This window comes from Plecotus auritus (genome assembly GCF_963455305.1).
Source record: "Plecotus auritus genome assembly, chromosome: 7".
Taxonomy (NCBI): Eukaryota; Metazoa; Chordata; class Mammalia; order Chiroptera; family Vespertilionidae; genus Plecotus; species Plecotus auritus.
Window position 1 is genome coordinate 174,783,599 of NC_137774.1, and position 248,889 is coordinate 175,032,487.

Genomic DNA, 248,889 nt, shown 5'->3' on the forward strand with positions numbered 1-248,889 from the left:
GCTCCTGGCCTGGGGCCTGGCCATGGCTCCTGGGTTTCTTTTCCTTGGCTTCCAGGTGAGGCGGGGAAGGACGGAGGGGTGGGAAGAGGGGGCATTTCCCATGGGGGGGAGGGGGGGCGGGAACAGGCCAGGCGGGGCGGGGCGGGGCGGGGCGGGGCCCCTGTGCCACCTCCAGTCCTGGACGGGTGGGCAGGGCGAGCCTGGACTGCAGCAGCTTTCCAGGCCCCACGGGGCTGTGGTCCGTGTCGCTCAGCAGGAGGAGAGTCTCCGCTGTACCATGCCCCCTGGGCTCTGGAGCGTTTAGAAAGAGCCCTGGCAGGACAGAGCCCCCAGGACCGTCCCCTTCGCTGTGCAGGGACAGGGCCTAGTGACAGGCCTTCCACACCCTCCTTCCGCAACCTCCCAACTCTCTCTCTCTCTCTCTCTCTCTCTCTCTCTCTCTCTCTGTATATATATATCGTCCTTAAAATCTTAGGGTGGGGGTAGGAATGTGTCTCATGCTCAGCCCCGGGTAATACCAAGGAACCGGGACATGTCTTTTCTACGCCGAGAAGCCATTTGTCGGTGTGGCGGTTTTGTGTCTTTAAAGGCACAGGCATCTTGGTCTGTTTTGTGGTTCAGGCCCAGGTTCTTTCTTCTTCTTCTTTCCTGTTGACCCTCCCGTCTCCCTGCCTGCCGTTGGCACTGAGAGCAGGTGGAGTGTATATTACCTGGGAGTCTGTCCGGTAGCTGTTGACCTTCTAAGGAAAAGGTCCCAGTGTTGCTAGACAGCCCGGGTTTTAAGCCCCGTTGTCCACAGCAAGTTATCGCTATGGACACTTCTTGCGCCTGCTGCAGAAAGAAAGTCGCCAGAGACCCTCAGACTGCAAACCAGGGACCATCAGGCTGGCCCTGCCTGCCTGCGCTCCGCCGAAGAGGTTCCGGGCGAGTCGGACACTCAGAACCCTCTGGACTGGCTGCCTGCGCACTTGAAGCTGGGGTTCTAGTCTGCCCGTCACTAACCATTGGGTTCCTTTGCTCCCCTAGGGAGGCCTCTTAGCACTGCCCGACTGCTTGCATCACAGGCCTGGTTTGGAGAAGCATCATCGCCACCTGATCAGATTAGGTCCATCAGGTCAACCGATTGGACTACATGGGTCAGCTCAGCCAATTGGGTTAAGTTGATTAGATTAAGGAATTTTGAGAATGAGGAGAGAAGCGAGAGACGAGAGGAAATGGAGAGAATGAGGATCGACTAGCCAATGAGCTCGGCTCTTCAGAGGACCTCCATCGGAAATCCCGGCAGCATTCCCTGTGGTTCCCTGGGAAGGTCTAGGCACTGCCAGCGGCTCCCAGATGGGGGCGCCCTGGGATTGCTTCCTCTTCGCCTCTTCCTCGGAGATTCCTGGGGTGGAGGGCTTCACAGCTTCTCCAGGGTGAGGGTTAGGTTAGGGTTATGGATAGGGTTAGGGTTCGGGTTGGGGTTAGGGTTAGGGTTATGGATAGGGTCAGGGTCAGAGTCAGGGTCAGGGTTATGGATAGGGTCAGGGTTAGGGATAGGGATAGGGTTAGGGTTAGGGTTGGGGTTAGGGTTAGGGTTATGGGTAGGGTTAGGGTTAGGTTAGGGTTACGTTAGGGTTAGGGATAGGGTTAGGGTCAGGGTCATGGTCAGGGTTAGGGATAGGGTTAGGGTTATGGATAGGGTTATGGATAGGGTCAGAGTCAGGGTCAGGGATAGGGTTAGGGTTAGAGATAGGATAGGGTTAGGGTTTGGGTTGGGGTTAGGAGTAGGGTTATGGATAGGGTTAGGGTTAGGTTAGGGTCAGGGTCAGGGTTAGGGTTAGGGTTAGGGTTCGGGTTGGGGTTAGGGTTATGGATAGGGTCAGGGTCAGAGTCAGGGTCAGGGTTATGGATAGGGTCAGGGTTAGGGATAGGGATAGGGTTAGGGTTGGGGTTAGGGTTAGGGTTATGGGTAGGGTTAGGGTTAGGTTAGGGTTACGTTAGGGTTAGGGATAGGGTTAGGGTCAGGGTCATGGTCAGGGTTAGGGATAGGGTTAGGGTTATGGATAGGGTTATGGATAGGGTCAGAGTCAGGGTCAGGGATAGGGTTAGGGTTAGAGATAGGATAGGGTTAGGGTTTGGGTTGGGGTTAGGAGTAGGGTTATGGATAGGGTTAGGGTTAGGTTAGGGTCAGGGTCAGGGTTAGGGTTAGGGTTAGGGTTCGGGTTGGGGTTAGGGTTAGGTTAGGGTCAGGGTCAGAGTCAGGGTCAGGGTTAGGGTTAGGGATAGGGTTGGGGTTAGGGTTATGGATAGGGTTAGGGTTAGGGGTAGGTTAGGGTTAGGTTAGGGTCAGGGACAGAGTCAGGGTCAGAGTCAGGGTCAGGGTCAGGGTTAGGGTTAGGGTTAGGGTTATGGATAGGGTTAGGGGTAGGTTAGGGTTAGGTTAGGGTCAGGGTCAGAGTCAGGGTCAGGATCAGGGTTAGGGTTAGGGATAGGCATAGGATAGGGTTAGGGTTGACTGTCAACTACGGGAATGCTAAGGAGCCACAGTACCACCGTGGCTTTGGAGGGACTCCATATCAACGTTGACATTTTTCAGAAGTTCACAGCCCTGGACTAACCTTGAAGGATTCTCCAAACAAACAGGATTGTCCATGGTCTGTTTGGGCTACATTTGGGGCTCCCTGAGGAAGTGGACAGAGTCCATGCGTAAAGCAAGCCTGGTAGGAGTGTGTTGGGAAGGGTAGTGAGCGCCAAGGCTAGTGTTGGCATGTGAAACTGCACTCCTCATTATGAGCGTGTCGTGGAGGAGGGCCTGGGTCTACATGGGGCTCTGTCACTCAGAAATTATAGAAATATGGGCGGATTACGTCATCTCTCTCTCTGCATCTCAGTGTCCTTATCTTAAAGTGGGGAAAACAACACCAAATTTATAAGCTGTCTTCTGGATTAAGCGGAATGCTGGGAGAGTGTCTGGCCCAAAGAATGTAAAACATCCAGAGGGAACCCTAAGATAAAGTCTGGACTTTGGGTGGTGTGGCCATGTGGGTCCGTTCTTAGTAAAAAAAGCAAAGAAAATAGCACTCAGGGAGTGGTGCTGATAATGGGAGAGGGTATGCATGTGTGAGAGTAAGTGGTTCATGGGAAACCTCTGTACCCACCTCTCAATTTTATTGCAAACTTAAAACTGCTCTAAAAAATTAAGTTTATTTTAAAAGCACAGGTGAAAGAGTGAAAGAAAAGAAAAAAGAAAGAAGGCAGAAAAGAGATGTACAATAATTCAAAGAAAAAATACTTTTCCTAATAAATTTAATAGAGCAGAAGTTCAGACACACTTGAAAAATAATTTCAAGATATTCTTATTAAACATTCCCCAAAGAATAATTTGTGCTTGGCAAAAAAAAAAAAAAAAAAAAAAAAGATTGAACGTTACTTACTTGGCAATGTCGTTGACTTAGATGTTATTTCTACATACAGTTTCCAGACATTCAAATCTCACCCTGTGAAATTCCCTTTAAAAATAACTGTCCGTAAAATTACAGAAGTGGTCCAGGTGTTACCAAGTAGCAGCTGGTTTCAGAGATTAATCAGACTGTCCAACGTGAGAAGTTCATGTGCGATCTTTCGGGGAAGAAGGGGAATCTGATGAAATAAAGCACCGTAAGAGGCGTACATGGGATCCCAGGGACCTGAGCAGTCAGCCCCGCCCCAACACGTGTTCCATCCTCATGCCGACCACGTGTACTTAGGACCCCTGCTGCCACCTCTGTAAAAGCCATTTCGTTCGCTCAGTTACAATCCATTGTATGTCCTCCACCAGGAAGCCCTGAAGAGAGGCGTTTGTCTTTCAGTCCTCATTTGATTTCTTTCTTTAAAAAAAAATAAAAAAAAAAAAAAAAAATATATATATATATATATATATATATATATATATTTTATTGATTTCAGAGAGGAAGGGAGAGGGAGATAGAAACATCAATGATGAGAGAGAATCATTGATGGCTGCCTCCTGCACGCCTCCCACTGGGGATTGAGGCGGCAACCTGGGCATGTGCCCTTGACTGGAGTCGCACCCGGGACCCTTCGTCCGCAGGCCAATGCGCTATCCACTGAGCAACACCGGCCAGGGCCGCATTTGACTTCAGAGCTCATGTCTGACCAGTTATCAAGTTCTAAAAATGTTTAGGCAGTCATTTCTTACTTCCTGTCTTCAGCCTCAAGCTGGAAGGGAAAGGAAATTCTAAATGTAATGACCACAGTTCAGTCATTTGCTTATGGATGGAAGAAGGTGCCTCTGAATTTAAAAATAGCCCTTGCCTGGCGTCTGGGGATCAACATCTATTCCCGTCTCAGCTACGAACTCGCCCTGTGACATCAGATAAGACACTTCCCCTCTGCTCTGGGGGATGGTGGGGGAGTGGGCGGCATTCTAAAATACCTTTCCGTCTAAACCCTGTGATTCACTTCTCAGATGAGTGCCTTTCTTTCCATCCCCACTGCAGCCCGTCCACGCAGCGGTCCTCAAACTTTTTAAACAGGGGCCAGTTCCCTGTCCCTCAGACCGTGGGAGGGCCGGACTATAGTTTAAAAAAAAAACTATGAACAAATTCCTATGCGCACTGCGGGCCCGGGATGAGTCGGCTGCTAAGCAGGACAGGCAGCGGCCCCCGGCGGGCCGGACAAATGTCCTCGGCGGGCCGCATGTGGCCCGCGGGCCGTCGTTTGAGGACGTCTGAATAGAGGCTCGGTCACCTTGTGGGTTTGCATTCTGCCCAGCCCCCGCAGCTCTCGGCCCTGCACTCCACCTCGGACCTTCCTCACGGACTGAGCTCCCCCAACACCATCCTCCTAGTTCCTGTCTACCTAGAGGGCTGGCGGTGTGACCCCCATAAGGATCTCTGATCTGGAATCAACCTCTGGCTCCCGTGGCCCCGGCGCGCTCATAACACAGAACCCGCACCCGGCTTCCTCCCGGCCCCCTGTTGCCCTGCCATGTACGTCAGCCTCCAACCGAACCCCCTCCTGGTTCCTGCTTCCACTCATATTTCACACCCTCCAGAGTCCATTCGGGTGACCCCCAAGCAAGCACGGTCCCTGCGGCTGAGTCTCACGCACGGGAGGAGACCTGAGTGTCCATCGCGGGCCGCGGGCTCAGGGAGACAGAGGCCGCCTTGCGGGGCAGGGTCCCCCGCCCTGCGCTCCCTCGGTCCTGCTGAACCGTTTTCAAAGAGCAATGAGGGGTGCCCCGGCCCAGGCTGTGGGGGTCCTGCCCATAACTCACTGGCACCGGGCATGCCCCCGGCGGCTTGCTGCTGGCACCTGGGGTTCTCTGGGGAGGAGCAGCCCAGAAGGAGCCCTCAACAAGCGCAGGGAGGGTTTGAGGATACACACCCCGCTTTCCGTGCCCCTCAAGTAGCACAAATCTGAGGAGAGCTCCCCACAGCCCCCCGGAGGGCTCCAGGGCCCCATGGGGAACCTGCCCAAATGTTCCCCGTATTCCCTTCGCTTTCTGCCCATCTCATTTCCCTGTCAGAGCGTTGGGAGGTCAGCTTCCATGTGAACTGCTCACACCCAGACACGTGTACTGGGGTCTGCTTCCGAGGAAGACACAGGTTTTCTGTATATTCGGTTGGTTTTTCACCTTTTCCCTTTAGCCTTGGTTTGATTCACATACTTGAATCTTTTGAGAAAATTACAATTTCGTTTATCCTGGCAAGTTTGCTGATAAGTATTTGTGCATTATGTTCTCTTACAAATGAGAAAGTTTCTAATGTAGGTTCTTTGTTTCCATTCCTCATACGGTACTATTTTTTACTTCACCCTCCAGGTTTTATTTACCGCGCTTATAGGAATATCTAATTTGTTGTTCTTTTCAGTGGATTATCTTTTAGTTCTGTTGATCATTATTTCTGATTTTGGGTTATAATTGTTTTAGTTACTTTTGTGATTTTTCTATTTTATGAATTTCTACTTTTACCTTTAGTAGTTCTTCCTCTACGGTCTCTCAGTTTGCTACATTTATAACTTTTTGAGATAGTTGCCAAATTCATGTATTCTCAATTTGCCTTTTCTTTTAATTAATGGATATGAAATTATACATTTACATCCAAATATTGATTTAGGACCACCAGTTGGGACATGATGTGCCTTTTTAGTTTATTAGTGTTAAACATTATTAAATCTTCATTGTTATTTAGCAATGTGATATTTTATTTCCAAAATTACTGTGTTTTTGTTTCTTTTTTATTGAATTTATTGGGGTGACACTGGTTAACAAAATTGTACTCGAATCTGCCATCTTGACCTTGAAGTCTATCTAATTGATTCTTAAATAGAAAATGTGATTAATTGGCATTTCCATTCAATTTCTTGAACTGCAAATGCAATTGTTTCATTTGGGATCAATTTTCCTGAGCAGTTGAGGGAATAGTGTCATCGCTCGCATGTGAAAGTCGCCCAAAGGATTTCTATAAAAGTTGCTGATGGTGACTTTGTTGTTTTCACCGGGAATGAATAGCTGTTCCCCCCCGCCCCAGCGATACTACTGATGTAGTTCTGTGGGAGGCCTTGTCAGATGCTTAGCTCTGTTAGAAATGGCACCTGGGTGGATGCCCATGGCTACGTTAGGAAGGGAATGGTATTCGTGTGCCTTTACAAAAGCATCTTTTATAGCCAAGCAGGAAGAAAAATCACTTACTCTCATAATTTGCTTTATGTATTGCTATTATCATTGTTAATTGTAGTATCCAAATAAAGTGTTTATTTCTGAGGTCTGTTTAGTTTAAGTTTTCTCAATTAGTAAAATTTATTACCCTGTCTCAGTAAAATTTATTTCTTTCTATTAAAATTTTATAAACTTGATTGGATAAAGGGAATGGATGGATGACCAAAATACCTAATGGTGGAGATGCTGGTTAAGGTAATGGCTTGTTTTCTTTTTCATTCTATTGAGATGTTAAAATTCAAGCTGTTTTTTCTTTCTAAAATGAAAAAAGACTTAAGGAGTTCTAAATCTCCTTCAGCTAGACATAGCACCTTATATCGCTAACAATTTTGAATGTGTTTTGACAGATTTTCTTTCTTTGCCATCTAGATTATAATATAGAGTTTCATTTTATAGCACTTAAATATTATAGTCATTTTCAGGAAGAGAAAAAGTTACCATAATCTAGCCCCCTTTATACTGTCATGCATGAATCATCTAGAAAATTTTAGGAATCCATCCAACTGCATTTCTCATTAAAAAAAAAAAAACTCCCATATCTGCATACTATGCCAAGAATTCTATGTGTGTAGTTTAGAAAATTGAGATAACTAAGTAAAGCAAAACAAAAGAAATTAAATAAAGCAGGTTTTGCAGTACCATCGAATAAAGCAAACTTTATTCAAATGCATTTCCTTACATAACATTTCCCAGCATTTTACATAATATACTATGAATAATATATAAAGTAAATCTTCATATATAAGCCAAAAAATCTATATTCTATTGTCAAATGGTCTCTATTCTATTGTCTATAGAATCTGTTCTATAGAATTCTATTCTACAGAATCTATTCTATTGTCTGGCTGCAAATGATAAGAAATATGTTTCCTTTCCTCATCAAGACTAGAATTTTTGCCCTAAACCGGTTTGGCTCAGTGGATGGAGCGTTGGCCTGCGGACTGAAGGATCCCAGGTTCGATTCCAGTCAGGGGCATGTGCCTTGGTTGCGGGCACATCCCCAGTGGGAGGTGTGCAGGAGGCGGCTGATTGATGTTTCTCTCTCATCAATGTTTCTAACTCTCTGTCCTTCTCCCTTCCACTCTGTAAAAAGTCAATAAAATATATTAAAAAAAAAAAAGACTAGAATTATTATCCCAAATATAACTGGAGTTGATTTTTAAAGAGGTAAAACAAATAGTTTATTTATGGTTACATTGTATAGTTATTTAAACAGCCTAGCTTGTGTTTATTGTATTTTCAAATCAGATTTACACACATTTAAAAACGGGTTGTGTGATTCAGCGACTAGATCATTTGGGACAGAAAAGTTTGTTCTTGAGCATATGTTTCTTCTGACACTTGACCTTGAAGTCAATCTAAATTTTCTATAGCAAAACAATGTTATTAATTGATATTACCACTGAGTTACCTGATGAAAGTATTATTGGTCTACCTGTGTTTCCTAATTGTTTTTTATTTTTAATATTTTGTCATGGCTTGATTATCTTAATTTATTCTCTTGAGAATATTGTTACTTTTTAGGTTTTCAAATTTAAATGGCAGGTACTTAGTCATTAAGTTCTTTTTAAATTTTCTAATATAGCTTTAGTTTATGTCCCTGTTTTTATTTTCAGTGAAAATGGTTATCATTTGCAACGTGCAATAAAAAGAATTACTTTGGTTATATATTAGAATATATTTAGTCTCTTCCAATGGTGTCATTGACTCTTTTTGATCTTAAAATGTTCACAGTCTTTGTCATTTTCTTTTTTTAAAATATATTTTATTGATTTTTTACAGAGAGGAAGGGAGAGGGATAGAGAGTTAGAAACATCGATAAGAGAGAAACATCGATCAGCTGCCTCCTGCACACCCCCTACTGGGGATGTGCCCGCAACCAAGGTACATGCCCTTGACCGGAATCAAACCTGGGACCTTTCAGTCCATAGGCCGACGCTCTATCCACTGAGCCAAACCAATCAGGGCTGTCATTTTCTATTATAAAGTGTATTTATTGAAATTACCTTCCTACTTATTGAATGCCTTCGGAGGTCCAGATGAAAAGATGTGATGGTAGAGCAGTTTCACTTGTGGTACATCCAAAGTGTGGATTTGCTCCCAGGTGAGTATAACTTCTGAATGCATTACTGTTTTTTGCCAGTAATAATTTTTTATAACAATGCATTCGTAATTGTTTGAAAATATCATGGTGTTATTCCAAATGGTTTTCTCTTGACATCTGTGAGGACAATGACACACGAGGCACCCTCATAACAGGGCTTCATTGTCCTCTGGGTCATAAGACTCAAAGTGAGACTGTGGTCAGGGCTGAAGAGGGAAAAACAAGCACGTAGATTTACAGTCCTGGAAGTCTGACCACATCCACGTTGTTTTGCTCAATGGAAAAATTATGCAACGAAAATGCCTGGCGGATGAAGGCTGGAGGGAAGCAAAGAGGAAGAAGGGGAGCACAGAAAGGGAGTTGGTGATTCCACGTAAAGTCTTTAAATGGTACTACAGGGTTTCTCTCAGTCGCTCGGGCTCTCTCTTAGAACACATGTCATCATAACGTCAACAAAATGATAGCTCTGCGATTGACAAAGGAGAGAATCACACTTCACCGCTTACAGGCTGTTTTCAACCGTAAGCACAAGGATGGTGGGCCCAGCCGGCATGGCTCAGTGGTTGAGTGTCGTCGACCTATGAACCAGGAGGTCAAGGTTCGATGACTAGTCTGGGCACCTACCCGCGATGCGGGCTCCATCTCCCATGGGGGCTGTTGTGCAGGAGGCAGCTGATCAATGATTCTCTCTTATCATTGATGTTTCTCTCTCTCCCTCTCCCTTCCTCTCTCTGAAATCTATAAAAATAGCCTATCTAGTAAAGAGGGAATATGCTAATTGACCGTCACGCCCTCACAAAGATGATGGCACCCACAGCCAATAAGAAGGGAATATGCTAATTGACTGCCATGCCCTCAAAGATGGCGGCACCCACAGCCACAAGATGGAGGCGCCCAGTCCCCTCAGCCCCGCCGGGGCAGCAGGTGCGCAGCACGGCCGCTCCACGCGCCTGCCCCCCGAGTCCCCCAATCCCCTCAGACCCCCAGCTGCCCAGGGCCGGCCCGAGGTGCAGGCAAGCCTCGGATGGTGGATGCCCAACTGCCCAGGGCCGCCCGAGGCTCAGGTAACCAGGGCCGGCTGAGGCTTGCGCTGCCGGCAGTGGCAGTAGCAGAGGTGTGATGGGGCGTCACCTTCCCCTGATCGCCGGGTCACCTCCCGCCCCTGAGGGCTCCCGGACTGTGCACCGGGCCTCTAGTATTTTATTTTATTTTATTTTTAAATATATTTTATTGATTTTTTTAACAGAGAGGAAGGGAGAGGGATAGAGAGTTAGAAACATCGATGAGAGAGAAACATCGATCAGCTGCCTCCTGCTCAACCCCACTGGGGTTGTGCCTACAACCAAGGTACATGCTCTTGACCAGAATCGAACCTGGGACCCTTCAGTCCGCATAATATTTTAAATAAATAAATAAATAAATAAATAAATAAATAAATAAATAAATAAAATAAAAAGAACAAAGCCTGTGGCAAATGTGGAAGCCATTATGCACTCAGCACAGCTTTGCCTCTGACTTTGACTTCGCTCTATCTTTTGTTGACAGAGAAGCTGCTGGCTAGCATTGTAAGCACATACATACCCTATGTGCTTGCATGCAAATGGGGGTGCCTTTGATCTTGAAACAAAGCGTGATCCTGACATTGTGACAGACTCCTCATTTCATGCTTTTATAACTACTCTCCAGTAAGCATTTGAAACACTTTGCAATCTCAACATACTATTAAATACTCAACATATTTTAAAGCAGCTTGACATTCCCAATGACTTAGACTTGAGCTGTAGGCTTTACAGATTACGTGGACATTGAAGTCACCTGTGCTGTCGTCCAAAACAGTGTCTAGAGTGGTTGTTTAAAAATATAAATCTTCTTTACTTCCCAGCCTACATCCTCTAATGGTTTCCCAAGGCTAACGTCCCGAGCAAAACCTTAATAAGGCCCCATACACCAGCCTGCGACCATCTTCTAGTTCTTTCAAAGTTCCACAAGCCCAGGTCCTCGGCACCTTTGTGTTGCCTGCTTTTTGCTGAAATGTGTCCGCCACCCTTCCAGCCAAGACCTCCAGCCTAGATTACCGCTCATCAAGGTCCCGGTATTGGGTGTTGTACCATTTGTCACAGCTTGGCATTGAGTGAGGATGAATTAATAGCCCCTGTTATAGATTGCACTTATCAATTTTACTCCCCATGTTATCCTCACAACCTCGCATTGTACGTGGGATCGAGTAGGTGCTCAAGAAATATATATATATATTTTTAAATATATATTTTTATTGCCTTTTTTTTTTTTTTTTTTTACAGAGAGGAAGGGAGAGGGATAGAAAGCTAGAAACATCGATGAGAGAGAAACATCGATCAGCTGCCTCCTGTACACCTCCTACTGGGGATGTGCCCGCAACCCAGGTACACGCCCTTGACCGGAATCGAACCTGGGACCCTTCAGTCCGCAAGCCGACGCTCTATCCACTGAGCCACACCGGTTAGGGCAGAAATATTTTTGACTGAACGGAATGAATACACGGCACAGCAGTTATAGCTTTCTTCATACCGACGAAAAATATATTACAATCACAAGCAAACAGAACTCCCATCGTGTGTAATTTACACGGGTGAATCTGAGCCCCGTCATGTCCACAAGGAGCATAAAGTTAAATCTTCTGAAAACGGTGGGAGCATGTGCTCTGTTCTCTCCACCGTCCCTGGAATTTTTAAGTTAAATTAGAAAAAAAAAAAAGCTACTGGGCGGCACCTACCTTAATTCCTCCAAATTAACTAACACGCTCCCTCTGTCCACTGCTGCGTGTACAGGAACTTGGCCGTTACAAACAGACTCAGGTTTAAAATCCTCATCTGTTTCTGGGAACTGCGTATTAAGTCACACGTAACAAATGAAAATAAGGGCTCCACCCACGTTGAAAGTTTAATTTGAACACTCAGTTCTTTATGAAAGTCTGCCGTATAAAAATAATAAATCTACATACGCTGCATACATCTTATTATTAACCACTGTCTTTTCCTTTGACTTTCAGAGTAAATGTGGGCGTGGAAAACCTCTGTGTTATCAAGGCCCTAGCTGCTAGGGCCTAGCCCAGTGGTCGGCAAACTCATCAGTCAACAGAGCCAAATATCAACAGGACAACGATTGAAATTTCTTTGGAGAGCCACATTTTTTAAACTTAAACTTCTTCTAACACCACTTCTTCAAAATAGACTCGCCCAGGCCGTGGCATTTTGTGGAAGAGCCACACTCAAGGGGCCAAAGAGCCGCATGTGGCTCGCGAGCCGCAGTTTGCCGACCACTGCCGGCCGCACCTGGGGCGTTGGCAGCTGAGGAGGTTGTTAAAGGCATCCGGGCCTCAGTGCCTCTTCACTTGCCAAGACGTTCATCGTGGGAGACGCTGTGGGGACTGCGATGAGCCTGCGTGTGTCATTCGAAGGAACAGAATAACTGGCCCCATCTGTTTACTAAGCGGAAAGGTTCTAGACACGTCCATGGCCACATTTAGAAACAAGCTCTGGTTTGGGGGAGGAAACTTGACCTTTCTCTTTCTCTCCGTGGCAGGGGCCATCTGCAGTCTGATTATATTACCCTCGAACCACCTTCACCTTTAACAGCTGCTGCCGTGCCGGACCAGCTGCCCCCTGCCCCGCGAAAGGGAGAGCTGAGAGCCTCACGCTGGGGCTCCCGCAGGAGCTCGCACCAGTGCCTTTAGCTCTGCCCTTGAATCCCAAATGCAACCAGACTCGTGTGCATCCCCATCTCACGCAGCCCAGAGCCCCTGTACCGTCCGGCTCCAGGTCCAGAAAGGACGGACTCAGCGCCTGCTCTAGTTCTGGGGATACTAACAACCCTCAGCAGGTGCGCTGGGGCTGAGTACTTCCCAGGCCCAAACCCGCTCAGACGCTACTGTTGTCTTTCTTACTGTTTCATTTTCTGGCGAGCAGGCTGAAAATGCAGGTTGGTATATTTAATTTATATTTGTGTACAAAGTAGTTGGGTTTTATGACAATATAGTACTAGGAACCTTAACCTCACCTGCATTTTCTAAAGTTCTCTTAAAAATGTGTTGCTTGGGGGGATTTGTAACCTAGAAATAGTTTATAACAGACATGAATTTACTGCAAGTTGCAGAATGCTGGCTCAGTCTTTCTGAAGCTTTATTGTAATATTAGATATTAAGAAAACTCGAGAAGTAATAATATATTAAGACATTTCTTCACAAATATTGGCTGGTGCTACACTTGAAAATAAACGATATAGTAATAAAATACATGATCTGAAGAGTTTGCTAAGCATTAAAAATATTACTTATGTGAAGAATAATGCACAGAAATGTAAATTTTATGCTACTTGCTTTAGTTAGTAATACAGTAGAGTAGGAAAACATTTAACACATATTAATATTTATAAGTCTAGAAATGAAAAAGTTTACTTAGTAGGCCAAGTTTCCACAAAAGCTTTTATTACTCTTATTGAGAAAAAACGATGATAAACGTTCACAACTGTAATCACGTAAGCTCGATCGACTTGACTACCTTGGTTCTGCTGGCGGAATGACTTTATTATTGTGGCTATGTTGTTTGCACATTATTGGTGAAGTGTGGAATCAGCTAAAAACCACAGACAACCGTGACTTTTTTCCAGGATTGTAGAGCTGGGTTTATGAGTCTCATCAATCTCGATGCCAACAATCCACAACATGCCAGTTCCTTAGTGAGTTTTCCAGTTCAGGGCTCCTGTTTATACCCTAAACATCTGTCATGTTGCTGCATGGTCTTTCTTTTTAAAGAGAATATATTTTTTTAAATTTAATAAATCTTTATTGTTCAGATTATTACAATTGTTTCTCCTTTTCCCCCCATAGCTCCCCTCCACCCGGTTCCCACCCCACCCTCTGCCCTTACCTCCCCCCCACTGTCCTCATCCATAGGTGTATGATTTTTGTCCAGTCTCTTCCCGTGCCCCCCACACCCCTTTCCCCCTGAGAATTATCAGTCCACTCCCTTTCTATGCCCCTGATTCTATTATATTCACCAGTTTATTCTGTTCCTCAGATTTTTAATTCACTTGATTTTTAGATTCACTTGTTGATAGATATGTATTTGTTGTTCATAATTTTTATCTTTACTTTTTTCTTCTTCTTCCTCTTCTTAAAGAATACCTTTCAGCATTTCAAATAATACTGGTTTGGTGGTGATGAAATCCTTTAGCTTTTTCTTATCTGTGAAGCTCTTTATCTGACCTTCAATTCTGAATGATAGTTTTGCTGGGTAGAGTAATTTTGGTTGTAGGTTCTTGCTATTCGTCACTTTGAATATTTCTTGCCACTCCCGTCTGGCCTGCATAGTTTCTGTTGAGAAATCAGCTGACAGTCATATGGGTGCTCTCTTGTAGGTAATTAACTGTTTTTCTCTTGCTGCTTTTAATATTCTCTCTTTGTCTTTTGCCCTTGGCATTTTAATTATGATGTGTCTTGGTGTGGTCCTCTTTGGATTCCTTTTGTTTGGTGTTCTGTGCGCTTCCTGGACTTGTAAGTCTATTTCTTTCACCAAGTAGGGGAAGTTTTCAGTCATTATTTCTTCAAATAGGTTTTCAGTATCTTGCTCTCTCTCTTCCCCTTCTGGCACCCCCATAAATCGGATGTTGGTACGCTTGAAGTTGTCCCAGAGGCTTCTTACACTATCTTCAAATTTTTGGATTCTTATTTCTTTTTGCTTTCCCGGTTGAGTGTTTTTTGCTTCTTTGTATTTCAAATCTTTGACTTGATTCTTGCGATCCTCTAGTCTGCTGTTGGGTCTCTGTATAATATTTTTTATTTCAGTCAGTGTATGTTTAATTTCTAGTTGGTCCTTTTTTATATCCTCGAGGGTCTTGTTGAACTTATCGGCCTTTTCTAGAAAATTCTTGAAAAACCTTATAATCGTGGTTTTGAACTCTATATCCAGTCGTTTGTTTTCCTCCATTTCTTTCATTTGTGATCTGTTTCTTTGTCTCTGCATTTTGGTTGCTTCCCTGAGTTGGTAGGGTAGTGTTGTGTGCTAGGTTTCCTATATGGGCCAGTGGATCGGCCTCTCAGTTATCTGAGGTGGACACACTTGGTGCACCCCTTTGTGGGCTGAGTGCATAGTCTTGGTGTAGTTAAGCCTTGATTGCTGTTGGTACACTGGGAGGAATTGACCACCAGGCCAATTGGCTGTGGGGACCCGCTGTGTCTATAATGGAAGAACTGCTGTGTTGGAGACACGCTTAGGGGGTAGGACTTGCTTCAGTGGGGCTTTGGTGCTCACTGAGTCTGCCTCTTGAATGTGTCACTTATAGATGTGAGTAGTTGAAATCTGGTGTCATCTCACACTGACCACTAGATACACTGGCTTCTGGATCTCCAATGGGGTGCAGGTCAGCTACTGTCTGAGGCCACCCAGCAGGAGTTACAGCAAGAACTACAGTTTTGTCCTCTTTGCTTGGGGTTTGGAGGTTTTGGAGCTGTCTGACCAGAGCTGCAGTTTGTTTGGTTAAGCTGCGATAGGGCAGGCCATTTATATGCAAAAGCCACTGCTCAGAGCTTGGGTGGGTTTGTAGATTGTGCGGGGCGGGGTATCAGAGTCACTAAGCTAGGGCGTGGCTAACAGTGATGGCTGCCAGTCAGCCGTCTCTGCGTCTCCGCCTTTCCAAGTCCCCGCGTCCCGCACCCCAGCGCAGTAAACAATGATTGCTGGGCGCACCTCTGCAAGAAAGTCACCCTCACTTTCAGACCTGATGGCAGACAGTCCAGCTTCTCCCCATAGGAGTTTGGGTCCCCAGCATCTCCCCAGAAACTGGAGTTCAGAGTAATTGGGAGCTTGTCTCCCTTTGGGTTGAAAGAAGCAGCGCTCCCAGTCGCCCGCCGCCAGCCCGATTCGCGCGTCTCCGTACCTCAGCTTTTCAGTGCTTGTGCACGTCTCAATGCTCTTTTCTCTTTTCTTCTAGTTGTAGAACTTCCACTCAGCCAGCTTTCCCGTGGTTCTTGGTGATAGACGTTTTGTCTTTTAGTTGTAGTTTTGAAATTGTTGTGCGAGGCAGCAGTTTAGGTGTTTACCTATGCCGCCATCTTGGTTTCTCTCCAAAGAGAATATATTTTTTTAAAAATATATTTTATTGATTTTTTACAGAGAGGAAGGGAGAGGGATAGAGAGTTAGAAATGTAGATGAGAGAGAAACATCGATCAGCTGCCTCCTGCACACCCCCTACTGGGGATGTGCCCGCAACCAAGGTACATGCCCTTTACCGGAATTGAGCCCGGGACCCTTTCGTCTGCAGGCCAACACTCTATCCACTGAGCCAAGCCAGTTAGGGCAAGAATCTTTTTTTATTTTATTAATTTTTTAGAGAGAAAGAGGAGGGGGGCGGGGAGAAAGAAACCTCCACTTGTTGTTCCACTTATTGATGCATTCATTGGTTGATTCTTGTATGTGCCCTGACCAGGGATGGGACCTGCAGCCTTAGCATGTCGGGACACGCTCTAACCAACCGAGCTCCCGGCCAGGGCTCCTTGGTCTTAATAATCAGAAATGTTAACTGCCTGAGCACCGGTGCTATTCGCCGCGGAGGCACCTGAATTGGACTTCACCATGGCCCAGCTGCTAGTTGTCGTCTGTTTCAGTCCTTTGTTTTGCTGTACCAGGAAACACCAAAATGAATATTTTCCAGCAAATAACTCCTTAAATTAAAAAAAAATCCTTACCCAAGATTGTATTTCCATTGATTTTTAGAGAAAGTGGAAGAGAAAGGGAAAGACAGAGAGAAATATCGATGTGAGAGAGACACGTTGATTGATTGCCTCCTGCTCGCACTCTGACCTGGGCCCAGGCCGGGGGAGAGACTGCAATCGAGATACCTGCTCTTGACCTGAATTGAACCCGGACCTTCGGTCCACATGCTGACACTCTATGCACTGAGCCAGACCAGCTAGGGCCAGCAAAGAACTCTTTAGAAGATTTATTTAAGTTTGTAAGTAAATTTTTCCTTTTGAAATCAATTTTATTTATTTATTTAAATATATATATATATATATATATATATATATATATATATATATATATTTTGTTGATTTTTTTACAGAGAGGAAGGGAGAGAGATAGAGAGTTAGAAACATTGATCAGCTGCCTCCTGCACACTCCCCACTGGGGATGTGCCCACAACCAAGGTACATGCCCTTGACTGGAATCAAACCTGGGACCCTTGAGTCTGCAGGCCGCTGCTCTATCCACTGAGCCAAACCGGTTAGGGCTTGAAATCAATTTTATTGAGATATAATTGACATATAATAAAAGGCACGCATTTTATTTTTTATTTTTGAATATATTAAAACTTTTTATTTCTCTCTCTCAAAATTACTACCAAACATTCTCTAGTCTAAGAGGTACATTTTAATATTCCCTTTAAAATATTCTAAAATTGGAATGACTTAAATTTCTTTTATTTATTTTTTTTATTATGTATTTTTTATTGATTAAGGTATTACAAATGTGTCCTTATCCCCCCATAGTCCCCTCATCCCCCCAGTCCTGCCCTCACCCCCACCCCCTGTTGTCTGTGTCCATTGCTTATGAAAAGGCACACATTTTAATTACACAGACCAATGAGTCTTGACAAACGTACACTTCCACACAGTCACCAATACAAATACAGGACATTTTCATCACCTGAGCAAGTTCCCTGGCGCGCATTGCTGTCCATCCCACCTTGCTCCCACCCCCTCTGCCTGGCCCAAGGCCACTCGTCCACTTCTCATCACCATATATTACTTGGTTTGTTCTAGAATGAGATATAAATCAATCCTACAGTATGTATGCTTGTGTCCAGCTTTTTTGGCCCAGCGTAACATTTTTTACATTTATCCACATTGTCCGTATCTGTAGTTTGCTCTTCATCACTTCACTAGGCAGTATTTCTTTTTCTTTTTTTAAATATATTTTATTGATTTTTTACAGAGAAGAAGGAAGAGGGAGAGAGAGTTAAAAACATCGATGAGAGAGAAACATCAATCAGCTGCCTCCTGCACACCTCCCACTGGGGATGTGCCCGCAACCAGGGTACGTGCCCTTGACCGGAATCGAACCTGGAACCCTTCAGTCCGCAGGCCGATGCTCTATCCTCTGAGCCAAACCGGTTAGGGAAGTATTTCTTTTTTTAAAAAAATATTTTTTACTGATATCAGAGAGGAAGTAGAGGGAGGGAAACATCAATGATGAGAAATCATTGATCGGCTGCCTCCTGCACGCCCCCTACTGGCGATCAAGCCTGCAACCCAGGCACGTGTCCTTGACCGGAATCGAACGCGGGGACCCTTCAGTCTGCAGGCCGACGCTCTATCCATGGAGCCAAACGGGCCAGGGCTGGGCAATGTTTCATTGTATGAGTTTGTTTAGCCGTTCGTGTGTTGAAGGGCATTTGGGTTATTTCCAGCTGTGGGAGATTAGGAGCAAAACTGTTATCAGCATTCTTACCAAGTCTCTTAGTGGACAGAGGTCTTCATTTTACTCAGGAGCGGAATTAGACGCGGGGCCATAGGGTAGATGCGTGACTCAGTTTATTGGGAATGGCTCACCATTTTCCAAAGTGACTGTATCATTTCGGTTACCACCAGCAAGGCGTGAGCGTCCCAGGAGCTCCACCTCCTTGTCCACACGATCACGCCGTCCAGTCTGCAGGACCGTGGGCCAGGGGACCACGCAGCTTCATGCCTGGGAGATGGCAGGATGTCTGAGCTCAGAGCACAGTGAGAGGAGACTTCTGAACCGTGAGATCGCAGGTAAGCAATCTCTGTCCACCTCCAGGCCTGACCCAAGGCTCGGTTACCCAGGAAAACACGTGGAGGGAGAAAAGCATGTTCTTCCATGAGGCTTCCTCAGACTCGCAGCCCGCACCTCCGCTCACGGGTCCAACAAAGGCTGGCAGGGCGCTCTTACTTAGAGCGAGAGTGTCCTGGTTCTGAGGTTCGCTCCTCCCTGACCTTGTCCCCAGGCTCGGCAACTGCACCCAGTAACAGTGTTCCTCTCTCTGGAAGTCTGTCTCTCGGGGTGGGTGCGTTCTTTTACATGGACGTGTACCTGTGAAACAGGGTTGTCCCCACATGATGGTTTTAAACGAAAGTGTGAATGTCTGGTGTTCTGGGTAACTTATGAGTCAGGGGGAGTGAAGATCGATCGTGGTCTTTTACATCCTAACCGTAAGCAGGACTCTTCCCCAAAAATGGCTCAGCGACGACCTATGAATCAGGAGGTCACGGTTCGATTGCCGGTCGGGGCACATGCCCAGGTTGCAGGCTCCATCCCCAGCAGGGGGTGTGCGGGAGGCAGCCAATCCATGATTCTCTCTCATCATTGATGTTTCTATCTTGCCCTCTCCCTTCGATACAAATATATATTTTTTAAAAAATTGTTCAATAACAACATTATTAAATCAAGAATAATGAATCCTTTATGATAATTGCCAAGCAGAATGATAATATGATAATGGCATCATTTGTCAAAAGAAATGCTATGGTGCTTTCTTCACATAGCTCATTACTCTACTGATTTAAAACAGGGCTCACTGGATTTTATTGTTTGCATTGTGTTAAAATATTTGTGTGTTATACTCTCCCCTCATCCACTGCTCATGGGGTACAGCCTTCTTTTTGGAGTGATTAAAATTCTCTAAAATTCATTGTGGCGATGGTTGCACAGTCTGAACATAATAGAAGTCATTGAATTGCACCCTTTAAATAGGTGAGTTATGTGGTGTGTGAGTGTTATCACAATAAAGCCGTTATTCTTAAAATGAAGTAGGGGAAGGACATATGAATGTCAACAAAGCTTCTATGATAGGTCTCCAGCAATCAAGTTCTCACCCAACTGGAAACCAAAAACAGTTTTACGGGGCAACTTCCAAGCACACAGAGAAAAAGGAAGTGAGTGATCGGATCCACCCGAGCCTGAGCACAGGAAATGTAACCAGAGCGCCTGGATTTTTGTTTGTTATCAGGCCCTGAGCTAAACATTCTATCTATTTATGTACTTTTAATTTATTTTCTTAAGAACATTTTTATTGATTTCAGAGAGAAAGGGAGAGGGAGAGAGAAATAGAAACATCCATGATGAGAGAGAATCATGGATCAGCTGCCTCCTGAGGGCCCCCTACTGGGGATCGAACCCACAACCCAGGCCTGTGCCCTTGGCGGGAATCGAACCTGGGACCCTTCAGTCCGCAGGCCCACGCTCTATCCACTGAGCCAAACCGGCTAGGGCTGAGCTACACGTTTTAAATGAATTATCTCACTCAGTCTTTTCTATCAGCTCTGGAACGTTGCTATTATTTATCACATTCCTTGTCGGTAAGGAAACTGATATTTAGATCAAAGCAAGAGCCAGAGCTCAAATCCCAGGCTTCTCTGATGTCGTTTTTAAAAAACCTATTGCTTCGCGACCTGAGAGCCTACCATCCAAGGAGAGTCCACTGCGGATGCCCGTGGCCGAACGTCTGCACACGCAGAGCACACACTTAGTCACACAACGTCTTCGGGACAAGAGGTGGCACGGACATGTCAAACCCGCCTGCTCTGGTGACAGCCGGGACCCAGAGGCCTCAGAGCCTCCTGTGGAAGCTGTAAACCTGAGTTAGTCACAATCACAACGCTGTAGGCGCCGTCATACTTTACAGCCAGCAAAGCGGTCGTGTAATGGTCAGGACAGCCGACGGCCTGCCTTGTGAGAATGATCAAATACTGGTTTTGCAAGAGATACTTGAAATTTTATTTTAGGAGGAGGACCCCAGGCCCAGAGCAGCTAAGGCAATTCCCCAGGGAAAGCAGCTGTTTAGAAAGTCGGGGAACTGTCACAAGTGGATTGAGGGTGCGGGCATCCTTCTCTCACATGATGTGGATTATTCCTGATGAATAAAGACGAGCTCTCTCCTCTCAAGCGCCTGGTCACTGCCGGCCGCACCCGGGGACCGCTCGTGCTGCTGCGGCTCAGCCTCTGCTCTCATTGCGAGCTCTGGGGATGCGCTTGGCAGCGTCCCAGCCTTGTCCCGCCGGTCCCGGTTCCTCAGGACGTCACAAGGAACAGCAAGGCGCATTTTTATTTGGGTGTCCAGAGCACTTCGGGATCACCGAGCTTCGCACAGCGCTTCATCGGGGAGATGCAAATTATTCCAATGACAACAAGTTGACCTTAGGAGAAGAGCACCTGCTTTTTAAGGGCCCCCCGCCCCCCTAAACAACACTGAAATGGATAAAGTTCCATTTTGCTGCATCTAATAGGAGGGAAGGATGAACAAGAAGCCAGGGATTGTGCTGCTGCGGGAAGGCGCTGGGTGGGCAGGGGACCTCAGGGAAGGGGCGCGGTGGAGTTTCACAGTGTGAACATGTGTCTGAGTGCACGCAATAAGGACATTAGAAGGGAGTGGTCGCCGGTGAACCCGGTAGAAGGCTTTCAGTACCGGCATTCCACAAAGGGACTACTCCTTTCAGAGATGCACTGAGCTCTCCGTCTCTCACAGAGCTGGTTTTCTAGGTGACTGAGGCTGGCAGCGCCCCGAGACACCGTGTGTTTGCTTCGTTACTCACCCTGTAGCATCCCTGCCACGTAGCCGGCTGCCCCTGCCAGGCCGCCCACCCTCCGCAGCAGAGAGCCTCGTCCCTGCCCTGCGGATGCTGGAGACGCTGAGTGGGATCACTGCTAAGGACACCTCATTTGTGCCCCTTTAAACCAAGACAGTCCATGTACCTTCATACTGATTTAAAAAATATCCTATATAGTAAAAGCCTAATATGCAAATCGACCAAATGGCAGAACGACCAGCGGAACAACCGGTCACTATGACACACACTGACCACCAGGGGGCAGATGCTCAATGCAGGAGCTGCCCCCAGCCCGCAGGCCCTGGAATGGCAGCGGTGGAGGGGTGGGGCTGGCAAGCTGGCAGTGCCAGGCCAGCCAAGGTGAGTGCCAGTGGGGGCCCCCCAATCACCCCACCAGTCACCCCACAGAGGGAGGCGACTGGCGGCGGCAGTGGAGAGTTGGGCCGGCGAGCGGGCAGTGCCAGGCCAGCCAAGACGCCCTGCTGGTCGCCCTGCAGATGGGCCCTGATTGCTGGCCAGGCCTAGAGACCCTACCTGTGCATGAATTTCGTGTACTGAGCCTCTAGTGTGTGTGTGTGTGTGTGTGTGTGTGTGTGTGTGTGTATTTAATGTCAGAGAGGAAGGGAGAGGGAGAGAGAGAGAGAGAAACATCAATGATGAAAGAGAATCATCAATTGGCTTCCTCCTGCACGCCCCTACTAGGGATCAAACTGGCAACCCAGGCATGTGCTCTGACCGGGAATCAAACCACGATCTCCTGGTTCATAGGTTGATGCTCAACCACTGAGCCATGCTGGCCAGGCCCTTCATACTGATTTGACGACTTTTTAAAAGTTAATTTTATTTACATAGGCATTTGCTACCTTTCTTTGGACTAATGGAAAAATTGTTTTCTAAGTACTCAGTAAGATTTAATTGTCACAATTAGACTTATAGACTTTTTAGTATTATTTTATTTTTTCCGTCACCATTTGTCCCCCCTGTACCTTCTGCCACCTCCAACCCCCACACCCTGCAGTCACCACACTGTGTCCATGTCAATGAGATCTTCCTCTTTTTTTTTTCTCAATTCCCTGACCCCTTTCCACCCAGCCCCCCGCAGCTGTCAGCTGTTCTCCACCCATGAGTCTGTCTCTCTTTTGCTTGTTCATTAGATTCCACGTGTGAGTGAGATCATGTGATACTTGTCTTTCTCTGACTTGCTCATTACACTTAGCATAATGCTCTCCAGGTCCCTCCATGCTGCCTCCAAGGGTAAAGTTTCCTTCTTATCTACCAAGTAGTATTCCATGGTGTAAATATACCTTTTATCCACTCATCCACTGAGGGGCACTTGGGTTGTTTCCAGATCCTGGCTATTCTATATAACGCTGCAACGAACGTAGGGGTGCACACACTCTTTCGAATTGGTGTTTCGTGTTTCTTCAGATAAATCCCCAGAAATGGAATCACTGGGTCATAGGCAGCTCCGTTTTAAGATGTTCGGGGTAACTCCAGGCTGCTTTCCTTTGACGAGCCCCCCTCGTGGGAGCAAAGTACGAGGACTATATTTTAGACTTTGTGTCTCACCCTCCTAAGCAGAAGTCGGCCAGCCTCTCTGGCACCGAGGGTCCGGACTCCCCAGACACCTGGTGCTCCATGCTTTCAGTTTTCAGTCTTCCACGAGCAGAGAAATCAAACAAGTCACCGTGTTAAACATCGTCCGCTCAGTCAGCAGACTCTGAACTCCGGCCCTGTAAAGTACTGGCCACTTACGGACTCGGGGGCACTTCCTCAGCAATTGGAAGAGAACTTGGGGTTCACAGATTTTCTGAAAGCTAGAGCCCCCCGTAAGTGATATGACTCACAGTTAACTCTCTCCTCCGGGTGATGCAGCAGCTAACAGAAGGGAAAGCTGACCCGGGCTGCTCAGCCTGCCATAATGAAACCTCACAGACAGGGCGTCTTGCAACAGAAGTCACTTCCTCCCCGCCTGGAGGCTGGAAGTCCCAGATCCAGGCCCGGCAGGGTGGTTTGGGGTGAGACCTCTCCTCCTGGCTTACAGGTAGTCACATGACCAAGAGACTGAGCCAGTTCTCTGTGTCTCTTCTTATAAGGACACCAACCCTTTCAGAGTAGGGCCCTGCTCTTATGACCTTACTAGAGACCTGGTGCATGAAATTCATGCACGGGGGCAAGGGGTGTCCCTCAGCCCGGCCTGCACCCTCTCCAATTCAGGACCCCTCAGGGGATGTCTGACTGCCAGCAGTCGGATATCCCTCTCGCAATCCAGGACTGCTGGCTCCCAACTGCTCACCTGCCTGCCTGATCGCCCCTAACCACTCTGCCTGCTTACTTGATGCCCCTGACTGCTCCCCTGCCTGCCTGACTACCCCTAACCACCTCTGCCTGCCTGCCCGATTGCCTTTAACCTCTCTGCCTGCTTGCCTGATCACCCCTAACTGCCTCTGCCTGCCTGCCTGATCGCTCCTAACCACCTCTGCCTACCAGCCTGATCGCCCCTAACTGCTCCCCTGCCGGCCTGGTCACCCCTAACTGCTCTCCCCTGCCAGCCTGGTCACCCCTAACTGCTCTCCCCTGCTGGCCTGGTCACCCCTAACTGCTCCCCTGCCGGCCTGGTCACCCCTAACTGCTCTCCCCTGCCAGCCTGGTCACCCCTAACTGCTCTCCCCTGCTGGCCTAATTGCCCCTAACCACCTCTGCCTTGGCCCCTGCCACCGTGGCTTTGTCCAGAAGGATGTCTGGATGGATGTCCGGTCTAATTAACATATTACACTTTTATTAGTATAGATAACCAACAATAATTCCTTAGAGGCCTCGCCTGCAAAGACAGCCACCCTGGGGGTTAGGGCTTCAATATATGGATGGGGGGTGGGGGGGGCAGGGATGTGTATGGAAATGTTTCTGAGATATTTATTTGCATGACATTTAGTTGACCATCTATTTGTGGTCAAACTGATTCTTGGCATCTATTCTTTGGATATCTGTAAAGACCACATCACAGTACTGAGGCTGCAGCTGAATGTGAGGACCCAGGACTTGGGTTTCAGTGTGTATTGATTTTTTTTTCAATCTCTAATTTCTTTATTGATTAAGGTATTACATTCAGTGTGTATTGTTAAATGCTGGGCACCAGCAAGCGCAGACAGCACCGCTACCATGAGCCAGCATGCCTGTTTCAAGGCTGTGATAGGCTTGGGTTGTGACATTGACATTTCCGCCTGATGCGGTGGAGGGCAGAGCAAAACTCTCTGATGAAATGGGTCCTTCAGTCCAGCCTCCCAGCAATGGGAACGGGGCGTGGAGGTCAGGCAGCTTCCCCGCGGTTCCTGTAAAAGGCCGGATGGCAGTTTTCCTTGGCCGGCCCGACGCAGCGGCTGTGAGACTAACAGGCCAGTGACCTTCCACCTGGAAACGCCTCGGCTGCGGCTCACGGGTCTCTGAGCTGCTGGGGCAGGCCACGGGTCAGTGAGTTAAGCCAGTGTGGTGGTGGTTGGGGTTTTTAATGGGATGATATGAAAAAATGAAAACACTAGGGTGTTTCTTCATAGGAAAATAAGCCTCCGCTACCAACGCTGCTCACTTACACGCTGCAGGGCGACCCCCCAGCTCCCCGCTTCCTTCCAGCGCAGGCCCCGAGGGGACCGTGCTAACTAAGCCCATGGGAAGGTGGGTTGCCTTTTGTGGGTTTCAGACCTGGGGGCCGGGGCGGAGCCTGGAGTGTTGCGGTTCTTGGGGTGATGCCCAGGTTGCTGTCCAGACCACACATGGAGGAACAAGGCTCCAAGCGCCCCAGACTCAGTCCCTGTGGAGACTTACAAACCCAAAGCGGGAGGACCCCATTGCCGGCTCCTCTCCACGCGTGCTCTGAGGATGCACAAGGTGAGGGGCAGAGCCGCCGGCACGAGCCAGTTCCACGTGCTCAAACCTGCTCAGGAGTGGACGGGAGGCATGGCCTGGGGGCCTTCCATCCCAGCCTCGGGGTGCCCGGGCAGAGAGTGTCCGGCTCCTATGGCAGCCGCAGGCCCGCAGGAGCTGGAAATCTGAAACTCCAGCGATGCGAGACTTGACTTCAAAAGTGGCAACACGTTCATCAGCGGCCTCCAGTCAGAGTGATGACCAAGTAGAAGCGATCATTTCTTCTGCAAAAGGAAAGCTTTGGAAACTGGCACGGATGAGCCTGCAGGTACACGGACTGGCCTTGATGAGTCACTCCCGTGGGGCCAGGCAAACCTTTTAAATCGCTCTTCAGACCTTCTCCCCACTGTTTCCCCGAGAGATTTCCTCGCCCCAGAACTCCTCCTCCAGGCAGGCCTCCAGTTCTTCCCCTCCCCACGTCTCAGCAGCCTGGCCACCTTCATGTACCGTTCCCCAAGGAAGAGATGAGTGGTTGTGGCAGATCCCCTGCCCTCTGCTCCTCTCACACCCCTCTCCTTTTCAAAAACAACAACAAAAAACAGAGGTGATATAGCCTTTTTTTAAAAAAAAATATTTTTTTATTGATTTCAGAGAGGAAGGGAGAAGAAGAGAGAGAGAAACATCAATGATGAGAGAGAATCATTGAGGGGCTGTCTGCCTCCTGCACACCCCACACTGGGGATGGAGCCCAAACCCGGGCATGTGCCCTTGACTGGAATTGAACCCGGGACCCTTCAGTCCACAGGCTGACACTCTATCCACTGAGCCAAACCAGCTTGGCCCACCCCTCTCCTTTTATTCTTAACCGTCTAGACCCGTGGTCGGCAAACTGCGGCTCGCAAGCCACATGCGGCTCTTTGGCCCCTTGAGTGTGGCTCTTCCACAAAATACCACGGCCTGGGCGAGTCTATTTTGAAGAAGTGGTGTTAGAAGAAGTTTAAGTTTAAAAAAATGTGGCTCTCCAAAGAAATTTCAATCGTTGTACTCTTGGTATTTGGATCTGTTGACTAATGAGTTTGCCGACCACTGGTCTAGACTGAAATTTAAAAAGTTTTCAATTAGCTGCTCTTCACCTCTCTGCTCTACCGAATTCTTCTAAGTCACCGGAGCTGCCTGAGCTGCCTGGGCGCCTGCAGGAGGTGCCGAGAAGAAAGAGATGCGCGACCTTCGGTAGCCAAGAGCCTTGCTCCTGCGGTGAATGGCCTGAGCTGGGAGCGGCTCCAGTCTGCGGAGCCCCAAGTGCCGTGCCTGCTGTTCCTGCCGGAGCCTGCTGCCAAGCGGTGCAGGCTATCCAAGGAGGTGCAAGTGAGTGAACAGTGATCCTGCTTTTCAGGAGTCCAGCCCAGTGCCAGGGGTGGGCAAACTTTTTGACCCAAGGGCCACAATGGGTTCTTAAACTGGACCGGAGGGCCGGAACAAAAGCATGGATGGAGTGTGTGTGTGAACTAATATAAATTCAAAGTAAAGGAGCGGAGGGGAGAGCAAGAGAACCCTCCGCTCTTTTGGCTCCGCGGGCCGGATAGAACAGCCGAACGGGCCGGATCCGGCCCGCGGGCCGTAGTTTGCCCACGGCTGGCTTAGACACTTACATCACTTAGGAAGGGGCACCCCAATGAATCTAGTGCCCGCCTGTGACCATACACAGTTATCCCGATACTCTGGGCTCTACTCCCTGTGCTGTACTTCACATCCGGTGGCCACTCTGTAGCTGCCACCTTCTGCTTCCTAACCCTTCATCTTTTTCCCCTGGCCCCCCGCCCCCTACCCCCTGGCCACTGTCAGAATGTTCCTTCTCTATAACTATGAGTCTCTTTCTGTTTTGTTTGTTCATTTATTTTGCTTTTTAGATTTCATATGTAAGTCACATAATATGGTGTTTGTGTTTCTCTGTCTGACTCACTCAGCACAATCCCTCTAGGTCCTTCCCTGTTGTTGCAGATGGCAAGCTTCCTTTCTTCCTCTTTTATTTTTTTATGGCTGAGTAATATATGGTTATACATAGGCACTACTTCTTTTTTTTAAAAAAAATATATATTTTTGCCCTGACCTGTTTGGCTCAGTGGATAGAGCGTTGACCTGAGGCCTCAAGGGTCCCGGGTTCGATTCCGGTCAAGGGCATGTACCTGGGTTGCGGGTACATCCCCAGTGGGAGGTGTGCAGGAGGCAGCCGATCGATGTTTCTCTCTCATCGATGTTTCGAACTCTCTCTCCCTCTCCCTTCCTCTCTGTAAAAAGTTAATAAAACATATTTAAAAAATATTTTTATTGATTTCAGAGAGGAAGGGAAAGGGAGAGAGAGATAGAAACATCAAGGATGAGAATCATCGATTGGCTGCCTCCTGCACGCCCCCTACTGGGGATGGAGCCCACAACCCAGGCATGTGCCCTTGACCGGACTCAACCCTGGGACCCTTCAGTCCACAGGCCGACGCTCTATCCACTGAGCCACACCAGCGAGGGCGGTCCTACTTCTTTATCCATTCACCTCTGATGGACACTTAGGTTGCTGCCATATCGTGGCTGTTGTAAAGAATGCTGCAAGGAACCTATGGATGTCCGTGTCTTTTCAATGTAGCGTTTTGGTGTCTGCAGGTAAATACCCAGCGTGGGGCTGCTGGGTCCTGGCTGCCTCTCGCCATACGTAGCCTTAGTCTAATGTCTATTTTGGTCTGCTTTGTCTGGTAGAAAAGGTCCTCTTCTGCCTGCTGCTCCCCTGGCCTGGGCCATGGCCCCTCCCTCCGTCGGACCACAGTTCGTAGCGTTTGCCTCTTTGTAGTTTCCCCGGACGGAGGAGCTGAGCCCGGCCCGTCGCAGTTCGTGTGCGTTCATCACCCATCCCGGCTCTGAGGCCCTCTGCAGAACTGGCATTGCTCAGCGGCGTGTTCTCTTAGTCCGCGTGACTTGGAGGCTGTGAACGCGTGTGGGTCCGCACTGTGCCCTGACCTTCCTCCGGAGCGTCTCGAGAGCCGGCCCGTTACCTTTTCTGGAACCGCGCTCTGAGCCCTCGCTGCGCCTGGGACTCTCTGCGGGGCCTCAGGACGTGTCGCTTGGGCCCAATTAAAGCGAGTCTCTGGGGTAGGACCCAGGTGTGAGTTTATTTTTAAATGTCAGGAGCAAGAATGGATACTTTATTTCAAAAAGGTCCCTTCTCTTGTCCCTGAAACAAAGCAAAGTCAACCAAACGACTCAAACAAAAAACAGTAACAACCCTACAGCACAGGGTCAGCCAGAGGGCACCCTAGGAAGGTTCCGAGGCCTGGAAGCTGGGGGTCCCCAGAGACACACGTGGAAATCACAAAATTAAAGGACCGACACTCAGCCAACCGTGTTCACTGAGCTACTAGACCCTGCGCTTGTCCCCACTGAGCCCCCCCGAGCCCGTGAGCAGTCCCTCTTGCTCACATCCGTGTTTCAGCTGATGGAAGCTCAGGGCTGTTTCCCTGATCGGCACAGAGAGTTGGGGGAGAGGAGCGGAGCCCCCTGTCTTTGTGTAGTTTCTTCTTACTCCCCCACGGCCCCTCAGCTTCCCAGGATGAGGGTGCTCCTTCAGATTTACTAATGGGGGGCGGTGTCTAGAAGTTCTAGCTCAACCCCTGTCACAGGGGCTCCATGGGGCATAGAAGGAGCACCTTGGGGTGGCGGGGTTCACAACGTGAGACTGGGCATCGGAAGGTGGCTCCTCGTTTTGAGCACATCACTCACCAGCCTGTGCCTCAGCTTCCTCACAGGCCAAAAAGGTGTAGGAGCCAGTGACCTACACACCTCAAAGGGTCTTTTTTTAAATTTTTTAAAAAATATATATATTTTATTGATTTTTTACAGAGAGGAAGGGAGAGGGATAGAGAGTTAGAAACATCGATGAGAGAGAAACATTAATCAGCTGCCTCCTGCACACCCCCTACTGGGGATGTGCCCGCAACCAAGGTACATGCCCTTGACCGGAATCGAACCTGGGACCCTTCAGTCCGCAGGCTGATGCTCTATCCACTGAGCCAAACTGGTTAGGGCTATTTATTTATTTTTATTTATTTATTTATTTTATTAAATCTTTATTGTTCAGATTATTACAGTTGTTCCTCTTGTCCACCCGGTTCCCACCCCACCCTCTGCCCTTACCCGCCCCCTACTGTCCTCATCCATAGGTGTACGACCTTTGTCCAGTCTCTTCCCGCACTCCCCACACCCCCTTCCCCCCAAGAATTGTCAGTCCACTCCCTTTCTATGCCCCTGATTCTATTATATTCACCAGATTATTCTGTTCATCAGATTTTTTATTCACTTGATTTTTAGATTCACTTGTTGATAGATATGTATTTGTTGTTCATAATTTTTATCTTTACCTTTTTCTTCTTCTTCCTCTTCTTAAAGAATACCCTTCAGCATTTCATATAATACTGGTGGGGCAGTGATGAACTCCTTTAGCTTTTTCTTATCTGTGAAGCTCTTTATCTGACCTTCAATTCTGAATGATAATTTTGCTGGGTAGAGTAATCTTGGTTGTAGGTTCTTGCTATTCATCACTTTGAATATTTCTTGCCATTCCCATCTGGCCTACATAGTTTCTATTGAGAAATCAGCTGACCGTCATATGGGTGCTTTCTTGTAGGTAACTAACTGTTTTTCTCTTGCTGCTTTTAATATTCTCTCTTTGTCTTTTGCTCTTGGCATTTTAATAATGATGTGTCTTGGTGTGGTCCTCTTTGGATTCCTTTTGTTTGGGGTTCTCTGTGCTTCCTGGACTTGTAAGTCTGCTTCTTTCACCAGGTGGGGGAAGTTTTCTGTCATTATTTCTTCAAACAGGTTTTTAGTATCTTGCTCTCTCTCTTCTTCTGGCATCCCCATAATTCGGATGTTGGTACGCTTGAAGTTGTCCCAGAGGCTCCTTACACTATCTTCATATTTTTGGATTATTTTTTCTTTCTTCTTTTCCAGTTGGGTGTTTATTGCTTCTTTGTATTTCAAATCTTTGACTTGATTCTTGCGATCCTCTAGTCTGCTGTTGGATCTCTGTATATTATTCTTTATTTCAGTCAGTGTATGCTTAATTTTTATTTGGTCCTTTTTCATATCCTCGAGGGTCTCACTAAATTTATTGGCCTTTTCTAGGAAATTCTTGAAAAACCTTATAACCATGGTTTTGAACTCTATATCCAGTAGTTTGCTTTCCTCTATTTCTTTCATTTGTGACCTGTTTTTTTGTCTCTGCATTTTGGCTTCTTCCCTGAGTTGATAGAGTAGCTTTGTGTGGTAGGTGTCCTATAGGGCCCAGTGGCTCAGCCTCCCCAGTTATCTGAGGTGGACACTCTTGGTACACCCCTTTGTGGGCTATGTGCACAGCCTTGTTGTAGTTAAGTCTTGATTGTTGTTGGTATCACTGGGAGGAATTGACCTCCAGGCCAATTGGCTGTGAGGATCATCTCTGTCTGCAATGGGAGAACTTCTGTGCTGGAGACACCCTTATGAGGTAAGACTTGCTTCAGTGGGGCTTTGGTGCTCACTGAGTCTGCCCCCTGAGTGTGTCCCTTATGGATCTGAGGAGTTGTAATCTGGATGGTCCCACTCTGATCCCTGGGTACACTGGCTCTTGGATCTCCAAGGAGGTGCTAATTTAGCCTCTGCCTGAGGCCACCCAGCAGGAGCTACAGAGAGATCTGCAGATTCCTCTTATTTGTTTGGGTTTTGGAGGTGCCCAGATGAGGCCCAGCTGTGAAGCAGTGCAAGCTTCTGTGGGTCCTTGGGCCTTCTTTTGGATGTTCTGGGTCTCTCTGACCCAGCTGCAGTTTGTTAGGTAAGTTTAGAATTCAAAGGACCAGGCCATTCATATGCAAAAGCCTCTGTGCACATCTTGGGTGGGGTGGAGTCTCAGGGCAGAGCAAACAGCAATGGCTTCCTGTCAGCCCTGCCCTAAGAGGCCCCTGGGTCTCAGTGTCCCGTGGTAATTGCTGCAAGCACCTCTGAGAGAAAGCCGCCCTCGAGTTTCGCCCGCTGCCAGACAGTCCAGTTTCTCCCCGTATGAGTCTGGGTCCCCAGAGTCTCGTCCGGAACTGGAGTTCAGAGCAGTCGGGAGCTTGTGTCTCCCTCCTGATTGAGAAAGCCAGCCGCGTACTCAGTTGTCAGCCCTCTCCACACGCACGCGCCTCTGTACCTCTGCCTTCCGCAGCTCCTGTGAGTCTCAGTGTGCTTTTCTCTTTCCTTCTAGTTGTAGAATTTCCACTCAGCCAGCCTTCCTGTGGTTCTGGATGATGTCCGTTTTGTCTTTTAGTTGTAGTTTTAAAGTGGTTGTGCAAGGCAGCAAGTTCAGATGTTTCCCTATGCCGCCATCTGGGTTTCTCTGTGTGCTTTATTTTAAAAAAAAGTATTTGTATTAATTTCAGAGAGGAAGGGAGAGGGAGAGATAGAAACATCAATGATAAGAGAGAGCCATTGATTGGCTGCCTCCTGCAACCTGGGCATATGCCCTTGACCGGAATCAAACCCAGGACCCTTCAGTCTGCAGGCTGACGCTCCAACCACTGAGCACCCAGCTCGGGCTCTGCTGTGCTTTATTTATGATGTCCTCTTGCTGAAATAGGCTCGCTCTCCCTTTAGCAGCCCCTGCATTGTTTAGGACAGAAGCAGCGGACTTTTAAGTTGAATCCTCAACACTCCAGAAGGAACGCATGTTACTCCCGAAGCCAAAATGAAGATGCGGTCTTTATCCTCATCCCGCTCTGGGGAGACGTTCGGCTCCTCACTCCGTGCAGCCCGGGACACGCCGCGGAAAACCTGTTTCCAAAGGCTGTTCCCTTTAGAAAAAGAGCTCGAAGTTCCCCCGAGATGTCACCGTAAATTCTCATTTAGCTGCTTCTACACAGAGTGTCTTCTCAGGATCACTTTTCAGAGAATCTTGTCCAGCGAGAGCATTAATATTAACATTTCACGTCAGAAATGACTTCCTGGTGAAGAGGTTAGCCTCATAACAAACTAGGAAGGTGCAGAACGTTTTATGAATCCTGAAGGCCTTGGTCACAAACAAGAAAATGAAAGGAAGCAGGGGAAACGGGTCCAAAGCCGTCGGAAGGCCTGTGTCCCACTCCATTCCTGCCGTGGCCACGCCTCTGTTCTGTTTATTTCTCAACCCTGGTGACATTTTTCGATGTTTTGTCATTTTATTTCCATGATTAACGCTGGATGAGGTCTTATAAACGAGTTGCACGTTATTCTGCAAGCAGTTAGCACTGAATCTATACTTAAAATTACCAGCAAATGTGAATCACATGAGGTGCTCGTGTTCCCGAGTCAAATGCAGTTCAATATCAGCAATCTCATCTACCTGGCTTTATACAGACTAACTCTTGTCAGCTACCTTTTCAAATATCAAGCTGAACTTAATTTGTGAATATCTAACAAATGTTTTCCCAGGCATATAAGAAAAGTTTAGCTAAAATTTTCCTCTCTAATAGTGTAGACGTTTGCACTTTATGGCAATTAAATAATTTTTTAAAATATATTTTATTGATTTTTTACAGAGAGGAAGGGAGAGGGATAGAGAGTTAGAAACGTGGATGAGAGAGAATCATTGATCAGCTGCCTCCTGCACACCTCCCACTGGGGATGTGCCCGCAACCAAGGTACCTGCCCTTGACCGGAATCGAACCTGGGACCCTTGAGCCCGCAGGCCGACGCTCTATCCACTGAACCAAACCGGTTAGGGCCAATTAAATAATTTTAACACCATTTTCAAATTGTGCTTTTCCAAACTTAAAAAGGCGCATTCCCTGAGTTCTCACCACACTGGTGCTCAGGCAATTCTGAGCATTTCAGCCAGTCCCTTCTGCCCTTTTCCTTACCCTCTGCCAGTAGAAAATCAACCTTTCAAAACATTTGTTTCACAATAAGAAATGTGGGTTTCCTTTCAGTCACTGCTAGGAATCACAGCTGTTAATTGTGTCTAACAAATACACAATAGGTGATTGCACATCTTTCATCGCTGATTTAACTCAACTTTCCTGATTTTTATTCTGATCACCAAACCAATAGACCCTCCACAAATATTAAATAACAAAGCATTATAAAGGCTACACAATATCCCCCTTCTTATCTATGGGGTAGACATTCCAGGACCCCCCGGGATGCCTGAAGCCACAGATTACTGAACCCTGTATATACTATGTTTTTCCTATACATACATAACCATGATCATTTTTTAAAAAATATATTTTTATTGGTTTCAGAGAGGAAGGGAAAGAGAGAGATAGAAACATCAATGATGAGAGAGAATCATAGATTGGCTGCTTCCTGCATGCCCCCTAATGGGGATCGAGCCCACAACCCCAGCCCTTGACCAGAATCGAACCTGGGACCCTTCAGTCTGCAGGCCGATGCTCTATCTACGGAACCAAACCAGCCAGAGCCCATGATCATTTTTATTTACAGATTAGGCACAGTAAGAAATTAACAGCAATGCTAATAATAAAATAGAACAATTATAACAATGTACTGAAATAGAAGTGATGTGAATGTGATCTCTCAAATACCTTATTGTCCTGGCCTCACCTTTCTTCTTGCACTGATGTGAGATGCTTCGAGGCCTATGTGATGAGAGGAAGCGGGGTGAATGGCGCAGGCGTGGTGACATGGCGTTGGGCTATTGGCTACAAGCACTAGGACACTTGCCAGTCCGTCGGATCACCCGCGGCTACTCAGTGACGAGCAGGCAGGCAGCACAGACAGCGTGGCGACCCTGGACAGAGGGGTGATTTCAGCACACTGCCCAGAACCCCGGGCAACTGAAAACCTGCGAATTGTTTATTTCTGGAATTTCCCATTTCATGTTTTTGGCCCGCAGGTAACCGAAGCTCTGGGAGGTAAACCTCGGCTAAGGGGGATCGCTGTAAACCCCAGTTGTTAGTGTTTTCCTTTGCTGCTTTTCCATCTCCTTTCTGTCCCCGAGTTCGCGTTTTGGGGTCACTTGTCTACCAGACCTACCGGAACACACAGTTATGCTTTCAAAGCGGCGAGATCCCACAGCGCCCGTACTTCTCAGAGGGTCATTCCAGCTTTTCCCTTCCCAGGTAATGAGATTCTTTGTCAGTGTAATGGGCCCCCTCGTTGTCACCCCAATTTGAGCTTAGGCACATTTGGAGGTGGTGTTGCTTGTTCTCTCTGCCCTTCTCTGGAGCACGCGCCTTGCCCCTTCCCTGGGAGCGGGGAGCTGGCTTTATGTCACAGTCATACAAGCCTCCCCTGCGACACGGCACTGTCCCGGTTCCACCGCCAGCAGCCCGCACGGGTGCTCAGGACAGATCGACCCTCTTCCTTACGCTCAGGACAGAGCCGACCCTCTTCCTTGCTAGCGGCACCTCCACTGATGCTTCTCTACGTGTACTGATTCTTCGATCCATCTCCTCCCCATGGGAGCGGGGGGGGGGGGGGGGGGGGGTGAGAACATGAAGTGGGAATGTAGCGTTGTCAGGAGAGAGGGGGAGCTGGAGGCTGGGAGAGGGGAGAGCGGGACCAAGCTGGGGAATTCACTGCCTCCTCTGGGCCTGCCCCATGAGGTGCACCCCCTTTTCACAGGTGCTTAAGACTAAGGAAAGGGAAGGGGCAGAGGTTGTGTTTGGAAAACGGCGCCTGAAGTATCAGTGCTGGTCTGGTGAGGGACTGCGAAGAGGTGATGAAGGCGGGGGTGGGGGGTGGCGGGGTGTGCTATTTTGTGCCCTTTCCCTTCTCCAGGGTCCCCCTCGTCCTCTCGGACCTGTGGCCCAGCTGCCACTCCGGAACAAGCTGGCTGCACTGCCTGTCTCATCGGCTGTTAGAATTTGCGTCCAACGTTTTCATTGTCTCTCTTCTTTACATTGAAACTCAAAACCGAAACTCCAAGAGTCTTACACTGCATTTCCCTAGCCATGAATCCATGTCTTCGTAGCACAGTTTGGAGTCACAGCCACATAAATTCACCATGCGTTTCTGTTAGGTTGTTCAATAAAGTCGGTTATCAACGGATACAGCTATTTTCAGGAGCGGTAACAGAAAGGGGGATGGAAAGGGTCAAGTCTGGGGCACAAGTCCTGAAAACCAGCTTGGATTGAAGAGGAAGAGAGCCGCCCTCCTGGGCAGCAGACGGGAGGACAGACACAGAGAAAGCCTCCTGCAGAGTTCACAGGAGGCTGTGTTCTCTCAAGGTCATGAGCAGCTGTAAAAGGTCATCATGACCCCCTCTTTGCTGGTGTGACCGCTGCTCTGTTCACAATGGCACCTCCAGACCTCTGTTGCTATCCCCACCCACCTATTACTGGGGACGGCAGTTGCAAACCTGCCCTCCTCTCAATCCTGCTGCAGAACAGCCCCAGCCCACAGCAGGTGCCCTCAGAGCTTCCCAGCACCCTTCAGCAGGAACCCCGACCTCACCAAAGACGGCCCGGCCGCCCCGCCCTGGAGAGGCCCATCCTGGCTCCTGGGGAGCGAGCCCCTTGCTTGCAAGTCCATCAATAGGTTGCCAGACCGCAGGCTGGAGTCTGGTTGACTTTGACGGGATGAGCGTTACCAGGTAGAAGTTGGCGAGTTTGAATGGTTTTCTTAGACACGTGGAGTGTTTAGGTAAGATTTCCCCATGCTAGCAGTTTGTCTGGTTGTTTTGTGCGATCTATAAATGATAAGAAAACAAGTCTTTAAAATATCCAAGTCCTTCGACACATAATGAAATAAGGATTTGAGCCTTCATAACTTCATCCAAAGCTGACAATTTTCAATAATACAAATTTCTTTTTTTTTTTTTAAATATATATTTTATTGATTTTTTACAGAGAGGAAAGGAGAGGGATAGAGAGTTAGAAACATCGATGAGAGAGAAACATCGATCAGCTGCCTCCTGCACACCCCCCACTGGGGATGTGCCCGCAACCAAGGTACATGCCCTTGACCGGAATCGAACCCGGGACCTTTCAGTCCGCAGGCCGACGCTCTATCCACTGAGCCAAACCGGTTTTGGCCAATAATACAAATTTCTTTCCGTCATGTTGCTTTCCATAACTTTTTAAAAGACACGATTGTCTGGCTAAGAATAAACACATGTCCATTTGGGTTCATTTTTGGACAAGTTGAATGAACTCTGGGGTTCCTCTCCTATCTAGCTCGGTCTCCTGGGCTAGTCCGCGATGGGATCGTGTGTTTGTCTTCCCTGCAAGCAGGCCCCATGCTGTGTGTGTGCAGGTTACTTTATTCTGATGGCTGCTCCAGGCATCATCTAACAGTGGTCGGCAAACTCATTAGTCAACAGAGCCAAATATCAACAGTACAACGATTGAAATTTCTTTTGAGAGCCACATTTTTTAAACTTAAACTTCTTCTAACGCCACTTCTTCAAAATAGACTCGCCCAGGCCGTGGTATTTTGTGGAAGAGCCATACTCAAGGCGCCAAAGAGCCGCATGTGGCTCACGAGCCGCAGTTTGCCGACCACGGGTCTAACCTGACATATCTGGACTGCGACGTAGTTTATTTCTAGACACTTCTACTTCAGCTTTATGCATTGCAGCTTCAAAATACACCTTATATCTGACAGGAAGAGTGTCCCCCAATCCCCCCCCCCACATTATCCTCTTCTTTTTTTCAAAATGGTCTAAGTTGTTTAGACTGTTTACCTTACCAAGGACATTTTGTTAAAACTTGGTTCAATTCCAAAATAAAATTACACTAAGATTGGTCCTCATTGCAACTTTATAAAAAAAGGACATTAAACTTCTAACTTAATTCTGAAATAATTGAATTTACTCTCTCAGAACTTAGTATGCTTTCCCCCCCAAATATTATTTTGTTTCTCTGTACAGTTTCTTTTAAAAAGACATGTACCTAATGTTCTCATTGTTTTAAATACAGCTTGAATTATTTTTCTTTAATAAAAACAATACTCATAATAGAAAAATTTGGAAAGTGCTAAATATATATATATATACCATCATACTCCTAATAGGTCATAGTATTAATAATTTCCTATTTTTTAATTCACATTTATTTATTTATTTATTTATTTATTTATTTATTTTTAAATCTTTATTGTTGTGATTATTACAGATGTCCCTCTTTTTTCCCACCATGGCCCCCCTCCACCCGGTTCCTGCCCTGCCCCAGGCCTTCACCACCCTATTGTCTGTGTCCATAGGTACTGCACACATGCATGTAAGATCTTTGTTTCATCTCTTCCCACGCCCTCTACCTCCCTTCCCTCTGAGAATCGTCAGTCCGTTCCATTTCCATGCCTCTGATTCTATTTTATTCACCAGTTTATTCTATTCACTAGATTTCTTATCAGTTTATTTTTATTTTTAGATCCAATTGTTGATAGGTATGTATATGTTGCCATTTTGTTGTTGTTCATATTTTTGATCTTTTTTTTTCTTCTTCTTTCACTTCTTAAAGAATACCTTTCAGCATTTCATATAATACTGGTTTGGTAGTGATGAACTCCTTTAGCTTTTTCTTGTCTGCAAAGCTTTTTATCTGACCTTCAATTTTAAATGATAGCTTTGCTGGGTAGAATAATCTTGGTTGTAGGTTCTTGCTATTCATCACTTTGAATATTTCTTGCCACTCCCATCTGGCCTGCATAGTTTCTATTGAGAAATCAGCTGACAATCGTATGGGTGCTCCCTTGTAGGTAACTAACCGATTTTCTCTTGCTGCTTTTAATATTCTCTCTTTGTCTTTTGCTCTTGGCATTTTATTTATGATGTGTCTTGGTGTGGTCCTCTTTGGATTCCTTTTGTTTGGGGTTCTCTGTGCTTCCTGGACTTGTAAGTCTATTTCTTTCACCAGGTGGGGGAAGTTTTCTGTCATTATTTCTTCAAATAGGTTTTTAGTATCTTGCTCTCTCTCTTCTTCTGGCACCCTCATAATGTGAATGTTGGTATGCTTAAAGTTGTTCCAGAGGCTCCTTACACTAGCTTCATATTTTTAGATTCTTATTTGTTTTTGCTCTTTTAGTTGGGTGTTTTTTGCTTCCTCGTATTTCAAATCATTGATTTGATACTTGGAATCCTCTACTCTACTGTTGAATTCCTATGTATTAGTCTTTATTTCAGTCAGTGTATGCTCAAAAATGGTCCTTTTCCATTTTTTTTTTTTTTTTGGCATTCTCACTAAGAGCATTGAAAATCTCACCAAGTCCCTTGGAGGTTTCTAGAAGATTCTTGAGTAACCTATAACCATGGCTTAGAACTCTATATCCAGTAGTTTGCTTTCTTCCATTTCTTTCATTTGTGACATGTTTCTTTGTCTCCGCATTTGGCTGTTTCCCTGTGTTTGTTTCTATGTATTGGGTGGAGCTGCTATGTCTCCTTGAGTTGGTAGAGTCGCCTTGTGCAGTAGGTGTCCTTTAGGACCCAGTGGCTCAGCCTCCCCAGTCACTTGATCTGGGAATTCTAGGTGCACCCCTTTGTGGGCTGTGTGCAGTCTCGTTGTAACTGAGACTTGATTGCTGTTTGTGTGACTGGGAGGAATTGACCTCCAGGCCAATTGACTGTGAGGACCAGCTGCAAGTACAATGGGAGAGCTGCTGTGCAGGAGACACCCCTATGGAACAGGACTTGCTTCAGTGGGGCTTTGGTGCTCACTGAGTCTGCCCCTTGAATGTGTCTCTTATGGATGTGAAGAGTTGTAATCTGTTATGGCCTGACACTGACCACTGGGTACACTGGCTCTTGGGTCTCCAGGGAGGTGTAAAGGCAGCCACTGCCTGGGGCCACCCAGCAGGAGCTACAGAGAGATCTGCAGATTCCTCCTCTTTGTATCGGGTTTGGAAGTGCTCAGATGAGGCCCAGCTGTGAAGCAAGGCAGGCTGGTGCTTGGTCTTGGGCCTTTTATTGATAGGTTTGGGCTCCCTGACCCAGCTGCAGCTTGTTTGAGAGGTTTTAGCTTGAGCAAGGACAGGCCATTCATATGCAAAAGCTGCTGCATGCAGCTTGGATGTGGTTAAAAATGGGATGAGGCAGAGTCTCAGGGGATCACCAGGGCAGAGCAAACAGAAATGGCTGCCAGTCAGCCCTGTGACCAGGGAGGTCCCAGCACAGGAACAATGATCCCTGTGAGAACCTCCATCTGGGAGAAAGACACTCCCAAGTTCCTGCCCTGATGCTAGACAATCCAGTTCCTCCCCATATGTGTCTGTGTTCCCCAGAGCCTTGCCCTGGTGCTGGAGCTCAGAGGAAGCAGGACCTTGTAAGTTCAGCTCATGGTTCTGGCCTTTTAAGAGGAGTAGCTGGGTCTCCAGCAGCCTCTGTGTCACTGAGCCCCAATCCACACTGGTTTTTACAGCCGGAGTTTTTATTGCCGTAGGGACTTCTTTTGTAAGCTCTGGCACCCTGGGCTGGAGGTCTGTGGGGGGCTGGGACCCCTTGCTCCTCCGGGCGGCCTCTGCAGAGATGATCTCCCTCCCGATTAAAAAAGGGACCCACGTGGGTGCCGGACCAGCCCGTTCTGAGCCTCCACGTCTCCTACCAGTCTCAGTGTGCTTTCTTCTTTACTTCCCTAGTTGTAGGACTTCCATTCAGCCAGCTTTCCCGCGGGTCTGGATGATGGTTGTTCTGTATTTTAGTTGTAATTTTGATGTGGTTGTGGGAGGCGGCGAGTACAGGCATTTACCTACGCTGCCATCTTCTATTTTCACATTTTTATTGTTAATTTTGACAACTTGACTCAATTATTCATTTCATTACTATTTTCAAATTTCCTTACATTTTCTAGGTGATCATCTTATTATTTAAAAATATTAACAATTATATTCCTGCTTCTTAAAAAGTTTTACCTTATATTCTATGTTGTGATGGGTAGAATAATGTTCCCCAAAGATGAACAAGTCCTACCGTCTGAAAATGATCAATATGTTATGTTACGTGACAAAAGGAAACTTAGGCTGCACATGGAATTCAGGTTGCCAATCAGCTGATTTTAAAACAAGAAGACCATCCCGACTGCCCCAAGCTAATCTCGAGCCCTTAAACGCCGAGAAGCTCTCTGAGCCTCAGTCTGAGAAAGGTGTGTGATCACAGAAGGTCAGAGAGGTGAGATATTAGCAGGACGGGACTAGGCATCGCTAGCCTTGAAAATGGAGGGCGAGGAGCCGGGAGCCGAGGAGTGTGAGTGACCTCCAGGGGCAGGAGGGCCTCCAGGAGGGAAGCCTCCTGCCAATGCCTCGGCTTCAGTCCAGGTGGATCCCCATCAGACCTCTGACCTGCAGAACTGCAGCATACAGCTGTGTTCTGTGCTGTTCAGTTTGTGGTCATTTGTTACTGCAGGGATGGAAAGCTCACACACACGTGGCCCTCGCCCGTTTGGCTCAGTGGACAGAGCATCAGCCTGCGAACTGAAGGGTCCCGGTGTCGATTCTGGTCAAGGGCATGGACTTCAGTGGCAGGCTCCTCCCTGGCCGGGGCCCTGGTCCGGCTCTTGTAGGAGGCAACCAATCAACGTGCTCCTCTCACATCGACATGTCTCTCTGTCTCTCCCTCTCTCTTCCACTCTCTCTAAAAATCAATGGAAAAATATTCTTGGGTGAGGATTAAAAAGAACAGAAAACTAATACACATGTGTTCCTACCTTTACTTAGCAATGTTGAATAATGTTGTCACATTTCGGATGGAGAAAGTATTTAGGTTGACAAACCCAGGGAGGCTCTGCCATTTCTCAGCCACAAATGATAGGGATTCTTCTTTGCTTCATTAAATTTAATTAAATGTCTAGTTTTATTGATCTGATTGCTCATGATACATTTTAATGGCTTCCTACTGCATTTTTCTAGCTGCTTCATTTATTTTTATTTAATTTCTGGAAGTACCATTTTTAAGGTTCTTATCTGACGTATTGGTCCCTGCTGGTACGTTTGCTCTCCTGTCTATGCTTGCTGTGACGAGCCTCAGGTCTGATGTACACCCCCTTATTTTCATCCTTTAACTCCTCTCACATTTAAGCTGCATGTCGAAGGACAGAGTCTGTCAGCAGTAAACATAGCCGATGACTTCGCCCCGTGCTCCTCAATTTCTCTGCAGTCATGGGGGAAGGTGAATGTCTTCCCAGGAGCCCTTCTTCTCTTTGTTGTAACAGCGCACGGCTCTTAGACTACGTCACGGCGGCCCGGCCCTTCCGAACCAGCCGGTGGTAAACGAAGATGCTTTCTCTCCTGGGAATCTGAATCTCGGACGGAATGCTATGGTGCTATTGAAGTTGAGTTTTTGGCTGGCAGTATCTTCCTTTTAAAGATCTTTATTTACCCGACTTAACCAGAGCCAGTTTCTAATGTTTCCAAGCGCACAGCCTTGGACTGATACACAGGAGATAGTGGTCAAGGTGATATATAATACCCTCACCTGTCTCTGTGGGTTACCACAAAAGTGTTCCCTTGTATACTATTTCAGTTCATGATTTTTTTTTGTTTTTGTTTTTAGTGTAAGGAGACTGGATATAACAAGAAAGAAAAACATGCCCCATAATTATGAAGAGGCATTAGACTAAGAACAAATTCTAGAAGGATCTCCCCAGTGACTCCGGTGTTGCCCGGTGTCCCTCCCAGTGAATTCCTGTTTCCTCCTGGAGTAAGAGGGTAGACAATGGAGATGAGGTCAATGAAGTGGGGAGACTTCTGATCCTAGTTTGGCAGGAAGGATGTCGGCAAACCTCCTTCCCGAGTCAATCCTCTGTGACTCCCAAGTCAGGTCAAAGGTCCTAGCGGCCATTCGTCCCTGTGGGCTCACTCTCCTGCCAAATGGTGACTTCCCAACGAGAGTGACTTCCACGTGACCTGGCTTAATTGTGTAGGTGGCAACAAGGGCAAGCCGTCCAACGCAGGTCAGTGAGTGACAACGAGGACAGTCCTTGGGGGAAAGCCGGAACGGTAGTGGCATCAGATAGGCGGAATGATAGGCATTAGGAATAGGTAAGACTTGGCAGTGGATCTGCTCATTTGAGCTCTTTTGGACAGACCCTTTCTCTGAGCCTTTAGCGCACCTGCTACGGTGACCCGCTTCCGGAGTAAACTTTCACAAAGATGAGCTGACCTCTACTTCTACTGAAATGAGTCTGCAGGACAAAAGTTTGGGAGCCAAGACACCAATGTGTAGACAACCCTACAGAACCCACCGGGAGAAGGAGAAGATTTTCTGAGAAGTTCCTGGGGCGTCTCTGACAGCTAAAGAGAAGTCTGAATGCCTGGCCACGGGATGTCTGAAACCAGGGTGGCTCACAGCAACCGAGCAACCGGAGGTCATGTCCTTGCTCCTGCAGCTCCGCCAGGAATCTGCTTAATTCACAAAGCCAGGGAGTGAAAGATGTGAGGGATGGGTGCGAAAGCTTTTCGACCACCATCAATAGCAATAGGTCGGGTGGCTAGAAGAAATGCCACCCCTGGTGTAACACTTCCTAGTTCCCGTGCAGGGCGTCTTTCCTCCCTTAATCCCTTCCCCCCATGTGACATTTCTGAGAGAACCAGGGAAATTATATTAAGGAATAATTATTAATTTTTTATGTGTGATGATGGCATCATGGTTGTATTTTTTTGAAAGTCTATCTGTGAGAGATGCACACGGAAGTATTTCCTGGTAAAATATAATGATGAGTGGAGTTGGATTGAAAATATCCCAACACCACTTGTCAAAAACTGTGTGTGGTGGGATGGGTGGGGCAACAGATGACAAGATTGACAGAATGTTGACAATTGCTGAACACTGGGTGCTGGTCCAAGGGGATTGATTAGGCTCTCTCTCTACCTTTGTGAATGTTTGAAAATTTCCATAGTAAATGTGGTGAGTTTATAGGTGATTTATCTTATCTTATCTTATCTTATTTATTTATTTATTTAGTTGTTAATCCTCACCCAAGGACATTTTTCCATTGATCTTTTAGAGAGAGTGGAAGAGAGAGGGAAAGACAGAGAAAAATATTGATGTGAGAGAAACACATTGATTGGTTGCCTCCTGCACATGCCTACAACCAAGGTACGTGCCCTTGACCAGAATCAAACCCAGGAGCCTTTGGTCCGCAGGCTGACACTCTATGCACTGAGCCAAACCGGGTAGGGGTATCTTTGCTTTTCAATATTTTATAAACTTTTACTATGAGAAATAAGCACTCGTGTTTCAATATTTTAAAGGTATGTCCTGTGTTTCAAACACATTCCCATTTCTAATGGCATTCGTTCAACCTTACGTGCCTCTGCCAGCGTCCCAGGTTTTGATAAATGAGTTTTGACATTGTCAGGAAAGGTGCCACCTTCCGTCACCAGGCAGTTTTGAAGTTCGGTTGAGATCACATTTCTGAAAATAGCCATCGCAGTATTATCCGAAGGGACTGCTGTTGGTTACTGACTTGCTTCTGGATTTTCTTTTCTTTCTCTCTTTTTTTGTTGTTATAATCCAGATGTTAGCACATATACACAAGTAAATGAACTTTGACCTTATACCCTACCATATTGATCACTGGTATTGGGCTTCAGACGTCATTTATCTTTGTTTTAGTTCTATTCCCTTTTCCCTGAGATGCAACTAAAAATCTCCTTTGAATAACTGCTGTAGGCAGAGAAATTATCCCCAAATAACTCTTTCTCTACGAGTATGCCCATTAGAAAATCTATGCTCCTCATTCTAATAGATAAATGTAAAGTATCTCAGTGCATGGCAAATACTGAGGTGGTGGTGATGATGATGATGATGATGATGATAATAATTTCCTTTTCCCTCCACTCCCTTCAATTTCTCTCTTCCCGCTCCTTCCGTTTGTCTCGGGTCCTTCTGTGACCGCCCTGCTTCTAATCTGCTGGTGTTCCAGGCCGGAGGCCCATCCGTGGGCCTGCTGACCTCTTCCTGCGGGCCTGTTCCTCTGTCGATGCGTGCATGCCCCCTTCCCTCTTCCTGCCTTCCCACCGGGAGCTCGAGGAGCCGCCGATCCTAAGGAAGGGCTAGCTCTCGGGTGTTCCTTTGTCCCTGCGTGTTATTTCACGTGCAGCCACTGTCTGTCTTCCTTCACTCCACCTCTCTCCCAGAAGGCCGTGGTTGGTTTCTGTTTTCTGTCTCATTCCTGCAGCCTCTGCTCACGGCACCGCCCGTCTCCTGTGGCGCTCTGTTAAGTCACCTGGGCAGGGTAGTCAGCTAATTCGGTAATTCCCACTTTATGTATTGGGTCGGACCTGGCCCGATCGTGTCCCTCTCCCTTCTGTTATGGCCAGTTACCGAAACCCCATGGATCCCACATGATCCCCGGAGACTGAAAATCCAATTCCTTCCTGTTAGCGACAGAAAGCAGAAGCCCGGGTCTCCCACGTCTGGCCCAGGGCTGGGGTCCCCTCGTGGCGCCTCACTCATCCACGGGCACAGTCATATTTGATCTTGGGACAAGGCTGCGCCTCCTGTGGCCTTTCACTTCTGCCTTCTCATGTGCATGGAGCGTGGAGCCGCTGCGGCCACTGCCTGCTGGTCGGAGCCGCTGCAGCCTCGGGGAGCCGGGCCCTGGCTGCTCCCCCTGTTCGGGGCTGCGGGTAACCGCACAGGACCCTTCCCGTGTTCTCCAGTCCCTCCTGCGCTCGGGAACAGGCTTGCCACCGGCTCCACGGTCACAGCATGTGCCCTCAGTCCTGGACGGAAGCAGTAACATGTGCAAGTCACACGTCCTCCTCAATGCCATCTGAATGAACATCGCTGGGGTTTGAGGGGACCCAGGTGGATAAAGGAAATGTCCATGCTTCCCAAACAAAGCCGCAGACCCAGCCTGAGAAGAACCAGGACAGCAACCGAGGCAGGAGGCTGTCCTCGAAAACGGAAGCAAAGGAACCCAGGTCCTCTGTGCGGACGCCCGCGTCCCCTCGGCAGCACTTCGACGTTCTCCAGGCCTTCCCCGCTCATGTCCTCCTCCTCCTCCTCCTCCTCCTCCTCCTCCTCCCCCTCCTCCTCCTCCTCCTCCTCCTCCTCCTCCCCCTCCTCCTCCTCCTCCTCCTTCTCCTCCTCCTCCTCCTCCTCCTCCTCTTCCTCCTTCTCCTCCTCCTCCTTCTCCTCCTCCTCCTCTTCCTCCTCCTCCTCCCCCTCCTCCTCCTCCTCCTCCTCCTCCTCCTCGGGGCCCATTCGGGCCTGCACATCCTTTCCCCGCAGATTAGTTAGGTCTTTTCTTCCAAACATGCAGCAATTTTTTTTTTTTTGGTTTATTTGTTGTTGTTTGTGTGTTTTTCTTTCCATCGTCTCCTCGCGCCTGCCCAGTCAGCACCCGCCGCTCTCCTTCCCCCCAAGCTCCCCTCCCCCGTGTGGTCTGCACCCCCGGCACACCCCTGCCTCGCTGCTGCGCAGGGCGTTGGTCAGAAAGAAACGAAGTTCTGGGGGTTCCGCGGCAGGCGCACGCGTCACCCTCTTTCTGCAGCCCAGCTCCTCTAGGATGCTGTGCCCCCCCCCCCGCCCCCACAAGTAACTGACCAGGTGCTGTGGACGGGGTTGCCTTCATCTCGCCCAGCAGGGGTCCGGGAGAGCCCCAAGGACAGCAGGGGACCTCACAAGAGAAGTGGTTGGGACCTTAAGCCAGTTGTTCAAAGCACACCAGGGGCTGGTGACAAGCGCTGAACTAGACAGACCTGAGCCTGTGGCTGAGGGGCAGGGCTCCTGGCTCATACCACGCGCCCGACAGCAGGCCAGCAGGGGGACAGCACTTTCCCTGGCGCACTGTGGCTGTTGGGGCGCACTGTGGGTGATGGGGCACACTGTGGGTGACGGGGCGCACTGTGGCTGTGGGGGCGCACTGTGGGTGATGGGGCGCACTGTGGGTGATGGGGCGCACTGTGGGTGACGGGGCGCACTGTGGGCGACGGGGCGCACTGTGGGTGATGGGGCGCACTGTGGCCGTGGGGTGCATTGTGGGCGATGGGGCGCACTGTGGCCGTCGGGGCGCAGTTCCCGTGTCCTGGCCCGCCTGGGTTTTGTTTGCTCACTGTGCTGGGCGGGGCAGGGGCACCGTTTCAAGAGGCTGCATGAATCAGGCATGCCCCCGGCTCCCGCGCCCCCTCCTGTCTGGGGGCCTCGCAAGGCCTAGGCTGGCCCTCATCTTGACGGTGGGCTTTCGGCCATTGCCCAAAGGAAGCATCGATCTCACTCTGAGCCGCTCACCCTCCCCAGCGGCCTGGCCTGTTTACGTGAAACAACAGCCAAACCCACGGACTACAAATGCTTTTCCGAAGACGTTTAAACGCTGCTGACGGAACGACGGCTCATTTGCGGGAAGCAGAGGCTGACCCTGGAAGCGAAGGCCATGGGCTCTCTCTGCTGTGAGCCCAGCTCCTCCCGGGGCACCCGTCGGAAACCTTCTCAGAGCCCACGAGGCTCCGGCGGGAAACCTCACTGACCCGGCGCTGGACTCTGGACCCAGCAGCCACGGTCTCCGCCTCTGCGGGTGCCCTTTGCGACGCGGTCCTTAGCCTTCAGGCTGCCATGACATTGTGCTTCACCGGCCCCGCTAAGGACACGACATGTAATTCCTCTGGTACACACCACCCCTGGCTTTTTCTTTATTTCATGAAAGCTCAGCTCCTTTCACACGGAATGCTATCGCCGTCTACAAATGCCGTTTGCCTGAGCGGCAGCAGCAGGTGATGGCCCGCAGGCGTGAGCAGGAGGGCGGCTCGCTGGAGGGCCGGGCGGGCTGCAGCGGGCACTGTCCCGGAGCTCGTGGGGAGGAGCGATCTGGTCTGGTCTGCCTTCGCCTGGGAAACATGTGCTTCTTGTCCTACCTGCCTGCCCTCTGTCGTTCGCTGTGGCCGGGTTCACTGTTCCACTAGGTTGTCCCAGGGTGTTGACTGTAGAACAAGCAGATGGCTGCCCCGGCCCGGATTTGCTCTGTTGCCCTCTCTAGCTTCTCTTGCCATCAGTCCATCTTGTTGGTGCTCTCTGGAGGTCATCAGAGGTCAATATAATACCATCTTGTTGGTGCTCTCTGGAGGTCATCAGAGGTCAATATAATACCATCTTGTTGGTGCTCTCTGGAGGTCATCAGAGGTCAATATAATACCACCTTGTTGGTGCTCTCTGGAGGTCATCAGAGGTCAATATAATACCATCTTGTTGGTGCTCTCTGGAGGTCATCAGAGGTCAATATAATACCATCTTGTTGGTGCTCTCTGGAGGTCATCAGAGGTCAATATAATACCAGTAAAGTGTTGTTTTCCTTTAATTTTGATTGATGGATTTGAGAGAGAAGAAGGGAAAGAGAAAGAGAAAGAACCATCGATTTGTTGTTCCACTTATTCATGCATTCATTGGCTGATTCTCATATATGCCCTGACCAGGGATCGAACCCCCAACCTTGGGTAGCTAATGGCATATCAGGGCGACACTCTAACCGGCTTGTATGTACCCGTAAGGTGTTAACTGAAGGATGGCCTCAAGTTCAGTGGCCTTCGGCATGTTTATAACCGAGAAGCCACTCCCATCCCCTCCCGTTGAATGTACCAGAGTCACCTGGTCTGTCCCACCCCCCAACAGCGCTCCTGTTTTGATACATCAGCCTTTGATTCCCGTAAGCCCACCTCCCCCACGCCGGCGAGACAAACAATCTGGATTATTTACCGGGCCTTGGTGAACGCCATCTCATTGCCCGTCTTTCTGTTTCTGCCCGGAATGTCCACGTGTGTCCACTTCATGTCCCACCTCATCCCTCCATCGTCCCTGTGCCCTGCAGACTCCCATCAGACTGTCTCATGGAGCTGATCTCAGCGGCCTGTCCATCAACAAGCTTCCCCTGCCCTCGCGCGGAAGTGACACTTTTCCCGGCTACATTGCCATTTGTCAGACATCAGTGCCTGCCCGGCTCCTCCAGCTGTTAGGGAGCCGGGGAGATGGAACTGAAAGAAATCTGCTCTTTTGAGGCAGGTCCTGGGGGAATGGGCCTGGCTGGCGGTGATGCACAAAACAGGGGTGGGCAAACTTTTTGACTCGAGGGCCACAATGGGTTCTTAAACTGGACCGGAGGGCCGGGACAAAAGCATGGATGGAGTGTTTGTGTGAACTAATATAAATTCAAAGTAAAGGAGTGGAGGGGAGAGCAAGAGAACCCTCCGCTCTTTCGGCTCTGCGGGCCGGATAGAACAGCTGAACGGGCCGGATCCGGCCCGCGGGCCGTAGTTTTCCCATGGCTGGTCTAGAATGTCTTCAGAATGGGAAAACGGTAAGAAGCAAACAGCAGTGTGAGGCCAGGCAGGCTGTCAGTGCAGGGCCTACCATTAGGTGCCTTAACACGCGGATGAATCAACGTGGGGGTTGTGCTGGCAATAGGAGGGAAGACAGGCTGCATGCAAAGCTATGGATCGAGGGGAAGTGGCCGAGGACAGCAAGGCTAGCACATGGCCTGGTACCGAGTCCCCAAATCAATGACTGGGGGCGCAAGGTAAACAAGAACGTCGATTGGGTCAGGAGTGGAAGCAAGCGTGAAATGACAGTAAATCCTGGAACCATGAGCTGGCAAGAGAAACCCTTCTTGCCAGAGGGAATGCTGAAGGACAGTTACCGGTTCAGGGTGAGTTCTTGGTCGCAAGGCTGGAGGGAAACTGTTCTTTTCCACTGACTGTGAGCAGTGAAGCACACCACCCCAGATCCAGACGCAGGTTCTACTGCCGGAAACCAATCATTGTCTCACTAATAGAAAGAGGCTGGTCCACCTTGAAGCTCTGAAAGGTCAGAGCCAACCACTCCCTATCTAATGGAGACAATGGTAACTGAGGCAACTTCCCCATCTTGTAATCATGTAAATCCTTACTGATATGATAATCTGCTTATTACCTGCTTAAGGGCTATGGGTGTTCCCCAAAGCTGCTTAAGGGTAATGGGTGTATCCCACAGCCTCAATAAAAGGGATAGCAAGGCCAGAGCCTGGCGGTAGTCTTCCCACTAAAGGTGGACTCCCGCCTGGCCCCCCATTTTCCCAAATTAACTCTTTTCTAGTCTCTCTCTTCATTTTAGTGTGCGGCCTCCTCCAGAAACCGGACCCTGAGTGGGCCCTGAACCACGCGGGTCGTGTTAAGGGATCCCACATTCTACCACCGGCTGGCGCGTGTGGGCATGAAGGGGGCTGAGACTCAAAAGCAGAGAGGAAAGCAGAAGGGGCATTTCCCGGCGGAGAAGGGGGAGGACGTCAGACTTCAGAAGAAGTGGCTTCAATTAGAAACCAGGACGAGTTGTTTTTGAAGACTGTCAACTCTACAGTCGCCTGTTTCTGATGGGAAAGGCTGTGGTATCAGTCACCATAGTCACAAAGTCCAGGACATACCTTCAGGCAGTCGCTTCGCAAATGTCCCAAATAAAGTCATTTCACTCAGGAGTTAGCGACTTGCAGGGAAGACTCGAGGCTGTGTGTGGAGGACAGCGGCCCCGGGAGGTCCATCTCTGCGTATGCAGAGCCCAGTGGGAGGTGCGGTGTGTCTGCTTCCCTCAATGGTGGGATGTGGCGTCGGTGGGGGATGGCGGCCATGCCAGGTGTCACTTCTGCTCTTGCACTTCTCCTTGTGGTCATGTTTCCGCCCCCGCCATACACATCTGTCTGCCAATGTTTGCTTAACAATTTTCTCAAATAGTCGTCTTGCTTTTGTGTGACGCTTTGACTCATTTTATTTGCATAGATGGAACAAGAAATGTTTAATGTAGAATTAGCTCCTGATACGGTTTTTTAATGGAACAATGGGATGCTAAGACTCAGTAGTGTACATCTGTCTCTAGGTTTATAAACCTTAATGGTTTTGATTTATTCTTATGTGTTCCCTAGTAGAGAGCGGAGTCAGGCATCCAATTCACCCCTACCTGATTTCAGCTGCAGCACCTATACCTCAAAGGGTGTCCTTTTTCCAAAAGATACCCACGTTTCTCAGGGGCCCTGCCCTGCCCTGCCAAGAAGTAACATTTCCCCCACCTCCAGGGCCAAGATTACAAGTTCCCGATGAGGCCCTGAAGGATGCTGTAGGCTTCATTTCTGCAGTCAAACAGAGGACCTGTTTTCATGACTGGATTCGTGTTGTCTAATTAAATGAAATTTGTAGCATGGGAATGTTAAGATTTGGATTTTTTCAATCCTATTCAGATAGGAAAGAGGACGATTCTTGCTGAGCCAAAACAAATAACTACATTGTCATGAAAAGTAAAGGTCTTTATTAAAAGTAATTTTGTATAACGTTTAACCATTATAACTAATTTTGTGAGTCTCTTAATAGACAGCCAAATATTACATGTCATAATTTTTTTTAAATTTAATAAATCTTTATTGTTCAGATAATTACAATTGTCCCTCTTTTTTCCCCCCATCGCTCCCCTCCACCCGGTTCCCACCCCACCCTCTGCCCTTACCTCCCCCGCACTGTCCTCATCCATAGGTGTACGATTTTTGTCCAGTCTCTTCCCGCACCCCCCACACCCCTTTCCCCCCGAGAATTGTCAGTCCACTCCCTTTCTATGCCCCTGATTCTATTATATTCACCAGTTTATTCTGTTCATCAGATTTTTTATTCACTTGATTTTTAGATTCACTTGTTGATAGACATGTATTTGTTGTTCATAATTTTTATCTTTACCTTTTTCTTCTTCTTCCTCTTCTTAAAGAATACCTTTCAGCATTTCATATAATAGTGGTTTGGTGGTGATGAACTCCTTTAGCTTTTTCTTATCTGTGAAGCTCTTTATCTGACCTTCCATTCTGAATGATAGCTTTGCTGGGTAGAGTAATCTTGGTTGTAGGTTCTTGCTATTCATCACTTTGAATATTTCTTGCCACTCCCGTCTGGCCTGCACAGTTTCTGTTGAGAAATCAGCTGACAATCGTATGGGTGCTCCCTTGTAGGTAACTAAGTGTTTTTTTTCTTGCTGCTTTTAATATTCTCTCTTTGTCTTTTGCTCTTGGCATTTTAATAATGATGTGTCTTGGTGTGGTCCTCTTTGGATTCCTTTTGTTTGGAGTTCTGTGCGCTTCCTGGACTTGTAAGTCTATTTCTTTCACCAGGTGGGGGAAGTTTTTGGTCATTATTTCTTCAAATAGGTTTTCAGTATCTTGCTCTCTCTCTTCTTCTAGTACCCCCATAATTCTGATGTTGGTACGCTTGAGGTTGTCCCAGAGGCTCCTTACACTATCTTCAAATTTTTGGATTCTTATTTCTTTTTGCTTTTCTGGTTGAGTGATTTTTGCTTCTTTGTATTTCAAATCTTTGACTTGATTCTTGCGGTCCTCTAGTCTGCTGTTAGGTCTCTGTGTAATATTTTTTATTTCAGTCAGTGTATGTTTAATTTCTAGTTGGTCCTTTTTTATATCCTCGAGAGTCTCACTAAATTTATCGGCCTTTTCTAGGAAATTCTTAAAAAACCTTATAACCGTGGTTTTGAATTCAATATCCAGTAGTTTGCTCTCTTCCATTTCTTTCATTTGTGATCTGTTTCTTTGTCTCTGCATTTTCGCTGCTTCCCTGAGTTGATAGAGTGGCTTTGTGTGCTAGGTGTCCTATAGGGCCCAGTGGCTCAGCCTCCTCAGTTAACCTGAGGTGGACACTTTTGGTGCACCACTTTGTGGACTGTGTGCACAGCCTTGTTGTAGTTAAGTATTGATTGTTGTTGGTATCACTGGGAGGAATTGACCACCAGGCCAATTGGCTGTGAGGATCATCTCTGTCTGCAATGGGAGAACTTCTGTGCTGGAGACACCCTTATGGGAGAAGACTTGCAAAAGCCTCTGTGCTCAGCTTGGATGGGGCGGAGTCTCAGGGCAGAGCAGACAGCCTTGGCTTCCCATCAGCCCTGCCCTATGAGGCCCCTGGTCTCAGTGTCCCTCAGTAATCGCTGCAAGCACCTCTGAGAGAAAGCTGTCCTCGAGTTTCGCCCGCTGCCAGAAAGTCCAGTTTCTCCCTGAATGAGTCTGGTTTCCCAGAAACTCGCCTGGAACTGGAGTTCAGTGCAGTCGGGAGCTCCTGTCTCCCTCCTGCTTTAGAAAGCCAGCCGCATACTCAGCCACCCTTCCTCTCCGTGCGCTCGCACGTCTCCGTACCTCAGCCTTTTGCAGCACCTCTGAGTCTCAGTGTGCTTTCCTCTTTCCTTCTAGTTGTAGAATTTCCACTCAGCCAGCTTTCCTGTGGTTCTGGATGGTGTCCATTTTGTCCTTTAGTTGTAGTTTTGATATTGTTTTGCGAGGCAGCAGTTTAGGTGTTTATCTATGCCGCCATCTTGGTTTCTCTCAAATGTCATAATTTTTTACAAAATCATTATTTGTGTGATTTTCTTGCCAGCTTAATAGTTTTGATTCTGTACTAAGAATTTTTCTAAGTATCCTTTTTCCTCAACACCGAGGACTCAGGTTCAGAGTGCTCCATTTAGTTGTTACACATTTATTCTCTTAAATTGAGGGTTTAAGACAGATTCAGAAGAAAGGAAAGGGGTTTCTCTCATGTTCACTAAAGGTAAAATTAAATTAATCCCAATTAAATGACTTTATTAAGTCTCTTTTGTCCGATGCAAGGACTTCTTGTTTTGCTGGTTGAGCTGTGTGGTCTACCTTCATGAAATCACCTGCTTCTATATCACAAGAGTCTTGGAAATTCTGACGCATGGGCTTGGTAGAGTTAGAATATTGTCTGTGGGGACAAGGCCAGCTCATTCGCAGGGGCCTACATCCGTGTGTCAATTTCCTGTGGTATGAAGAGTATCAAGTGTCTGATGCATCTCTTTCTGCAGCTCTCTTGATATTTCTTTCAGATGACTCAACCTCTGATCGGTACTTTGTAGAAAGGATGTTAGGTATATTTAAAGGGAAAGGAGCTGTTGCAGATAACAAGAGTGGAATGTCGGGTTTATTTTTTGTCATAGCAAACAACATCACAAAGGAGGTATAATGCACATTCATTCACTAAAGCTTTTTTAGTGAATAAAAGAAAGCTCAGCCCAGCTGGTGTTGCTCAGTGGTTGAGCATCGACCTATGATTCAAGAGGTCATGATTTGATTCCGGTCAGGGCCCATGTCTGGGTTGCAGGCTTGATCCCCAGTAGGGGGCGTGCAGGAGGCAGCTGATCAATGACTCTTTCTCATCAATGATGTTTCCATCTCTCTCTTCCTTTCTCTTCCTCTCTGAAATCAATAAAAACATATTTTTTAAAAAAGATCATATGAAAGACAGTAAGAGCATTCTGAGGCACCTCTAGGGCCTTTAATTTACCCATAAAGTGTGTATTTTTATTGCCATCAATGGATGAGGCTATTTTAAAAAAAATCAATGACTGATAGTTATCATACCAGTCTTCAGGCATGAATATAAACATGTCTCAGTCCAACGTGAAGAGCGCACATGTTGTGGCATAGCCATGCACAATTATTGCATTTAATGCATCTAAGACACTTTTCACTGTTAGTTTTTCTTCTCTTTACAGATAGAAAATGTAGCGAGTAAAGTTTAATTCCCTTAGCTATTCTACAATGATTACACACCTAGAAATTTGTCTTTTAAAGTTTAATTTTATATTCTGGCACAACCATAACCATTTTATTTTAGAAAAAGTTACTTCCTTTGTGCCCTGATATGCAAACACACATTAGTTATCTGACATGCACTTTCCCCATGTTCACACCGACTTTGATGGGCACACGCCCTGATGGTGCTGAGGGGACGCATGCGTTCTGTTCATTCTCTGACAGCCACTGTCATGTATGAAAAACGGGACACGGATGTGCTAAAGGTTTTGCTTGAATAGCCAGAGATTATTTATTAATTATTTCAACGCAATATGAACCCACGATCCTAAAGTTAACTAGTAGATTAAATTCAGTTTAGGCTGCTGTGTTATAGAGAAACGAAGATTTACGTTAAAATTCTGTCAGATAGCCCTAACCGGTTTGGCTCAGTGGATAGAGCGTCGGCCTGCGGACTGGAGGGTCCCAGGTTCGATTCCGGTCAAGGGCATGTGCATTGGTTGCGGGCACATCCCCAGTGGGGGGTGTGCAGGAGGAAGCTGATCGATGTTTCTCTCTCATGGATGTTTGTAACTCTCTGTCCCTCTCCCTTCCTCTCTGTAAACAATCAATAAAATATATATATAAAAAAATTCTGTAGGATATGAAATTTAAAAAGTTTTCCCCAAACAGAGTAAGGGTGATTTTACATAGACAGTGTAATGCTTTGCAGCCCCATCACAAATTCCAGGAACTAAACTTGTAAAGATATATTAGTTATTGTAATCTAATTTAGTTGAACCATAAAAGCAGTGTTGAACATTTAGAGAGCGCCGATTAATTGGGGTGTTTTATAAATTGCAAAAATATGCTAACATTAATTCTAACTTCGAGACAAAATCAGGAGGAAAACACATAACTGATTTAAACCAAATCTATCAAGCCATATGCATTCGGCCAAGAATTTTCCACACTTAGAAATATCAGTGAACTCCATTTTAATTAAGATTAATTAAGTTTGAAGGAAAATCCTTCAAATTGTGCTGTAAAGTACCAAGGCCATTAGCACTACGTGCTTCCTCATACTCACCTGTCTCCTTCTCCGTCTTGTCACACGTAGAACTAAGTCCATTAATTCACCTTAAAAGTAAAACCCTATATTTTTTTCTCTGAGCTACAGACCTGTATTTATAGATAGATAAACCAAGGAAGCCAGGCGCTTCCTGAAATTTAAGAGATTGTTTAACCTAATCCATACATTTTCTCCTGAGATGGTAAAATATGTAAGAATTTAATCAGAAGATACTGACATCGCACAACAGGGGGTCATTATCAGGTTCTGGGCCAGCCATGCCTCTCTCCCTGTTTTCTGATGGGCTTTTATGTGCTGGTTATTTATAGTCCTCAGCCAGTCAGCTGGCCGGCCAAGCTAAGGGCATAATTGCTGAAGTTCAGTAATAGCTCATTGTTGGCATACAGAACATTCCTCACATCTTATTTTTAATCCTTTTTATATCTCTGTGCGTTGTTTTGGTTTTCTTCTGAGAGAATGGAGAAACGTACGCATTTGAAACCCGTTCGAGTTTTCAGAAGGGCCTGCAACTCCCGACAAGTCCAAAGCGACAGTCCCTAGTGCGAGGTGTAGTGAGGCCCCCAGGTGCTCGGTGCAGGCAAACCACGTGAAACCCTCCCAGGTCAGCACCCCCCTGCATAGGCAGACTGTCTGTCATCGCGGCCGCAGTGACTCAGCTTCCTGTGCATAGAATCACCCGGAAGGCTTATCAAAACCCAGGGGTCTGGCCCTCCCTTGACAGCCGGTGGATTCGAGAGGAAAGGGCCGAGGGTTTGCATTTCTATCAAGTTCCCAGGTCATGCTGAGAGCCGCCGTCTAGGATGTTCACAAAGTGACCAATTGTTGTCCTCAATTCACCTGCCAATTTTCTGAGAGAGAGAAAAAATGAAGAGTGGTAGCACTTAAAAACAGACCACTGTAAAGGTGAATTGACCTGGATGGATAAGACTAGGGAAAATGTTCTATTGCATTTCACACCCACCTGAAACTTCAGAATTTCATTGGTATGTGAGAAGGAAGCACAGAACACGAAATGTCACTGACCCAGATCTCAGAGGGCGGCTCTCCATTCCATGGAGCAGAAACACTTGGAGCTTATGTGGTTGTGAAAAAAAAAAAATCAGCACAGAAGATGCCAGAAGGCACCAAAATCTTCAATACAAATAGACACATAAAGAAGTATAAGAGACTATCTGCTCGATCCCCCCGCACTTTCACCCACGAGAGAAGGGCTCCCTGACATTACCTAACCAAATCAGGGCTGTGGCCGCCAACAAACCTCCAACCGGTGGACACGGAGGCTCAGAATCAGCACATCTGGGTCTGCAGGCTTACCCAGGTGGGTGACCTAGCGCCCAGGCCATGTGCTCCTGACCACCCCAGCATGGTTGGTGTTTTATTTGGTTTTCTCTGTCTGTACTATTCAAAAGTTCTTAAAACCTGGGCTTTCTTTTATTTCTCCTAAGAAAATATAAATTAGTTCAGTCAAATTTTCATTCCTGCTTCCTTGGCATTTTATGGAGAATTCCAGAGTAAAGGAATTCATGCTCTTTCCACCCTGTTTTGTTCCCCAGTGGAGAAAGAAAAAAGAGGTTCATGAGTTCTTCATTGCCTCAGCTCAGGCTGTGCGACGCGGCCACCATGCTTTATTAATAACTTTTAAGGAATGTACATTTAAATTTTTACCCTTTATAAAATCTGCAATAAACTTTATAAACATAACTTGACTTTGCTACTTCAACTCAAATTGATTTTCTTACTTATACAATCTAAGCATTTCCAAGATTAATAAACAAAAGTGAAAACTGTCACCTTACACAACCGCATAATTTTTGCATATAGATGTAAATAACACGTAGGATGTCCCCAAAATATATACACACATTTTAAATAATTATAAAGGCATTGTTTGTTAAAATATATCTCATTTTCAAAATTGAGCTATCAGCTGTTAAAGTGTGTCTACATTTTTGGGGGACACCCTGTATACATGTGTGTAAATATACATACATATATATGTACATATAACTAAATTCTACACGTTATCTAACCGTTCTCCTATTGATGGAAGTTCATCATGGTCCCATATATTTTGCTACTAAAAACAGCAGTAATAAGCATTCTAACGTTCTGGAATATGTATTCCTTCACACTAGTGCTTTCATTTCCATCGGCTCTCGTCCCAAAAGTGGAACTGCAGGTCAAAAGGTTTTTTGTCTTAAAAAAAACAACAACCCCCAAAACTATTGACATTACAAAAAGGTTCTAGGTCACATTTCCACCAACAGTGTGTCATGTTGATGTCCCTGAATCCTCACTGGACTGGCGATGACTTCCCTTATTATTCCTGGTTGTTGGTGTTTTTTTCTATCTTTTCATCTCCTTTGTGTATTACTACATTGGATTTTTGGGGGTCTTTTTTGCATTAGAGGTTAGCAAAGATTAGGATGGTTGGCTATAGAGAAGATGGAGATAAAGAAACTCACATACCATGCAGTACAATATTTTGAAGGACAATTAGATCTACTATTTTGAAATTTAAATTGTTGTGTATCTTTTTTTTTTTAAAATATATTTTATTGATTTGTTACAGAGAGGAAGGAAGAGGGATAGAGAGTTAGAAACATCGATGGGAGAGAAACATCGACCAGCTGCCTCTTGCACGCCCCCTACTGGGGATGTGCCCGCAACCAAGGTACATGCCCTTGACCGGAATCGAACCTGGGACCCTTCAGTCCACAGGCTGACGCTCTATCCTCTGAGCCAAACCGGTTAGGGCTGTTGTGTATCTTTGATCTAGAAATTCTCTCTGGTAATTTTCCTACATTAATAAATCTATATATATAAAAGCCAAGGGACCAAAATGACCAGAACGACTGGTCACTATGAAGTGCACTGTAGCCAGCTAACTGGCCCGATTAGGGGTGGGGCCAGCCAGCCAACCTCCCTCGCCCCTCCCCCCCCGGCTGGCCAGGCTCTGATCAGCCCCGACTGGGGCAGGCCAACCAGACCCCACCCATGCACGAATTCGTGCACTGGGCCTCTAGTATCTTTATAAAATTATTTTTATAATGTTTTTAATACATTGTAATTGAAAAATTACGTGCAACCTAAATGCCCATACAGTAAAAACTTTATGCAAAATTGCGTTATGTATATTGAAAAGAATGGATTCATTCATATTGTCAAGTGAAGACATTTATTGCATATACGTACAATTAGAAAAGCACAGATTATTAAAAACTAACATGCTTGGTATGTCCTTTTTTGGTGAAAATGGGTATTATCCATAGGAAACATGTGAACAGTCATTGCCTCTGGGATGTAGGACTGCAGGTAATTTCCCCCCTTTTTCTTTCAGACGTTGTTGTACTTTTTTCAATGATAAGCACATATTAATTCCAATCGACACTGTATCATGTGTCATCGCATCTGATCCCACAGCGCCTTCTTATTCGCGGTGCTGGTGAAAGCGGTGCGTGTGTGGGGGCTGCCCTGTGGGGAGGGGAGCGGAGAGGGCCCTGCTCCCACATCAGGGCGGGGAATCTGCATTTGGTGCATAAGACGCGTCCGTCCGCTTCAAGGGGAATTTTCCGGCCTCCTTGGCCCGTGTTCTCCACTTTTTATCACATTTTTCATTAGCACCAGGACCCTGGCTATGTGTGCCTGGAAGAATGAGGAAGAGAAAGATCAAGGAAAGTGCAAAGTAATGAAACGAGGTTCCGTTAATACTCTGCTTGTCCGAAGCCTTCATGAAAGATTTGTCTGTTAAAGAAGTTGAACCCATTAGCTTAAACAGGGATTAACTCGCGAGCTGCAACAGAGTGTGGGCAATTAAGAGTTTATTGGGAATTAATTGAAAATAATGCAGTGTTGTGAGAGGGGAGGGAGATGGTTTAAAGCCGTGGTTGGCAAACTGCGGCTCGTGAGCCACATGCGGCTCTTTGGCCCCTTGAGTGTGGCTCTTCCACAAAATACCACGGCCTGGGCAAGTCTATTTTGAAGAAGTGGCATTAGAAGAAGTTTAAGTTTAAAAAATGTGGCTCTCAAAAGAAATTCCAATCGTACTGTTGATATTTGGCTCTGTTGACTAACGAGTTTGCCGACCACTGGTTTAAAGGAAAGTATGCCAGATGCTTTGGAATGGCAGAGGATAAACAAATGCAAACTACCATTTGATAATGGAAGGTTATTGTAAACTAGAGGCCCGGTGCATGGGGAGGGTCCCTAGGCCTGGTCGGGGCCTTCCTTCGTTCCGTGGAGCCCCCTGGTGGTTGGCACACGTCATAGCGAGCGGTCAAACTCCCAGGCGGTTGAACTCCCTAGGGGACAATTTGCATATTGGCCTTTTATTATATAGGAAAGAAAATGCCTCAAAGTGTAAGAATAGAAGGTTGGGGAAAATGAATTTACAGAGACAGGTAGCAAAGATATACAAAGACTGGAAAGAGGACTAGGGAGTGAGTGGGTGGGTGAGCGGGTGATCTGGACTCACGGCGGACACCTCCTCATCCACGCAGACATCTCAGTCCTCACAGCGTTACCGCCTCACCTGCAGGAAGGCCATGAACCTACTGTTAAGTTCACGTTCACGTTCTGTTTGTGGGGGTTTGCTGCGTTTTGTTTGGTTTTGGTTTGGATGCTGCTGTTCTCACTTTATTTATTTATTTATTTATTTATTTTTAAATATATTTTATTGATATTTTACAGAGAGGAAGGGAGAGGGATAGAGAGCTAGAAACATCGATGAGAGAGAAAGATCGATCAGCTGTCTCCTGCACAACTCCCACTGGGGATGTGCCCGCAACCAAGGTACATGCCCTTGACCGGAATCGAACCCGGGACCCTTCAGTCCACAGGCCGACGCTCTATCCACTGAGCCAAACCGGTTTCGGCTGTTCTCACTTTATAATAGTATTTGCCGATCTTGTGTAAGGAAGGGGTCACTGCCCCAGGAAGGCAGTGGGCAGTAGGTGTCTTTTGTGTTTTTTTTTAAAAATATATTTTATTGATTTTTTACAGAGAGGAAGGGAGAGGGATAGAGAGTTAGAAACATCGATGAGAGAGAAACATCGATCAGCTGCCTCCTGCACACCTCCCACTGGGGATGTGCCCGCAACCAAGGTACATGCCCTTGACCGGAATCGAACCCGGGACACCCCAGTCCGCAGGCCGACGCTCTATCCACTGAGCCAAACCGGTTAGGGCAGGTGTCTTTTGTTTTGCCAGCAAAATATGTTAAGATATTTCAACTGCGAATTCTGGAGGTCAGACTCACATCCCGTCCTGCCCCCCTTCTGCATCCCGTCTTGCTCGGGAGCCCGGAGAGAAAAGAAGTGCAGGCACGTCGGGAGGTGGCACGCACCCGAGGGACACCGGTGCTGGCCGCCGCTCTCTGTGCCGGGAACCGTGTCCGCCCCTTCCGCAGACATGCCTCCTTCCTGCTGTCACAGCACCCCGAGAAGCAGCGTGATGGTTCGCTCCAACACAGATGTTGTAGGAACGGAAACTTAGAGAAGCGAAGCGACGGGCCCGCACTGGCACAGCCACAGCTGCAGGAGCTGGGGTGTCTGTGGGACTCTCCGGCTCCGCAGCCACGCGGTGTCCTCGGAGGGTTCTGCTGTTCCATCTACCGGGGTTCTTGGCTTCTAGACACCGGACATGGATTATAGTCGGTATCAGTGTTTGCATGCTGAAGGAATGATGTTGATACCTCATCTGATGAATGATCAGAGAATTTCGAATTGAAGTAGTAGAAACGGTGTTTTTTTTTAATTCCTCAGGTTATATTTTAAAATTCAGTGCTGAGTGAAACGTTAAATAATGCAATTATGTTTACTCTTCATGAGGTGTGAGTCCTGAACATGTCCGTATGGTGTTGGTAGGAATACACACTGGGGCCATGTTTGGGGAGCATATTTGGTTGCAGCAACAAAAACTGTTAAATTCGCGTACTCTGCAGCAATTTCATGATAGGAACTTATCACACCAGTAATCTTGCAAAAGCATATAAACCAAGATATGTTATTAATGTTATCGGTAGCAGATTGTTTCAATAAAGAATGACATAGTCATACGATGCAGTGTTAAAAGTGGTATCTTGAAGATAAAACATTAAACAAAAACACAAAGTCTAGGCAATCATCTCACAATATATATGTCTGTCAGGTCATGACATCGCACACCCTGAAGTTACATGATGTTATTTGCTAATTATGTCTCAATAAAGCTGGGCGGGGGGGGGGGGGGTGGCGGAGAAAACACAGCTCATAGGTTCTGAACATCCTTTCGTTAACTCTAAAAGATAAAGTTATGTTTTCTGTAACTTGTTTAAGAGCTATAGTCTCTACAGGGGGTTCTATATTAAATCATTAGAGGCCTGGTGCATGACATTCGTGCACTGGGTGGGGGTGTGTCCCTCAGCCCGGCCTGCGCCCTCTCGTGGGGATAGGGGGTCCTTAGGGCTGCCGTGGAGGCTGGAGAGGCTCTCGCCACCACTGCTGCACTCGCCAGCCATGAGCCCAGCTTCTGGCTGAGCGGCGCTCCCCCTGTGGGAGCACACTGACCGTCCGGGGACAGCTCCTGTGTCGAGTGTCTGCCCCCTGGTGGTCAGTGCACATCATAGCGACCAGTTTGTTCCACTGTTCGGTCGATTTGCATATTAGGGTTTTATTGTATAGGATTGTTAGAAATATAACCAAGAAACTGTCAACAGTGATTGCCTTCAGGGGAAGTTCTAGATGTCTGGTGGTGGAAGACGGGAGGAGGAGAATTTTATATTTTATTTTTACTTTTATTTAATTCCTGGATTTTCTATTTTTGTCAGGATAAATAATCAGGTATATGGAATTATGACGCATTCCTGTTTTCTCCCATGTATTTCTGTGTATAAATAAAGAAAGATAAAGCTTGTCTTGTTAAAGTTTTGTAATTCTGAGTCCGGGGTTTTCAGGAAAGTCCTCTGCTATCTTCCTTTCACAAAGACTGTTTATGTTGTAAGATAATGATTATCTCAAGACAAATGTCTTGTCAGGTAGACACAAAAAATGGCATCCATCTTGAGGTCAATCTAATTTCAGGTTACGAACCAAACTGTGTAATGTGATTTTTGAGACCTTTCTCTGATCTATCAATCTACCCATTTAAACAGCCAAAATCACTTCCAAAACAAATCCTTCTGCAGACAGCAACATGAAGCAATTACATGAATAAGTTTTTCCACTCGGCCTATTTTTCTGCCCCTGGTTATTCATCAGCCTCACTGGCTACATTTTCCATTTTACATCCACTTTCAGGCACTATTCCAGGTGGCCAAACATATCACATTACGTACATAAAATAAAACAAACCCCGTGCTATTGAGCAAATGGCTGTGCCTCCTATGTAACTCCTCCAGCTCCTCTCCAGTCACTCAGAGAACACAGTGTGGTTTCCACACAGGGACCCTCAGTGTGTTCATTCTGCTTGGCCAGCTGAAATTTATTGATGTAAAATTGTACTCCCGCTAAGCCTCACGTGACAACTGAGTTAATTTCAGCCGACACCCTGTTACCTACCAGCTCCCTGAGACCTTTGGCTCGATTGTTGTTGTCTTTGCCTTGTCTGTTCTGAATCCAAAGTCTGCAGAGTGTTCCCTCTGAAACATGTTTCCACAAACGATTCTTTTGCCTGCCGGTTCTTAACCCTGGCTGCACTCAACAACCACTGTTCTTTTTTTTTAAAAAAAAAACCACTGCTTATATGAGTGCTTATATTTTCTTTCTTTCTTTTTTTTTTTTAAAATATGTTTTATTGATATTTCACAGAGAGGAAGGGAGAGATAGAGAGCTACAAACATCGATGAGAGAGAAACATCGATCAGCTGCCTCCTGCACACCTCCCACTGAGGTACATGCCCTTGACCGGAATCGAACCCGGAACCTTTAACATAGAGTAATGTTTGGTCCTGGACTATGTCATTCTTTATTGAAACAATCTGCTACCGATAACATTAATAACATATCTTGGTTTATATGCTTTTGTAAGATTATTGGTGTGATAAGTTCCTATCGTGAAATTGCTGCAGAGTACGCGAATTTAACAGTTTTTGTTGCTGCAACCAAATATGCTCCCCAAACATGCCCACAACCAAGGTACATGCCCTTGACCGGAATCGAACCCGGGACCTTTCAGTCTGCAGGCCGACGCTCTATCCACTGAGCCAAACCGGTTTTGGCCAACCACTGTTCTTTATACTTATATTCTGGACACAGTCAAATAGAGATTGGGTGTAATTGGGATGAAGTGGGGCCAGGGCATTTTTTTTTTTTTTTTTTTTTAAGTTTCAAGTGTGATTCCATTGTGGCCATAGATCCTGGCCTTTGGGCAGGACCAAACATTACTCTATGTTAATGATAGTTCTTTTAAATTTAACCCAAGTCCTGATCATCGATGGATTTCTATAGACTGGTCTGTCGTGAGTGATAACATGGCTGTAACAGCTGTCTGCACAACGTCTGTGTTCTTTTTAGAATTTGCGATATTGTAAGGTTAATGGTGCTTAGGTCTGAGAGCTTTAAAAGAAATCCTGATGCTTGTCCTGCTCCCAAAGGCAACGGTGTGACATGGCAGTGGGGTATTCTGTTTTATTTTATTTTTAACATGTTTTTAATTACAGTTGGCATACAATATGATATTAGTTTCAGGCATACGACATAGTGATTAGGTATTTAGAGACGCTATGAAGTGGTCACCCCAGTAAGTCTAGTACCCATCTGACAGCACACATAGTTATTACAATGTCATTGACGATATTCCCTCGGCCAGTGGTCGGCAAACTCCTTAGTCAACAGAGCCAAATATCAGCAGGTCAACGATTGGAATTTCTTTTGAGAGCCAAATTTTTTAAACTTAAACTTCTTCTAACGCCACTTCTTCAAAATAGACTCGCCCAGGCCGGGGTATTTTGTGGAAGAGCCACACTGAAGGCTCCAAAGAGCCGCATGTGGCTCGCGAGCCGCAGTTTGCCGACCACGGCCCTAGGCTGTTCTTTACATGAGCATTGGAATAGTTTAAAATGTTGCCGAAACCGGTTTGGCTCAGTGGATAGAGCGTCAGCCTGCGGACTGAAAGGTCCCAGGTTTGATTCCGGTCAAGGGCATGTACCTTGGTTGCGGGCACGTCCCCAGTAGGGGGTGTGCAGGAGGCAGCTGATCAATGTTTCTCTCTCATCGATGTTTCTGACTCTCTATCCCTCTCCCTTCCTCTCTGTAAAAAATCAATAAAATATATTAAAAAAAAATAAAAAATAAAATGTTCCCAAGTGACACTGGTGAGTGGCCAAGGTTGAGAACCACCCTATAGGGCCAAGATATTTAAGAAAGTCCAGGTCCTGCCCTGTCACATACCATGTCCTCTGTCCCACCAGGTCACAGGGCCACCCGAGCACAGGAGAGTGACAGGCGAAAGGAAGTGAGCACAGCCACGGGAAGTGCACTTGTTCTTCTGCGTGTGTTTCTTAATGTTGGTTTGAAAAGATCCGTGTTAGAGTTCCTTTCTAGAACTCTTTCTCTAGAAGAGATGTTTTCACTCTGCAGCACAGGGTCAGCCCTGGGGGAAATGAGATTAGGAAATGTTGTCTGTGGCCTCCTCCCAACCTCTTTGATCAACCTCCCTGTACGCTCTGCCCTGGAAACTGTCTATGTCACAGTCTCGGAAGCTCACTCTCCGCTCCTTAGCTAGACATTAGCTTTCCGAAACGTAAGGCATTTTCTCACAGGGTGTGGATGGTCTCTGTATTCGTTCGGGCAGGTATAGAAACTCAGTCCTCTTTCTAGGGATACTTCACCTCCTCACCTTCTCTGTTCATCAGAGTAGTCAGGTCTCCAGACCGAGACTGAAATTCACAGTTAAAAACAGAGTCACTACATGACTTTTCTACGGTCTTGGTGTGTCCAGGGCTGTCTTAATTTTAGCAACAAAAGTTCCACACCCAGACAACTCCTTACCCTGGGCAAACTGGGAGACTGGTCACCCTCTTTCTACCTGAGTCTCACTCCATCATGATTGGCTCATAACCGTGGCTGATACGGACTGAATATTTGTATCCGCCCCCCCCCCCAAATTTATATGTTTAAATCAAGACCCCCGAGGTGATGGTATAGCAAGGTGGGGCATTGGCCCTAACTGGTTTGGCTCAGTGGATAGAGTGTCGGCCTGTGGACCAAAGGGTCCCAGGTTCGATTGCAGTCAAGGGCACATGGCTGGGTTGCGGGCTCGGTCCAACATGCACTAGGCAGCCAATCAATGATTCTCCCTCATCATTGATGTTTCTCTCCCTTCCTCTCCCTTCCTCTCTGAAATAAAATATATATATCTCCTATCTAATAAAAGAGTAATATGCCAATTCACCATCACTCCAACACACAAGATGGCTGCCCCCATGTGGACACAAGATGGCTGCCACAAGATGGCCAGAAGGGGAGGGCAGTTGGGAGGGACCAGGCCTGCAAGGGAGGGCAGTTGGGGGTGATCAAGCCTGCAGGGGGGGGGGCAGTTAGGGGTGACCAGGCCGGCAGAGGAGGGAAGTTGGTGGTGACTGGGCCTGCAGGGGAGGGAAGTTGGGGGGGACCAGGCCTGCAGGGGAGGGCAGTTAGGGGTGACCAGGCCTGCAGGGGAGGGCAGTTAGGGGTGACCAGGCCTGCAGGGGAAGGCAGTTAGGGGCAATCGGGCTGTCAGTGGAGCAGTTAGGCATCAATCAGGCTGGCAGGGGAGCAGTTAGGCATCAATCAGGCTGGCAGGGGATTGACTAGGGGGTGATCAGGCTGGCAGGCAGAAGTGGTTAGGGGCAATAAGGAAGGCAGGCAGGTGAGCAGTTGGGAGCCAGAAGTCCTGGATTGTGAGAGGGATGTCCAACTGTAGGATCGGGCCTAAACAGGCAGTTGGACATCCCTCGAGGGGTCCCATATTGGAGATGGTGCAGACTGGGCTGAGGGACCACTCCCCCGCCCCCCCCCGCCATGCACGAATTTTGTGCACCGGGCCTCTAGTATGTGTGTGTGTGTGTGTGTGTGTGTGTGTGTGTGTGTGTGTGTGTGTGTGTGTATGTATATGTATGTATGTGTATATATATATATGGTGGGGCATTGGGAGGTGATTAAGTCATGAGGGCGGGTCCCTCAGAAATGGGATCAGGGCCCTTAGGAAAGAGACCCCAGAGAGTATCCAGTAAAAAGACAGCAATGATGAAACCAGGAAGTGAGCTCTCACCGGACACCCAATCTACAGGCACCTTGATCTTGGACTTCCCAGCCTCCAGAACTGTGGGAAGTACCTAGTAAACTTCTGTTCCTTATGAGCCACCCAGCCTGTGGCAATTTGTTAACAGCAGCCTGAACAGAGTAAGACAGTGGAGAAGGGCGCAGTTTCTAGTTGTCAGTGTATCAGTCATTGCTGTTTTCCCAGTTTTAAAATAATATCTGCTGATGAAGAGACTTTGATTTGCATCTCTCTGGTGACTAGTAACACCGAGCATTTTCTCATGCCTTTTGGGCACCTGCATGTCTTCTTTGGAGAAGTGTCTGTTCAGGTCCTCTTCCCCCTTTTTTAATTGGATTGCTTGTCTTCCTTTCATTAAGTTGTATGAGACTTTATATATTTTGGAAACGAATCCCTTATCAGAAGTATCATTGGCAGATATGTCCTCCCATACAGTGGGTTCCCTTTTCAATTTGGTGATGGTTTCTTTTGCTGTGCAGAAGCTTTTTCTTTCGATGTAGTCCCATTTGTTTGCTTTTTCCTTTTTTTCTCTTGCGATGTATCAGTGAACATTCTGCTACGTGAGATGTCTGAGATTTTGTTGCCTATGTCTTCTTCTAGGGTTTTTATGGTTTCCCGATTTACATTTAGGTCTTTTGTCCATTTTGAGTTTATTCTTGTGTATGGTGTAAGCTGCTGGTCTAGTTTCATTTGTTTGCATGTACCTGGCCAGTTTTCCCAACACCATTTATTGAAGAGACTGCCCTTACTGCATTGTATGCTCTTGCCTCCTTTGTCAAATATTAGTTGAGCATAATGGCTTGGGTTGGTTTCTGGACTCTCTGTTCTGTTCCATTGATCTATATGCCTCTTCTTTTGCCAGAACCAGGCTGTTTTGATTACAATGGCTTTGTAGTATAACTTGATATCCGTTACTGTGATTCCTCCCACTTTGTTCTCTCTCAAGATTGCTGCGGCATGTCAACTGTAATTGAAAAATTATTTTTAGCCTGGCCAGGGTGGCCCAGTGGTTGAGCATCAACTTATGAACCAGGAGGTCACAGTTCGATTCCCAGTCAGGGCACATGCCCGGGTTTTGGGCTCCATCCCATGTGGAAGATGCAGGGGGCAGCTGATCAATGATTCTCTCTCATCATTGATGTTTCTCTCTCTCTCTCTCTCTCTCTCTCTCTCTCTCTCTCTCTCTCTCTCTCTCCATTCCTCTCTGAAATCAATAAAAATGTTATAAATTAAAAAAATAGACATTTAAAAAGAAACATTAAAAATAATATAGAAAATAATAAAGAATAAAACAAAAATCATTGACAGAAATAGTATTACAATCAACATACTCTCAATATTTTTTCTCTGGTTTATATTGATACATATTAATGTCAAAAGAAAAAATCAGAGATTCACTCCAGTGAACCAGCCGTCCTTTGTAGAAAATATTGGACCAACATAGAGCTCAATTCCATCTCAGCTTTCGTCTTACAGACTCTATGCAGATGAACCCGCTTCTGTTAAGACATCGTTTCTTCAGATAGAATAAGTGTGGTTACTGATATACAAGCTTTTTGCATTAAACTTCAATCCAGTTATGCTTCCCTAAGTTGGGAGCAGTTGGATTTTAAATGATCAGAGAACAATTCTTGGGTAATTTCTAAAGCACTTTTACAATTTGCTTCATTCTTTGTATATTCAATTCTTGTAATGTAACTATAAATTGATGAATAATAGTGAATAATATTCACATTCTATCTCCCCCAACGTTCATGTGTATTTCCATATTTATGTATTTGAGTACTGTATGTAAAAGTATATGAAACAATTATGGGATTGTACTGTACATACAAATTTGTACACTGCTATTTTGAAAAGTACTTAAATACTGAATATATATGAAATAATATTTATAAAAATATCTGCGATATGCACATTAGTAATCTACACTAATAAAAGAGAAACATGCAAATTGACCATCACTCCGTTACACCCACCAGCCAACCAGGAGGGAATATGCAAATTAGAAGGCCAAAGATGGCGGCCACCCAGCTGCTCCAGGTGTGGAGTGGCCGGGCGGGGCAGGACACCTGCTATGAGAGGGAGGGCAGGGGGCAAAGGGATCTACAAGAGCGGCACTCAGGCCACAGCCAAGATGAAGATAGCAGGCTCTGGCCGGAGTCTGCAGCGAAGATGAAGGCGGCAGACTCTGGCCTGAGTCTGCAGCAAAGATGGCAGACTCCAGTCGGAGTCTGCAGCAAAGACAAAGAAGGCAGACTCCGGCTGGAGCGAAGGCCTGGGTCCCGGGTGCCGGAGGAAAACCGGTGCTGGAAGCCAAGGGAAGGAAGGCCTATTGCACGAATCTCTTTGTGCAACGTGCCTCTAGTAGTACAATAATGTTTTCAACTCCAAGTTTTAAAACTAGGGTGTTTAAATGCCGGTGGGGCCCACCTACTCCGACCAGGCCCTTTCTTCCCTGCTCTACTCATTTATTGGCTCCTAAACTACTTTGTTCTCAGATCCCTTCCTGTCTATGCTCTTGTCCTATTGGCTGTTTCAGGAAGGTACATTCCCAGGCATCTCTAGCCTTCAATCTCCCACAAGGCTCGCCGTGGAAGGCACTGGGAAGCTAGGATACATCGCCCTTTCTCCTCTGGTGTCTCCAGCCATCCTGTTTCTTTCTGAAGGCCCAGCTCCTGAGAGGGGGCCCCTCCTTCCATGAGCCAGCTCCACTAGACAATGTTGACCTTGGTTCTAGCACCTGCCTGCTCTCTGGCCTCTTGACTCTCATAACAACACCTCCTACCACCAACCTTCTGGCCCCAGGGACATCACCTGTTTCTGCTCTTATGCAGCTGACTCGCCATTCCTGGTTTGGTTTCCAGCACCTGTGTCATCAATCACCTCTATTAAACCTCCTCCACTTGAAAGACCAAGAGTGTCTGATTTATAAATGGACACTAAAAGCTCTTCTATTTCTAGTTTGCTAAAAAGATTTACTGAGCTTAATTATTTAATTTTATTGAATGCTTTTCCTCCTTGAAGTTGTTAGTGTGATGAATTACATTTATGGATTTTTTTTTCTATTGTTAAAAATTCTTGCATTCAGGGACTAAACCTAGTTTACATACTATATCTTTTTATTTCATTAACTAGAGGCCCGGTGCACGAAATTCATGCACAGGGGATTGGGTGGTGGGGGTGTGTGTCCCTCAGCCCAGCCTGCACCCTCTCCAATCTGGGACATCCTTCTCACAATCCAGGACTGCTGGCTCCCAACACCTCTCCTGCCTGCCTGCCTGATTGCCCCTAACCGCTTCTGTCTGCCAGCCTGATCACTCCCTAACCACTCTCCTGCCAGCCTGATTGACGCCTAACTGCTCCCCTGCCAGCCCAATTGTCCCTAATGGCCCTCCCCTGCCAGCCTCATCACCCCTAACGGCCCTCCCCTGCAGTCCTGGTCACCCCTAACTGTCCTCCCCTGCAGGCCTGGTTGCCCCCAACTTCCCTCCTCTGCTGGCCTGGTCACCCCTAACTGCTCTACCCTGCTGGCCTGGTCACCCCCAACTGCCCTCCCCTGTAGGCCTGGTCCCCCCAAACTGCCCTCCCCTGCAGGTCTGGGTCCCCCCAAACTGTCCTCCCCTGCAGGCCTGGTCACCCCAAACTGTCCTCCCCTGCAGGCCTGGTCACCCCCAACTGCCCTGCCCTGTTGGTCTGATCTCCCACAACTGCCTTCCCCTGCTAGCCATCTTGTGGTGGCCATCTTGTGTCCACATGGGGGTGGCCATCTTGTGTGTTGGAGTGATGGTCAATTTGCATATTACCTCTTTATTATATAGGATTGCTAGACTTCATTTGCTAATTTCTAATTTAGAATTTTTGCCTTAGATTAGTGAGGGAGATTAGTTATAATTTTCCTTTATTATACATTTCTTTTTTATGGTAGATGTAAGTTTAACTTCTTAAATATTATTTTTCAATTACAGTTTAAATTCAATATTATCTTGTATTGGTTTCAGGTGTACAGCATAGTGGTTGGACACACATGTACTTTGCAAAGTGGTCCTCCTGATGGTTTCAGTACCCACCTGACACCATACCTAGTTATTACAACATTATTGACCGTCTTCCCTATGCTGTACTTTACAGCGCCATGACTATTTTGTATATACCAATCTGTACTTCTCAATCCCTTCACCTTTTACCCCAGCCCCACAAACCCCCTCCCATCTGGCAAACATCACTTTCTTCTTTGCATTTATGACTCGGTTTCTGTTTTGCTTGTTCATTTAGTTTGTTCTTTAGATTTCACATGTACGTGAAAGCATGTGGTATTTGTCTGTTTCTGTCTGACACTTTTCACTAAGCATAATAGCCTCTAGGTCCATTTATGCTGCGGCAAATGTTAAGATTTCATTCTTGCTTGTGGCCAAGTAATATTCCATTGACTGTATGTGCTATTGGCACCAGAAAAGATGTTACCAGATGGCCCCCAGAGTTGGAGGAAGAGGGCTGTCCCCTCCTCACAGTCTCATAAGAAAGTTTTCAAACAAGTGACAGACAGCAAGTAGCATTGTGGCAAAGAAAGCAAATGTATTAAGGAAGCAAGACAAGCAAATTTATTAAAAATACATTTGGCAGATAGCACAAGTGGGCCACCCTGCTCTTCTGAGCACCCCTCCCTGTGGAGTTCAAGGGGTTTTATACCCTTTTCACTATAGCTTTCAAAGCTTCCTTGCCGGATGTCTTGGGCACAGACTAGATTTCAAGGTCCCCCGCCCCTGTTACTTTGTTGTGGCTTTTCCCAGAATTTATGAGAACATCTGGTGAATTTATGTTGGCAAGTCCTAACAAGACTGCTGATTTATTTGTTCAGTGGGTGAGATTAAACAAAAAAAAAACACACACGCTTTTTCCTCCCCACTTCCCTTCTTCCTGCCTTAGCATCCCCCAAGTGACATTTATCCTTGGGTGTAGCTCGGGTCTTTGTTTTTTACTTTCCCAGGCCAGGGTGATTTAAGTTATGTATTCTCTGGTTAGAGAGGAGAGGTATTAAGTATTTGCTCTCAAGTGTCCTTGATTGGGGAAGATAAGGTCTTGATGCAAACTGGCTGCAAGCTGTTTGGCCTTATTTAATTTCCTTGTTTCGGTTTCTCTATTCCACTTGCCCAGGAATTTCCCTAGCTTCTTGCTATCCTGCCACATATGCACCACAGCTATTTTTATCCACTTGCTAATTGATGGGCACTTGAGCAGCTTCAGATCTTGGCTATTGTAAATAATGCTATAATGAATATGGAGTTACATATGTCTTTTCAAAGTAGTGTATTGAGTCTCTTCAGATATGTACCCAGAAGTGGAATTGCTGGGTCATAAGGCGGTTCCATTTTTAACTTTTGGGGGACCCTCCATACTGTTTTCCATGGTGCTGCACAATCTCCATTCCCACCAGCAGCACACGAGTGGCCTTTTCTCCACATCCTCGCCAACACTTTGTTTATTGCTGATAGCCATTCTGACAGGTGTGAGGTGGTATCTCATTGTGGTTTTAATTTGCATTTCTCTGATGATCAGTGATACTGAACATCTTTTCATATGTCTTTAGGCCTTCTGTATATCCTCTTTGAAGAAGTATTTATTCAGGTCCTCAGCCCATTGTTTAATTGGATTGTTTGTTTCATAGATGTTGAGCTATCTTCATTATATATTAATTATGAACAGTTGATCATACATAATGTCATCATTAGGATATATTTTTTATAAATCTAAATTTCATCAAAATTTCTTTAAATAGCTTTATTTATTTATTTATTTATTTATTTATTTATTTATTATTGGTTTTAAAAATTGCAGATAAACCTCTCTCTTCCATTTCCTGCTGTTTCTGGTCTGTTGCTCTCTCTCTCTCTCTCTCTCTCTTTTTTTTCCCCAGAAGATAAATGAGAATTTTAGTACTGGATTCTTCGATATATTACTTCTTACTCCCAGCTTCCCACAACGTTTTAAAGATCTGAATTGACCTTTTCTGCCATTCTTATTTCACATTACCTGGGAAATCTCATCAAGGGCTTAACAGTCCATACCCTGCTACATATTCTTTATTTCCATTTGATCTTCCTTATTCTCATTCAATTCCATTTTTTTTTAGTAATGTAGCTTCTTCAAGCTTTTTATTCTCTAATGCATTTCTCCAAATAGCCGCTGTAACCCTTATCTGCCTGCATTCAGCAAAACAAATAAATAAATACATACATACATAAATAAAACAAAACGCTCTAAGCTTCTTGGAAGCAAATTATTATACCATCTGAGAATGAGGAAAGTGATGTACTGATAAATACGTGAGGACCTTAAGGTCACGTCTCTCTCAAGGGCAGCTTAGCTGTGGATTCCTGGAACCCTCCTGAGTTTTACTCTGCACAGGCTAAACATCTCACTTTTTAAAGAATTCAGCTTTCCTCATTTCTCTAATACCGGTTCACATTGTCCATGCCCGCACTCGTTTGCTTTGTAATTCTCTAGACCTCGCTGCTCACAGAGGGTCTTGGGAGCAGGAACGTCTGCTTCACTGGGGCTTGTGAAGAAGGCAGGATTCAGGCCTTTCCTGCAGCCATCCGGACCCCCACCCCCCACCCACCCCACCCCTAACCCGCAGACAGTTCAGTTTGCAAGCACTGCTCTGGGAGAATGACAGACTCTTCTACCACCTCGTGTAAGTTGCAGGTGACATAGTTAGTTCATCAAGTCAAATGATCACATTTCTTCATTAGAAGGAGCGGACGCCGGCTATATTTTCAGGGGCAAGCAGGTTATCACACCCCAATTAAAAGTAGAGATGGCAGCGTCCAAGAGCAAGAGTTTTCACGTCAGACGTGCCTGTGGTACAATTGCATCTGCGGGATGAGGCTGCTGAGACAGTTGGAGGCAGGGTTGGTTGTTTTTTTTTCCCCCCGCTTGGCTTTGAGGGAAAGGGAAGAAACAGGCTCACAGAACTCCAGGAACTAGAAACCAGTGAGCAGAAACATGCTGTCCCGCTTCCTCCATGTCTCCATACTGCTTTCCTGAAAACATCGCACGCAGCCAGTCTGCATTCAAAAAGCCAACTGTCCTCATGCCAAAGGTGAAGACCTTCCGCAGTCCCCTATCAGTTTTGTAGTTTGCTATTTACAATGCCTTTCTTCTTCCTCCTGAGAACTGGATTACCAATATCTAAGAATTTCCACTTGACTATCAGTCAGTAGCCCCTCTTCTGACCGACATTATTATTATTATTTTTTCCTATTAACTTTAGAAAATGATCTTCTGGAAGATACGTGTAAACTTTGTGATCCTGAGATTTTATATTTTCAAATGGAAGATACTAACCTCCTGCACCACGAAAAGTGCCTACGATGGTTTCGATTATATTGAAATGTTCTTGGACAGAGCGTGCTTCGTGAATGAAGCCAGTTGTTATACAAACTGTGTGTTTTTCCATCCCAGATTAAATAAAGTGGAAAAAGATGACTATTCCATCCTGTTTCAGTATTGCACAGATTCGGAACATACATGTTCTATTATACTTACAAGTTCCAGAGCTTCCCTTCCTCCTTAGGAATAAAATAAATGGTAAGTAAATAAGTGTGTGTGTGTGTGCAATAACACAAGGATAGATCCAGAAACCCAAATTGCCTGAATAGCTAGCGGAGTGCTTTAAGCAAGAAGCATTTTTATTTCAACCATTTTGTGTTGAACGTCAGAGACAAAGAAGCAGAGGAGGCAGGGCATGGGGAATGCTGAGGGGCCAGCCTGTCACGACGCAGTAGCGGGGTGCTTGCTGTGTCTTAGAGGTGAAGGTGACTGCTTCTGGGACCGCGGGGTATTGGGGAGATGTAGGGAGCACCCGGAGAGAACCCAGCGGTAGAAGTTAGTCTGTCCTCTGCCTGGACACTCTCTGAACTGAGAAGATTCCCTTCGCTTTTGAGCCACTTCCCCTTGGGTTTGGATGGTCCCTGTCCTCCTGGGCTTGGCACGCTCTCCCGTTCTGTCGGTCCACATCGCTGAATAAAAATCTACACGTGGGTTTGATATTTGTTAATCCCACCCGTTCCTCCTTCTTCAACTCTTAATTTTACTTATTATTTCTTGTTTTTTTTTTTTTTTTTTTTTTTCTATTTTGCAGTAAACATACATAACACATATGCCAGTAAGTAGAGGAAAAGGTGAAAAAATGCCAAAGAACTGTATTTAACTTTGTTCTTCTCACAAACCAAACAACATAACACAGAAAATTTTTTTTAGGAATGTGTGCATGTTTAGTGACCCTCAGTGCAATGACAACGGTTATTCCAAAGTTTGCAGGAATTAATATTAAGATGGTTCATTTCATGCGTCAACTTGACTGAGCCAGCGTGCCCAAAGACCTGGTCAAACACTGCTCCGGCTGTTTCTGTGAGGGTGATATTTACATCCGTAGACTAAGGGAAGCAGATTGCTCTCCCTCATGTGCGTGGGCCACACCTCATCAGTTGAAGGCCCGAGTGGAACAAAAAGCTGAAGCTCCCCCATTTTCAGACGGTTATAAACAATATTGTATCCACCAAAAATATAACTGAGGCAGAATCTCTTGCTGTTTATCCAACAGCTATTTCCCATTCTTCCTTCATAACATATCTCTTATCATGTAAGACTTTGGCCTCCACTGCTGAATCATGACGAAGTCCGAGTCAGTAATGTCGCACCATTCCCCTCTGCACATGATTCTTTCTGAGGCAGGTGTGATCTCTTCTGACCTCTGAGATAAGAAGAAATATGTGGGGGACTCTGGGAAAGATTTCTCCCCTCGTAAAAAAGGAGAAGACCCTTGTACCCTGTTCTTTAGCTTCCTACTTGGGAAACTTTCAAAAAGTTTGAGTTGTATGGAGAGGAAGCAGCTATTTATAACTGGGGAGTGATGAGCCGGATGGTGAAATTCAATACCCTAAAGAAGACAGAGTTAAAGGGTGGAGAGAAACTAGATTTTTAAGATGCCACTGAGATACCAAATCAACCCTGGAACTAACTACCTTACGACTTCTTGTTAAGTAAAAGTCAGATATCGCTACGTTCGTAAGGTTTTGTATTGCTCCTAAGTCAGCACAACCAAGTGATGTAATCCGAGATAAATAACTACCGATTGCAATGTATACATTTGCCTTTCTTTTTCAGTAGTTCATTCTTGTTACGTTAGCTTCATTCTGAGTAGCCTATCTTTTCTTCCTTTATCATTGCACTATGTGAATTTCCGTTAATGAGTTTTCCTGTTGACATTCCCATGACTTAATGTCCTATGGTTGCCTTTGTTTACATCATGTACTGTTCTAACATACTTTGTTATAAATATAAGTAAAGTATTTTCTTTACACTGATGGTCTAGGGCAGTGGTCGGCAAACTGCGGCTCGCGGGCCGGATCTGGCTGTTCTATCCGGTTCTCTTGCTCTCCCCTCCGCTCCTTTACTTTGAATTTATATTAGTTCACACAAACACTCCATCCATGCTTTTGTTCCGGCCCTCCGGTCCAGTTTAAGAACCCATTGTGGCCCTCGAGTCAAAACGTTTGCCCACCCCTGGGCTAGGTGGACCTCCTGTGCCTGGCAAGGCCACAGAGAAAGATCCAGACGGCAAGCTGAGCCTTTATTTTACAGCCAGAGGTAAACAAGGTAGTGGTCACCATAGTTACAATGTTCCTGTGAGTTTCACTTGTTTTGGCAGCTCTTGCTGCACCTCCCACAGCCCGTTAGCTACCCAGGAAGGATCTAGGGAGCGTCAGAAGGTCAAACTTAATTATGCTTAGAGGGCTCTGCCCTCTCAGCTGGGACTTGTTTGCGGCTTTGCCAACAGGTCAGTCCCAGGCTTAACCCTCTAGCCGCTCCCTACAACCTGAGCAGGAGTGAGGGGGTGGGGAGCAAAAAGGGAATGTGTGGGAACTCTGCACTCTCTGCACAGTTTTTCTGTAAACCTAAAGCTGCTCTAGAAAATAAAGTATTACTTTTCTAAGTAAAATAAGTTTAGGATGACCACAGACAGCGTATGCTCGTAGATGAGGAAGGACGTTCCCGCCAGGAGTGCGGGTCTGAGCGCCTTCACTGTGGAACGGTGACGAGCCGCGTGTTCGCTGAGGGCACCTGGGCCCGAACAAGGGCCTTCGCTTCCACCCGCATCTTCTTCCTCGCATCGTCTCGTATGTCCTTGTATATCTTAACCGCGTTTCCCTCCCCTCCCCTCCCCTCCCCTCCCCTCCCCTCCCCTCCCCTCCCCTCCCCTCCCCTCCCCTCCCCTCCCCTCCCCTCCCCTCCCCCTCCCCTCTCTTCCCCCTCCCCTCCCCTCCCCTCTCCTCCCCCTCCCCTCTCCTCCCCCTCCCCTCCCCTCCCCTCCCCTCCTCCCTCTTTTTCATGTGGGATGTATTGGGGGAATTAACTTAATTTTGAAGCCCTACATGGCAAAATATCAAGATAGTACGGTGATGGACTCAGGGAGGAGCGGGCACCCCTGGAGTTCTGGCCGCGGTGAGGGTGCGGGACCCAGGAGGCAGTTGGAAGGCTCCTGTGGAAGAGTGCGGTGAGTGTTCACCTGGAGAAGCAGCTGCATTCTGTTGGCGGGGAGTGCGGGGCTTTTGCGTTCTCCTGGAGAAGTGAAAGTGGGCGCCGATCCTGAGCCAGCCAGGGCAAGGACATGTGTGATCATGTGAAGTTTGTTCCGTGTTTGAGGAAGTCCCCCGCCCGTCAGTGTCACGGGAGCAAGGCACCCCTCTTGCTGGAGAAGCTGGAAGGCCGATGGCTGGCTTTCACAGCCTCCTCTGCAGCTAGGGTCCGAGCGTGTGATTTCCGTTCTGCCCATCTGCCCGCCCGGCGGGCTTTGGACGTAGACATTCGCAGAGAAGAAAAGAGCGTCTCTGTTTCTGGTGGAGGCAGGGCAGCAGCTGCTGAGTGTCTGTGGGTCTGCAGTGCAGGCGGCGGTGGTGGCTGCAGCAGGTGGAGCTGGGGCTGCAGCAGGGGTGGGGGTAGGGGTGGGGTGGGGGTGGGGGAGCTTGGTGAGCGGGTTGTTTCCTCTGCAGACGCCACCGCTTCCTTTGGGGCGTGTTCCTGGCACTTAGCTTTGAGTCTGGTGCGCCCGCCAACCTTGTCAACAATTCCTCAAGCACCCCGGTATTTCTGTGATACATTTCTTTACTGTAAAAGTCAGACGTGTGAGGTTTCTGTGGCTTATATTAAAAAAAATCCAGACATTCGAATGGAACTGGCTTAGCAAACATTTGTCTTTTTAAGTTAAGATATAATCAATGTCACATCAGGTAGAATGAACCAAATCCAACAAGTGGAACTGAGATAAAGATAACGCGTATCTTAAGCCTGGTTGTTCTTAAAAATATACCTAGACAGACCTTATGTTTTTGCTTCCATAGAAAATACTTTTAGATTAAAAAAAAAAGTAATAAACTAACATTCTAGAGACTGGGGTGTTTGGGTCCCAATGTCCTGACTAAAAATGCTGATCCTAATCTCGTGGGAAAAGTGGAACATAAAGCTATACCAAAAATCTGGAACTGTATTTTTCAATTCTAGGAAGTGGCTTTTTTACAGGTTTTCAATAGATATTACATGAAAAAAGGAACATATAGTTTATAAATATGAAAACGGTGGGTATAATCATAATTTTTACTTCTTGAAGTGTTTACTATTTTCTGTGCTTTGCAAATCTCTGAAAGTATAAGACATTAACCTCAGTATTTTCCAAATGAATTTAAACCTGGACTGTTTCACTTACCAAGAAGTTAGCGCACAAGTATTCCCCTAAACACTTGGGCAAATACCAGCACAGATCGATTATGCTATAACATTTTAGCACTAATATATTCCCATCATGTTGGCTGCAAGCAACACAAAAGAAACTCAAACTGGCCCCTGTATCGAGGGGAATTTAGATGCCAGTGAAGAGCCCGGGATGACTTCATGCAGAGGCTAGCGACGACACCATGCAGATGCTCTGTCCTCCCCGAATGCCCGCTGCACCCCAGGACGTCTCCGTTTTAGTCCGTGGCAGTTTCCCGCTCCGTCACTGACTGAAAAGCTGTGCTTTCTTCTGATTTGGTCAGCGGATTGGATCAGCTCCTTCTCGTGCCAATGACCGTAACCAAGACCCGGCACCAGGTCCTCCCACTCAAACCTGCTGTGGAGGTCGCTGCCCCGCTCGGAGCGTGTGTGGGGGGGAGCCGCTCTGTGCACTTCCAGTGTCCCCACGTGCATTTCCACCCCGGTTTCCTCTGCCGTTGGGTTTCCTCTAGAACAGAAATTAGGGGAGCACAGCCGGGACGCCCCAAGTTTCATTGACCTGACAAAATGAGGTTGCCTTTGAATCTCACATGGGCCTGGATGTCCCAGTCCGAATTTATTTTGAGCCATTTGCAGACCCATATGTTTAGGAAATTTCATTTGTTTGTGTATATATGCATGTACTGTATATTTTATATAACACCAGTATATATATTATATATAAATGTTTAACATATGCACATACCCATACAAACATACACATATGCACTCACGGATACACACATATATGGGTGCACACACATATGCACACATATACATGCATACAGATATATACATATACATAAATACAAACACACACATGTATACAAACATAGATGCACACACATGCATGCCTACATAAATACATGCACGTGTACACAAACACATGTATACATGCATACATACACAAGTATACACAAATACACACGCACACATACACACCACCACGTATTGTTTGGAGGCCTTCATGCTGAACGATTTCCCTTAGAGACTGCAGAAACAATGGATGCAGGAGTGAAAAGAAAGCCTTCTTACTTTACTTACATCTGTAGTATGTGCGTCTAACCATTTTACATGATGGAGCTATTATATTTTCATAATTTAAACTCTCCTTTAAAATGAGGGGATGGTTTACTTCAATCCCTTTGGCTCTCAGCTAGGAGATGTCCCAGGATATTCCAGATGTGTCTGATTCTCATCTCCCATGCAGAGATGTCAGAGGCCCCCATTCCGGGCAGCGACGGGAGACGCGGGCGCTGCAGAGACGCCCTCCCGTGGGCACCAGCGTCCACGGACTTCCCCTGCTCAGGACCGTCTCATGCAGGGGTCCTCAAACTTTTTACACAGGGGGCCAGTTCCCTGTCCCTCAGACCGCTGGAGGGCCGGACTATAGTTTAAAAAAAAACTATGAACAAATTCCTATGCGCACTGCGGGCCCGGGACGCGTCGGCTGCTAAGCAGGACAGGCAGCGGCCCCCGGCGGGCCGGATCCATGTCCTCGGCGGGCCGCATGTGGCCCGCGGGCCGTAGTTTGAGGACGCCTGGTCTCATGTTACCGTCAGTTAGCTCCCGAGCTGATGTTCTTAGACCTGCAAGGGTCTTGTGTGAACCTGTCAATAATTAAGATGCATTCGCTCCCTGGAGGGCCAGCGCGACCCCCCACCCCCAGCCAAGCCGGGATCCCAGGGACCTCACCCTGCAGTTCCCCAAGAAGCCTGGCCTGGGGGTGAAGTCCCGTCACTCAGCGGCGAGGAGTGGAGTGCTCAGAGCAGTGTGTCCCGTGCTGAGTGGCGTCCCATTTACAGAATGAAGAGGAATTGCTGGGCTTGAGGAAGGAACGGCCACACCAGCTGTGGGAGGGTCTTGGCGTGAGAGCCTCCATGCGGGGGTTCGGCGGGGTTTGTATTTTTAATGCATCTCCTCTTCACCTTCGCGGAGTTTCTCTCTAGGACAAAACAAACCGGAGATTCTTTTTTGATTAGGAGCCAAAAAGCAGAAGCCAAAGAGCTGAGCCGGACTTTGAAGAAGGCGGCCTGTCAGGGCCAACCCTCCTAAGAGGAAAAGGGCTGACCAGGCGGGAAGAACCAGACGGAGTGCCAAAGCCCTCCGAAATGCACCAGGACAGAAAGGTAATTGTTTTTAAGAGGACGCGTTTAACCGGCCAGAAAGGAGGGTAAGCAGTCTGAGGCCTGAAACGGCTAATCCCGGCAGGAAAAGAACCGAATAAAATACCAAAGGATTCCTGAAAGCCTGGACGAGGCAGCTGTAAATGTTCTCAGAGAGAACCGATGCTGATGGTACAGGTTGGCTCATCGCTGCGGTAGATGAGGGTCCTGTAGTCCAATCTCAACACGGCAATTGCTAACCCTTTAGAAGGGTATTGCGTTAATGTTTAATTTATATGCCAAGTACTTCAAATGTGTGCCAGCGTTTACTTAATTATTAATTTTATTATGAAAACAGTGAATTCCATGGCATTCAATTTGAATGAGTCATTGGGTTTGAAATGAAAAATAAGTATCTTCTTTTCTTCTGCCTATAGTTTTATTACCCAGAGGAAGGCGCTGTTAACAATTTCATGTTCGCCTTCTTATGTGTTACACTAGAGGCCCGATGCACGAAATTCGTGCAAAAGTAGGCCTTCCTTCTCCCAGCTGCCTGGCTTCTTCCGGAAGGACATCCGGTCTAAGTAGCATATCACGCTTATATTATTATAGATTCCCTTCTTAAAAAAGCAGTGTAGGTGGAGGGGATAGGTGGAGGGCGAAAAGGGCATAGAGGGGATAAATGCTGATGGGGAAATTTTAAATTGAAAAGAAACATAGCCGTGGACCATGCTAGTATATGTACTATTTTTTTTTTCATGAGCCGTGATTTTATCACTTACGAATGTGTCTTAAAACTCTTTCAGAACAGCAATATCTCTAGCCCATGCCTTTAGTTCCCGCCCAGCGCATCGCACAAATGTGCCATTGTTTATCCGCCCAGTCCCCTGTTCCTTGTTTCCAGTTCGCCCTCGCAAACAGCATGCAACACGGCAGTGAACATCCCTACACTGATTTTCACAAACATATCTCCGGGTTGTCCCTGTCAAAGAGAACAGACACTGCTGGTTTTCAGAGGCCACTAAAGTGTACTCCAAAAGACGTAATTTCTGTGCACGTTCCTTAAGAGTGCCGAGCAAAGCCCTGTTCTCAATCTGCCAACAAGACTAGGCTTTATAAATGTAAGGTTTGCCATTATATTAGTTGAAAGATGGTAGTCCAGTGCCTTGAGCTGTCAATGAGATTGAGCATCTTTTCACCTATTCATTGTTAATTCGTTTCTCTTTCTCTTTTTCTATGTAATGTTGTCCATATCATCTACCCTTTTTATATGGGGTTCTTCACTGTTTTCTTGACAATTTGTAAGTTTAAGAATTACCTCTCTGTCTGCTGCATATGAATCTAATCATTTTTTCTCAATTTGTTTATCCGTTGACAATGATTGTAGAACTTCTTGCTATTTAGAAAGATTTAAAAAAAATTGTACATTAACAAAAACAAAGTTTGCTCTTTGCCTTTCATACTTGTAGGCTTGGAATTTTCCAGACCCCTTTGTAGACCACCAATGGGACATTTTCTTCAGAGATAAATTGCTGTCTTTCCACTTGATTTTTGAGCAAAGACTAACATCGGCAAAGCACTGGGGAAATGTAATCAATGCCTAATCCCTTTTAACTCTCAGACCAATCCGGTGAGATAAGGACTACTTATCATTTCTATTTTAAGGGTGAGGACACGGGGGTTTAAGGAGCTGAAGCCATTTTCCCAGAGTCCCGAACGAAGCCAGCGCTGAGGCCAGGACTGAATCTCGGTGACTCGAGCCTGGGCCTGAGAACATTGCCTCTGCAAATAGCTCTTTCCTGTGAGATTTATATCGCAGCGTCGGCAACCTTTACAGCACACAGATTTTCACGTCTGCCTCCAAGAAGCCTGCTGCAGGCCCGGGAGTGCGTTACTCTCTGCGTTCCCCAAGAGCATAGCACAGGCCCGGCAATGAGCACGTGATGGAAAACGTTTCCTGAAGGATTGATGTTTCTGGGATAGTTACAAACATCCATCTAATGGCGCATGGTCACCGAGATTATAAAGGGGTCAAAAGAAGTAGGGCTTCTGGGCCTTCCTCTGGGAACCTAGGGTTTGCTTGGGAAGGTAAACCAGAGACTTACTTAGGAAAGACTGAGGAACACTGATAGAAGAATTGTCCACTTAACCCCCAAGAGGCCGTATTCCTGTTGAAGCAAATCATGTTTGTTCATACACAACGGACGGACTGAATGCGTGAGTGGGTTTAACTTTGCTTTGCCAGTTAATGTTTTCAACGTTTATACCCGTGTCTTACCCATTTTTTAAAATGTCTCACACTGGCTTTCTAAAAAGACACGATTAAAGATATTACCAGATGAATACAGACAGCTCTAACTCTCAGAGGTCCCTGCAAATTTGATTGTCGGGATGTGGTACATGGACTCTGTACAAGCTTCCTGGGAATTAGTTCCAAGCTCTGCGAAGCTCAGGCCACGTGGCCTCACTGAGCGCATGGATCAGGCGTCCTCAAACTACGGCCCGCGGGCCACATGCGGCCCGCGGGCCACATGCGGCCCGCCGAGGACATGGATCCGGCCCGCCGGGTGCCGCTGCCTGTCCTGCTTAGCAGCCGACGCGTCCCGGGCCCGCAGTGCGCATAGGAATTTGTTCATAGTTTTTTTTTTTTAAACTATAGTCCGGCCCTCCAGCGGTCTGAGGGACAGTGAACTGGCCCCCTGTTTAAAAAGTTTGAGGACCCCTGGCATGGATCTTTGCACTTGATGTTGGAAGGGCCTTTGCTGCAAAGAAATGGCTGCGGCGTCACCACCCCAAGGGCGGGACCCTCTCCTTTGTGCTGATCTTGCTCCTCCTGCTTCAGCATCTACGTATGTGCACGATACAGGGGCTTCTCGAGATTTCAGTCATTGCATTCCAGAAACCATCTCTTTCCAAGTCCATGATACCCACACCAGCATACAGAGCTGGGCTAAGGCACCTTGGTTAGCTGTTATTTGATTAGCACATTTCTTTTAAAAAAATATATATTTTTTATTGATTTCAGAGAGGAAGGGGGGTGGGGGGGGAGAGAGAGAGAGAGAAACATCAATGATGAGCGAGAATCACTGATGGGCTGCCTCCTGCATGCCCCACACTGGGGATGGAGGCTACAACCCGGGCATGTGCCCTGACCAGGAATTGAACCGTGACCTCCTGGTTCTTAGGAATGGCTGGGCTAGCACATCCTGTCTAATAAAGAGGGAATATGCTAATTGACTGTCACACCCCCACAAAAGATGGCAGAGCCCACAGCCAATAAGGAGGGAATATGCTAATTGACTGCCACGCCCTCAAAGATGGTGGCGCCCACAGCCACAAGATGGCAGCATCCAGTCCCTCAGCCCTGCCGGAGTCCCCCAGTCCTTTCAGTCCAGCCAGTGGGGGAGGGGGGTGGTTAGTGGCAGGCACACGGTGTGGCTGGACCTGCCCTCAGCCCCCCAGCTGTCCAAGGCTGGCTTGAGGTGCAGGCAAGCCTTGGATGTCAGCTGCCCAGCCGCCCAGAGCTGCCTGAGGCTCAGGTAACCAGGGCTGGCCCAGGCTTGTGCTGCCGGCAGTGGCAGCAGCAGAGGGGTGATGGGGGTGTTGCCTTCCCCTGATCGCCGGGTCGCCTCCTGCCCCTAAGGGCTCCTGTACTGTGAGAGGGGGCAGGCCGGGCTGAGAGACCCCCCTCCAGTGTATGAATTTTCATGCACCGGGCCTCTAGTTTCTTTATAAAATATTTTATGCTTCAATGGAGAACTCTGGATAAGTTCAGCTCAGGAAACATTTTCCTTGGCAGTTTCTTGACACTTAGAGGCTTTTCTGTTCATGTCTCCTTCATCAAACAGACACGCCCAAATAAAAGTATTCACAAATAGGGTTATTTTGATCCTGCTTTCAGATGGTATATGAGGTAGCCCATGACAGGCAAATAATATTCAGGAAAAATAACGATTATTTCTCAAAAATTGGTGCCGAGGAAGCGATGTGTGAAGTGGAAAGAGGTATGTGAGATACGCATGAGCCTATACCAGGGGTGGGCAAACTTTTTGACTCGAGGGCCACCATGGGTTCTTAAACTGGACCGGAAGGCCGGAACAAAAGCATGGATGAAGTGTTTGTGTGAACAAATATAAATTCAAAGTAAAGGAGCGGAGGGGAGAGCAAGAGAACCCTCCGCTCTTTTGGCTCCGCGGGCCGGATAGAACTGCTGAACGGGCCGGATCCGGCCTGTGGGCCGTAGTTTGCCCACGGCTGGTATATACTAATATCCGACACTAAAATCCACGCTGAGAATCCCAACTGGATGATGGGGAAGACATCGGAAGATACTCCTCCTCAAAGTGCTTGACTCCACTGCGATACGTCACTAAGTAACAGTAGAAGTTGCCTGATGTAAAAAGACAGAACACGCCTGGCCGTTTTGCTCAGTGGTTGAGTGTCAGCCTATGAACCAGGAGGTCACAGTTTGATTCCGGTCAGGGCACGTGCCGGGTAGAGGCCTCCGATCCCCAGTGGGGGGTGCGCAGGAGGCAGTGGATGGATGATTCTCTCTCATCAGTGATGTTTCTGTCTCTTCCTCCCTCTCCCTTCCTCTCTGAAATCAATAATAATAATAACAAAAAGACAGAACAAGTCAAAGCACCTGGGCGTGGAGATGGAGGCTGAGCTGTGTGACGCTGAGAGCCATAGGGAGGGGCGGCTTGGGCTGGGAGTCGGGGGGAATTCAGATGCTGCAGGGAAGCCTTGTGGGGTCTCCTCTGGACATTGCATGTTGGGTCAGACAGGGCAGAAGGGCTCTCAGCAAGACACCGGAAACAGAGAGGCTTCTTCTTCTTCGGGGGGAGGGGGAGGCCCGAGAGGCCACGTGAGAGCGTTTCCCACCAGTGAGCTGTGAGAGGAAGGGCCTGGGCAGGAAAGCACTGAGTCCGGAGGAGAGGCGGGTGCGGGGGGGCCAGGTGCTCTGTGGGCTGTGCCAGAGTGGGCTGCCTTCCTGGTCCCACCATAGCCCATTCCAGCCGCTGCCTGGCCCCTCCAGCTGAGGAAGCAGCAGCAGGGGCGGGAAAGGTAGGCCTTTCTGCAAGAAGGAAGCGGAATGCTGTCTTTTAAAAACTAGTACAGACACATACCCCTGTGCCTCCCTATCACTCATTCACTTTCCTTTTTCTGTCTCCTTCCCACCCAACCCTTTCAGGAGCTGTTTAGACCACTGGGGGCCTGTTGTCTCTGCTCAGGGTTGTGAACGTGCTCAGGGATGTGAAAATACAAAGCGGAGAACTGTTTTTCTGGCTTTGGTTGGTTTCTAAGGTCCTGAGCCTCAGGGAGATGGCGAGGATGCTCTCCAGCCATAACAAGGCAGTTTGCGGCGGAGCGGAACCCCGACCCCCACTTATTAAAATCAAAATCAAAACCAAATCCCAAATACTTGCGTTCAAATGGAAAAGGGAGAAGGGAAGATAAGGAAAATGGAAAGAAGTGTAAGACAGAGAGAGAGAGAGAGAGAGACAGATCCTGCTAAAGAGTCTCAGGAATGAGGGGTGCTGTTGGGGCCCAGAATGCTGACCCCAAAGGAGCTGATGCAGCCGTCACTTGTGTAAGCAGACTCTTGCCTAACCACTAACCACTAACCACAGGGCGATGCTCGCCGAACTTCCCCCCTGTGACCCGTGCACACTCCGCCTCCGTGCTTTGTGCCTGAGATCATGTGACCCCGTCCGTGCCCAGAGGGGAGGTAATGCCATCCCTGAAGTGGCAGCAGTGAAAGGGCTGGGGGGGATGGGTGGCGGGGAGTTGACAGGGAAGAGAAAGTCCTGGGAAGACAGAGCCTGGTACAGAGCCTCCCGCAGACACCCCGGGAACAATACGAAACACCCCCTAGAAACAGGGTCTTAGAAGCGCATTAAAAAGTTGGTTGGAGTTGAGAAAGACAGCAGAAGGAAAATAAATGCCAGACGTATCGAAGGGCAGCAATGTTAGCGTTTCCTTCTTCATTGCTCTTCTGAAATTCCCACGGGAAACAGATGACCACTTCGAAGTCTGTCATTTGAAAAAATCAGGCTAAGTTTGTTCTTCTAAAAATAAACTGAACTGTTTTTAAAATTAAGCCAATAATCCACGTCATTATTGAAAATTTAAAATAAGGAGAAAGAAATTAAAATGTCCGTAAGACCACCCCGGCCCAGAGATACACACTCTCAACACTTTGCTGTGGATTCCAGGAACCATTCAGAGGTCAATAACTCAACTTGACAACAAGTTTAATTTCAGGAGGTCCGTCCAGCTTAGAAGGCGGGGGCTGAGCCTGACAAACTGGGAGCCACCGTGAAGGCGTGAAGGTGTCTTTGTAGGGAGAGAGCTGGTGGTGGTTGTATGGGTTTGTCGTCAAGAAGCTCACAGTTCTCCGGTTTGTACCAACAATGGCCTGGTGAGCCGTGGGCACCGTTTTTGTTGATTTCTATTGTCTTTACTGTTTGTATCAGTCACCAAAGACCACGGTAGTGCTGAGTAACAAATTCCCTCCAGACTCCATGGCTTAAACCAGCCATCTTTTATTCTCATTCAGGTGTCCGTGCCTGATCTAGGCTGGGCTACCCTGGGCCTGGCTCCTGGTTGCGAGTTGAGGCAGGGTCTGCTCTACGTGTCTCTCGTCCTCCTGAACCAGCAGTTATCCAGGTTATTTCTTTCCGTGGTGATGGTACAAGTGCGTAAGACCAAGTCCAGCCACAGCAGCGCATTTCAAGCTTCTGCTTGATCGTACCTACGAGTGCCCGATGGGCCCAAACAAGTCAATGGACAAGTCCAAGGGCAGGGCCGCAGTGAGTACTCCGCTCGGCAAGAGGCCCAAGTCACACATCCAGGGGGGACAAGCGGCGGACTCCCCACGCAGGCTGGCAGCAGCAGCAGGAGTTTTCAAGGCAAACCCCGAGCATATCATGAGTTTGCTCTGTTAATTCTTGACGTCACTGCCTAGTGTTCATGTCGATGGTGCTTACATTTTGATTTGTCAGACTTTGCCCTCTGACAACCCTTTCATGGATGATTCGCTTCCAGAAGGTGGGAGAAGAAGACGATCGTATTGAGTTTACCCACGCTAAGTTGCTCTGTAACCCCTTGCCCATGGCGGTAACATGTAACAGCACTATGAATTCCATTCCCTGGTCCTGTTACATGTTTTACTCCCAAACTATACGAAGCGGAAACAGGTAGAGTGATCGTTTGCCCCCCAAAGCGTTCCCTGCCCTGGGCGGGGGGCGGGGGAGGCCAGACACCCCAAGAGAAGAGAGACTCCGGCTCCGGGAGCTACGTCTGGGGCTGCTTCTAGGGGCCGGAACTCCGGAAAGGAAGGTGGTCTCTGCCCGCTGTGCTGACCGGAAGCCGGCGACAGCCTGTGCACTGGGCGCCTTCACGCTTCACAGCAAAACCCGAGTGGAAAGCGGCCACGTGCCTTTGGGAGCAGCGCTCGGTGCAGCTCCTCCTCTCAGCCGATGCTGCCATCCCGGCCACGCTGGGGGGCTCCCTCCCTCCCCTCCCTCCCTTTTCCCTTCCTTCCTCCTCCTCTGTCTCTCCCTCTCTCTCTCAAATCGACTGCTCTCTCTCTCTCTGCTATTAGACAGGCCCACACCTCAAATAACCTAGACCAGTGGTCGGCAAACTCATTAGTCCACAGAGCCAAATATCAACAGGACAACGATGGAAATGTCTTTGGAGAGCCACATTTTTTAAACTTAAACTTCTTCTAACGCCACTTCTTCAAAACAGACTCGCCCAGGCCGTGGTATTTTGTGGAAGAGCCACACTCAAGGGGCCAAAGAGCCGCATGTGGCTCGCGAGCCGCAGTTTGCCAACCACGGACCTAGACAGAAGAGAGACGATATGGCTGGAGTTGGCAAGCAGCCTGCTGGAAGCCTGCTGACGTCAACATTTCCGTGGGCTGGCGTGCCGGGGGGCGGGAGGAAGTGGGCTGGCATGACAGGCCTGGGTGAGCGATGGCACGGACTCGGGGTGGTTCTGCCACGTGGCCACTGCTGGAACGGAGCTTAGGTTGGGCCTGGCCGGGTTCCGGGCCAAGCTGTGGCTGAGACGGGTTTGCTAGGACAGGCAGTAACTTCTAGAACTGCAAGCACTTGTGGAGGGTGGCGGTTGTCACCTTCTGCCACGCTCGTCATGCAGAGCGACTGTTGAGCAGCAGCGGGTCATGAGCCAGCCGTGTCCTGGGCTTTCTCTTTCTGAATCTTCCAGTGACTGAGCCGATCACTCCAGCCCCGAGCCCCGCGGCTCAGCCTCCGAGCAAGGACAGACAGACAGTGTGTGTGTGTGTGTGTGTGTGTGTGTGTGTGTGTGTGTGTGTGTGTTACGTGCTGTTGCTGGGGTGCGCCCAGAGGAGGGGCCTGGACAGGCAAGCCAGCCTGTCATGGTAACTATTCCACCGTGAAATGAACACGAGAAGGCATGCAAACGGTGAGGAGTAAAACCATCCATTTCTTGACATCATTCGCCCCCTCAAAAGATGCAGGACTATCCCAGGTGCGTTGCAGAGAGACGCAGTGAGCTGGGGTGGTACGTGGCTTTTCACCCAGAGCGTAGGAGGCCAGCAAGAGACTTTCCTTCCTCTGCCCCACCGGCTGCCCTGAACGTGGAGTGGGGACTCCACCTGGGCCGAGCCGGCCACAACCCTTCACCCGCTCGGCAGCCGGGGTTGCCCCCCAGGTAGACCCTGGCCCCAAGGAGGGCTGCTGGTCGTGTTGTCTTTATCCTGGGATTGGCACAGAGCTTCTGGGAAAAGTAGCTTCCCGCGGCCACTGGGTTCAGTAAGCCGGGATGCTATACGGCTGGGGTTACGGGAGACCCATTTCCACTGTGAGTTGAAGTAGGAAAGATGCCGAGAAGAAATGGAAACGGGAAGAGAGAAAATTTGGGTTGAGTCCCCAGTTCGGTGCCCTGAGCTCCTGGTTCCTCCAGCCCTTGCCTGGTCGGCTCAGCCACCCAAGCATCCTCCCTGGTAATGAGCCAACACGTCGCATGTCGCCTTTGCGGGTGCGAGTTAGGGTCTCTCCGTGTTTCCTGACATAGACGGCGGCCTGGATGTGAGCTCAGGAGCAAGGCTGGATGATAAGGTAGGTGCCGTGGGAGCACCTGTTCCACGGTCCCTCCCTCCAGCGCCTTCCTCCAAGTCAGACCCATGCGGCTTCCTCCGTGGCACCCAACAGGGAGCTTGCAAATACGAGAGGAAGTCCCTGTGTAGAGCCATGTAACTTACCTGTAACATACGAATCCAGGTGACCGGGTAGGAACCTACTGACTAATTGGGGAAATAAAGATAGAACCAGTTAATTGTGTATAGGGGTGAGGAAGAGGGTTTTCTTTCCGTGGCTCCTCAATAATTAATTCTTACTATATTTCTCTTGGCAAGTGTCATCTCACTTAATCCTCTTCTCCAGCCGTAAGGGATGGGGGCCATCGCTCTCCCCACTCTCCAGGTGAGGAAACAGATCTCATGTCACAGCAATGTACCTGCTCCAGTGCAGATTCCTACTACGTTGGAGGGTCAGAGTTTGATCCTGTCTTACTTGAAAGCCCAGTCATCACAGGCCTTTTCTTGGGATGAGTGTGAAAATTGTTTCATCATTGATATTACAAAGAAGAAAAATAATCTCTCAAATTAAAAAATATATATAATTGAAGTTTTTACCCAAATTAAAAATATATATAATTGAAATTACACAGAACACAATTCACTGGCAAAAATAACAAAAAAAATCAGTCAGTAAACAAAAACTCCAAATGTTCAGTCATATGGAACTTTCTGGAAATGCCACATGTCCCTCTTAGGCATGGTACAGGCTCAAATTAATGAGAGAGAAACCTCTTTAACTTGATTTAATCCACGTTTCCCCAAATTGACTTAAATCTGGAAACTTGCGGGGGAAAGCTCATTGTTTAATTTTATCCCATGAAACACTTTCGGGGACATGCTTCTCTTTTGCGACTAAAGCATAAAATGTACAAGGTCATCGCAAAGTGAAATCAATCGATCAATGTGTCTTTACTGAGTGCCGCAGTATACTCGTCACTGCGCCAACGGCTGCTTAGGGCCAGTGGAAGCAAAGAGGAAGTCACAGGGCAGCCTGAATGTCAGGGAATTTAAAACACGGCAGTAGAGGCCATCAGACTTTATGGCAGCCCCATAGCTATCCACTTAACTTCGGTGTGTTCCATTAAAATAGTGTCTACTGTAAGCTCCCGGGTGGTTACCCAGCTGAGTAAAACCAGTTCCTGCCGTCAAGGAACTCAGTCTGAAAATGAGGAGTTCATGGTAGAGGGGATATTGGTGAGACGGAAAACCAGGAAGGGTTGTTTGAAGAGGGTAGTATTTGGTCCTAAGGAGTTAACATTTTTTGTTTTCATTATTTTTAATAACGAAAACTCCTAAACTTCTATGTAACTATAAAGTATCTATAATAGAAAATGGACTGCTGTCCAGAATATATAAAGATCTTTTCTGAATATGTCATAGAAAGCCAGAAAAACCCAATAGGAAATAGAGAGAGGATATGGCAGGCAATTATACTCATACTTGAATACTCAAAAGACTATACAAATTGCCAATAAACACTTGAAAAAATGCCCAACCTCAGTAATAATCAGGGAAAGAAATAAGATGAATATTTTTTTGGTATCCAACGTATTATCCAAAGATTTAAAGGCCGGTGGTACCTGTTGGTAGGAATGTTGCGGAGAAGTGGGTTCTCTGAAAAACGCTTGGCGGAGTAGAAAATGATGCGGTCATTCTGAGAGCAGTTTGCTTGTACCTATCAAATTTTTGAATTGCCAGCCCCTGGAGATCCAGTTACCCCACCCCTTAACAGTCTACCCCAAAGAAACTGCTGAAACTGTGCAGAAAGATGTGCGTTTGTGGCAAATTGCTTGAATCACAAAGCATTGGAAAAACCCATCATGACTATAGAGATACGCTTAAAATATGTGATGGTTTATCTAGTCAATAAAATTCTCCTCCGTGGCTAAAAGGTTGAGCTAGATGTCTTTGCATTGCCATAGAAAGTTCTCCAAGACAATGAAAAACTCAAGTTGCAAAACAAGATGTATTATGTGGTTCCTTTTGAACTGTGTGTGTATAAATCTATGAACATATAGGGCATCTCCAAAAAAACATGTCTACACACGTTGGCAGCTGATAGCTCAATTTAAAAAATGACATATCTATACATACAAAAGCCTAAGCAACTGGCCGGCCGGTAGCTATGACACGCACTGACCACCAGGGGGCAGACACTCAATGCAGGAGCTGCTGAGCTGCCGTGACTTGGCAGCTGTAGTTCTCGGGTGACACACCCAGAACCAGAGAGGAGGGAGCCTGATTCCGGGGTGCGTCACCCGAGAACCACCCTCTCACAATCTGAGACCCCTCAGGAGATGTTGGAGAACCGGTTTCGGCCCGATCCCTGCAGGCCAGGCCAAGGGACCCCACAGGTGCACGAATTTGTGCACCGGGCCTCTAGTATTTTAATAAACACTGCCTTTATAATTATTCGAACTGTGTGCATACATTTTTGGGACACCCAGTAAGTACATTTGTGTGAATATTTGAATGCAAGAATGCAAGAATTCTCTCCTAACTATAAATGCTAGTTACCTTTGGGGTGAGCAGTGGCTTAGGGATGAGGACGGCTGGACATTTTGCTCTCTGTACTCATGTATGTTTTACACAGTTTTCCCAGAGAATATATTCTTGCAGTATTTGTGCACTTTTAAAAAGAAAGGAAACCAGAGCTATTCAAAACAAAGTAGAATTACTGTGAGAACCCACTGAGAGGGATGTGTGATTGCATGAGAAGGCAGGCATCTATTCCAACTGGGGCTGAGGAGGGATGGGATTAGAGTGTAAGGAGAGACACTGGGACTGAATGAAAGAGCGCCTGGGCGGGAGACAGCCGTTCAGGTTTCACGCCACGGCTTCCGTCTGAGTGGAGCTCAGTGAGGCTAGGAAAGGCCGTGAAATCTCACAACGGCCACGGCGCTGCCCCGGGTGACCTTAGGTTAGGACCAAATCGGAACAAATTTCACATCAGACCACCTAAGATTCTCCTCCATCTGGCCCAGTTTATTCGGGTTGACTCTGGTTGGCTCACACATTGGTTGCTGGACCCATCCGAGGAGGTCAGGACATCCTGCAGGATTCGTTTCTCCGGAAGCTGAAGTACCAGCAGCTCAACAAAGAGAGGGTTGCTCAAGTTCACGTGGTTTAAAGAAGCCGTGGGGCTTAGCAGGCATTCTGAGTTGTGCGGGCTCCTTTCTACTAGAGAAGCAAAGCAAGAAGAAGTTCTATTCACCTGACGATGGAAAAGAACTCTTCGATCCCCTTCCTCCCAACGGCTTCCCATCTCTCTCCCTAAAACCCCACTTCCACACCCTGGGTGATCTCTTCCCAGGCCAGCCGCCCTCTCCCTTTCACTCCGAAGCTGTCAGAAAGGCCAGCTGTCACGTGATGTCTCCACAGCCCACCGAGGCTGCTGGGCCCTCCCATGGGCCTTTGCTACTCATCGCACCCCGAGCGTCTGGGAAAGGGAGCCGTTCCCTTTGCTAACCCTTGCTTCCTGCTTCCCATCCCTTTTCTTCATCCCCGGGGACTTGTTTGGGAAAGCAGGTCAGCCCGGGAAAGGGGAGTCATGTCTGCTGCCAGGAGAGGCCAGGAGAGGGCATGTGTGGGCCCCTGGGACCCTTTTTCCTTCTTCCTGCCTTCGCTCCGGGCCTGCTGCGCTGACCGGCCACTTTCCTCCCCACTGAGACTTCTGAACATTTATTTTCCTTCGAGTTCCATTCAACTGCTGAAAGGTTCGGAGAGAGCAAAGACCCGAGATGCGTTCATGAATCCCTCTGTGCATCAGCTCCCTCTTGTACGCTGTGAAGCATCAGAACGGCTAGCACACTGGACGACGGGACACGTGCAATGAGCAGCTAATGGTAGGGCATTGGGGGCCGTGTCAGACGGCTCTACGCAGTGCCGGGGAAGTGTGGGTTAATCCCCACCGCGCTTCCCCACCCACATTTCCAATCCAGGTGAGGAATTCTCACAAGTTCTACCAGTTGGCTTGGGGTCATGTTTTCCAAACTGGTGGGCCTTTTGAGTGAGCTCAGCTGTCCTGCACACAGATCAGCTGTCCTGCACACAGATCAGCTGTCCTGCATACCTCCCACCGAGCTCTCTCATTGTGAGTGACAGGCTTTATTGCTTCAACAAACTTATACAGGGCCCAACAGCTGTGGGCAAACTACGGCCCGCGGGCCGGATCCGGCTGTTCTATCCGGTTCTCTTGCTCTCCCCTCCGCTCCTTTACTTTGAACTTATATTAGTTCACACAAACACTCCATCCATGCTTTTGTTCCGGCCCTCCGGTCCAGTTTAAGAACCCATGGTGGCCCTCGAGTCAAAAAGTTTGCCCACCCCTGGATGCCTACTGTCTGTGTCCCTGTATATGTGTGTGTGTGTGTGTGTGTGTGTGTGTGTGTGTGTGTGCACGCACACATACACCCGCATGCACACCCATGACTATTGAGGCAAGGGTGTAACCTCCTCATCTCCAAGGTGCCTATAGTCTTTAATAAGAGCACAGATGATCTAAATGCTTAACCAAGAGCCGGAGAGGTGCCGGGTCCGTGGGACCCTGGGTCTGGGCGCAGGTGGAGAGAACCAAGCCGTAAGGACCCAGCATGGAGCACCAGAACCTGGTGTAGTTTTTACCGGAGAAGCTTATCTCGCAGAAAGGTGTACTAGAGGGAGAGCTTGGTTTTCATTTTTTTTAAATCTTATCCCTTAACATTTAAAAATACTTAAATACATCACGCCTGAAGGGCACACACCGAGGGAGGCTGGCTTTGTTGAACAAAAACAGGACAGCCTGTGAAGCTTGGGGGGGGAAAAATCAAATGCAGCACGAATCACCAGGAGGCCTCCTTTATGGTGGCGACCCAGAGGACAACAGAAAAGCTGGGCGCTTTCAAACGAGCCCAGATTCATCTGCAGGAAGGCTCTGCTGTGAGAACGCAGGCTTTGTGGAGAGGCAGCTGGAAGACAAATCCTCGCGGCTCGATAGGTTTAAAGCTTGTTGGAGAAGTGAGAGCACAGGATGGAAGAAGGAAGTCAGTCCACACGTGGAAGGGGAGAACGTAGCCCCGCAGCACGCCAGGGAGGCCTAGCCCCTGCCCTGCCCTGCCCTGCCCTGCCCTGGACCGGAAGCTCTGCAGAGGCTGCGAGAGCTACCGTGCGGTCCCTGTGGCTGTCCCAGGGCAGAGCCTGCAGGCCCAGGGGCTGCAGCGGGCCCGCCTGCAGTGCAGTCCCCCCTCAGGGCGCTGCCTTCGGGGCTGTGCAGCCTGTGATGTCGTGTCTTCCTTTCTGCGAGATGGAGGAATTGGAGCGCATCGTCTCGGATGGCCTGTGTCTCCCTAGCATCTTGCCAATCCGTCAGGGTTGACAGTTGTTCCCAATTCCCCTAACCATCATGTTGCCACAGTCAGAATCTGAGCGGGACCCAGGAAGGGCCTGAACCTGCTTGACGGCTCGGGTGCTCATGCCCATGAGGAAGCTGATCCAGCCAGCATCTCGGTTCCCCCCTGTGTTCCAGACACTGCACCAGGCCCTGGGAATGCAGAACCGGGGGAGACTGGGGCTGCCCAGAGGAGCCAACGGGTCCAAGGGGAGGTGCCCCTGGCCTGTGCTGGGCCTCTGGCAACACGGAGGCAGGCCCCCCACCCCGCACCAGCCCCGGGAGGAGCCCTCCCTTGACGGCTGGCACAGGGTGGCCTTTAAAACAAGCCACGCAGATGTCCCCCTTTTAGGGAGCCCCTGACCCAGGCCGTTGCGTCAGCCACGTTTTCATGGACAGAAATGCTTAGGAGGGAGGACATGGTGAGGCTCTGGCCGTGGAGGGAGTCCCTCGGCGGGGCCTTCCTCTCCTAAGGGCACCCCAATATTTCCATTTGGGAGAGGAAGACTCAGGCAGTAAGGGCCTAGGACGATGCGCGTCTGGAGTGACTTCAGGCTTTTTCCATCAAGCCCGATATGGCACAAGGAGAGATTTGTTCGTTTTATTTATTTATTTCCTATTTTAAAGGATTTTCCTTTATTCCTCCCACCCCCTCCCGGCCACTCCGATTTGGGTTTTCCATCTGACTCATAATTCCTTCTGAAAGTGGAGTGGAATTCATAAAAGTGGGGGGGGGGGGGTGGGGGGAGGGCTGGGCGCCCCAGGGCGCCTTCACTACCCCCATCCCCGCTGAGCCCCGCGCCGGGGAAGCGGCGGCAATCGCAGCCCGGAGGCCGGTGCCCGGGTGCCCGGGGAGGCGGCGGGCGGCGCTGCAGCGGCCTCGGCCCCACGGCCGCCCGCGGGCGCGAGTGTGCGCGGCGGTGCAGGCGGCGTGCGGGCCGCGGGGGGCGTGCGCGCGGGAGGCGGAGCGGGGTGCGCCCCTGGCCGGCGCCCCGCCGCCGTGGTTGCTCGCTCTCCGGCCGCCGCCGCCAGCGCCCGGCCCCCGCGGCCCAAGCTCCGGGCGGGGGAGGGAGAGAGCGAGGCCGGTGTCATCGGCGTCCGGCGGCGGGAGGGCGCACGCGGCTCCGGCGGCGGCGGCGGCGGCAGCTGGGCGGCCACATCTGGGCATGAACGCCGGCCCCCTCCCCCCGCCCGCGCCGGGAGCGCCTCGGCAGCCGCTGCGCCTCCGTCCCCCGCCGCGGCCAGAGGTTTCATTTTGAGCCGAGCGGTTCCCAGGCTGGACGAGCGAGGGCGGGGCGGGGCGCGCGCGGCTTCTCTCCGGGCGGATTCATGGGGATGTGTTCACGGCAGGAGCGCATCCAGAAGGACATCGACGTGGTCATCCAGCGGTCCCGGGCCGACAAGGACTGCCTGTTCGCGGGTGAGCTCTCGCCCAGCCTCGGACCGCCGCCCGCCCCCCGTCCCCCTGCCCGTGCCGACCGCGGCGCGCGTCCCCGATTCGGGGTTCGTTTGGCCACAGCTGCTGCGGCGGGAACGGGAGCCCGCGGGGGAGGGGGTGCCGGCCGCCCCTCACCCCCCGCAGGTCAGGAGCAGCCCGCAGCGTTGGGGCAGGACCCGGGGATCGGGCGCGGGGGGTGGCCTTCGCTGTATTGTGGGTCCCCCCCGTGCGCACCCCGATTGTCCGAGCTGCTCGGGGTTTCAGCGGCAGCCGCGACCGACCGAGCGGGCGGCGGGACCCGCCGGTTTGCGCCGCGGGCTGAGCAGCCGGGAACCGAGGCCGCGGGGGCAGCGCCGGGCGACCTGGGGCTCCGCAGCTCCGCCCGGCGGTGCGCGGTCCAGGGAGAGGGGGGCCTGCGGAGAGGGGCCCGGGGTGCGCGGGTGCCCGGCGTCCTCCCGGCGGCCGCCCCGCGTCCCTCTCGCTCCCTCGGGGGAGGGATCGCCTTTGGCTCTGGCAGCCTCGAGATCGGCGAGGGCGCTTCCGGCTGCCCGGACCCGGCGATTCCCAGTGCCCGCCGTTGCCATGGCACCGGCACTTGTTGCGGGGGGTGGGGGCTCCCACGGCGCCCGCCCGGGCATCCCTCCCGCGTGCAGGGGGTCCCCCCGCGGCTGTCCAGCCTCGCCTCCCGGGGTGGGGGGTGGGGGGTCGGGCCTGTGGCTCCACCGCCCGGGGCCCCACCCCCGACCCGGGTACAAATCCCGCCCCCCAGCCCCCGGGCAGCTCCTAACAGGACTTTCTCCTTCAGATTTCAGGTACTCGGACTCCACCTTCACCTTCACGTACCTTGGCGGCCCCAAAAGGTACTTCAGTGTCTGAGTTGCTTCATTTCCTGTTCACATGCCCGTGTTTCCTTTGTTCTCGCTGTTCCGTGTTTGGGATTTTTTTTTTCTTTCTTTCTCTTTCTCTTGTTGCCCTTTAACCACATCCCAAGTCCGAAGTCCTGGGTGTTCCATGGCGAAGGGGAAGCAGACATGCGATGCCAGCGTCGGAGGCGCAGGCCGCAGCCGGGCACGTTCAGGCGGCCCTCCGGCAGCAGCTGGGGTGTTGGGGGGCTAATGCAGCCAGCCGGGTGCAGACCTGGGACCCTGGGTGGGAGGTGAAGTGGGTCACAGGCAGGGGATGGCACGCAGTGGCTGGGTCGCAGGCCATGGTTTTCCTGGCGAGTTGCTTGGTGGTCCATGTTTCCGTGTTGTCTACCGTTGGCATCCACCCGCAGTCTGCCCGTTGTCCATGCTGTCCTGTGTGTGTGTGTGTGTGTGCGCGCGCGCACGCGTGTGTGTGCGTGTTTTCAGGAGTGGTGTTCTGGTTTCCACACTTGCTTGGAGGAAGGCATTTGGAAGTTACACGTAGCTGGAGCGCAGCCTTCTTTCTTGAGGGGGAAGAAGGGCAAATGCATGCCGGAACCCTCAGTGGCTGACAGTGTGAAAGCAGTCAACGTCCAACTTTGTACGCAGGAGGTAGAGTTAGGGCGAAAGGCAGCCGTGGGGACGTGCCTTGCTGTCTTCCCTTGTGAAGTTGGGATTTTCCTCCCGGGTAGCCAGCCCCACTCCGCTTCCCACCCAGGATCCCAGTCCTGCACCCGGCTGGCTGCATCAGCCCCCAAACACCCCCGAGCCGCTGCCCGAGAGCCGCTCGAATGTGCCCGGCGCCAGGGCTCCGCTCCGGCTGCGGCCTGCGCCTCCAACGCTGGCATCACATGTCTCCTTCTCCTTTGCCATGGGGACACAGTGGCTTAGCAGAGCCGTGGCCACCTAGGAAAGCTGTCAGAGATCTCGCCTTGCTCTGGGGACTTGACACGCAGTAGCCTCTGATCACATTCCCAGATGTCTCTTAGCTAACGGAAACGTTGATGAACGCACGCACTGCGAAAGAGGCTTTCTTCTGCACACGGAGTTTCTGAAAGCTTGGGATTAACGTGAATCTTTAAGAAGCTCGGGGTCTGTGCCGCAATCTGCATCGCAAAAAAGCTTTAGTTCAAACAGGGATCAGGTCACCCCTATGTAGTTCCTCTAAGCCTCAGGGTTGTGTTTTGTCTTTTTATTGTATTTTTTGTCTCCCCCCCCCCATTTTTAAATTGAATTTATTGAGGTGACATGGGTTCATAAAATTATACAGATTTCAGGTGTGCACTTCTGTAATACAACATCTGTATATGGTATTGTGTTCAGCATCCCAAGTGTTGATTCGATTTGCTAGTTGAAAATATAACATATAACATTGGGAGAGAATAGAATCATAGTGCATCTTAATTTACCATCATCTTTGTAATTGTGACTAAAAAGAATAAATTAGAGAAGATTCAACTAAATTAACACTGCTCCGGCACTTACCATCCAGAGGACGTTGGTGTATGACTAATACACCTGGATATTTTTTAAAAATATGTTTTTATTGATTTCAGAAAGGAAGAGAGAGGGAGAGAGAAACATCAATGATGAGAGAGAATCATGGATCGGCTGCCTCCTGCATGCCCCCCACTGGGGATCTAGCCCAAAACCCGGGCATATGCCCTTGACCAGAATGGAACCCGGGACCCCTCAGTCCGCAGGCCGACGCTCTCTCCACTGAGCTAGGGCTTCCTGGATTGTTCTAACAGTTAAAATACAGGCATACCTCTGAGATATTGTGGGTTTGGCTCCAAATCACCAAAAATAAAGCGAATATTGCAATAAAGCGAATTACATGAATATTGTGGTTTTCCAGTACATAAAAGCTGTGTTTACACTCTCCTGTAGTCTGTTAAGTGTGCAATAGCATTGTCTAAAAACACAATGTATCTGCCTTAATTAAAAAGCTACTCTGTTGATAAAAAGACGTTAAGGGACATCTGAGCCTTCTCAAGCCTGAGGGTGTCCTTTAGTCTGTAGCGAGTGAAACACAGTGTCTGTGCAGGGCAGTGGCCCGAGGGTGCCTGTGTGCCGGCATTGAAAACACCCCCATGCGAGCAGGTCCATACCAGCTCGAGCGGTCTGTTGGGTAAAGCCCCGGGTAAGCTTTTCAACGCACTAGCTTTATTATTATTATTATTATTATTAATATGTTTTTATTGTTGACAGTATTAGCTTTATTATTTTCAATTAGATGCCTCAGTTCTTTTGACCTCGGTTTACTCATCTGTACAATGAGAGGAGCATGTACTGTCCACTTAATCTCTTTAAGACCTGTGAGTAGCCCTAGCTGGTGTGGCTCAGTGGATAGAGCGTCGACCTGTGGACTCAAGGGTCCCGGGTTCGATTCCAGTCAAGGGCACATGCCCGGGTTGCAGGCTCGATCCCCAGTGGGGGGCGTGCAGGAGGCAGCCAATCAATGATTCTCTTTCATCATTGACGTTTCTCTCTCTCCCTCTCCCTTCCTCTTTAAAATAATAAAAATATATTTTAAAAAACAAACAAACAAAAAAACAACAACAACAAACCTGTGAGTAGGTACTGCAGAAGGAGTCTTTATCAGCAAATTACAGAACCGGTGTCCAGGACACAGGTGGGGACGCCGGACACCAGGAGCCAGGCCGGGCTGGGTGGATAACGGACAGCTGGAGATAGCATCGTTCTCACTTGGAGGAGGCAGGGCCATGGGTGCTCTGGAAGGAAGCGGTGATTCCTTGCTGTGTAACCCTACCCAGGCACAGTGTTTGCTTGTGCCCCTCATTTAAATGCCGGGGCGGGGTGTGTGCTGCGCAGGTGCAAGGCCTGGTGGCCTGATTGCTTGGTCTTCTCGTAGCTTGTTCTGCAGAGCAGGCCTCGTCCCCGGTGGTCCTAGTGGAGTCGCAGGACCCCCCCTTTCAGGCCAGTCCCTTTGGGGGTTTGTGGCTAGGAGCAGAGAAGACCTTGTTTCCCCCCCCCCCCCGAAAATAAAAGTATAAAAAAACATGTTGTTTTAACTACATTAGAACCCGATACTTATCATGTATTTCTCATTGCGAGGTGCCAATGGAGCTTTTAAAACGAAAATAACCTTGCTCTCTTTTGATTTTTTTTTTTGGGGGGGGGGTGTGCACACTGAGGCTCGGAGGGTTTAAGAAACACGCTCAGATGGACTCTGGTACACGACAGAGCTGCCTTGTATACCCTCCCGCCCGAGACCCGTGTTCCTTTCTGGACACACGTGTTCTCAGGCTCAGAACATGGAGCACCTGAACATCCAAAAACTAGGCCGAGGGTTACTTGCGTGAGAGTACGTGAGGGTTACTTTAGGGCAGGGGTCCTCAAACTTTTTAAACAGGGGGCCAGGTCACTGTCCCTCAGACCGTGGGAGGGCCGGACTATAGTTTTAAAAAAAAACTATGAACAAATTCCTATGCGCACTGCGGGCCCGGGACGCGTCGGCTGCTAAGCAGGACAGGCAGCGGCACCCGGCGGGCCGGATCCATGTCCTCGGCGGGCCGCATGTGGCCCGCGGGCCGTAGTTTGAGGACGCCTGCTTTAGGGTCTTTTGATGGAGAAGCAATGAGAAAGGAAGTGTTAAATGTGATGAATGGATGGTTACTGCCGTCTACATCTGCCTGAGCACTTGTATATGCTCGGCAAGACTAACGCCCTTAGCCATGGCCCTTATAGCCCCTCTGGTTCCTGGTCCCCCCGTGGAGGAACTCCACAGCTGCCCGTGGTCGGGCCCTGCCACCGGCTCCCGCCCGGGGCTGTGCCCAGACCACAGACCAGGGGCCTCAGCGGCACACGACTTGGGAGTTTACACAAAAGTTGTCCTTCCCTGGACGCCATCCTGCTGGGACCTCCTGCCTCGTTCTTGGTCCCTTGTAATTGGCATGAAGACCACAAAGTGAGGGATTCTGGCCCTTCTTGTCACTTGCGGTCGGACGTGCAGTAAGTGATGGAAGAAATCGAAGGGCTCGGGTGGGCGGTGACAGCGGCGGAGGGGATGGGGCCTCTGGCTGGGTCTCTGGGCCGGTGCTGCACACAGACAGGTGGGCACGGGCACCCCCGGGCCGGCCTGCCCCTGCGGAGGGCCTGGTCAGCACGGAGGTTTTGTAAACACGCAAATAGGAGTTGTTACTGTAAAAAGATTTAGAAAACGAGAGAAGCCGAGAAGATGATTTCTCCACCTTCTATTAATATATCAGAGTTGGTTCTTTCCGAATTTTTACCTGTCTGTGCGCACAGGAGATGGACGTGTCCAAAGACTGTGACATATTCCTTTGAGCCCTCGCTGATTTCACCCAAGACTATACCCAGGTCTCTTTTTCAGACAGGCCACGAGAATAAAGAAATGCTTATTAAATTGGGAGTTTTTCCAGTCAAGGGGTGGGGCTCTGCGTAAGAAATCTCCTGTTTATATTAGACATGGTTGATCCTCCAGGGGTCCTCAAACTTTTTAAACAGGGGGCCAGTTCACTGTCCCTCAGACCGTTGGAGGGCCGGACTATAGTTTAAAAAAAAACTATGAACAAATTCCTATGCGCACTGCGGGCCCGGGACGCGTCGGCTGCTAAGCAGGACAGGCAGCGGCCCCCGGCAGGCCGGATCCATGTCCTCGGCGGGCCGCATGTGGCCCGCGGGCCGTAGTTTGAGGACGCCTGGCCCAGACCTTCCAGGAGCCGAGTTCCCCTGGGGGAGCCTCTCCTGGCTCCCGAGCACGGGTTTCTAGATGCTGCCACCGGGCCTTGTCAGCACCTGCTCGCTGAGAGCCGTCTGGGAAGCCTCTGGGCGGCGGGGCCTGTCCTGGGCCGTGCGGCTCCCCAGCCCCTCCCTGGCGAGCCCCGTGTAGCCTCCGTGGGTGTGCAGATGCTGAGTGAGTCCCCGATGACTGCCAGGAGGGATGACTGCCAGGAGGGCTGTGGCAGCTGAGAGGCCGCTGCCTGACCAGGTGTGGAGATGCTGAGCCCCGCCACAGCCCCGGGGGCGGGACTCAGTGACAGATCGCCGGACCGCGCTACCAGGCCCGTGTTGAGGGTCGTGGGGAGTTACGGGGACTGTGGCTCCTTGGAGAGCTTGGACTCTGCAAGCATTTACTTCAGGTTTAAAAAAGTCGGCACTCTGGGGATCAAGCAGATTTTGGGGGGGGGGGCGCGAATCCGCCCGGGCTCCCCAGCGTGTAATTTCCTGCTCCTGGGATGCCAGGGAGGGAACGTCCTTGGTTGCCGAAGTGCATTTGTTCCCTTTTGACTTTCTTAGGAGAACCCCCCCCCCCCCCCGCGCGTGGGGGAGGGGGGTCGTCGGTTCCCGCTGTGGAAGGAGCCCAGGCTCGTTCTGGAAATCTGGAAAAGGCCGTCGCCTGGCAGCCACCAAGTACCCTTACGGTGTCAGGACGGAGAGAATGGTCATTCAGGGATGGAAAAGGAGCCTCTTCCTCTTGGCAGTGGGGACCTGCTCGTTATAATTTTGTCACATCAATTATTCTCCAAAATAATGACTTTATAACTAAGCGCGTTCGTCGGAGCCCTGGGGACCTGCCTGGAGAGCTGGGTGGCCGTGGCCGGCGTTGGGGGCCGCCGGATGAGGGGGTCGGGCTTTGCACCCCTTTCTCAAGCACAGCTGCTCTGCCTCTTTCCTGTTCTGTATAAAACTTTTTTTTTTTTTTTTTTTTTTTGGAAAAACGTTTCACTGTTAAACGAGTTTTAAAACCCACTGGCCAAAAATAACCACCACATTTAGCACAAGTATAGCTTTCTGGAAGCTTCTGTGTTTTTAAAAATATGTTTTTATTAATTCCGGAGAGGAAGGGAGAGGGAGAGAGAGAAACAGCCATGGTGGGAGGGCATCATTGATCGGCTGCCTCCCGCAGGGCCCCGGAGGCTTCTGTATTAACAGCACATTTAAACTCCGTTCATTTCATGGATTAAGAGACTACTACCAGTCGTGTTTATTGGGCATACTCTCTGCTGTCCTTTCTGCCTACTTGACATCCCGTGTTTGCAAAAAGACGGAGCAGGTATTTTGTCAGCCGTTGTGCATCTCATCGCGACAGGGCGGAGGCGTGGGTGACTTAAATAACTCACCCTCACAGGGAGGAGTCGTGGCCGGGAAGTTTCAGGGGCAGAGGCCGAACTGGAGTAGCTGGGGATGTTGGGGGTGGACTGATGGATGCCAGGGCAGGACCGGAAACCTGCCGGTTGTCAGGCAGAGGGCCTGAGCCCAGGGCTGGCATCAGTACCAGCATGCTGCACATGGGCTGTGCACCCCTGGTGCAGATATTGGGCCCATCTGCTTCAATTCCCCGTCATTTCTCTCCGCAGCGTTAAAAAAGAAAACACAGGGACATGTCCTCAGTCCCAAACGGGTTTTGTGGTTCCCCGCACGGCCTTGCTGTGGGGTAGCTGTGCCGGCGGCGATAAACCTTGCTTTAGCGGAGCTGCCACGGGCTTCGCGTGACATTGCAGTCAAGCTGTTGCCAGCTCATCTTGCTCTTACGTATTCCCTAAGTTTCCGAAGCGCCGTCTCCCATGCACCCCAGGAAGGACTGACAGCCAAGGCTTTGTCGCTCGTGCTTGTCGTTTGATTTCCTTGTGACGTCATTTCGGGTTTCTGCTCAGTCATCTCACGGGAATGCCGGACAGCGCGGTCTGCCCCGTTACAACCGCCGTCGTTTTCTCTTTAAAAGCAGCTTCTCTCCCCTGCCCTTCCCCGGCCGGTGTCCCATCCCCTGAGCCAGGTACGGGGATCCCGGTCTCGGGTTCCGGGTCCCAGCGTTCCCACCTCTTTCAGAGCCCTGCCGGCTCTTGTGGCAGTCCTCCCTGGCATCTTCGTCCCTCCCCAGGTCGCCGTGTGACGTAGGTCCATCCCTTTGTAACTCAGCGTCTTCCCGTTCTTGATGAACTGCTTCTCTCCCATCAGCGTATTGGTACCTGAACTCTTGAAGCGCGGATTTAATCATAGCATTTATCTGCGCGGAAGCCTTCAGGGGCAGCCACAGTTTTCTCCACATCAAATGTAAGCCCTTCTCTTGGCGTTTAGGACCCACCTTCCCACCCCTCATTTATAGTTTTCAAGCTTCTAACTACCAGCTCACCGCTCTTTGCTCGTTGACCTCCTCCTCTCTGCACTCAACAACGGTGTGTGTCATTTAGTGCCGTAAGCACACACAGCTGCTCAGGGTTCATGGATTGGTAACAGCTATGTCGGCTAATGCACTTTTTTTTTAAAAAAAAAATATATTTTATTGATTTTTATACAGAGAGAAAGGGAGAGGGATAGAGAGTTAGAAACATCGATGAGAGAGAAACATCGATCAGCTGCCTCCTGCACGCCCCCTACTGGGGATGTGCCCGCAACCAAGGTACATGCCCTTGACCGGAATCGAACCTGGGACCCTTGAGTCCGCAGGCCGACGCTCTATCCACTGAGCCAAACCAGTTTCGGCTGCACTTGGTTTTGAATATCAAGATCACGGGTGTATTATCACAAAGACCAGTTCATTTAAACTTGCCTTTGATTGAGAGTGGCATCTCGGAAAATACATCACGGATTTATGCACCAGGAGTGGGTAGCGTGAGAGGATGCATAGGCCAAGGTGAGGATGCGAAGGCAGTGAAGTCTGAGGAGGGGGGCGGGAGGAGGGTAGGGTGAGCTTGTAAGTAGAGTGTCCCCAGTCTGTTATAGAAGGACAATCAATCTGCAGGTTAGTGTATTTGCATACCAGTGACATCCTAGTTTGTGGCCGTCACCTTCTCGGAGTATTTAATGGAGGGTGACGAATCAGTCAGTGTTAAATTTAAGAGGGAGACGCGCTTCAACCTTGGTGCGGTCTGATCAATTTTCCCTGGTCAGAAATTATCGGACAGAGAGAAGTTAGCTCGCTGCTGACTGACGGCCCCCAGGGCGGGTTCTGTCTGCTGTTGGGCAATGTCAGTGGCCTCCGCGTGGCCTGAGAGGCATAGGGTCTTTAGCCACCTGTAGTTATTTGATTCAAAAACAAGTATAGATTGTTACCCAGGATTCACGAGGAGCAGGTTTTAGTATCTGAATTCCAGACCCGAGCCAGAGACCAGTACAGCTACCATCCATGTGTCAGGCATCCACAGCCAAGAAGAAGAAAAGTTCAGACCCAACTGGAAAACAACAGACAAAAATACGGTTACCGACAGAGCTGTGTAAGGAGAGAATAAGGCCCGGCCGGTGTGGCTCCGTGGTTGAGTGTGGACATATGAACCAGGAGGTCACAGTTTGATTCCCGGTCAGGGCACCTGCCTGGGTTGCAGGCTTGATCCCCAGTGTGGGGTGTGCAGGGGCCAGCGGATCGATGATTCTCTTGCATCATTGATGTTTCTATCTCTCCCTCTCTGAAATCAATAAAAATATTAAAAAAACAAAAGGGAGGATGCCTGAAATACAGTGAATGTTTCTTAGTATTTCTTAAGCGGCAGGACTGTTTTTCCTGCATTATGGGGTAGCGTTTCCCAAACGGTTTAATTAGATGGTAGGTACCTGACCAGCTATGGCCAGGGAAGTCTTAGTTAAACAATGACCAGGGCTGGCTTTTCTAGCCTTTTCTGTATCATTGTGAACTATGGATATCCGAGAGCGAGAGAAGGGCTCGGGTTCACTTACTTGATTGCAGGCCTGGAACATCTCGAGAGAGTTGTTTTGTGGAAAACGCTTTGGCAAACTCCGAGTCTTACTCATTGAAAATAGTTTCCGAGTCAATAGTCCACTGTGATAGAAGTGGAGATTGCCGACTCACATTGAGGCCTGAAGAACCTATTTTCAGTAATTCGCATGGAACTTGCTTTGTAGGAAGAAAAGCTTCAGTCAAAGGCGTTTGGCGTCGCGTGCCACTGACCGCTGCCCATGAGCGTGCATTCCCTGGGCCTCTCTCTCTCTTCCGTCGTGATGCGTCTGTTTATAAGGGCTCTCAGCCACGCTTCCTCATCAAAGCCCCGAAGTTAGCAGGTCCCCCCTGACACACGATTCCCCGTCGGCCTCACAGAGGCGTGTGAGCCACAGATCATGATTCTGTGTGGTCACTGTGTCCTTGAAAATTCTGTCCCTTGGACTCAGGGGAGCGGTGGTGGGAGAGGCTCCTGGAGAAGTTCACGGTGAGGGAAATCTGGGCTTTCTCTAAATGTTTTGTTTCTTTGATGAAGTACATTTAGAAAATCAATGAGGGTATCCATTTTGTGAAATCCTTCTCCTCCCAGTGACCAAATGAGAAATTTACTGAAGGAGTTTTTTATTTATTTTTTAAGTCCTTACCTGAGAGTATTTTTTCCATGGATCTTTAGAGAGAGTAGAAGTGAGGGAGGGAGTGAAGGAGAGAGAGAGAGACATCAATGTGAGAGAGACACACATGGATTGATTGCCTCCCACATGTGCCCCGGCCGGGCCAGGGATCAAACCTGCACTGAGGTACCTTGGTAACTTACATCATGGTTTTAAAATGCAGCTAATTCCATAGAAGAAAATCACAATCTTAAATAAGAAATCTATTAGTTTTATTCAAATGTAGATTATAAAACGATACTAAAAAGTAACTATTTTATATTTCCAGAAATACTAAGAACTATTACAAAAAGTCTATGCCTATTACAGAAATATAAAGTTTAATGTCATTGCACTTTTCAAATAAAACCAATAGGAGTTGGTACCCTCAGATATTTCTGTGGCTGAATACTGAGCTTAAACATAAACATACTGGAGAAATTTCTCTCTTGCTCACATATGTACATGCATAAACCTGCAAAAATTGAAATGACAATAAATTTTAAGACCCCCTAAAACATACAAAGATTACATTTTAAATGATATATGCAGACATTAAGAAACTAATGTTTTATTTCTTTCTCTCTAACACACACATACACACACACACACACCCCCATAGCTACTGTTCTCAAATATGGGAGGCATTGAGAATTGAGTTACCCTGGAAAAAATGTTTTAAGGTGGAAAGGAGTCAGTAGGCGAGGGGCAGTCTGTAATCTTAAAAACGTCTGATACCACAGTACAGCTTTTAGAACCACCACCGAGATACATAAAATTCTTCATGCACAGAAGCTGGGCTGTCTTTACAGATTAATTGTAGTCTAAACTAGAGGCCCGGTGCACGAAATTCATGCACATGGAGGGTGTGTCCCTCAGCCAAGCCTGCACCCTCTCCAATCTGGGACCCCTCGAGGGATGTCCGACTGCCCGTTTAGGCCCGATCCTACCGGGATCGGGCCTAAACGGGCAGTTGGACATCCCTTCCACAATCTAGGACTGCTGGCTCCCAACTGCTTACCTGCCTGCTGTCCTGATTGCCCCTAACTGCTTCTGCCTGCCAGCCTGATCACCCCCTAACCACTGCCCTGGCAGCCTGATTGATGCCTAACTGCTCCCCTGCCAGCCTGATTGCCCCTAACTGCCCTTCCCTGCCAGCCTGGTCACCCCTAACTGTCCTCCCCTGCCGGCCTGGTCCCCCCCAGCTGCCCTCCCCTGCAGGCCTGGTTCCCCCCAACTGCCCTCCCCTGCTGACCCGGTCATCCCTAACTGCCTTCCCCTGCCAACCTCATCGTCCCTAACTGCTCTCCCCTGCTAGTCTGGTCCCCCCCCCCCCCACAACTGCCTTCCCCTGCAGGCTTGGGTCCCCCCAACTGCCCTTCCCTGCAGGCCTGGTCACCCCCAACTTCCCTCCTCTGCCACCCTGGTCACCCCTAACTGCCCTCCCCTGCAGGCCTGGTCCCTCCCAACTGCCCTCCCCTGCTGGCCATCTTGTGTCCACACGGGGGCAGCCATCTTGTGTGTTGGACTGACAGTCAATTTGCATGTTACTCTTTTATTAGATAGGATATTTTCCAGGGCTTATGAAATTGCATTTTATATTTTCCAAAGGACATATTGCAAATGTTGATTAAGCAATAAGATTATTTTTAGAAATTACTCACAACCCATAACATTGCTGCATGGTATAGCAGGGTGGATGGAGTGACCTGGATTCCTTTAAACCAGCCAGTCAAATGGGCCAAATAGTGTAACCTCCCGGGTCTTGATTTTATCATCTGTGAAATGGCAGCGACGATACCGCAGGGTTTGCAGGACTGAATTAGATAATCTGCTTGGAGGGGGTCCTGAAGACCACTCTGTGCTCGATGGTTCTCTAGCAGGAGCCACAGGACCCGGAGAACGCTGTAGTCTCTGATGTTTTATGATGACAGAAGAACACGGATGAAAATCAGCCAAAGGCCAAGACTGCTCAGGCAAAGTCCAGGGGAACGGGACACCAGCTTCCGGGTGTCCTGTCAGTAGCATCACATGGACGCACGCACTTCCCCGGCGGTGACGTGGGACAGCACGTGAAGTTGCCAGCCGGGGAAGCTCCCGTGAGCCTCCGTGTCCAGGGTGCTATTCGGGGACCGTCACGGGCACGTGCTGCCCTTGGAGAGGGAACTCGCGGAGCCAAACAGATGTTCACCCTAAATCACATCGGTTGGCGTTAACTCCCTTAGCAAACCGGTGCCGCCCGGCCCAGGACCGTGGGCACACCAATCACTCGGGTCAGGCAGCACGTTCTGAGGGCTCGGAGCTCATTTCCCAGGAACTGGCCGAGGGCCATGACGACGGGCCTTTCTGGGGAATATGCGGGTTTGAGCGGCCGAGGCCCTAGCTAACCCTTCCCTGCACCCGCTGGCCGCGTCCCGCACCGCCCCACTGCAGGACCGCAGGACCGCAGGCAGGGCTTGGTGTCCGTATTCCCCGCCCCGCCTGAGTCTGACTCCTGGAGTCTGGGCCCCTGAGCAGGCAGAGGAGGAGGGAAAAGCAGCCTCTTTCATTTGCATAGGACGGCTGCCCTGATGGATTTGGAAATGCAAATTTCCCTCAGTTTGGAAAGATGCACTATCATTGAGTAACAGCTTCTCATAAAAACCATATTAGAGGTACACGAAAGTGGAAATAAGGAAAAGCGATGGCATTCACACGGTGCACGCTGTCCTGCTTTTTCGGTGTCACCAGTTCCAGGTGAAAGCCTGGCCGTGCTTACTCAGAGCTTCTCCAGACGCACACGGGGCGCTCTCCGGCCCGGCTTCCTCCCAGCGACGCTGAGGCGCCTCCCCCGGCCCTGGGTCCCCTCTTCCCTGTAACGTGGGAGCAGCTAGGATTCTTTTTTCTTTTTAAATTTGAAAAATGATAGGTTTCGGTCTGTATTTCTTATTTGCTTACCCTTGTATTTTTTCTCTTATTAAAAAAAAAATTTTTTTTTCCCGAATTGATTTTAGAGAGAGGAAAGGAGAGGGAGAGAGGAAAACCGATGTGAGAGAGAAACACCACCCGAAACCCACCCAAGAATCGAACCGGTGTCCTTTGGGTGCCTGGGATGATGCTCAACCGCCACAGCCACCTCGGCCAGGGCTCGCTCTTCTTTCCCTGAAGTTGAGTTGTGTGATAGTGAAAACGCACTCTCTCTGGATTCAGCTCCAACGTGTTTCGGGGCCACTAGGAGAGCCCATCTCCTGGCAGGGCCCTCCCACCATCGGCCTGCCCAGCCGGGGAGGCCTTCACCCATGCGGGTGCCTCTGGCAGCTCCCCAGCTGTTCTCTCATCGTCTGACACAGCAACCCTCTCGGTTGGAGGAAAAATCTTTTATTTCAGGGCTGCGTCATAGCTCTACCCCACAGGCAGGTGGCGGCTCCATTGTGAGTGGAGTTGGGGGGCGGGGACACTCAGATGCTTGAAATGCTCTTTGGAGGCCCCATCCTCACGCTGCCCACACCGGCAGGTGAATGCCACGGCGCCCTCCTGTGCGTGGTTCGGAGGTTTACCCGGACAGACAGCGGTCGCTCCTGATCTGCAGGGCCCAGGGCCTGGCCCGGCCCCAGGCAGGCCGCAGTGTTCCGTGGCTGCGTTTCTAAGGCGCATCAGCAAGCCGGCACCGGCTTCCTCCTCCCTCACGATGGCACGGGTAGACGTGTTCTCGCCGCCGCACTAGCAGCCTCAGCATCCAATTTCCTCTCTTTCCCTAGTAAGTCGAGAACTTAATCACCTTTTCACGTAAGGCAGCACTTCATGGGTCCTCGCTGCGGGTCTGACTCGCCCAGATCACGCCTCCTGAGCTTTGGGGCCGCGCTTGAGTAAAGTGAGAGTCACATGAGCACAGACGCCGAGGTACCGGGGCAGCTGGCCTGATGACGGACTTGGCTCCTGAGTGAGCGATGGGGGGCAGGGGGGGTGAGGACAGGGGGGAGGCGGCGGGCAAAGGGGGCTCAGGGCCCTGCCGGACGGGGAGGACAGCGCGCCGTTTCATCGCGCTGCTCTGGACAGCGCGCAGCGGAAAGCTGATGAACTGTCTACTTCTAGGATTTTCCGTTTAGTGTTTTCGGACCACGATGGAGCACTGGTAACGAAAACTATGGCTAAAAGGGGACTACGGTATGTTTTAGAGAGTAAAAAAAGATGAGTTTTATTATGGAGAAAATTCAAGAGCTGAGCCACGTTCCCCGCACAGCTCCGCCGGATGTTAGCTGCCGGAGCCAGGCCTCCGGACAGACGGATGATTGCCAGGCCTTGCAGTGAACTGCCCTCCCCGTGGGCCTGGGCCTCGGCGTGTGCTGGGCCGGTTTCCCAGCGACGCCGCGTCCGGGCCACGGCGGAGCCTTCGGGAGGAAAGGTGTCCGGGACAGCGTGTGCACACGGAGAGCCAGGGCGCCTCGGCATTCACGTTTTTGATCAGAGTGTCTGGTTGATCATTTAAGTTCATTTTAAGCGGCATATTACAGGGGACACTTTTAGCTTCTGTGGGAAGGTAGTCGGGGACTGGACGTTTGTCACTAACTTGCCTCTTCAGGGGCCTCCTCGCCTGGGTGGGCGCCCTGTGCCAGCATTTCCCCAGCTTTCTCCACCTCCCGCCTCTCACCCTCCTCCTCCTCCTCCTCCTCCTCCAGCCCCTCCTTCCCCGGAGAGCTGAGGGAGTGGGGGAGGGTCATCCGTAAACTGTTCCCACTGCTCCTCCACTCGCTGCGTCTGTGTGTCTGCCTCGGAGCGGGTCTGTCTGTTTGCGATGTCTATCTCATATGCACAGGTCTGCGCGTTCGATAGGGCCACTCTCATCACAGTTAACTTGGGGGGGAATCGGTTATTTTGAGGAGATACCAGTTACACTCAGCAAAGGGTCTCGGGTTCGATTCCGGTCCCGACTCAGAAAGGGTGTTTTCCTGCTGCATGCCTTCCATACGCCAGTAGCTCCCCCTTTTAAGGACTAGTCTCCAAGCCATGCTGGGAGGCTGTGGTCAGAGGACAGAATTACACAGTCAGATGATGTCACAAAAAAGCAAAATCGCGATGTAGCCGGCACAGGCGCGTCAGCCCTGGACACATGGCCAGGCTTTCAAAGAAGCCAGGGGTTGCCATCCGAACAAGCAAGCAAGCATTGTTTTTGGTGCATTCGAAATTTTGCAAACGGTTAAAATTTCATTTACATAGATAACTTCCCCAATAATAAGGCATAAGGGAATTGGAGTTGCAACTGAAAAGAATGTGTTACCATAGATATAAGAATCATAAATATATTTGACCCCATTCGAAAACATTACTTTAAAAATTTAAATAATACTTTGAATATCTTGCTTTATTTTTAAAAAATTGTGTCAGTAAACTACTGTGGAGCAGCTGAGACGTGTTTCTCCCACTGTCTGTAAGGTGTTTTGGTCTTAAGGTTGAGTTTGGCTTTGAATCCAGTTCCTTCACTCTTGGCGGTCTGTGGGGTCTTCCTGGGCGTGGAGTCACTGGTGAGCGTCTTTCAGGAACTGTTTCCTTACGGTGAGAGCCATGGGCATGGGGGGCGGGAAGGGGAGGTGCGGGCACTCCCCTGAGGCCCAGGGCAGCAGATGGGCCGACTCTTTCTTCTTCCAGCCCCACGTGGTGTGTAAGAGCGCCCTGTACAATTCAGTCGCAGTTTCGAGTAACTGTGAGCAGTTGATCCAAAATAAAGTTCTTGCTTTGTGGTTGCAGCCGAGACTCAGGAATCGGAGCAGAGTTTCTTTCCATCTGGCATCCTCTGAGCGGCTGCGTCGAGTGACAAGCCACGAGTTTAGTGTGATCACTCAGGGGCGGGGAGGGGGGGGATCTAGTCCAGTGCTGGCTGGGATGTGGCGGACCCTTCTCACCCCGAACCCCGCTTTCCGTCTGTCTCCCCACACCAATTCTCCTTTTCCAATTTGATGTCACTGGAGGCCCAATAACCACGCATGTTGAGAAACAGGAGTTTAACGTGGCACAGACTTCGTTGTGGGTCCCGAAGGACCCTGAGGACGTGGCCTGGTGGCATTTTTGATGTGTGTGTGTGTGTGTGTGTGTGTGTGTGTGTTTATCCTCACCCGAGGATATTTTTTCCATTGGGTTTTAGAGAGAGTGGAAGGGAGGGGGAGAGAAAGAGAGAGAAACATCAATGTGAGAGAGACACAGCCATTGGTTGTCTCCTGCACGCACCCCAACTGCAGCCAGGGATCGAGCCTGCAGCCGAGGTACGGGCCCTTGACCGGAATCGAACCCGAGACCCTTCAGTCCAAGGGCTGACGCTCTAACCACTGAGAAAGACTGGCTAGGGCAGTGGTCGGCAAACGGCGGCTCGCGAGGCGCTGTTTGCCGACCACTGGGCTGGGGCGATGTGTTTTATGGTTTAAACCCATTTTGTGTGTTTTGTTTCCTTCTGTGCTTGATGTTAGGGTTATTATTCCATATCCTCTGACTTGGAGCTTTGGCTACGAGCAGTCTGAATGCGGCATGTGGTACCCATTAGTCACGTTGGCAGATGGCAGCGTGTGGATGGTTGGACTTTTGCTGTTTGATCAAGGGTATGCCGTTAGAAACTTGTTTTCCCCACGATCAGTAAGTACATCTTCTTCTCCGAGGTCTGAGCTGAGCATAACGCAGTGTATCGATGGAGAAAGGTGGCTGCCATCTGAAGCCACTTCCTTTGCTTGCACATTGCTCATTGGATTTGAACGTGAACTGGAAGGTTTTCTACCCAGAACATGAAAGTAAACATTGTGCTTTACTACATTTTAATGCAGTCATCTGGTTTATTTATAGACACGTAACATGCTCAGTTCATGTATTAATGTTCATTCTACCTGCCGGAGAGGGAGTACGGAGCGCTACGTAGAGTGGTCCCTACCTTGTTGCCGTTCGGCATTTTAAATACCAGATGATTTCCGTTAAAAACAGTGGCCAGTGGCCCAGAGCACAGAGAGCCCCTGTGCTGGCTGGTGTCTCTCTAAGCTTTCCCGTATAAAGTGACGCCGAGAGGCCTTCTGTTCTTTTAAATGTTCAGAATCAGGTCACACAAATGTTGTGTCAGACTTCCGATTCATAAAGAGTGTCCCCCTGAGTCCTGGAGCCGGGGTGGAGTTGCATAATTGCTTAGCTGTGCATCCGCAGAGCTGAACATGGGGCAACGATGCTATTTTCAAGTGTGAGCCACCTGCTCTCCCGTGATCTCTCAAACACCCGTGTGACCGCTCCCTTCCTCCTTCCGGAGCTAATACTGGAGCCGGTGGTCTGAGACACGTGCGTGTGTGTGGGGCAGGCAAGGTAGAGGGCTCCATCCGGACAAGACGTGGTGGATCAGGAGGGAGAGGGACTGGAAAGGAATTTAAAGAGCAGTGGGATGGTCCAGAGCACAAATTAGCGGCCAAACTCAGTCCCAGGGACAGACCCTGACGAGGTGGGGGGGGGGGGGGGTCCTGGGTGAAGGCGTGGGGGGCTCACATGGGACACGGTCTGAAAGCCTTGACCCTCGCCGCAGTGTTCGCGCTCCATTTACTGGCGGAAAATGTTTGTCCCCCTCACAGAGTCCATCCATTTTCAGATGTAATGCAAACACATTTCCCCTTTGGCTAGCTGACAAGGACGTTGAGGATTAATTAAATTTAAAAGCAAGCAGGGCATTGGAGTCCCAGGAGATGGGGGATCTGTTTTATCATCTTTTGTCATTCATTTCTTACTCATTCATTTCACAAATATTTGTTGGGTACCAATTAGAATGAAGACACACCACCCGTGTCCTTATTGGGAATGCAAAGAGGAATGAGGAGGGTGACTCGTGGCCTCATTATGTTATCTGCTCAAACCTTATTTTTAAATTTCCCGTTATGAGTTACGGTGCAGGCAGGTAACATTGCTAATCTCAGCGGGAGTTGATCTTTGACTATCATCACTGATATGTGTTTTTACTTTGTAAATTCGTTTTTCCTTTCTACATTTAAAAGTACTCTCTACCTTCTACTGTAAAAGGGACACAACATGACTTTGTTTTCCTGTATTATAATCAGTGCTATATGAGCTGTTATTCTTACTAGCAAACCCCACAAATTGTAATAGCAACCAGGATAAACTCCCTACACATTACCTTTTCCATTAAAATGCCGTGTCTTAGATGGTACATTGGGAGTCATGCTAACCTTACACTGTTATTTGTGGAATACTACCAAAGAGAAATTTCAAAAAAGGATGTCTCTAATAGTTATAGTCCTTAATTAGCATTAAAAAAGCAGACGTTACTCCACAGTTTGGATAAAAATATATTAATTATCGAAGACATCCATTTAGACATTTCCAATAAGCATTTAAAGGCTGTTTCAGCAGAAACATGTGCACCGTTTTCCAGAGGGGCTGGTGGAAGTCTCCTGGCTTCGATGACTGTGGGCTGCTTGGTTCTCCAAGTTCACTGAGTGACGCGCGCACGGCCCTGATGGGCAGCCTCATCTTTTACTTCCGTCGGAGCAGGTAGAAGCAGATGAACTCACAGCGCGTGCCTGAGTCTGTCCTTCGGCTTTGAAAGGAAATCACGTTTCGACTCCCTAAATTAGCACAGAAAGGAGAGTTTCTCATCTTGATTATTTCTCAACTTGGGTTTGTGTTGTTGTTTTTTTGTTTGTTTTTTTTTGGAAAAGGCCAATACCAGTGCCTGAGTCAGCAGCCCTCGTCACTGCCAAATACGAACGAGAGCTGTGGATGTCTTGGGCAGGTGTGGGAACAAGAGTCACCATCGGCATGTAGTCTTGGTTAAAAACCCATAAAGACATGTAAGTGTGTTGAACTACCATGGCAAGTATGGGCTGAGAGAACGCTGGGCTGAGAATAACCATCAGGGAAAACCAAAGTTTTGTATGTATTTAGGAGCTCCAGAGGCGCAATCGGTTGGCACGCGGTACTTATGTGTGTTTATATGTCCCATTTCTTTCCAACTTCCCTAAGAGCATCAAAATAAGATGCCTGAGTGTGGTCTTGAGAGAGCAGCAGCACCCACCTTGCTGGTCCGCGCGGGCCCAGGAGAGCCTTGGACGTACTTTGGGGCTGACCTGACAGTATGGGACCCAGTGTCGGGCGTGGTTGGCAGGGCCCCCTCGGCTGTCGTGTTGAGAGCAGGGACTTGTAAAGATGCTTTCACCAGAGTGGCTCCTTTGGAGGCCGGAGCTTGGGGTCCCCCTGGCGTGTATTTCTATTCCTGCCTCCTGTTCCCTCCCCAGAAGCGGGGGTGGGAGGAGGTCTTGGCAGGTGGGGTGCCTGCCGGGCAACCAGGGAGCCTGTGTTTCGCTGCATTTCCATCTGGTGAAGGTCAAGTCATGTAACATCTCCGTGGCTTCCGTGGTCCCCCTTCTGACAGTTGCTCTAGACCAGGGGTCGGCCAACTGCGGCCGTGGCTCGCGAGCCGTGGTTTGCTGCTCTGTTGACTAATGAGTTCGCCGACCACTGGGATAGGGGCTTAATCACAAGGAACCACAACAGCCTGTAATTATTGGAATCGAGAGTCTAGGTCAGTGGTCGGCAAACTCATGAGTCAACAGAGCCGCAGTTTGCCGACCACTGCTCTAGACCAGTCCGTTCCTTTTCCAAAAAGCAGGTTTCATGATGTTCCTAATCACTGCCGCAGCATGAGGTTTAGTATTGTTACTTGGAGTTGGTTAGAGGACGGGGATAAGCCAGCCAGGGTTTCTGGAATGTTCAGCTCACAATCCCTGGGCTGCAGCACCAACCACACAAGGGCTGTGTCTTGACCTCTGAGGCCAGGATGCCTTCCTTTGCTAACGATGGAGCAGCCGGCTCCGATGGGCTCACCTCGGAGCGGGTTTGCTAGTTTATCTAAGTCGACGTTCCGTGGTAGATTGGCCACGGCTTCGAGGACTTGGTTTCTTTCCAGAAGCCGTCTCGTGCCTTCTACGTCAGCCAGCCGGCGTCCCCCTGGGAGGGCAAGGCGGCTGCACACCCCCCGCCCCAGGGCTGTCCTCTTCCATGTCCGGGCAGGAGAGCTGACCCTTTCAGGCCTGAATTCTCTGTCCCATCGCTAGAGCTGGGGCACAATGAGCTGCCCCCCATCCGCTTCCCGAGGAAGACGCCAGAGAGTGATGTTTCTAGGAAAGAGGGGACACGTGTTGGTGTGCAGCCACGAAGTCCACAGAGAGTGTTTTCATTTCCGTTTCCTGGTGTGTTTCTCGGTTTGGCGTTGGAAAACGCAGGGGGCAGCTGGGCTTACCTTCAGCACACACACAGACGGTGCTGTGTGAGGAGGCCTCGCCTGGCCCGCAGCCCCTGTGACACACGGGAAGCACACTCTGTGGAGTGAGTGTGCCCAGGGCCCGCTTCTGTAACCGATCTCCGGGCTTTGCCATGAACCTCAAGATCCCTGGCGAGCAGGCATCGCACGGGGCTTCCCAGGAGGCAGAGTCATTAGGAAATAGATGGGAGTATGTCACGTGAAGCACCCTCGCCAGTGCAGATGGTGGATGCACTCTGGGCATAGGCTATGCCTTTGGATAACACGCTACAGCTCATCTGAACTTAGAGGGTTGACGTGGGTTTCAAACCCAACTATGTGACGTAGAGTATGTATTAATACTTTAAACCAATAGTGATAGGAATTAAAAATCAAGTAATTCTCATTCATATCTATCTAAATCTAATTATGGAACTTTTCCGTATTTGCATAATGCCGAGAAGCTGATTCTAGGTCAACTCTTCACGTGTTCAAGTAGCATTTAAATTCTTTGCTGAGAGAAAAGCGTCTATATATGAAGAGTGGTTTCATAACTTGTATTCCTTTTATTATATAGCCTTGTCAGTTGAGAAAATTAAGATCATCATGATGTATTATCGCCTGAGCTGCGGCCCAGGGCACGCAGGCAAGAAAATGATCAGTTTGGCGCACTTGATCTTGGACACACCACCGTTCAGAGCTGCTTCCTGTTTGCACCAGAGGAATGGGTGGGGTTGGGGGAGCTGTGCAGATCTGAGTGAGTTTTTCTGTCGAGGTCTTCGGGGGATGCTCCATTGTCGCCGAGGGGTCCTACCCTGCTGTTTGACCCTCTAGCCTTCTGGGGAAGAGTCTTTAGGCCACAGCTACCTGAGGTGCGATTTTGCAGAAGGCTGGGCTGGTTGAAACTTGAACCTGGCTTCTTGGTCCTTTCTTGTCACCATCACAAGCTTTGATTTTCTTGGCCAGCCTGAAGTTGGCCACCTTCAGTGAGTATTGCCCACCAGTGTACCAGTTAATAATGTGGATTTTTTTCAATATATACATGTTGATATATATGCGATTTGATATGTATGCTATTTTGTTGTATTGACAGCAAGCTTTAAAACTTTATATGTCAAATTTTCTGAAAGTGTTAACATCATAGATATTTTTACGCTTAAAAATGTCGAATTTCTTGCCAAAAAAAGAGCATTTGCAGGAAGTTTTAATCCATTACTTTATTTTGAAGAAAAGTGATGCTGCAAGTTATCGTATACTTTGGGAAGCTTATGGTGAACATGACCCATCTCAAGATACTTGTGAATGCTGGTTTAAATGTTTTAAAAGTGATGATTTCTATGTGAAAGACAACGAATGTCCAGGTCAACTGAAAAAGTTTGAAGACCAACAATTATAAGCATTATTGGATGAAGATGTGTGTCAAACTCAAAAACAACTTGCAGAAAGATTAAACGTTGCTCAGCAAACAATTTCTGATCGTTTACAAGCAATGGGAAAGATTTTAAAGGAAGGAAAATGGGCGCCACATCAACTGAACGAAAGACAAATGGAAAACCAAAACGTCATCAGTAAAATGTTGCTTCATTGGCACGAAAGAAAGTCTTTTTTGCATCGAGTTGTGACTGGCGATGAAAAGTGGACTTATTTTGAGAATCCCAAATGCACAAAATCATGGGTTGATCCAGGTCAACCATCAACATCGACTGCAAGGCCAAATCACTTCAGAAAGAAGACAATGCTCTGCGTTTGGTGGGATCAGGAAGGTGTGGTATATTATGAGCTTCTCAAACCAGGTAAAACTGTTAATACTGATCGCTACCGACAACAAAAAATCAATTTGAACCACTCTTTGATCATGAAATGACCAGAATGTGCCAGAAGACATGGCAACGTAATTTTGCTTCATGATGATGCACCATCACACACTTCAAAACCAGTGAAAGACATGTTAAAAGATCTTGCCTGGGAAGTATTAACCCACCGCCGTATTCACCAGACCTTGCTCCTTCAGATGACCACTTGTTCCGATCGATGGCACACGCACTTTCTGCGCAGCACTTCAAAACGTACGAAGAAGTGGACAACTGGGTCTCTGAATGGTTTGCCTCAAAACAAGAAAAGTTCTATTGGGACGGTATCCACAAATTACCTGAAAGATGGGGGAAATGTGTAGCTAGTGATGGACATTACTTTGAATAAAGCACTTTTGATGTTTCTCTTGAAATTATCGAGTTTTCTTTGATCACAAAAGCCGCATCATTAACCGGTACACCTGGTAGTTACCAAGCAACGCTGAAGCTTGAGCCCCTGACTTTCCTAAGGCTCATTTCTCTCTGTGTCCATCGCTGTTGGCGGGGGCTCCATGTGCTCATTGAGGAGTCAGATTGAGGAGTCCTTCTTTTTTTCTTCTAAATATTTCTTTATTGCTTTCAGAGAGGAAGGGAGAAGGAGAGAGAGAGAGAAACGTCAATGATGAGAGAGAATCATTGATCGGCTGCCTCCTGCACGCCCCCCACTGGGGATCGAGCCTGCAACCTGGGCATGTGACCTTGACTGGAATCGAACCTGGGACCCTTCAGTCCGCAGGCTGACGCTCTGTCCACTGAGCCACACCAGCCAGGGCGAGGAGCCTCCTTCTTGCATTACCTGGACATGAACCTGCTCGTCTCCACTTCAGGGAGGGAGAGAAAGCGGAGAGTCCTACCTGGGCTTATAGCTGAGGCCGGAAATGACCACAGCACTTGCTCCCACGTGGCGTGGGCTCACCTTAGTAACACAGACCTGCGTGGCGTGGTGGTGACGGTGACAGCCAAGGGCAGCGAAGGGAATCCCGCCTGGCGCTGCTACCCCTGCTGCGTTTTCCTCTGACCCGGCAAATGCCCCCATTTCTGAGCACCTGTTGAGGCTCTGGGGGACGGATTCATCCCCTCGCCAGCACCCGCCTTGTACAAGGGTCTCTGGAAACCCAGAGACCTAGACCTCCTGTGGGGGATGCCCCTCACGCTCACCTTCTTCTCACTCGCTCCTTTCTGACTTACAAAGCAAGCGCTCCTACAGACACAAGCTCCCTGTCTCCCTCCTCTCACGCCTGCATCCCTTCCTCCCAGGCCCAGGTTCCCTGACAGATCAGCCGCCTTCTTCCCTTCGCACCCTCAGCTCTCCCCACAGCTGCCCAGGGACCCGCGTGGCCTCCAGGGCTGCGGTGACGCTCTCTGACTGTCCCGGCCCCGAGCGTGGCCTGTGGCAGCTGCACACGCCGCCCCGGGCCTGCGTGACGGGCCGCTGGCTTTGGCCCCGGCCTCCCGAATCCCTGCGCCCTTGAGTGTTTCAGCCCAGATCCGTGTTCCGCATACCCACCTGCCTACTAGGCATCACCACTTGGACATTTTAAGAATCTTCCGGTGAAATAGGTCGAAAACGGAGCTTCTCTCCGCCCTCACCCCAACTCCCCTGCTCACCGGAGTTCCCCATGTGAAACACGTGGGCGGCATCCAGGGTGTCTCCCACACACCCTGCTGAGATCTCATCGCCAAGTTCTTGGTGACTTTTAACTCCTTAATATCAGGCCGAGGGCTGCTTCCCATCCCACTCCCTCTTAGTTCCGGTCACCAGCGGCCTTCTTCCCTTGGGGTATTCTAAGGCCTTCCCCGGCTCCTCTCTCCTCTCCAGCCTGGCTCCCTTTCACTGCTCCCACCCAGCGAGATAACGCTGTGAAGGGTAAGTCTGATCCTATCACCGCCTCCTCCTGCCACCCTTTCTGGTTCTCCCGACGCAGAGCAGACCTGAACCCGTCCTGCCGGTCAGCACGCCTGTGCTGAGGCCTCGTCCTCAGCCAAAACCCACGGTCCCCACCCCTTCATGTGTGTTTGATGCTTATTGTTGTTTTGCATGGTTTACTCCTTTGTTTTGATTTCGGTTTAGATGTCATCTCCTCCGAGAAGTTTTCCCTGAAACCTTCAAGATCGGGTTGTAAGTCTCTCCCTGGTGCTACCATGCAGGGGTCCTCAAACTATGGCCCGCGGGCCACATGCGGCCCGCCGAGGACATGGATCCGGCCCACCGGGTGCCGCTGCCTGTCCTGCTTAGCAGCCGACTCGTCCCGGGCCCGCAGTGCGCATAGGAATTTGTTCATAGTTTTTTTTTAAACTATAGTCCGGCCCTCCAACGGTCTGAGGGACAGGGAACTGGCCCCCTGTTTAAAAAGTGTGAGGACCCCTGAGTCGTAGCATGTGTATAGTCATTCTAATTCCCTGTTTGTGACTCTGTCTCTTAGAGGCCTGCAGAGCAGGAGCAGGTGTGTGTGTGTGTGTGTGTGTGTGTGTGTGTGTGTGTGTGTGTGTGTCACGTAGCACAGTGCCCGAGTTAAAGTAGATAATCCACATTTTTGAAGGAAGGAGTAAATGTTACTAGAACCCAATTAGACAGGCCTGTGGATGGGAAATTCTCTTTGCCCCCAACATGGCTCTTTCTTACTTCCATCCCCTGGTGAAAACGAACACCCGTCATCTCTCTATCCATTGACTATATTTATTATCTTGCAGCTTCAGCAGTCACACCAGGCCGCCCTCACCTGGTTTTAGAGATACTTGCTCTCTGCTCCCCTGGCACCTGTGCTGACCTGTTTATAACACGTAGAACAACGGCTTATAATCATTGGTTTTCCTCCTGTATTCACGCCTGGACTTTTTTTTTTCCCTCTCAATAAAGATAGCTTTTATTATTTAATACAGTGTTAAACTTTATAGGCTTTAAGCCTGTCTGCCCTGTGTTCTTCTGGAAATAATTTAAAAAAATCAGTGGTTTCATTTTTAGTTATTAAAACACATCTGTTGCAAAAATTCAAATTATATAAGCGTACAAATAAAAAGCGAAAGGCCCACTACAAAGCCGGCACCTTAGATGTGACCACTGTTAACATTTGATATATATACTTCCAGGCCTTTTCCTAGGCCTGTACAAATGTAACATGTCCAAGCCACGCCTGGACTTTAAACCCTTCGAAGCAGGAGTCTATACTGTTCGTCTCTGTGTCTCTAAATGGCAGGCCCAGGGAAAGAGAGCTCTCAACATTTTCATTCTGAGGCTGTTGGGGACAGTCCTTGGGAATCCTTCATGTAGGTTAAACACAGAGCTTTTCAAGATGATCACCAAAGCAAAGTGCCCTTGGTAGGTCCTCAGCCAAATTCGCAGGTGATGGTCAGTGACCGGGTGCGGGGTGGAGGAGGTCCTGGGGGAATAAGAGGGCACATCTTCTGTAACGCTTGCAACAGGAAAGATACATTTTTTATTAATTTCTTTATTGATTAAGGTATCACATATTTGTCCTCATTCCCCCATTCCCATCCCAAACCCCTCCCCATGCATGCCCCCACCCCCCTGTTGTCCATGACCACTGGTTAGGCTTATATGCATGCATACAAGTCCTTTGGTTGATCTCCCCCCCTTACCCCGACCCTCCCCTACCTTCCCTCTGAGGTTTGACGGTCTGATCGATGCTTCCCTGTCTCCGGGTCTGTTTTTGTTCATCAGTTTATGTTGTTCACTATTTCCCCTAGATGAGTGAGATCATGTGATACTAGAAATACCCTTATAAGAACCGAAAATGAGACAAGCAATAGTGGTTATGCTGAGAGGCAAATGAATCAGTCTGTAGTGAGTTTCTTTCTGGGCCAACAGTTCTTTTGAGTCCCAATCTCAATGTCAAACAGTTCTTTATGTGTACATGTCAGCAATGATATTTCAGTTCTGGATGGTGGACAAATGGTGGTCATACAGGTCCGACACTCTCTGGTTTAGTCCTGGGCAACCTGCCGTGATGCACAGCTGCTGGCTGCTAGCATGGCAAGGCGTCGTCAGCGTCTTCCATCTCTGGATACCTTTTTTTAAATAAAAGGAGTATTTTAAATGCCCTTTCCCTTGCCTTTAGTTACTTATTACAATTGATCCTCGGTTCCCCCACTGATTTCGAAATGTCACAAGTGAAGCTCGCGTAAGGACGGGAAGTAGCGGTGGCCGCGCTGCTGTTTTCTCACCCTTCCTCTGCTCACTCAGCGCTGCCGCTGGGAGCAGCCGGAGGCCGGCAGGGCCGCCGTGTGCCACAGGGGGCGTCTCAGCTGTGCTGCTTTCCTCAGGAGGTCGGGACCGACCCCAGGATAGACATCAGCTGCATTTACACCAGGACGTGTGCAGCGTCCAGGAGAGCGTCACGGAACTCCGCCCTGTGTTTATCTACAGAGCGCTGCGTGCGTTTCTGTCATCGGGCCGCGCAGGTAACAGAGGAGGCCGTACACGGTGAAGGACAGCGAGTTGCCCTGTACACATGGAAAACACGACGTTTAAACGTTTCTGGGCCGATAGGGCTTCGGATTCTACACTCTGTGGCTTGTTACACCCCATCACATGGCCCCTGCGTTCAGAGTTATGCATGCGTATCCCCAAAACCTGGACATGCAGAAGGGTATGAAGAAGAAGGTAAAATTGCTTTTCATTTCGTCCCCTAGAGACAGTGTGCGAACAGTGAACACTTTCTCTCTCTCTCTCTCTCTCTCTCTCTCTCCCTCTCTCTCTCTCTCTCTCATGTTTTTGGGAGGTCTGAAGGAGGATTGTCGTAACTTCCTAAATGGTGTTTCCCAAGAAGCCCTTTTCACTTAACAGCAGCAGTAAATGCCTACGGCCCCTGTATGCACCTCGCTTTTTGTCCGAAGAGACTGTTGGGGAACCCTTGCTGTCGCTTTCAGCTCGCGGCAGTGAGCAAGGCTCCTCGGAACGGCGCTCTCCTGTCGACTCACAATACATCCCTAGAGGGAGAATTCCGAGACTTTCTGTTGTGGACTCGCCCTGCAAGAGTGACCCCGGGGTTCACCCCAGCAGCCTCTCCCGACTGGGCTCGTGCAGGATGATAGAATTGGGCGTTCGCCAGTCCCACACCCACCGAGTGGAACCTGTCACGGCTTTCATGTGCATGGATCCTGTATAATAAGAGCCTAATATGCAAATCGACCGGTGGAATGACTGGTGGCTATGGTGTGCACTGGCCACCAGGGGGCAGACACTCAATGCAGGAGCTGCCCCCAGCCCACAGGCCCCAGGCCAGCCAAGGCAGGTGCCAGCAGAGCCCCCCGCCACCCCCGATTGCCCCGCCGGTCACCCCGCAGAGGGAGGCGACCGGCGGCTGTGGCAGGGTGATTGGGGGGCGGGCTGGCTGGTGAGTGGGCAGTGCCAGGCCGACCAAGGTGCGTGCCAGTGGGGGCCTCCTGATTGCCCCGCCGGTCACCCCAGAGATTAGCCCTGACCGCCGGCCAGGCCTAGGGACCCTACCCGTGCACGAATTTTGTGCACCAGGCCTCTCGTTTAATAATGAGCTTGAATATGTTTCGTGTTTAGTTCACTCTCCTGGATTTGGTCAGACCCCCCTCAGGAGCTCTTGGAACCCCGTTTCCTGTGGAGGGCTTCCGTCCTGTGTGTGTACATGTGCTGTCCTTGAGGCGTTTCTCAGGGGGCCTTCAGGAGCCTTGGTTTTTAACTGTGAGTCTGGAACGGGGACCACGTGTCCTCGGCTCTGTCTGGTCTATGTATTAACACGCTCCCATGTATATAAATGGAGTGAGAACTGTGCCAAGCACGCTGACACTAAGGCTGAATGTCAGGTAGGCGCCGGCGTTAGGTGTGACCAGGACCTCCCGCAGGCCCCGGCGCTTGGCAGATGAGTCAGAGACCATCTCGTATAGGTCCCTGCTCACTCAGCACCGGCTGACCCGGGCAGCGGGTTGAGTATTTACTAGCTCACGTCATACAGGCGAACGGGTGGTTCTGTAACCTGCACTAACAGTGTGCGCCCACCGTGTGCACTCGTTGACTAATGGTGACTGCTGTCAAGAAAAGAGCAAATTGTTTTCTAAGCCCTTTTCTCGGTGCTTTTAAAACAGTCACGTGGTCCCTCTCTCATTTGGTCCGGGTTCCGCGTCCTCCTCTCTCAGGTTCTGGGTCCTCGCTTCACCGTGCAGTTTAGTGATGGGTCACTGCGGAACCTTTTTCCTCGTCACAGATTCTTTTTTTTTTTTTTTTTTTAAATATATTTTATTGATTTTTTACAGAGAGGAAGGGAGAGGGACAGAGAGTTAGAAACATCGATGAGAGAGAAACATCCATCAGCTGCCTCCTGCACACCCCCTACTGGGGATGTGCCCACAACCAATTACGTGCCCTTGACCGGAATCGAATCTGGGACCCTTCAGTCCGCAGGCTGACATGCTATCCACTGAGCCACACTGGTCAGGGCCGAGCTGGTTCTCTTTCCACGGTGAGCTTCTCCTTTAGGACGTGAGAGCCAGCTGGCCAGGAGGCCGTCCCTCGGGAATTTCAGAGCAGGTCTGAACACATGAGGTTTATATCCGTCTGCGTCAGAAAGTCTAGGTTTTTTGGAAAGGGATCGAAGACGATGCCAGAATTTTACCTGGAAATCCTCTCTCTTTTGTTTGAGACCCTGGCCAACAGTATTTGAAAGCAGAAAACCAGTACTTCCGTCAAGATTCCAATAACGTAAAAGCCTTATTGATTCCAGAGAAAAGAAAAAGCCTAGGTTATTTGTGTCATTTCCTTGGTGATGATAGAAAGAGGTTGGTGGCTACTCCAAGCTATACATTCTTAAGTAAGAGTGGATGAAAAAGGGGTGCTGTCATCAGACATTTCCTAATGGGCAGGCCATGGTGGGTGGTCCCGCCCCCGGCCTATAACTGCTTTGGTGAGAGTTCCTGAAGCCAGCCCTGCCCACGGTTCTTGTGTGTCGAGGCTGACGCACCTTTGAGATGCCAGAAACAGCACCCCTCGGAGGCATAACCACCCTCCAGGGAGCACACAGTCTTCAGGCCCCGCCTGGCTCCTTCCCACCTCCAGGCAGCCCCCCTGGCCTGCCCCCCTTAACTCCACACGCAGACAGGGAACTGCAGAACGGCCCTCCAGAGCACGGGAGAGCCTGGTCCTCTGCGTCTGTCAGTTTGGGCTCAGGGAACGCCGATGAATATGCTGCAGGTTTGGACGTGCCTTGCGTCGACATGAGTAATGTTCTCATTTGCCATCCGTCATGTATTTCAGCAAATGGCTTATACACTGTGGTTTTCTGTAACCAGTCCTCCCAACACGGGAAGCATCGCTGGGTCGGACCAGAGGCACGGATTCCCTCTTCTTCTCCATTGTGTCCTTCAGGCCACCGTGGCATCTCGGGGCGCAGCGCCTCCCTCCTCCCTCTCTCACTCGGGGACACCCCCCTGTTGGAGGCTCCTCCCCTCCCCCCTCCCTCTCTCTCTCGGGGACACCCCCCTATTGGAGACTCCTCCCCTCCCCCCTCCCTCTCTCTCTCGGGGTCACCCCTCTATTGGAGACTCCTCCCCTCCCCCCTCCCTCTCTCACTCGGGGACACCCCCCTATTGGAGACTCCTCCCCTCCCCCCTCCCTCTCTCTCTCGGGGTCACCCCCCTATTGGAGACTCCTCCCCTCCCCCCTCCCTCTCTCACTCGGGGACACCCCCCTGTTGGACGCTCCTCACCCCCCTCCTCCCTCTCTCTCTCGGGGACACCCCCCTGTTGGAGACTCCTCACCCCCTCCTCCCTCTCTCTCTCGGGGACACCCCCTATTGGAGACTCCTCCCCTCCCCCCTCCCTCTCTCTCTCGGGGACACCCCCCTGTTGGAGACTCTTCACCCCCCTCCTCCCTCTCTCTCTCGGGGACACCCCCTGTTGGAGACTCCTCCCCTCCCCCCTCCCTCTCTCTCTCGGGGACACCCCCCTGTTGGAGGCTCCTCACCCCCCTCCTCCCTCCTCCCTCTCTCTCTCGGGGACACCCCCTGCTGGAGGCTCCTCCCCTCCCCCCTCCCTCTCTCTCTCGGGGACACCCCCCTGCTGGAGGCTCCTCACCCCCCTCCTCCCTCTCTCTCTCTCGGGGACACCCCCCTATTGGAGGCTCCTCACCCCCTCCTCCCTCTCTCTCTCGGGGACACCCCCCTATTGGAGGCTCCTCACCTCCTCCTCCCTCTCTCTCTCGGGGACACCCACCTGTTGGACGCTCCTCACCCCCCTCCTCCCTCTCTCTCTCGGGGACACCCCCCTATTGGAGGCTCCTCACCCCCCTCCTCCCTCTCTCTCTCGGGGACACCCCCCTATTGGAGGCTCCTCACCCCCCTCCTCCCTCTCTATCTCGGGGACACCCCCCTGTTGGAGACTCTTCATCCCCCTCCTCCCTCTCTCTCTCGGGGACACCCCCCTGTTGGAGGCTCCTCACCCCCCTCCTCCCTCTCTCTCTCGGGGACACCCCCCTGTTGGAAGCTCCTCACCCCCCTCCTCCCTCTCCCTCTCGGGGTCACCCCCCTGTTGGACGCTCCTCACCCCCCTCCTCCCTCTCTCTCTCGGGGACACCCCCCTGTTGGAGGCTCCTCACCCCCCTCCTCCCTCTCTCTCTCGGGGACACCCCCCTGTTGGAGGTGCCTCACCCCCCTCCTCCCTCTCTCTCTCGGGGACACCCCCCTGTTGGAGGCTGCTGGCAGTCCTGCTGCTGCAGCTTTGCCCAGGTACACGTGGGACGACAGCGAGAGTTCAGTGTCCTCTGTGGGCCATGACGGCCACCGGGGCCTTGGATGTCGCGTCCGCGGGTCACCATTGTCCAGGGCCCAGCACGGTGCCTGGCGCACACGGTGCTCAGCCAGGTCCCTGACCCGTGAAGGAAGCGTTGGTGCTTTGAGATTCAAGTGGCGATTTGGATAAGAAAACCTCCCAGTGCAGCATGGGTGAGATCCGCCCTCGAGCGGAGCGGACTCAGGCGGCCGGGAAGCTGATGGCTAACCGGACCCTGCACGTCGGGGTCCATGGTAACCACAAGCTTCCCCTGCTGTTTCCAGGGTTCCCAGAATCCCAGACCCTCTGCACCCTAAGTGAAACCCTCACCTCCTGGCGGGTCCTTCACTTCTTACCCCTGTGATGAAAGGGCCCTCCGTCTGCTATGCAGCAGAATCTCAGCGGAGATGGGGTTCTTGCCCCCACACGCCAGGGGCAGCAGGACCGAGAGCAGAGGCCTTCTCCCAGCAAAGAGCACTCGGTGTCCTAGCCTGGAGGTGTCGGCCCCACCCCCTCTGACTGGAGGGGAATCCTTGGGGGGAATGAAAGGGAGGAGGACACCCGGGAAGACGCCCTGGGCAGGAGTCCCTGGGGAGCCCAGGGGAGGAGAAGGGTCAGGAGACGCCTGTGATGTCAGACCTGCTCGCCGAGACGACCTGTAGCTGCTGATGAGTAGCTCACTGTGAAAATGTCCCAGGTGAGTCCATTCGAGACATGCCACCCCCCCCCCCCTCCGCCCCGCTGGGGACCGGAACAGGACTCTCCATGGTTCCACAGGAACAAAAAGGTCTTAGCAAAGGTTACCCGCCTTTCCGGAACCACAGCGCACAGGTATTTCCCATCTTTCTGATCGGGAAGTGAGGACGCTGCTGTCACGGCCTGGGTCTCATCGGAAGAGGGGGACATCTGTCCTGGGACAGGACCGTGTGCGGCTGGGTGGTGTCTGTCGGACCCGGCGCTGACCCTGTGCTCGGCCAGGACACGGCAGGACAGCGGGTGGGGTGAGTGTGGGAGGTGAGTGGCCAGTGGCTGGGACACGGGGCTGTGGACTCTGCCCTGTGCACAGTGCCTGTGCCTCTCGCCTCGCTCCCGTGGCGCCTCGGTGTCCCCCGAGAGCAGGTCGGTATGCAGAGGCGGTCGGGTCAGGGCGGAGGTTTGATCCCGCCGTCTCCATGACGACATCCCCGCCTGAGGTCCCCCCCCCACAGGGGTCCTGGAGAGGCTTGTAGGCCCCGCATTGTGGGGTGCCGCGTCCATCACCAGGGCGACGAGGATGAGTGTGGCGGGCGTTACATCTCAGACTGCCATCGGGCCGGCAGCACCTGCCGAGGGGGATCCAGACTGGGGGGCTCTGCCCGGGCCCGGAGCCGAGCTGGGCCGTGGCCCGGTTCCGCGCAGTGGCACGCTGCTGGGGCATGGCAGGAGTTGGACGCTCCCCAGCCCTGGCATTGCCTTTCTCTGGCTGATGCATTCTTGACAGGACAACGTGCCCCACTGGAGAAGGAGAAGTCTCACCCACACGCCAGAGGTGCGGACTGGCCCATGGCACCTGTCTTCATGGAAAACGGGTGGATGAAACCAGACTAAAGACGCGTCCGTTTCTAAAGCTCCAGCCGTGGGCCCTGGGTGGGACAACTGAAGCTTTCAGATACTGTGGCTGGTTTACAGTCAAGGAAAGAGAGGCCTTAACCCAGCCGTGGGCAAACTACGGCCCGCGGGCCGGATCCGGCCCGTTCGGCTGTTCTATCCGGCCCGCGGAGCCGAAAGAGCAGAGGGTTCTCTTGCTCTCCCCTCCGCTCCTTTACTTTGAATTTATATGAGTTCACACAAACACTCCATCCATGCTTTTGTTCCGGCCCTCCGGTCCAGTTTAAGAACCCATGGTGGCCCTCGAGTCAAAAAGTTTGCCCACCCCTGCCTTAAACCATGACTCCCCTCTTCCTGCTGCACCGAGGGCCAGCCGTGCCAGAGCCAGCCTCCGGGAAAAAGGAGAAAGCTGGCGTTCTTCTTCTCTTGCCACTGTGCTGTCACAAGGAGCTTGTCTTGCTGCGGTTTTCTCATTAACATGCAGAGAGGGTAGAGCTTCCGCTGAGACGCCGAGTTCCAGTGACTCCTGGTGATGCTGTAGATAACTTCGGTCCCCGTTGGGAGGCCAGGAAATACGCCTGCACATAAACCCTTCTCTCTGTGCAGCCTGCGTTTCCGTTTCACTTCTGTAATGCAGTGAACTTGGAGACTTAACGCGATCCATTTCAAAGAGATAAACATAATGTGACCTCAATTTGCTCAACAGTGGTTTAAGGCAAGTATTTAAATTGGTGAGAAGGGGAGTGTGTGTTTGGTTTTTCTCTCCTTTTAACTGTGTGTGTAATCTCCTGACTTCCTTCTGCTTAATTGCGTATTTGGGTCAGGGCTTCATTTCCTGAAGTGAGGGTCCCCCTCCGAATGCAGTGTTAAGGTGATATAGTGCAGTGGTCGGCAAACTGCGGCTCGCGGGCCGGATCCGGCTGTTCTATCCGGTTCTCTTGCTCTCCCCTCCGCTCCTTTACTTTGAATTTATATTAGTTCACACAAACACTCCATCCATGCTTTTGTTCTGGCCCTCCGGTCCAGTTTAAGAACCCATTGTGGCCCTCGAGTCAGAAAGTTTGCCCACCCCCGGGATAGAGCCTTTCATTTCTTCTAACAAAAAGAATATGCTTTTTTATTGGAATTCTTTTTATAAATATTAATTTACTTGCCTCACCATAGTTTTCATAAGTGGCATTTAATGTGTAAGACCTTCTAATTATATAATTATGTTTACAGACCGAGTAATCATTTTTTGAAGTGACTGGTTAATAAGATTGGCTCTTTCAAAATCTGGAAAATTTCTGAAGTTGTTAGAGAGAGAAGTTGGCTGGAAAAAGGGTCAGGAGGAAGGTGGTAGGAGTTTAGGTGAGACAATTATTTTTGGAACGTTTAAATTTTTAAGATTGGCTGAATTTTAAATCTTTAGGATATGCTTGTTTGACATTTGGGTTAGAAAAATATTTTTAACCTTGAACATACTGATATTTAGTTTATAGATTTAAAAACTTTTAATTCAAGACCCCTGTTGTTTTAATAAAACATAAATTTTTGATGGTTAGTCACATTGTCATGTCTTTGTTGCATATATGTAAAATAATCTATAATAATAAAAGGGAAATATAGTAATTAGACTGGACAGCCGAACGACCTTCTGGATGTCCGGACGTCCTTCCTGACAGAGCCGGGGCCCGAGGGAAGCTGGCTGGGGTCCCGGGTGCCTGTGGGCGGCCGGAGGAGGGAAGCCCGGGTCCCGGGTGCCGGAAGGAAGCTGGTGCCGGCAGCCGGGGTAAGGAAGGCCTACTCTAGCACGAATTTTGTGCACCAGGCCTCTAGTTATTTAATAATTCTGGATGTGTTTCAAAGTGCTGAAGGAGGATGCTATTTGAAGAAAATCGTGAATGAGTAATTTTTAAAAAAACATATTTTTATTGATTTCAGAGAGGAAGGGAGAGGGAGAGGGAGAGAGAGATAGAAATATCAATGATGAGAGAGAATCATTCATTGGCTGCCTCCTACATGCCCCACACTGGGAGTTGAGCCTGCAACCCGAGGATGTGCCCTTGACTGGAATTGAACCCGGGTCCCTTCAGTCCCCAGGCCGATGCTCTATCCACTGAGCCAAATTGGCTAGGGCTGAATAATTTTATATTAAAAATGAAGACGCTGTATTATTCAGATTAAACACAGATTTTGAGTGAAGCATACTAGAAATATATCTTTCTCATAAAGCATGGTATATATCTACTTTAAATCATTGGATTACCCCATATCCATTTTGTTGTGAAATTAACACATTTCATTATTATGGTTATTTCAAGTTAGTATAGGTACTGATTTTATTGGGCATCTTTGTAGGTCTCTGTATACTTGAACTCGATGATCTCAGGTTTATTTTAAAAGTGGAATTATTGGGTTAAGATAAGCTCATGCTCAATAATGCTTTCTAAATTAGTTGTATCATTATATTCTAGGCAGAAATGTTGAAAATTACCATCTCCAACATTCTTGCCAGTAATTATGGTATTAAATCATATCCCATTGTTATTTTAATTTGTATCTACTGTGTGTTAGTGAGTTGGAGGATTTTTAAAGTATTGAAAGTTTGGAACTTTATTTCTGTGGTCTCATTCTTTTGCTTATATTTTATTGGGTTTCAAATATCTAAAAATGATTTAAAAAATCTTTATGGGATGCAAAACTTCTCATGTCTGGTATCAATTAAACATCATCGAATCCTCTTCCTGTCCCACTTTAAATCTGGGGCCTTCGGATTGTAAACCTGTGCTGGTTAATGTCAGAAAGAAGCCTGCAGAGCAGTAATTTTAGTGGTTAAGATCAGGGTTTTGAGTCTAAAAGCTTCAGTTTGGATCCAGGCTCTTCATGATCTTGTAGTTACTTAATCCCTGCAGTGTGCACATGGGAATAATAACTTGCTACACTATACACACCCAAGCACAAATGTTTAACTCGGAGCCTGCAGCTGTACCCACAGTAAGTGGAAGCAGTAACGGCATTGTTACTGATGATAAGAAAACAAAGAACCAACAGTTCTCATTATGCCAAATAGCTTGTGTTTTCAGGGCACTTTTACTTAAATAAAACGTGGTTAATCGGAGCACTTCCTAATTCACATTTTACTAGTCCATTGCGATGCCAGTAGCGTGGAGTGACCGACGTCTGCAGTTTTCACATGCCGGTGCACATACATCTTGCTTATGAAATCACTTTTCAGGGGTCTCATAGTTTACACAACTATCTCTATTGCTCCTTCTTTTATTGGGTAGTCTTGTCTAAGTGTTAGATTTGCATATATTTACGTAGTTCACTAAATCAGTATGTTCTTTGTAAACTGATATGAACTATTTCCATACACATTTATAAGAGCATTTATTGACGTAGTAAATCAGACGCTTGTCAACCACGCCACAGTGTAAACTGTTGTTTATATGTGGTGCAAGCATAGTGCTAACTATGCTCACACTACATATTAATGAACAGAAATGTACAATCAGCCAGGGTTACCTCCCACGGCCCAAGTCCCGGGGGAAAGAACTTTCCTTGATGCGAGTTGCAGTTGTTGCTCCGTTACTGAAAGGAGACAGAATGAGCACCTGCATCCGTTCATTCCTCCCCTGCACGATTCTGCTCCTGCTCCCGAAGGCGACCCATTGGTGCGTCTGGTTCGACCCGCCGCAGGAAGGGAGGGTGTTCGGGAATGCCAGGGACCCTGGCTTGATTCTGTCTTCTTCTGCTCTTCGTCTCTGTTGTGGGATGATTTATGAGGCAGTGGTTGCTGCTGCCTTGGCACTTCGTCAGCAATAATAATAGAGAAGTACTCACAGCTTCTTATTTATATGCTTTTCAAAGGGAAATCGTTCTGTGGCAGAATCAGGGATGAGAATGAGTTCAACTCCCAGTGGTACCGGGACCTCACAGAGGTTTGCTAATTCTCATTCCTGGTTTACTCCTTTGTTCTGGTAGGGACTTCATAGAGGAAGGTGAGACATAGCGTGTGTGTGTGTGTGTGTGTGTGTGTGCACGCACACGCTCCTCCCCGGTGTGGGTTTTCTTGGATTTCATTCTCCTTTTTCAGAGCGGCAGTATTCACATGTGACAGATGTAGCAGTGCAGCTCCGTGCTTGGCTTTTTAAAAAGAACATGGTGTGTTTCCATGTCTGCATCCTGTATATTTGATTTATAATTATTGTATCTAAGAGGGTGTGGTTTGAATGACATAACACACCTGTCTCTGTATTATTATATATTTGTATACATACACATATGTGTGCGGGTGGGGGTGCACACTCATATGTATGGGGGGATGCACACTCATATGTACGGGGGATGCACACTCATATGTATGGGGGTGCACACTCATGTTCGGGGGGTGCACACTCATATGTACGGGGGATGCACACTCATATGTATAGGGGGGTGCACACTCATATGTATAGGGGCTGCACACTCATATGTACGGGGAGATGCACACTCATATGTATGGGGGGATGCACACTCATATGTATGGGGGGTGCATACTCATGTTCGGGGGGATGCACACTCATATGCATGGGAGGTGCACACTCATATGTACGGGGGGATGCACACATATGTACGGGGGGTACACACTCATATGTATGGGGGTGCACACTCATGTTCATTTGAACCCTTTCCTAGCCTCAGCCTTTAGCCACCTTTTAAAGTGAATTGTGTGCTGTTACTGGCCATCTGTACAATGGCATTTAAAAAAAATAGTTTTCATTGATTTTTAGAGAGAGAGGAAGGGAGAGGGAGAGAGATAGAAACATCGATGAGGGAGGATTGTCATCCACCGGCTGCTCCCTGCACGCCCGCAACTGGGGATGGAGCCTGCAACCCTGGCATGTGCCCTGACCCTGTGCCCTGACCTGGAATCGAACCGGCAACCTCTTGGTTCCTGGGTCAAAGCGCCACGGCTGAGCCACACGGGCCGGCCACACCCTGGCATTGACTCCTCTGCTGAGCACAGCCATGTAGTCGGGCACCTTCCTCCCTGGCCTAGCCCCGCGGGGCGGGCAGTGCGGCCCGCGGGAGCGCTGACTCTTCGACAGCCCTTCTCCCTCCTTTCAGACGCCATGTCTCTCGGGCTTCGCTCCTCCCTTGTCCGTGCAGAGGAACAGCACTGCTCAGGGCACCCCCTTGGTGGACGTGAGTACCCTTCTCCAGGGGTCAGAGCCAGTCAGTTTAGTCCAGTCCTGTCCCGTGTCCCTCTTGCCCAGCTCCCTCCCGCGCCCCCCCCCCCCCCCCCCCCGCCCCTGTGGACCCAGCGCTGCCTGGGGTACCCGCCTCTGGCCTCTGAGATGCAAGGGAGGAGCCCGCTGCTGGGCTGCGGGACAACTCCCAGGCTCTCGAGATGGAGACACAGGGGGCTCTTCAGCTCCAGATGTGCTCACCTGGGCCAGCGATGCGGGGTGCCGTCCCGCCGCCCCGCCGCCCCGCCGCCCCGCCGTCCCGCCGCCCCGCCACCGGCAGTGAACCCACAGGGCAAGCTCCCGGACTGAGGGACAGAGGACAGACGGAAGGAAGGCTGTGGCCTGCGTGTCGGTGAGCCAGGGAGTTAAACAATTCGGCAGCCGTGGCGTTCGCCCACCCCATCGTCCAGCACACGTTTCTGTGCTTTCCCTGCTTCTTTGTAAAAGTAAAGCATTGGGGTGACGCTGGTTGACCAGATCCTTAGGGTTCGGTGTACCCGCCTGGGACGCAGGACCTGTGTGTTGCATCGTGCGCGCTTCTCCTTGCCGAGGTAACCCAGGCCCTGAAGTCAGGTCAGTCTGGGCTTGGACACTGTCGGCCGGAAGCACCCCCCGTGACACCCATCACTGCTTGCCCCCATCTGCGCCCCCGGGTGCTTGCTGGCACCTGTCAACCCCGGTGCGCCCAGCCGGGGGAGGAGGGGCGCCAGGTTATTGGTCCAGCGTTGCCGTGGCGATGTGAACCTCCGGAGAGACGGAAACCTAAAGGGTTCTTCCGTCAGACCGCTTGCCTGCTTCCCGGAGGATCTCACGACGGTGCCATCTCTGACACGTGCTTGTGGAACAAGGCGCCTTTCTTCTTGATCAGCCTGAAGAATAGCTTTCGTCACCTTCACGTTATTCGAGATGATTTGAAGTAGATTACAAAGGGGGATGGACTCCCCCAGAGCCACCGCTTTGGAAGCAGATATTTGGCATTTTATTAAAAACAACAACGCAGAAAACCTGCACTGGGGACGGGCCTGTGTTCCTCCGCGGTGAGCGCGTATATGCCGGCTGGTCCCGGGGATCAGAGCCGCAGCGGGCGGTGTTCACGTTGCTGGTGTTCGATGCTGCGCTGCCGATGTCAGAAACAAAACGAACAGGACCATTTAAAGTACATATTTTTATTGATGTCAGAGAGGAAAGGAGAGGGGGAGAGAGATGGAAACATCAGTGATCAGAGAGACTCATGGATCGCCTGCCTCCTGCACACCCCACATTGGGGATGGAGCCCACCACCTGGGCATGTGCCCCGACCGAGAATCAAACCATGACCTCCTGGTTCACAGGTCAGTGCTCAACCCCTGAGCCACACCTGCTGGGCATAAACAGGAACGTTTCAGAATCTCTTCAGCTTCATGTTGATTTCATGTTAATACCGGAGGCCGGGTGTACGAGATTCGGGCGCTCGGGGGTCTCCCTCAGCCCGGCCTGCTTCCTCTCGCAGTCCGGGAGCCCTCGGAAGGCACAGACACAGCGTCGGCCCCGCCGACGGCCACAGTGAAGAGCCACACGTGGCCTCGGTGAGAGCACCACTCCGGATGGTCTTCCCCACGCGCCCGTGGGGGACAGTGGCGGGGTGGGTGTTCCTGCCCGCCTGCCAGGCCTGCCAGGGGACACAGGTCATCTTCTTAAAGATGAATTTCTATGAATGCACTTAGGTCTTGGGAATTATCTGAGGTCTCCCTCCTGCTTGCATGTTGGAAGAGGGCAGGACAGGACCGAGCGTTCCTGGGGGGTACGTCAGAGTCCTGATCTTCTCACAGACCTTCTTGGGGGGGGGGGGGGCGGGGCGGGGGGAAACTCTTCGAGTAAAGAGGAGCAAAGCTGGTTTCTCAACAAGGAAAAGACCAGGCGACGAATCAACATTTTAAAATGTTCCTCTTGAAGCCATTATTCAGATGGCATACCAGACAACATTAACGCGGGAGCAAGTACATACTAATTCAGGGAGTGTTCCGGAACGCCTGCCGTTTAAATGATAACACGGAGCATATTTACCTTGTAACTTGCAGCAGCCTGTGCTCCTTCCTGCAGGGACACCAGTAGGTCTTTAGGGGACGGACGTGCTCAGACCTGCCTCGGGTTCTCCCGGGACGTGCAGTGACTCCGATTTCCCTCCTCTGTTCTTTCAAGATGGACACGCCCTTGGACCTTCAAGGTTTCTGCTCCCAGCTTTCTACCCCTGAGTCCATCTCCTCTTCCACTTCCAGGGTAGATCTGAGTGAGCGAAGCTGGCAGGGCAGCACGAAGCTTGAATTTATCACGCTTTATCAGATGAGCAGTTCTTTCCAGAACTTTGCTGGAAAGAATTCCTTTCCGAGAGCTCGCCAGTGAGGCCTGAGGACCACCTGGCCCCGGAGTGAATCATTCCAGGAGACGAGACCCAGCTCTCTGCTTGGACAGACGCATCTCTGCTCCGATGTAAATGGAGGCGTCGCCCTGAGAAACAGATTTGTGGGACGCTTACGACCAAATATATTTCCATTTAAGTACCAGCAAAACGTGTTCATTTCTGGACTTACCTTACAGTCCCCAAAGCTGACATTGTGATAATTCTTAAAGATGCTAAGTCATGCTTACTAAAATTGGGACGAATTGTCTCTTTGAGGTGGTGAGCTGAAGGTTGCTTGGCCTCCCTAAGGACCCATTCTGTCGAATCCTTAATGACGGGACAGGATTTTAAAATGAAATGCGAGGGAAATCATTTCGGTTTTATGTTATGTGTCAGCAGTGTCGTGTTAATTTTAACATGATTATCAGCTTGGATACATTATTACCCTCGGTTGTGAAGGAAATATTGCTAAAAGGATCTGGGCCTAACATAAATCAGTAGCTCCTGTTCTGAGTTTAATCAGTAAAAAGGAACGGATAAAATCAATTAAAAAAAGAATTTGCTAGTAGGTATCTGTAATCTGATTGGCTCATTTATAATGACCCAACCCTAATAAAACACGAGATTAATACAAACCACGAGATGTTTCCAGTTAACTGGAAGGAACATTGCTTGGCTTGGAGTTTTATTTTTTTTTACAACTGTTTCATTCTGTTTTGAATCACCTCTGCATTCAGGTACATTTGATGAGGTATAAGCCATACTGTAGTTCAGCACTGAGTAGTATGCACATTTATTACAATTTTTATGATAACTTTCGTAAGATTACTTCTCTGATCATTTTGTTGACATCGAAGTAAGATCGGAAACCCACAGGGTCCCAGGTTTGGATACTCCATATGGAGTAACTACGTGAGTAAAGTCTGTGGGTCTTACTCAGCCGTGGGCAAACTACGGCCCGTGGGCCGGATCCGGCTGTTCTATCCGGTTCTCTTGCTCTCCCCTCCGCTCCTTTACTTTGAATTTATATTAGTTCACACAAACACTCCATCCATGCTTTTGTTCCGGCCCTCCGGTCCAGTTTAAGAACCCATTGTGGCCCTCGAGTCAAAAAGTTTGCCCACCCCTGGTCTTACTCCAACACAAGAAATTTAGCTACATCACGAATGGAATAGGATTTTTAGGTTATACCCATTTGCAGTATTGTTCATGGCAAATATGAGCTAGAAACAGGTTAGTACGCTGGGTTGGTGCTGCTGGGATTCTTAAGCGGGAAGTGATGTCTGTAGGGAGTAGCTTCACGTATGACTTGCACGCCGAGTGGTACAAACACGAGACTTCTCCTCCTCCTCCCGCCGTGGGGAGAGCAGACTTCGACTTCCCTGCTCTGAAGCTTTTAAAAAATGAGATCAGTGCCAGGCAAGATCAGCTGCCTTCACGGGCCGAGCAAGTGCTGGAAGCGTCCAGGAATAGTCCCCGTGGCACGTGGAGAACAAGGGCCAGGAAGTCAGGGTCTCCTTGCCCCCCTCTGTTAACCTCAGGCTGAGGAGCAGACTTACCGGCCCACAGCCAGGGAAGCAGCTCAGCTGTACCCGCCTGGTCTTCCCTACAGAACTGTGCCTCGGAACTCTCCCTCTAAACCAAGGAAACAAACAAACAAAGTGAAAATAAGTTCAAGAAAAGGAACGGAAGAGAGAAGAGAAGAATGCTCCCTCTCCCGCAGGGCTAGTTCCTGTCCTGCACGCTGGTTTCCTACCTAACCGTGAACTTGGTACATCTTCTGCGTATGATTTGTGCCATTCATACCAAACCTCCGACTTGGCAACTTCTTACCATACGGCTATGGCCTTATTTGGAAAAGAGAGAATTTAGGAATATTGAGGGCAATTTAATCTTTTTTTAAAAAAATATATTTTATTGATTTTTTACAGAGAGGAAGGGAGAGGGATAGAGAGTTAGAAATATCGATGAGAGAGAGACATCGATCAGCGGCCTCCTGCACACCCCCTACTGGGGATGTGCCAGCAACCAAGGTACATGCTCTTGACCGGAATCGAACCTGGGACCCTTCAGTCCGCAGGCTGACGCTCTATCCACTAAGCCAAACTGGTTAGGGCCAATTTTATCTTTATAGACACAGAGTGAAAAGAGAGATTATTTAAGAAGCATGTCACCTGTATTAGCCGAAAAAAAAAAAAAAAGGGAAAATTTGTAAGCAAAGGACTACATTCTTGAATATTTCTAAAGGTGTATGATTTGCTTCATTTTTTTTAATGTCAGTATTCAATTTCAAAATTGAAATTATACTAGCATTGAGTAAGCTATTTATCAATTAACAGCTTTTTATCTTTGTTTTTCTTTTAATTAAACTGTAAAAATACTACAGTATCTAACTGAGGCCTAGCGTTTGCTCTGATTTGCATCATTAATGATATGCTCTTCTTCTGTGTGAATGAATAAACATAGAGGGTACATTAGTGGTTGAAATAGCATTGAAATAAATTACAGATTCAAATTGGCATTATGTTTACCCTCCTTGAGCATTATTGTCTTAAAATAACAGCGCCTGAGTGGGTACCGATAACTGTATGCCTCCCCAAATGGAATTTTAAAAGATATTAATTCAGCACTTAGGGTTTCCATCTGAGGTGTACAGTGTGCAGTGCTGCTCATATTGCGTTACAGTTGTGAGCAGCCGTGTTACATGGGAAACAAATCCTGTACTAAGTACATATAATAAAAATAAGAATTAAGGAATCTAACTTGTCTAACAATCATTGTAAAAAAAAATTGGGAGTATAATCATCAAGGAATTATACAGTTGTGGCCAATTGAAATTCATATCAAAAGCCAGGAATTCGACCACATAGGAATGTTGATATCTCTGCACACCAAATTTTGAAAGCGATACACAGGTACATTGATTTTGATAACTGCTTTCTCTCAGAGAAGGAATCTTGTATAATGTCTCTTTATAAAAATTATAAGCTTATTGTGCAATAAACAGGAACTGCTTCTAAAACCACGTAGAAAGCCTGTATGTATGTTCTCTCGACATGTGCCAACAGGGATTTCGGCGGAGAATATTATCAGTGGTTTAGTCCTTTGTTGTGGGTTTTAAGAAGAATCGTATTAAAATCTGTGTCCTTCATCCATCTCAGAGGTTAAGTAGTTTAAAAGCTCAACAGGGAAATTATGAGAGAATTTCCCAGCGTCCTCGGAGAAAGACGGTCCCTCGGGAGCGAAGCTTGCCGTCCCTCTTCAGAGCGATCCCCGAGCAGCCTGGATGGGGCTCACACAAGGGACTGAACTCTGAGGAGGCCTAACCCCGTGGTCGGCAAACTGCGGCTCGCGAGCCACATGCGGCTCTTTGGCCCCTTGAGTGTGGCTCTTCCACAAAATACCACAGCCTGGGCGAGTCTATTTTGAAGAAGTGGCATTAGAAGAAGTTTAAGTTTAAAAATTTGGCTCTCCAAAGAAATGTCAATCGTTGTACTGTTGATATTTGGCTCCGTTGACTGATGAGTTTGCCGACCACTGGCCTAACCCATCGTGTGCTCTCAGGTGTAACTGCTAAAACCATGACCTCTCCAGGCAACATTCTTTGAAAATATTCGACGTGCTTCTATTCTAGTTGTGAATCCCATCAGCTAGGACGTAACCACTAATGGAGAACCTTCCAAAGGATAGATGCTGAGGAAGTCACCCTCCATGGCTCAAGGGTGTGCTGGGCGCGGCTTCCATGATAAGGGGCGTTTCCCGGGTCCCTGTCATGAGGCAGCAGTGGGCCCGCAGCGGGGACCGGGACCACGTGTCAGGGCACGCGGTGTGTTCGGGCCGTCTCTCCCCTCTTGTGTGTTCTCAGCTCTTTGGTCTCCAGGGTCTTCACCTCGCAGATCGGCTGCAGTTCGCCGGGGCCCGTGGGAGCCTTGGCTTAAAGGCTGTGTTGGTTGCTTGCTTACTCGCTATGCCTTCTGGGGCCCACCTGGTTGTGGGCTCAGGGACCCAGGCCCTTGCAGCCCATCCCTTCCTACGGGCCAGGGCGCTGTCCCTGTCCCAGCCTCAGAAGGGAGGGGGAGGAAGGATGCGCCCAAGGACCCATCCCTTCCTACGGGCCAGGGCGCTGTCCCTGTCCCAGCCTCCAGAAGATGGGGGGAGGGGGGAGGAAGGATGCGCCCAAGGACCCATCCCTTCCTACGGGCCAGGGCGCTGTCCCTGTCCCAGCCTCAGAAGGGAGGGGGAGGGAGGATGCGCCCAAGGACCCATCCCTTCCTACGGGCCAGGGCGCTGTCCCTGTCCCAGCCTCCAGAAGAGGGGGGGGGGGGAGGGAGGATGCGCCCAAGGACCCATTTCTTCCTACGGGCCAGGGCGCTGTCCCTGTCCCAGCCTCCAGAAGATGGGGGGAGGGGGGGAGGAAGGATGCGCCCAAGGACCCATCCCTTCCTACGGGCCAGGGCGCTGTCCCTGTCCCAGCCTCCAGAAAGGGGTGGGGGAAGAAGGATGCACCCAAGGACCCATGTCCGCCTCCTCTCGGGTTGGTCCCCAGATGTCTTTGTGCTGCGTTGACCAGAGGTGACCAGACCCTAACTCCCGGGTTCAGGGGAGGCCGGGAAAGAGTGGATTTAGGGCAACGGCGTTCCAAGCTAAGCATCCGGGTTCCATAGGAAAAGGTGCCAATAAACACTGGGGTCAAGGAGCAGCATTTGCCACGCCATCCGCCCGCTGACACCACGCGGCCTGCCTTTCCCTGCGGACCACACTCCTGGGATCATCTCTCGTCCGCCCTCCCCCTCCTCGGGACACGGAGGCTGTGTCCCAGCTCCGGGCCCTCAGCCCTGAGCCCCGTGAGTGCGCTTCCCACAGCCGATCGATGGGAGCCCTGCGTCCTGCTCTGGTCTCCCCTCTCCCTGTCTTCCTCTCCTCTGGAGAGAACAATCTAGTGACCTGATGAAAGCCAGCGCATGCGGTGGGACTGGGTTTCCTCCCTCACGTAGGGATTCTGTAAGAAGCGCTTGCGAGGGGGGTCCCAGCCTCCAGCCCTCTCTCTTCCCGTGTCAGGGGCTTCTCAGCGGCGGCCTTCCCGCTCAAGGGGAAATCCGCCTCTCAGCAGAGCTGCTGTTACAGTGGCAGCCGCGGAGGCCTCTGCGCCAGAAAGCATGCCATTTAAACACCTGTGCTGGCCGGGCCCGCGTGGCCCAGTGGTTGAGTGTTGACCCATGAACCAGGAGGTCTTGGTTTGATTCCTGGTCAGGGCACATGCCCGGGTTGCAGGCTCGATCCCCAGTAGGGGGCGTGCAGGAGGCAGCTGATCCGTGATGCTCTCTCATCACTCATGTTTCTATCTCTTTCTCCCTTCCTCTCTGAAATCAATAATAATAAAAAAAGAATAAAAAAAAAGAATTGATACCAAAAGCATGTGCTTCTCAGATTTCTCTGACCGTGGACTCGGCTGTGCTGTGTGCGGAGCTGGGAGCTGGTGCACACGGGACGGCGTCTGGGTCAGAGGTCACGGCCCACACCCTCCGCGTGGGTGTGGGTGTGCTCGGAGCAGGTTCTGTCTCCTGTCGCCCGGCTCCTCCTGACCCCGAAAAGTGCCCTAAGCGCCGTGCTCACGGGGAACCTGGGAAGTCCAGCCCCAAGAGGCCTTGCAGGTTGCTGTGCTGGGACGTCTCGGGCAGGGAGCTGGTCATGGCTCTGTCTCGTGGCCAGCCTTCTGGGAAGCTGTAACGCGGCGTGGCACCCGTCAGCAGCTATCAGAAGCCACTGGAAGTCATTGACTGATTAGAGATAAGTTAATTCTTGCTCAGCGTTTGCATGGGACGAGTATTAAAGTGTATTTTTAATATGGTAATAGCTTCTCCTTTACAGGCAAGTATTGGTAATAAGCTAAAAATTCCTTTCCCAGGAGAATCAACTTTCAGATGCCTTTGATGGCTAATAATTTTTTAAAAATACCGTTTGTTTCTCAGAGGGTTATTTTAGTAAGTTATATTTATTTTAACATCTTACTTCCAAGTCCTGTCTTTCCTGTCTTAGGAAGCAGTGGGAAGCGACTACATTTCTCCTTGTGCCCAAGTATTTAATTCAGTGTTTTCTCTACTAGGAATAGACTGTTCCCACTTTCTCCATCAAATGGCTGCCTTCTCAAGGCGTTGGGATGATGATGACGATGATGACGATGATGATGACAGCTATCGTGTTAATATGATTAAGTGTTTGGGTAGCAAAGGCCAGGGCCTTTTCTGAAAGAAGTGGGTGTTGGCTGTTGGCAGGTTAGTACTGGATTTAATTTAGGTAGCTTGGGTTTGCATGAAGACTAGAGTCCTGTACTAATCCTATCACTTTCTTTTTTTTATTTTTATTTTATTGATATTTTACAGAGAGGAAGGGAGAGGGACAGAGAGCTAGAAACATCGATGAGAGAGAAACATTGATCAGCTGCCTCCCGCACACCTCCCACTGGGGATGTGCCCTCAACCAAGGTACATGCCCCTGACCGGAATCGAACCCGGGACACCCCAGTCCGCAGGCCGACGCTCTATCCACTGAGCCAAACTGGTTTCGGCCCTATCACTTTCTTACTATAGGACATCAAATAGATCTCTTACTCTTTCTTTCTTCCTGGCTCATTCACATCTATAATATGAAAAGTTGGGGAGCCCTTCAGCGCTCTGTGATAATGGGATCCACTGAGTTTATGATTCACGCGTGGCAGGTGGTATCCTGACCCTCGGTGATAGTAATCCTATAACCAGGTAAGAATAAGCTTTGAAGTAGGAAAATAGCAAAAGAGAACAGTGAATTAGAAAAATAAAGGAAACGTAAGAAAAACCTACATGAGTGAGGAATAGTTTTAGATTTCCCCGAACAAATCCTATTCCTTATTAGATGTTTTAAAAACCTTCTTTTAAGACATGAGGGAGATTCTTAAATAGTCTCTTCTTAATGTTTTAAGTCCTAGAAACATTGAAATATTTTCTAAAATGTATGAGAACTTGGTTTCCCTTTTAAATGTGAAGGGGAGGGTTTGGAATCCTCCAGAAGAAATTGTTCTCTTTGGGCCGGCGTCCATCTGTGCGGTGACATGCCTGCAATATGCCTCGGGAGCAACTGTAGAAATTCGTGAGAACGCGATTGCCTGTTCGCATTACATGCCTTTCCTTTCTGCTTTGGGGATGAACAAACAAATCCATGGCTCGGTGAAATTACACTGTACGCGTGAACATTGATTCTTTACTTTTACCCACCTTGGTAAGCATGCAAATTGCTAACTTTTCGGTAGATTCATTTAAGACAAATTATAGCTAATCAGGTGTGTCACTTTATTTACTCTTAATTGACACAGTGTGTGTGTGTGTGTGCGCACGCGCCAGCACAGCAAAAGGGGAAAACTTTGGTTATCCTATCCTGAAAAAAACAGTTCACTGATTCAGAAATGCATTTGCAGCTACATGAACTGAGATTGACAAATTGACGTGTAGATGAATGAGAATCACACTGTGTCCATCAGACAAGACTGCTCATGATAGAAGGTGAAATGTTAGATAACTCTTCCCTCTTCTCCCCATCTATCTATAATTGATTGTTTTATTAATGGAAAATATAGTACTTATGTTACTATTTTATAAATTATTGGTAAAAGCAATACATGCTAAAAATTGGGTGTATATGATACTCTTATTTAATATTGTTATTATTGTAGTTTTATTTTTTGTTAAATATATTTTATTGATATTTTACAGAGAGGAAGGGAGAGGGATAGAGAGTTAGAAACATCGATGAGAGAGAAACATCCACAGCTGCCTCCTGCACACCCCCCACTGGGGATGTGCCCTCAACCAAGGTACATGCCCTTGACCGGAATTGAACCTGGGACCCTTCAGTCCGCAGGCCGACGCTCTAACCACTGAGCCAAACCGGTTAGGGCATATTATTGTAGTTTTAATGTCTGAACGTTTTTTGGTCAGAGAAGTAGTTTAATACCTGTTAAATGAAGTTGTTTTCCACAAACCATTTTACCTAATGCTGTGCCTGTGTGTGTTAGCCAGAGGTTAATGCTAATACCTAAAGTAAGAAGAAACGATGAGGGAACTATTTACTGCTTTACACTTTAACACGATTCTTAAGCAGAGGTTCAAGTGAAAATCTTAGACTCGGTCATCCCTCTGACCTGGGAAAGTGTTGGCTATTACTCCCTAGCATGAACACAGGTTTAATCAGGGCGTATCTGCAAAATTCAAACCCAATTTCACGTGTTTGCTGCTAATAATGGCTGTTAATTAAGGCAGAATTGGTGGGCTCAATAACACAAATTAAAGGGAGATTTATCGATTTGCTGCTTGTTTTTGCCGTGGAAGACACCGGCAGCTGTCTGCAGGACTCTGCGGCGGAAACACGCCTTCGCCGTCGAGGGGAGCTGGAGCAGCAGGAGTGCCGTTGGGGCTGGGCCAGTTTGTCTACAATGCAGGCAGCGTGCTCTTCCTTTCCGTGGGTGTTCGCGTTCAGCACGGCACCGCGAGGTGGGCCTCGCCCGCTGGGGAGCGGTGCCGCTTAGGTAGTTTCTCCAATTCCGTGCGTCTTCGCAAGACTTCCTCCAAACCCCGATGGCAGGAGCTGCCCTCCAGCTGAGCCGATCGGGGGCTGACCATCTTTCCGTGCCCGTGCCAGGATTTCCCCGCCGCTTTCCAGAAACCCACAGTTTGCTTTGAATGTGGTTTTCCCGTAGCTCTGCCTCCAGCTGCACCCCTTCCCTGCTACGAACTCCCCCTCTTCTCCTCCTCCCTCCACTTCCTCGTCCTCTCTCTTTTTTACTTATTTATTTAAAATATATTTTATTGATATTTTTACAGAGAGGAAGGGAGAGGGATAGAAAGCTAGAAACATCGATCAGCTGCCTCCTGCACACCCTCCACTGGGGATGTGCCCGCAGCCAAGGTACATGCCCTTGACCGGAATCGAACCCGGGACCCTTCAGTCCACAGGCCGACGCTCTATCCACTGAGCCAAAACGGTTTCGGCTATCCTCTCTCTTTTTTAAAGTTCTCTTACGTAGCTGTGTGTCAGGCAGATCTGGGTTTGAAGCTTCCCTTGGGAGTGTCTGTGTCCTCAGCGGCACAAGCGTCATTCTGGTGTTTTATTACATGGCAGAATCCAGTGCTTGGTGTGGGAAAGGTGTTCAGGAGAAATCTGTTGAAGGCATGAAGGACGTGGAAACTGTTTCATGACTTACCTGCCACGCTTTATCCCTTTCCCAGTTTGTAAATAATGCTTTTCCCAAGCTGAGCGCGTCAGGTTCGATTTCCGAACCCGGAAGGGAAGGCGATGTCATTCTCACTGCACCGCATCGATCAGCATTGCTTGCCGCATGAAGCACATTGCACATGGCAGCGATGTGTCCGTTTAACCCCCGGGGACAGAGCTCCATAATGAAGCGGGCTGGGGCCCGGCGCGGTTGGGAACGGTGCCTGGAGCCACGCGGGAGGCGGGAGCTGGTTTGCACATTGTCTCCCGTCCACTCGCTGGCTCCCGAGCGTCCCCGAGGCGGGCAGGTCCCACGCGGTGCGGGCTCTCATGGTCTGGGCCGCTCCGTCCCAGGCTGTCCGCCTTTTCCCAGGGCAGACGCCGGTGGGGGTGCCTGGGGAGGGAGCTTCCGTCTAGAACAGCCTGGGTTTCCTGTGGTTGGTCTTTTTGTGGGAATACCGGGGGGGTGTGTCCTCAGAAACGTCTCTGCCGTTAGGGCCGCGGTCAGCCTCCGCTGCGTGGCACGGATGGTTTTTACAGCCCCACATCGAAGCTGTCTTGGCTTCCCGGGGCCTTTGGAGGGGGAGCCGAGCCCAGGCACCCGTCGTCGGGGTGTTCTGGGAGTGGCTGCGTGGCCTTCACGAAGGTTTCCGTCCTTGGAGGCTGAGCTCCCTGTCTCAGGACGGAGGGTTTTTACCACCGCCTCCCGCTTGGTGGTGGATATCGGAGCGGCTGCCTGTGCACACAGCCGGGGGCACACTTGGACACGCGTGATCGGCGTGGCTCTCCAGCGTCAGGTGTGCGCCGGGCCCTGGCCCAGCTCCGCCTCCGACAGCGGGGCTCCCCCTGCAGGAGGCACCCCATCCCTCCATCTGACTCCTCCGTGTGGGGGCGCTGTCTCAGCTGCTCCCATCCACGTGGGCAACGGTGCGTGTGGACTGTATTTCCTTTTTTATTACATTTTTATTGATGTCAGAGAGGAAGGGAGAGGGGAGAGAGATAGAAACATTCATGATGAGAGAGAATCATGGATCGGCTGCCTCCTGCACGCACCACACTGGGGATCGAGCCCGCAACCCGGGTATGACCGGAATGGAACTGTGACCTCCTGGTTCACAGGTTGATGCTCACCCCTGAGCCGCACCGACCAGGCTGGACCGTATGTTAAAAGGAAAATACTCCAGGCAGTCTGCATGACTTGTAAGGTTGCCTTCAGTTCTTTTCAGCAGGAAGTGTGCAGGCTGAAGACGGTGTGCGCCGCGCGGTGCGGGCGGGCAGGGGCCACAGGCGCAGGAGGAGTAGGTGCAGGTGCTGCCAGGAGGGTGTCTGAGAAGCTTGGGGCGCGAGGCTGGTGTGTTTCAACTCCTTCAGTTCTCTGCTTTGACCCACCCACAGATTTCCGTCCGACTCACCCACAGATTTCCGCCCCGACTCACCCACAGATTTCCGCCCCTCATCGCCTTCCCTGGGAGCCTCCTTCCCGGCCCTCGGCCTCGCTCTGCTCCACGCACCGTGCGGTCCTCCTTCCCTTCTCGTGATGGCAGCGCTCCTTTCCTCGGGCGATGCCGTCACGTGCGTTCCTTCCGTGGACTGGACTCGCCCGGCGCGCAGGGCCCTGGCTGGTTTGCCATTCACTGCCCGCGGGGGTGGGTGTGGAGCTGGACTCGGAGGAGCCGGCTGGTGAGAGCTGATCACGGAATTCATGTTCTGGCTCTCCCCGCTCTCAGCGCGAATGCACCTCTCCCCGGCTCAGTGTCTGTCACATAAGGAAGCCGCTGGCTGCTTTCGCTGCGAGTATTCTCGGTCGGAAGCGGAGGACCCGTTGGGCTGCTTCCTCGGGCACGTTTGCCGTGGGGATGGGTTAGGACGGGGCATATTCGAGAAGGGAGGTCTTGGGCGGGAGCTGGGCCGGCGTGAGCACTGTCAGCATCCATTAGTCCGTGCCGTTTTCGCGGTGCAAGTAAATGAAGGCTTAATTTCCCTTTCCATCCTCATGAGCGTCCCTAAGCCGTTGTCTTGTTTCCTCCGTTAACTGACAGCATGCAGGGAAAAGGCGTCATGGGCATCGAAACTCTAGGCCTCAGAGTGGGTGTCGGTGACCAGAGGGTGCTATGAGAGTGACTTAAGGACCAATTTGGAATGATCTATGAATCAACTCATAAGTGATTTTTTTTGATAGTAACGTTTTGAGTCCTGAGAAACTTGTCATTCTGATATTGGCATGCCGTCTTTAGAGTTGACATTCTCATTCTTTTTCCTGTCTAGTATTCTGAGTCTAATTTAACTGATGGCTAGCTCGCTTCTCCTTTGCTATTGATCAAACTGTTTTTATGTTGGGCCTTTTAATATGTATATATATATGTATATATATATATATACACACACACACACACACATATATGTGTGTGTGTGTATATATATATATATATATATATATATATATATATATATTATTGATTTCAGAGAGAAAGTGAGAGGGGGGAAGACAGAGAGTTAGAAACATCAATGATGAGAGAGAATCATTGATCGGCTGCCCCTACCAGGGATCAAGCCCGAAACCTGGGCCTGTGCAGGACTGACGGGTAATCAAACTGTGACCTCCTGGTTTATTGGTTGATGCTCAACCACTGAGCAACACCAGCCGAGAGGGTTTTTGCTTCTATAGAAATCTCACTTACAAAATTGAGGTCCTACAACTTCCTCAGTTCTTGACAGCACAGACTAGTTTTTTATTTTTTGGGGGGGGGGCAGGGCACCCCTATGAGACTTTCATATAGTCCCTCCCAGAATTGGTTGCTTTTCCTATTCCAAGGAGAGTGTGAAACTAATATTTCAATATTTGAGATACTTTAATGTAAAGGAACTTAGATATTTGTGAGTGGATGTCTCCTCCAACAAAGTTTAATGAAATGTTGCATAATTTATAAAGTATGATTTTGATATCACTCAAAATGAAATTTCATGTGAAATCCTTTAGAATTTTCCCATATGCTTTCATATTGGAGACTAGAGGCCTGGTGCATGGAATTCGTGCACGGGAAGGGGGTCCCCTCAGCTTGGCCTGCACTCTCTCCAATCTGGGACCCCTCAGGACCTCTGGCTCCTAACCACTCACCTGCCTGCCAGCCTGATCCCCCTAACTGCTCTCCCCTGCTGGCCTGATCCCCCTAACTGCTCTCCCCTGCTGGCCTGATCCCCCTAACTGCTCTCCCCTGCTGGCCTGATCCCCCTAACTGCTCTCCCCTGCCTGCCTGATCGCCTCTAACCTCCTCTGCCTTGGCCCCGCCAACATGGCTTTGTTGGGAAGGATGTCCAGAAGGACATCCAGAAGGTCGTCCGGAAGATGTTCAGTCTAATTAGCATATTACCCTTTTATTAGTAGAGATGCCACCTTGTCCTAAAAATGCAGGTTTTTCCCAGGTTTTGCTATCGTGGAAGGGGAGCCCGCAGTGGCATCCTGGGTTCTGACCAGGGCTTATGCGCTTGTGCTTTATCTCAGCAGATGCGATTCCTAGAAGAAGACTCTTGGATGTGCCTTGAACATTTCTATCGAATTGGCCAAATCAACCTCCAAAAACGTTGAACCACTTTAAACTCCCACCAGCAACCATGCGTGTGCCCTCCATCCCACTTTGATGCCAATATCATTGATTTCTCCCTAGAAGCTTCCCTCCCGTCAGCCGGGACTGCTTGGTACTTGAGCCAACCTCATTGTTCAGCTGGGGACTTGATTTCCCGAGATAGAATTATGGAGGAGGGAAAATAGTTTTCCTCTACCTTTCTGAGTTCTTAGTGGAGGCCCTTGTAATGAAAGACAGATCACCAAGAGAAAAACAAAAGTTCATTAACATGTGTACCTCGTGTATATGTGGGAGATCCCAGGGAAGAATGAGTAGCTCCCCAAGGTGGCTTAGAATGCAGATTTAAATACCTTCTTCCGGGAGATGTAGGCCTCTTAGAGGAGAGTAAATGATTTTTAGGAAAGATGAATGGAGGTGGGGGGAAATAGTTTGTAACAAAGTTTGGGTGTGATGTCAACTTCTACTCCTGTCCTGTGACAGGAGTCAGTCTTCTCTGCTTGATGACACTTCTCCCGTGAAGGGGACCTATGACATTTGAGCTCCTTTTGGGGGGTCCAATTTTAGGCAGATCAGGAGACTTCAGTGAAATGCTCTGCATGCATTTGCTGTTTTTCAAGCATCTGCAGCTCAAGATCATCAATATAACAACACGGCATATGTTGGGGTGGCATGTTCTCTGACCTTCAGAATAAACCCAACAAAAGCTTGTTGCCTCTCTTAGATGATTTGCCACAGTAGCCTTATTCCCTGGAGACGGTATCTGACCAGACCTTCCTGGGAGTGGTCATAACACACCCTGTGCTTGTAGAAAGGTGTGGGCCACATCACTAAATAAACCAGGGGCAGTTTTCTCATCTTGTGGAAAGGGAGATAATGTTATGATAGTTTGTCTCCCTTTCCACAGGTTTCTTGCGGGTTTGTGTCTCCGCTGCCCACCCCCACCTCCCCCAGCAGCCCCAGCGCCTTGGCCGAGGGCCTTGCGGCTGCTGGGTGCCAGCCTCCCTGCAGGCTTGTGTCTCCGATCTGGCCCCCCCGCAGCCCCAGCGCCACCTGGCCGCTGTGGGTGTTGCCATCTTTGTTGGGTTAATTTCCATACTCACTCCTATTGGCTGATAGCGTAGCGGAGTGATGGTCAATTTGCATTTTTCTCTTTTATTAGTGTAGATACCTGTATGCTAACTTTGAAAGATATTTAGTAATGCGATGAGACAAGTCAAAGATCTTCGTTGACGCAGAAAAAGGTAACCAATGGTTCCTTTTCATTCAGACCGACTGGATGTCCAACCATTTTCACTCTTAGAAATCCACTAACGTATGTGGCAATTTTATGGCCCCGTCTCATGGTGTGCATACAAAGGCGTAGTGGCTGAAAATTGCTCCTCTTCTAAAGTGAAAACCCCATTCATTTAAAAAATGAAATTAGACAGGTTTTTGCTGTCATTGCTTTGGCAGCTGGGACTAAGTCAAAACAGTTTCAACAGTTACCTGGTCATGATAGGAGCTGTCCTTTGTTAACTAATATTGATTTGCAGAACTGATGCCAAATAGAATTAGACGTGGCTCTATTCGCATAAATTGCTTTGCTAAGGAAACAATATACAGAGGAAAAATAATTTTTTCTTCACATTTGGCTGTTAAATACATTTCCTGATTGGTTTATTGATTGATTGCTGAGTTGGATCAAGAACTAATGTTCTGCTGCATATACATGTTAATAAGTGTGCTACACAAATTCAGTGAAATAATTGTGAAAATGATCAGATTAATGAAAGGCACCTGCACCAAACAAGAATTAAGTTGTGGACTGAGTGCTGTGTAGCGAAGAGAAAATTAATAGACTTCTCTGGGTCTTAGTTTCCTTCCTATAAAATAAGAGGCCAGAGAGATGGCCCATTTTTATGACTACCAGGTGTACTGGTTCATAATGCGGATTTTGTGATCAAAGAAAACACGATAATTTCAAGAGAAACATCAAAAGTGCTTTATTCAAAGTAATGTCCATCGCTAGCTACACATTTCCCCATCTTTCAGGTGATTTGTGGATACCATCCCAATAGAACTTTTCTTGTTTTGAGGCAAACCATTCAGAGACCCAATTTTCCACTTCTTCTACATTTTGAAGTGCTGCTCAGAAAGTGCGTGTGCCATTGATTGGAGCAAGTGGTCATCTGAAGGAGCAAGGTCTGGTGAATACGGCGGTGGGTTAATACTTCCCAGGCAAGATCTTTTAACGTGTCTTTCACTGGTTTTGAAGTGTGTGATGGTGTGTCATCATGAAGCAAAATTACTTTGCCGTGTCTGCTGGCACATTCTGGTCATTTCATGATCAAAGCGTGGTTCAAATTGATTTTTTGTTGTCGGTAGCGATCAGTATTAACAGTTTCACCTGGTTTGAGAAGCTCATAATACACCACACCTTCCTGATCCCACCAAACGCAGAGCATTGTCTTCTTTCTGAAGCGATTTGGCCTTGCATTCGATGCTGATGGTTGACCTGGATCAACCCATGATTCTGTGCGTTTGGGATTCTCAAAATAAATCCACTTTTCATCGCCAGTCATAATTCGATGCAATAAAAAAGACTGTCTTTCGTGTTGTTGAAGCAGCATTTTACTGATGACTTTTCGGTTTTCCATTTGTCTTTTCTTCAGTTGATGTGGCACCCATTTTCCTTCCTTTAAAATCTCCCATGGCTTGTAAACGATCAGAAATTGTTTGCTGAGCAATGTTTAATCTTTCTACAAGTTGTTTTTGAGTTTGACACGCATCTTCATCCAATAATGCTTGTAATTGTTGGTCTTCAAACTTTTTCGGTTGACCTGGACATTCTTTGTCTTTCACATCGAAATCATCACTTTTAAAGTGTTTAAACCAGCGTTCACAAGTATCTTGAGATGGATCATGGTCACCATAAGTTTCCCAAAGTATATGATAACTTTTTCTTCAAAATAAAGTAATGAATTAAAACTTCCTCCAAATGCTCTTTATTTGGCACGAAATTCAACATTTTTAGGCATAAAGATATCTATGATGTTAACACCTTCAGCAAATTTGACATAGGAAGTTTTGAAGCTTGCTGTCAATACAACCAAATAGCATACACATCAAATCGCATATATATCAACATATGTGTAACTCCATCGATTGAAAAACATCCGCATTATTAACGGGTACACCTGGTTTCGTCTTCTGAGTGTTATGGGAATGAATTTATTGCTCGTTTCCGTTCAGAAAGTGAACTCTTTTTGAGTGATTTCTTTGTGGTTGGATATGAGTACCCCCCCTTCCATCCATCTGTTCCAGATCAGTTGTCTCAGATGTTTTTCCTTCCTTTTCTTACCGATACATTCAGACTCCTCAACACTGGTGACAGCTTCAGTACCCTTGTCACCTTGCCACTTTAAACAGGAAGAGACCCACTGGCTTTACGAGGGGGACACGTACGCATGAGGACCCCGAAGCCTGGCCCTGAAACGTCTCCTGTCTTTCATTCAAGGTCCCTTACCTGACAGCGTTACTTTAGAACGTGATGTGGGGAAGGAAAAGAGCTAGATGCATTTGAGAATGCAAGTATAGTCAAACACACACTTCACATGCTTTCTTAAAGTGAACGCATACGGAAATTATTAACTAAGGTATTAGGACATGTTTTTGCTTGTCCGCTACCATTAGAGCAAACACCTGGGTATATTTCCCCTTTTAAAATTGAAATAGACGTCTAAAAAACATGCAACGTATAGTCATCCGTGCAGGGGGAGGCAGAATTTCAACTGGATGTTGTTAGTTTTATAACTTTCCTCTTTGGTTCGTCTCTCTGTAGTATTACAAATGCCAAGCCTATTTTTATTTCCCGAGAGAAGTTGACGTGACAGCGTTGCATCTCTGTGCGATTACTGCCTGGCACTTCCGCTGATAAAATACCGATTCCGTGCCAGAAACCAGGGAGACACTTGGTTACGTTTTAAGTGATTTCCTTTGAGGACAATGTTGAACTGTTAGAATAGGAAGTTCTTTGGTGAGTCATGATCGGAGGTGAAATATAGCATGAACCACGGCATGGACTGGGCATTTAATTGGGAGACAAGGAGTCCCTGCGAGCAGGGCACGGGGTGGGGGGCACAGGGGGTGGTGGCTGACTCTGTGTTTAGAAACATCTTGAGGAGGAAGGATTAGGTCTCGTCACAGAGGAACCAGAAGTTTCTTTCTTTTTTTTTTTTTAAGAAAGTTCTTTTTTTTTTTTTTTTCATTGATTTTTTTTACAGAGAGGAAGGGAGAGGGATAGAGAGTTAGAAACATCTATGAGAGAGAAACATCGATCAGCTGCCTCCTGCACGCCCCCCTCTGGGGATGTGCCCGCAACCCAGGTACATGCCCTTGACCGGAATCGAATCTGGTACCCTTCAGTCCGCAGTCCGACGCTCTATCCACTGAGCCAAGCCAGTTAGGGCGGAACCAGAAGTTTCTTGCCACAGCCAGCTCAGCGTGCACGCGCCAGAAGCCAGCGATGGAAAACGTCAGAGCCTCCCTCGCTCACCGCTGATCCCACGAGGAACTCAAATCCTGGAAGTGTAGTTTCTCCATCCGTAAGATGAGGGTGTGCTTCTGGCGGTTACTGACTTCTTTTTCGCTTGAACACCGTGAGATCAAGGTCCTATCTACTGTGTACATTAATTCCATCCCACCCCCCCCCCCCACCCCCGCCGCCCTGCCCCGTTTCCAAAGACTTTTATTCTTTGGTGGGCCTTCAGCGGGTGAAATCAGAACAAGTCTCTCCCTTTTGAATTTCTTTCCTCAACTGATTTCTCTTCTGTCTCCTGCCCCAAAGAAGGCGCAGGCTGGCTCACGGGGCCGGGCAAGCCCGGTGCCTTCTTAGTTATCCGTGAGCGGAGGAGGGCGGGGGGGCTTGCTGAACCCCGAGGAAAGGTTCTCTAGACAACTTCTTGTTCCTCCCCGCATGAGGGTCAGTCATCCGAATCTTACAGTGACCGGAAATGTTCATTACCCCCTTCTGATGTCCTGATGGTCTTTTGGGCACAGTGACTGGGAACGCGTAGGTATAGGGCTCCAGGCTGAGGTACTTAAGAGTTCGTTTCTTGTTATAATCAGTTCTGTATTTTGACAGAGCATGACCTCATGAGCCATACTCTTAGCCAGGAAAAGTTGAAATAGATAGGTTATATGCAGTTCCTTACCCAGAATTTATGACTCTAAAAAGCTCTGAAAATGTAAACAATTTTTTTAAAAAATAAATTTGGCCCATATTTAGTGGCAAATGGATAGGAAGTGACAGGGGGTTATTGGTAGTGGGGACAGTACTCACGCATCTCTCGGCAGCTGTGTTATTATTGGTCTTTAGGGTAAGGCGGGAAATACGCACCCTGGCACCTTCCTAAAATATGGAAAACTCTGAATTTCAAAGCACATGTACCCACTGGGGATTCAGATAAGCGAGTATGATCTTTATCATCCGTTTTCCTGAAGGGTTAGCATATAAGCATAAGAATAATGGTTTTTTTACTTCTTATTGTTCTCAGTGGAAGTACAGTGCAATAAGTAGACAGTAATCTGGTGCTTGCTGCTGAGAAAAGTTGGAATTAGATTCTGGAAAAATAAACTACATACATTATGGGAGAGGATGTTAACAGACAGGAAACAAATGAGAGTACTTATCCCTAGAAATTCGTGCACAGAGCCTCTAAATTTCAAAACCGGTCTTCTGTTAGCTATGGATGCAAACAGCGTTTTGCACAGACTTGTTAAACATGGTTAAAAGAAATTACGAGTAGAAATCGTTGCTATGTGGAACGATATTTGCATAATATCATTCTGGACTGGTTTGGAAACATTTTGCTGAGTAACTTGGCTTTGAAAGCAAAATAGTAAAAAAAATATATTTTTTTAATGACAAATGCCCATGACCCACAGTTTGGACGCTGCAGGAGCGTATCTCTTCGTGGTAACTGCTACAGGAGTGAAACGGAATCATGTTCACGTCACAGTGCTTTTTGCTTCCTGTCTGTGGTCATAGGCGGCCGATTCCAAGTGGATCAAACACTTGTTTCTGGCGTAACAGATGGTGTGCATGGAACTCTCGGGTCCAATTGCCTTTTTAAATTTTATTTTGACAGAGAAAGAGGGAAGGGAGGAGGGGGGAGAGAGAAACACGAACACCGATCTGTTGTCCCACTGACGTATGCACCCTTGGTAGGCTCTTGTGTGTGCCCCGGCCTTGGTGTGTCAGGACAGCGCTCTAACCAACTGAGGGACGCGGCCAGGGCACCTCCAATCGACTTTCATAAAAGAACCAAAAATTCAAATCGCAGGAACCAATAACTATTGAAAAGTATTTTTTCTTGCTTGGAAGAACTTTGTATTTAAAAATGTTTGAAATAGTTTCTTTTAAGGCTTTTTATTGATTTCCTGATTGACTGACTTTTACTTACTATTCTTATTTTATAAGAAGTCAGTTTTTGAAAGATTGTATTAAGCTGCAATAACAGTGTTTATGTTTCGATTTCAATTAAACTGTATCCAGAGCCAGAAATAATGGCTGTTAAATAATTTAGAAAATGGCTCATTAGGAACTGATTCTCAGCCACACCGTTTGTTACAACTGAAAATTTAAAGGCATTTCGTCATCGTCTGTGGTAGAATCTGATGTCTTCGTTGCCATTTTCAGTCCCTTCTTACTGTGTGAGGTTCATGTTAACATGCAGTATGATTGCCTGTTTTCCTACCAGGTCGGATCCCCTGCTGACCTGGATCTCACACTTGTTCATCTTTTCCTTAAACCCGCAGTGGTCAGCAGTTTCTGGTGTATTTAAAGTATTACACACTAAAGCCTTCCTCCGTCGCTGTGTCCCACGTGGCACATCTCCTTACTATTCTCACACTCCGCACAGTAACCGATAGCTTTACTAATGAGTAAGATCAGCTTAAGTGACATACATTTTATGAAAAATAATGTGGGAAGCATCAGAAAATCTTGAGGGAGCTATGATAAAATTATCCTATATAATAAAAGCCTAATACGCTAAGTGTCCGGTCGTCCATTCAACCAATCAAAGCCGCAATATGCTAATGATATGCTAAGGCTGCTCAACCGCTCGCTATGATGTGCACTGACCACCAGAGGGCAGACACTCCAACTGGTAGGTTAGCTTGCTGCTGGGGTCCGGCTGATTGGGACTGAGTAAGACAGGCCGGACACACCCTGGAGCCCTCCTGCAGTCCCTCCCTGGCTGGCCAACCTCCTGCGTCCCTTCCCGGCCCCAGTTGTGCACCGATGGGGTCCCTCGGCCTGGCCTGCACCCTCTCGCAATCCGGAACCCCTCGGGGGATGTCGGAGAGCCAGTTTCGGCCCGATCCCACAGGCCAGGCCGAGGGACCCCACTAGTGCACGAATTCGTGCACCGGGCTTCTAGTATTAAATATAAAGACATAGCCCTGGCCGGGTAGGGCAGTTGGTTAGAGCGTTGTTCCAATACACCAAAGTGATGGGTTCGAGCCCCCATCCTGGCACATAGAACTAATGAATGCATAAATAAGTGAAACAACAAATGGATGTTTCTCTCTCGCTCTTGAAATCAATCAATCAATCAATCAATCAAAATACAAGATAAGAGTGACACTAGTATAAAGGCCTTTCATGTCGAACTCTATCTTCCCTTTCCTGGAGGTTTTATTTAAGACCCCATATGGATATTTATCTTTTTCACTTGGTATATGTGAAATCCCTAGTAATCTATGAAGGGTCTCTTGAGGGTAGAGATGCAGGTTGAGGAATCTTACGAAGGAAATGCCATCATTTTCCTTCTCTGGCTCCTTTAAGAAAGGGGAAGCGGGGGGAGAAGAAGAGGCCTTTGTGCTGGGGGACCAGTAGAGGGTCTGGGTCTCCATGTGCTTTGGGCTGTCGCTGTGCGAGGAGAGGGATGGTGGCCACACACGGTCAGCCCTGTACGATAACAGCAGCGCGTCGGCCAGCCGCTTGCTGAAAGTTACATGGTCATCTTCAGCAAGTCCATTGGTCAGTAATGTGTTGACTATCACGTAAAATTGGTTTTCTTTCCTACTTCATGTCCTTAGAACTCTATGACTCTCAGCCAGGTTGCGACTGTCCCCAGATTGCTAGTGCACATTTCCTTTGTCAGATTGACGGAACAGTGACAGCTGGCCTGCTCTCACCGCCCCCGCCCCTCGGTTCTCTGCATGCTGCACCCTGAGAACTTTCTCCCTGGGCTGAATTCGGCGCTCAGAGGTTTCTCTAGTCTTAGAAACAGAAGGGCCTTCCTGTGGATGTGGAGTTTTCCCATTTTCTTTCTTTTTTTTTTTTTTTTTTTGCTTTTACAACAAAATTTTATTGTCTTACAGTTCTGGAGACTAGAAATCCAAATTCAACGTGGTTTTTTTGAAGGCTGTGAGAAATAGATGTGTTCCAGGTTTCTCTTTTTGACTTTTAAATGACTATCTTCCCTGTGTCTTTTTTATATGATCTTCTTTTTATCTTTTTTTTTTCTCAATAAAAATCTTTATTTTTTTTTCCTCTCTTTTTTTTTTATTGTTTGAAGTATTACAAATAGTAGTACATATGTCTCTTTTTTTCCCCCCATTGACCTCCCCCTGGCCTCCCCTACCCCCCAGTACATGCCTTTACCTGCCCGCCCCCCCAATGTCTTGTATCCATTGGTTATGCTTATATGCATGCGTACAAGTCCTTCGGTTGATCTCTTACAGCCCCCCCACAACCTCCCCTGCTTCCCCGCTGTAGTTTGACAGTCTGTTCAATGAGTTTTCCCATCTTCTTCAGTGACTCCATGTGCCCAAACCAGCCGTGGGCAAACTACGGCCCGCGGGCCGGATCCGGCTGTTCTATCCGGTTCTCTTGCTCTCCCCTCCGCTCCTTTACTTTGAATTTATATTAGTTCACACAAACACTCCATCCATGCTTTTGTTCCGGCCCTCCGGTCCAGTTTAAGAACCCATGGTGGCCCTCGAGTCAAAAAGTTTGCCCACCCCTGGCCCAAACCAAGGCTGTTAACACAGAGCTTACTGTTGAACACGCATTGCTTAGAAAGGAGGGCCGGGGCCCTGGGGTACTGATGCCCCCCTTAAATCCCAACAATGGCAAGATGATGGCTGCAGAGCCAGCGGGACAAACCACAACCCTGAGCCTCAGTCCCATCGCTGTCACCGGGGCGTCGCTCCAATAGAAAGCGGCCCTGGGCAGGGTTCCCCGCGAGGGGCACATTCCACAGGCGGCTGCTATGCCTCTCGGCTGGTCCAATGGGATTCCCGCCGCATTGGGCTCCTGGGACAGAGGGCTCCGTGACTGACTGAAACACACCCACGTGGCCTGCAAATACTGAAATTTCAGCCACGTCATGTGCCCTTTGCTATTTGTTCAGTTTTTATCATGAGCGCGGCGGATATCACGCGTGCGATTTTCATGACTGGGAGCATGTTGAATGACAGATGAACGTCCTCGAGCCCTCTGCGTGCGATGTGTGAACACAGGCCGTGTGACCCCGGTGGTCTCATTTCACGGCGTTACTCATAAAATTCCCTTACGGTGACCGGTTCCTGCAGACACATTATAGGCCCAATTCTACCCCTTAAAATGTTACATGTGTAGAACATGTGTTCCATGAGTGTTATCGCTTCTAAAATCTGACTTCTAGACAGAGTCACGCTCATTGGATCAGGTTGTTTATCTTGGATGGGACGTAAATACTTCTTATTCTCGCACACGCAGGCACCATCCAGTGTACCTGACCAGGAGCTGTGCATGTATGTTGAGCCCCCTTAGGAGACAGCATGCATGTGTCTTGAGCATCGAGGACATCCGGTGGCCAGGATACACAGAGAAATTAGATGTAGTGGGAGAGGGAAGCAGGGCTCTGATATCCACCCCAATTAGGACTGGAACGTTTTGGAGGTTCGGATGGGGCCCTGTGAGAGTGGTTGTAAGGGGCCGGCACCTGGCCTGGGCCCGGCTGGACGGAGCGTGCCGGAAGCTGAGAGGGAGGGACGGCTTGGGAAAGTGAGGATGAGAACTGGCTCCTGAAGGCTGTAGGCCCAGCTCGGAGACAGAGGAGTCCCCTGTTTCATTAGTGAATAGACTCCTATTGGAAGCATTTCAGAGTTAATTCTCATTGTTTTCCCCTATGCACTTGATTACTATTAATGACGTTTATTCCAGAAAAAAATAGGGGAGAGTAAAAATCATTACAATAACAATCATCAATGATCCAAGAAACCTTCCCCCCAAAGAGCATACCCTTCTCCCTTTCTCCCCCTCAAAGGCCCAGTACAACTATAAATAAATCCATATTTTAGTAAATACATATACATGTAAATTTTTAACAAAAACAGGGTCATAGCATCATGAGACTACAGGGCATAGCATGTATCCTTTACTGACTGCAGGATGCTTGTCATACATGCACTATTTTTATTAAACAGTCTCTCTCTGTGAACTTTTTAGTTACCTCTAATGTTTCAACAAACCAAAAGTATTTTCAGCAAATTCTACTGTGTTTATAAAGCTGACTTAATCAGCTTAGGGACTGGATTAATCTTAAATAAGGAGGCATTTATTGATCATTTCCAGTGTTGCTTGGCTTATATTTGCATACTACAGAGAGTTCAAATGAGAATTTGAGGTACCGGTATTTAACTTACTGAGACACATACACTGAGTGGCCAGATTATTATGATCTCTGAATGCATAATAATCTGGCCACTCAGTCTGTGTGTATGTGTGTGTGTGTGTGTATATATATGTTAGAGGCCTGGTGCATGAATTCGTGCATGGGTGGGGTCCGGCCAGCCTGGCCAGGGGGAGGGGACATGGGCAGTTGGCCGGCCTGCTTGCTGGTCGAACTCCTGGTCGAGGGGACAATTTGCATATTAGCCTTTTATTATATAGGATATACACCGAGTGGCCAGATTATTATGCGTTCAGAGATCATCATCATCTGGCCACTCAGTGTATTCGTGACTAGAAAAAAATTCACTTGTAATGCCATGAACGGGAATCATTTACTTTATGATCAGTTCTTTGCAACGTTAGCTTTTATCCCTAAAGAGTCATCACTGAGACAACCAGAAGCCCTTTTATTTTTTTATGTTAGTGTTTAAGTTGATTTGAGAGAGTTAGAAACATCAGTGATGAGAGAGAATCATTGACCAGCTGCCTCCTGCACGCTCCACACTGGGGAATGGAGCCCACAACCTGGGCATGTGCCCTGACTAGGGATTTAACCGTGACCTCCTGGTTCATAGGTTGATGCTCAACCCCTGAGCCACGCTGCCAGGCAACCGGAAGCCCCTTTAGAATCGCGAGTTACTGCAGGGTCTGCTGTGCAAGCCCACATTCCAGTGGAAATGGCCAGCATCTCTTTTGCCCATTTTCACGTTCTTGACAGTGTTTCCTTATAGCCGGGGTCGGCAAACTCCTTAGTCAACAGAGCCAAATATCAACAGGACAACGATTGGAATTTTTTTTGAGAGCCACATTTTTAAAACTTAAACTTCTTCTAACGCCACTTCTTCAAAACAGACTCGCCCAGGCCGTGGTATTTTGTGGAAGAGCCACACTCAAGGGGCCAAAGAGCTGCATGTGGCTCGCGAGCCGCAGTTTGCCGACCACGGCCTTACAGTCTTCCTCCTGGGACCGTAAGTAATTTCATCAGGAAAAGCTGCCGTGAGAGTATTCGGTGGCCATAGAAGCCTCCTTGAGTTTGCAACTCTAGAACCACGAGCCATCGAGGTGACAGAATTAACTTCTCTCCCGAAATTTTCATAGGAAATCTTGCATTGGACTTGCAGCAGCCTCTTCCTTGCTTCTTTGAGGCTAGAAAAAACCAAGAAACTGTCTCCAACAGATTTCACTCCCAGGAACCATGTCATGGGGTGCATTCTGTCTGGTGGAGTGCCCAACATTTGCGAAGGGTCCTTCCACAAAGTGACCTTGCTCACCCTTGGGAACTGGGAACCTGTTGGCCGGGTACCAGGCCAGTGTTCTTGAGAGAAGAGATTTGCAGGCGCCGGTAACACATGTCAAGTCAGTCCTTGTCCCTCAGTGGTTGCTCGTCATTTCTGATGAAGCGAACATCACTTTCCAATATGCCATTTGGGGCATAACTTAGGTGACACAATTGATGTGCCCAGTAAGATCCTGGCCCAAAAAAAAGGGGGTGGGGTTGATTCTTACTGAACCTGTGAAAATAACGATATGGCCCTAACCGGTGTGGCTCAGTGGATAGAGTTTCGGCCTGCGGACTGAAAGGTCCCGGGTTCGATTCCAGTCAAGGGCATGTACCTTGGTTGCGGGCACATCCTCAGTGGGAGGTGTGCAGGAGGCAGCTGGTCGATGTTTCTCTCTCATCGATGTTTCTAACACTCTATCCCCCTCCCTTCCTCTCTGTAAAAAAATCAATAAAACATATTAAAAAAAAAGAAAATAATGATATGGCGTGGAAAGTAAGGACACATCAGAAGTTTCTGAATTCTGGAGGGACAGTGAGATTTAGGCGTTCTTTTACAACAGTTCATTTTAGCTTATAAAAGCAGTGTCTGCTACATTGAATCTGTAGCTGGAAAAAAGGAAAAAGGTGAGTCTTCCTCCTTTGTCCATTAGAAAACAACATTAGAACAGCAACAGCTGTGCACACCGCTGCACTTAAAAGCGTCTCCTCGGTGAATTCAGCCTTAGGTAGTCCTTGTTTCATTGGCGCTGAGGCCAGCAGAGCGGGCCCTGGCGGAGCTGTCTGCATGCACAGGGCGGATGGGCGCCTTGCTGTCCGCGTCAGACATAGTCAGGCCTGGAACTGGGATTGTAGCTGTTGCTGTTACACCCCCACCTTCCCCTGGTGAAGCCCCCCGCAGGGCTGGCTGCCTTCCCGAAGACACGCGAGGCCGTCTTTTAGTTCCGTGTTCACTGGCTTACGAATGAATTGCATTTGCTAACTGAATAGCCGTCGATGAGCTTCGTGATCAAACTATGTCAGATGTAAGCACAGGACCTTTGTTTTCAAGTAAATATACCTTTCACACGAATCTGGGGAGGATGCATCATTGTTTCAAAACCGTACTGAAGAGGCAGGCTAACGATGTCAGCAGGCGCGCAGAAGTACCCTGGGGCAGGCTAAAGGGTCACCCCTCTCCGGCTTAGTCGCTCCGCCCAGGAGGCCATGGCCCAGAAAGAAACAGGGAAGACAGGCCACAGCCTCCCAAGCCCGAGTTCATGTCCGTACAGTAGAGACAGAATAATGGCTCGGGCGCCTCGGAAGGGCTACAGCACCAGTGAACCAACCCACAAGGAAGAAAAAGCGTTGCACCTTAAAAAAGTGACCTTCTCTTCGGCAAACAGAAAAATCACCAGACCGGGGGCGGCGCTGTGACTTTTGCTGTGTAGCATCTAGTTTATCATCATTGCATTCAGGTCCTGCGTTCCGTAAACTGTGTGAATATTGCTGACACACCTAAGTAAATCACCACTAGTCTATTCTCTACTTTAAGATAATCAGGCAGAAATTATGGGGGTTTGAGACTAGATCGAGGCCAGATAGCTGTTCGTTGTTAAATTTAAATGGCTTATAGGTGTTTACATTCGAGCACCGCAAGCAGCTTGATAGGTCTGTGGACAAATACGGGTGATCTCGGTGGTAAGAAACGGAATGCTTCCCGCTGCCTGATGCGTGAGAGCAAAGGTCCTCGTTCCCACAAGGAAAGGCTCACAGAGGAGGTCTGGGTTGGGTTTGGTCTGCCTGGGTCTGACACTTTTTTTTTTTAAAATATATTTTATTGATTTTTTACAGAGAGGAAGGGGGAAGGATAGAGAGTTAGAAACATCGATGGGAGAGAAACATCGATCAGCTGCCTCCTGCACACCTCCCACTGGGGATGTGCCCGCAACCAAGGTACATGCCCTTGACCGGGATCGAACCTGGGACCCTTCAGTCCGCAGGCCGACGCTCTATCCACTGAGCCACACCGGTCAGGGCATGGGTCTGACACTTGCTAAGCTCTGCCTCCTCTGTTTACCTGGGGGTGGGTGGGGGGAGGATGGAGGGGAGGAGGGGGTGAGAAGGCTGCAGAGCGGCTGGGTCTGTGTGCTCCCTCCTTCACAGCAGGAGAAGGGCGTGCCGCTCCCCAAACCATTAAGTGGGAGTCCCACGCTTTCCTCTGCGCAGACCACCCGCCACCAGCCCCGGAGGCCCACAGGCCCGGGTAGGGGGTGACTTCTTGCTGCCACAGGAAGAGGATTGCTGTTCTGATGGGCTTGCCGGGTTGCCCATCCCCCTAGCTCCTGCCTGGGAGAAGGGGTCTCCTGCAGACCCAGGCCCCACCCCCCCAACCCCCGCCCCGCATCAGGGGAGGGAAGGCACCGAGGGACAGGGGACAGGCAGAGGCCTGGGATATTTGAATTTTGGGGGGAGGGGAGGGAGTTGAGAAATCGTTTTCATTCATCATCTCCTGACATTACACAGCTCTTTCTCTCACGTATCTCCTTCCCTTTAATCCTGTTGACAATGCCAGGAAGTAGCAGCCGTCTCACCAAACAAATAAGCAGCAGGAGCTAGCCAATCCCATTTTCTCAGGTTCACACGCTTGTGAAGGCCTCGTGTTCCAATGTCCACGCTCCTCATTCTTCAGGTTGTAACCCACGTCGTCTTTGCCAAGGAACTTGGTGAGGGAGATTATTCCGAGTTGGAAGATAACAGGATTTATACATTTCATTCATTCATTCATTCATTTATTTATTTATTTATTTATTTATTTATTTATTTATTTATTTAAAACATATTTTTTATTGATTTCAGAGAGGCAGGGTGAGGGAGAGAGAGATAAAAACATCAATGATGAGAGAGAATCATTGATCGGTTGCTTCCTGCATGCCTCCCACTGGGCAACCAGCCCACAACCCGGCCATGTGCCCTTGACTGGAATCGAACCCGGGACCCTTAAGTCCACAGGCCGACGCTCTATCCACTGAGTCAGACCGGCTAGGACAGATTTATACATTTTAAATAGACATTCATTCCACGAATAATTGCAGTCTTCCTGCCATGTGCTAATTACATGGTAGCTGCTGGGATACTGTGGTGAAGATGGCAGAGGTGCCTTGTAATCTTATAACAGACTAGAGGCTCAGTGCACGAAAATTCATGCACTCAGGGGGGTCCCTCAGCCTGGCCTGCGCCCTCTCACAGTCAGGACCCCTCGGGGGATGTCCACCTGCTGGCTTAGGCCCACTGCCTGGGGGATTGGGCCTAAGCTGGCAGTCAGACATCCCTCTGGCAGCCCTGGAGCCCTAGGGGGTGGGAGAGGCTCCCGCCACCGCTGCTACGCTTGCAGCCATCAGCCTGGCTTCTTACTGAGCGGCACCCCCCCTGTGGAAGCGCACGGACCACCAGGAGGCAGCTCCTGCGTTAAGCATCTGCCCCCTGGTGGTCAGTGTGCGTCATAGCGACCAGCTGTTCCTGGTCTTCCTGCTCTTAGGGTCAATTTACATATTACCCTTTTATTATATAGGATTGGTAGGGAAGCAAATATCAATGTGTATAATTACCAACAGTGTCACTGCTCTATAGTCAGGTGTCTCCAAGTCTGGGAAGGGCGATCAGAAAGCTTTTTCCCGGGGGGTGATATGTGATTTGAGTTAACAGGCCAGAAAGGAGTGGGAGCGAGGGAGAGAGAATTCCAGGCCGGGGCACACGGCGTGCTCAGGAGCGGGCAGGGGCCTTTTTGTTTGGTTGGCTCAGGCAGAGCGCAGGACAGTGCTGAAGACGCCAGAGAAGCAGACCAGTTGGATCCTAGCGTCTTCGGCGGCTTTAAGAATTACGCTTGATGGACACCTAAAATTGACATAATGTCATTAACCACTGTTGCCACAATAAATTTAACTTAAACACACACACACATACTTGTGCTTGGCATTTCACAGGAGATTATTTTGAGAGGCACTGCTTTTAGGTACCTTAAATATTCGAGAAAGGTGCTGGGTAATAGCTTAGTACCTATTGCAGTTATCTGTGCATATTTATCGTGTTTCTTTCTTTTTTTTAAAATATATTTTATTGATATTTTACAGAGAGGAAGGGAGAGGGATAGAGAGCTAGAAACATTGATGAGAGAGAAACATCGATCAGCCGCCTCCTGCACACCTCCCACTGGGGATGTGCCCGCAACCAAGGTACACGCCCTTGGCCGGAATCGAACCCGGGACCCTTCAGTCCGCAGGCCGATGCTCTATCCACTGAGCCAAACCGGTTTCGGCCTTTATCGTGTTTCTTAAAAAGCGTTTTCTTGCCCCAACAGAACCTCGCCGCGGTCACATCGTTCCATCACACTTACCTTTCCAGCTGTGGTGTGCTGCGTGAATCTTCTGCGGCAGCTGTAATCGCTTTTAACTCCATTTATAACTCGAGCTTCGATGTAAAACAGGAGGCAAACGCATCTGCATTTTCGTGAATAGAATATTTGTCAAAACCATGTTGGGTTGGCTGTAGTTGCAAACTGTGCAGAGGAGAGAAGTCCCGGCATTAAACTCTTTTTTTTTTTTTAAATATATTTTATTGATTTTTTACAGAGAGGAAGGAAGAGGGACAGAGAGTCAGAAACATCGATGAGAGGGAAACATCGATCAGCTGCCTCCTGCACACCTCCCACTGGGGATGTGCCCGCAACCAAGGTACATGCCCTTGACCGGAATCGAACCTGGGACTTTTCAGTCCGCAGGCTGACGCTCTATCCATTGAGCCAAACCGGTTTTGGCCCGGCATTAAACTCTCGAGGAAGAGATACGGGAATAATATTCTAAGGGATGAATGTAGTGTGGGTGGCTTGGCCCTCTCCATCCCTCCTCGCATCTCGCTGGGATTGCATGTGACCGCCTTTTCTTTTTGGTTATGCCTAAAGGATGAGAAAGAAGCAGAACTTGACTCATTTAAACATACTGTTGGCGCGTGCTCCCGACCAAGGCGGGATAGAGGAAGATGGTGCTCAGACCATGTGGTGTATTAATACCACAAATAGAGCAGGCATCTAGGTTTCTGGTCACGGTTGGCGTACCAGGGGTCCTCAAACTTTTTAAACAGGGGGCCAGTTCACTGTCCCTCAGACCGTGGGAGGGCCGGACTAGAGTTTAAAAAAAAAAACTATGAACAAATTCCTATGTGCACTGCGGGCCCGGGACGCGTCGGCTGCTAAGCAGGACAGGCAGCGGCCCCCGGCGGGCCGGATCCATGTCCTCGGCGGGCCGCATGTGGCCCGCGGGCCGTAGTTTGAGGATGCCTGGTAGGCCTTTCAAGTTCATCCCTGTTGGGAAGAGAGTTGGCTGGAAAATCCAAGCATGGGACCTGCAGTGTAATATTTAAGCACAGAACTTGCTGACTTGGCCACTTCCCGAAAAATCAAACAAACGAATCCCATCCCTTTGGATCCTGTGACTTCACTTGCTGAAAGCGTAACGCTAAGGGTGATCCAAGCAAGCTTTGAAAAGAGGAGCGTGTGTATCGTTGAGACACGTAGTGTGTGACGGGCTGGCGTGTGCACCCTGTACCTTCGTAAGGGGGGTGTAGGTATCTCGTGGAGGAAGGATGCGCGTCTCCTGTGGAGGGTCCTGTCTTCCTGATGACTAAGGAAGTGGGTGCATGTGCACAGTGGACATTAGAGTCCGTGGATAAAACATGCGTGTTCCTTGCATGGAATATATGATGGTGCCTCAAATTTCTGGTCAAACATGTTCCACACCACTGCCCTCTTCTGTCTAGAGAACTGACCTTCCTCTATACTCTCAAGACAGGAGGAGGTTAATAAAGACCTTCATATGGAGAGCTCTCCTGACAAGTCAATTAGTAAACTGCTAATCAGTTTGAAATGCTAACATTTCTATTCTTTTGTATTGAAAATGGTGCTCCCATTTTTAAAAAATACATTTTTATTGATTTCCGAGAGGAAGGGAGAGGGAGAGAGGGATAGAAACATCAATGATGAGAGAGAATCATGGATCAGCTGCCTCCTGCACACCCCACCTGGGGATCGAGCCCACAACCCGGGCATGTGCCCCGACAGGGAATCAAACCATGACCTCCTGGTTCCTAGGTTGACACTCAGCCACTGAGCCATGCCAGCTGGACAATTTATTTTACTTTATTTTATTTTTTGGAGCATCCCCATGTTCTTCCCCTCTATCGTGTCATTGAATTTGATCTCATCCTGTCAGGATTGGCAATAATGCCAGCATCACCCTCACTGAGTAGAAACAGAAATCCGAGAATACCTATGGCTCGGGCATTCAGAGCCCACCCTGGCTGTCCTCCCCAAAAGGCCGCGAAGAGAAGGCGAGGGGTGTGCTCCCCCAGGGTGAGCTCTTGGGTACCAGCATTTGCTGACTTTTATCACCTTTTTAAACACTTGTCCAAGCAGTAGGCGTTCAAGGACGTCAGGGTATGCCCTTGGGTCATTTGGGGGAAAGTTACGATTTGTTCAGAAATGATTTCCTGGTGGTAAGTGGCCGTGTTGGACCCCTGGGCATTGGAGGATGGAAGTGTTTGGTCTGCACCTTCAGTCAGGAGGACAGTTAATGTCCAGGTGAGTGGGATGTTGGGGAGGTGTGTGTGGGGGAAACAGCCAAGTCTGGTGGGTTGTCAGAGAAGGTTCAGAGGGTACCCCCTGAGCTGGAGTCCTGAGGGCAAAGGGCATGCATGGAGGAAAGCCAGTCTGTGTACAGGAGTAATGGGAATGACAGGAAAGTTATTAATGAAGCAGCTGGTGTTCATTGGGTACTTCGATGTATTTTTTCTTCTAAGGCTTTACGAGGGGTACACGTATTAGCGTGCCTATTCCTCATGACGGCCCTAAGGGGCAGGTGCTGCAGGTGAGGACTCCGAGGCAGAGCGTGTCGTCACCTAGCCGTCACACAGGTACTGAAGCAGAGCCCGGTTTCAGATCCAAACCGTCCGGCTCCACTTCCTCCGTGTGGAAAAGAATGAGCTGCGTCGGGAATGGCAGCACTCGAGATGGCCGGACGCTAGGTCTGCGGTGTCTGTTGGGGTTGGGGCTGGTCGGCCAGTTGGGGGTCAGATCACGAAGAGCCTTGGAGGACACCCTAAGGACGTAGGATTTCGTTCTGCAGAATCAGCAGCTGTATTTTTTTGGAAACAAGGTCCAGGGTTGGCTTTCATCAGAATCACGTGAGGTGGTTTTTTTTTTATAGGAATGCTCATTCCCAGGTCCCTTCACAGCTGCGAGAGCCGATGTCCCCGCCCAGCAGGTGGCCGAGGGCTTGAACCCCGAAGTGAGTGAGTGGTCAGGGGGTCAGCAGGCCTGGAGTTCCTATCCGCAGCTGCTGCTGTTACCCCGTATCTCGGTGTTTAATCTGCTGAGTGGAACATGAATGTAAAGAAGGCAGTGAGTTCTGTTTTCTGGGTGTTGGGTGTATTTGGCTTGTAGAGTGTCCTGTTGAAAATGCGAAAAAACAGAAGCAGCCGCCTGCTTGGATGGGAGAGACGGATTTCGAGGCTCTGGGTTGGTGGCAGACTCGTGGGTGGAGTTGCGTTACTTGCGTGGAGCAGGCCGCGAGGCTGAGCAGCACTGACATGGAGGCATGACATGTGACATGCCAAAGGCAAGAGAGGAAGAAGAGCACCCCCAGAAGCAGGGGGGCCCCGGGGGAGCGGAGGTCAGGAACCAAGGAAGGAGTGTGTCACGAAGTCTTCGTTTTTATTAACTGCGTCCAGGAAGGGCTAGACGGGACCGGCCATGGTGATGGAAGCAGCAGGGTTTATTTGAGTGCTGGGGGCGAAGCCAGATCGGCAAGTGCACCTTCCGGCAGGGGCAGCGACAGCGGATAGAATACTCCGTCAAACCCGACTTTCCGAGGAAGGAAAAGTAAGGTGATCATGAGAAAAGGCTGCAAGGCGAAGGGAGACGGTATTACTGGCTTTTTATTCTTTTTGCACAATGCACACCTCTCATAAAGACTGAAATGGTACAGAGACAAAGACTCAAGATGCCCTTCATCCAATAATCAAGGGATAACGTGTTAAAATTAGCCATTATTTTTTAAGTCATGTTTCTACCAATATAGATGGGTAGTAGATACGTATGTACGCACTTTTAATGAGAACAGGTTCCAGCTGTCCAAATTTTTGTATGTACCTCAATGTCTCAGAAACCCCTATCCCTTTCGTTACATAGTATCTCACACCATCCCTTTCTCACGCTTCCCTGGTGTTACATTGTGTGCGTGTAACAGTTTCTGTAATTGTATTATTGGCACTCTTGCCGTTGGGACACTTTTTCATTTTAAATTGTGCTGCCATTAATATCAGCGTGGTTTATCTTCTTCTTTTTTTTTAAAAAAATATATTTTATTGATTTTTTACAGAGAGGAAGGGAGAGGGATAGAGAGCCAGAAACATCGATGAGAGAGAAACATCAATCAGCTGCCTCCTGCACAACCCCCACTGGGGATGTGCCCGCAACCAAGGTAGATGCCCTTGACCGGAATCGAACCCGGGACCCTTCAGTCCGCAGGCGGACGCTCTATCCACTGAGCCAAACCGGTTTTGGCAACATCTTCTTGGTCTTCCTTGCTGACAAATTTCTGATGTGTTTCAAATTTGGAACGGTTAGATTAAATGACTAGAGCGAGGTCCCCCATGCAGTGTGGGTTTCTGGGAGCCCTAAGTCATGTAGATGGCTTAGTCTTACACGAAGGGACAGGCATTCCCTTCTCTCTGGTGCCGGGAGAGAAGTGTGAGCCTGTAGGTGGGTGGGTGGGAGCAAGCCTTGGGAGGGTGCCTGGGGGAGTAACCGTGCGATCACCCACTTGACCCTAATGCAGACAGCGCAAGGGCGGGGTATGTGGTGTTGGAAAGGTGTGAGGGTTTGAGAAAACCATTGAGAAGAAAAAGCAACGAATCCACGAGGGGTGGGTGCTGGGCCAGTGAGCAGAGCTGTGAGTAGCTGGTGCTGAGACCTCGTGTCCCCCGTGGGCCCTGGAAATCGCCCCCTCTGCGTGAAAGACAGAGCGCTCGGTGGCTAATGGCAGTGAAGGAGGTCACTGTAGTTCGTTGACCTGGCCATTTAGAAGGAATGGGGGAGGTGACAGTGATCATGAAGGGAGGATGCCTGGCTGGGAAGCGCATGGCAGTGAAACAGCAAATGTGAGCGTCCAGCCTGCCCCAACCCCCTTCCTCAGGAGACTCAGGAGACGCAGGGGCTGGCTTGGAGGTGGGCGCCCGCAGTCTCTTCTGCTGTGGGACCAGGAGGGGCAGGGGGTGCTGAGTGCTGGGGGGGGGGGGGGTTTGTTCCAAGAAGTCCACGTGGCGTGGGAGTGGCCTGGGCCCATCATCCTCCGGTCTGAGCTGTCCTCTTGCAAGCGGACGCACTGAGCTGAGACGCAGCCTCACAGCATCGTTCCCGGAGGGGCCTGCGCGCCTTCAGCCGCAACAGGCATTCTGCTCCGCTTCTGCCCCACCGCGTCCATCCGCGGTCCAGCCCCCACCGTGCCCCACGGTGTCCATCCGCACTGACACGGCACAGCATCGCTGTCTAGAGCCGGCCCACGGTGTCCATCCGCACTGACACGGCACAGCATCGCTGTCTAGAGCCGGCCGCGGATGAGACCCCGCTGGTTTCCCTGGTGCGCGGGGCGGCGGGGTCCCTCCCGGGGTCCTTCCCGGGGTCCCTCCCGGGGTCCCTCCCGGGGCTGCTGCTTCTGGGCTACGCTTGGGCAGTGAGTGCGATCCTGCGCGGGGAAATGCCTCCTCGTGGCCCGCGGGCAGCACAGCCATGAACGAGGTCATCAGGGTGGGCTTTGGCCTGTGATCATGTGACCTGGACGTTGTGATCCTGGGCACATTGGGTTCCCGGAGCGGCCTCGTCCACGCCAACCCTCACCTGCACATTCGCACCGGGTCTTGGGAGCCACCGGGGACTCAGCGCCTGCGTGCCCGGCGCCTGCGTCTGTGTGTCCGGCGCCTGCGCCCGTGTTCCCGTGTGTCCGGCGCCTGCGCCCCGTGTGCCCGGCGCCTGCGCCCGTGTGCCCGGCGCCTGCGCCCGTGTGCCCGGCGCCTGCTCCCGTGTGCCCGGCGCCTGCGCCCGTGTGTCCGGCGCCTGCTCCCGTGTGCCCGGCGCCTGCTCCCGTGTGCCCGGCGCCTGCTCCCGTGTGCCCGGCGCCTGTTCCCGTGTGTCCGGCGCCTCTTCCCGTGTGTCCAGCGCCTGCGCCCGTGTTCCCGTGTGTCCGGCGCCTCTTCCCGTGTGTCCGGCGCCTCTTCCCGTGTGCCCAGCGCCTGCGCCCGTGTTCCCGTGTGCCCGGCGCCTCTTCCCGTGTGTCCGCACCTGTTAGGCCGTTAAACCCTCGCAGCAGCCTGGGCGGCCGGTGGGTCCTCCGTTTCACTGGAAAGCGGTGAGCGGCCATCACTGCCCCAGGCCGCCCGCCTAGTGAGGCCGGAGCTGGCCCCCGACCCTGCGGCCTTGGCTCCCACCCAGCCGGCGCCCTCGTTGGAGGGGCCGTGGGCCTGCAGTGAGGCTGCCCCGGGTGGAGACATGGACTTGGATGAAAAGGAAGGCGGCCGCTGATGGCTGAGTGGGTGCGCCGGGTAGCCTGGCCGGGCCCGGCTCCTGTCACTCAGGGCTGCGTGCGGGGGGCTGCGTGCGGGGGGCTGCGTGCTGGGGGCTGCGTGCGGGGGGCTGCGTGGGGGGGGCTGCGTGCGGGGGGGGGGCTGCGTGCGGGGGGGGGGCTGCGTGCGGGGGGGGGGGGGCTGCGTGCGGGGGGCTGCGTGCGGGGGGCTGCGTGCGGGGGGGGGGGCTGCGTGCGGGGGGCTGCGTGCGGGGGGCTGCGTGCGGGGGGCTGCGTGCGGGGGGGGGGCTGCGTGCGGGGGGCTGCGTGCGGGGGGCTGCGTGCGGGGGGCTGCGTGCGGGGGGGGGGGCTGCGTGCGGGGGGCTGCGTGCGGGGGGGGGGGGCTGCGTGCTGGGGGCTGCGTGCGGGGGGCTGCGTGCGGGGGGGGGGGGCTGCGTGCGGGGGGCTGCGTTGATCAGTGACTTCGCCCTGCACAGCCCAGTCCCTGCGTGAGGGCGGAATCCGGGGAAAGGGACTCCCGTGGGCCGGCCTGCCAGGCCGCAGGGACATGGGCATGTTCTCCTGCGGTTCTTGGCGTGGGGTTCGGGCCATGACTCCCCGCGCTGGGCCCTGGGGAGGGGGAGGGGGAGGGGGGCAGTGTCTGCCTTTTGGCGTGGCCTCCGCCTCCCCTTTCAGACCTCCCCCCTCCATAGTGCTCATGTTTTACTACAACTGTTGCCTCCTCCTTCGACCGCTCTTTAGTGCATCCTAAATAGTGCCCGTCTCAGTAACTTAAAAAAAAACCCAAAAACCCAAATCTTTAAATACTGTCATGCTTCCTACTCCGTGGTTGCGTTTATAGAATACCCTTGAAATCACAGAGTTACAGACACGGAGCACCGGCTGGAGGGCTGTGCTGGTGAAGGGGCTGACGTGAGCGGAGCAGGGAGCTCTGGAGAGGGAGTCCGCATCTCCACGGGCGGCGGTGGGCCCGGGGCGCAGGCGGGCGGAAGTGGCCAGCGCTGTCCCCTGTCCCCTGCGTTTCAGGTGGTCCTGTGGGTGCGCAGGTGTGATCCGTGCGGGGACTGGGTGGGAGGCACACGGGACCTCCCTGTACTATCTGCAACTTCCTGTGAACCTATTTTATTTTATTTTATTTTATTTTTTAAAAATTGTTTTTATTGATTTCAGAGAGGAAGGGAGAGGGATAGAGAGAGAGAGAAACAACAGTGATGAGAGAGAATCATGGATCCGTTGCCTCCTGCTCGCCCCCTACTGGGGATCGAGCCCGCAACACAGGCATGTGCCCTTGGCCGGAATCGAACCCGGGACCCTTCCGTCCATAGGCGGACGCTCTATCCACGGAGCCAAACTGGCTAGGGCCATGTGAACCTATTTTAAAATAAATTCTTTTTTTGAAAAAAGGTGCTGTCTTTCCTTTGCCTACCGCAGTCGTCCCGTTTCACAGTCTCTGTTTCCACGGAAGCAATCATTCAAAGTCATTTCCTGATGTTTTTCTTCTTAAGTCTTGGTTGGCCTTCACACGTGGTTGACTCATCCCCAGTTTCCAAGAAGTGCTTCTTGATGAACCGAGCGATTTCACGTGGGGATTTCTGGTCTGGTTCGCATGGTACCGTACGGGCTTGTATCTATGTAAATGAATGGGTGCGTGGGGTTGGTTTTTGTTTCGTAAAAGCATTTCTTCCATAGCAGAAACTTGACCTTGTTTCTCTTTCCTTCTGTTTTGACAGTGTGTCCTATTCAGTACACGTATCTGAAGATTACCCAGGTATGATTTTCTTCTTTTACCTTTTATCACAAATGCTAACGTCGTGGTTCCTTTGTGTGTATGTCTTTCTTCCGGAGACGTAAAATGTCTTTCACTGTATTTTGGGGGGGGGGGGGGAGCAATGGCAGGGGTGACTGAGAGCCACAGAAGTCTGCTGATGCCCGTGAGGCGCTCGTCCTGACTTGGGGTGCAGTCCGTAGTCCAGACCGTTTCCCCGTGGGAAGCAGGGTCCTGGGCCCTTGATAGCGTCAGCCTCAGTATTTGCCGCCTTGCAATGAAAATGAACATTTTTAAACCTGGTTTAGCTGTTGGTTTGGGGACATCATTTGACTTTTCATGATGTAAAAATAAGAGGTAACAACGTAACAGCTAAAGCAATAGTGGTGGCTGAAAGTAATAGACCTTTCCCCATCTCTCTAGGTAGACACATAAGCCGTTCTCACAGCACGCCTATGCGATTGTTCCCTAATCTCCCCGTTTTGCAGATGGATGACGGCCTGGGAGTGAGAGGAGGAAGTGGGGTTTGAACCCAGTAGCCCAGCGCCCGTGGGCGCCCTGCACTAGGCTCTTCCACAGGCACAGCGGCCCTCACTGTGTCCTGACACGCATGACCAGGCCCCACATGCTCGTCCCCGGAGACAGGTTGTCTGACCCCCTTTTCTAGAAAGCAGACGAGCACCTTCCTTGTAGGTCAGCCGGTTCTCTAGACGCCCTGTGATCTCAGCAGAGCCCGCGGGGCAGGCGCTGACATTCACTCGTGAGAACGCGGCGATGTCAACAAGATGCTTCTCACGAAAGACACCCAGACTGTTATCTTGAGCAGGAGCCGAAGCGAGCTCTGTCGACTTGGTGTAGGTCACATGACTGGATTCGTTTACCCCAGTGAAAAGGGCGTAATGCAAGAGTCTCATGCAAAGAACAGCCCATTTTAACGGCTGTGTTTCACGTACACAGGGTGGGGCAGAAGGAGGTGTGCAGTTGTGAGTATGGAAGATAACGCGGTGCTTACTTAGTAAGAATACAAGCATAAACTCCGTGTTTCACATGCTCACAACTGTATACCTCCTTCTGCCCCACCCTGTGTATATCTGTTCCCCTCCAGTATTCTTACTCAGTACAGTCAGGTGCTTAGCAAAGGCACTGTGTGATCTGTCAGGGTCATAAAGTGGAAACAGAATTCCCACTCCTGTCCAAACCTAGCCATCTCATTCACAGACTGTGTGTGATGGGGATCACATTTTTCAGTATAAAAACCAGATTGATATAAGGAACTTGGATTATATACACTTGGAGTGTTTAAAAAATATCTTACCTAATAATAGACAAACATGTAAATTGACCGGACCTCCGCTACACCCACAGCCAATCAGAGTGAGTATGCAAATTAGAAGGCCAAAGATGGCAGCTGCCCCGCTGTTGCCAGGTGCGGAGTGGCCGGGCGGGGCAGGACGCCTGCTATGGGGGGGGGGGGTCCGCGGGGTGTGGTGGGGGGAGCGAAGGGATCTACAGGAGCGGAGTGCCGCAGCAAAGACAAGACTGCAGACTCCAGCTGGAGTGGGCAGTGAAGAGAAGATGGCAGACTCCGGCTGGAGTGGGCAGTGAAGAGAAGATGGCAGACTCCGGCTGGAGTGGGCAGTGAAGACTAAGATGGCAGACTCCGGCTGGAGTGGGCAGTGAAGATGGCAGACTCCGGCTGGAGTGGGCAGCGAAGATGGCAGACTCCGGCTGGAGTGGGCAGTGAAGACGAAGATGGCAGGCTCCGGCTGGAGTGGGCAGTGAAGATGAAGAAGGCAGACTCCGGCTGGAGTGGGCAGTGAAGAGAAGATGGCAGACTCCAGCTGGAGTGGGCAGTGAAGAGAAGAAGGCAGACTCCGGCTGGAGTGGGCAGTGAAGAGAAGAAGGCAGACTCCGGCTGGAGTGGGCAGTGAAGAGAAGAAGGCAGACTCCGGCTGGAGTGGGCAGTGAAGATGGCAGGCTCTGGCTGGAGTGGGCAGTGAAGATGGCAGACTCCGGCTGGAGTGGGCAGTGAAGATGGCAGACTCCGGCTGGAGTGGGCAGAGAAGATGAAGATGGCAGACTCCGGCTGGAGTGGGCAGTGAAGAGAAGATGGCAGACTCCGGCTGGAGTGGGCAGAGAAGATGAAGAAGGCAGACTCCGGCTGGAGTGGGCAGTGAAGAGAAGAAGGCAGACTCCAGCTGGAGTGGGCAGTGAAGATGGCAGACTCCGGCTGGAGTGGGCAGCGAAGAGAAGAAGGCAGACTCCGGCTGGAGTGGGCAGAGAAGAGAAGAAGGCAGACTGGCCAGAGCGAAGGCCTGGGTCCCGGGTGCGGGAGGAAAACCGGTGCTGGAAGCCAAGGGAAGGCAGGCCTATGGCACGAATCACTTCATGCAGCGCCTCTGGTAGTTTACAATGTGTATGAGGATGTTGTAAAACTCATTTCCTTAGCATTTAAGCTATGTGTTTTCGGTGGCGATTTTGCATTACGCATTTCGAATTTCAATCTTGTAAGATCAAAGTCACCTTTTAAAATTTTGTAAATCATCAGCTCCTTTCTGAGAACAGGAGATACTTTATTTATTACCTTTTGTTTGGTGTGATCTCCGTGTTTTGAGCATAGTATTTTATCTATTGTACCATTTTTACAAGGGGAGTTACTTATTATTACAGATAAGCCTATTTTTAAATAGTAGTATAAAAAGTATTCTGGGAAGATTTTAGTGGGAGAACCAAGAGAAGATATATTTATCAAGAAAAAATATTTTTTTTGTAGATGATTTTGCAATCAGCCCTTATTAATAATGCCATAGAATGTTTTTGATGCTAAATGTTTGCTAAGCATGTTTGTGGTAAATTTTATAATTATTGTGCTTCTCATCTGAGGCAGCCATGAGCGGTGCAGGCTTTATTTCAAGGGATAGAAATGATGCCACAAATCAAATCCCAACGGGGAGGCAGTGAAGTCTTCTGTCGCACAGGAAATGTGGTGGAAGATGCCGTCAATAAATCAAGGGAACCAAATGTTTATCGCCCTCTGGTGGCCAAGCGGTATTTCTCTTTTTCTTGCCAAATGGAACCCCAATATGAGAATACGAGAAATACAATATTGGAAATACAATATACAAAAATTGAAATTGAAAAATAAAGCATTGGTTTTCATTTGTGCTTTTTAAAAATTGAATTCCTTTCTTGGGGCAGTTTGTAGTGAATTTCCAATATAATTTCATTTATAAAAAGAAAAACTGTGTATATAAAGCCCACGAATGGGAGGGATCAGTGTATTCTGGGGTGGAAATTTGAATTGGTTCATGCAGCCAGTACACTTTATGTCAACTATTTTCGTACACATAATTGAATTGACTTGAAATGTCAGTCTTTGTAGAGACAGAACTGTCAGGACATTTTATACTTGAAGAAGTAGTGAAGTTCAGTAGTATTTCCCAAGGATGTACTGTTTGGTGGTAAAGCCAAGTCTATAATTAAGCTCTGATTCCCATCCATAATGGAGAATTAGTTGTCGCATTTTCATGGAGCTTCCTTTGAAATGCATATCAGTATGATAATATTTTCCCAATCGTTAAATTTTAATCTACATTTATTTGCATTGAGTACAGTTAATGTGCTTGATTTCTCAGATAGATAACATTATTTAAAACTTATATGTTTGCTTTTCCTTTCCACTACCCAGACCTGTATTTTTTCTCCTTGTCCTTTGGCTAGGACAGTGGTCGGCAAACCGCGGCTCGCGAGGCCACATGCGGCTCTTTGGCCCCTTGAGTGTGGCTCTTCCACAAAATACCATGGCCTGGGCGAGTCTATTTAGAAGAAGTTTAAGTTTAAAAAATTTGGCTCTCAAAAGAAATTTCAATCGTTGTACTGTTGATATTTGGCTCTGTTGACTAATGAGTTTTCTGACCACTGGGCTAGGACATCCAGAATAATTTTTAATAATAAATGTGAATGTTGGCAGCTTTATCCCTCTTCTCTGAATTAGGGAGCGTGCTTGCAATTGCTTTCTTTCAGAGAAGGAATTATTCCTTTCCTCACTTACTACGCTTTTTTTTTTTTTTTTAGTATTCAGTTTTTATCAGCTTCTTGTTTGGCATTTATTGAGATATCCTATATGCTTTCTCCTTTGAATAACAAGATGACAAGTTATATTAGCAGATATCTTCATATGGATCTATAAGAATTATGTGCATTTTGTCATGTACTTTGTTATTAAAGACTTCAAATGGATAAAGGAATTCAACTTTTTTTTGGCATTTGCTAGAACTTGCAGGAAAATCTTACCGAGCCTGGTATCCTTTGAAGGATGGTTCTGGAGCAGTTGTCTTATTTTCCTGCCATGATGGATCATTGATCTGTTTTTCTGTTTCTTCATCATTTTTTACCATGTGTTCTTAAAAGCCTACTGTGTTGGTGAAATGTCCAGGTTTTTTAGCAAGAAGATTTTTAGCATACCGTCTATACGTCTGAAGTCTCCCTCATCTCTACCTTTATTTCTCCTTTCTTTTGTTTTACGTTTGTTCTTGTCTTCTTTGCCCGTTGACCAGTTCTTCTGCTGATTTCCCTCAGGCTCCCCCACCCTTTCCTGGGCTGTATGGTTCCATGGTTATCTCATCGCCTAAGTTTAAAAGTAGGGACTTTGCTTTGCCCTGTGGGAATGTGTCAGCAGATTCCTTCAAGTTCAGGATTATGCTGCCCTGTGTGTTTTTTAGGGACAGAGTTGTCATTTTATAATATTGGTGTAGTAAGTGAGCTGTGCCATGCATTGAAACTCCTTCCATAGTCTGCTTTAGAGGAAATGAACACTGAGTCTTAGGTGTACATAACGGCATGTAAATGAGTGGAGTACCGAATGCTCTGCTGGCTATTCAAGAATCAGGGAAGAAACAGAGCACCTTCTGGTTCACTGTCCTCGATGGAGTCGACAGTGTAGCTTGTATTTAGAAGGTAAATGCAAGTCATAGGTGATGGGTTTGCTATGGCAGAACAGCACACTCTTTCTCATCACCCCCTCCCTCTAGGCCTATGGATTCTTTCGTCCCTTTTATATGTTCTCCAGGGGATTGCAATCGTTGAGGGGCAATATTTGCTACTAAAAAAATAAAGCATTGATTTTTGGATTCAGTCAGGTTCACTACTAACTGTAGTATTAATATTTTAATTACTTACATAATTGGAGCAAGTTAATTTCTCTGAGCCTTGGTCTCCTCATCTTTAAAAGAGGGACAGTACATTGTCCAGCATTATCTTGTTTGCATCAAAATACATCAGCCTAGCACACACAAATGCACATTTTGTTATAGCAGTTACACCTGTTTAAGAAACTTGGGTTTTGATCAAGCTAAAAAAATAAAATAAAATAAAATAAAATAAAATAGGGATAATAATTGTTTGGCTTGGGGGTTGACCTGAATATTACATCTTATATTCAGGGGAAATATCCATATTATAACAACCGTGTAATTTCATTTAGAATTATTTCTCTTAAATCACATAGGGATGAATGATGGAATGACTTGGCCTAATGATGCTGCAGTTGAAATAAAATAAAAGCAATCATTTAAGTGACCCTTTTCCATAGCTCCCACTCGTCCGCGTACCTCCCGGTCATGCTCGCATGGTCTGGGGGGGAGGGAAGAGAAAATGGTCCTACTCTCAACAGCCTTTAACAAGGATCTATAGGTCCTCAGCATGTACATGTTCCAGAACCTCACAGTCCTCAACACGCACACTTTCTAGAACCTCACGTACACATTCCAGAACCTCACAGTCCTTAACACACACACGTTCCAGAACCTCACAGTCCTCAACACGCACACTTTCTAGAACCTCACGTACACATTCCAGAACCTCACAGTCCTCAACACACACACGTTCCAGAACCTCACAGTCCTCAACACGCACACGTTCCAGAACCTCACGCACACGTTCCAGAGCCTCACACACACGTTCCAGAGCCTCACGCACACGTTCCAGAGCCTCACGCACACATTCCAGAGCCTCAATGCACACGTTCCAGAACCTCATGCACACGTTCCAGAGCCTCGTGCACACGTTCCAGAGCTTCGTGCACACGTTCCAGAGCCTCACGCACACGTTCCAGCCTCACGCACACGTTCCAGAGCCTCGCGCACACGTTCCAGAGCCTCACGCACACGTTCCAGAGCCTCGCGCACACGTTCCAGAGCCTCGCGCACACGTTCCAGAGCCTCGTGCACACGTTCCAGAACCTCACAGTCCTCAACAACATGCACGTGTTCCAGAGCCTCACACACATGTTCCAGAGCCTCACGCACACGTTCCAGAGCCTCACAGTCCTCAACAACACACACACGTTCCAGAGCCTCACGGTCCTCGACAACAGTTGGAAGATAAGACAGCTGCAGCTCTTGAGTCACGTGGGAGAATTCCAGTGGAGGGGTTTGAGCTGGAAAAATTCTCATCTGTCCCTGGCTCAGTCTGTCACCTCGAGCGACCCCTCACCCTTTTATGTCCCACCTTTCCACGTCTGATGACAGTGTGACAGATGTCACAATAGTGTGAGGAGGGCTTAGAGATCAGATAGAAACAGCCACAAGAGGACACGCGGGCTCCGTTCCTCGCAGCCTCTCCACCGTGTCGTCTGGCCGCCGTGGCCCAGGCGACAGGACGAACAGGTAGACGGGAGCAAGGTCTGGGTTTGAGGGGCTTTGTCTGTTTCTGACTTGGGCGTACCGTCGTGATTTGGCCTATTTAAAGGCGATTTCACATTTATTGTCATGGAACCTGAACACGTGGTTGGTTTGCATAAATTAAGCCAAAAGCAGAAATCAAAAGTTTTAGTGCCTCAATACTACCCCAAATACAAACTGTTGAAAATCTCTTAGAAAACGATATGTTAATACATCACTCTGTCTTTCAGCATGATGCGATGTGTGTTCATTAAACTGCATTCTCTTTCTTTTCTTTTTAAAAAAATATGTCTGTATTGATTTTAGCAAGAGAAGAAGGGAGAGGGAGAGGGAGGGAATGAGAGAGAGAGTGAGAGAGAGAGAGAGAGAGAGAGAGAGAGAGAGAGAGAGAGAGAGGAACATGGAAGTGAGAGAAACATCAATTGGTTGCTTCCCACACACCCATTCTGGGTGCCCAACCCAAAACCTGGGCCTGTGCCCTGATGGGTATCAACCAGCCACCTCTCAGTGCACGGGACATGGCTCACCCAACTGAGCCACACCGGCCAGGGCCAAACTGTATTTTCTTGGGTCAAATCTGACTGCCTTCCAGTGACAACACTTTACACAAGCCGTTCCATCCTTCCTGTCCCCATTTTCTGAAACAGACAGTTGTGATTTACTTGCCTGTTGATGCTTTAGCAAACCACCCTCCCTCCGCGACGCTGAGATGTTGCAGGTGGCTGTGCCCACCTCTCGGCTGGCTCTGTCTTCCCTGGTCGCTGCTGTGGTTCCTTCTGTTGGGTCAATGCGTCCTTTTCATTCTCCTTTCCTCCACGAGTTTGCTTCACGGAGTCCGCTGTGCCCAGGGAAGAACTAAGTCTCTCCAGAGGCAGGTAACTTTGAATCAGTTGGTCTCTTCACGAGGGTTTAAGAAACTTAAAAACCGGCTTGAATGGAGGGTTTTCTGCATCCTTTCCTGAAAGCCCAAGATTCTGGGCAGAAGAGACTCCAGAGAAGCGGTCTCAACCAATGACGAGAAAAGACAAACTTGTGGTACACCTGTTTCTTAACCCGTGGTCCCACTTGTGAAACAGGGAACTCTCACATGATGCTGCATGGAAATGAAATAAGGCAAAAGTTGTAATGAAAACAAATGGAAGTAACGAGGCAAACCTTCCTGGTTTCCAATCCGATCCTTACGCATGCACGTGGCCTCTCTCCTCTGTGCATAACCGTGACAGCCTGTGTCTGCTGAGCCCGGTGTGGCGGGGCTGTGCGTACGTGTGACGGTCTTTCCTCACTGCTCAGGGTCTACAAACAGCACAGACGTTTCTTGGAAATAAAGTGATGACTTAGATATCTGTCAGCTGAAAATCATGTTCTCGCTGCACTGACACAATATTATGAAAACCTGGCTGGAGATCTTTTTTTTTTAAATATATTTTATTGATATTTCACAGAGAGGAAGGGAGAGGGATAGAGAGCTAGAAACATCGATGAGAGAGAAACATCGATCAGCTGCCTCCTGCACACCTCCCACTGAGGATGTGCCCGCAACCAAGGTACACGCCCTTGACCAAATCGACCTGGGACCTTTCAGTCCGCAGGCCGACGCTCTATCCACTGAGCCAAACCGGTTTCGGCTGGCTGGAGATCTTTGATTGTGTATCTAGACAGTCATCTGAAGAGTCATTCCCCTCGCAAAAATTAATACCGGCTTCTGTTTGTTGTGTGTGAGGGATATTCTGTACTTCTGTTTGTATGTTTATAATTCACCTATTTTATACAGCATTCAGTGTGGGATGGGGCCGTTGTTACTGACTTGATGAAGTGTTTGTTAAACAGCTGTCTCACTTACGTTCTGTGATCATCAGTGAGCAAAGTAGGATAAACAGCTCTGCATTCTGTTGTATTAGCATGTACTTGAAGATCAGGATTTATCAGGGAAAAGTCCTAAATTCATAAAAAATATTTTCCCAGAGGAAACAAAAAATGCATAAGAGACAGAGAATCTGTGGAGTAATGAAAGTGTCCTGTGCATTTAACGTGTGTTGTATTATTTAGATGAAGTTAATTTGTGGAAGAGGAATTGGGAGACTTCGTATCAATCCAAGAACATATCTTATTTTTGTAAAGCATACGATTGATTGTCTAACCACTGTGCTGTACACCTGAAGCCAACACAAAGTAATATGAAAATTAACCATCATTGAAAAATAAAAATGAAGAAAAAAGAAACAATACGTATGTTAGAGTGACAAGGGGGATATGATTTATAACAGAAGTTTTAGCTCAGACTCCTTAGTGACTTGATGTGGAGTCTTTTGGGGGCATCTAGGGTCCTGGTGAGCGTCCTCCCTCAGCTCTGCTTCCTGCGTAGAGAGAGAGACACCAGGAAGGCCCCTGCTCAGTGAGTTGGGACAACCTGTTGTATCCAAATGATTCCTTGCCACAGATGGGCCATTTTAGATGTATGTGGACAGTGTCTGTCCCAAAGTCTGTATTTCCCTAGGAGGAGCCATTCACAATGAGTTTACACATACGTTGGCAATTTACTTCATTATTTTCTGACTTACTAGAACAACAGTGTGTGCTTCATGTGTGTTAGAGGTGATATGGATATAACTTTATATTTTTATAAAGGATGTATTTTTTCAAGCTACCATGCCTTTAATTGTCTATACTTCTTTGCAGATAATACATATGTGTCAAGTTCAGAAAATGATGAAGATGTATTAGTTACTACAGAGCCAATTCCAGTAATTTTTCATCGACTAGCAACAGGTAATAGGAACACACTATTTTTTGTCTTAGGTTGGTATTTATTTGGTTATTAGGTAGCTGTGTGTTTTGGTTTCCGTTAGCCCATATAACAGATAATAAATCTTCAGCATTTAGAAATCTGGTTCTCCGTCCAAATTTTCTATCTCACGTGCTTTAGTTTGTTTTTTTTTTGACAGTTTTTTAAGTGCATGCATTTATAGTACTTTAAAAAGTCTTATTTAAAGGTATTATGTTGCTATTTGTTCTTTTGAAAATGTTTTCATGCGTAATGACACTGCTAGACAAACTGAATATTCATTGGACAAGCAGACTCGAGGCAGTGTAGATCACATGATATATATATTGAGAGCTGAAGGAGTTTGTATAGTGGCATTCTAGTTGGACCATATTTTTATGAGCAATGAAAAATCAGAATAGCTTGTATATTATGTAACTCCCCAACATAATATAATTTCAGAAGCTTCCTTAATTTTCTTGCAAAGGCATCACCTAAGAGGTATTTTTATGTTGAAACTTACGAATGTGTGTTAATAGGATACTAAAAACTAAAATGATTTTTTTTAATTTATAACTTTCAGAATTAAGAAAAACAAATGACATTAACTGTTGCTTATCCATAAAATCCAAATTACAGAAGGAAAATGGGGAGGTATGTAAATTACATTTTGTATTTATTTTAAAAGATAAAATTTATTTTAAATTTGCTGTGTATTTGCAGTCCACATCATCATTGTTATTTAGGTTAAGATTGCAAACAGTGAATGAAACTCAAACCCTGTGTCTTCGGGACTTCCTGTGTGGGAAGGGTAATGGCCTCAAAGGAACTGCTTTTACGGCGGGACAACGGGGAAATGGGACTTGGGAACCTCAGGGATTTCATTCCATGCAAACAGAAATCACTCGTTCTCCTGTATGGGTCTCAAAACGTTCTTTTTCCTGGGATCCGGCACGAATTCCACTCCCACCAGCGACGGGCTAGACGAGGACTCGCCCTCCTCCAACAGCTACACGTGGTGTCACCGGTGAATGTGACTCTTCAGCTGCGGCAGCAGAGAGTGCGGGACAGGCTTCCGGTTACCCCCAGCCAGTGTCAGCCACAGCGGACAGCAAGCTCCCCTCTCCTCCCCTTCGAAAACGTTGCCCGAAGCTATAAATCCCGGCTCATTAAACAAAAATCTGAGTGCAATGGAGCCATCAGTCCCTGGCTTTTAAAACTATGCACTCAGTACGACGCTTTTCAAATTGGGTTCATCCTGTCCGTCCTCATCCACGCTGAGCACCGCTGCGTTAGCAACACTGTGGCTGACCCCAGAAGCCGTAGCGTTTCATCAGACCCAGATTCTCGCTCCCAGGTTTTTGTTTTCCTGAAGAGTCTGAAATGGGGCCCGGAGATTTAGGGATGGTTATAAAACATGGGGTTAATAGCCTCTTCTGTCTGCAGGAAGCCACCTTCCTTCTTATTTTCACAGAGCTGGGAATAGGGAGATAGGAACTATGGGTAACCATGAGTTCATTCGGATGGATTTCCGTTGTGTGTACTTTAGACGCATTACGGATGTGGTTTAGTTAATTAGAAACTCAACCTTCAAGTTCAAGCGAATTTAATTAAATGTCCTTTTGAGTCTGAAATGGAAAGCAGTTTCTGTATTCTGAAAGTTTTTTTTTTAATAATGTGATTCATATTTATTTTCATAATTTGATTTTTTAATTATTGGATTCAAGGTCTTTTCTTTCATGCCGTTGTGTAGAGTTGGCAGTGGGAGTGAGGACAATCTGCGATAATAATGCTGAGGACCTTTTTAATAAAAAAATGGAATCAGTGCAAATGAAAGCAATACAAAATAATATTGAATGCAAACTGTAATTGAAAAACAAAATTTAAAAAATGGAATCAGCATGAGCCTGTCAGCTGTTTCATCAGAACAAATTCAGAGTTGTAATTGCTTATATGTGGTTTCTTATATAGACATAAGACATCACACTGTACAAATCAGGATGAGCAGAGAAGAACTTTAGAAGTGCATAGAGCTTAATGAACTCCCCACACCGCCGCCTCCTGTCTGTCGTGTCCTTGGCTCACACGCACCAAGAATGTTCTCACGTAAAACCCAGGGGACATGCAGAGACCCACCTGTTACGGCTGCCTGCTACTTTCTTTTCAGGAGGCAAACTCGTTTGACCACTGAAATTGTCTTCTCGCTCTATTATTTTAAGGAGTCAAGACAGAATAGTACAGTGGAAGAAGACTCGGAAGGGGATAATGACTCTGAAGAGTTTTATTATGGAGGACAGGTAAGCGCACGGGGTCCTCCAGCTCCCGCTCTCCAAGGAGCAGTCCCCCCTGTGTGCCGGTGGACGTCTGTGCCTGTGGTCTGGGAGGCCCACGTGGCCTTCAGGGTCTGTGGCCGGCAAGGGCATCCGTACAGCTCATCGCGTTCTCCTGTCCTACACTTTTCAGAAGCTGAGGTGGCTCTGGCAGCTCTTTGACTGTCATCGTTCATTGAATTGACACTGTCTCACTTCGTGATGGTGACTCTACACACAGCACTTCCTTATGCTTTTTTTTTTTAATATATTTTATTGATATTTTACAGAGAGGAAGGGAGAGGGATAGAGAGCTAGAAACATCGATGAGAGAGAAACATCGATCAGCTGCCTCCTGCACACCTCCCACTGGGGATGTGCCTGCAACCAAGGTACATGCCCTTGACCGGAATCGAACCTGGGACCCCTCAGTCCACAGGCCAACGCTCTATCCACTGAGCCAAACCGGTTTCTGCATTATGCTTTTGACTTATAGTTCTTAAGCACACGGTGCTCGGTCCATATTTTGAGGTGATGACAGCTCTAACAAAGCATGGGCTGGTGGTCTTAAGCAGAAGAGGGTTAGCCTTTATAAAAATCGATGGGCCCCAATGACTGAGCACCCCCAGTATCGGCATCCCTGTCTTCCTTTCTCTTCCACGGATGCCAAGTGCTTGTTGAAAACTTGTTAGGAAGGAAGGTGATAATTCATGGACGTGGAAATGGCATAGCCACGTAGGCACACATATAAAAGCCTTCATCCCGTTGTTCCAGGAGAATGTCAGGACTTTCACGGGTGATCGGGTTTAGGACATGGCTGTAGAAGGTGGCTTGTTCTGTTTCTGTCAACTTCTCCATCACTAGGCTTTGGAACTCGGACAGAATAGTCAGAAGGTAACGTGTTAAAAAGGCGCTTTAAAGCCAATGTTGTTATTACATGGAAGAACGCAGGTCAGCTTGTTCATTCAGAATGAACACTCAGTAACTGGTCTCCTAGCACCTGCGGGCAGTGGGGCTGGGACGCAGATGAAGCAGCGTTCCGTCCCCAGGCCTGCCTTCCCAGCAGAGCGACTCTGACCGGACAGCACTGACGCTGGGCGAGCTCAGCCCTCCAGGCCCACATTGGTCACACAGCTCCTTTGCCGGGGGAAGTGCACACATTTCTCCAGTCTAGAAACTCAGTCTAGAAGCTGAGCACCTGCCAGGTGCTTCTTTCAGTCCCTTTAACATCTGGATTTTCTTCACATCAGAGCAATCTGATTTGACTTTCGAGCACAGTGAATTCTACTAGACGTATGTGAGCCTAAGCACTTTGGAGCAGGGGTCCTCAAACTTTTTAAACAGGGGGCCAGCTCACTGTCCCTCAGACCGTTGGAGGGCCGGACTAGAGTTTTAAAAAAAAAACTATGAACAAATTCCTATGCGCACTGCGGGCCCGGGACGAGTCGGCTGCTAAGCAGGACAGGCAGCGGCACCCGGCGGGCCGGATACATGTCCTCGGTGGGCCGCATGTGGCCCGCGGGCCATAGTTTGAGGACGCCTGCCCTGGAGGATATACTGCCGGGTTGTCTGTATGTGTGAATGAGGTGACAGAGGAAGGGCCACCTCCAGGCCTGCCCCAGGGCCGGCTGGCTCGGGCCGGCTCTGTTGATGGCGTCCTCACCCGCATCCCTCACCCCCTCCCCGCAGGTGAGCTACGACGGGGAGCTGCGCAAGCACCCGCAGCTCGAGGCCGACCTGTCGGCGGTGCGGGAGCTCTACGGGCCGCACGCCGTGTCTCTCAGGTAAGGCCGCGCGTGGGGATAGGAGTGACATCCGTTCGGTAAGGGGGGGCCTCCGTGGGAGTGATCTCAGTGGGAATTTTCTTGGGCTCCAGGGTATTGGAAAATGTGGGGGAGATTCCAGGGTGCCCTGCTTCTGCAGGACGGCCTCTGCATCGCCATGTGGGCTGTGCGATTTTGTACGTAGTTTAAGATGACTCGACGGCATTAGAGTTAGGTGGTTAGGAGCGCTCGTTCTGAGAACACATCAGTCTTTTTTTTTTTTAAATATATTTTATTGATTTTTTACAGAGAGGAAGGGAGAGGGACAGAGAGTCAGAAACATCGATGAGAGAGAAACATCGATCAGCTGCCTCCTGCACACCTCCTACTGGGGATGTGCCCGCAACCAAGGTACATGCCCTTGACCGGAATCGAACCCGGGACCCTTCAGTCCGCAGGCTGACGCTCTATCCACTGAGCCAAACCGGTTTCGGCCGAACACATCAGTCTGAAGTCGTGGCCCTCAGTTCCGATGACTGACTGGGCCAGCGAGGCCCGTGCTGTTGCCATAACACGTTCATGCGAACAATACAAGGAGCTATGCGTGCCCACTGCGAACCAGATCGCCCTGGACTCTGCTACCTGGCCCCTCAAAAGCAGGAAGGGAAACCCCTCCTAAATGTGCACAGTGTTTATCTGAATGGCATGCATTTTATTCTGCGGTCACTTAATGTATTCTGTGGTGATAAACCAGCCGTGGGCAAACTACGGCCTGCGGGCTGGATCCGGCTGTTCTATCCGGTTCTCTTGCTCTCCCCTCCGCTCCTTTACTTTGAATTTATATTAGTTCACACAAAACTCCATCCATGCTTTTGTTCCGGCCCTCCGGTCCAGTTTAAGAACCCATTGTGGCCCTCGAGTCAAAAAGTTTGCCCACCCCTGTTCTAGACCGTTCTTATTTGTTTTAATCATTCAGAAGAGCCACCCTCCTCTTGACCTCTCTTTTCTCTCCTTAAGGTAAGAGACCCCCTGTACACCCTGGGGGTTCCCTCCCATGAGCCAGCTCCATGACTGCAGGTTCTGGGTCTTTGCCCAAAGGGTTGTCTCCCAGGCCCGTGGGCTCCAGGCCCTCCCGGCCTTCCCCCCCACCAATGGGAGCCGGCCCGGCCACGCGCGTGCGCTTCTTGCACTTGACTCCGGGCATCGGCACAGCCGTTTTCTTATTTTCTCACGAGGCACGTGACCCGCTCGGCCACCGCGGTCTTCCCTCGGCCCTGCCAGCGTGGCTTAGCCTGAGCCTCTGGCCACTGCCCTCATTCCCTGTCCTTCTCCCGCCTGCAAGGTGTTTTTAAAAATTCTTTTATTGATTAAGGTATTACATATGTGTCCTTATCCCCCCATTACCTCCCATCCCCCCCACTCATGCCCTCACCCCTGTTGTCTGTGCCCATTGGTTAGGCCCACAGGCATGCACACAAGTCCTTTGGTTGATCTCTCCCCCTCCCCCCACCCTCCCCTCTTTCGGTGTTCGCTTTATTTTGGTTGGATTTCAGTCCTGCTTGCATCCTGGTGGTTAGTACAGCGTGGGCCTGTCTGAAACTCAGACATGCGTGGGTTCTGGGTGGGTTCCGTGGGTCCTGGGGGTTTTCAGCGGCGCCTCAGTGCCCTGGTTCCGTGCTCTTCGCTGGCACAGCCGGATTTGGAGACCGAACAAGCGCTTTCCGTCGGGAAGTGCAGCAGCTGCAGCTGATTCCTGACTCCGAACGCTTCGCCTGAAACCCAGACCTCCTGCAGCCGCGGAGCTGGGGCTGTGCACCCTGCAGCCGCGAGGAGCTGGGGCTGTGCACCCAGCGCCTCCCTCCCCACCTCCTGAGGTCTAGGGAGCGGTAATGGAGGAGAGTGATTATGTGGGAAAAGCACATCTTTACCATTTTCCAAGTTTTGGCAAATGAGCTGCGATCGTTTCACTGCTGCTCCCTCCTGTGGCTCCGGGTCGGGCTATCCTGTGAGTGTTTCAGAGTGAGCAAGGGAAGGAGGCAGTAAGAACTATCAGCAGCGAGTCCAAAACGACGACTAGCTTTTTAACTTCAGTTGAACTTTGCTTGAAAGCTTAAAACTCTAATCGCAGCAATGTAACCCCCTCCCCCACTAAAAGGAAAAAGGCGGTGAGAGATGATGAACCATCCGAGACAACACGGACTTTAGCTTCTTCCTTTGAAGCACGTGGTCTTGGTGGAGGGCGACCTGAGCCTGTGTGGACTGCTTTTATAGGTCAAACTTTGTAAAAACACTTATTTCCATGCTTCCTAGACCTCCCTTATACTGTCACATATATATTACATGGTCTGTGTTTTCTTTCAGCAAGCATTTATGAAACCCCCATGATAATCTCTGTTATTTCCCATTATTGATGACATTATGGATACTTTATCCACTGTTGACATTAGATAAATATTTGGAACTTTATTTAAATGAGGTCATAAATGGTTGTGCTTATTTCCCCCCCTTGCTTATGTCACTTACCCGTTTCGATCCAATTCAAATCTCCATGAACGCAGGCCGTGTCCTCGCCTGCTCTAGATTTCCTCTAGAGTCTCTCCAGCTCCATCCAGAGGACGTTTCCAGAATAAACAGCCTCCCAGAGGCCTGATGGTGTGAAGGTGACTCTCAGCAGGATGAGTGTGATTTGCTCAAATGAGAAGGAAGGTACCGTCCGGGCTCAGACACTGAGGGCTGGACACGTGGCAAGGGGAGGAGGGTTAGGCATCAGGTCTGGGCCTCATCTTCCTTGTGAGGTTCTAAGTCTATTGAACACAGGCTGTTCTAATGAGCTGTTCTTTCACTTAATTGAGGTTTATAAGAACTTAATGGAGTTTGAAGAGCAGAAGTACCTCAATATGCATAATAGGCTATTTGGTGTCTCTCTCTCTTTTTTTTTTTTAATGCGACATCTAATGAGGTGGGCAGCTAACCACATCTGAGTTCTCTGTAAGAGACAGCCGGCTCCACGGAGGCAGACCCGTCGGAAACGGGGAGGGGGAGACAGGAAAAGCGGCTGAGGATGCACTTGTGAGAGTCGGTTCTTTCCGCGCCACCCAGCCGTGTCCCAGAGCAGAGCTGGTTGTGTGGAATCATCCCCGTGAGCACGGTGACAGCCCTGACTCAGGCTCCTGTGGGACGGGCGTAGGTCCGTGCGAACGTGATTAACCCGTGACTAGCCTGCACAGGTCTCACCTGGAGTCATGCTACAAAATGAGCACGTTTCATGTTTTTCAGTGTGAATTTATCACATAGGCATCTATCTATCTATCTTATCTATCTATCTATCTATCTATCTATCTATCTATCTATCTATATAAAAACGTAAGCAACTGTTACAACCGAATGACCCGAATGATCAGAATGATGCCCACTGACCACCAGGGGGCAGACGCTCAATGCAGGAGCTGCCCGCAGGCCCTGATCGCTGATGGGGCCTGCCGTCCACCCTCCCAGTCCCTCCCCTGGGCTGGCAGGTCCTGATCGCCCAGTCAGGGCCGGGCCCCAGGCTGGGACGGGAAACCAGGGGTGGGTGGTGGTGGATGCGGGCAGCGAGGGAAGGAAGAGGGGGAGAGGTGGAGAGGGGAGGAGGCGGGGAGGTGGGGAACCTGACCAGCCCTGATCCCCAGCCAGGCCTAGGGACCCCACCCATGCACGAATTTTGTGCACCGGGCCTCTAGAGTACTTATTAAAAAACTTGATTCGTGTGTCTGAAAACAACGTGAGGTCAATACTGTTAGGAAGGAAGGGACTTACAAGTCTCAGCATTCTCATTGGGTCGGGAAGAAAGTGATTCAGATCATTTGCCTGCGAGGTTTCAGACTCGCACCCCGTAGATACTAGTAGTACGCTTTGCTCTCTGACTTGCCACCTTCCAGGAGTTCCGGTAAAAGGAGAATGAATTGGCAAGAATTCTAACACAAAGTGCCCTCAAAAGATACATGTTCATAGAAAAATATATTCCATATACACGGTGGGGCAAAGGAGGCTTACAGCTGTGAGTATGTGAAACAGTTTATTCCTGTGTTGTGATTTAGTCATTATTGTCGGATTTTCCATCCGAACAACCATCAGCCTGCTTCTGCCTCACCCTGCTCTTGGATCCATAGGTCACGGGAACACCCAGACGACACGGCGCAGTGGATCCTGCTGTGTCCCCCTCCGCACACGGTGTTCTGTCCACCCGCCATCACCTTCCCCCAGGGAATAAAGGCAGGCGCGCACGAGGTTAGTGGGTCCCTGTGAACCCACGCCAGCCTTCAGGACCATCAGACCCCTAGTCTCACAGTTCGAGCTGCATCCCCAGCTCACGCATTCACCGCTATTTGTGAGGCTCCGAAAGTGACTTGGATGCAGAAGCGTCTGATGACTGGCGGCCGCATCTGGACCGACTGTATCACGTGCCCTGCTCCCGCAGCGGGAACCGGGGGTCGCTAGCATCGCAGAACCAGGGCAGCGCGGCCGAAGCTGGTTACACGCACAGCGTCCTTCCTTGTGGATGCTCTGAAGTGTGGCCTGGAAACCAAGAGGAACTCTAGGGTCAGCACCTGCAGCGCCCAGTTAATTGCGAACCCCTAACGCCCCGCCTCCTTAACATCCCGCCTGCTCTGCTCATGGAGGGACTTGCAAACCTTTAGTAGTAGTAGTTCTTCTTCTTCTTCCTCCTCTTCCTCCTCCTCCTCCTCCTCCTCCTCCTCCTCCTCCTCTTCTTCTTCTTCTTCTTCCTCCTCCTCCTCCTCCTCTTCTTCTTCCTCTTATTTTTCCTCTTCCTCTTCCTCTTCCTCTTCTTCTTCCTCTCCTCCTCCTCCTCTTCCTCCTTCTCCTTTTCCTCCTCCTTCTCCTTCTCCTCCTCCTTCTCCTTCTTCTTCTTCTACTCCTTCTTTTCCTCCTTCTCCTTCTCCTCCTTCTCCTTCTCCTTCTCCTTCTCCTTCTCCTTCTCCTTCTCCTTCTCCTTCTCCTTCTCCTTCTCCTTCTCCTCCTTCTTCTTCTCCTTCTTCTTCTTCTCCTCCTTCTTCTCCTTCTCCTCCTCCTCCTCCTCCTCCTCCTCCTCCTCCTCCTCCTCCTCCTCCTCCTTCTTTTGAAAGAAATTGGTAGTGTTGGGAATTAGGAGAATACTGACTTTTAATAAAAAAAACTGTTGAAGAAATCATATAAGGCAGTGGTTCTCAACCTTCCTAATGCCGCGACCCTTTAATACAGCTCCTCATGTTGTGGTGACCCCCAACCATAAAATTATTTTCGTTGCCACTTCATAACTGTAATTTTGCTACTGTTAATGAATCGTAATGTAAATATCTGTGTTTTCCGATGGTCTTAGGCTCTACAGCAGCGGTTCTCAACCTGTGGGTCCTAAGACCATCGGAAAACACAGATATTTACATTACAATTCATAACAGAAGCAAAATTACAGTTATGAAGTGGCAACGAAAATAATTTCATGGTTGGGGGTCACCACAACATGAGGAACTGTGTTAAAGGGCCGCGGCATTAGGAAGGTTGAGAACCACTGATGTAAGGAACGCTTTACTGTTCACCTGGGAAAGGCTGTTAAAAGGCTGTGTGCCGCCTTCTGATTCAGTTCTTCACGATAAACTTCTGTGCAAGCGTCTGGCTATCTCTACCATGAGAGCGACTGTGGGTTGGTCCTTCCTGCTCTTTCTTTCTGGTTTATTCTGGTCTGCCTCTCGGCATCCCCAGGCCTGCCATCCCATCACCTGTTAGTCCACGCAGAATTTATTCTTCCCCGCAAAACTGGCAAAGATGGGCAAAAAGAGGAAATGCCTTTCGGTGCTGGGGCTGTGGGGTAGGGGTCACTGTGACAACCTGGCTGATTTCCTTATAAATTGTGGTCACCCTTTAAAACAGTAATTAAACGCTATCCGTAGTGTAAGACTCCCAAGTATAGTCAGACCACTTGTTTTGCACAATAATTCTGGAAATGGTCTGTGAGAAGACAGATGCATGCAGATTTTTATCCAGGGAGCTGTTTGTCAATATTTCCAGTGTAAAAAAAGAACGGAAAGCAACCTAATGTTGTATTATTCAATTTTATTTATACAAATACAGCCATTTAAATGTATGGTTTAGAAAAATATTCCACAATATAGAAACAACACTCACAGAGGAAGTGAAAGAGCAGGACAAAAATCTTTCCATGTTATATTACCCTTAATATATTGTATGTATATGTATATACACTGAGTGGCCAGACTATTATGATCTCTGAATGCATAATAATCTGGCCACTCAGTGTCTATCCTATATAATAAAAGGCTAATATGCAAATTGTCCCCTCAACCAGGAGTTTGACCAGCAGGCAGGCCGGCCAACCGCCCATGTCCCCTACCCCTGGCCAGGCTGGCCAGACCCCACCCATGCATGAATTCATGCACCGGGCCTTATATATCTATATATCTATATCTATATATAAATGTACATATATCATAATCATAATAATCTGGCCACTCAGTGTATATATGCTGTATGATATAGTGTATTACCCTTAATATATTTATGTGTTATGTGATATAGATCATATAGAAGAGACGGGAGTGAGACAGAAGCAGAAGGGAGATCTCTGAATGGTGGTGTTACAAGTTCCTTTTTGTTTGTTTTTCTATTTCTCATTTAATATAATGAGCCTATATGACCTTTGTAATCAGAAAAAGTACATGTTTTCAGAAAACACAGAACACATTTATAAAGTAAATTTTGCCCACAACTTACAATTAATACATAAGCACTCTTTTTACTTGATTGGTTTTCCTATTTGTGTTTTATTATTAAAAGGTATTTTAGTTCCCATACTTTTTGGCACTCCACTTGCTCAGTAAGTAGCATATTAGAACATTTCCCTCAGGATAGGAAATATTTTCCTATCCACTTTGTTAGTCATGGGTAATTGTAAAGAATTGTGTCAGTGTGTGCTCTACTTTAAGTATTTTCTTATTCTTCCATGTTCATTTCCCCCCGAATTTCTGCTGTCACTTACGTTTTCCAGGTGAAAGTTTGCACACGCTGTAACCTGGGGGGTGGTTGTAGTCCCGGCTCCCTCACCCGTAGGAGTGTCTCGAATGTCGTCAGCAGTCTGTGTCCCTCATCACATTGCCTGGTGCTTTCCCTCTCACGCCTCACTGTGCATATTCACTTCGTATGTTTACGCATGACGTGCCACAGGTCAGGGTCAGAACATGATGGCCACTGGCTGCGGGCCCTGCCTAACAGCCCCTGAGCTACAGATGGTGTGCGCTTTTTTAAAGGGTTGTGGGGGGCAAACCACCCAGACAGCGAGAGGAATACGTGAACAAGTCTGTGTGGCCTGACAGCCTAGGATAGCTGCTATCTGGCCTTTCCCGAATCCAGAACAGGAGGCACAAAAGAAGTGATTCATGCGCTTGCACCTCATTCTTGTCTTTGTTTCTGTATGATTGCATAACTAAATTGGCATATTTTTATATCTAAATTTGCATAAGCTTATAAAGGTTCTTACTCTGAAAAACAGAGATGTTGTGACCCATGCTATTTTAAAATACTGCTGCGTGAATAATTTGTAGCCTTTCTTTTAACCTTTAAAAGTATTACTAGGAAAGCATGAAAAGAACAAATTTTTAAATAATGAAAACGTGCTCAGTGTTTGCATATATTTTTAAGGGGAGAATGTAGGAAGCGGAGAGGCTAAGTTATTATATTTGAAATGCTGCAATTGGTCCCAGACATCAAAAAGACTGCCTGGATTCTTTTGTTCATTGAATTACATGAACCACTTAGTCATTAAAAAAGCTTTCTCTGAATCCTGCAGAAGTGCCCCAGTTTTGTACTGTGTTAGCATTACTTGAATATACATGTGATACGTTGGCATTTTCATCAGGTACTTAATGGTGTACCAGACACTGTCTGTACTCAACGGTGCTGAGGTTGGCATGAAATCAGTGCCTGGCGTTCCCACTGCTTTTTTAAAAAAGTTTATTGTATTAGAGGTGTCCCCCCTTTTCCCCATTGACCCCCTCCACCTCGCTCCCACCTCTCCCAGGCCTTCACCACACTATTGTCTGTGTCCATGGGTTAGGCACAGATGCACCTAAGGTCTCCACTGACTTCTTACCTACCCTTTGGCAACTTGTACCTCCCTAAACCTCAGTGGTCTCATTTGCAAATGAGGGCGGTAATGGTGTGCTTGTGGGAAGGCTATGGTGAGGCCCTAATGAGATCCTCCCTTACTGTCCGACCTGGTTTCCAACACAAAAGGTAGTTCATTGACTATTGAACTGACTAAGCACCTGCATAAATAAATAAATAGGACAGATGTATTCCAATCCCAGCTCCGTACAGAGTGAGGGGCGCTGGCTGACTTCATCACTGGGGGCCTCGGTTAGTGCGTCTGTGAATTAGTGCACGTGGTCAGGTGTGTGTGGAATCCCGAGAGCAGCTCTGGCACCAAGTGCTCATAAGTACTGACCATGAACGTCTATCATTTCTGCTCTCTTTACAGTTGGCTCCCTCACTGGGTATAGCATTTGTAACCAGAATTTTATAGAAATATAAAAAATAGAGATTCGTATACTAGTATATGGAGAATCTAAAAACCATTGTTTTCATGGTATACTCATTGTTAACTTAAAAAAACACGCTGGCTTGTGTCTCTCCCTGGGCTGGGAAAAGTTGGTCTTCATAACGTCTTCGTGTGGAACACACCTGTTACTTGTTTCAATTTTGATGGGTCAGACTTTCAGAGCTGCCTGTGAAAACGGGCACCGTTACATGGCAGACACTGGTGTCTAACATGGAAGGAAAATTCCTCGACACGTTATTGGGGCAGTAAACTCTCCCCACGCTCCTTCCTGTCAGAACCTCTTTCAGCCTCTAGAACAGGGGTGGGCCAACTTTTTGACTCGAGGGCCACCATGGGTTCTTAAACTGGACCGGAGGGCCGGAACAAAAGCATGGATGGAGTGTTTGTGTGAACTAATATAAATTCAAAGTAAAGGAGCGGAGGGGAGAGCAAGAGAACCCTCCGCTCTTTCGGCTCCGCGGGCCGGATAGAACAGCCGAACGGGCCGGATCCGGCCCGCGGACCATAGTTTGCCCACAGCTGCTCTAGAAGCAGCTCTGCACCCTTAGGCTGAATAATAGAAAGAGAAACATGTACCATTTAGTTACATAGATTTCAGAAGTTGACAAGTGTCTCTAGATCCTGAGATTTAATTTTAATGTATGTTTCTCTCACCTCTGAATCCTGGTGAACTGAGCCTCAGTGTAACGTAGTTAGATCCTATATAAATCTTTGCGAGACTTACTAGTTTAAATTCCTCCTTCCCTGCCTGCTAACTTGTCTTACAGTGAGCGAGACAGGCCAGGTGAGAAGACTGTAACTCGCTCCAGAGAACAGGGGCGTTTGAAACTGGGAACCAAACAGCTCCTGGGTTGACACGTGCACGTGCTGGTGGCCAAAGGTGGAAAGCTGTCTAGATGGTTCCAGTAGGTCCTAGGAGAGGCGGTCCAGCCACATGGAGTCAGTTAATTCAGGGCCACAGGCATTTCCGAGCTCTCTGGACATCAGGGACGAGAGCTCATGATTAAACTTTTAATTTAAAACAACCTAGGACACGCCGTCTTTTAAGGAAATTGAAAATATTGACGTTAACCTTTGCTTCCAGGGAGTACGGAGCCATTGATGACGTAGATATCGATCTGCATGTCGATGTCAGCTTTCTTGATGTAAGTATCAATTCATGCAATGTGATGGCTACCTTTAAAAAACGCTTATTTTTATTGGGGGAAATCTAATTTTTGTTATAATGCTATTAGTAATGTATTGGCTTTTTCAGAATGATTTATGAAAAAATGCTACGACTGGTTGAAGAAAGATTTTTTTATATATATATATGTATATAATACATATATATATATTTGTGTTGGTTTTAAAATATACTCTGAAATTTGCAGTCTCTCAGTTCAGTGCTTCAGTATTTCTTAAGTTTTCATTTTTATTTTCATGCAAAAAGGCAAAAATTAAAAGTACTTTGGTGTTCTTTTCATAAACCGTAGGTTTTGCGATAATGTGTAGGCCTTAATGATTTATGCATTTCTTCAAAATAAGTTAAAATATTTTTTAATTGGGAAAATACGTCCAGGCTCTACAAGGTGACTAATTCATCTTTAAAATGTATTTCTTTGCACAGGAGGAGATTGCTGTGGCTTGGGAAGTGATTCGAACAGAACCCATAATTGTCCGGCTACACTGCTCCCTTACACAGTATTTAAATGGCCCAGGTTGACTTTATTTCTCTATTATTCTGAGTATTTCGCTGTGCATTGTGCATTAAGCAAGCTGACTGTGCATTTGGCAATTCTGAGAGTCCCTGCAGCTATCTTGATAACGATATTTAAATACACTTGCATCCTGACAAAGATGGTTTACGGCCAGTATGAGTAATAGAAAGAGAAACATGTACCATTTAGTTATATAGATTACAGAAGTTGACAAGTGTCTGTGAAATAAGCACATTAATACCTAAAAGAGAACGTTGCGTATAGTGAAAGCTCAAATTCTGCCTCTAGATCCTGAGATTTAATTTTAATGTATGTTTCTCTCACCTCTGAATCCTGATGAACTCGGCCTCAGTGTAACATATTTCTGGTTTTGAAAATGGAGATCATCATAATAGTTTTTGTATTGTGGCCCCTTAACCGATGACTTTGCTGTATCTCAGCTGACAGCTGTTTACGACCAAAGGATCCTGTATAAACCTTTGCGAGACTCACTGGATTAAATTCCTCTTTTCCTGCCTGCTAACTTAGGCGCACCTGCACACACACACACATACACACACACACATACACACACACACATACACACACACACACACAGACACACACACACCACTGGGTCTATTCACATTGCTCCAGTTCTCTGCCGCTGCCTACCAAACCACTCCAAAACGTCGTGGCTTAAAACAACTCACCTCTCACCATTCTTTAGGGTCCATCGGGGCAGCTCTCGCTTGGAGTCCCCCACGGTTCGCAGTCAGATAGATGGTGGGGTGAGGCCTGTGCCATTCAAGGCTCCGCCAGGGTGGATGCCCGGGACGCTGGCCTTTCCGATACGTAGCAATTGACGCTCAGCTGGGGCTCTTGACGGGAGTGTCTACCGTGCGCCTGATTCTTCCTGGGGTTTGGGCTTCCAATAGCCTGATAACGGGTCCGACGCAGGCGATCCAAGGGACACCTGGCAAAAGGCCGGCGGATCTTCCTCTGTTCTCTGTTCCTTAGGGGAAGAGCCCTCCTAGAACCCAGGGACAGGGCGGAGGGGGCACCTGTCCAGGTTGCTGCCATCCCTCACCTGCCAGGCAGGCTCCGCTGTGGCCTCTGCACCGTGTCCCTCAGGCACGGCCAGGACCTCATACGTGCTGTTCCTTTTCACGGGAGAAAGATACCGTCCTTTCCAGCTTATGAAGCGCACGAAGCAGCTCTCATTCTGAAAATGCTCCCAGTCACCTCTTTGCTTTTTTAAAAAAATATCTTTTTGATTTCAGAGAGGAAGGGAGAAGGAGAGAGAGAAACATCAGTGATGAGAGAGAATCTTTGATCGGCTGCCTCCTGCACGCCCCCCCCCCCTACCCCATACACACACTTGGGGATCGAGCCTGCAACCCGGGCCTGTGCCCTGACCGGGAATCGAACCGTGACCTCCTGGTTCACAGGCTTCCATTCAGTCACCGAGCCACACCGGCCGGGCTGGTCACCTCCTTTCCGTATTTGTCTGATGTATTCCACTTAATAATCAGTCCTCGATACGAGTCACAGAGTAAGTTACAGGACTTAATGTTAGGCAAAGACAAATGATGTTTTTTTTCATTTTGTTTATTTCAAATTTATTTAAATGTAATAAAGAAGAAAAGGAATTGCTCACAACCCCGCTACACTGAGAAAAGGGTAGTTTGTTTTCTGTACTTGCCTGGGTGACGTGCATGAAGGTGGCACTGAGCTGGTGAGTGGTTCTGCATGGTGATGTGGTGCTGGGACCCCTGCGGTCACTGAACCTCCTACAGCGGGCTGGTTCGTGGTGTCCACGGCATTCCCGCCGCCGCTGTGTTCTGCTTTCGGTAACGACGGAAACGCGCCGCTTAATTTCACTCTGATGGCGGGAAGGAGGAGAAGCCTCGGCAGAGCGAGTTTGTTTCCGAGTTATCGGGTCCGAGCGTGTTTGTTTCTGAGTTATTGGGGTCCGAGTGTGTTTGTTTCCGAGTTATCGGGGTCCGAGCGTGTTTGTTTCCGAGTTATCGGGGTCCGAGCGTGTTTGTTTCCGAGTTATCGGGGTCCGAGCGTGTTTGTTTCCGAGTTATCGGGGTCCGATGTGTTTGTTTCTGAGTTATCGGGGTCCGAGCGTGTTTGTTTCCTAGTTATCGGGGTCCGATAGTGTTTGTTTCTGAGTTATTGGGGTCCGAGCGTGTTTGTTTCTGAGTTATTGGGGTCCGAGTGTGTTTGTTTCCGAGTTATCGGGTCCGAGCGTGTTTGTTTCTGAGTTATCGGGGTCCGAGGGTGTTTGTTTCTGAGTTATCGGGGTCCGAGGGTGTTTGTTTCTGAGTTATCGGGGTCCGAGGGTGTTTGTTTCCGAGTTATCGGGGTCAGAGAGTGTTTGTTTCTGAGTTATCGGGGTCCAAGGGTGTTTGTTTCTGAGTTATCGGGTCCGAGAGTGTTTGTTTCTGAGTTATCGGGGTCCGATGTGTTTGTTTCTGTGTTATCGGGGTCCGATGTGTTTGTTTCTGAGTTATTGGGGTCCGAGTGTGTTTGTTTCCGAGTTATCGGGTCCGAGAGTGTTTGTTTCTGAGTTATTGGGGTCCGAGCGTGTTTGTTTCCAAGTTATCGGGGTCAGAGCGTGTTTGTTTCCGAGTTATCGGGGTCAGAGAGTGTTTGTTTCTGAGTTATCGGGTCCGAGAGTGTTTGTTTCTGAGTTATCGGGGTCCGATGTGTTTGTTTCTGTGTTATCGGGGTCCGATGTGTTTGTTTCTGAGTTATCGGGGTCAGACAGTGTTTGTTTCTGAGTTATCGGGGTCCGAGCGTGTTTGTTTCTGAGTTATCGGGGTCCGAGCGTGTTCGTTTCCGAGTTATCGGGGTCAGAGAGTGTTTGTTTCTGAGTTATCGGGGTCAGACAGTGTTTGTTTCTGAGTTATCGGGGTCCGAGCGTGTTTGTTTCTGAGTTATCGGGGTCCGAGCGTGTTCGTTTCTGAGTTATCGGGGTCCAAGGGTGTTTGTTTCTGAGTTATCGGGGTCAGAGAGTGTTTGTTTCTGAGTTATCGGGGTCAGACAGTGTTTGTTTCTGAGTTATCGGGGTCCGAGCGTGTTTGTTTCTGAGTTATCGGGGTCCGAGCGTGTTCGTTTCCGAGTTATCGGGGTCCGATGTGTTTGTTTCTGAGTTATCGGGGTCAGAGAGTGTTTGTTTCTGAGTTATCGGGGTCCGAGCGTGTTTGTTTCTGAGTTATTGGGGTCCGAGCGTGTTTGTTTCTGAGTTATCGGGGTCCGAGCGTGTTTGTTTCTGAGTTATCGGGGTCCGAGCGTGTTTGTTTCTGAGTTATCGGGGTCCGATGTGTTCGTTTTCGAGTTATCGGGGTCCGAGCGTGTTTGTTTCCGAGTTATCGGGGTCCGATGTGTTCGTTTCCGAGTTATCGGGGTCCGATGTGTTTGTTTCTGAGTTATCGGGGTCCGATGTGTTTGTTTCTGAGTTATCGGGGTCCGAGGGTGTTTGTTTCTGAGTTATCGGGGTCCGATGTGTTTGTTTCTGAGTTATCGGGGTCCGAGCGTGTTCATTTCTGAGTTATCGGGGTCCGAGCGTGTTTGTTTCTGAGTTATCGGGGTCAGAGAGTGTTTGTTTCTGAGTTATCGGGGTCCGAGCGTGTTTGTTTCTGAGTTATCGGGGTCCGATGTGTTTGTTTCTGAGTTATCGGGGTCCGATGTGTTTTTTTCTGAGTTATCGGGGTCCGAGCGAGTTTGTTTCTGAGTTATCGGGGTCCGAGCGTGTTCGTTTCTGAGTTATCGGGGTCCGAGCGTGTTCGTTTCTGAGTTTTTGGGGTCCGAGCATGTTTGTTTCTGAGTTATCGGGGTCCGATAGTGTTTGTTTCTGAGTTATCGGGGTCCGATGTGTTTGTTTCTGAGTTATCGGGGTCCGATGTGTTTGTTTCCGAGTTATCGGGGTCCGATGTGTTTGTTTCTGAGTTATCGGGGTCCGATGTGTTTGTTTCTGAGTTATCGGGGTTAGGAACAAGACTGGGTCAGTTCGCCTGTCCCCCCAACCCCACGCTGAGATGAGAACGTGGCATGCCTCTATGGAATCTTACCGCCGCTGCTCATTTTTCAATATAATCTTTGATTCTAGACAGAGGTTCCCCTTCACACTATCTCTTTAAAGACTTGTCCTGATGGCCTGGCTTTAGAAATATCTTAACGATTGTATGTCAGTTCGTGTTTAGGTGGTTTTGCCGTTCCGTGTCACTTACTTAGCATTAGAACTCCCGCGTCATTTAATTTTTTCATCTCGGTTAGTTGACTTCCATATTTAATCGTTTGTAAACCAAAGGAGCACGAGGGTTATGTTTTGTCTTTTCATACCCGAGAACGACCCCTTGTTTTGTGAACAAGACCAGCTTGACCAGGTATAAACTTACGGGGTCCTAATAGCTCCCCAAGAAGCAAAAATGCCCTAGAAAAAATTATGCTAGTTTATATCTGAAAGTGTTTTCATTTTGTTTCTTTGTAAGAAAACTGTGTTGGTTCTGTTTGTATTTGTTATATGCACTTACTGGACTATTTTTTCTCTTTTATTTTTAAAGTATATTTTTATTGATTTTTTACAGACAGGAAGGGAGAGGGATGGAGAGTTAGAAACATGGATCAGCTGCCTCCTCCACACCTCCTACTGGGGGTGTGCCCGCAACCCAGGTACATGCCCTTGATCGGAATCGAACCTGGGACCCTTCAGTCCGCAGGCCGACGCTCTAGCCCAGAGGTGGGCAAACTTTTTGACTCGAGGGCCACAATGGGTTCTTAAACTGGACCGGAGGGCCGGAACAAAAGCATGGATGGAGGGTTTGTGTGAACTAATATAAATTCAAAGTAAAGGAGCGGAGGGGAGAGCAAGAGAACCCTCCGCTCTTTCGGCTCCGCGGGCCGGATAGACCAGCCGAACGGGCCGGATCCAGCCCGCTGGCCGTAGTTTGCCCACGGCTGCTAGCCACTGAGCCAAACCGGTTAGAGCTATTTTTTCTCTTTTATATGGTTTTCAAATTGATAGTCTTAAGTCTTCAATCACCCAAACAGCTTGGATGAAGTTATGGTTGTTCCTTGGGTATCTGCTCGCCCTGATGAGCGCAGATGGCGTCTGACGCCTCTGCCTTCCATGCTTTCGTCATCGGTCTTAGTCCTTCCTCCTCCACCCCGAGAATTTATAACTTTATTTCATTAAGTGAATGTTCTCATGACTCAGTCTTTGATGGAATGTCCCTTCTGTTTTTAATTTGACTCCCATCTTTACCGATCCTGTTTCCTCTTTCCCATTAATCGCATTCTTTTTATTGATGCAACGTTATTCTGAATTTTGTTGGGCACATAAATCACAAATCCTCCAGGATTGATTATTTTATTCCCGGAGATGGGGTTTTGCTTTGCTCAGTGTGGAAGCAGGTGTTGAAATGCACTTCTTTCAGAAATTAGTGTGATTTGGGCCTAATTTCTTCCATTAGGAAGATGGAAGAGAATCCACACTTCCTGCCCTGTGGGTCCATGAGCTCTGAGCTCTGCCAATAGAGGGAGGGGGCTGTGAGCTCTGCCAGTGGAGGGGGCTCTGAGCTCTGCCAGGGGAGGGGGGCTGTGAGCTCTGCCAGTGGAGGGGGCTCTGAGCTCTGCCAGTGGAGGGGACTCTGAGCTCTGCCAGGGGAGGGGGCTGTGAGCTCTGCCAGTGGAGGGGGCTCTGAGCTCTGCCAGGGGAGGGGGGCTGTGAGCTCTGCCAGTGGAGGGGGGCTGTGAGCTCTGCCAGTGGAGGGGGGCTGTGAGCTCTGCCAGTGGAGGGGGGCTGTGAGCTCTGCCAGGGGAGGGGGGCTGTGAGCTCTGCCAGGGGAGGGGGGCTGTGAGCTCTGCCAGTGGAGGGGGCTGTGAGCTCTGCCAGTGGAGGGGGGCTGTGAGCTCTGCCAGTGGAGGGGGCTGTGAGCTCTGCCAGTGGAGGGGGCTGTGAGCTCTGCCAGTGGAGGGGGCTGTGAGCTCTGCCAGTGGAGGGGGCTCTGAGCTCTGCCAGTGGAGGGGGCTCTGAGCTCTGCCAGTGGAGGGGGGCTGTGAGCTCTGCCAGTGGAGGGGGGGGCTGTGAGCTCTGCCAGTGGAGGGGGCTGTGAGCTCTGTCAGTGGAGGGGGCTCTGAGCTCTGCCAGTGGAGGGGGGGCTGTGAGCTCTGCCAGTGGAGGGGGGGCTCTGAGCTCTGCCAGTGGAGGGGGCTGTGAGCTCTGCCCGTGGAGGGGGCTGTGAGCTCTGCCAGTGGAGGGGGGCTGTGAGCTCTGCCAGTGGAGGGGGCTCTGAGCTCTGCCAGTGGAGGGGGGGGGGGCTGTGAGCTCTGCCAGTGGAGGGGGCTGTGAGCTCTGCCAGTGGAGGGGGGCTGTGAGCTCTGCCAGTGGAGGGGGGCTGTGAGCTCTGCCAGTGGAGGGGGGCTGTGAGCTCTGCCAGTGGAGGGGGGCTGTGAGCTCTGCCAGTGGAGGGGGGCTGTGAGCTCTGCCAGTGGAGGGGGGCTGTGAGCTCTGCCAGTGGAGGGGGGCTGTGAGCTCTGTCAGTGGAGGGGGCTCTGAGCTCTGCCAGTGGAGGGGGGCTCTGAGCTCTGCCAGTGGAGGGGGGCTGTGAGCTCTGTCAGTGGAGGGGGCTCTGAGCTCTGCCAGTGGAGGGGGCTCTGAGCTCTGCCAGTGGAGGGGGGGGGCTGTGAGCTCTGTCAGTGGAGGGGGCTCTGAGCTCTGCCAGTGGAGGGGGGGGCTGTGAGCTCTGTCAGTGGAGGGGGCTCTGAGCTCTGCCAGTGGAGGGGGTCTCTGAGCTCTGCCAGTGGAGGGGGGCTGTGAGCTCTGTCAGTGGAGGGGGCTCTGAGCTCTGCCAGTGGAGGGGGGGGCTGTGAGCTCTGCCAGTGGAGGGGGCTCTGAGCTCTTCCAGTGGAGGGGGGCTCTGAGCTCTGCCAGGGGAGGGGGCTGTGACTCTCTCTGTTGGTGCTGCACCCCACCTCCCTGCACCTGCCCTCCCTAGCGTTGCCAGGCATCCCCATCAGACACAGGACCGCTCGGTCTCCCCCTGGGCCCACCGGTGCCCCGCCCCTTCAGAGTGATGGACGTGGCAGTGCCTGGACCCAGTGTCCTCGCCTCGGGCTGGAGAACTGCGCGGTGTGGTTCACGCTCCAGCGTTACCCACAGGCCCGGCTGAAGAGGACTTGACCCTCTTCCTGCCTTCCTCCCCCTCCCCCATCCCCTGTGGGTTTCTCCTGGGAGCAAGGCCATAGTAAACTCCTTACCCCAGGTCTCCACTCGGGGTCTGACTTCACCGAGATGGGGGTCACGGGGCAAGGAAGAGGTCAGCATCCGCTTTTGGAGGCAGCCCGCCAGCTGGCCCTTGGGGGCACTGCCCTGGGCACGTGGCTCCGCCCTCCACCTGCCCCTTTTTCGGAGATGGGTTCGCCGTGGTCCGCCTTGGCTTCCTCCTCTTTCAGAGAATGGGGCGTTCCATTCGTTCTGTTTGTAGGGAAATTCTGGAAGCATCTCCCTCGGGGTGGCGTTATTTCGGGCTTCTGCTCCTTTGCCGGTGCTCTGGCTCTCTAAGGGCTAGGGCGAGGCGGTGCAGGCGGTGGCCTGACATTGCCACGGGACCAGTATGTTTCCCCAGCGGGCCTTCTCCCTGTGGGGACACCTGATGTAAGCGGGCATTCATGTGAAATCCATGACATCAGCCAGAGACGGTGACACCAAAGAGGAACACGGAGCTTATCATTCCAGAAAAACAGTTCGGTTCCCTTTCACTTTATGACTTGGATTATTGCAGAAAAAGAAAAGCGTGAGCAAGTACCTCTTGGCTGTTTGTACTGTGTCTCTGAGGGTTCGGCCTTTATAGTAAAATGAACTTGCAGGAAAGGTAGAGCTGATCCAAGGTGTAGGCTGACCTAGTTTAGAGTTCCTTCTGAAAAGCGTGTGTCCCAGGCTCTGGGGATGTGTGAATAAGGCCTGGGTGCACTCGTCTGATGCCCTATCTGGGAGGGAACAGGAATGATAAGAACCGACGAAGTGTCCCTCTGGAAATCAGAGAATGTTTTCATTGTGCATAGGGAAATACACTTTAAAAAGACGCTAGTGTTGTGATTTCTATAATGCCATAGTATATTTTTTTCCAGAATTGCTAGAATAGACGTCTGGTTTCTGACCTTAAGGACAGGGAAGCTTTTACTTGAAAGAGGTAAACAACTAACTTGAAAATGTTTTTCTGTGCAAATCATTCTATTTTTGGTGCCTCTGTGTTCACACGATCCAGGTATTAGAATAATTTCCACGTAGCGTAAGCAGCCCTTCCCAACCAAAATTATAAGAGACAAGGAAAAATTGAATAACTCTCACCTTTTTTGAAATATGAAAACGCTTTATGGGTGTTCTCTGTGAAATACTCTTTAAAACCATTGAATGATGGGTGGTGGGGACCTTTCTGAGAGGTTATTAATTTCATACACGCAGTTATGAACGGACAGAAATGCGTGTATCTGGTAGAATATGAAGCCCATGACAGGGCCTGCAGGGAACAGAAGTCGCCTGAGCCTTACTCTCAGGCTCCGTTATTTTATGCCAGAAAAAGGTGTATGGAGGGCCCTGGCAGGTGGCCCCGTGGGTTGGAGCATCATCCATACACCAAAAAGGGTGGCCGGTTCAGTTCCTGGTCAGGGCGCATACCTCGGGTGTGGGTTCAATCCCTGGTAGGGGTGCCTACAAGCGGAAACCGACTGATGTTTCTCTTTCACATTGACCTCTCTCTCTCTTTCTCTATTTACCTATCTCTATCTCCTTTCCTCTCTCTCTAAAAATTAATAAAAACATATTCTTGGGTGAGGATCTAATAAAAAGGTGTATGTACTTCTCTCTTCCACAGAAAGAATAGTGTTCACTGTCCTACACATTGCTATTTACAATTAATATGTTTTTTGAAGATGATTCTTCATTATTGTACACATTGCACATTTTTATATATACACATATTATGCCTTAGTATATAACATAATGATCAAAGAGGATCTTCAAGATGTCTGTAGAGAAAGCATCCGAGAGATGGATAGCAATGTGTATCCTATTTCTAAATGTGTGTCTATTACATGTTATGTAATGTGTACACATGTGTGTATCTAGCATTTCTTACATGTACACGCACACACAGATCTACATCTCACTTCCCAGTTTCCTGGCTGGTGGACTTTCACCTTCACACGGTGACTGGTTTTTTTCTTTTCAGTGCCCACTGTCGATGTCTTTCAGATTTCCACCAAAGAGCGATTCGGATTGGGACACCAGCTGAAAAAGTAAGTTTTCCGCAGAACGAGAACTCCATGTCTGTTCAGGGGGCCGAGTTCTCCTCTGCCCATCGTTGCCCCCTTGTGTTCAGTGAGCGCTCTTCCACGTGGCGCCTGGGGGAGGAGCTCCCCGCGATGCCGGGGCTGAGTGGGCACTAGGTTGGTAGAGCAGTGCTAGAGCTGAGCGGGCATCCGGTGGGCAGAGCGTGATGCCAGAACCGCTGGCTCCTCCCGCTGCTCCCCAGATGACTCTAATAATGCCATTGCATTGATTTATTTTTTAATATATTTTTTATTTTTGACAGTATTACCAGATGTCCCCTATCCCTTCCTTTTGCCCTCCTCTGCCCAGCCCTGACCGCCCCTCACCCAGGCCTTCACCACACCATTTTCTGTGTCCATGGGCAATACATAGAAGTATATAAGTTCTTTGGTTTAAATCTTGTCGCAATCTTGGATGAAAAAAACCTTCAAAAATTAAGTGTAAATGAAAATCTTCCCTTGTCCTGAGCCCCGAGGTGAATTTACTACGAATTGGAATTATGCACCATTGGCCACGGGTTTACACCTTCTTTTCTCGCGACCTCTACAGTTGAAAAGACCCTAAATACTTCCTTCCGAATGCGGCAGCCTCTGCTGACCTCAGCTACCTGGCAGGCCAGGGTGGGGCCGTGGGTCTGAACGCTGGACGTTCTGGTGAGCTGTTAGTTGGGTAAGCTCTGAAGGATAGTGGGAAATTCGTATTGGCTTAGTGTCAGGAGCCACACCTGTCTTTCTGAACATCATCCGCTCCCGTATGCCAGTTCGTATTTGATAACGCAGGTGCGGGCCCTGTGCCATTTTATTACCCAGGCTCACTAGCAGATGTTGTTCCTCACCTGATTGTGGCCACGTGCAGTAATCGCTCCTTTCTGCGGGTGTCCTGAGAACGAAGGAGAACCTATCTCTGTGTGAGGTTCATATTTCACTTCCCAGCATATTGTCCATTATAAACGAGTCATGGCACCATTTCCTGTTGCAAAGCCGTCTGTGCTACAAATCACTGCGGACAACGTGAACAATGAGCAATGCCGAGTTGCCCTGAAAGGCATTCCAAGTGTTCCAGCTGTTGCACACGTCGTGTTTCACTGTCAGAGTTCCTTCTCCGTAAATGTCAGCCCTGAGTGGCCCATGGCCACCTGGGAGGTGGGTGCAGAGAGGGTGCTGCAGCTCGGGACCCCTCTCAGAAACAGTGCTGCCCACGCCCACCGCGGCGTGCAGTCCTTCCCCGCGGGGCAGGGCAGGAGATCCTGACTCGAACACGCTGAGATCGGTTACCAAGTTCCCGCCTCATGAAAGTCACTCGAGTTTTTTTTTTAAAAAACCATCATGTTTACAGGTGAAGTGAGCTGTGCTGAAGGTGCAGGGGGCTGATTTCAGATTCCTCCGGGAGACCGTTTCACCCGGCTTGGTTCATTACTTAGGACCCGACAGTTTGTTTTTTACTTCTCATACAGAAAACTACATGAGCAGATCAAGCAAAACGAAATTGATGTTGCTCATAGCTTAATAAATTGTAACTATTAACAAAAGGTTTTTCAAACTGCTTCCTGGCAACAACAAAATAATTCAGATTCCCTTAGCCTGGCCTGTGCCCTCTAACAATCCGACTGTTACAACCGAATGACCAGAACGACCGGTCGACAGGTTGCTATGCTGCGCACTGACCACCTGGGGGCAGACGCTCAACGCAGAAGCGGTCCCCTGGTGGTCAGTGCACTCCCACAGCCAACCTTCCATGGCTGGCCAACCTGCCGTGGTCCCTCCCACTGGCCGGCCAACCTCCCGTAGCCGTGATCGGCCCCGATAGCCAGCCAGGCCGAGGAACCCCTCCTGTGCTCGATCTCGTGCACCGGGCCTCTGGTAGTCTTTATACATCTCTTTGTATCCTCCTCCTTTTTTTAAAAAAAATATATTTTATTGATATTTTACAGAGAGGAAGGGAGAGGGATAGAGAACTAGAAACATCGATGAGAGAGAAACATCGATCAGCTGCCTCCTGCACGCCTCCTACTGGGGATGTGCCCGCAACCAAGGTACCTGCCCTTGACCGGAATCGAACCTGGGACCCTTCAGTCCGCAGGCCAACGCTCTGTCCACTGAGCCACACCGGTTTCAGCTTATCCTCCTCCTTTTATCAGTTCTTCTGTCATTTATATTCTTTAATTATGTCATAGTAATTTATCCTATCTAATAAAGAGGGAATATGCTTATTGACCCTCACGCCATCACAAAAGATGGCAGCACCCACAGCCAATAAGGAGGGAATATGCTAATTGACTGCCATGCCCTCAAAGATGGCGGCGCCCACAGCCAATAAGGAGGGAATATGCTAATTGACTGCCATGCCCTCAAAGATGGCGGCGCCCACAGCCACAAGATGGCCGTGCCCAGTCCCCTCAGCCCCACCAGGGTGGCAGGTGCGCAGCAAGGCCGGGCCCTCAGGCGAGCTCAGTCTTGCCATGCACCTACATCCAGAGTCCCCCAGTTCCCTCAGCTGCCCAGGGCCGGCCCGAGGCTCAGGTAACCAGGGCCGCCCGAGCTTGCGCTGCTGGCAGTGGCAGCAGCAGAGGTGTGATAAGGGTGTCACCTTCCCCTGATCGCCGGGTCCCCTCCCGCCCCTGAGGGCTCCCAGACTGTGAGAGGGGGCAGGCCGGGCTGAGGGACCCCCCCCCCGCCTCCAGTGCATGAATTTTCATGCACCGGGCCTCTAGTTAATAATAATTCATAAAGTCATAAACATTTCTGGATGCTGCTTTCTACGTACAAACGCATCCTGTGTGATTCTAACATGGCATTTCCCCAATCACCGCTGCGCGTCTCTTTCCCTTTGGTAAATGATTCTCTGCATAACGAACACCCAGCTCTCACCGTCAGTGGCCTCGACTCGCGGTAACCGACTCCCTTTGGTTGCCAGAATCATGCAGACCTTCGTCACGCAGCAGTGGAAGCAGAGCAAAGACAAGCCCAGCTGCCTGCACGGCAAGAAGCTGTCGGAGAGGAAGGTGAAGTCCCCCCTGCATTTGTTTTCTACCCTGCGCAGGTGGGTACCGCCCCTGCCCGGGCGAAGGGCGAAGGGCTGGGCTGGCTCCGCTGGCCCTCAGCTCCCAGCATCCTTTCTGTCCTCTCTCTCTCTCTTTTTTTTAAATATATTCCATTGATTTTTTACAGAGAGGAAGGGAGAGGGACAGAGAGTTAGAAACATCGATGAGAGAGAAACATCGATCAGCTGCCTCCTGCACACCTCCTACTGGGGATGTGCCCGCAACCAAGGTACATGCCCTTGACCGGAATCGAACCTGGGACCTTTCAGTCTGCAGGCCGACGCTCTTATCCACTGAGCCAAACCGGTTAGGGCACTGTCCTCTCTCTTGACACTGCTAAGAATGGACCAGACACACAGACACCCGTCAGAGTTTGTTTTCTCACACTGACTCACATTGCATCCGTTGCTTTGTCATCCGTTTCCTCTACCTGCGTTAGTTCTGTACGGGACTCCGGGATAAGTAGGAGAGGGACGTCCTGGTAACCTGTTTTTGCTTTTCAGGGAAAACACATTCCAGTGCCCGTGGTCCTTCCACACGCTCCTGGTTGCAGCTGTGGCTGGGGGGCTGGGCGGGTGGTGGGGGGCTGTGTGTCGTGCACATAAGGTGGGGTGTGTCACGCCGCTGAGCTCACGGGGCCTGGCCAGGGTCCTCCGTGGTCAGATCTCCCCGTGGTGGGCCCTGCACTCACTGCGGTTCCGTTTTGAAGGTCGCCCAGCTACCCTCCCCCCGGCTGCGGGAAGAGCAAGTCCAAGCTGAAGGCCGAGCAGGACGGGATCTCCAAGACGCACAAGCTGCTGCGGAGGACTTGTGCCGGCGCCGCCAAGGCCGAGGACTGCGCCCCCAAGGCGCACCGGCCCTTCGGCCGCTCCCTGTCCAGCGACCCCAGGGCCGAGCAGGCCGTGAGCACCCTCAAGTCGCACAAACTCCTGGCCCGGCCCTGCCCCGCCGCCCCCAAGCCGGAGGACTGCGCCCCTCTCAAGCCCCACAAGCTCTTGACTCGCTCCTGCTCTGGGGACCCGCGCTGCGAGCATGGCCCGAAGCCCCAGCGGCTGCTGGGCAGGTCCTACTCCAGCAGCCTCCGCGTGGAGGAGCTGTACGGCCTCAAGGCCCACCGGCTGCTCGGCAAGGCCCCGGCCGGCGCCCCCAAGGCCCCCCGGACCGAGCCCTGCCCGGAGCCCAGCGAGGGCCGGCGGCTCTCCCTCACCTCAGGGCTCATGGGCATCCTCACGCCCTCCTCCCAGCCCGCTGTGCGTAACTCTCATCCTCGGTTCAAGGTTAATCGGGGCGGCAGGGGGGGCTCTGGGCGTGAGCGGGGAGCTGGTAGAGGACAGAGGCGCGATCCTGCCATTGTGTAAAACCCCCGGGTTTTGTAAGTATTGCTGTGCGCACCGGGGGGCGTTGGCAGCTGGTGCTGGGATGATCGTGTTGGTTATATTCGTCTTAAGAACATGTAGTGGCACATCTCGGCAATTGGAGGTGGACATCCCTTCAAGCCCATTTCTTACCCCAACGTCGTAGGGCCTGTAGGGTGTCACGTCAGTGGGGTTCGCAGAGCATGCCCTTACCCAGGCTGCAAGTGGGGTGTTTTGTGAAGTGGGCGGAGATGATCCTAGTTTTCTCACCGAAGGGGTGGAGGACAAGCCTCGACTAGCAATGCCCTTCCGAGCCTGTGCTTTCTGTCTGTCCCGGAGGAAAGCTGGGCCACTAGCACCATCGCTTGTCCGAGGAGCACGTTCGGGGCCGTAGCTCGTTGCCTCACCCGAAGCTGCTCTTGTGTCTGTAAACCGAGGTCACTTAGTCCTGAAGCTGCTTTATTGCGGGGGGCTGGGGGGAGGGAGCGGGCAGGGGGCGCAGAATATATTAAAAGGTAACTTTGGGTGGTGTTTACTGGGAGTCATTCTTACACAAAATTTACCTCTGGAGGGATCTGCCTTATAGTCAGTTTCAGGTAAAGAAACAGACCTATCCTATGTATTTCGTTTACTTAAAATAGTGGATACAGTCAGCGTTCTGTTTGCTTTTGGTGAGTGTGTGTCGGTGTTGGGACAGCTATATTTAGCTCTTAACTGTTCACATGGAAACACCCAGCCACAGATGAAACAGCGGTCAGAAAAGATTTGTTTTCAGAAAGTTGTGTTTCTTGTATAGATTTATTTCTGAAATTAAATTGTACATTTTACCGGAAGATGATATTTGTGTTAAGAAAATGTGTTGGAACGTATTGGTAATTTTATGTAGACATCCCTTAAAGCCCGTTTCTTACCAAAAACGTACTAGGGCATTTGGGACGTAAGGGCAAAGAGTTACACAGAAGCAGGTCGCGCCTGTTAGTTGCAGGTAGAAAAGGGAATCTCAGACATTCTGTACCCGAGGATGTCGGGTGGCCTCCTGTATGGCGAAGCGGAAGCGGAATAGAATAGGTTAGTGTTGTCCGCTTCTCAGCGCCCGTCTTAACTGTAAGCATTTTACAATCTGATTGGGAAGTAAGATGGAAATGCTCTAAGTGAGGAGGCGGGGGCATTTGACACCGAGGAATAGAGGAAATCAGTGTTTGTGGTTATGTAAAGGTGCCAATCATTTTCACCAGAAGACCAGGAAGGAGACATATTCACTTAGTTCAGACCAAGGTTCAAGGCAGAACGCGTCCCGTCCTGCAGGGACTCCGCCATCTCCATGTGGGACCAGCGGCTCGGCTCCTGCGACAGGTGATCTGAGCAAGGTCACGTCTGCTTCCGTTCACGGCTGCACAGAGTAAAAGGCTAGAATTTGCACGTCTGCCCGTTCTGAAGAATTGATTGGTTCTTCTCCTTTGCTTTTTACAGCCAAATGGTGCCAAATGCGTTCCCATCCGAGACCGCGGCTTTCTAGTGCAGGTAGGAGCCCAGCACCCACCCGCCGGAGAGCGGCTGTGGCGGTCCGGGGGCGTCACGTCCCTTGTCAGCGCCCCTCACTCCCTCTCCGTGGCTCCCCGCAGACGATCGAGTTCGCGGAGCAGCGGATCCCCGTGCTGAACGAGCACTGTGTGGTGTGCGACGAGCGCCACGTCTTCCTGAACGGCCCCATGCTCAGGGTCAGTGTCCTGGGGGCGGCCAGGGTGGAGTGGGGTTGCGAGGGAAAGGGGGAAGGCAGGGAACTGCATCGTGAAAAGCGGCACCGACAGGAAATAGTCCTTGCTGAGTGGGTTACTGAATAGGTAAAGGGGTATAATTTTGACCAAGGAGTCACTGTGTCTGCAGGAATCCATGTCAGAACAAGTCGTGTTACGTCAGGAACATATTTCATTGTATTTCCTGCGTGTGCCTTCGTCTCTCTTCCCGCCCGTGTGTCTGGGTGTCTCTCCTAGGTCACGGGTCAGGCATGTGTAGGTGGACATGGAGATAGGACTTGTAAACAGTGTTGCTTCAAAGCCACAGAATGTAAGATGCTGACTGTACAGAGGAGAGGGTGGTCTCTATTGCAGCTAGAAGAGGTATATAGGAGCATTGCAGAAAATCAATAAAACTTCAAAAAATGCAGCTCACTGACACATTCGGGGGGTGATTAAAGGAGTGTAGAAATGAGAATCCATGTGCGTTTTGGGGAGAACTATCCAATTTCAAGCTTTGTTTATAATTCTTTTATGGAGGTTAAATTTGGTAAGAAATGAATAACATGTAATTCACTATGTTGATGTGTACAGTTCACTGGTGTTTAGTATGCTAGTATTCACACTGTTGGACAACCATTACCACTCTCTCATTCCAGGACGTTCCCACCATCCATAAAAGAACCCTGTAGCTCAGTGGTCACTCCCAGTTTCCCCTCTCCCACCCCCTCCCAGCCACTCGTCTGTTTTCTGTCTCTGAGAATTTGCCTTTTCTGGGCTTTTCATGTCAATGGAACCTTGTCTTATGTGGCCTTTTGTTTGGGGCATCTCTAACTTAGTGTAATGTTGTCGAGCTTCACCCACGTAGCATGTATCTGTACTTTATTCCTTCTGTGGCGGGACTAGAGGCCTGGTGCACGAATTCATGCACAGGTGGGTTCTCGTGTCCTGGCCAGCGATCAGGACCCATCGGGGCTGGGCTGGCTGGGGGGAGGGGCCACAGGAGGGGGCTGGCCATCTGGGGGGGAGGGGCTATGGGAGGCCAGCCTGGGGTAGGGGCTGCGGGAGGTTGGCCGTGGGAGTGCACTGACCACTAGGGGGAAGCTCCTGCATTAAGCGTCTGCCCCCTGGTGGTCAGTGCGCATCATAGCAACTGATTGACCGGTCGTTCCGGTCGTTCCGGTCGTTTGGTCTTACCGGTTGCTTAGGCTTTTAAATGTATAGATAATGTAGTACATGGATGTTTGACATTTGTTTATCTATCATCGGTTAATGGAATTATTGGGACATATGTTAACTCAGTTTAACTTTTTGAGGAACCACCAAACGTTTTTGACCATTTCATATTCCTACCAACAGAGCACAGTGGTTGCAGTCTCTCCACATCTTCACCAGCATAGCTAGTTATCACTTGGTTTTATGTTGCTGTAGTTCAGACTGGTATCTAAGGAAATCAGAAAAATTACTTTGGTTTCTTAAATAGTAAGGTAAGTGACATATGAAATCAGATCACGAAATGAAAATTAAAAAACATCTCATTTTCGTGCCTGGCTGGCGTGGCTCAGTGGTTGAGCATTGACCTAGGAACCAGGAGGTCACAGTTTGAATCCTGGTTAGGGCACATGCCTGGGTTGTGGGTCCGATCCTCAGTGTGGGGCGTGCAGGAGGCAGCCGATCAGTGATTCTCTCTCATCATTGATGTATCTCTCTCTCTCTCCCTTTCCCTGCCTCTCTGAAATGAATAACAATATATTTAAAAAACAAAAACAGAAACCCTCAAACATTTCATTTTCAAAAGAAGAGAGCGAAAAAGGAAGAACTCTGCCCTTTGATTCTGTTAGAAATTTCACCTAATCCAGGCTCACTCATTTTCTCTGTCTTTCTTACATCTATTGCTGCAGTTTCACTATAATTTTAATAGAAATGCGTAAAAACTATTAGAAATATAATTTCTTATGGAATATTAATAAACGGACTCATTGACCACATGTTCAACCCATCTGACATGTTACAAACTAATAAATCCCAGAGATACAAGAACAAGTTACAACCCAATTAGAGATTCAACAAATTAGATAAAATTCTTGCGTTTTCATAGATCTAATGTCACCTTTGTTAGTATTCCTATTTCAAAATTTACCCTGTTTCTTACGTATTTTCTCCAAACCTGTTTTTATTACATGACAAAAGTCTCTTATTTTCCAAAATTCCTGAAAGTGTAGTCTACGTGCGCTGTTCCGGCCCCTTGCTCAGGTCTGGGCAAGCAGGTCACAGTTCCTACTAGATGGGGAACTAGTCTTCTTACTTAGGAATGCCAGAACGCTCCGGTTTTCTCTTTTCTTTACGAAGTTCACAAATACCACTCCTGGGTTTGCACTCTGCCACGGAACACTTCTGCTCTCAACCCACATTCACATCAGGAAGATTGTTCAGAGGTGCCCGGCTGTCCCGATTGGCATCGAAGTTTGGATCTTGATCAGAAAACCAAACCCAAACCAGATCATGGGTTCTCGACGTGGCGGAACCAACCGGCGTGTTGACACAGCAGCTGTCTCAGTGATGCTTTCAAATGTCACACTACACGGCTCATGTTTTTTCAAAGCAGGAACGTTTCCCTGACCGAGTCGGCCACCGTGCTATCCCTCCGAGTGCCTCGTGCCCTTCTCTCTGTTGCACGCACCTTGCACACGCCAGCCCCGGGGCAGTGCGCTGGGTCTTCTTTGCTGCCTGCACGGGAGCTGCTGAACTTCTAGAGGAAGCCACGTGGCTGTGGGGCTCGTGGTCCCGCAAAGTGGGAAGTCTGCCGTTGACACGTGGCACGCATTCCGCGTGTCCCTGGTTCAGAGTCCTTCCCGTTCCCCACAGCAGCACCTGAGGGGAGCACTGACCTCGTTCACGGCTCCGGCCACGTGCCTGAGCCCCATCATCTGCTCTGAGGGGACCGTCTGCCCTGGGAGTCACGTTTTCTCCGCTTGAGAAGAAGGCCCCGTCCTGCTAAGGCTGAGTCAGCTGAGAAACCCGAGACGCTATATTCTTGGGTATGCAACCTTATTGTGGACCTTAGACAAAGTTCATCCCTGAAGTTCTTACCTTCAGGGTGAAATTAATACCCAGTGACAATGTGGCCCAACGTTAAGGCGTTCCCATGAAGATTCGTAGGAAACAGAGCGTGTGGATAGACCTGGGTATGTCCCATTTCTCCGCCCCAGAGGAGACAGCCAGGTCTTCTTGGGTGAGGTCTGACTTTAACACTTGACAAATGGATGAAAAAGCACTTTCTGTACCTTCCCTGTTTGCCCACGTCTGAAAGTGAAGACTTCAAGGTCTGAGATACAGGCTGAACTAAGTGAAAATTATACCAAGAGTCTTGTAGTTCCAAAATGTGATTGCTTTTTACGTCCAAATTGAGTAGGAATTCAACTCTACTCAGAAGCTAGTTGTCTGAGACAGCGGGATGACCGGGTGGTGAGGGTCCCACGCCTGATCCTGTCTTCCTGTGGAGGCATCTGGGTCCCTGTGGCATTCCTGTCTCTCTCAAGGTCCAATAAATCTGTCCCGCCCCCAATGTGTCTGTCCACCAGAACAGGAGAACCTAAAGCATGGGTGCTGAAGCCAGAAATACAGAGAACCGAAGGCTGTGGGTTCTGTGCTTCTAGTTTCTTTTCTAGCAAGAAAGATGTTAGCGAAGAGTCAAGAATTAAGTTGCAGATATGGTGAGAGGCCCTGGCCCTAGGTTGACAGTTTAGATTATGGGACCTTATTGCTTAAAGGCACTGTAATAACATAACACTGAGGTAGGTAATAGTAAGCCCTGGCCGGTAGTTCCGTTGGTTAGAGCATCGTCCTGATACCCCATGTTTGTGGGTTTGATCCCAGGTCAGGGCACATATAAGAATCAGCCAATTGCCGAAGCCGGTTTGGCTCAGTGGATAGAGCGTCGGCCTGCGGACTGAAGGGTCCCGGGTTCGATTCCGGTCAAGGGCATGTACCTTGGTTGCGGGCACATCCCCAGTGGGAGGTGTGCAGGAGGCAGCTGATCGATGTTTCTCTCTCATCGATGTTTCTAGCTCTCTATCCCTCTCCCTTCCTCTCTGTAAAATATCAATAAAATATATATATATATATAAAAAAAAAAAAGAATCAGCCAATGGATGTATAAATAAGTGGAACAACAAATCTCTCTCTCTCTCTCTCTCTCTCTCTCTCTCTCTCTCTCTCTCTCCCTCTCTCTCTCCCCTCCTCTCTCCCCCTCTCCCCTTATCTCTCTCCCCCACCCCCTCCCATACTTTTTCTCTCTAAAATCAATGTTTCTGAAATGGAATCAAACTGCACATTTAAGACTGACAAAGGAAATATATCATTAAAAAAAAAATTCTCTTAGGGGAACATCAGCCAGAAACCTTTGTGACTGGTCACGCTGCCTGTCCACAGAGCCACCACAGGAGCCCATTCCGAGCAGAAAGGATGTTCTGAACGGGGCGGCCTTCCCGCCGTGAGCAGAGGCCAGTGGCCCCTGAGATGAGCGGCAGAGGGGCAGCAGCACTAACGCATGTTTCTGCCGAGTGAGTGGGGGCCGGGGATGGCACCCTGTTCGGCCTCATCGGCTGCCTAATGCGCTGTAACTCGGGAGGAAAGATAAATCACACAACGACGCTGTGTTCGATCTGAGAGATGAGCGCTCTTCAGGGCAATGGCACAGTGTATGTCTCGGGGCCGTGACTTCGGGAGGTTATGGAAGTGGGAAATCTTTGCGACAAAACCAAACTTTCAAGAGCTGGGGAGCAAGTGAGCAGAGTCATGATGCTTCCAAAGACATTGACTTAGGAGAAGGTGGCCTTCTCCTTTCTTATTCCTTTTACACAGGTTTTGGGTTGCACTGTGCTTGTTAGTACATCCCCAGCTTAGGGATCTACTTATTTTTATAACTTACTAGAGGCCCAGTGCATGAAATTCGTGCAGTGTGTGTGGTGGGGTGTCCCTCAGCCCAGCCTACACCCTCTCCAATCTGGGACCCCTCGAGGGATGTTCGACTGCCCGTTTAGGCCTGATCCAGGTGGGATCGGGCCTAAACAAGCAGTTGGACATCCCTCTCACAATCCAGGACTGCAGGCTCCCAACCACTCGCCTGCCTGCCTGCCTGATTGCCCCTAACTGCTTCTGCCCGCCAGCCTGATCACTCCCTAACCACTCCCCTGCCAGCCTGATTGACGCCTAACTATTCCTCTGCCGGCCCGATTGCCCCTAACTGCCCTCCCCTGATGGCCTGGTCACACCTAACTGCCCTTCCCTGCTGACCTGGTTGCCCCTACCTGTCCTTCCCTACAGGCTTGATTGCCCCCAACTGCCCTCTCCTGCTGGCCCTGTCACCCCTAACTGCCCTCCCTTGCCAGCCTGGTAGCTCCCAACTGCCCTCCCTTGCAGGCCTGGTCACCCTAACTACCCTCTCCTGCAGGCCTGGTCACCCCCAACTGCCCTCCCCTGCCGGCCCGGTCACCCCTAACTGCCCTCCCTTGCCAGCCTGGTTGCCCCTAAATGCACTCCCCTGCCAGCCTGGTCATCACCAACTGCCCTCCCATGCAGGCCCGGTCACCCCTAACTGTCCTCCCCTGCAGGCCTGATAGCCCATAACTGCCCTCCCCTGCTGGCCATCTTGTGTGTGTTGGAGTGATGGTCAAATTACATATTACTCTTTTATTAGATAGGATGTGTGAGTGCCTATGAAGCAGGAGAGATGGGCTTTTCAATTGAAGGATATTTTTGTCTATTGCTCAAGCCTTCCCAGTGCAGGTGCCCACGCCTCGCTGACACGGATTTCCTAATCCCATCTGTGACTAGATCAGTCCATGGTTACTTACCAATTGTGACTCCACTACAGATGTTTTTATGAAGTAAAGCGATGTGACTCCTTTCTCTCCAGCATTCTAAGACGTTCCCTTTCCCAAGTGTTAAACGAGACACCATCCCTCCAGGAGTCGGAGGTGGGCCGGAAGGTTGTGACTGCTCCTCCTTCCCTTGCAGCCCACCGTGTGCGAGCGCGAGCTGTGCGTGTTCGCCTTCCAGACGCTGGGCGTGATGAACGAGGCCGCCGACGAGATCGCCACGGGGGCTCAGGTACCAGCCGGGGACACGGGTCACTCCCGAATTGGATTTGAAAACTTGGTTCTCATTCACTAGTTATCTGCACCCTGCTATTCTGGGGCACATTTTGGATGGTTGATTGTGAAAGCGAACCAACCGCTGATACACGCTAGGCATAAACAGACGCTGCCGTCTGTCCGGAGCGTGATCGTCTTTTCGCAGTTCCCGAGGGAGGCACCAGCCCCGCTCCTGGGGTATGGGAAGCCGTGTGGTTCTTTCCCACGGGGTGACATTGACCTGGGAGCCGGCACAGGCGTTACGTGAACCTTACCTGCGGGCTTGTAGCGCCATAAAATGGACGCCGTTGGTTTTTCAAACGACGCGAAGAGATTGGGCAGAGCATGTCAGAAAGAGAGGCATTTGGTTCACAGTCCCAGGGTTTATGGCAGAGGAAGAAAAATGGAGAAACGGAAAGGCCGTTTGGAGGTAGAGAAGCCGTCCCTATTTCTGGAAGGAAAAATGAATTATGAAGATGCCTAAATGTATTACTTCCCACAATTCCATCAGAATTTCAATTGGCCTCTTATTTTTATTCATTTATGGAGCATAACTAAATTACTAATAAGTCTAGAAGGAAAAGCCATAGAAAAAGAAAAGTTAATTAAGGGAAGCTGGGCCATCCCTATACAAAAACATACCATGCAGTCCTATAATATTTTAACAACATATACTAGTGTCAAGGAATAGAGTGGCAGATTATCCACAACTTAAAGTTCTATAAGTATACTTAATGCTTGTTGAAGGGGGTATTAGGATGTGAGTCATTGGGAGCAACGGGTATTCCTTTAAGTTAGTGGTCAGCTGTGGTTGAATTTGGTCTAGTCTCACAGGCGGATTTGAGGGGCCGATAGCAATCCGGAGTCTTCCCTGACCGACTACAGGAGAGGGAGCAGCAGGCCGGGCGCTTGGGCAGGCCGGGCGGTTGGTGACCGTCTTCTGTGTGTGTTTGAAGGTAGTGGACCTGCTGGTGTCCATGTGCAGGTCTGCGTTGGAATCTCCCAGGAAAGTTGTCATTTTCGAGCCATACCCTTCCGTGGTCGATCCCAACGACCCTCAGATGCTGGCCTTCAACCCCAGGGTGAGTAGCCCCCGACCGCTCACACGCCTTCTTCAGCAGCTGGGAATGTAGGCTCCTCCACTTTCCTCTTCGTCTAAATCACCACCTCCCCGAGCAGGCCCGTGAGCGCATGGACTCTATCCGTCTCGGAACTCCGGTTCTTTTCCTGCTGACGGGATTTGCTGCCGTCTTTCCCACGTCCTGCTGCTTCCCTGTCCTTCCACCCTTCACATACCCTTTACTTCCCTGTCCTTCCACCCTTCACATCACCTCCAGAGCTTCATTTTCATGAGACTAACCCAGGGGTGGGCCAACTTTTTGACTCGAGGGCCACCATGGGTTCTTAAACTGGACCGGAGGGCCGGAACAAAAGCATGGATGGCGTGTTTGTGTGAACTAATATAAATTCAAAGTAAAGGAGCGGAGGGGAGAGCAAGAGAACCCTCCGCTCTTTCGGCTCTGCGGGCCGGATCTGGCCCGCGGGCCGTAGTTTGCCCACGGCTGGACTAAACCCATTGACTTCTCCCACGTTTTGATCTTTACACATCCCAAATGTGCGTGGAAGGTCGGTGAATCGCTGTAATAAATATTGCTCAGACATTGGTTGATAGTGATAATGGGCAATAGGATTGTCTTAATGTCATTACATAGTTTTTGAGATTCTAACTTACATAACTACTTATGAGAATCACGTATAAAAAGGACAAATGTCCCCTTTCCTGTTACATTTTCGGTGTAGTCCCTTGCCCTCCCCACCCCTCGGTTATCTGAAGGTTAGTGATAATTCATTTCATATTGTCGATTGCTGGCATTTCTTGAGAAAACTCTTTTATACGTATTAACGGATGTGAGGCAGAACCCTCCTGAAATAAAAATTTCAAATTGCATGGCAGCTAAAATTGCCTTAATTTCTCTTACTATTCATATTGAAAGCATTTTTCTAGAAACAAGGACCATATAAAATTTCTGGGGGTAAATTTTCTGTCCTGATAAGCAGTGTATATTACACACTTGCATTATGCTCACAAATGAATGATCAGTGGAGCGTATGGTGGTGTTTACACACCTGTCAGTCATCCCCTTTGGGTAACAATCTTCCGATCGAATGGAAATAAAAGCAAAATGAAATTGTGAAACTCCAAGTGGGTTTTTGTATTTTAGAACGATTCTATGCTTAATGTATTCATCAGGCCTTAATTTTTTATTTTATTTTATTTAAAAATTTTTTTAATATATTTTATTGATTTTTTACAGAGAGGAAGGGAGAGGGATAGAGAGGTAGAAACATCAATGAGAGAGAAATACCGATCAGCTGCCTCCTGCACACCTCCTACTGGGGATGTGCCCGCAACCAAGGTACATGCCCTTGACCGGAATCGAACCTGCGACCCTTCAGTCCGCAAGCCAACGCTCTATCCACTGAGCCAAACCAGTTAGGGCAGGCCTTAATTTTTTAGAGTTGAAAAGCAGAATCAGGAACCCGGTATCTTTGCTGTATTTACAGTTGCTCCCCTGTAGGCTGGTTACGGTTTCATGTGCTTCATGGGGCCTGGCGTAGCTTTCTTCTTTTCTTCCCTCTCCCCTCGGTTATAAATCCCGCGTCCTTGGACCACCTTATTAGTCTTCCCTTTACGTGCACAACACGGTCATTACGGAGAATTCCTGTTCGGAAATCGTGTGTTTCTCCAGTAACGTGCAGACTTGCAAAAATACTATTTTTTTTCCATTCCCACAGAAGAAGAATTATGATCGAGTAATGAAAGCACTGGACAGCATAACGTCTATTAGAGAAATGACGCAGGTAAGTGTGTCATGTGTGGGCTTGGGCAGTTCCGCTCTGCTGGAGTGCAATCTTATTGGAAAAGTCTGGGAGTGCCGGCCACGCAGTGCAACGCAGACTTTTCCGTTACGTGGGAATATGACTAAGATCACAAAAGCATTCAGGTGGTGCTGTACTGAGGTGCTTTAATTCAGTCACGAGGCGTGGCGGGATATCAGGGGTTAAGTCTGGCACCCTCTCCCTAGACCAGGGGTGGGCAAACTTTTTGACTCGAGGGCCACAATGGGTTCTTAAACTGGAGGAGGGCCGGAACAAAAGCATGGATGGAGTGTTTGTGTGAGCTAATATAAATTCAAAGTAAAGGAGCAGAGGGGAGACCAAGAGAACCCTCCGCTCTTTCGGCTCCGCGGGCCGGATAGAACAGCCGAATGAGCCGGATCCGGCCCGCGGGCCGTAGTTTGCCCACGGCTGCCCTAGACGGTCAATTTTAATTAGTGGGAATAATTTCAAAACATTATGTCAATGTTAAAAACAAATATTTTACCAAATTTAAATTGTACATAAGTATTTTAGACATGATACGGAATCTCCAAACAGCTCTGGGAGACAGCAGACCCCCTGTGGGTCTGAGTTCTGATTTTGGCCTTTAGGAGAGAGGCTGTGGTGGGAAAGTTGGTGAGCAAGGACCGGGGTTCGTGATGAGAGACTGACATGTCACTGGGCTGTGTGCGGTCCGGCACTTGGAAAAGTGCATGCCCGTGACTGACTGCGCCCGGTCCCCTGACCAAGATTGGGAAAGAGGTTTCAAACTCATCATCTTACCTAATAAAAGAGAAACATGCAAATTAACCATCACTCCGCTATGCCCACAGCCAATCAGAGTGAGTATGCAAATTAACCCAACAAAGATGAGGTGAATTTGCATATGCAGGCACGCAGAACGGTGTGAAGCCTGCTATGAGGGGGACATGCCGGCTCCCGGGCTGCTGGGAGGGAAGCCAAGGGAAGGAAGGCCTGTTCTTGCACGAATATCGTGCAACGGGCCTCTAGTTTTAAGTAGAAATGAATCATCTCAGATGGACAGCCACACACGTGATGGGTTCAGGTTCAAGGCTGGCACACCCAGAGATGCTCGTGGGCTGACGAGCATTGTTACCTGGGTCACTTCCTCTCTCCAGGAGGGAGTCCAGGGTTGGGAGGAGACAGGCTTTGCTCCACTCCGCCCCCCACCCCGCCACCGTCTGTACTCTATGAACACATGCTTCAAAAGTGCGCCTTTACATTCCCAACTTTGATTATTGATTCTCTGGATAGTTATTTATTCACGCAGCCAAATATGCCTCCATTCATTCACAAATAGTCCACGCTAGGCGTCGGCAAACAAGAGCCTTGAACTCCCACGGCGTGTTACTTGCTCACTCGGCATCCTTGGCAGTTGCTTCTCCATGCCCCCACCTTTCTGTATTATGTGGATTCTTTTCTTTCTTTTTTTAAAAAACAATATATTTTATTGATTTTTCACAGAGAGGAAGGGAGAGGGATAGAGAGTTAGAAACATCGATGAGAGAGAGAGACATTGATCAGCTGCCTCCTGCACACCTCCCACTGGGGATGTGCCCGCAACCAAGGTACATGCCCTTGACCGGAATCGAACCTGGGACCCCTCAGTCCCCAGGCCGATGCTCTAGCCACTGAGCCAAACCGGTTAGGGCTATGTGGATTCTTTCCTAACCAATATATTTGTGTAAGGAAAATTAAATAAAATGCATTTCCACCCGGGGAAAGAGGACCTACCGCAGTGTTTCACTCAAAGTTAAGTAGCAGTTCTGGTCACCAGAGACTCTGTGCGGGGTATTTATAGTCCACCCCGGACCCAGGTCACTCTTGGATATAAAAATACCCGCGCCCCTGGCTCTGGGTCAGCTGTGGGTCAGCTGTAGGTCAGCTCTGGCAGGAGCGGCATCCTTTGTTCTGGGTCAGTGGAGGCAGTGGAGACGGCTGAGTCAGCTGAGTCAGCTCAGGAGGTCCAGTCCGAGGCCCGCTTTGCAGAACTTGCTCATCAGTGAGGTGGCCCGTGACCTTGGGCAGTCGCTCCATCGTCTGATGCCTCCACTCCTGACGGTGAACCTAACTGCACCCTCTCTCGGCGGGCACCTCATCGGGGTACTGTCAGGTTTCGTGGTCACAGTCTTCAAACCTTTCCACATGAACATCCCGTTACACTGGCCTCTTTTCCAGCATGGACTGTCCTCTGTCTAGACCTACAGTGTCCCAGACAGACCGCCCTTCATTCCGGGACAGGTACATGCCGCTAAATGCTCGTAAGAGAAGGGCTCTTCTCAGGTACAATTTGCCTTTTTTTTTTTTTTATGCAAAGATCTACACCTAAGTCGCTACTTCACTTCTGAGCTAGAGTCGTGGCTATTGCAAGTTCTGCTTCCATGTTAGCACAAAACTGTTCCTGTCCCAGAGAACCAGGCCGGGGGGGACTTCAGGGAGCAGGACAGATGTCACTGGAGGCCTGTGGTCGGAGCCAGCTCACCTCCAGGGGACAGAGGGCTGACACTTTAACAGAGGACAGGCAGGGACCAGGGTTATGGGGAAATAGAAATGGGACTACGGGGGTAGGGGGTTTAGGAAGGGTAAGTGGAGAATTACTGAAAAGTTAGGCCGGGTGAGGTGGGACAACACACTGTTTGTGGTGTGGCAGCCGTGAGTGTCCTTGAGCGAAGGCTCAGCAGGGCCTGGGGTCACCTTTAGGGACCTGGCCGAGTGCAGGGAAGCCAGGTTCAGGTCTCAGCAGGATGTGCGGGTAAGTGCGGGGGGCGGGGAGCGGCTTGGGCAATGGTTGCTGTTACCATGTCACCCGCAACCTTTCAAGCATCGTTAGATTGAAGCATACCTGCCTGTTCAACCTGAGTTTTCTTTTGCGAAAAGGAAAGGAAAGGGAGTGTTGAAGGACGATCAAGACGTGCAATGACTTTTTCAGGCCCCGTATCTGGAGATCAAGAAGCAGATGGACAAGCAGGACCCCCTGGCGCACCCCCTGCTGCAATGGTATCGCATTTTCATTCTCTTCCTGAAAACCGTCCTTTCTCCGCCTGCTTAGAGGGGGGAAGCCTGTGTTAGAGAACCTGCAGGGCTCCGTCCCGCAGGCCTTTGAGGCTGTGGCTGCCCCCACGAGGCTCCCCGACTCGCTGTCATTAGACCTCGCACATCCCTGAGGGAGGAGCGGGCTGTCGGGGCTGAGCGGACGCACAGCCAAGTTGACAGCAGTCTGTCTGTAGCGTAAAAAAAATGCAATCAACTGGGTGACGGGGTGGATCGGTTCTCGGTTTATTTCACTTTCTCGCTAACTGGGGACTAAGTGACGAGACTCACTCGCTGGGGACCACGTGTCTGAATGCGTGTGGGCAGACCGTGCTCCCTTACAAGGACCGCGCGCCTGTGATGGGCTCCCCGTTGGAGGGCAGCAGGGGAGAGCCTGGTCAGGGACCCTGGAAGGAGGCCAGGCTACGCGGGGAGGCGGGCGGTCGAGCCACCTTGCACAATGCCATTCTAGTCATTTGCCCGCTGGTTTCTCATTTTTACAATGAAAACCATAGTGTCTACTCACCATCCGTGCAAGGGTTTATGTACCTGTCTCTTCGAGATCTCGGAAAACTCAGGCTACGGGTTTCCCCACAGTTATCCTGCAGTAATGCAAACGTAGAGACTCCGAGAGGTGGGTGCGAATATATTTACTCCATGCTCCAGCCAGGACGTGTTTACGGAGTATGGATAAATGGGGGAAGGCCAAAGACCCTGGATACCCCGGGGTTCTGATGGCTTCACTGTCCCTCAGCCAGAATTCTACAGGGCACATGGAGCTTCGTCTAATAAGACTGGGACAAAGATTAGGTTTAGAAATCTCCCTTCTTTGAATGTGTCATGATCTGTTACTAAAATCCTGAGTTCAGTAAAACAACGCATCGCTTTCATTTTCATTTTTAAAAGTCTCACGTTGGTCATATTCACATACAGATCTCAGTTGCCTCATCTCTTTTTCCCCGGAAGTCAGCCTAATTATCTGTGATCCTTTCCTACAGCTTGTCAATCTTCTTTCAGGGTTAAAAAATATTACCTAAATGGTTTTTGCCATTTCCCCTGCTTATTATTTTGTGTACAGGAAACAATTCTGTCAGATACCTGAATTTAGCTTTCTCAGCTTCAGCGTTTAATGCTGAATAACAGTTTGTATGTAAATCATTGTGTATGTCAGCCTGAAGGGATTCTCAGGTACTTAAAAAAAAAAAGGTCTTCATTAAAACGCATTTTTAATTAGGTAATGTTGGGAGGGACAAAGGAAGCAGATGATGGATCAACTTCTGATCTTTGTAATATTCAGATTATCATTATTTGAAAGTATATTCAGAGGTGTTCATTCTGTTGATTTTTGAGATTGTGATTATTAAAAATTATTTCTTAAGCTTTATAGAAGAAATGACTAAAGTATTATTTCTCAGATTAAAATATCATTTTGTTATATAAGCTCTTTAAATTGTTTCAGGAAGCAAAGCAAAATGGTGTGATTAAATAAAATTATTGCTCAGTTTACTTTATGTCACATAAAAGTGCATTTCAATCACTTGCCAACTCAGGAATAAAAACTTGAAACATATTCGGCAAATGTTTTTGACTGATGGACTATTTTAATTAATTTCAGGGTTATTTCAAGTAATAGGTCACATATCGTGAAACTGCCAGTCAACAGGGTAAGTTGCTCTTTCACGTGTGCCCACGCACGGGAGGAGCGCACGCGCTGGGAGGACGGCCCTGGGGGCGGGTGGCAGCCTCGCCAGGGAATCAAACTAGACTCAGGTCAAGGCCCGTGCTTCGGGGTGAACCCGCTGTGTCTGCACCACCCTCCAGCTTTCCCCCGATGCCACGTTCCGGGGCAGGCTGGCGCCCTGGCCTTCTAACCAGAGCAGAGTCAGCATGAGCTCATTATCCAGAGGTGGCAGGACGACTGTCATCTGGGGCCTGGCCAGAAAGAGGCCAGGTCTTTTCTCATTGTCGGCCTCCCGCTGGCGCAGCCCTGCTCCTCGGTATCGGAGCAGATAAGGCCTCCGGGTATCTCTCTGATCTGCCCAGTCCGCTTACAAAATAGCGAACAAGCTAATAGACTCCGCTTTCGGCTCCCATCGTCTGCCGAGAGCAGTGGTTCCTGGACTCGGAGCTCTCCGTCTGTGAGTCTAACCTGTGAGAGCCCTCTCTTGCACTCCTATATAAGGGTATTCCTCGGTGCAAGGCGGCCACTAGGCCGTGTGGTCAGGCAACTTATCCCAAAAGTTCTGCTTTACATTTTCTTTTTTTTTCTTTTTAAAATATATTTTATTGATATTTTACAGAGAGGAAGGGAGAGGGATAGAGAGCCAGAAACATCGATGAGAGAGAAACATCGATCAGCTGCCTCCTGCACACCTCCCACTGGGGATGTGCCCGCAACCAAGGTACATGCCCTTGACCGGAATCGAACCCGGGACCCTTCAGTCCGCAGGCCGACGCTCTATCCACTGAGCCAAACCGGTTTCGGCTCTGCTTTACATTTTCTTTGAACAAACCAGGAAACAATATTGGAATGTAGGCAATTTCCAATTTTATGAATATATGCAAACCCAGCATGATGATGGTCATTTTTGCTATTTAAACCTCTTGAACTAACTTTCCTTTTTTGCCTAGAAAACTCTCAAGACTGTTTCCCCAGTTGGATAGCTACACGTAGGGAATTCAATACTAAAATTCTTAAGAACGAATGTATTTAGGAAGGCAGATCTAAATAGAAGTGACGTGTTGATCTCTAGGAAGGCAGATCTAAATAGAAGTGACGTGTTGATCTCCGGTCCATTTTCTATTCGCCTAACGCCGTGGTCGGCAAACTACAGCTTGCGAGTCACATGAGGCTCTTTGGCCCCTTGAGTGTGGCTCTTCCACAAAATACCACAGCCTGGGCGAGTCTATTTTGAAGAAGTGGCATTAGAAGAAGTTTAAGTTTAAAACATTTGGCTCTCAAAAGAACTTTCAATCGTTGACCTGTGGATATTTGGCTCTGTTGACTAATGAGTTTGCCGACAAGGGCCTAAAGAATTGTCCTTCATACCGGCAGTTCCATGACTTATTATTTTTACGGGGTTGGGTTTTTGTTTTTCTTAATGAACGGTTTTGTTAATGTGATTAATCTACATTCATGATGGTTTGAAGCTGGCTAGTTCTGAAACCGGTGAACTTTGAAATCGCCAGCAGCGCGATTACACGTTGACTTGAGCGTGTTCCCGTTTGTCTCCTTTCCACGGGCAGCAATTGAAGTTCATGCACACGCCACACCAGTTCCTGCTTCTCAGCAGCCCACCAGCCAAAGAATCCAACTTCAGAGCCGCCAAGAAGCTCTTCGGCAGCACCTTCGCGTTTCAGTGAGTGCTGGCGGCGGGGTCAGAGGGGGGCTCCTGACACCCTGGGTGGGGCGGGCGCCTCTGTGCGGAGCCAGCTACACGAACTCCGAACGCCGAGCAGCCAGCTACGTAACAGTCGGCCTGGGAACTCCCTGCTTTCAGAAAGCGCCATGACTTGTGTTTTTGTTGTTTTTAAAAGATCACTGATTTCTGGTTATGCGCCCCCCGCCCCCCCCCCCTCTCTCTTCCAGCGGCTCCCACATTGAGAACTGGCACTCGATCCTGAGGAACGGCCTGGTCGTGGCCTCTAACACAAGGCTGCAGGTAAGTCTCTGAACGCCTCCCCGAGCGCACCCCATTGTTCCTCGGGGTTGGAGCTTGGTGAGCAGCCCTGGGCTTAAGTGTTACTTGGAAAGAGAGAAAATATTTGGATATTTTTTAAGTCCATGGGGTTTGTAGGAGGCGTAAGTAGTCCTCACCAAGGAACCGAAGCAGAAAAGGTTGGTAGCCCATGAGAAGGCCACTCTGAACTGCGGTAGAAACAGCTCTCCTGCACCAGGAGGGGCCTCCGTGCATCCTCTGTCCGTCGAACACACGTGTTTTGAGTGCTGCTTTGGGGTGAACGAGGGAAGAGACGGGGGCTAGCGTGGACGCCACGGGGCCCTCAGCCTGCTGGCCAGCCTCAGGCAGCACTGGAGCGGGCAGCACACGGCACAGGCCTCGTCATTCACCCCTGCAGCCCAGCATCCCCGCTGGCCACGGCCCTTTCCGCCTGGGGATGTGGGCGGTCAGGAAATGAGGGGCTCGCCCCAGCACCTGTCCCACACGCTGGACCCCACACACTGGACCCCATGCGCTGGACCCCACACACTGGGCCCCACACACTGGATCCTACACACTGGACCCCACACACTGGATCCTACACACTGGACCCCACACACTGGACCCCACACACTGGGCCCCACACACTGGATCCTACACACTGGACCCCACACACTGGACTTCACGCGCTGGACCCCACACACTGGATCCTACACACTGGATCCCACACACTGGACCCCACACACTGGACCCCACGCGCTGATCCGCTGAGATGACTCCGTTGCAGTAACGCTCACAGATTCAATTCACACCGAAGAGGGTACAAAGGCCCGAGAACTTACCGACTCGAAGAACGAACTGTCCTCGTGGGGAGGTGTTTCTCCGGCCAGGGTAGGGTTTCAGCGGGTGAAACTCGGCGACGTGAAAACGTGCCGGCTAAACGGGGGCGGCCCTGCGTGCGGTGCCCATCTGAGCAGGCCCTTCGGGTTACGAGCAGGTGGTTCGTGTCAGACCCTCCATGTGTCAGCCTGGATCTGCTCAGACTTGGAGGCTCTGGCACAGATGCCCCAGTGTGCTGGCAGGAGGCGGCCCCCTGTCGCTGCCGGAGGGGCGGGGTTTCTCCTCTGGCTGGCGGGCACTTTCCATGTGCCACTTACCTTGAACATTGAGGACAAGAGTCTCAGTGTTGCTGTTTTCCCATCAGACCTTGCAGTAAGTGCGCTGTCACTTCCTCACAGCCAGCGCTCCCCCCCCCCCGTCCCCCCTGAGATCGATGGCCGCCTTTTGTAAAGTATTAACATGGGACACCCTCGCTTTCTCTCCCGCCTCTCCCCTGCAGCTCCACGGTGCCATGTACGGCAGCGGAATCTACCTAAGTCCAATGTCAAGCATATCATTTGGTTACTCAGGTGAGCCTGTATTTCACGTCTGCCCTCCACACGGATTAGGTTTGTGTTTCTTTATCGTTGTGTACGCCAGGCGCGATTTTCCAACAGGTGACTGAAGCTGATTTGACGTATTTGTATAACTTTTTTTTTTTTATCCACGTCAGAAGCAGAACAAAGCGCACATTTCAAGATGAATGCATAAGAATCCCCTGACATGTCCAAGAAGCTATATCTGTTTTGTCAATTTCAAGATCAATTTTAATTTTGGATCAGTCGTTTCTATATGTATTCTGTCCACAATTAAATACTGAAAAGTACTCATACATATCACTTTACAATCCCTGAGTATAATTCCATAACATGCCAACTTCTTTGGATTATTACCTATTCCGTAGAGAAATTTTAAACAGTATGGAAATTGTAGAGTCAGAAAAAAACGCCCTTAAAATCTTCCTACTCATTGGCAACTTGTTGGTAATATTTTGATGAAATTGTGGGGGGAAAACTGTCTTAGAACCATTTGAAAGCACGTGCTGTGAGGAGTGTGGTCAATTCAAAATACGGGAGGAAGGGCCAGCAGATGGTTAGCAACGACTCCCCTCACACAGGGGCATTTGGGGTAATTTCTTCTTTTTCTTTTTATTTTTTTGGGAATATTTTTAAATGATCAGTGTCATTTTCAGGTACAACGTTTTATTCTGTTTAACTATACAGTCATTAGTAACAAATGAAATTTGCTCTTCCTGTTCTACAACCTGTGTTCGAAGGGTTTCCCGTCTTATGTTCCTATACCTGCACGTATAGTTGGTTTTGCTTCTGTGTTTGTGTGTATGTGCATGTGTGTGCGCGTGTGTGTTCATGTGTGCATGCGTGCGTGCATGTGTGTGCGCGTGAGTGTTCATGTGTGCATGCGTGCGTGCATGTGTGTTTGTGTATGTTCACGTGTGTGTGCGCGCTGTGTGTTTAGGTGATCACATTAACCAGCCCCAGGAGTGGGCTCTGGGTGCCGGGTGGTAAGACCCTGTGGAGGAGAGGGTATGCGGAGGGCGTGGAACCGGGTGAGCGTGGGCCAGGCCTGCGGTCTCATCCCCTTCCCTGCCTCCCGCCGTTTCAGGGGCAGCAGGTTTTGCTCGGTGATTTGCGCCTACCTGGGTACAGCACGTGTCCCAGGAGCGCCAGGCAGGCCCTCCGCAGCCCGTGGCGTCACTTCCTGCCTGCCCTGCTGGCCGCAGCGTCCCAAGCCCTCTGGGTTCCGGCTTGGGAATTAGGCTCCACCTCCCGAGGAAAGGGAGGCAAGGCCACCGGCAGGGGAGCACCTGGGCTGAGAAATACTGTTGCAGCAATATTTTGAAAGCACAAGGTGCCAAGATAATGACGAAAACAAGTAATGTTAGGAAGGCTAAGATAGCACGGGCAATGCAATGACCTAGTTCAATGGAGGAGGAAATAATTAAAATCAGCAGAAACCTGACTCTGCGGCTTATTGAAGCAGGGCACAATCAAAACTAATGTGAGGCCACTTTATGTGAAAACAGCCTCATTCTAGATAAGAAAAACACAGCACATCATCCAAGACTTGGATTTTCTGCTTCTTAAACTGGTTTGTAGGCCCCTTGGATGGGCTCAGAGAAAGGACCGTGGGGGTACGAATGGATGTAAAATCTGTGAGGATGTTCATTTGTCTGGGTAGGGGGTCAGCAAATTCTTGGTGCCTTTGATCAGGAAAAATGTAAGAACCACGATGGTGCGATTAAGTGGCTTCCTCGCTGGTTTGAGGGCTGGCCGTCGGGGGTGTGTGTGTGTGTGTGTGTGTGTGTGTGTGTGTGTAGAGAGCAGACAGTCTCCTGGGGAGGGTTGCAGCCGCCCTGGTGGGAGTTGGTCCACGGCTTTGCCCTCCTCCTGAAGCTTCTGAAACAGCAGCCACCAACCACGACCACGCATCCTTGCTTAGAGCAGCGGATGAGCGTTTTCAAATGAGCTCTGGCTGCAGCTCTCCCACGTCTCACACAGACGGGAATCCACTTCTGTTACGTCCGAAGTGTTTCACAGTCAACAGTCAAAGCTGAGACTTTGAGTGTCGTAGACAAAAGGACTCACATAGTTCTTCTTTATTAGGAGAAGTAGTAAATTCTTCATGGAATGGGACATACATAATGTAAATATATATATCTTTTCCTTGGGTCGCCTTTTCCTTTTTAAACATATTTCTTTTTTTAAAAAAATATATTTTATTGATTTTTTACAGAGAGGAAGGGAGAGGGATAGAGAGTTAGAAACAGTGATGGGAGAGAAACATCAATCAGCTGCCTCCTGCACACCTCCTGCTGAGGATGTGCCCGCAACCAAGGTACATGCCCTTGACCGGAATCGAACCTGGGACCCTTCAGTCCGCAGGCCGACGCTCTATCCACTGAGCCAAACCAGTTAGGGCTTTAAACATATTTCTTATTGATTTCAGAGAGGAAGGGAGAGGGAGAGAGAACTAGGAACACCAATGATGGGAGAGAATCACTGATGGGCTGCCTCCTGCACGCCCCCTCCTGGGGATTGAGCCCGCCAGCCGGGCATGTGCCCTGACCAGGAATCAAACCGGGGACCCTTCAGTCCCCAGCCCGATGTTCTATCCACTGAGCCAAACCAGCCAGGCTGTACCTATTTTTTACATTGTTCGCATTTCCAACCCCTTAGCGTCTCCTTCTACTAACCACATGGTAAAAATGAAAGAACCGGCCTTTAAAACCAAAACTGAAGGGTTTTCTATTGTCTCACATGTATGCAAGAGGATTTCCCGTTCCTGTTCCCCTGCAAAGAAGAACACACGCCTGTCTGCTCCCTACCTCCACCAGGACCTCTGAACCCCCTGACCCCCCACCCGGGGTCCGAGGACACAGCGGCGGCTCCTCCCACGGGCCGCTGTCCCCGCCCGTGACCTCACGCAACCAAACCTTTGCTACAGTGGCACTTTGCCGTGTGGACGGAGTGCGTTTTGAGCGGTGTGGCACGGCGTTGCTCCTAAATGATTGTCTTGCTGATGTTTTCAGGGATGAACAAGAAGCAGAAGGTGTCAGCCAAGGATGAGCCGGCATCCAGCAGTAAAAGCAGCAACGCATCACAGGTGTCTAGCACCCTGCGTGGCCGTGCGTGATGAGTGGGACCCCCCCCCCCCGCCCCGTTAGCCGGCAGGGTTCCCAGAAATGCTTGGGCTCTCTAAGTCTGCAGAATTATTTTAAGTGGTCATTACTCACAAGGGGATGGAACTCGCCCTGAAATGTAATAACCAAAATGCCTTTATTCAATAAATACTCAGCAAGGGTGTGTCGAGCTCCTCCAGCGATGCTGGAGGCTCTCCAAGGCATTAGGCTACAACGAGGATTAAAAATAGACACAGCCTCTGTTCTGCTGAGCGGAGAGAAGTAAACGAGCTATACGTTGAGATGGTAAATACTGCAGAGAAAAGTCGGGGGAGGGGCTGTCGAATGTGATGGTTTGGGAGATGGAGCTAGGATGAATGGCCAGCGGTGGTCGGGGGGATGCGCTGAGGTCTATTTGACTAAAGGTCTGTAGGCGGGGGAGGGGGGGGGGAGGGGGGGGGCGCGCGCATGTGCTTTCGGCTATGGGAGGAAACATTCAGGCAGAGAGGAGAGCAAACACAGAGCCCTTGTTTCTTTTATTTAAAATAGAATTTTACTAGAGGCCTGGTGCATGGATTCGTGCACCCATGGGGTCCCTCAGCCTGGCCTGCGCCCTCTCGCAATCCGTGACCCCTCAGGGAATGTCGGGAAGCTGGTTTTGGCCCAATCCCTGCAGGCCAGGCTGAGGGACCCCAAGGGTGCACAAATCCATGCACCAGGCCTTTAGTATGCATATAAGATCTTTGGTTAATCTCTTCCTGCCCTCCCCCCTACCCGCTTTCCCTCTGAGATTCATCAGTCTGTTCCATGTTTTTATGCCTGTGCATTGAGCATCTGCCCCCTGGTGGTCATTGATCATCATAGCTACTGGCCAGTCACTTAGGCTTTTATATATATAGATTGATTTCAGAGAGGAAGGGAGAGGGAGATAGAAACATCAACGACAAGAAAGAATCACTGACTGGCTGCCTCCTGTACACCCCCACTGGGGATCAAGCCCTCAATCTGAGCATGTGCCCTGACTAGGAATTGAACGCATGACCTTTCAGTTCATTGGTTGACACTCAACCACTGAGCCATGCCACTCAGGCCAAATCCCTTGTTTCAAAGAAAACAAGCATTCTGGACAAATGGAAATCCATCTGATGAATGATGGGACTCTAATTTTTTTTTCAAAAAAAGAGTATAGCTAATGTAATATCGAAAAACAATCCCCCCAATTTTCCACATGAGGCAAATCTGACACCCTTGTGGCTGAGTGATGCTAGAAACGTGGGTTCTGCATAGTTAGGTGACTGGGAAAAACTGAGTTTAATGTTTGAGAGGCTCATGCTACTTTATTTATTTTTATTTTTTTAAATATATTTTATTGATATTTTACAGAGAGGAAGGGAGAGGGATAGAGAGTTAGAAACATCGATGAGAGAGAAACATCGATCAGCTGCCTCCTGCACACCTCCCACTGGGGATGTGCCCACAACCAAGGTACATGCCCTTGACCGGAATCGAACCCGGGACCCTTCAGTCCGCAGGCCGACGCTCTATCCACCGAGCCAAACCGTTTTCGGCGCTCATGCTACTTTAATTTTATTCCCAGGGAGTAGAGATTCCAGCTTCCAGTAGAAATAAGTTTGAGTTCTCTGCTGTGAGGCTATGGAAGTGTAATTTAGCATGTTTTTTTTTGTTCACTTACTTAGAGAGTGCTTTAACAACGATTATGTACAGTATTAAATGATATAGCAAATATACCTGCCATTCGGAAGCGTTCTAGGACATTGCTGCTAGTCTAGAGAGGCCTTGTAAAAAAATTGGGAGCTTTCTTAGTCACTCTTGTTTTTCAATGATGACCAACTTTAGTGACTGCCCCATTTTCACTCTAATTTTTAAATTCTTTCGGAATTTAGGTGCAGAAAAAAGGACAGCAATCCCAGTTCCTGCAAAGCCGTAACCTAAAATGCATAGCCTTATGTGAAGGTAAGTGGCAGTTCTTCCAAGCCTCAGAGCATTCACTCTGTCGCATCTGTATTTAGGAATCGGAGTGTGTTATCAGAATGCTCATGACCGAGCAGCGAAAGCCTTCTTCCTCCGGGCCTCGCTAAGGGCACAGAGGGAACACGGCTACCATCGAGGTCGGAAAGGTGAAAGCTAAGGAGCAGGGCTGGCCAGAATTCGGACGGGGCTGTTTTATTCCCGGTAGGCCTCTCAGAATGGCAGTTACAGCTGCCTGGTCCCGTACTGCTTACCTCTTGTGAAGGTGCCACCGTCCGCTGTACTTGGCCTTGGGATGTGTGATACTATGAAACATGGTAAAGATGGACCGAGCACGGAGAACATTATCCGCCAGGCCTTGCTGTTCCTGTACTGAACTTGTCGTTCTGTGCCGAACTTGGGACAGGAAAGGGGCGGCAGGCACTTTGCAAGCTCATGTACTTTTCTCTGTTCTTGATTGAAAATCTGACGTTGGGCGAGAGGTCACTCTCGCGTTGGGATCTTCGGTCGCCGCCCCGAGCTGTTTTGTAGGTTTGGGCCACGTGCTGGTTCTCTGGGACCCTGGCCTCTGCCTGCACAGCCGAGGCAGCCCGGATCTGCGCCCTGGGGTAGGCGCCCCAGCCACGTCCCACCTGTGTCACGCCGGTCGTGTTGAATGGCATCTCGGAGCTCTTGTTTACATTTCTCCACCACTAACGATGTTAACCGTCTTTCATGTGTTAATTGTGCATGAACTTTGGCGTTTCGGTTCCTAAGGGGCGGGATGTGGTACCTTGGGATAAAATCCTTCTTTAATGGGACTTTTCGCCGACAGTGATCACCTCGCCGGACCTGCACAGACATGGGGAGATATGGGTCGTCCCGAACACCGAGCACGTCTGCACCCGGTTCTTCTTCGTGTAAGTGTCACGGCTCACACGTGTGTCACTGTCCTCCGTCGGTGAGGGAGGTCGCAGGGACTGCTTCCGCTGCCAGTGTATAACACACGTCATTTCTATCAACTTTGTGTTTTCGTTTTATTTTAATAAGCTGCAAGAAAACTGATATTTAAATGCTACTAACTTGGGAGAATTGAAGAAAAATATCATCTTTTTAACCATCTATCTGTGTTTATGTATGTGTACGTGTATATACATGTGTGTATGTATATGTGGCTATATATCCATATACACAGATGCCATGTGTAGATATATACAGGCACATACACTGACATGTGCATTTTTTATGTTTCTATATTTACAAATATTAGAGGGTGGAATGGGAACTATAAAAAGCTGGCTTTCATTCCATGGAATACAGGTTGGCATGTGAGGCGTCGTGTTGCCGTTTTTCCTAAGGGGTGTGCTGACATACAGAGCATTCTTTTTCACCCCCAAATAGACCATGAGCGAGGTTGAGCTGCGGACGGTCACCGCCCCTCGCATTCTCCTCGTCCCCGGTCCGTCCAGGTCCAGAGAGGACCTGGGGATGGTAGAGCATGCCTTTTGTACGTGTCTGTGGTCGTTGAGAAGGAAGCTGGGGAGAGGCACGGGCTTGTTCCTCAGGAGCCGGGTCAGAGTGGTGCCCCGAGTGCGTCAGGAGCGCGCAGCCCGGGGCCGTGGCATGCCCTCCGCGCCCATCGGCAGGCTGGCACCCGGGTGGCATGAGCCGCTGCTTCCTGCGGGCGGCATGAGATGAGTCTCTTACGGTGCAGTTTACATGTTACGTCGCTACGGAGCCCGTGTGCACGTGACGCCTGTTCCTCATCAGTTACACACCCCGAGGCGTCACCTGTCAGCAGATGTCCTTGGTGATGGCGAGGCGGAGTGAGAACTATGGAAGGCGCCCGCTTCTGATCAGACGGTGTGTGTCCAGGCCACAGTCCTTAGCGGGGGACAGTGGCCACAGAGCCCCTCGAGCTTCGTCGGGAGGTACAGTGACGCGCCTTCCCGCAGGAGCCAGTCCTGACTCAGCGGAACATACGTGGTCAGCCCGGCTTCCCACAGGAGCCAGTCCTGACTCAGCGGAACATACGTGGTCAGCCCGGCTTCCCGCAGGAGCCAGTCCTGACTCAGCGGAACATACGTGGTCAGCTCGGCTTCCCGCAGGAGCCAGTCCTGACTCAGCGGAACATACGTGGTCGGCCCGGCTTCCCGCAGGAGCCAGTCCTGACTCAGCGGAACATACGTGGTCGGCCCGGCTTCCCGCAGGAGCCAGTCCTGACTCAGCGGAACATACGTGGTCGGCCCGGCTTCCCGCAGGAGCCAGTCCTGACTCAGCGGAACATACATGGTCGGCCCGGCTTCCCGCAGGAGCCAGTCCTGACTCAGCGGAACATACATGGTCAGCCCGGCTTCCCGCAGGAGCCAGTCCTGACTCAGCGGAACATACATGGTCAGCCCGGCTTCCCGCAGGAGCCAGTCCTGACTCAGCGGAACATACATGGTCAGCCCGCTTCCCGCAGGAGCCAGTCCTGACTCAGCGGAACATACGTGGTCAGCCCGGCTTCCCGCAGGAGCCAGTCCTGACTCAGCGGAACATACGTGGTCAGCCCGCTTCCCGCAGGAGCCAGTCCTGACTCAGCGGAACATACGTGGTCAGCCCGGCTTCCCGCAGGAGCCAGTCCTGACTCAGCGGAACATACGTGGTCAGCCCGGCTTCCCGCAGGAGCCAGTCCTGACTCAGCGGAACATACGTGGTCAGCCCGGCTGCCCGCAGGAGCCAGTCCTGACTCAGCGGAACATACGTGGTCAGCCCGGCTGCCCGCAGGAGCCAGTCCTGACTCAGCGGAACATACGTGGTCGGCCCGGCTGCCCGCAGGAGCCAGTCCTGACTCAGCGGAACATACATGGTCGGCCCGGCTTCCCGCAGGAGCCAGTCCTGACTCAGCGGAACATACATGGTCAGCCCGGCTTCCCGCAGGAGCCAGTCCTGACTCAGCGGAACATACGTGGTCGGCCCGCCTTCCCGCAGGAGCCAGTCCTGACTCAGCGGAACATACATGGTCAGCCCGGCTGCCCGCAAGAGCCAGTCCTGACTCAGCGGAACATACATGGTCAGCCCGGCTGCCCGCAGGAGCCAGTCCTGAGACGTGAGACCATGTCTGTCACCTGCAAGTGGATTCCCGCAGATGCTGGGTTCTAGGGCACCGTGCGTCCAGCGGAGTCACCAGACGGTGATGCGTCCCCAGGTCCCAGGGACGAGGACGGGAAGCGAGCAGCAGGCCCTGGCGCACGAGGCTCAGCAGCTTTGACAGGGGCCATGGCCTTCGGTGCTGGAGCAGCGGGTGGGGGCCGGGTTCCCGTGGCTGTGTCAGCGGCTTCATTTCCCCGTTGGCTCTTCGGGAGGGTTTGTGTATGGCGAGGGAGAGACATGACTCCGAGCCGGGGCTTCCCTGGCTCTGTCTGTCTGGAAGCAGCATGTACTGCTTCTCTCGAGCTGCCGTCTTGCAGTCATTCCCAGGAGGAGAAATTAATCCATTGCCTGTTCTGCTCTGAATGTTATCATGGATGTTTAAAAATTCATTCTTGGGAAATTTTTATTGCCCGAGTAAGTTTATGTGAGGAGACGAATGATCATGTAGGATGTAATTATGTCTTTCTGAAGGACTCCATAATTGCTGTCATTCAGCTTGCATTTTCACCGCGGTGGCTTGGCTAAACACACACACACACACACACACACACACACACACAGACACACACAGACACACACACACACACACACAGACACACACACACACACACACACACACACACACACACCCCTTCTTACCAAGGAGCGCATCAATGAGAACGTTATCTCAGACCTGCATCTGTGAGACATTATCTCAGACCCGCATCTATGGGAACGTTATCTCAGACCCGCATCAATGAGACGTTATCTCAGACCCGCATCAATGAGACTTTATCTCAGACCCCTGGAGCCGCTGTGGTCAGGGAAGCCCCTGGTGGGCTTGGAGAGGCGTGGCCGCAAGCGGGGTGCTTCTTAGAGTCGCTGCTGAGGAAGTGGGTGCAGCGGAGCAGCCAGGGTCTGAGGGGCAGGAACCTGGCCCGGACTTCATGATCCGCTGTGGCCTGTCCGCTCAGAGCGCTCCCTGCAGCGAGGCGGGCTTTGGGGGTTAGAAGGTAAGATTCCCCGGAGGGAAGGGCGAGGGCGAGGGCGAGGCAGACGGGGTGTGGGGCAGCCCAGCCCCTCTGTGCGCTGCGCAGGCATTGGCACAGCCCAGAAGGCGCTGGCACAGCCCAGAAGGCGCTGGCACAGCCCAGAAGGCGCTGGCTTTCGCTGTCACTTCCCCGGGGCCGCCTTCTCGGGAGCAAACAGCCTTTCGAAGCTGTTGGAAATGCTCTCGGAGTTGCCGGGGACGTCGCCCCTTTGTTCACGTGTCATGTCTCTGCTTTGTGCGCAGCTATGAAGACGGCCAGGTGGGCGATGCAAACATTAACACGCAAGAAGGAGGCGTCCACAAGGAGATCCTGCGCGTCATCGGCAACCAGACGGCCACCGGCTGAAGGACCACCGCCTCGCTCGCCGGCTCGGAAAGCCTTCCTCGGGTTCAAAGCTGGGTTTTGAACTGAAGAAGAAGATGAAATAACTTATTGTTATTATAAACAAAATTAATCCTTTGAATACTGGTTTTTTTCTTAGTATTTCTAAGTATCTCATTAAATACCTAAAACGGTATGAAATTTATCAACTGTAGGGTTATGGAATCTAGTAATAAACTTACAACAGCACTTACACTGAGGTTTGGGCTGCTCACACAATAAACAGATTGAAAAAGCAGTTTTGTGCTGATATTTTTATATTAAACTCCTTAATTGGAAGTTTGGTATTATATACCGACACTTTAGGTTACCAAAATCGCATTGAGAAAGTTTTATAATGATGTCTAAATCTCTAAGATACTTTGCAATAAGTAAAATGATGTTTGCACATTCTGATGTGCTATATATATATATATATATACTTAGTGGTATGAACATTCAACTATTTTGAGGAGGGATGTTTCCTATTCTCCTGTTATTTTTCCTTATACGAAAACAATTAGTCTTAGATGCAATGCTTTGCCCAGAAGTTTGTAATATACATATCTATAGACTCATGCATCCGAACGTGTGACTGTGCACATGTGTATGTATATATGCACATGTGTACTGTGACAACAGGTGGCGTAGCTCCACAATTCCACTCTCACTCAGTGACAAGAAATAATATTCAAAAAGCAGTAAGTCTGGACAGAAACCAGGATATGAGCCAAATTTACCACTATTCATTCCCGGACAGTATTTGCTAACCAGTTCTCTCTTTGTTTAAAAGAATGTTTTCTTCGGTTAAAATGCAACTCGTTAATAATGGTATGTAAAAGTCTTCATTTGGAAACATAGTCACCCCTGGCGGACTAAATCTCTATGGAAATGATCACCTGTATTCAACCAAAGGTCTCAGCGTTATAGCAGACAGTATCTATTTTTTTATTTCCTACAACGGGACGTTTTTAAAGTTTATTTAGACCACACCAGCATTTTTATATTTTTTCATCTAATACCTCTGCCTTTTTTTTTTTCATATTGAGAAAGAAGATAAACTTGGAAGCTTCTTTTATATTAAAAGAACACAAAGTAAGTTTTGGGGGAACACCGCCACCAGCGCCCGCCCGCCTGTCACTGGTCACGTGATTGCCAGCCGCCTGTCTTCGTTTCTTTGGGTCCTAACGTTTTTCTGTCCTTCCCAGTTGTCACTGCCAGTGTTTTCTTCTCCCACACGATGTCTTGGGAATAGGCCGTTCAGGAGAGCAGTTTGATGACCGTGTCCGCCGCTCTATGCAAACCCTGAATCAAGGCTCGTATCTGATTCTAATTTACTGAGGAAAAAAAAAAAATAAGTGCGTATGGTCCTTTGCAAGTCACGTTAGTCACGTAGAGTCACGTCACAATTTCTGTGTTTATTTCCTTGGGCACAGAAGGTGAGAAGGAAGCGGCCCTGCACGTCGTTAAGGGGTGCTGTTGAGGTCTGTAGGGATCTTTTGTTTTCTTACATTGTGACTAGGGGATTTCTGCAAAAAGAGACTGGAAGTGGCTGGGATGTTAATCCTTGTGACACCATCCACTTAAGACCTTGATCTGTGTTGAACCCAAAGTGAGCCTGAGGGGTAATGCTGGCATTCCAGGGCCCAGGGGCGGCGTCTTGTTTAGTCCTGTGTTTAGCCGATGTTGGAGGACTTGGGGAGGGCCAGAGGAATCCTTGCTTAAGTCTCCCAAGTCCCTTGGACTGTGTTTTAAAAAACGTTTTTAAGCAACAAGATTATTTTTCCCCCCAAATTATTTTGATGGGACATTTTATATCGGACATAAAAATGAAGATGTAATAGCAGGATTTGGAAATTGAGATCCTGGAGCCCCACTGTTTGGCCACTAGGACCACTGAGGCACCTCCGCAAACTCTACAGAGCCTCCACGCAGGATGGCAAGCCACTGACCTAACCCAGTAAGGGCCTACTGAACAGCGGCGTGGCCTGGGAGGTGTGTGGTGTTAGAATCTGACCTGCAAGCGTAGCTTCAAGGCCTGGGGAGACGAGGGAGGGGAGGAAAAGCTAGCATCGTAGACACTGGTGCCAAGTTAAGAACGAAAGTAGGTTCACCTCTCTGAGCAAGGAACGTATTTGATCCTTTTAATGCCTAATGCTATTATGGACAATAGGCACCTTTTATGATGACAACATGAGGTGACTTCTAATGATGATGGAATGGAATGCTATTGCCAGGCAGAAGGACACATTTTAAGTTTTTTTTTTTTTCCCCCAAAAATTGTCAGGTCCTTTGTAAGCAAATATTCTAAGTGGAGCCTGTCTTTTCATTGGAATTTTGGTATCAGTATGGTACAGGATACTGATGCCTTCCTTGATTTCTAAAGAATCTAATTTTAATAAATACCACGAGTAAATGAATACCATGCTTCCAAAATCCAAGCAGGTCCTTAAAATGTAGATGCTTAAACATGGTTATCTCGCCTTGATTCAGTCACCCCGTTAAGATACTGTCCATTGACTTGATGATTCCAAACGTGATATTGTATTGTATTTTTACGATTATTTGAAGTCTGTTCACTGCTGCTTTGTAATAGTTTATTAATTGTGTAGCCATTAATTCTTAATATGAACCCACTGAGCAAAGGCAGTCATTCATTTTCATTCTTGGAGTAAGGGAAGAAGAACCTCATTTATTCGTTCTATTTTTTTCTGCCATTACTGATTTCGTAAACATTTCACTATGAATAATTTGTCCTCTTTTATCATTCACTGTATTAAAAAATAAAATAGTTGAACATTGGAGAAGAGAAAAAGCAATAATATATTATTACTATAGAACGCACTATGGTAAGGTACTTTAGAGGTGCCTTAGCTTGCATTACGTTGAAATGGTTTGTGTTTTTGTTGCTCAGCAAATCTCAGACGTTGGCCTTGAAGGTGGTTTTTAAATTTAAAATTTTGAATAGGAGTACAAAATTTCCGTATAAGATAGTAAGCTCAAGGGCTTCCTATCAAATACTATGTGATATAAGAAACCAACCCAAACTGTTGTTAATGCTCTGAATATTTCTCATGGAAGAGTTTAGAAATGAAATCCTCAATTGGGCTCCCCTTTGCTTGAAAGACAGGAAACCTTTCCTACCCAAGTCTATTGTCATTGAAAGAATTTTAGCAGAACTTGATACCACAATGCCACAACTTAATTAGGGCGTGGGGTTTCGGAAAGTTTTAAGGCAAAAAGCTGTCATCCTTGTTAAGTCTGGGTGACTTCATCAGACAGTGATTTTGTCTAACAGGTCACTCAACCGAGGACTGTCTACAGTCCAAACGGATGGATTTCATGGTGGCACCTGAAGCACATTTTTAAAATATTACGATGTTCTTCTATGGTCTCGCTGAATTCTTCATCATAACACTACCTCAAGACAAATGATAGGCTGTTTGTCAAGGTAAATTGAGTTTCCAGTATAAGAAAGAAAAGGAGTTTTACAAATAGAAGCCATCCAACTATTCAATAGTCAAGACCATACTGGACAGAGAGAGATATTGTTGATTGTCCCTTGACAGCACAGTAATACAGATATTCCAGTCACTGGTGATGAATGACATAGTTAACACCCAATGAGTTATGAGAAGGGATTTAAAGCTGCAACATTTGAAAATAATTAGTTCTCTTTAAGATTGGTTTTCTACATGGGCCAATTTTATGTCTGTTCACCCAAAGCCACACATTTGCCCACCCTAAATAGTGAAAGGATTAAAATACCCAATTCCTATGCCAGAATGGCAGATGAAACATTCGAGTATTTTTGGCATTGAATGCCTGCTAAATTTTTTGTCCATTATATGTCAATTTGATGTACATTATGACCCAGTTAATTTTTCTTGGGGATTTTGTAAACACCATGGTATATTAGGATACATTTTTTGTAGGTCAAAAGAATTTCAAGTAGTTTTTAGACAAAACATACCCACGAGTGTGAAGAAGCTGTGTTGAAGAATAGATTCCATTACACATTTGCCAGCGGGTCAGTAAAAAAAATAGTGCTTATTTACATAGTCCACATAATTTAATGTTCTAAAAATAATTTCCTCAATCTGCCCAATATTTAATGTATCACTTGAGATTTTAAAATATGCAGCCACTCCTTTCTGTAAACACGAAGATATGCCTGTGTTTCTTTAACTATATAGCCTTTCTTTACAATAAACTTCTTGACTTTTGTGCACAAGATAGTATTGCAACCTGCTCTGTAGCCTTTGGTGCCTTAGAGTTATTATAAATATTTAACAATATGTACATAATGTAAATACTGCCAAGAGATCACTAAGGCCAAATATTTTCTCTATTCACTTTTTATTGCACTTGCTTTCTATTGCTACTAAGCCTCTTTTATCCAGCTTTGTAATAGTCCTAACATTGTAGCCGATGTAAATGTTTACTTTCAATAAACCTGAATTTGTTTAACACGCACGGTATACGGGGGCACTCCTTTGGAAACTCGCGCAGGCTTAGAGTCACCTCAAGATGAATCTTGCTTCTGGGGACCAGATACTTGACGTTCTCGACACACTCTAAAAATGAGGTTGCCCTGTTTGTTTATAAAATACCTTTAAAATAAGAGGGAATAAAAGAAAAATATCTTTGCCAGTTTTCTCCAAATAGTTGCTATAGATTTATTGATCGTGTGAGTGCCATTTTAATTTCAGGTTATGTCAAGAAATACAGGATTGAAAAGAAAGGTTTTTGTATTGTGTCTGTGTGCTCTGCTTACAAACGCCTTGGCATAATATCAAAAGGAGCATTTCAAAGGAACCCTCCTGAATTTTCTAAGCGTTTCTGACTTGGTTAATAATCGGGGAATGATTTTTTCATAGATCTCACTAACTGAATAAGACATTGGTCCATAAATAAACATAGCTCTCTGAACACATTAATAGGGAATGTTTATGGGGAGCTAAGTTTAGTCTCATAAATAAAATAATGTTTTACTTCTGTTACATTTCCAGCTAGGAAACCAGAGGTAGCAAATGCCTATTTGTGAGACTTGATTTCAGTTACTCCACAAATGCTTGTTAAAGGTCTTGTCAGTCTAAGGCAGGGGTGGGCAAACTTTTTGACTCGAGGGCCACAATGGGTTCTTAAACTGGACCGGAGGGCCGGAACAAAAGCATGGATGGAGTGTTTGTGTGAACTAATATAAATTCAAAGTAAAGGAGCGGAGGGGAGAGCAAGAGAACCGGATAGAACAGCCGGATCCGGCCCGCGGGCCATAGTTTGCCCACGGCTTGTCTAAGGACTCTATTCCTTACATAGAGATTATTCATCTTTTGCCTTGGCCTTAAGGAGCTTTCCATCTATTTGGGGGAAAAAAACACAAATGCATTTCTATTGACACCACTTTGCATAATCCTTTTGCAACAAAGTCCCGACGATTCACTTGTCCATCTGCCTTCGCCCTGTACCTGATGCACCTAATTTTTTGAAGTTTTAGTTTTTGATTCCTCGACCAAATTTTTTGTGACAGCTTTTTGACTTCGTGGCTCAGCCTCACTGACGTCTACACCTGTCACTCCTGGGACACGGCTCCCTTCCTCCTCATGGGAATGTGCTGGCGGGAGTGTGGGCCCAGGTCCCGGTTAACCTAAAGCTGCAGAGGCTGGTTTTGTGGGAAGCCCACGCCGAGAATCCCTGAGAATTTGTTGAATATTCATTTGGCCTCTGTGTCTGCTCTCCAATTCCAGGTCCCTCTGTTTAATTACCTCAAATAGTAGTGACCTGTAGATCCAAGAAGAACGGAAATTTCAAAGGTGCCAAATACATAGTTTAAAAATGATGTCTTCTTGAATTTCAGGTAAGACAAGATTTTGATTAGATAGGATTTGCTTTATGTAGCACTTTGTAATTTAGAAAGTACTTTCTGTAGATTGTCTCATTTTCCTGACAAAGTAACTCTGGGAAATGTGTTAGCAGATATCTTTGCCTCTTACGGATGAGAAGTTAAGTGGCTTACCAAGGGGGTCAGGTCACTAGGGTCAGGGTCTCTGAGTCTCATCTCTGTCCTGTCGAATAAGCCATGTTTATGATCGCTAAAACCCCAGCGTGGCAGCACACACAACAAATATAAGAATGACAGCAGGCCGGTGGGAGAGTCAATGAGGAGACAGGTCTGATGGCCCGGAAGGCTCCGCCGGGGATGGGTAGCTACTATGGCAAGGCTGGCGTGGTTTTATTTTAGAGCCTGCAGGAGCTAAGTCTGCACTTACTGTGCCTGGCGATGGGGATTGTCAGCCTTCAGTGAGTGACGTGACAGTGGGGCTGGGAGCATGCCAGCAGCTGCGTTCAGGAGGATTTCCAAGACGGGCAGGAGCAAGAAATGGGAGAGACTGGTTTTTGTCATTCTGACGAGGGTACGCAGGACTGGACGGGGACCTGAGGAACAGGAGTAGGTGGAGGAGACAGGGTTTAGGACAGGGGTGGGCAAACTTTTTGACTCAAGGGCCACAATGGGTTCTTAAACTGGACCGGAGGGCCGGAACAAAAGCATGGATGGAGTGTTTGTGTGAACTAATATAAATTCAAAGTAAACATCATTACATAAAAGGGTACGGTCTTTTTTTTTTTTTATTTCAATAGTTTTATTCATTTCAAACATTTTAACAAGAAGAATGTAAACACTAATTATTATAATTTGAAACTTGAAAAAATGGAGGAATCATAGCACAATAACATACCTTATATTGAAGATGGCAAAGGCAAAATAAAATTGCCTAACAAAGGAAAGGTACAAAAGCCTTTCAAATTAAACTTAAATATAATAAAATAATTTAAAACTAAAACAAATAGAAAAGAACAAAATGTGTAAACAGTAAATTAAACATTTTCTTTAGTGCAACTTCCAAATGATGCCCGGGACGTAGATGTAGATGGCAATGTAGACTGGGTTGGAAGGTTTTTGGTCTTTAAAACATCACCTTCAGTGGGAACGGTGTTGTTGGTCTCCTTTTTAGCTAATGCTCTGATCCTGTGCTCTCCAGGGGCGTGTCTCCCTACATCACCACGATAACGTGTCTCCGCATTCCCAGGGTGATGTCGGGGGACGCATCCACGGGCATTACAAGGAGCCTCTGGAAGATGGAGAGGTTGTTCCTTCTACTGAATGGGGGATAGAAATCCGCCCACTCAGAAGAAGGAGCTGCGGCCGTGTTTCCCGACGTTGCCATGTTAACACTGCTGCTGGTGAAGGAGCGGAGGGGAGAGCAAGAGAACCCTCCGCTCTTTGGGCTCCGCGGGCCGGATAGAACAGCCGAACGGGCCGGATCCGGCCCGCGGGCTGTAGTTTGCCCACGGCTGGTTTAGGACGAAGCAGTAAATGAGGAAAGCAGACGCAGTGTGTGCAGAGGGTGACGGGGTACATTGAGAGTGACTTCCCTCTGGGCTTTTCTTGGAGATCCGTCAAGGTGCTTCTGTTCCTGTTGGCATGCAGGGGCGCGAGGACTGACTGAAGCGGTGGCTGGCAACACTGTCTCTACCGCAAGGTGCAGACAATGAGAAGGCTGATTGCCTTGCCTGCTTTCCCTCATCACCCCTCCTCCATGCCGCCAGACACAGGTCACTTCCGGTACCTGATAAATGTTTGGTGCTTAGTAGATACACAATAAGTAAACCATAAATGTCCATCTGATGAAGGTGGTCTTGAAATAAAGTGACAATCAATCTAAACAAGTGTCTAGCAGGGGGTATATAACAAGCCAAAGCCATCATCATCATCATCATCATCATCATCATCATCATCACCATCATCCCCGTGGGCTCCAGCTCTAGCTCCAGCTCCATCAGCTGCAGTAAATACAGGAACCCTTAGATCTTGGTATCATCTACCCTGTCACCCTTGAAGTTTATATTTTCATCTTCCCATTATTCATCTTGACTTTGGATCAAGCAATCCCTGGATTGAAAGGTCATTTTGAGGGCCCAGAATGAAACATAAAACTGGATACTTACCAATTTATAATTTAATGTCAGTAATTTACATAACCAAAGGATCATTGCTTTGCTAAATAATTACCTTAAATAATGAGCTTCCTCAGCATATTTAAGAGTTCATTTGCATTAACTACTTGACATACATGGCAGATGATACTTCAAGCTAAAGTACTAATATTCATTACCAATAAAATAAGTCAGTGATGGAACTAAGTACACCTATAATTACAAGTCAATGGGGAAGTAAATTACCTCTGGAGAGCCTGCATCCTTCTAGCATGGCATACATTGTAACGGACCCGAATTTCACTGCACGTACTCACTAGTCTGTGACGTCTAACTTACTTTTTGCGGCTGTGTAGTTGGGAACATTTCTATTCTTTATGTATTTCCTGGTTAACTTCTGGGATCCGTATTTCTTCACTGTAGTAGGCTTACAGCATAGTCAGCGCTGTGGTTCTGATATATAGCAGCGGAGGAGCAGTAGAGCTTTCTTCAATTTATGACTCAGAATCTCTTTCCTTGAGTGCCTGCCTATCGCAAATCTATCCATAATTCAAGGCTAAGCTCATGTACCCTCAGGTACATGAGTATGTTCTGGGGCACCTGACCATAAACGATGTTTTCCTGCTCCAAATTCCTGCAGTACTTTGTCCTTCTCCTGTAGCACTGACTTAGTTACCACTTCTTTTGGCGCTCTTTTGCGTAAAAAATGACCTTCCAATCCAGGTATTGCTTGATCCAAAGTCAAGATGAATAATGGGAAGATGAAAATATAAACTTCAAGGGTGACAGGGTAGATGATACCAAGATCTAAGGGTTCCCATGTTTTCTGTGATGGAGCTGGAGCTGTAACCCATGGTGATGATGATAATGATGCTGACGAATGCATTTTAATGCATTCCTGAACATTACACTCTACCTACCACACCAATAATCTCTCTTTGCTAATGTTATGCTTAATTTCATGACTTTAATGCGTTAATAGCATTTGAAATTTCTATTAGTATGATTGGAAAAGATGACAGAGTCAAACTACTTTGGTCTGAAAGTGACCGAGGTCTCTCTCCCACTCTTCCATACCTTCTTTTTTTTTTTTTTAAACATATTTTATTGATTTTTTTACAGAGAGGAAGGGAGAGGGATAGAGAGTTAGAAACATCGATGAGAGAGAAACATCGATCAGCTGCCTCCTGCACACCTCCCACTGGGGATGTGCCCGCAACCAACGTTCATGCCCTTGACCGGAATCGAACCCGGGACCCCCCAGTCCGCAGGCCGACGCTCTATCCACTGAGCCAAACCGGTTTAGGCTTCCATACCTTCTCTACCTCTGTTACCGAGCCAGGATGACCTGGGGGACATAACGGGGCAGAGTTACCATTTAGCTACATAACAATTTAATGAATAATAGATTCCTCACTTTCCATCCTCATTATGGGAGTTTCCTTAATTTGTTGAGGCTGAAAGAGACTGGTCATACATTGGGCATGCGAGGAAGATACGAAGCTGCATGTAGACACTGAAAACACATTTAAAAAATGCATGATTCACTTTTCAATATAAAGAAGTTTTTAAAATGTGTAAA

At 49.0% G+C, this 248,889-nt stretch overlaps 1 protein-coding gene across 2 annotated transcripts; it reads left to right on the top strand.

The window, feature by feature from the left end:
* The first annotated feature begins 95,512 nt into the window (after positions 1-95,512).
* PARP8 (poly(ADP-ribose) polymerase family member 8) lies at positions 95,513-240,648 on the top strand. 2 transcript variants are annotated; one of them, XM_080679075.1, is made up of 26 exons: positions 95,513-95,877; positions 96,701-96,755; positions 173,273-173,310; positions 182,664-182,753; positions 183,332-183,402; positions 184,968-185,045; positions 186,747-186,841; positions 196,513-196,573; positions 197,038-197,128; positions 206,347-206,413; positions 209,361-209,486; positions 210,197-210,737; positions 212,313-212,363; positions 212,465-212,560; positions 218,594-218,686; positions 219,666-219,791; positions 221,506-221,571; positions 224,540-224,607; positions 226,256-226,304; positions 227,887-227,999; positions 228,230-228,302; positions 229,639-229,708; positions 232,729-232,802; positions 234,723-234,792; positions 235,622-235,706; positions 239,195-240,648. In XM_080679075.1, exons 1-26 carry the CDS (start codon positions 95,787-95,789, stop codon positions 239,295-239,297), a joined length of 2,541 nt encoding a protein of 846 aa, XP_080535201.1. In that variant the 5' UTR covers positions 95,513-95,786; the 3' UTR covers positions 239,298-240,648. The 2 variants fall into 2 exon arrangements, with proteins under 2 accessions (XP_080535201.1, XP_080535202.1); XM_080679076.1 differs by lacking the exon at positions 197,038-197,128 and having other exon boundaries at positions 95,678-95,877; positions 206,370-206,413.
* The last annotated feature ends 8,241 nt before the right edge of the window (positions 240,649-248,889 follow it).

What these genes read in the sequence shown, in the direction of transcription:
- PARP8 (XM_080679075.1), top strand. Translation starts at nt 95,787, where the DNA reads ATGGGGATGTGTTCACGGCAGGAGCGCATCCAGAAGGACATCGACGTG. An exon ending in TGAAACTGCCAGTCAACAGG is followed by an intron (nt 226,305 to 227,886) that starts GTAAGTTGCTCT and finishes TTCCACGGGCAG; the next exon opens with CAATTGAAGTTCATGCACAC. An exon ending in GGCAGCACCTTCGCGTTTCA is followed by an intron (nt 228,000 to 228,229) that starts GTGAGTGCTGGC and finishes TCTCTCTTCCAG; the next exon opens with CGGCTCCCACATTGAGAACT.